Source organism: Perca fluviatilis, chromosome 22, assembly GCF_010015445.1.
Source record: "Perca fluviatilis chromosome 22, GENO_Pfluv_1.0, whole genome shotgun sequence".
In the NCBI taxonomy this organism is placed as follows: Eukaryota; Metazoa; Chordata; class Actinopteri; order Perciformes; family Percidae; genus Perca; species Perca fluviatilis.
This window is the reverse complement of record NC_053133.1, coordinates 9,891,678-10,180,035: the sequence shown is the minus strand read 5'-3', so window position 1 is coordinate 10,180,035 and position 288,358 is coordinate 9,891,678. Positions and strand designations below refer to the sequence as shown.

The window sequence follows — 288,358 nt, the reverse complement described above, 5'->3', positions numbered from 1 at the left end:
CGTCACTCCCCCAACAAAGCTAAACAACAATTACTTTATGAGCATACAGAACTACAGTTCCCATGAAATTCACCACTGCGGCGGGGCAGGTACTTGTTACTTGGTTTCATTTATCTGCAAAATCAGATGTGGTGGCCTAAAGTTTAGAGAAGCAAGCTTGTGACCGGTCGTCGTTTCAATCCCCAGACCGACAGGATAAAATCTGGCTCGGGAAGTGAAAGAGCAGTGCTTGTCCCTCCCTCATTACCACCACTGAGGTGCTCTTGAGTAAGGCCCTTAACCCCAAAACAAAACCGCTCCAGTGGATCTGCTCAGTGGCCAGCAGATCAGACTGTGGTTGTACTGGGCAGCTTCCAGGTATGAATGTGTGAATGAGTCGTTGCAAATGAGAATTTGTTCTCAATAGGTTTACCTGGTTGAATAAAAAACTTAAAACTTCTAGCCTACAGTGTTCAGTTCTCTCTGTCCTGCTGTTACAAAGGCCTATTACAGACATGCCTGGGAGGATTGGGCTTAAATTGAAGGGAAATGTAGGAACACAAGACCTAATTTTGAAAATATCCTAGAAATGTGGGAACATAGGGCTGTGGGGCCACTGGGCTGTGGGAACATAGGGCTGACCCATGCCTGGTATAGCCACAGTTAAAACAGAAATATTTAATGAAATTGATTGTTTAAGCAAAAAATGTAAACCACATTAAATAGTGCTGAGTAATGCTATGTTGTAGGACTTGATTTATAGTTATTTGCGCTCAAATGTCAGTGTGGTTTTGAATTAGTTTTTCTTATTTCTGGTTTCACTCAAGCTCTCTATTAATCTGTTTCATATTGAAGACATCCAGGCTCAATACAACAGATGCTCACTGTCAATCACCCAGGCATGTTGCTGCGTGGGGAAAACAAATCAGTTGGACTCACGTTAACTTGTCACTCTGCTCATATTTCTCTGTCCGGCTGCTGTGAGCTGATAACAAATGGAAACAATAAACATAAACACATCATACGAATAAAAGATCTCCTTTGCAAACACTTTGCAAGTCCCCTTCATCATTTTAAAAGTGCGGGGTCCAGTCAGGCATAAACGGATCCTAAGGAGAAACAAAGACCATAAAAACCAAAGAGATGTGCTGCTGCAGATAAACATAACAGACAGACCGTGGGGTACCAAAGCAGCTTTGAGTGCCCTGGGGGATTTATTTTAAAAAACAAAGGGAGAGAAAGAAAAGGGTTTTCCCACAGGGAGTGAAGTGGTGTTCCGTGTCTGTTGGACAACCACTTAACTGAAGCAAACGGCATCATAAACATATCCACAAAACAAACAACACCATAAAACAAATAAGCAATGCAGATAACTAACCTAGTAGCTGTGGGGTATATCATGAAAGCAAGCAATTGTTTTTAAAGTTCCAATTCTGCTCGACGGGAAGGTGAATGACTCTGTCTGTTAGTCTTCTCTATTCATTATTAAAACGTTATTTTAATTTGGCCCCTGAGTTGTTTATGTATACTCCAAAACACATTATCCTCCGTAGTTAAGCACAGATTATTGCCAGCTAATCTAATCAATATTAATTACAGCAGAATTGACAATAAAAAAAAGTGTTTTTTATTTATCACCCCGCCCCTGGTGGTTTTTTTTTTTTTTTGGGCCGTGTTAGTTTTTTCATAAAAAAAATAAATTAATTTGGGGGGGCCGTGCCCCCGGTTTTATAAAAAATAAGGGCCCTGGAAAAAAAAAAAGCCCCCCCTCCCCCCTTTGGTGGTGGTGGTTTTTTTGGTAATAAGGAGTTGTGTTGGCGTTTTTTTTTTGGGGTTTTTGTGTGTTGTTGTGTGGGGGGCGGGCGGGGCCCAGACAGTCACCACTGATCGCTCCAAATATCACACCTTGTCAACTGAGAAGAACAACAGAAGCTTCACTTGGGTTTCGGGGGAAGATGAGGGAAAATCAGCTTTAATAAGGGAATAAGGTTGTTTTTCCTAGCTGTGAACTCGCACTTGTGGTGTTGTGGTGTCTATTAACCATTTTATACTGCACAAAATGTCCTTTTGGCTATTTTCAATATTCAATATATTGACAATTCAAGAAAGCTTTGTGAACACCTGGTTGCTCAGTCATCATCTGGCCCGCAGTCTTACATGAATAAACAAGGAAGAACTAAAATGTGCACTAGTTAAAATTCAGGTGAGACAGAGTGACATGTTTGTTATGGGGAGACCGTTAAGAGAATTCTACAAATCATAGAGAACAATTATATATATACCAGTGGCAATTTCTTTAAGACTGCAAGGGAAGCTCAGCTTCCCCTAAAATGTCTAAAATGTAAATGGTCAAATATGTACTATTGTGTTAACATTTTATTGACTAAAATGCGTTAGAAGACGAGTTGGTTCAGAATTGGCTGACTCGATTTCCTTCTCATACATTCCCGTAGCATCTCAGTGCATTTGCCCATTGAAGCCTGGCGTCCGTTGACTTCAACGGGACTGCTTTGAACAGTTTTTTTCAGCGCTTCGAAACTAGACGGTCATTGGATAAATGCTGCGATTATGTCCCGCCCACGGACGCTCAGCGTCTCTGGGGGTCAATGGAGCAGTGGGCTGGCCTGGACGCTGGGCTTCTGCGTAATGATTGGAGGGTCTGTCGAAGGACTGTATCTCCTTTTGATTGACAGCGATTTAGTCCTATAAAAAGTCGCCGAAGCTGTTCAACTTCAAGCAGAGCTCAGCTCAGTCCCATCGCGGATTTTAAAAGTCTAGTTGAAAGACGAACTGCTGCAACCTGTTTCTTGGTATTTGCTTGGAGAAATTTCTAGCCAATTGTCATCATACATTTCATACAATTATACACCACATTCCTTGTTTCAGTTTAACCTAATTCCAACATGTCCTCCTTCGAGTTTAATATCGTTTTGTTAGATCGTTTGTTCATTCATTCATTCATACAGTAGGCTAGGCTAATGTTGTAGGGGTGAACTAGCCAGCTAGCAAACTGCACACGATGGCAGACAATGCTAATATTGTCGACCTGATTTTGGCGAAGCCATTTGAAAGTCTTCATTATGAGGAGAAACTTAGAATTAAACAGCAGGGTTAGATCAACACTAAGATTGATTTAGTGCAAAAGACAGGGCAAAGTTACAGGTCTGTTCAGCTCTCCTGGTATGACAGAGTTAGCTGGCTGTGCTGTGACAAAGAAAATGTACTGCTGGCCATTCCTCTTGATGAAACCTTCCCATGGATATTATAAATTATTATAATAATTATATTATTATTTATTATTATTATATAATTAAATTATTGCATTACTATTATATATATATTATAATATTAACATAAATAAATGGACAATTTGTATGATGTAGGCCAAAAATGAGCTTCCCCTCTTTGAATGACCAGCAGCCGCCACTGATATATACGTATTATGTATTTCATGTCACCACGACGGGCGCTAACTTATGAAATGCTCCTGTGGGTCGTGTTAGAGGGTAGGAATAAACAACCTTTATCATCATATGATTTGGAGGACTTGTTGGTTATTTTATTTTTAGGCCACTTGGGGGCAGTGCAACAAGCTGTAAACACTAGAGATTTCCATTACTATTTTTTTACATACCGAAACCCGAACCTTAGCTTGCACGATAGCTGGATTCATGCGAAATCACATATTAAGAAAATACATCTTGTCAGACTCCAACCTAATGCGATTGTGTCTGAACTAACCCCTTACCGCACCAATCAGCATCCAGTGAGGAGCTACTGGCAGCTACGGCTAGGGTTTAGGTGTGTGTGTGAGACGCATTATTATGGATCCCATGTAACTTCTAGACAAGTCCCACCCTACAAAGCAGCTCGAGTGGTTGGGGTTAGGCATTGACCTTGAGTGGTTAGTTAGGATAGCCGATTGGACAGGTGATAGGACCTGAACAGATCGGGTTAGGTTACCTTGCGTAAGCCTGGACGCCTGGCTAATAGTAGTGTGTGAATGCTATTGAAGGGCGGGTCAACTGCTGGATCAACTTTAACTCACTTGCTTACCACTGCAGTACCATCCAGTTAACAAAAAGTACCACAAATGGATAAATGAAGGTCAAAATGTCAATTAAGTTTCCAATTCCCAGAAAGGAGATTTTCTCGCTGTGCTGGCATCAAAGTTATCTTTAAATGTATAAGAAAATTGTCAGTGGTAGGGGTCAGCAACCTTCGGCATAGCTCAACCAATGGCACACTAGCAATAAGTGTGCAAGAGAGTTTTTGGAAATGTTCCAATCTGCCTGCCAAATTATCTCTTTCACAGCCATTGGCAGCAGCACAGCTTGTTACATACGGTAATTTGATTTTCCTTTTTCCCCATCTGCATTCTCTGAAGACCCAACCTACTCTGTCGCTGATTGGCTAGTACTCGTTGCTTTCTTCACAGAAAGTTGCAAAGAAAAAGATGATGGCAGGCTTAATACTGATGTGTAAAACTGATTAACATGAACATTTTAAAATGGCACTTAATATTAAAAAGATTGCCAACCCCTGGCTAGGGATTATTTGCCAGAATGAACAAATATGCAAACCACCACTATTTAAAATAAAGTGACTATAAACTGTAAAGCTCACTATAGGGGGCATATATACAGTGTAGTGTTTATTTGTATGCACATACTGTCAACCTATAAGTTTGTGTATGCAGTGTGTGTACTGTGTGCACTGATGTGTGAGGTCAGCGCGATTGCATGTGCTGCAGCTTTAATGCATTTTGTAAAGGTGAAGGAAAGGCAGCGGGGGTCCTGTTGTCACCATGGTTAACATGAGTGTTTTGGTATTTGGGTGGAGGTTGATGTGCTGAAAGGTCAAACTCATTGTAGGGCAGCTTTAATATGTGGCAGATCCATCACCTTCACCTCTCCACTTCCCTCCATCTCTCACACTCTCTCTCACACTGACAAATAGACAAAGGTGTGTTTTTCACAGTTATTTGCTGTCCATCTCTAGAGTAAAGAATTAGGTTGTTGAGTTTTGATTGGCTTGTGCACAATAGAAGAAGTCTTTTTATTGATAGCCTGTTGGAAATATTTCAAGGTCCTAGCTGGCTTCTTTGAACATATCTGCCAGAATCTTTCGAATTGTGTTTCTCTTCTTGTTCGTGCATTTTTCTGGGGACTACTTGCACTTCTCAGGCGTTTGTCACAGCTCTTCCTGGAACATAGATGCTCTCCCTCTACAGTTTCTGTTTTCATGTGTACTGCTATTCTTTACTTGCCACTGATTTCACACCTGTCTATGTGCAGCTCCTACGACGACGTCAGCATGTCCTTAAGGGACATGAAATGCAACACTGTTGCGTGTTTTCCTCCGCCATTCTTTTGTTCTTTAACATTCACTTTTTTTCTTGCGCTCTCTGCCAGATTTCGGTTTTAGTCTCTTTTTCTCTTTGCCCTTTTTTTCTCGTATGTTCACATTTACTAAAGGTAAAGTGCTAATTTCCATTCTTTTTGGAGCACCATTTAATTTCACGGCTTTATTATTAACACCGAGAGCTGGGATCAAGCAGAAGTCACCCGAAATGTATTGGGAATTCAAATAAAAGACAAAATCACTAAAGAATTTAGGACATCTGCTGATCTAATACATCATTTATCACAATTATATCTTGCCAGTTATCAGTTGTTGCTACAATGTGCTCCAAGAAAGACAAAATAACATGGCAACAACAAGAGAGCTTGTAGAAGGTGTGACTCACTTGACATTTAAAGCTTCTCATCACCCAGTGCAACACATGTATTTGACTGTATCTGCTCTCCTGGCTGTAATATTATGTTACTGTGAGTAGGTGCTGTATGGATTCATGCTACACTCCAACAGGGCGGTAGAGTGATGTCATCCAGTGGCTTTCCATTGGATGGTTACACCTCTGATGTGCCTGTTTGGCCCTGGAGTTAATTACCTGATACTCAATCTTAAAATGATTGTAACCTAAGATCTTAAAGGTGCATCACAGCAGCATGACATCAAAGGCCATGTAGTCATTGTGAGAGGAGAGGGTTTCAACCCTTTCTAACCCTTTTATTGACCAAACATGTTTTTTTTTTTTTTTTTTTTTTTGCTCTAACTGGCACACATTTTATTAAACTTTTTCTCTTTTATGCATTTATTTGACCAAAACACAACTAGAAAAGAGACTTTAAAGCTGCAGTAGGTAAGATTGTGAAGAGCCAGGACTTTGCCAACAAATTTGAACATCGACAACTTCTCAGTCCCTCCCCCCTTTCTGCTGCAGCCCAAACCGTCTCCTAAGCCCCTCCCACACAACGGAGTTTGACAGAACTGCTGGCATGTCAGACAGACATTTTCAATAACTAAAACACTAACACAACGTTAACTTTACTCACAAACAGTAAAACGATGCTAACTAGCAGGCTACCGTTAGCCATTTCAGCACTGTGCCAACGTTACTATCATCCTCACTAACGTAGCTTTGTGGACTTTTGACTACTAATAACCAAGTGAAAGATAAATCATTCATGGTAATTATGTTACCTGTTGAGAGGAAATGTGGCTACATCTGCATCGTTCTTCAGATGTTTAAAATCCTGCAGCTCACGCCACCTCTGAAAAGCCACTCCATTATTCACGGAGTTTTGGAAAACTTTTCTGCAGCTCGTGCGCGGGGAGGGGGAGGGGAGAACCCTATTATATGCGTGTGCCTGAGCAGTGATTGACAGGCAGATAGACCACCCCTGTGGCCCTGATTGGAGAAAATCGACCGGGAGCGGTGTAATTTTGCCAATGGCACTACAGGCTGTAGGAGGTGCCAGAGGAGCTGTCTTTTTTTTTTTTACATAATTCATGTAGTTCTACTGGAACATAGGGTCAGTTTCAGCAAATATGACAGAAAGTTAGTTTTATAAGACTTACCTACTGCATCTTTAATGGATGCCAGCCAGGCCCGGATTGGCTAATCGAGAGTACCGGGAGAATTCCCAGTGGGCCGGCGGTGTTTAGTCATGGTGGCCTACTGGGTTGAAATCATTGCCGAAATATATCATGGATGCTATTTATTTTTTCTTGCAGCCCACCGTTCTCTACATTCATGCAGCCCACTCGCAGAGTCTGGTTATTATGACATAATTATGTTTTGACTACTCCGAGGGGCGGCGCCTTGCCAAAAAAGCAAACGTGAAGACGATGACACGGTTAAGCTAAGCTATACAGTGCAAGATGCTAGCGGTCGTGCAAAACATAATACAACGTTGCCAACAAACCAGCGTTCATGTTTATGAATCTAACTTTTTCTTGTAGCTCCTCAGCAGCAGCCACTAGTCACAGTGACAATGAAGAGCCAAGCAGCAGCCATGAGCTGATGAACTCCAGAGTGGGCAGGTAGGATTGCTCATTGAGTGAATATTTTAAGAATTAACATTAATGAAGAGTATGGTGTAGACCTGCTCTATATAATAAAAATGCCCTTAGATAATCAATGATGCCAGATGATTCAGCACTACATTAATGAAACTGACTTGACTTGATCAGAAAACTTTGTAAAAAGGGAAGATTTGTGCTGAGAATTATGACTTGATACAAGTATTTAATATCAGAAGCAGATCCAGTAATGTGCATAAGGGATAGCTGCTGTCAGTGTGGAAGGCACATCTACTGTAAGCTGTTGTACCAGTGTGTGAACAAGCAAACATGATTAGTTGCAATATAACCACTTTCTATGCCCAAATGTTACTAGTGACCCATTATGCCTTTTATCCTCGAGTAGCATCAATATACAAAGCTCACAAGTTGGATGTCTGTGAACACGTATTTGCACAGAAAATAGATTTTGATATTGTTACACATCATTGTGTTGTAAAGATGTTAACTGTTTTACATTGTGATGCAACACTTACTGTGTTTGCAATAAATCAGAAATAGTGATATTTTACAAAAATACACTGAAATACAAGGCTGTGGAGAACAGTACGCTATTGCAGACGTATATACTAAGGTTTTAATTACATTATTTTAAAATAGTCCGTCTTGAAGTAAAGTGGGCCCGGTCTAAGTCATGGAACTCCAGGGCTGAAAATGAGTCCCACTCCGACCCTGATGCCAGCACTGTTGCATGGAAAGTCTTCCAAATAAAAAAAAAAAAACGAGACATGGAGCAAATTTAATATACTTAAGCTTTGATCAAATGCACGTGCTAAGACACACACACACACACACACACACACACACACACACACACGCTTGGCAGAGGACTGACTATTTCTGACTATAGTATAGTGGCTTCTCATGGCCGTTTGTTGCAGCATGGCAGAGGTTGACGTGGCTGATCTTCCTAATGTACCCTCCTCTGCAGAGGTCATAAATTAGTCTGAAATACGGAGCGGGCCGTCGCTGCCAACCTCATCTGCAAAGTGAGTGAAGTGAAGCAGAAAGAGACAGGCTGAGATGCAGCGTCAGGCTGTTCTCAATACAGAAGTCGGCATGCTTATCTAACTCAGAAAGGAGATATTACATTCTGTCATGTCAGTCTTCATTTTCCTCCGACTGCATCCAGCTCCAACTGTAGATAATATTGACTGATTGACCTCGTTTTATAAACCCTGCATTAATTAGAATTTCTATGAGTAATAAAATGTATTGGATTTCCATTATTATGGAGAGAGAAAGATAAGGCGCTCTTTTTGTCTGAGCGGATTTTCTTGGCTTTGCGCTGCTTAAAGCGTGAGCGGCTCTTTAAAAGTGGAGAGAATAAAAGAGATAACGACATGAAACAGACATTGCTTTTTCTAATTTTCGATTGTAATTTCATTTCCCAAACCTTTTTGGACCATTATGGAAATTGAAAATCCCACATTCCAGAAAAATACTAATTTCATTTCAACCCAAAAAGCAACCTTTTTATCTACGTCTTTCTATTGTGTTCCCAAATGGCCTCTTTGTTTGGTTTGATTGGAAGGTAATTGTGCACTGATTGATATAAACACAACAATAGTTGCTTTTTATTGCACTTCTAGTCCAAGATGTCTGTTCACATAATTTTTATAACCACTAACTATGATAATTAACAGGTACTTAACTTAATTGATTCTACATCTGCCCACTGCCAACAAACACAACTGTTATAAAACCAATTTAAATAAGCTGTTTCTGTTCATGCTCTACCATGTGAATGATTTGTGAATATTTACCAAAAGCTTGCACATAGAAATAAAAATGTGTCTTTACATGAGCAATTCAGCTTTAGCAGCATCAACTCAGCATCCAGCGGTCTAATCTGTTACCGATTAAACACCACTCTCAAAAGAAAGGAGACTATCTTGGCTGGGGTAACATTTATTTCCTGGAGAAACAAAATTGATTAGCTTCCCTTTTATGTGCCTACATAACAATCCATTTAGATGATGCATAGGAATCAAAAATGTGTCTGCTTGGTTTGCTGCATCGCTGCTGCAAAGTTTGCTTTAAGGGAACCACCTCCTCTTATATGCACACTTACACTAATAAACTTACTTTTTCAAGCAATAAACATTAATAAATGTTCACCTTGCTTCTTTCAACCATTCTCCTGTTCCAAACTATTGTATTTGTTTATATAATCTTAATGCTGCATCTATAGATTTTTATAAATATCAAACCATATTTTTTTAAAGAACATAAAGTGATTTGGAACATAAAGTAATTTGTACACTGTATTTTTCTTTTATTTTTGAATTCAATGTGCATGTGTGATAACACTTTCATGCCTTACTTAAGTAAAGTTTTGAAGGCAGGACTTTTACTTGTAGTGGAGTATTATTTTACAGTGTGGTGTTGCTACCTTTACTTAAAGCTTTTGTGCGTAACTTTTTGATATTAATGATCCACCATTACATTCAAGCCATTGACAAATTAGTTGATACAAAGCTAATTAAGACTCAACACAACTCTCTCTGTATTTCTCAGTATGACTATGTTCAGAACATGGTGTCGTCTGGCGACTTTTGCGTGCAGATACTCGAGTGAAGATAATTACCTCTTCTGAAGAGTCCATGTTTTTTTAATCCTCCCTGTCGTCCTTGGCTACTAGCAATTGCGTGGGGGAGGTGTGGTTGCTGTGCGCGATCACTGAATGCTTGTATCGTGTGGACACACCAACAGTTTTGTCATCATTATTTACAATTCCTCATGGGGGCGACAGAAACTACGCACTGTAGCTTTAAATAAAAGATCTGAATACTTCTTCCACCACTATGATGATGTTTGCTTGATAAGTAGGTACACACGCAGAAACACACACACACACACACACAGCAGAGTTCCTCTTCCTGTCTCACTTAAGTGGCAGCAACCATTTAACATTTACATTGTTTAATCACTTCAAGATGAAGGAAGTCAGTTACAAGAAGTGTAATGAGCCTCTTCCTGACTCATTACAGTGATCAAGGTGCACATCAACAGGTGAGGCTAATCAACCTCACGACCCTCAGCAGACATCAACTCTGTGTCCTAATAATTCCCAGCAGTGAATTATTTTGAATTGTATCTACAACCACCAAATGTTTTGAATGAACAGAAAAGTGATGATGAGATGTGTAACTTTCTGCTCCTGGGGGGTACATCTGATAAAGCAATAATCAGACTTTAAAATGTGGACCAAGGATAACTAACCTAATATTGTTACAGCAATAAGCTAACAGGACGGGCACGTGAGCCTTCTTAATCAGCCACATCACATCCTCTCGTTAATTAAGTGTCCTGCGAGATCTTTCCTTTTGAAAAGCTTGTTTCAGCAGTCTTTCCCATCATGCATCTGAATGCTCCCCGCTCAGTGTCTGCTGCAGACACACTTAAGATAATGAATAGCTGGAGGAGGCTGGCGTTCTTTACTGCAGCCCAGTAAAAGGCCACCCTGTCTGGATCCACCAGGCACAAAAACAAAGAAAAATCTTTCCGGCAGCATCTGCTTGAACTGTGCAAATCAGCATGCTGAATCTCTTTTGGTTTTCAATGAAATTCAGACGGTTGTTTTAAAGATGTACTTATGTCATTTTTTTATGTTGCTATGAATGATTTGAAAGGGCCAGCTGAGAGGAAATAAAAAAAGAAAATCTCTTCATTCACATTATTTACCTCTTTTCTATAGTTCCAATCACTGTTTGTTTAAAATAACTTCCAGGTAGAAAATCCCTTCGTCCTTTTACATACAATTTAACGGCACTGAGCAAACAGAGATGAGGAACATCCTTCATCTCATTCATCTAAAATGCATGTTTGATGCTTATTGCATATTATGCATATTTCAACAGTTTCACTAATATTAGGTTGGCGACTTCAAGCTTTAGTGTGTAACTTTTTGATATTAATGAACGTCCGTTACATTCAAGCCATTGCCAAATGAGTTGATACAAAGCTAATTAAGACTATCAGCTCCACACAACTCTCTCTGTATTTCTCAGTATGGCTATGTTCAGAACATGGTGTCGCCCGGTTACTTTCACACGCAGAAACTCGAGTGAAGATAATTAACTCTTCTGAAGAGTCCATGTTTTTTTAATCCTCCGTGTCCTCCTCGGTTACTAGCAGCTGCGTGGAGGAGGGGTGGGCGATCACGGAAGGTTTGTATCATGTGGACGCGCCAAGAGTTTTGTTGTCATTACTTAGAATTCCTAATTGGGGAGACAGAAACTACGTACTATAGTTTTAATTTACCTTTTGGGCCACAGGCTAAAGAAAATGACAATACCAAAACTTTCAGTCAGTTCAACTGGTTTGCTTCTGTCTCCATCCTCCTGCACTTGAGTGGCTGTGAGGAATGCGTTTTTGCAGTTATTAATTGTGATGTTAATAAGCGAATGGTTGTTTCTCACAGCCCATGGTAGGGCATAGTCGAAAGGGCGGCTGCCGATCGCCGCTATGCTGGGGATGCGAGTCAGAGCTCTCCCCATCCCACTCAGACAGCCGGGGGGTGAAGAGTGACTGTGTGGCAACGCGCACTCTAAGTGGGCGCCCACTCCTGCTGTTGACATAGTAAGGGTGTGACCGGGCTCCGCCTGTGGCACCACATGCGCGTGGGGCGGCGAGCCTGTCTGTGCTTGTGTGGGGAACAAGTGTCTTGGTGTCCGCGCGATGCTCAGCACAAGCATAGGCGGTTTGATAGAGAGGAAACTGCTCTTTAGATGAAGGAGAGTGGCCCTTAAAAGGGCCTTACGTTCCCTGCGTCCCATCATTGCCACTGACACCGCTGTTTGTGAGGCGGGGGTGGGTTGGACCAGGTGTGTGCCACCTGCATGGTCTTTCAACTGCGTGGAGCCTGCAGGAGGGCGAGACAGAGAAGCATGGGCTGGGGCTTGAGAAGGTGCAGCTACAGCGGAGGCTGCAGAGCACTTTCTCCTCATGCGGCCGTCATGGTGCCAGTGTTGTGGCTGAGGCGCCGCTCTCAAGGAGGCGAGTTTCCGCAACCTCTCAGCTTCCTCGGCCGCTTGGTGCACGTGGGTTGTGGCGGTCTGAAGATGTGGTCAAAATAGCCCATCAGGGGCTATGGGACCGTCCAATAGCTCACCCCTGACCTCAGCGGGTAGCTGAGACATGTGCAACCAGATGTTCTGCTGTGCTATGGCCTGCCACGCCATGATCCTGTACAGCCAGGGGCGGATTGGCCATCGGGAATACCGGGAACAATCCCGAACGGCCGGTCCATTTCAGGCCGAACCGGCCGGTGGTCAATACGTTTTATTTTTTTTTTTTTTCTTTCATACGCGACCGACCGGCCTGGCCGGCCGTTCAGCTGCAGCGGAGCGCTGTGTCTGTGTGTGCAAAGCCGGTCTACGGAAAGCCATTCCACTCCCTATCCAGCCCCATTGTACCGGATTTTGGTTGCAGTTCCACCAGAGTTCCACTGGGGGTGATTGCGGTCCAGTGCAAAATGAATGGGACTCTATGGAGCTAGACGGCTAAATTTGTCTCTTTCGCCTGATTGTCGTTGAGAAACCTCAGATTTGATTGTAGTTTTTGCAAGTTCAACATGGGTTATAGGTCGAAAGTTGAATGAACGAGTACTTACGTCCTTTTGATTTCTTACAGGGTGACTCGTTGTTGCCCATAACACGCTAGCATTCTGCTAATGAATGCTGATTGGTCAGTGAAGGAGTGATTACGATCGGAGATCCAGCTTGACGGCATCCGAAGCAGAGCCTGAATATCAGAGTGAATATTTCGGTGTGGTCTTTAAGGCTATGTTTACACGGAAACGATCTGAAGAGAAAACGCAAAAGTGGCGTTGCGTTTATTCTGCGTTTAGACGAGCGTTATACGGGGGAAATCTGCGTGCATATGGTGACACAAAAGTGTGTGAAATTCGATGTAGTATGCACTCCAGGTGACTAGGTGGCACTGCCACACAACACCACCAAGGCACCCACCTGCGTAGAACCATAGACAGTATAGAACATTCATTCTACTTCTCTACTTAGTAGCGCGAAACCAAAACATGCCGAAGCGAACAACAAAAGCTTGTCTGGAAAGACGAGGAGGTGGAGTTGCATGTTTGCCTGATGATGACCGGCACAATTGACCGTGATAAGCCACAACACAGCACCCACGGGAGCACTACCAATACCCTGAGCCTCGCGGCCCTTCAGCCGCTGCTTGAGAGCGAGAGGTCAGCGGGCAGAGGAGGCTGAAGCAGACCCTCCTCTGCCTGCTGACCTCTGACCTCTGCCCGCTGACCTCTGACCTCTGCCCGCTGACCGCTGCCACTCGCTCGCTCTCTCTCTCTCTCTCTCTTCATCCGTAACGTTGTCGCCTGCTCTGGCTCAAATGAATAGCCTACATATCGTCATCGAACTATAACAACCTTATCCACATTGTTGAAATCATTTAAATATTGAGCCATTACATTGAAATTCTAACAGGAGCCTATAATTTCTGTATCCTACTCCGTAACAACAGACGCCTTTTTCTCGTCTCTCTCCACGCCTCTGTCTTCAGACTTTTGCGTTTTTACCCTTTAGACGGTAACGCGACGGTGGAGCGTTTTTAAGATTTCCACTCTGGAGGGTGGTTTCACTTTTTTGCGTTTTTAAGCCCCAAAAACGCCGTCGCCGTATAAACGAAATGCACATCCGATAAAATATTTTTTCGTTTTCACCCGAGAGCGTCATCGTGTAAACAGGGCCTAAAACATTAGCAAACCTCTTTCTAGCACATGTATTAACAGGGAGAGCCTTACCTGTCAGCTGTGTTGTCGATGCCTCGAGAGAACAAAGGAAGCGACTCAGAGCTTGCCGTAAAGCAGTATCTCTGGCCGTATATGTGTATGACGTCATTGACATTTTAAAAGGCTTTTTAGAACAAAAAAGTGACTTTAAAAAAATCTAACACACAGCAGTGTGTATTTTTTTAGCCTCCCCTTTCGAATGCAACATTCAAATTACTAGACAAAAAATTATATCCTGAGAAAAGTGGGTTTTGAGGGGTATAGCTCCATAGAGCCCCATTCATTCTGCACTGGCCTGTGAGCGCCCCCTATATGGAACTCTGGTGGAACTGCAACCAGTTCAGAACCCGGAAGTAACGAGGGAGTGGCACTTCTTGATATATTAGAAGTTCTTTGGTGTGTGTTTCAGACCGGGCCAAACCAATACTTTCAATCTTGAGGGGACGAGCGGCCCCTCCTAACTTGGACTGATCCTCGTTTTTTCTGACATCTGATTGGCTCAAACTTAAGGCGCCGAAAAAAGAGTTTACTTTCAGTCAGGTTTGGATTTGGTGATGTGAGGTAGGACAGTTTTAGGTTTTTATGAGTTTTAGGTCTGTATACCTGAGTTGTTCCTGTCTCCAAATTTTTGCTTTGATAAGCTAATTGTTTTTATTTTCTATTGTTGCACACATACACTCTCATCAGGAGGATAGAGGAGGAGGAGCAGCAGGAGAGAGGAGGAGGAGGAGGAGCAGCAGGAGCAGTAGGAGAGAAGAGGAGGAGCAGCAGGAGGAGAGAGGAGGAGGAGAGAGGAGGAGGAGGAGAGAGGAAGAGCAGGAAACAGACAGGTAGAGGGGCAGTGTGCAGGGCTGGGTAGGCAATCATATTAGGCATATCAATCAATCAGATATTTACATATAGGATAAAATGCCAATAGTTCCACATACTAGATAATAACTTGACTGAAGCACAGATTGAATTAGAAAATGTTTTATTCTTATTCATATTTATAACTGATGTTCTTCTCATGCATATGTAGCTGCACAATCAGTAAGCAGAGGCAGGGTCAATCACAGGGGAAGCTGAGCCAGGGAGCCAAGCTGAGAAAGTAAGGACACACACACACACACACACACAAATCTCTATTTTATGGGACTGCATTGTAGTTTTTGAGTATATGAGTGTGAGTATTTGTAACTATTTATCACTCCAACTGACATGCTGGTAGTTAGCAGTATACTGTGACTTATGTGTTCGAGATTTTGCTGACCTGGTTGTGTTCAGTGCAGTGGTGACTTGCTTATACAACCTGAGGAGGCAGGCGTCATCCTAAAGTTTCTTGAAGGTCTTCAGCATAATCTGATTCTCTTTATACCATAAAAACAATATTAGAATTAAAATAACTGCAAAAAATCCTTCTGCTCGTGCACCAAGGGCACTTGCTTAAAAGGCCTCTCCTCTTAAAGTCCCGGGCTGAATTTCAGTACCAGTACGGCCCTGTGTACAGCACATCTGTGGAAGCCGTTGTGATGGTCAGGATGGCGGTCGTGGCTTTGCCGATCTCGGTCGCCAGCTCCAGGGCTCCTGGCCATGGCAGAGACGGCAGATGCTAGCAGAGCAAAGTTATTCTGTGCCGCGATCGCTTGGGTTGGTGGTGGTGGCCTTCGGGAGCAGTATAGAAGCTAGGCTCTGCTCCAGAGGTGGGACCGATGGGAAACCTGTTTCTGTGTCGCCTTGGACCCTGGTGAACGGCTGGTAGTGGGACACCGGCGCCTTCAGTTTCCCGGGGTGTGCGAACGCTTCCTCTGTGAAGGGCAGAAGCTCCAAGAAGCGCGACCACAGAGGAGCGCGTCTGGATGGCTGCTCCTGTACATAGATTCCCCGCTTAGGAGGCCACGAGCAGGTGCTGGTTGTTCAGCCAGCATCGCGATGCCTCTCTGATCCACCGCCTTTTTAATGATGTCTGGTAGATCCTATAAAAGGGCCATAGCTGTGGAGAGGGGGGGCCGCCTGATGAGGAGGAGAAAGCCGCTGCCGCAGGCCCCTGGCCGCTTAGGAGACAGACAGAGCCGCAGTGGCGGGACTCCGTCTTCTCTCTCTACCTCGAACTCCAGTCCTCTCAGTGGGGATGGGGGAGCGCAGGCAAGGCAACCGTCTTCGGGGGGGATCTGATTCAGCAGACTTGTGCCCGCCAAAGAGGTCCCCATCCGGAAGGTCCAGGATGTTGCCGGAGTCTTGACGATCTACCCAGCTGCCATCGCCGACGCCTTCGACTCGAAGTGCCAAGAAGGAGTCTGCCCGTCACTTCAGCTCCTCCGTCGCCAGGCAGGCGCAGAACTGGCAGGCGGCCTGTGGGGTAAGTGTCAGTCAGGCATGGACAGGGCCGAGGCACGCCTCACAGCTCGGGTGGATATCCATAGACAGGATATAGCCGGTCTGACAACCAGTACAAAGGCGAACACCACTGGACTTGGAAGTCTACATACTGCTTGCTGAAGAAAAACTTGGAGTAGATCTCTGGTGTCGCAGCTGTAATATACAGTAACTGCGGACGTAAGCGAGGCCAGTGCAGGGCACAAGGGTGCGAAAGAAATCTTCAGCATCTTTGAAACCTATTTCAGCGTTCAGTAATGAATTAATCTCAAATGAGCCAAATTGTGGGTATTGGCACTTTTAATTACCCTATTTCTGAGCCACACAAAAAAAAATGTGTGGAACTTATCTTTTCGTATTTTTAGTTTCATATTTGATCATAAGTTCTTACAAGACTGTCATTAAACTGTTTAAGCTCTGTTTAATTATGTATTAAATCATAAGCATCATAGAAAAGTACAATTTAGGCATAAGTGTAATTCACCACTTCATACAATTACATGAAAGTATAAATTATTAAATAAATAATTTAACCAGGCAGATTTTTATTTCAGCACTTGAGGTACATGCCGTGTATGTAAAGTGCTATATAAATAAAGTTGTTTCCTAAAATAACAGACTGGCACAGCAGTGGCTCCATATTGCATGACTCCTGTGGGTAACTGATGGTGAATCATTCATGGAAAGTAAGACTGACTAACTGCCTTAAATCAGTCAGAAATCTTATTAGATATGCATAACAAACCACTTTTATCAATATTGTAGACTTTACCGAGATTGTAGACTTCAGGGTTAGAGACTAGACACTAAACTGTATGAATAACAATTACATCATACTGTAAATAAACCTGCACAAATGGCTTCAATTTTTCTCATTTGAGTGACAGAATCTGCTGCATACTCCCAGTAAATAAACCATTTTATTCACATTTTTATATACATCTGAAGTAGATGAGCCCCTCAGACTGTTGACACTATCACAGCGACAACCCCAGACTGCTTTTTATGCAAGGCAAGGCCGTGCTCGGGGAGTGGAGAGGGGAGGATTCTGAGGGATTTGAAACGCTGTTTGATTCATCACCATTTGTTATTGAAGCAGAGGGGATTATAGTGCTGGGCTTGCATTTTTTTCATCACTGTTTTTAGCATTATAGAGTGTGGATGTCTAGCAAGCTGAATTAGGCCAAAAGGGCAAAGCACTGTAAAATGCAAAAGACTATTTTAAAGTCGCCAATTAACTCTAAGCTATTTACATAATTAACTCCGTGGATAGTTAGGGTTCCCAGGGTTGGTCAGGGTATCTGGGACTGTATTATATAGGCTGTGCACATGGCTAAATATGTCCTGTGCTAGCATGAACTCACTGTACAAATGTGTATACTGTACAAATCCATACTTTTCAACAAGGGGTCTGGGACCCCTAGGGGGTCCTCAGAGTTAGTGCAGGGGGGTCGCCAAATTATGTAAAAAATATTTTTTTTTTTTTAAGTTTGAAATCTGAAATATACTTATGAATGCAAAATAAAAGATAAATTGGCCTATTTGTGAAAAGAAAATTATTGACGCATAGGCACTAGTAAGGAAGACTAGAAGTGTTATGTGATCTCAATGAAATTGAAAATGAAGTTCATTTTGCTTTGTATTGTCCATAATATCATGATTTATGATTGCAATTATTTTAAAGTTGATGGAAAAGAGATGAGGCACGATATTAATATGTTAGTTTGGTTGTTCGAACATAAAATGTTTCTATTTGCAGACTTTTTAGAGCAAGCATAGGCTAAAAAGGAAGACTTTTTATCGATGATTCTCTGTCTGGAAGTGACATTTCCTGTTATTTTTTTATATTATTATTATTTGTTGTTTTTTGTCTGTGGTTGTGTTTTGTATATGAGGTGTTTGGCTCTAGTTCAGTGTTTCTCAACGGGGGCGGTACCGCCCCCCAGGGGGCGTTCAGAAGATGATGGGGGGCGTTGGAAGCAATATTTTGGAAAGGGGGGCGTTGAGGTGCCCTTGGGGGGCGTTTGTTTGAAAGCTAGTTTAAACCAAAGATTCACAATAACAATACATGTTTACACTTAAACTACTAAAGAATAAGTAGTCTGCAACATTAAAAGCTGCCAGTTTACAGCACAGCGACTGGACCAGACGGGTATCCTAACTTCTCTGTGCTTCTGTCAGCTTTGTTTGGCGCAGCTCTGTGCTGCCTTCATGGAAACGGGACGTCAGAGCATCGTCTTAAATGAGCTCCGTAGCTACTACGTGAAGCTGCGTTCAGATAAAAAAAATAAATAAAAAAAACAATCGCCCCCCCCCATGTTGCACAAGTAGACTTTATATTTAACCGTAACACTTTTTCGTCAGATGGTTTATTAAACACAACGTTTCCTACTGTACCTGGAAGCAGCTTCATTTCACGGAGAAAGAGAGAAAGAAAAGAGATAGAGGCAGTGATGTCACTGTTTACTGTATCGGGACTCTCACACCTCACACCGCAGCACAAAACTGTGGAGCCTTGCGTACTCGGCAATAGGCGATAGCAAACATAGCTAGACTCTTCTAAGTATTAAAAAAGGGCTCTCACTAACTTTCAAAGGTTGTACACTTATTTCCATTCGGCAGTAGGTGTCGTTCTTCAAGTCGTTTGTCATCACCAAAATACTTTGTATGTGTGTGGTGTGTGTGTGTGTGTGTGTGTGTGTGTGTGTGTGTGTGTGTGTGTGTGATCCTTTTGCTTTTACCCCTTTGATAAGTGCCAGCTTGTTTTCCGTTGGAACAGTTCGATTTTAGATTTGAATGAAAAATAGATTTGATTGTTAAATTGCTAGCTGTTTCTGATTGGCTACTGTTAGTGTTTGTAATAATAATAATAATAATAATAATAAGCATAATACATTTTATTTAAAGCTCATTTCATGACACCCAAGGTCACTTCACAAACAAAAAAGGACATTCAAATTATAGTCATCTTCTAAAGGTGCTGAGGTTCACACCATGCAGCAAGCCTTTTGATAATACCTATTTATAGTTTGAATGTTACATATCTAGTCGTTCTGATTGGCTGCTGTTATTTAATTTGAATGTCAAATGGTTGCATTTTTCTTTAAAACCTGTAAATATATATAATTTCTATTCACATGGCTTTTTGATACCTGGGAAAGGTATTTTTATTATTTTTGATAACAATAGTAACAACAATAATAGGCCTATATTGGGGCGTAATCATTAATATTCGGGGCATTTAGCCTACATAATATTTGATGGGGGGCGTTAGGGACCTGGATAATGGATAGGGGGGCGCTGGCACAAAAAAGGTTGAGAACCACTGCTCTAGTTGGACAATTTATGGGTTACACTGTTGTGTTGTGGCTGCTGTGGTATGTTTTATTTGTTCTTTGTTTTGTGCAAAGTGGAGAATGTTGTGTGTGGACTTTGGACAGGAAGCTGTTGAATTAATTACTGTTGTATTGGTGTCATGTAATGCCGTGTGGGATGGGCCAATTAGTGGCACGACACGTGAATAAAAATATCACGTCAAATGTAAAAAAATCATAGGTAACTATGGTAGCCATACAGTTAAGCCTAATGAGTCACTGTGCCTTCCAGATGTATGTTTAACATTAAAACATGATGCATAAATAATATCTATTTTTAGTTCATCCATTCTGCCCAGTTTAATATACAACGTAATTGTATACAATATATGCGGTAGGGGGTCCCTACTCGGGCCTAATAGACGTTGAAGACCCCTGCTCTAATGGGTTTGCTGCGCTTGCATTACAATTGATTTAAAATCTTTTTTGTTGTTTGTTGTCTCATTTGAAATGTAGAAAGTCAACCAGTGTCACCCACCATAATCTTAACCTGTCCTTATGCTGTTGTTGAACAATATTGAATTCAATCTTCTGAACACAATGCAAATTTGGGGTTATTTTAAAACACTGTATATGATCAAAAACTGAACCAAATGGACTCATCTGTGTCTATGCGCATTATTGGCACTAGGTAGTAGAACACTACAAACATGAACTCTAATAAGCGGAGGTTTAATAAGTAAATAAAAAAATAAATCGCACATACGCTGAGAATTAGGCATGCAGAGGGGGTGATCCAAAATAAATAATTACACAGATCACAAGCTTTTTAGGAGAGGCCGTGTTCATCACTCATTTGAACAGTATTTCTTATGTGATGAGATCAAAACTGTTAATACTGTTAGGAAATTAGGTTATTGCGGTATCAGAAAGGGATATTCAGCAATGTATACAGTACACTTCACTACACAGACAAATCGAAAAATAAGAAGCTATAGAAACAATATAAATAATATCTAAATATTGAAGGTAAGGCTAAAAAGTGTCTGGAATGGAATTACATTTTTAGAATTCAAATAAACACATTTGTATCAGAATAATAAGTTTAATGGAAGGAATTCTAAAAATTAATTTTTTCCAACAATGATTCTACAAGAAAGGAGTTATATATCGCCTGTGCTTTCACAATAAAAGCCTTTGGCATAGGTCTTCAAAAACCACATATCAACTGCAAAATACAACTTTAAAAGCAACAAAGTAACTAAATTCACTAAGTAAAACACTAAGTACCTCCGGGTGTCTTTAGCAGCCTTATGTACCGCCAGTATCACAGATGTGTCCCCATTGACTTATTTTAGTCCCTGTATACAGGTCAGACTATAACACACTGCAGAGCCGAGGGTGCTGTAGACACTTCCATCTTCACACCGCAAACACACACACATACATATACACACACACACACAGATTGAACTTGCGAGCAAACACAAACAAGCAGGCATGTACTCGCACAAAAACACACATATGCAGCCTCGCGCTTACATACACAAACACATATACGGGGTCATTTCTCGCTCTGGCGCGCTTCCATTCGCTGAAACACACACACATGCTGAGCGAGGAGGCCAGATGGAATCGCAGCGTGGGCTGTTGGCCTTTCACACTCTGGAGACTTGATTACTCACTGTTTCTTCTCCTTCACCATGCCCTTTTTCCTCTCATCCCACTTACCCCCATTCTTCTGCATTTTCTCATCTTTGTCAACGCATCCTCGCTTCGATTTCACCTTTTTCTTTTCTTTCTATCTGACCTTTTTTATTTGTTCTCCGATTGGCTTTCCATTTTGCAAACAATACATGACAAAGGTCGATTGTGTTGAGCAGATTGTTTAATTCACAATGAGGCAGGACTTTTCTGAAGACACAAGGTATAGTGGAAGGTCAAGAGTTATTACATAGTGATGCTGGAGGGGGAAAAACATCACCCATCATCATCCTGAACTATAACCAGGAAGCGCACTTTCAGTCTGGTTGCAGTCTTCCTTAATCAAATCAGAGGCAAGAGAAAAGAGGGAGAAATGCTTAGTCCTCCAACCCTTTGGGTAGTCTGTGCCGTAAATATTGATTACCGGTTAAAGGCAATTAGAATAATGGAGCAAAAACCTTGCAGCCTCTGCCAAACCATTCTTGGCTTTGGTGCGCAGTTTATAGAATAAAGATGGTGAATAAAGCTTGCAAGCAGGCCGGGTTCTGATTTAAAGAGCTTGAGTGTCTTACCGAAATAAGCCCTTAATACGTCTTACAAAGAATAATGCACATTATGCACCACAGATCAACATCCTGAGCAAAGGGGAAATCGCTTGCCAATGCCAAAGAGCCAAACTTAAAAAGTAAACTCAAAATTAGACAAGGAAGTGTTTAAGGAAATCGACTGGCTGAAAACACAGAATAATTAATTGGTGAAAACATGCAAAGTCCCAATAGTCTCTATTCAGAAGAACAGGAAGCCAGAGAGAGGCAGACATACTGTACCCTGTAGGCCAGTGATTTCCCAAGCTTCTCTGTCTGATGTTCCCTGACAGCCCAGTCATATGAACTAAACACTAATGCTGGCGCCACACTAGAGGATAATTGGGCAATCGCAGGGTGTTACTGATTCGATGCTGGTCTGAACAGATTATCTGCCCAAATGATCCTCTAGCATGACGGGCTACAGACATCACTCATTCACTACTCCCTATTCACTATATGCAGAAGTAAATGTAAAGGACTATATAGTGAGCTCACTGAATACGTTTACATGCACACCAATATTCCACTTTAATTCCGAATATGATAGTATTCCGAATTTGATTTAGGTCATGTAAACAGCATATTCCGGTTGGATATTCTGAATAAGGCCTTTTTCTGAATACAGCATTCTATGATTAAAGGGATACTTCACTGATTTAGCATTAAGCTTTGTATCAGTAGAAACACGGTAGTATTTTTGAATGACTGTGCTTCCCTCCCTCATGTCCCCCTGAGACGAGAGATCTTTGTATTGTGGGTCTGGAAAAAATCTTCCGATGATGTAAAACGAAGATTTTTGCGTCATCGGAAGAGTTTTTGCCCAGAGGCAAAGGACTACAGCCAGTAGTAGGAGCTACTTCCGCATGTTTTCAACCCGCCCATAGGGGGTTGGACTGTCGTCTTTCTACGAGAACTGCAAGCAAAACGAGCGTCAGCCATCTTGAATCTTCGCTATTGGCTTCACAGCAGAAAACTTTTAGATAGATAGAAATTTTAGAACAACAATTATGTGTATTCAAACTACCGCACGCGTACCACAGGGATACATTGGTACAGATCGGAGAATATGCAGGAAACTTTATTACAGACGGAATACACGACACACTACGCCAGCTTCGCCCGCCTGCTACGGAGACCAGCGGTGTTGCTCGATGCCTCTGGCCGGTAAAGGGACATCATCAGCGGTGAACGTTGAACGAGTGTGCCGGTGGAAAGCTAACACTGGCCGGCCACCTGTTCCATCAATCCTGCTTGCAAGTGTCCGCTCATTAGACACAAACTGGACTACATCCAACGTCAACGAAACTCCCAACGCAAGTTCAGAGACTGCTGTGTTTTTGTTGTTGTGGAAACATGGCTGAACAACCGTGTACCAGACTATCCAGCTACGAGGCCGGCTGCTCTGTCGCTGGGTAAGACTAGCTAGTGGAGGTGGGCTGTGTTAACACGGACTGCCTGGTGCAGAAATGGGGTGCTTGTATCCAACTAACTGCTAACTGCTGGTGGAGTTTATGACTGTAAAATGCCGACCATTCTACATTCCACGCAAATTTACGGCTGTGTTTATACTCAGTGTTTACAGCCCACAAGTGCTAATGCTAGTATAAGTGTTAGCTGAACTTTACAGAGCATATAATGTGTATGTAGTGCACTAAATGTAGCCTGTTTCGTATGTTGTTTTCATATGTCGTTTTTATATATTTTAATTGTGTAACCACTTGAGCCACGGTGAAACGTTTCATGTATATGACAATAAAACACACTTGAGTTGACTGTCTCACTGTCTGTCTGTAAACAGTAGGCGTGGCTTGGGAGTAGCAAGTGCAGCGAAGCAAGTGCATTCTGGGATTTGGTGTCTTTCATCCACATGAGCCAAAAACACATTTTCTGGCCTTTCTCGACCTAGGAGCCACCAATTTCTATTTTTTATTAAATTTCTACTACATAAGTGACCCAATTTAAAGATATATTCATCTTTCCAACGGTGAAATATCCCTTTAAGACATGTGGGATATTCCGGTATTATTCGGGTTTTAGAAACATTATTTGGACATGTATACAGCGCATTCGTAGCCTAGAAATCTAAACGCACCCTAGCAGCAGCAAATGTAATTTGCAGCCAGGAGGTCTAGGAACTCTCCATTGGCTTGCAAGCTGGAAAAAACAAATTCTGGTCAGGCCAATCACATGTGTATAGAGTCGATGGGCAGGCTTAACATAAGGACGGCAGAGTTGCGAAGGTTGCTGCTGCTGGCGAACAGCGGTCTTTCGAATCGGCTTTGGCCGCTACTCTGGAAGACTTGGAGTTAAGATTTTCTTTGAGAAAAGAACAAAGAACGGCACTGAAGTCATTCTTAAAAAAGGAAGATGTGTTCAGAGTTTTGCCGACCGGATACGTTTAATCTATCAACTAGCGTTGCTCTGGTTGGTTGTAGCGCTATCCTATTGCGTGCAGAGGGAATTTGAAAGACAACCCGCCCCTCGGATTGAGCCAATGGTGAGGTTTTTACCGCAGTTTACGCCCAGTTTACGGCCTCTTGACTGTTTACGCCTTATGGTCATCTCTGTGCGTTGAATGAAAGAGGGACGCTGTGTTCACACGGTCCAACAAGTCCGCCACCGCTGGTAAACTAAAAATGTTTACAGCTACATGTAAACGGTAATATTAGTGGAAAATTCACTCATTAGCCGTGTAACAGCTTTGTCGGATAAGGGCAAAACCCGGAATATTATGTGCATGTAAACCTAGTCAATGGGCAACATGAAAAAAGACTTTCGGACACTACTCGGGTGATTTTCTCAGCGTCGTTATTTACGTCATTGCTGTCGCACAGTTAAAACTTGTCAGATACAGGTCGGCTGGTGGACCGCTAGTAATAAACACCTACACGCATTTTTGTGATAAATATATATATATATATATATATATATTGAGTATTTTCCCAAATTGATAAATACAAAGTACATTGTGGTCATTTGTGGCATGTCGTGACATGCTGCTCTGCTCATATTTAACATATTATTCTCCTTTTCCTGCTGAAGAAACAGAATAAGTACAAAACTGAGGCATGCTGCTCTTGCAAGACGTCGCCAACTTGTAAGTCAAAAGATGATGCTAGGCCTTTACATTTATATTTCAAATAGAATGAAACAAACCGCAAAGATGTTCAAGCACCAGAAAGCTCTCAATCTCACATTATTTTGGCACATACAAATCTACATCAAAGATACAATAAAAAATGGGGCTAGGGCCGTAACAGAAAATACATAATTATCTGAATTCTCTAGTCACTGAATGTTCTTTTGCATTTTAACTCGTGTGTTGTTTATTGACCACAGTGATATGTATGAAATTAACAAGCCTGCCTGTGTGTGTCTCTGTGCAGTTTGCTGAGAGACTTGGCCATTGTAGAGCGAAGTCTCAGAGAGGAGAGCAGACGTAGTACCATCGCTTGTGAAATAGTTTCGCATTGCCAGACCTTCCTCCACAGCGCTGGAATATAGACTACTATATATTTATAAATATTCTGAAAATAGCATCCATTTAAAGGAATTATTGGCCAATTTTAAACCAGCTCTGTTTCATGGCAGTATGTGTGCAGATTTTTTTCTTACGCAGAGTGAAACTTATTGTGCAAAGGAATTCAAATTATAGCCATTGTATGTGGTTATTATATCACAGCTATGAACCAATCAGATTGCTTGATTTAAGCTAGCCATTTTGCAACATTACATAACCTGTGAGGCCACTTGATGCCAGGCTGCAGATAGCAGACACCCCAGGGTTCAAAGCAAAGCAAAGCATGGGGAGCAGTCTTTTTCGTTCATTCATTCAAACCTTTATTTAACCAGGAAAAAACTCCTTGAGATTACAAATCTCTTTTACAAGAGGGTCCTGGCAAGTCTTATAGTGTTCTCTCTCTCTCTCTCTCTCTCTCTCTCTCTCTCTTTTTGTCCCGACACAGGCTCTGTGTCAAAATGTTGTATAAATATTTAAAGTCTGATCAGGGGACAGTCAGGCAGCCAGAGATTCCCCGAGGGTCCAAACTCCCATTTCTAGCTCTCAATGCAATCCATGTTCTGGTCAGACACATTCCCACAGATCTGAGTGTGATCGACTCCAACACACACACACACGACACACACACAACACGCAGTCAGTCACTTTCTTTATCAATACAACCATTCAACAGCAGCACAGTGGGAGTGCTCTGTGGAATATGCTTTAAAACCCACATGGACTGAAAAAAGTCTACGCTAGATAAAGCTTAGCTCTATACTGAAATTCTTTTTTTTTCTCCTTTCAAATAAAAACTTCTCCCAGAACTGCACCTATTCCTTGGCCTTGCAACTGGCTCAGAGACTCCCAGACTCTTGATTTTCTGGTCAGAGCAACCTTAGGGGGCAAATTACTAACTCTACTTGTAAGTAACTAACACACATCCACCTTCAGTAAGAATCGCCCCACTGTGAGTTACTGTAATGTTATTTTTTCCAGCTGAGACCAAATAAAGTGTACTATATGATGAGTTTTTACATCCATAACGATCCTACAGCCAAACTCAGCTCTGGTTTTACAAATAAATCAGTCACTTGTCCATTCAGTCTCACCGAAGGCAGGAATGGAAACTGGGTGACGGTTTAACCTTAAATAAACACGGGGACCCCGGTGGCCCCTCCAGTTTCTCCCATAACCACCATCCTACCCTGTGAGGAGGGTTTAAGGATGGACTGACACATGGCTACTCTCAAACTGACAAGGGAGTATGTGCAAGTTCAGGCATGTGGGGGGCATGCATATTTGCTAACAGTAAATACACACGTGTCCTTCATGTGATTGATATACCTGTGTTTGTGTGTGCATGAAAGGGGGATGCTGTTTCACTGCCTTTGGGAGTGCAGGGAGATAAGAGAGTTCTAGTGTGAGCTATCACATGCAGCAGGTATGGATGATAGCCACAACATTACCTCTACACCATAAGTTGTTTATTTATCCAACTAATCCTGTTATCCAAAAGAATTTGATTATGTGTGCTACCTCCATGCTAAACATCTCATAGCTTTATCTTGGAAAAATATTAGAAGACCACACTTTGGCCATTGGCTTAGGGCAGTCGGTTCTCATGATCCATTCATTAAAAAAGCTACGAAAAGTTAAGCACTGTAATTCGTAAGCATTCCACGTTTTTCCACCACATTGCAACGGCCGCTGTTTAAAGTGATCGTTCGGAGTAATTTCACCCTAGGCTGCTTTGCACCTTGACCTCAAGCCAAACAACGCCCCATGAGCTTTTTTCCCTTGTTATAATCAGTGTTGGGGAGTAACGGAATACATGTAACGGCGTTACGTATTCAGAATACAAATTATGAGTAACTGTATTCCGTTACAGTTACAATTTAAATAGTTGGTATTTAGAATACAGTTACATTGTTAAAATCAATGGATTACATGACGATACTTCTCTGTTTCACGAGTTTATTCACTCTGAATAAATTAAGGCAACTTAATGCATTTTCCAGAAGCCCCGATATGAAATAGAAAAAAATAGCTATTTGCGTGATCAGTCACAATGGAGTCGGAACCGGCACGACAGAGCCAGGACAGCAATAAGTTTCTATCTTGGAAATTCAAACAGCATTTCACATTAAAGAACGAACAGGGAGAATGAAATATAGCTAACTGTGCCGTGCAACCTGTGCTTGCCAGCAACCAACCTCCTTTCAGCGTCCAAATTACTCCACTTCCAACCTGAAGAAGCATCTTAAAGTAAGTTATTTTTTTAATTAGCCAAGGGTAGTCGTCTGCTGTAGTTTTACTGGTCACCTTGCTATTTTAACATTGACCGCGGTTAGATTTTTGTAGTATGCAGTTCGGGACTACCAATACAATAATCTATCTGCTTGTTCAGGTACACATTCAGCTAGTTGGAATAAAAAGAACACACCATTATAGGCCTGTTTAGTAAGCTGGATGTGATAGCCGCATTCCTACACTTATAAAACGCAATTCAATGTGGAAGTAATCCTGAAGTAATCCAAGTATTCAGAATACGTTACTCAGATTGAGTAACATAACGGAATACGTTACAAATTACATTTGTGGGCATGTATTCTGTATTCTGTAACGAAATACGTTTTGAAAGTATCCTTCCCAACACTGGTTATAATGTTGGTTGAGTTAGCGTCTCGGCTGCTACAAGATCCTGCGACATCACGCACAGAAAAGACTACTGGTAAAGAAGAATCAAGAAGCGAATGAGCAGCAGAAGCAGCAGAAGCAGCTACTGCAGCGTGAGGCGATAGGACAAGATGCCACACAGTTGTATATATCCCGGCTGCGGTTTAAAAGCAATAGATCTAGCAGTGGAGAGGCGTATCCATCAAGCAAGTGTTATTTAAATATACTTCTGGTGTACTTACAAACTTTCTAATGCCTCGTTTTATAAGTACAGAAACTATTTGTACTACTGTAGAAGTTTGATATCATTCGGGCATTATTAGTGGGGTAATTTACGAGATACAAACGTGGATCCATTAACGCTGCACTAAGCTAACCAGCTGATAACACTAACTTGACCAATGTTATTGCCACGGGGTGGAAGTGGACGTTTTTATTTGAGCATGCTTTTATTGGATTTGCTGTGTTTTTATTGTTTGCTGTGGTTTTATCTTCTTTTTATTGCATGATTTTATTTTAAAATGTGTGAGTGTTTTTAATGTCGGTCACTTCCGCCAGTGAACATTTTAGCAGGCCTAATCAGGCTAAATCACTCACACCTGGGAGCCAGAGAAGATTGATTGGTTTTCAAATAAAAGGGGAGGACAGCTACAAGAAAGAGAGGCACATGGGAGAAGGAGGATGCCATGGAGAACATGAGGGAGGCCTGAGAGTATGAGAAGAGACACATAGAAGATGGAGGGGAGCACACCAGTGAAGATGCAGCACAACAGAACATACGGAACAGGCGGAGAAGCAGCCAGGAGACCGGACGAATAAACACGGAAAAGAACCTAGAGCCCTGAAGCTACAACAAAGGAAACACCAACACCAACACGCGAACCACGCCCGCAAAAGTGGGAGAGCGTAAAATCTCTCCCTCCCGCGTAAGTCCCTTTTGAAACCGGTGTTGGTGGTGGTGAAGTGTATGAAGCGGTAGCAGTTTCTAAGGACGTTTTTTACTGGCCAGAGTTTCTGTTGCAGGTTATGCCCAAAGAAGGTGACCGATGAAAAGGAGGCTGCTTCCTGGCAGAACTCTGTGGACATTTTAAAGCCAAGACTACTGTGCTGTTTGGACTGTTTAGCTTGATTTTTAGTTAGTTGCTTTTAGTTTTAAATCCCTTTTCTTTTTTTTTTTTGTTTTGTTTTTTTTAAACAAATTTTCATTGTTTTTTTTTTTTTAAAATAAATTTGTAACTCCTCACTTTTGTTTTTATTCATTGTTTTAAATACACTGTTTTACTGCTTCCCCCGGCAAAAGAACCTGTTTTTTAATTTACTTTTAATTACTGTAGTTTTAAAGAGGTCCTAGGCCTCGGTCCTAAAAAACCTAGGTGGCGCGTTGTCGGGCCCCTTTTTTTTTTTCTTTTTTTATACCATTTTTATATTTGAGACCTTGAATGCACCTACCCCCCTCCCTCCCCCTTATGACATTATGACCTCATAAGGAGCAGATTCGCCCAATCCAAGCTTTCATTTTCTCAAAGGCAGAGCAGGATACCCAGGGCTCGGTTTATACCTATCGCCGTTTCTAGTCACTGGGGGACCATAGGCAGGCTGGGGGAACGCATATTGTAGAAAAACCTCATAGTGAAATATTCATGCCATGAGACCTTTAAACAACTAGTAACTGCTGCTCTGCGTCATGGAGCTCGTGGTCTCCTTGGCGATATTGCAAAATTTGGTATCAATCCGATAACAAGTAAACACAGGGCCAGTATTGCCGATACCAATACTGCGACTTTTTAATAATTAAGGTGGATTCATCATCAAATTCTCATGACCTTTTAAGTGGGATTAACTTGAAACCCAGGACAGAATTTTCATATGGTTGTATACATTTGTTGTATTACCACTGTATCTTACAGCCTTTTTACAAATTATACAGCTTGCCGTTGTTTCATTTTTGGCCTGAAAATATAGCCACACAACGCTCCTCTTCCTCTCCCGCCATTGTTCTGCTCCATCTCTGTCCTGCTTGTGTGTGTTTGTGTGTGCTGCTGGCTGCTTGCTTGCTTGTTTGCCTGGCGCCGCTGAGTCACGTGACGGTACAACATCAAATCACAAGAGGGGGGAGGAGGAGCAAAGTGTGCCCGCTCTGCACTTTGACAGGACCGGGACTTACAGAGACAGCCAGGTCGCCTCCCTGATGAAACCGCAGCAGTGCATACTGGAGAGAAACTAAAGTATCGATCTCATTACACTGGAATTGATCAATATCAATACCAACGTTGGTATCGATATTAGGATCGATCCGCCCACCACTAGTCTCCTAATTTCGTAGGCTATTATGTTTTGGTGTGCATACATTTTCGTATATCATGCAGATCCGTTCATGAGAATGCGTTGCTTAGAGTCTTCCTGCTTCTTAAAGCGCCCATATTATACTCATTTTCAGGTTCATAATTGTATTTTAAGGTTGTACCATAATAGGTTTACATGGTTTAATTTTCAAAAAAAACACCATACAGCATACTGACGCTGATTCATATTCTCCATCTCAACAAAACAAATTTAACTTCACAGTTCCACATCCATTTCGTCCAGTGTTTTGAAATGCAGCGCAGAAGTGAAGGCGGCGAAACATTTTCAATGATGCAAGCACGCAATGACGTGCACTTGCTAGCCTGTTCCAATGTACATACTCTCCGAATGCTCAGGAGGAGCCTGGCCTAGCCTCTGAAGGATCCTTCCTTGGAATGACTAGTCCTACCAAGGAAGGATCCTTGACATTGAGAAATGGCTCGTATCTCACTCAAAACAGCATGGATGGATTTTTTCAAAGTTTGTATGTGTGTTGAAGCACCAGAGACACAAAATAACACCCAAATCCCAGAAAAAAGTGTTTTTTTCATAATATGGGCTCTTTAATGGAGAAAATTACTTGCATTCTTAAATGTAAAAGTAAAAAATGTAAAAAATCTGGGAACCTTCATTCATTTTATGGAAAATGAAGATATGTCTGAAGCATTACAAGAGGCTGAGGAAAGGGGCAACGTTTGAGTGATGAATGGCTTGCTATGAACAGAAAAAGAGTAACTTGTCATTTAATTCTTTATTTCTTTTTCTTTATATACATTTCTTTATTTACTTGTTTTCTGTGTTCTAGTGTACTTTCTGTTACTACTACATTGTATATATTTTACTTTAAGTAATGTCTTGTCAGTTTTTTGTGACATGTTCGTTTTGTTTTTGTCTTCGACATGTTGAAAATTTGATTTTTAGGAGGAATTGGAAGGAGGTTTTTAAGGATGGATTGACACAGAGTACGGCTACTCTCAAACTGACACAGCAGTATGTGCAAGTGCAGGCATGTGGGGGGTGTGCATATTTGCTAACAGTAAATACACATGTGTCCTTCATGTGATTGAAATACCTGTTTGTGTGTGCATGAGAGGGGAATGTTATGCTACTTTTTATGAAAGGTAATGTTTCATGTTTCTATCAGTGGTCCCAATAGGGGTGCATCATCATTTAATGACACACATTCAGCAGAATAGTTTGACATGTTGCTGTCTTGCAGAGTTTGATGAGGATATTATCATGTTTGCTAAATATGGAGCTAAAGCCAGCAATAGTTGGATGGATGAATGGATGGATAGATTGATATTGTCCCATGAGGAAGATTTGTTTTCACAGTTTGTTTCATGCACATGGGAATATACACGGACAAATAGATCAACAGATAACATAAAGGCAGGTATAGAGAGACATAGAAACGACGACGACACCGGGTCTATACAAAGTCAGCGAGATGATGACTTTAGCTTAGCATGAGGTGAACAGATTTCTGAGACAAAATCCGGGGACATTTTCAGCTCAGAAGCGTAAATAGCTCCAAAACAGGTTGTGTTTTTATCTTTTTAAAACTTAAAATGGGGACACTGCCCCAGGGGCATAGAGCTGCATTGGGGCACAAGCCCCCCTAAGGGGGTCCATGGGCATGCTCCCCTGTAAGAAAATGTTGTCTGTTTTAACATTTAAATGCATCAATCTGGTGCACTTTGAAAAGAAATTCAAAAACAAGATACAAAAGAAATTCAGAGGTATCTATGGATGGAAATATTTGTGCTGTAGCCTGAACTATTTTGCACTTAAGAATTTTAACCATGCACACACAGATTGAATTGTTTTTTTTCCCCATATTTTTGCATTAATGTCACTAGGAAGCATACCAGTATAAATATATTCATATTTGTAAGTGGGATTGTCTGGAATCTAGCAATATAATAACCATTATGGTGGGATACACTGGCTAAGCAATTTACAAAAATGTCTGTGCTGACATAGTTTACATGAGAATACATTATAATTTTAGCCCAAAGTTGGAGACCATGTAGAAATTTTGTTGCAATTTCAAAACCGGATTACCCGGGAACCATTTGTTGTACCGATGCATGTGTTGAGTGAAGAGTTTGTGAGATATTTCATATAGAGTAATGGGTGTGCAGAGATTTATGCAGAATGCAAATATGATAACATTTCATTTAAGTTCAATGTTAATTTTCTCGCAAACCATTTGTCACAGCAACTGGCGCTAACATCATTGGAAAGCTTAGATTCTGGTTGAGGTGGTTGTGACAGACTCACGCCTTTGGCTGAGTCTCTACCTGTCAGAGGGAGACCAGGTGTGCGGTTGTGAAGAAGTTGGTAATTTCATGGCGCAGATTAACACTTTTGCATGCGCTATATTTGTGTCACATTCTCATTAGGGGCTGAGCCCCCCCAAAGGTCTGATCCTAGAATCGCCCCTGCTGCTACTTCATACTTGCACTCCACTACACCTCAGAGGGAAATGTTGTAATGTTTACTGCACTACATTTATCTGACAGCTTTTGCTTTATTGCTTCACGCTGGGCTGACAAGCTCTACATCTGAGCTACTGCGCATGTGCGAGTGCAATCAAAGCTCATTGAGTATTGGATACAATTAAAACTATTGAGGAAATATTTTCCTTAGACATTGGTCCAGTATTAAACAAGATCGCTGCAATCGGCAAAGGCGAAACAAGCTACAATGTAATAGGACGTCAATTGTCCAGCTTGTTACGTTCATAAAAGTGCTCGTTTTGCCACTGACAGGCTCAGATTAATATTCTAAGTGTCTGACAACATTATGGAAAGGATTTCTAAGGAGGTCGATATTTCTGTTAGAGTAAGATCCTTTTTTAAACATAAAAAGTCCGCAAATTGCGTTCGCTAAACGCAACAGACTCCATGTAAATAAACAGTAATTTGCGCATGTAGGGTGCGCGAGTCAGCACGACTATACGTTTGGTCAATGTTGTCTCTTTCATTCCAATTTCGTGTCTGTCAGTCACAGTGAAAACTGGGGACAGCTCCAGCCGGGGACAGGTCACCAACCAGGGACTGTCCCCGGAAACCGGGGACGTCTGGTCACCCTAGCTTAGCATACAGACTGGAAACAGGATGACTGTCTAAAGTTTAAGAAAAAAAAAAAATTGTATCTTGTTTTTTAAATTCAAACTGAAATGGAAAACCGAGTCTAAGCTAAGCTCATCACCTGCTCTATCTTGATATTTACTGCACAGACACGTTCCCGCACACAATCCTCCTCTGTGCACCGAGTGGAGGCCCACGCTCCCACAATGACTGGGCTAATAGCATTTCACCAGAAATCAATGAAACAGAATGTAGTTATGAAATATTTAGGTTCAGTCCCTGCCAGCACTCATTCACAGCAGCCTGATGATAAAGGAAGCAGACTGGTGGTCCCATGAAAACTAGACCACAATCTAAGAAGGAAACCAACAAGAGTCAAGCTCTGTGAGGCTGTACGCAGGCGTAGTGGTGCTTTGCCTTGCAATTGTTGTCAAGACATTTCACTCACAACCACAAATGTCATCCTCATGGGTGTGCTAGAGGAAAAGTCAGGGGATCACCATAGTTAGTAGGATTATTCCTCTGTAGACCATGAATGTCTGTACCAATTTTCATGCCAATCCATTAAATAGTTGTTGAGATATTTCAGCCTGGACCAAAGTGGTGGACCGACCAATCTACATGTCCATCTCTTGGGCAATATGGCCAGCATGGCTAAAAAACTAATAATTCATCTTTTAGTGAAGATATATATCTACAGCTAATTTCACAAGAATGTGACCTTTATTGTTGTGATATGTTGCACTGTGTCTGACTGACACACTGACAGATCAGATCAGAAGTGACACAAACTTAATGTACGCTGCTCATAGCACCAGCCTTTTCAAAGTAGGGGTGGTGTCATTTGACTGTACATAATCTACATGAAAACTGTACAAATGGATTATTTTATAGCTCTTCCCAGATCCCTGAACTGGTCTCTAAACCTCTGAGTTCACTCACTTTGTTCCATGATCCTCCTTTTTTTTTTTTTTTTTTTTTTTTTTTTTTTTTTCTCTCTCTTTCTCTCTCTCTCTCTCTCTCTCTCTCCCCAAAAGCCCCAGAGGAGTTTGTGAATCAGAAACACATCAGGCAGATCAAACGGGGACCCTTCAATACGGAGACCATGAACAGGCTGAGAGTAGAGACTGTATGTGTGTGTGTGTGTGTGTGTGTGTGTGTGTGTGTGTGTGTGTGTGTGTGTGTGTGTGTGTGTGTGTGTGTGTGAGAAAGGTGAGATTCTGGGAATACGCAAGTAGAGGGGAGAAGTGTGTGTGTGTGTGTGTGTGTGTGTGTGTGTGTATTGTGTGTGTGTGTGTGTGTGTGTGTGTGTGTGTGTGTGTGTCTGAAAAAGAAATATTCTGTACTGTAAATATGCTTAGTGTGTGTTGTGTTTGCACAGGACAAAAGGTTGAGTGATATAGGATATGACCAGGGTGTGTGGAGAACGAGAGAATTGGCAAAAACCACTTGGCTAAAATTGCTTCCAGCTTTAAAAGAAAAGAGGAAATACCATTCTGGGAGAGAGATCCTCTGCGTCGGTGTTAAACATCATTGGCATTGTTCATGTCTTTCAGAGTTAAGCTGAAACACCTGCTCAGAGAGGCCCTGGCAAGCTGAAAAGCCAGTTTTTCTGTGTTCATTATTAAAGTTTGTCTTTAATACAAAAAGATTTGGACTGGAGAGAGTTGTCATATAATGGCCTCAGTTGACCTGCTGGGGCCATTAGCATTTAGTTCAGCTCGGCTCAGGAAGGCTGAAATGTTCCACCGACTAAAGCACACTGGCAGTTTAAGGAGAAAATCACTAGGATCTGCTTGTGTTGAAGATATGCTGCAGACAGAATCTTGAACATTTAACTTCTTTTTCAAGGCTACTCTAACAACATTTGTTCTGTTTTTACAACTCAAGGTGCAACAAGCTTCCATAACCCACAAGTGATGAGCCAGTTCCTAACTGCTACTGCACAAAAAGGCTTTAAAATCCAACCTTGGCTGGTTAAGTGGATCTAATAGACTGCATTAATATGCAATGCCCTGTTTTAATTGTTGAAAATAATATGAAAATAAATAAATGCCAACAGATATGGAATAAAGACTAAATCTCTAATGAATGTATTCATAACTTCCTGGCACACTTTTAGGATACTCACACATACTGTATATGCAGGGTGGTGTATATGCAGGGTGGTAGCTATGATAAGTACACTGAGGTCATGTCCTCAGTATATGTTGGCAGTGATGGCAACCTGTTACTATGTGCAATATTAAATATAGGTGGAAATTGGAAGATAATATTAAGTGACTACATCAACTTTTATATAGAACTTTAGGCGTTGGGTCTAGCATGTAATTTCCTGTCATATGTTTGGCCTTATAACTATGTTTTTTTTGGTGCGGTTGAAGGAAAATGGTCATAGATGCCAAATTAGTGATTTAAGATATCTGTCCCTTTACAACATCAAACATTTGGGAGGATTGTGTTATGAAGTTTGCATTTTACTAGGAAAGTGGAAGCTAGTTGGCCTTTATTTCTAACATTAGTGCTGATTTCCACTAGACAGTTTTGTTAGGTTTGTTAATTCAACGCCTGCTGAGTCATTGGCATCTACCAGACACTCAGTGCTGCTTTAGTCCTGCATTGTAGAAAAGAGTGGGTTAAGCTTACAGTAGTTGTCTCTCTTTAATGGGTCCAGTGGTGATGGTGGCAAATGACCAGACCATCAAAACTCACAGCAATGGGTAGTCCTGTAACCTCAGCACGTACGGTGTCACAAAGTAACTAAGGAATGCTAAAATCACAGATAAGACGAGCAACAGGTAACATCGGCCCCCAAGCTGGTTAACTGCCTGTGTATCCGTTGGACTTGAAGTGATATTATGAACAATTTTTAGTACCCTCCAATACAGATATTGCATTGAATAATAATAGTCAAAACAATCACCAAATAAAAATCCCCCCTTATGCAAAGTTGTCACACGGAGGACCGTATTTGTAAAATCCAGAACATATTGTGTTAATATATTCAGCTAAGCAGACGTTGACTGATAAAATCCGTGAAAGCTCAAGTGTTCAGAGGGTGCTGGCCGATCCAAAGTTACATTTTGCATTTTTGTGGTAAAGCATATAGAAAGCAGCTGAAAGGCAAACCCCATTAAACAGCTCCATATTTGCCAAAAAGAAAAAACGTCAGACATTTCCTGAATGGAGTCTTGTTGCTGATAAAATCAAACACACATGTTGTGCATACCATGCTAGTGATCAAGTATAGCTGTATAGCTGACAAACATAAACCGTTTGGGATTTTTCTTTTTTTTTTTGACATCTTTTGATGATAATCAGTGGGCAGTTTGTGATGCCTTATGATGATCACTCAGTAGAGGACATGGGTCACCCACCCACCTCGTCTTATGTAGGATTCTTTGGCTCTTCATCTCTTTCTTTCCCTCCATAGAGTGCACAGTGCACACAGTATCTCGTCATCGACCATTTGGGCCCAGACTGCAGCGCCAGATGGATAAAACAAGAACCTTTAAGACTGTGAAGTAAAAAAGAACATGTTCCAACTGCTGAGATAAGAGGCAAGATGTTTTGACACATCCATCTACTCTTTACCACATAGCTTTTTATACAACCAGCCTCATTGATCATAAAAGATTAATTTTTCTACAAGATTAGTCAAAGATGTACGAGTTCTAAAATCTAAACTTGATTTTTTGTTATCCAGGAGTAGGTTGTATCTTCAAAGGTATTTCCATGATCTCACAGTTTTCCTGTCTGTAAGCTTGGCATTGGGAACTACAGTATATGTGGCCAAATGATGGAGAAACAAAATGGCACTAATCTCGAGCTAAACCCAGAGTATTTGGGTGAACACTCAAACACTCAAATGAACATTCAAATTAGACTAAGATTTCACTGACAAAGAATACAATAAAATTCTAAAAGTAGCAAAAGCAGGTGACAAATATGTCAATGTATGCTATACAGCTGGTAAACATCATATCACCTTGGTGCACCTGGCTAGATCCAGTTTAATCCAAGGTTGCTTCTACAAAGAGCTAGCGCCACGATGCTGCAAATAACAGCTCTCTCGTGTGACTTTTAAATGTATCCATAGCCTAATATCCTCACATGTCCTCTTGTTCACCCTGAGGGGCCTCTGAGAAGATGGCATCCTTTAGTGTCTCATTGAGCCAATCACTCATATGACGAAAAAAGCTCTTCGAAGGCAGTGTTACCCTTGAGGGGCACAATTAACCTAGTGAGTCTGCAGTTATAAGCATGGGTACATATTTGGAAGCACCAACCCTTTGGTTGGCCTTATGAGACTGTTGCTTGGTCAAATCACCATTGATCACTGGAGATCATGATGATGGACGATGTGCTGAGATTTCCATTGTGTATACGATGAGCAGTCTTGTATAATGTACATAAAAGCAATACTTGAGTTAAAGTACAGGTATCTTACCAGAAAATGACTTTGGCAGAAGTTAAAGTCACCTTTTAGACTATTACTTGAGTAAAAGTCTTAAAAGTGTGTGATATTTACTGTACTTAAGTATCAAAAGTAATTTTCTGATTTTGAATGTACTTAATTATGAGAAGTAAAAGTAAAAAAAACAACTTAGCATACTATTCAGTGTTTCCGCACCTTCTTAAACATCAATTTCAAGTCTTTTCCTGGACTCTCCAGGTAAAAATCCCCTCACGTTAAAGCAACAACCACTGCATATTTTGAGAGAGCTGACATCAACAAAGAGAAAAAACGCAAACTATCTAGCAGCAATGCAGTCTAACTAATTTCTTCTGATTTTATTTTGTAGTCACAAGTACCGCACATGCTTGGGGGAAATATAGTGGAGTAAAATTACACATTTTATTTAGCAAAAGTACTGGAGTAAAAGTACATATACTTAAAAATTCTACTTAAGTACAGTAACACTGAAGATGAGTTAGATGTTATGCGGTGGCTGGACATTTGAAGTGCAGCTTTCAACCGAGTTAATGTGAAAAGGAGGCAGGCAGAAGAAGAGAAAAGGTTAGGAGCTCAAGAGAGCGAGATGAGATGGTGACGACAGGTCAATGGAAACCTCATCAGGGGTATGTCAGATATAAGTCAAAGGCAGGTCACGGCTGTTGACAGGACTGAGTGCCATACGCTGCTGTCCAACCCTCCCACTTAGATTTACAGCTTACTTGCCCTTGACAAACCAGTGCCTTGAGATACAGAGGATTGTTAGGAGCAGAGTTTGTACTGGAATATCAATGCGCCTAGAGCGAATGAGACCCTTTAGCGAAAGAAATTCTGAGACTTCAACTTTCAGCTGAGGCACAGCTAACTGCACATATTGAGCTAAATTGTAAACTGTCTCAGAGGACCTCCCCCTGAGACACAGACTAGCATTTCCTGCACCGGTGAGTGCCATGAAGTTGAATCAAATTCTGTTCAATTACTTTCTCCTCTAAGTGCACCATGACCTTGGGTGAAAATATACAGTACTGCAGGGTCTGCAGGAGTGGATGGAGATGGGACTCATTCTGACGATCTCCAGCAGAGTGTCAGGGGTTGATAACACCCATACCCCCCCAAGTGTGTCCAATTTTTCAAGGTTTCACACTTTGGACATAAAAACACTCCCCTAAGGCAATCATACCAGCTTGAGTTTTATGCCACAGTATACTCTAACTCCATAAAATCAATGTCCTCTTACAACTGACACTGCTACCCAAGCAGCAGCAGTGTAGTTTTTTATTGATCATAATTAGGTTTTTTTCCTTTCCTCCAGCCTCTTTCATGGCTCATGCCTGCAGCAAGCGACACTAACAATAGGGGGTTAATGTCTTTTTTTTTTTAATGGTGCCTTCATAACTTCTTTCTGCGTATTAAGATTAGGTTTATTATTATTGCTATCATAGGTGCATTGTCATCGTAAAGGTTTCCCCAATTCAACGATGCACAGGGATGGCCACAATGCAGGGGTTCAGCAAGTTCTCAGCATACCACAAGCAGTTTGCCTAAAGGAGAGATAAAAAATAATGGAAGATGTTGTTTTATTATCCTTTTCATATTTGTCAGAAAACAAACTTGGGAAGACTTTCAGCTCTTACTAATACAATATCTTCCACTGCAAGCCTCGCAACAACTGTTGCTGGCCACTGGCAAGAAGTTTGCTGGTTCATTGGATCTAATGTCTAACTCGTAATTTCTTTACTTTATCAAATATACAGTATTTTAACGCCTCGGTGACAGTCTTGCCTGGAGGCAATATGTTTTCGGGTTGTCCGTCTGTCTGTCTCACTCTCATGGACACAATATCTCAGGAACGCTTTAAAGCTTTAGTGCGTAACCTTTGACAAACAAACAAATGAGTTGATGCAAAGCTAATTAAGAAAATGGTGTCATCTAGCAACTTTCCAGCGCAGATAATTGAGTGAAGATAATGACCTCTTCTGAAGAGTCAATTTTTTTAATCCTCTGTGTCCTCCTTGGCTACAAGCAACTGCATGGAGGATGGGTGCGGGTGGTGCGCGATCACGGAAGACTTGTGTCATGTGGATGCACCAACAGTTTTGTTGTCATTACTTAGAATTCCTCATGGGATAGACACAAACTACGTACTATTGCTTTAAGGGAATTTCTTCAGATGTGGCACAAATGTCCACTTGGACTCGAGGATGAACTTCATTTTGATTTGGGAGGTCAAAGGTCAAAGTCATAATGAAAGAAATCCCAATTTCCCAGAGACCAGATTGACATATTTTGTCTAATTAACAGTAACCAAAAACCACAGATATGTAGTATAATGTCATAAAGGCCTTAGAAGACCGGCAAACGTTTTAGAAGTCTTTGTTTGGCATTTTGTTTAAAAAAATGTAACAGTGATATTAAAGAAAAGTCCATCTTTTGATATGCCTTAAGACATAGGTCAACATTGTGGCGCAATGCTGTCGCGTTGTGGCATCTGCTGTCGTGGTTTGCTCTTCAGGGCCACCGTAGATAACATCTCATATCACTGTGGTAAATATGAAGAGCTAGCAGCCGCTTAGTTTAGTTTAGCACAAACTGTAATACTGGAAACAGTTTTCTGCCTTAATGCTAATTATCTACCCACCTTTTCTAGAGAACTTGTTTGTACATTATTTACCTGTAAAGTTTTAGAGATAGTGATAATGACCCTCATTTATCAACCTAGCGTAGAAACCAGCACAGATATGAGCGCAGAAATCATCTTACGCTTCACGTGTGATTCATGAAACGTTAGTATCACACCAATCACAAAGTAAGAATGGTCGTACATTGATAAATGCAGCGGCTGGAAACGATCGTAATTTAAATTTCACGCCCCAATGTATTCTCGGTTTTGAGGCCTCGGCCCTACAATTGACGACATGGCGAGATGTAATCCGGCTAAGAAGCGGCACTTTTCAGAGGTGGAGATTGAAACCCTGATATCTCAGATCATTTGCACTAACGTGTGTATTATTTGTCTGCCTGAAAACTGTTATTACAGGCTGTAGAAAGAATGCGGAATGGAAAGAGATCACTAATGCAGTCAACAGTGTTGCCGTAGTAAATCGGACTCCAGCTGAAGTTATAATAAACCTATACCTTTTAAAAGTGAGGAATAATATCCTGTCACATTCGTATAGCCCCAAGTTGGGGCTGTGCTGGACACTGCTCTCTGGACATCAGGTCATCTGGCTCCATCACTACATTTATGGCACCCTGTTTTCCTGCGCAATGTTGTGCAGAACCCCACAGGCTAAAACAATGTTGCAGACTTTTTCCTGCCGTGTATAGTAGGGCCCCCGCTGATACAAGACAGAGCCATCTGCCCTTAATCAATGCAATGGAGCGCTCCACCATGGCCTGTGCCCGTACGTGTGCACTCTTGTACCGGCGCGTAGAGGTCCTCTAAAATAGCCAGATCTGCCATTGCTGATAAGTGATCAACTGATGACTTCTCCTTCTCCTTCTAAACTGATTATATGCTCCACCGCAAGTCCACACTGACTCGAAAACTTGCGTACATGAGTTCAGACCGGACGTGAGACTTTATCGCAGCCTACGCTCACGTTGAAATTGATAAATGCCTTGCTTTGCTTACGAATCGGCGTACGCCCGTGCTACGCCTGTTTTAGGTCGCACGCACGTTTCATAAATGAGGGCCAATGTATTAGAGTTTGAATGTTAGACTCCTGCTCCTTCTAGGTTGGATTCCTTCTTGTATTGCTGTTGAGTGTTGAAACTTGGAGAAGACCACTTTAGCTAGTCATATATCGGAAATATTTTCTTTTCTTAAATTATAGCTTATTTCTTGAAAATATACCATCTTTGCAGGTAATATCCGGAGCAATAAAAATGTTTAAGTGTTTTGGCCACACTCTTAAGATTTTGGTTTTCCATCTAAATAGTCAGATCACTCCTATTGGGGATGGTTGTATAGAGGACATTTCTGTTGATTACAGGCATAAAACAGGGAAGAATTCAAGACGTTCATACAATTTTAATGTTTAAACCTGGTACTTTGCCAGAGGGCATTAACTGAAAGGCCTCCCAAATTTCCTCCTTGGTAAAATGAACATTTGGATGGTAATGGCATATTCTGACACCGCAGGCTGGGAGCTCCTCTCCCAGTATGTTATGTCTTGTTTTGAGCCGTTAATTCACTTAGAGGTGAAGAAGGATTTATAGAAATCATGAAATGTGCTATTAATGACCAGGGGAGCATTATCTAAGTAATGGGTCCCAGACCTTTTATTTTGTTCTGTTTCCAAATGATTTGTTGCTGACTGGGCCTGCTTCCAAATTGGTAGTATTTTTGTTTATTTACAGCTGATTTCTTGGCATGTTGTGTGCAGTCAAGACTGGTGAGTTTGGATTGTCTTGCCAGTACAAAGGTGCTTTTTCTCTTAAATGTCTGCTAGGATATTAAGTATTCAATCTTTGGTAATGGATTGTTTGCTAAACCCCACCCCAAAAAGCTATTTTATCAGAAAACAGCATAGAAAATCTATCTGCAAAACAACACAATGTTATTCTGCTAAATAAAACATCACATTATTATTAATTTAACTTGTTTTCATTTTTAAACAAATTAGAGCCTATACGATTACAACACACATTTTCTATTGGCTCAGTCTGCCACTTTAAAAAAAAAAACGTTAAAACAATTGAATTTAAAACAATTAAAACCGTGTAGATTCGAACCACTTCATAAACCAGTCACGTGGTATGGACTGGCAGCGAGGCTTCGGATGTCATCAATGACATAATTAGTCTAAACCGATACAAGCCTCGACACACGCTTCGAAAGCCTCGTAAAACGTAACCTCGCTAGTGGACAGCCCAATGTGCACTAAATTTGTATCTGAACACACATTTTTTTGAAATATGTGATATAGTTTCACAATAACGCACATGAAAAATATTTCTAAATGACCTTCTAATAACAAAGTGTTTCTACTGTATAGTTCACATACTGCACTCGTATTGTGCATGTGATGAGTAGTTCTTTCTCAAAAGTAACTCTTCTACTTTAGTATAACCAATATTTTCTTTTTAAAGAAATAGCGATTGATATTCAGCAAGTCCAGAGGCAACTTGTTTTATCCGCCCAAGAGTCGAGAGCACACTATTCCTTCACGGCCAGATGTTTGGCCTTGGTATAAGCTTGCATGTTGTCGAGTGAGAAGAAAAAGCTGTACTGTAACAGCACAACACTAGTTTTCTCAGAGAACCTGGCGAGTGCAGCTGATGCTTGTACACAATATGAGGGAGGATTTGTTTTGAAAATGACCCGTAATCCAATCCAAGCTCCCCAGTTCCTCCCTGATGGGACTCCCTCGCCAGCCTCTGTTGTTTTCATTTTTTTTAAACTGAAGCTGAAGCACATTTTCAGCACATTTCATCTCCAAATGAGCAACCTCCTCTGCATGAGCATCCAGTACATGTTACACTGGTGTTGCTAAGCCGGGTGCCCTTGGTTAAAGGAGAACATGCTTTTTCAGCATGTTTTTCTCCTGTGGTGAGCAAACCACAGGCTTTTACAATAACAAGCTTTACCAACTGAGCTGCAGAGGACCAGTTTGTCCATAGCTGGCTACTCTGATTAGAATGCATTACTGATGTTAGACTTTCATATATACCAAATCACAAATTAACGGAAATAAAATAAAAATAAAACGTTTATTTAATAAGGTTACGAATGAAAGGGAAGTGGCAGAAGGTAAGTCTGTAAAGAAGGCAGAAGGCTTCATATAATAGCTCAGATATATTAAATATTAGTCATGCATTCACACTTTACAAATTCACCTACAGTAGGAGCAGAACAAGCGGTGATACATTTAGTCATATCGTCTAATCAAGACAATTCAATCACACAGTGCAAAGACATGCGTTGTAACTAACTTTTACTCCTGTGAGTAATGTAACTAAAAAAATGACTTTATATTATGCAGTTATATTCAACATGTATTATACCGTAAGATAGAATAAGGTTAAAGTGATGGTTCGGAGTAATTTCACCCTAGGATCCTTTGCACCATGACCTCGAGCCAAACACGCCCCCAGAAGCTTTTTTCACCTGGGTCGAACATTGGACGAGTTAGCGTTATCAGCTGAATAGCTTAGTGCAGGCGCTAATGGATCCGAAGTGTCTCTTAACATTACCCCACTAATAATGCCCGAAATGATACCAAACGTCTATAGTAGTACAAATAGGTTATGCACTCAAAAATAACGGTTTATAAGGTTTGTAAAGTTTTACAGAAGTTTTATATGTAAAAACGTGCCTGCTGGCTTCTGCTCTCTGCTGCTGCTGCTGCTGTTACTACCGGGGCAGTAAGGAGTGCTTAGGGCCGTCTACAAATTACAACAACGAAAAGAGATGCAACAAAAATATTTATTAATTTAATGATTAAATAAGGTAATGTCTCCAAACTTACCTCAATTATAACTTGTCTCCTGCTAGTTATACTACAGCACTTACTTTAAAAATAAGTTAAATTAAAAATATATTTTTGTTGCATCTCTTTCGGTGTTATAATTGTAGACGCTCTAAGCACTAAGCCCTTCAACAGCCAACAACAACAGCAAGAGCAGAAGCCGCAGGCAAGCAGGCGTGTTATTTATATAAACTTCTGGTGTACTTACAAACTTTCCAATCCATCGTTTTATGAGTCCATAACCTATTTGTACTGTACTCGCTTGACGTTATTATCATTCGCACTATTATTGTGGGGTAATAAGATAAAAGATACCAATCCATTAGCCCTGCGCTAAGCTTTCAGCTGATAACGCTATACATCGGCTTAACTGTCTAATGTTCGACCCAGGTGAAAAAAGCTTCTGGGGGGGTGTTTGGCTCAAGGTCATGGTGCAAAGGACTCTAGGGTGAAATTACTCCGAACCATCACTTTAAAAACCACACACATGTTCATAAGTAAATGCTTTTTTAGTTAGGAATTATGTCATACTAGAAAGTATTAAAAGTTAATAACAAGACTAATGGCGTGTTCCCACAAGCAGCGATGCGAGCTGTTTTGTGCAGCGGCATTACATATAAATTCAATGTAAAGATACAAAATTTACGTCAGGTGTCATTCGCATCTAATCACGTATAAATATTTCAACCAGATGTAAACTTTACTTCTTGGAGAAGGCAGTGAAATTCACCAAACTGTGTGCTTTTCTGGATGATGTTATGAATCCAAACACCACGATGTTTGGGACTCACAAAACAGCAGTGGTTAACAATGCAAAGAAATGTACTGTAGGTGCCTACAGCTCTACACCGTGCAGTACTGTCTCTCACAAGTAAACAATAGACACAAATGATCCCAATATGATCCTGTGATTAACCTTAACACAATGTAAGTAACACAATGTGATGCAAATTAAATCTGTGAATGTTAATGCGTGCTAACATCCTAACATGCTCACAGTGACACTGCTAACATGATTTTATACTAGCACATGATTTTTTAGCAGGGATGTTTACCTTTTTCACCATCTCAGTTAAGCGTGTTAGCATGCTAATATTTGCTAATTAGCACCAAAAAAAGTACAGTTGAGCCTGATGGAAAAGTGTTGCAGGTGTTTTGGATATAAAACAAAACATTGGACAAATTACATTTTGACCTGATAGTATGGTGCATATAAACATGATGTGTATGAATAGATTTACAGTACAAAGTTAAAGGTAAAGTTTCACTTTCAATAAAGCATCAAATTTATTTGGTTTAACTTTGTGTTTAAAGCAACTCTTCACAGTTCTGTGCCTATCTGCTTACTCTACTGGACACAGATTGCAGCCGAAGGTGTTCATTGACATTTTTTTCCTCTCTTTACCCTGCAGCAAATTCATCTGCGAAAAGTAGGGTGCACAGCTAAAGCTGTCTTTGACTGCAACGGCTCCATCTGGACACCAAATAACTAGTGGGTGGAGAGAGGGTGAGAGAAAGAAAAAGGGAGAGCGAGAGTAAAAGAAGTGTGCAAATTGACCAGAGTCCCCAATGTCAGCTCTGTAACAGTAACAGGGACAGATTGTGGTGGGAGGGACATGTCCCATTTCTGAGTGTGAGTAACACTGAAAGCAGATGACAGCATGATCTCAATTAAAGAGGCTGTAAGGGATGGAGGGATGGACAGAGTGAGACACAGAACGAAGAGTTTGATGTAACACTGCACAAAACAAAGAGTGGGGCAAACCAAATCTGCTTTGCACATTAACTATTCTGTTCTGTCCAATAATAAAGGCCAACTGAAATTTGAATTCTATTTTTTTGTGTTAGAAAAATATTAATTATAGAGGTATTGTGTTGTATTTGCATTTCTTTTTTAAATAAGGATAAATTGGTTTTATAATATGGTTTTAATACTTTCTAAAGAACCTATATTCAATTTTTTAAGACTTTTCAAGACCTGCAGATACCCAGCGTAACCTCAGTGTTAAACATAAGCGGCAATCAAAGTATGACATTGAGTCAAAACCAAAAGTTGTCAACTCCTGTACAAACTCACACCAGTGGGTATATACAGTATATGGTGATTTCTTAGCAAAAGTGAATTTTAATTTCAGTAATAAAGGTCAACTGAAATTTGAATTCTAGTTATTGTGTTAGAAAATATTAATTATAGAGGTATTGTGTTGTATTTGCATTTGTTTTTAAAATAAGGATAACATTGGTTTTCGACATATTTGTGGAACCAACATTCAAGCTTCAAGTCTCCTAGGGAGGGGAAGAGGCTTTTTGTAAATTAAATGTACAACTTTTTAATACTTTCTAAAGAACCTATATTCAATGTTTCTAAGACTTTTCAAGACCTGCAGATACCCAACGTAACCTTAGTGTTAGACATAAGTGGCAATCAAAGTATGACATTCAGTCAAAACCAAAAGTACAACTCACACCAGTGGGTATATACAGTATGGTGATTTCTTAGAAAAAGTGAATTTTAATTTCAGTTCCACTCTAAAGAACTTTGACGACTTCTGCAGAAATTCGGAAAGTGAAACAGACCAATATATTGGTGTGCTGAAACACTCTGCCACTCTTAGGCTGAGAATACATTTTGTGCAAACAAAATAAAGTCTTAAGCCGTTTTCATGTTTTGAACCTCTCTAACCTCTCAGTAACCCACCACACTGGTACTCATGGGCCAGCAGAGTGATTATCCTGTTTCCACATGGAACATCTACCCTGCAGCTGGCCACAACGCTCAATATCCACCCAGACACATAGTAAACAACCCAATCAGATAATCCAATTCCACCTGGCTGTCCAAACGACCGGCTGAGCTGCTTGGATGGTTATTAGCCATTGATTACAGCACTCACTGATTGCCTATCATAGTTTTAGATAAAGCTCCAAGCACCCAGCTGCACGCCCATACTGGGTTAAATGGATAATAATGCAGATAGCATTGTGCAGCATTGATAGTAGGGTAGCAGCTGCAGGCCACCAGTGGAGGACAACATACTGTAGGGATTCATTACACAACAGAATGGGAGCAATTGAGCATCATTACTGCCAAATATCACTGTTTGCTTTTATAATGGGGATTAATGATAATGAGTTAGTCAGGCGGCCACGCAAATCCATCAAGTGAACCCACAGAAAGCATACACATACCCAACAACTTGATATGGGCAGCATATTGATGAAACCAGGTCATACACTCAAAATATAGTCATCTCTCATCTATCTCCTATGCTTTCTGTAAGGAAATAAAGAAGCGTAACCTGAGCCTGAGATGCCTATTTGTTGATCGGTTGAACTTATGTATGTTTGTTCATCTTCTGGACAATCTCTATCTTCAAAATATTCAATGCATAGACAATGTAATATTTGCAGATATCTTCAGCTGTCTGTTTCAGACAAGCCTGACCTTCCAAATGAATATATCTTCTTATCTTGAATAAACTTTTGATTGATTTATTTGGAACCTGTACTGCTGCTACGCTGCATACAAACGACGACGCTCCCTTGGGCTGCTTTTATTTGCTGTGGCATTTTGATGTGCCCCGCTTCGCACCTTGAGCTTTTCATCAGGGCCAGCTCATCATCCTTGGGGAAAGGGGATTGCTGACCCGCACCGCACACTTGAGACCACCAAAACGGGGGATAGATAGATCTACTCCCCCACCTCAATCCACAAACCTGTCTGGAGTTACATAATGAAACATTTACAGTGTGAAATGTAGTGTGTAAACAACAATGGGAATCTACCAACATCCCAGGTATATATATATATATATATATATATATATATATATATATATATATATATATATATATATATATATATATATTTAGCTACTATAGGCTGTCCTTCCCCGAAAAACAACCCCATAGGTTGTTTATACAAGCAGCTTATAACCACCCATATTTACGTTTATTGTGGCGGCAACCTCTAGTGGCCGTAGTAATTATGACAGGACCAAAGGCCAAAGTCAGGTGACGTAGTACATAGGATGGGATGGATGAATGGAAACACAGGACTTTCACCCAGGAGACTGTTCATGTCCCGCGTAAAACCAAAAGTCAACGTTGACTTATTTTAAGTGACATGTGTAAGTTAACTTGTATATTAAGTTATTTGAGTAACTACTTCACGTATTTACGTACGTAACTAAAGTTATGTAACAAACATACTTATTTTAACCCAAAACATGATCTTTTTCTAAACCTTACCACGTGTTTAAAACTGCAACTGTTACATTTAGGTATGAGGACGTGTTGATCTCCTGCCACCGATAGGGGCGCTAATTTAGGAAACGCTCATGTGGGTCATTGGAGGGTAGGAACAAATGACCAATGTGGTCGTATGGGTTAGAGGACTTGATGAGTAGTTATGATGATGCCCCATTTGATGTAAAAAATTAATATTTGAAGCTGCCTTCTCTTCTGCTAAATGTATTTAAACTCTATTAAGACCTGTACAAGACCTGTACATGTATGGGGTGGAAGTCTGATGGAGGAGAACTGGCCTGTTTATTAAAGGCAGGGCTTTCATCAGTAAAGGTTTTAGTGAGAGAAAGGCAGGTCTTGCAGTACTTGAGGTGGAAAATCAGCTTGATATACGTGATGATCCATTTGGGTTATGTACTCAGATTGACCAGACACAAGGATCATGTCACGAATTCATACCTGATTCAAGTGATTTATGTTGACATTGCAATATTTAAAGCTTTAGTGAGTATGGTTTTTATATTGATGAACGTCATTCAAGCCATTGCCAAATTAGTGGCTACAAAGCTAATTAAGACTATCAGCTCCACACAACTCTCTCTATATTTCTCAGTATGGCTATGTTCAGAAGATTGTGTCATACGGGTGACTTTCACGTAAACATAATTACCTCTTCTGAAGAGTCCATGTTTTTTTAATCCTCTGTTTCTTCCTTGGCTACTAGCAACTGCATCGAGGAGGGGTGGGGGCTATGCACAATCACATAAGGTTTGTATCATGTGGGTGCGCTGACAGTTTTGTTGTCATTACTTAGAATTCCTCATGGGGACAGAAACTACGCACTATAGCTTTAAGTAATTATTATTATTATTATTACTTATTAACTATGAATGCATGGGTTGAGTATGATCAAACTGTCACCATGGAGACATTTCATCTTTCAAAGTTTACCATGAGTGTAGTGTGGGATCACTTCTGTAGTAAACTGTATGTTCTCATTCTGCAGCAGATAATGAGTCAAACTGCGTGGTACTTTATGTACCGGAGGAAGATCACACTAACTGGATCTGACTTATACTAAAAGGCCAACATACAGTAAATAGCAGAGGATATGACCTATTACATGCTCTGTGCAGGGCTCCAACGCTGATGCAACACACACATAAACACATTGTGCATCGTTCTCACCCCAGTTGGCAGTTTGGTTTATGAGTCAGGGTCAGAAACAGCAGGTGAACTTCCTGTGATGCCATCACATGTGTGTGTCGGGGGGGCTGCCAGGAAATGACATATTGTCTAGGAGGCGATGCTGCCAGTTTACACACACACACACACACACACACACACACACACACACTGAACATTTGTCTGCATAGCTGTCTCTTATATGTTTCTAATCTCTATTCCTTAGGACAAGATGCTTGATGCCATTATGCATGTCCTCTTCATGTGGACCACATGATCTCAGGTTGCTGCTGGGGGTGTATGTAGGGCAAAGTTGTGGATGTCAGTCAATAGAGCTGAAAGCAGTGTTGCATTCTTTTCCAATGAAGGTAGCTAGCACTACCTCCAAAAGTCACTAAAAATCGCTGGATGACGTCCTACGCTCTTTTGTATATCGGTGATGTCAACGCGTATCATTTGCATAAAGCTAAGTGGCTGTGTCGGCTGACTTCCTGCTGCACGGCACAAATGTAGAGGGAGAGAGAGACCCGTGCTGTTGGCAGAAGACCCGTGGACCGTGAATACTCTGAGCAGCATGCATTGAAATCAATCAAAATTTAATATATCTCGTTTTTTTCCTGATGGTCAAAAGTCGCTGAATGCGTCACTATAGTTGCTTTTTAGAAATAAAGTCGCTGAGAGGGTCTGAAAAGTCACTAAATCTAGCGAGACGGTCGCAAAGTTGGCAACACTGGCTACAAGCATTCTTAAAATACAGAGGTTAATTTTTCGTGGTTGCGCATTTCACAAATTTGTGGAAATAGGCAACAATGTGGAATGAGATAAAACCCTATCCATAGTCTCTTAAAATATGGTTTTAAAACTGTTCTGCAACAGATTAATAAGCAACAATCAAGACCACACTAATTCTACAGCCACGCCAGCAGCTCTGGCTATATTAGAAACAGCTGTGCTTTGAGCTAAATGCTAACGTCAGCATGCTACCATGCTCATAATGACAATGCTAACATGCTGATATTTAGCAAGTATAATCAGAGTGCGATTTGTGAAAAAGCAGAGTGGGGGATGTTTTTGATCATGCACATGCATAAAACATGCAAGAATTGAATCCCCCTTTCAATACCACCATGGATATAGTGCCACTTGGCCAGCGATACCAAAACACATATGAACTTCAATATCCAATGGAATATAATCTTAAAATGAAATAGCACAATGTGGTGTTAACATAAAACACAGCGCTTTCAAGCCAGAGAGCGGAGTTCACTTCCCAACGAAAAACTTACTTACTTTCACCCAGGAAACACTTTGAGGGCCCTATCTTGCACTCAGCGCAATTGCCTTTGTACACCGACGCATGTATCATTCCTATTTTGCACCCGACGCACAGCCGACTTTTCCCTCCACAGACGCACGTCGGTAAATTAGGGAATGTATTTGCGCTCCCGGGGGGCGGTTCAGCGAAAAGAGGAGGCGTGTTCCGGCGCAAACGTTACTTTGTGCTATTCTGCAGTTTCAGAAAACAATTCCGCCACTGACCAGGAAAAACCTGGTCTAAAGTCAGTGGCGCTAGTCTAAAGTCAGTAGCGTTATTCAGATGCTATTTTAGGGGCATGCTTGGCCATAATGTAGCGCGTGTGCACAACGGCCGCATACACTTCTCTCATCTACAGCAGTTCCCATTTTTGAAAACCATACATAATTACAAAGGAAAATATTACTGAAAATGCGCTTCATGTGTTTGGATAGATCAGGAGGCACTTACAGTCCTCAAAAAGTCGGCGCATTCTTTGTGGCTTGTTGTGTTTTACACATTTCCATGAATCATGGATGTGTTGATGACATAAATGAGGAAATATTAGAGGACTTAAGGAGACGTGATGTTGAACTACGGTGGGATTGGACACTCCGGGGGGAATCTGGTCCGGGAGTAAAGTGGACGATGCCCCCCTGATGGAGCGGGTGGACGGAGATGGAGTTGGGGAAGAGGAAAAGGCACAACAGGTGCAGGTGGTGTGTTTGAGGCCCACGCTCCATTGCTGCAGCAATCCTCTCCAGACTTGAGGAGATGCGCCCGGTGCCGCAGCAACATCGCCACCCAGCCAAGACGGGCATTTATTACTTTGCCGCATCTCGCATCGGGTAGCTCCCGCTGGCGTCGCCGCAGGCAAATGCCCGCCGTATAATAGCAATCCGCCATGGAACAAGCCCTGCTCTTAAAGGGAATGTGAGAAGACGCTCTGATTGGTTTATTGCACGTTACGCCCAAACCACACCTAGCTACTTCAGACCAACCCATTTTAGATTTGCGTCGGGCGCAAGAGTCATTTATCCCGCCGGTATAATAGCAACAGCGCCCGAGATCCGCCCACAAAGCTACTTGCGTTTTGCGTTTCATACTTGCGTTTCAGATCGTTAAAATAGGGCCCTGAGTGTTTTAACCACAATCTTTTTCCTAAACTTAACTAGTCATCGCCACGTGACGCTCACTTTTTCTGGTTAAACTCAACTTCCATGGCCCCTGAAAGGACCATCATCTGGCGGTGCCTGTAGCTGGCTCGCAGTCACCCATTGGCGGCTAAACAACTGCCGCTGATAGCCGGCATCCTGGAGCACTGTAGTGGCTAAATACAACCAGCAACTGCGGCTCGGATTTTATCGATTATCGATACATTACAGCGCTTTACTTAGTTAAAAAATAATTTAGTAGAGGCAGGGATATATAGACCAGAAAGGGGGAAATCCCACGCATTGCAGATTATTTGGTGTTAACAAGTGCAGTGAAACCCCACTCCTTTCCTTTTACTGCTCTCTGTAGTGATTCCACTTCTCCTCTTTCATCCATCTGAAAGTTGGCAGTGGTTTAAGTCAGGAGTATGTTCTTGTATCTGTGTCACATTCAGACACAATACCAAACCCGACTCCCTCTCACTCCTCACCGGTGTTCCCAATTCACTCAGCTCATTAGCAAGGCACATTTCTCCTAATGATCACAGTCTGAAAATCTTTCTCTTCACATCAGATGCATATCTACAGCTGTGCCTCCTCATAATGTGTTTCTTAACTGTTGGAGCAAGTTTGTCTTTGAAAGCCCAGGGCTTTTTGCTTACAATTAACATTTTTAAAGGCCTCTCATGTCATAAAACCTTTGTTTTAATGTGATCATTCATCTGGGAAGCATCTGCAGGATAATGGTTTTCCCATGGCATATTTTCAGCTCACAATTATTCTTGGCCCAGGGCTAATTTAGCCCATTACATTTTTTTAATTTACATTCTAGACATGTAGCTAACACTTCTATCTTGAGCTGCTTTCAGTGAGAACTGGAGTAGGCTTCAATTTCAAGATCACCGTGATTACCAGCAATAAATGCATTGTTTAAATTGTGTATGTAACCCTAACCCTAACCCTTAAAGAATACACTGGCTTCTTATAGGTGTGATTTAACCCACATTATTTAAAAACCTTGCTGCCTCAGTCGAGCACTGAGTTGAACAGTTGTAGGACAACAGAAAAGGAGCAAACTACAGATATTAGAGTTAAAGGGGTGATAAAATGATTATATGGGGTATTTCACACTGTTCCTTAAGGTCTCCTAATAGGGTATGTAACATTGGTTTGGCTGAATATTGCTCGAATGCTATTTTATGGGTCCTTAACTACCCTGTGAATATAGCTTGTAACAAGAGCTTTTCTTCCAAATATGGTATGCTCATGAATATGCAACACATTCTCACACCCAACTCGTAAAATAAGGACGTTCGGTCAGGAGCCTTTCTCGTTCTTATTTGACGTTAAAAGTCTCCTTTAGCGTCTCATGTAAACGTGCTTGGTCGCCACTATTGCCGTCCCTTTTTCGTCCCTTTTTGGTCGGGACGGGTGAAGCGCGACAATAACGGAATCGCGGAGGTTGGGTTTAGGAGAAAAACAAAGGGGAAAGGACTCCTCAAAAGCCGGGAAACACACACCGGAGACGGGGAAACAAAAGAAAAACAACGGGGAAAGGACGCCTCAAAAGCCGGGAAACACACGCCAGAGACGGGGAAACAAAACGCCACACGCGGGGCGCGAACCCAAGTCTCTTGAGTGAAAGTCCGGTGTTTTACCCATCCGCCACCCCAACCACCTTCCTTACGCAGCAATTTCCCCTTACATACCACTCGCTAAATCTCATCCAACTGCGGCTCTCCCCAGTACGTTACACAAATACGCCGAAGGGTGCCTTTTTCGTCGCATCAGACGCTGAAGGACACTGCCCAAACGTACTTATTTTACGAGTTCGGAATAAGAACGGGTTGGAATATGTAGATGAGCTGCGCACTGATTGGTTTGAGCGAACCACATAGAAACACATTGGAGACTAGACAGCAGGTCTCATATTTCAGACACTGCAGTTATACATAGTTTGTCTACTATTTCGTTATTAAATTCACTTCTGAGACTTTTTTATGCGAGAAATCAACTATATAAAGCTCAAATATGGGCCGTTTTACGAAAATTGATGGCTAATTGCAAATTTGGTAAGACGTGTCGGACTTTAAAGTGATGTTGAGTTGATTAATTCACCCTAGGTCTTGCAACATGACCTCGACAAGAACACCCACCCGCTTTTTCACCTGGGTCTAACATTGGGGAAGTTAGCGTAGTTATCAGCTGAATAGCTTAGGTAGGCTAATGGACCCTTATCGTTAGTATCTTTACAATAATTAATGCCCGAAATGATAGCGCAACGCTCATAGTAGTACAAATAGGTTATGCTCTCATAAAACGATGGATTGGAAAGTTTGTAGGTACACCAGAAGTTTATGAACACTTGCCTGCTCTCTTCAGCTCTCTGTTGCTGCTGCTGCTACCTGCAGTTAGACGAGTGCTTAGGGCCGTCTACAAATTACTACACCGAAAAGAGTTACAACAAAAATATTTATTAATTCAATGATTAAATAAGGTAATGTCTCCAAACTTACCTCAATTATTACTTGTCTCCTGCTAGTTATACTACAGCACTTACTTAAAAAAAAAAGTTAAATTAATAAATATTTTTGTTGCATCTCTTTTCGGTGTTGTAATTTGTAGACGGCCCTAAGCACTCGTCTTACAGCAGCGACAACAGCAGAGAGCAGAAGCCAGCAGCCAAGTGTTATTTACATAAACTTCTGGTGTACTTACAAACTTTCCAATCCATCGTTTTATGAGAGCATAACCTATTTGTACTACTTGTAGACGTTTGGTATCATTTCGGGCATTATTAGTGGGGTAATTTACGAGATACAAACGTGGGTCCATTAGCCTCTGCGCTAAGCTATTCAGCTGATAACGCTACTCTACGCTAACTCTCCCAATGTTAGACCCAGGTGAAAAAAGCTTCTGGGGGGGTGTTTGGCTCGAGGTCATGGTGCAAAGGACCCTAGGGTGAATTACTCCGAACCATCACTTTAAGAGCTCCACACAGTCTGATGAGAAAGCGGCAACCTCCATACCCAGTGAAAGTCACCGTTTCTCAGTTACTGGACGACCGGGGCTCGGGGCTCCGCGGAGCTCCGGAGCTGGCCAGCTGCCAGCATAATTAAAGTATATTTAAAGTTTGAATTTCGTCACGTCATGTATAAAACAGCTACCCCAAGGCCTTATAAAGCTAACAATGGTGTCCGATTTCAATTTAATGCATTTTTGTGAACATGAGGGGTCTCCTTAGGAGGAGCTGCAAGCTAGGCTATGTGTCCCATTTAATCCTATGGAAAAAGATCGTTGCTACACTTTTGGCATAACTTTCGTATATTTACAGTTTGAATTTTGTCACACCACTTATATAACAGCTACCCCAAGGTCTTATAAAGCTAACAGTGATGTCCGATTTCAATTTAATACATTTTTGTGAACATGAGGGGTCTCCTTAGGAGGAGCTCCAAGCTAGGCTATGTGTCCCATTTAATCCTATGGGAAAAGATCGTTTTCGGCATAACTTTCGTATATTTACAGTTTGAATTTTGTCACGACATGTATAGGCCTATCACAGCTACCCTAAATTCTTAACAAAGCTTTGTCTGATTTCAATTTAATGCATTTTTGTGAATTTTAGAGGTTTTGTTAGGAGGAGGCAAGCTAGCTCTCACTGATAGAGCTCCATACAGCTCGCGGACAAGAAGCGTTTATTTCCCCGATCGTTTCTTTAAATAACTCAACACACATATCCATTATAAGATTAACGGACCGCACTCTCACTCACACACACCGACCATTTAGCAGGAAGAGGGGAGCTACAGGCCCTGGAGCTCTGTCAGGGCAGCGGTGTTTGGTAGTCCACTAACCCAGAAAAGGACTTTGCGCGGGTATCGAGCACCGTGGGCTGCCAGCCGTGACAGAGCTCCATCTACCTCACAGCGGGCCGGTTTAGCCAATCTTCGTAAAACGGTCCATATTTGACCTCTACATAGTTGATTTCTCGCATAAAAAAGTCTCAGAAGTGAATATAGTGGTAAAATAGCAGATGAACAATGTAGCTATACAATTTCTGAGATCTGCGCGACCTATTCAGAAGACTAAGCTGACCTCAGATCAGTGGTGTAGCCTATGTAAATGTTTGGGCGTGACAAAGGTAGAGCCAAACGAGGTTGACGTCAACTCGGTGGCTCGTTAAGATTCGGCTGTTTTCAGAAGCAGTTTCAAATTGTGAGATTTGCGGAGGAAAGAGGTGTCAATGGGATTTTGAGGTTCTATGTATGTACTATTTACCCACCAAACTCGTTATTCAACTATGACAAGGTAAAATCGGTTTTGCATTCTATCACCCCTTTAAAGCTGCTATACTCAATATTTTTATATAAGCAATATGTCAGATACAGTATATGAAATGTGAAAGGTGACACGATAGTAACGGACCCACAAATAATTATTACCCAATTCTGCAGTTCCCATCAACTCAACAAGTGTTTTAGCATCTTTCAGCACATTGTTTTGGTATTACAGTCGATATTATAGAAAGATATTTTTGCCGATTTAATTCCAGCTCTGTGTCATGGCAGGGTGGGCAGTGCGATTAAACAGCCTGGTCTAACTGAATTCCGTAAAATGGGCACGGACTGGTAACAGCTCATTCCGTGGTGGTGGTACGGAATGTGTGAAAATTCCGTGTGGCCACCACGGAAAACAATACCAATGTAAAGTCAATGACAAGATGACGTAGCACGGTAGTGAGTAGTATGTAAGGCCGGAATTCCGCGCAAGGAGGTTGGTTGGGGTGGGGGATGGGTAAAACACAGGACTTTCACCCAAGAGAGCGGAGTTCGTGTCCCGTGTTCGTGTCCCGCGTGTGGTGTGCGTTTGTCAGTTGTGTTTTTTTTGTTTTTTTTTAAGCATGTCCCGCGTATGGCACGGAACCATAAGCCCACCCACGACCTTTTCCTGAACCCAACCGTCCCGTTCTTGTCGCGTGTCACTGAACCGTAAGCCCACCCACGACCTTTTCCTGAACCCACCCGCTCTGTTCTTCTCGCGTGTCACGTAAGCCCGTGTTTCTTTTTCGGCGATCCGTGTTCATTTCACGGAATTCTTCCGTGGGCCCATCACGGAATTTGGCGATCCGTTGGCGATCCGTGTTCATTTAACGGAATTATTCCGTGGCAGTTTCACGGATTTTGTTGCAATTCCGTGAAACTGCCACGGATTTTGATTTAAGGGCCCGTGTTCATTTCACGGAATTCTGTGAGATCAGGTTGGATTAAATGAACAGTGTTTGACTTCCCTTTAGGTCTGAGATGCCGGATGACGCAACTCCTCAGTGCACTTGCACCACAGAGGCAAACACCGTTCATCTACACTGCCCACACAAATATGACACAGAGCTGGTTTAAAACTGGCATCCTTGAAGTGTAATGGTTCACTCTTGCTGCTCTCATCAGTGTCATTTGTTAATGAAGACAGCCACTTTCTGTGAAAAAGCTTTGACAAACCCACTGTACAGGATGCTGCCTGCCCAGCACCAAATAGCAGACATACATTTAGCAGCTAAAGATAGGTAAGACATAACTTAAGAGTTGTTGGAGACATAACCAAAGTAAAAGGAGAGTAAATATTGGACTTAAATCTTTAAAATGAATACAGGTTGAAGAAAAAAAAAGAGATCTGTTCAGCCTCAGACAAAAGGGGGGCAAAGCAGGATAATATGGGTTAAGGACCTGTCACTGCCTGATTTTATCTAAATAATTTCTCCATTCATCCAGGATAGTTGATGAGTTGTGAACAAGGATGACCACTTTATTTTTATGACCCATATTACAGTAAGTAATTTGAAATGGAATAATAATGTTATTTGATGCTGATTTAATGTCACTTCATATTTTATTTAGTTTCATTGGAGGATTCTACCATTTGTCCAATGCAATTTAAGAGTGGAGAAGCTAGAGTTGAGAATGTGACCTGATGCAAACTGTCAGTGTGAGTAGGCATTGTTGTTGAAAGTGACTGTAGTTCCTCTACATTTTATTTTCTCTTCTCTTGCCCTAAACTGACAAAGACTTTCTGTCTGCTAAGTCTTGCACTGCTTCACAATACAATACAGGAACCTGGCCAGTCTGGGCCAATGATTCAGACACATTTAAAAAATCATATGGGGGGACACAACTGCAGCCTGCAGCCTGCTCTGCAGTCTGGAGGGTCTAGATATTCACTCCTCAACCCATTCAGACTACAGCCTAATCTGCCGACAGCTGGGCTACTGCAGCCGCACTCGAAATAAGAATAAAACTCATCTAGCGTGACGTAGCATTAATTCATATGCTAACTGTGACAGGTCTAGGCTAACCCACTTCAGCAGACTATAGTCTGCTTTAAATGTCCCTGTGTGAAATGGTGCTTTGCCCAGAGCCAAGAACCAATTTAGTGCACAGAGAGGACTGGTGTGAGAAATGCTTCAGGGAGCTACATATAATCAATCTTAATTTTTCAAAGTAGGGTGGTAAGTGCATTGCTCATCTTTTTGCTGTTGCATTCCCCTCACTGCTGAAGTTGCACCATTCAGCAGTATTGAGGTTGACGACAAGGCAGTGAATGGCAGCCATGATGCTGGAGGTGGTTGATCCATCACTGAGAGTATTCCCACCTGAACAGCAGCTGTATTAAAGAATATTGGCCAACGTCTTATGTCATATTACTCAAACAAAGCCTGTGTGTTTTCTTCTGAGTCTTAGGTCACAGCCAACTCCTTATTTATGCATTACACACACACACACACACACACACACACACACACACACACACACACGCTTGAAGAAGATGTTGCAGATATCATTAGACCCTAACTAGTAAATAATAGATCAGTTGGCAAACAGCATTCTCTCTCACAGTGCTAGAGCATTTTGTGCTTTTTCACCTTAACATTTTGAAAAAGAATTACACTTACTATGAATAATTTATTGGCAGTAAATCATACTTTTTATTTCTCTCTATACAAAACATATGCATTGGTGCTGCTTCTAATATTACTGGATCATCAGAGTTGCATAAACAGTAATGTCAGAATGGGAAAAAAACTATTAAAAGCCTTATTTTGCACATTTTTTGCACACCTTTTTGCCATTTCTTCTTCACTGACTTGTCATTGAACTCAAGGTTAATTTGAATTGTTGTCAAAAATGCACTTATTACTATTTCTTGGCCAGAAAAGCACATTTTTCGCAAAAATGTCAAACTATACCTTTAAGGAAGATTAGGTCTACCACTGCAAAAGATAGACTTAAAAAAGACGGCATATTTTCTTTTTATATCTTGTCATGAAGTGCAGGAAATGGAGAGTGCCATTGCCTTCTTCAGTGTTGTACTTCCCCTCCAAGTTTCTCCCACTCAAGTTATTAACAGCTCTGTTATGACATAAGTCTGCAAGCACAAGTTTGAAAAAGAAACTGTTGTTGGCCACACTGAACCAGAGAGAGAGAGAGAGAGAGAGAGAGAGAGATTCAGAGAGAGACAGAGTTTGCCAACAGCGCCAATCGACCTACTTCCGATTTTGCGGTGCGGATCAGTTTCAGGTTTTTGGCCAATGGGTGGCTGCATGGTACGAATGTTTACCCTGTACAGGAAGGGTGGAAACATTTTTGGTGCAGAGCAGAGACTCTGGGTTTCAGAGCCGCTGTAACCGCAACCAATCACTGGGGAAAATCTCCCCAAAGCCATTTCACTCTCTCTCTGTGTGTGTGTGTGTGTGTGTGTGTGTGTGTGTGTGTGTGTGTGTGTGTGTGTTAGTTTCCAATGCCCTGACTTTGAAGCTTACAGTTTCTAGTCTTATCAGATCTACGGGGGGTACTGCACAACTGTTTTTGACATTGCAGTGGCTGTCTAGGAGGTACGGTCAGTATTATGTTGGCTGATACTATCAATATATGTTCATAGCGATTTGGTGGTATCTTCAAATTCACAAGTGGCAAAAATACAAAGTCCACTGATTAACCGTGCTAATTCCTAAAAACTTTGTGTGAGCTAAGTGTACTGGTAAAAATGTTTTGGGTTTACCCTCCACATTGTGTGGCTCTAAATGAAAGCTTCCTAATTCAAACGTTTGAATGAACATTTTTGTTTAGTGCATCTTTACTTTATGTATCGGCCCAGTATCCTTATAGGACTTACAGTATGTTCATATTGGAAAATGCCAACATGCTGTGCCAGTGCAGGAAGTATTGTGTCCTACAGTATATACTGTATGTATACATATATAGCAACCTGAGATTTCTGTCCCATCGTTTTAACCGTAACCATGTTCTTTCCCAAACCAAATGACAATATTTTTCAACTTGCGTTATATTGTAATTGAGGCCTTTGTGACTATCAGTCATGCTTGTAGAGATTCAGGAAATGTCCGGAAAACACATATCAGAGCAGGTAGCACAATGTTTCTCTCGCTGTTAGTTTAGTTAGCTTGGCCAGTTGCCCACAGGTAGATCCAGTTAACTACAGCAGCTATCCCGGGAGCTACTTTCTGTAGCTTGCCCCGTTACATATGCAAGTGTAAAGATAGCATGGCCCATAGTCAAATGGCTATGGCTATCTGTGAGAATAAGAGAATAAAAAAACACACAATTGAAACTTAACCATACCTCATTCATTTGCTACTGTACCTTAACTATATGATAATACTGCATGATGATAACTGAGGTTAAGGGTTCAGAACTTTCACACACAGTACTTACAGTATTTATAGTACTTCATGCTTTGCTTTTCACAGAACTCGTCCACACCTCCTCTTTCTGCCCTTTCTCTATCTCCCTCAGTATCTTTCTGTCTCTCTTGTTGGGAGTTTTGCTTTCATCAGCAAAAAAAGGACTTTAATCCGCTTCTTTCCCCACACATCTTCAACTAATCTACTGCCAAATCAGCTGACAACCCTTGTATCTGAACAGCTTCATCTCATTCATACATCTTCTTTCTGATCTCTTTCTCTTTAAAGCAACTCGAGCTACATCAAGTTGTGGTTCTTCAGTCCATACAAGTGTGTGAAGCATGCCATACACACTTGTTACCCACATTTTAGTCACACAGATAACACAGACTATTGCTTCTGCAGAGTGAATCTGGTTGCTTGCTAGTGTGAAACTGACTGCACGACTAAGCTTATTATGAAAATATCCAATATGTTCTCAGCGATGGCAACGTGTGGGCTGTAATGAGGTTATTTTTACACCGAGCCGACCCATTTCTGCTGTTTGTCTGTTCGTCTGTGTGTCCAAAGTTTAAACAAGTCAGTGGCTCTGGCGTTATGGCTGGGTTAATAGAGATCAGCTCTCTGCCTTTACGTTAAAACTTCCTAGAAGAAGATGCAATCGCATCAGCGATGGGCTGTGATCAGAGCCAGAGACACTGATGTTTGATTTCCTGTGCCATTTAGCCTGAGAGCTCAGCCAAGCCTTGATTCAAAATAAACTACCGCATTTGACATCAGTGCACATGCAGTGCCATATTCTGGCAGGTTTAATAACTTCATATGTAAGAATGCATGTGCAAACTGTAGTGGGTCCTTTTTTTAAGCTACAGCATGTGCTTGCATAACCACTTTTTTTGAAATGTGAAAACCTTCCATCTTCTATTGAACTAAATGACTAAATGTGCATTGACAGACTTGAAATCCAAACTCCACTAAAAAAGAGGGATAATTTGAGAACTAATGAAACGCGTGAAATAAAACATTCAAGCTGAAACTATAACTTCACATGACTTAAAATCAAAACTAAGTTTTCAGCATATTCCTACAAAACATTGTATGATTACATACATTATATTTAAACAGCATACAAAACACACCGTTTACAGAATGAACACATCCCCTCCCCCAAACACCCCCATTCGTTATCACCACTTATTAAAAGAAAAGACAAGCGAGAACCAAACCTTCTTAATGAGAATGTCTTGATATACAGTGCTGTGAGTACTTTAGACATTTTAGAGCTCAAATTAAAATAGTGGCACAAAATAAAAAGTAATGCTGACAACCGCAAACTATTCTTGATTAGGAAGAATTTCCATCTGAAAGAAAGCAACCCTGTGAGAGGGTGAAAAGAACCCCGAAATGATTTTGGGTTCAGACCCAAGTAAAATGGTCCAAGTGTGAAAAAAGGCTCTTGTTGGAAGAGAGCAGTTATTTCTTACTGGAGTGTTTTTTTAGTTGGCTTCAGCTGGCCATACAATAACATGGCAATCAATCCGAGACCTTGTTGAGAGGGCGGCTTCTCACTGTGCTTCCAAATTGAGAGAGAACGGGATCTGAACGTGATCCCACCCAACCCAACCTCAGGAAGCACTTTAAGACCTGAACATGCTGTGAAGTCTGGGTGTAAGACAAGTTTTAAGGCTCTGACACACCAAGCCGACGGGCCAACCGTCGGCAGAAAGGCAGTCAGACTGATCATTTGGCTCCTGTCGGTCCAAAAAGTGCCTCGGAACACATTGAAGCGACGCCGACTTGAGGGTACGCTCTGCGCGTGCGTGAGACATAATACGTCTCCATAACAGCAAGTGGCGCTAATTTGCATTGTCGCCCAAAAAATCTACGAGTAATAATGAACGCGTCACGTGGGTCTGGCTTCTCCCTAGTTTCAAAGCCAGACCATGATGGTGGCCGGTTCGGAATACGATCTTGTATTTTACGAAAATAGTTCACCGAAACGTGTTTCTGAAAACATTTTAAGCGGGAAATAGGCCATACAGTTGCTGAATCTGTCTGTTTTGATCGACAAAGGTCAGTTTGAAAGATTTTCGTCAGATTTTGAGAAGCGTTCATCACGCTCATCGTCAAGTGTTTTTAGTCCGACTGCCCACTGGCCAATTCAACAAGTCAAATCGGCCCATATTAAAGGCGACGGCCCCTCCGACTGACGACCTTACAAGACACACCAAACAGACTCGAGTCACCGACCTCGCCAGACTGTCCGCCGGCCGATAATCGGGTTGGTGTGTCAGCGCCTTTACTCAGAAGTAAAAGAGGGAAATGTCTGCGTAGCCTTTTGTTGATAAATTGAGGTAGATTTGAAATGTTATTGCATTAAAAAAGCAGAAGTACTCAGAATGTTTTCATTCCAGAACTAATGTGCAATAGGTTTAACAATACCTCAAATAATACAATCACTATGGGACAATCAGTGCTTCGTTGCAGATCACTTTCATCTCTTCAGCTTCTCCTCATACTCTTCATGTAATTCCTTTACTTGGAGAGAAGGGGAGACAGACGGGAGGCTTTGGATTCATTCTGCTAGGAGATCCAGGAGGTCTGACTGGGAGCAGATGCAGCAGTTATGAGACAGTCATGTTTGGAAAGGGAGGCTTTGAGGATCCTGGCAAAGCTCTGTGCCGGTGGGAGGGCCAGTTGGAAAGGGCCAGAACCTTTCAGAAAGGGTATTCAGGATTATCAAGTGTGAGAGGAAATCATTAAGAAGAGGGAGGAAGAGAAACGGTGAGAGCGAGAGAAATAGGAAAAGGAGAGAGGAAGTCAGGATGAGAAAATGATTGAACCAGCCAACAAACTTCTAAACGAGCGCAAGTAGAACAAACAAAGGAAGTCAAACTTTCACAATGGCAAAATGATTGTAAACCTTATCACAGCTAAACGCAGTGGAATTAATGAAATCCAAGGGATAAAGAGAAGGGACACAACTTCTGTGTCACTACTAATTCTTTACAGCTGTGTTCGTGCAGTTCATTCGGCAACGAAAATTCAACCAAATGCAATGCAAAGAACACATCTTCACTGATGTTAAAGGAGCACAGAGATGCTTTCAGACAAAGAACAAATGTGTCAACATACAGTATGATAATAAAGAAATAATTTTATAAAATAAAAGCTCAGTGCTAATAGACACGATTCTGTACATTATCAGTATCAATACCTTTGCATGTGGTGGGTAGAAAACAATGGGTGGAACAACCCAAGAAGGAAACCTAGGGCACCTTTCAGCTGAGTGCAAATTAGCTATTAGCATCTAGCAAACTGGTCAGAGCCATGAATTGTAATGAGGTGGTTGATAGTTTTGCAGATACTGGTAAAGAAGAAACACCTGTTTTGATGGCTTTAATGGCTGTTAAAGGTATGGTTCAGATATTTTTTTTACAGAGGAGGCATCAGTTTGGAGAAGCAGGCAGGAGTACCGACACAGAAGCTAAGCAATGTACTGCTGTGAAGTCATTATTTTATACACCTAAAAACAGTCCCAACAAACCATATCAGTTTAAGTGTATGCTATATTTAGAATATTTTCACCGCTTTACCTTGACGTCAGACAGCCCTTTCTGTCGGGAAACTGAAGCCATTATTACCAACTATGCTCTCTTCAAAACCACCAAACTCCTTTCACAAAAACAGTAATTTTACCCTGCATAACACAGGTCTACTGCTGCCTCGATCGGTAAGTTGGTTTGTGGTATTGTGTTCCTTTGGTAAATCCAAACTAACCCCTTTAAAGTCGCACAATGGCTAAAATACATTTAACTGCTGTCCCCGTCCACAGCAGCACATTGCTTAGCTTCCGTGCCGGTACTCCTGCTTGCGTCTCCAAACTAGCTTGCCATCTACTGTAGGAAATACACTGACTATGGATAAGTACCCCCCATATAAACCCACTTTAAAAAAAATCTGAACTGTCCCTTTAAACGTTTGTCAGGCTCTATGATCTATGCTGTGGTGACCAGTTTGGCATGCTTTTCAGAGTGTGACTCGTTAGCAGATACAGGTGGCAGATTATTTATACACTGACAGTTTTTTATGGGTAAAGTTTTGTCTGCAGTCATCTAATATGAAGTTTTGTATTAAAATAACACACCAGGCATACTACTGTACATATCTAGTGTCTGTATATTTCTATGGTATAACTGATAGTAAAAGCATTTTTTATTCCTGCTGATGGTATCATATCCAGACCAACGGGGCTTCTGTGCTCTTAAGTAGTGTAGCAGGCAAACACCAGGAATCCCATGTTAACATCACTCTAAAAAATGCTAACATTATTTGTGGACAGGGATTCTATGGTTTTAATCTGTACTGCACTTTGGTGGTTTGGGGCAGTCACAGTTCATTTCTCACTACCTGTAAAACGTACTTATATGTAGTCTAGGTTAGCATTATTACTGCTACTAGCTTCAGTTTCTCGCTGGAATTCCACACATCATGTTACAGTAGCTAGCTAAAGTCAGCAAATGGACCAGAGTGTAGGATTTAGTGGCATCTAGCATACCCCTTCCCTCAGCCCTCCCTTTCCAAACATGTAGAGAACCTGGCCTTCAGGGTGACGTAAAAACGTGAAAGGCCTTCATTCAGCCAGTGTTCTAGGCTACTGTAGAAACATGATGGGCTCCTAAAAGAAGACCTGCTCCCTATGTAGATATGAAGGGCTCATTTTAAGTTAAAGAAAAACACAACAATTCTACATTTCAGGTGATACACTAATGAAAACATATTTATGAATATTAAATTCAATTTTTGCCAAAAGATCCCCTTCAACCGTTCACACTGGTCCTTTTAAGTGTCGTGTGGGATTAAAAAACCCACTATTTTGAGTGAGAGGAGGACATTAGCATTATCTCAACAGTAAGAAGAAATGAGAACTTGTCAGGTTAGGTGGAATCATTGACCAACTGTGGATTCCCATGGTAATTTAAGGTCTACATTCTCATCACTAATTAGGTAAATGAACCATCTCTGTGTCTTCCATAAACCTCTACAATTATAAACTTGGGCTCAGCTGTGCAAAAGGTAAATTAACAATGCATGAGTCCGCAATCTGTCTTGTTACACACAGTGTGAACTAATTGTTGTGTGAGTCAGCAGACCTCACAGCACTACACATCCTTTATCCAACCCCTAATTAATTGTCACATGTCAACCCCGGCGTATCAGACAGGGTTTCTCACTTACTGTATCTAGATGTACATTTCCTTCACATGTGTGAAATGTGTTATTACTAGTCCCGTTATGACTTGTTGAGCATGATAATATTTGTTTTTACCATTGTAGTGTGACAGTGTGTCCCATAGAAACTCAAGACTCATGGGTCAGACAGATCGTTGTGATAAACAGTTCTATTCCTGACTTTAATGTTGCTGATGTTTTTCCAAAACTTAAATTGAGTTTTCCATTTAATGTGATTGATGAGAATTCCTCAAAGGAGGGTGGCAGCGGCAGCGGCGGCGGCGTGTGTGTGTGTGTATGTGTGTGTGTGTGTGTACATACGTGCAAATTGAAACCCCATCAATGGGCTAATGGTGTGGCTCACCTAACTTTTCTGTGGCACATTCACACGCTGATACACTGACTTGTTCCTCATCCCCTGGTGTTAGTCTAAGTGGAAAATCATTGATCTGGCTCATTACATCTGACCCTTCTCTATTATCCGAGGAGATTAGAGAAAGGCCTTTTCATTAGATCCAGGTTTGTTTGTGTATTACGGGAGAGCCACAAAGTCAGTGAATAACTCTTTTGCCAGGCAACAGCACTTGCATAACATCATTTTACTATTAAAATATGATATATTAAATCATGACAGTATGCTTTATACATTTAAAGATGATTAGACCTTGATGAAAGGTCTGCCTGTAAAAGCAGGACCATGAAACCTTGATTACATTACTTACTCTACAGTAACTACAATGACAGACAGTGGCATCATCATCACCTACTGGAAACAATGCTGAGACACAGAAGAGACTTCTGGGACCATGGAAGACTCACTCTTACACTGGGTTGTTGTTAAATGGAATAAGCACTGAGCCCTTCATCGCCCTCTAGTGGCCTTGAAGGATTTATGAAATAAAGTAAATACCCCCATGGGAGAGTGAGAGAAGCCACAACTGTTTAAACCACACACACACACACACACACACACACACACACACACACACACACACACACACACACACACACACACACACACAGAAACACAGTATGATACAACGTGAAAGTTTGTATTGGTTGATTGAAAGTATTAGTATTATAGGCCTATATCTACATCATTTAATGAGAAGGCAAAAAAATATAAAGAAACAATGTAAACATAAAACAACCTTTTTCTTTGGGATCTCTATTCTCATATAGCCTAACTGGCAGTGTTTTTTATGCAACTCACTGGAAAAAAGTAATTTAGACTATATTAAAGCAAGGCTTCAACCACTTTTGTCCTGATATAGGCCATGGTTGTAACATTGCCATGACATTCAAACTATGACTGACTTTTCTGACTGCAGTTTTCCAAATATTAAATTCATAAATATACCCAAAGTAAACCAGGTTCAGCACTTTGCTGAAACCCTTTACCTGTAGCCGATGTGTTTGACAAGTTAAATAATGTGTTATTAAATAGGCTACGTTGTGCTATTTTTTTATTTATTTTTTTCGAAAATGATGAAGTTGTCTTTGTATTCAGGTAAACTGACACTCTTGCCCTTTGGGTACAAAGGTAAAATCATACAGTGAAAAACTCGGAACTCCACATTTAAAAAGTTAACTTATTGTTTATTTGCATGAACAAGTGAGCTATGGCGTACTGACAGAATAAAGAAACTCTGCTTGTGAAAAACATTTCAAATTTAACTGTGGACTGTTTTTCTAGGAGAATTTGGCAGATAAGAAGTGGGATTGGGGGGGCGCTCGTGCCAGTACGCGCATGCGCATTCGGTGGGAAACACGATTGAAAACGGGCAGCTATGCCGCGCGGTGCAGAAAACGGGCTGGACACGTCCGCTTGGAACAACGGCCGGCGTACCGGAGGACTGACCCGGGGACTGCAGGACCGGGAGGCTGCTGACAGGCGTTAACAGCGAGACTTTCCCCGGGGATAACCTCCTGAAACAGCGGCGAAAGCAGCGGCGCTTGCGGTCGACGAATCCGTTCCTTCTTCCCTTTCCCTCTCCTCTCCTCTGTGTTCGGCACCGCAACAGAGACACCAAGACATCAGCAATGTTGCTGCTAAACGTGTAGGATTTATCCCCGTTGTCCGTTTCTTTGTATCGACTGTAAATAAAACTGAACCGAGACAGTAAGCGACAACAGCGGGGTTCACTATGGTTTATTTGGCGGTCCGCAATAGGAGATGTTTTAATAGCTGCTGTATGGGGACGCTATGCTTGCAGTTGTTGCTGTGGATTTTATGTGCCGTGAACGGAGAGGAGCAGCCGTTCAGTGTAGAGGTAAGAACCGGGACCGTTATACGTTGACATAACAACATTTAAACAAATAAAAATAAAAAACGACAGATGTGCTTTCCCTCCTATTAGTCTGCATGATTTTTGTATTATTTCAAAAGAATAATGCATTTGAGGCACATTGTTGCCCATGTTTAGTCTGTGTTGTTTCAGTAACAACAGGGTCTTTGTGAGGTGCCCAGCTGGCTTGTAGTTCCATCCTGTCCTTTTTGCCACTTTTGAATTTTCTTTGAAGGCATTTGTTGATATTATAGATGGAATATGTAGGCAGCATTTCAACCTTATTTATTTCCCTATCTGGGCTTATTTGTGCTCTCAAAGTGGGCTAACATTTCAGCTGAGAAGTAGCCTATTGTCACTAAGCACAATCAGACGTAGCATAATTTCATTCTAATATAATCCAATAGAAAATGTCCCCAGTAGACCGTATAAGCCACAAGGCAAATTTAAATTTAGTACATATTTAAGTATCTCCCCATATAAACACAACATACCCATGTAATTCAATATTAAGTCAACAACTTTAAAAACCTTCCCAAAGAAGTGAGTGGGGCAAATATTCAGAGTGGCTCCATGGACAAATCTTTGTGTTTTCAGGGTTCTGTGACTTGAACCCTTTTAACAACAGGACATGAGAGCCTCCACTTTAGAGCATTCAGATAGTATCACTTCTAACAAAAGCAGCACATGCTCTGAGGCTTTATTCTGTAGAAAGAAATCTTATGGGTTCACAGGCAACAATGTGGGCAGCAAGAGGAGATTTTAACTGAGAAAGAGGTATTTTGTCAGAGCGCGCTTTATTCTGATCTGATATCCTGACTTAAGGGATTGTTAAAAGCCTTCAGGCTACAAGTGTTATGCCAATAAACTTTAACACTCCATCAGCCTTTAAAAAGAATCAATGTTTATTCTTTTTTCTTTCTTTCTTTCTTTCAAGATTCTGCAGAACTAACAAGCTTTCCTCCCATGGTTAAAGAGAGAAATTAGTTGGTTTTTTTTTTATCAAGGGCACATCTGTCTATTTTACATCCTCTTTTATTTCCAGAGCAAATCGCCTCTGTTTAGCTGAAGTTGAATGCATACGGCTATCATAAAGTGTTACACCGCAAGTCTCTCGCTTTCTTTCACACTTGGCTGCACACACAAAACACAGACACACCACACAGGAACATCCTGGCAAGTCAACTGACAGTCATACAAGTCCTACATCCACATATCCACATGATTTGCAAGCTTGGCATGCCACACTGTTCCCCTTTTGGAGAGGCAGGGAATAGATTCAGTCCAGATGCTGCAGGTTATTCAGTTAAAATGTCCAAGCTCACATGACGGACAGAGGACGAAAGTTAGAGAGATGTAAAAAGGTTTGTTCTTTGTACTTAGATGATGTATCTTATTCTGGGCTGAGTTAGTTGACTATCGTCCCCTAACATTACCAAAAGGACATTTACTTTGGGCCATCACATGTCAAAAACCCAATCTTTTCAGTAAGTTCTTTGTTGCAAGAAACAACAAAGAACGTCAGCAACGAGCGATTAGTGATCACGGATGGTATTATTACCATTGTGTTATTTATAATTTATTTCAAGTTCCTGACTTGGCTTCACGTTCTCTCCTCCCACGTCCTTGCATTTTATTATCCTCCCCCAGCGCTTGCATCTTGCCCTTTCTTCTACAAGCTTTTCTTTGTCCTACATGTGAATGTACTGTAGTCAAGGCACTCAGATTTTTCTATTTTCTATTGGCTACTTGCGCTTTAGAAATGTCAGTCTGTGGAAGCAAAAAATATAAACCGCAAATCCTATTGGCTTTTAAATGTGTGCTTATAGCCCTTTTAAAAACATAGGAAATACAAAACCTTTGGTTTAAGAATACACTTTTAAGTTTTTTTTAAGTCAACAGTCAAAACATTTCTGCATGTATAAGAGTGATAGCATTATAAGAAGTTCTGAATGTATGTTGATGGCAGCCTCTTGTTATGCTTGGCATGTCCTGCCAAGAGAATGCAGTATTAAATAAATGTGGTAACAGTAGTTTCATATCTGACTGTGATCACTGTGTTTTCAGCTTCCTGACATAATAGTTATGTGTTGCAGGAATTCAAAGCATCCAAGTTCGTATAAAGTGGGCTTTTCACTGTAACGTGAGTCATTTATGGCCCTTAATTTAACCATCATCATCTTGGATCTCCCAGAGGTGAGAGAACTGTAAAGCCGGGTGGAGGGCAACATTTTACGCCTGTAAAACACTGTTAAGAAACCATGGAGCAAATGTTAAAGGTTTGAGCATCAAGTCAGGGCTGTGTAATTAATTGAATTTTGATCCCAAAACGATCTCAAAAACAATGTAATCGAGAAAAACTATTATTTTGCGCATTACAGTTTGCAAGTAAACTCCTATTTTGTCTTGTGTTCTGAAGGGAAGTCAACGAGAAAAGTATTAAGGGAAACTTCACAGTTCAAGGTGTTTTCACTGTTGATTTGTTTACTGTAACTTATTCACTCTTGTTTTCATTTCAATAAATGCAACATCTTTCCAAAAGTCAATGAGTAGCCTAATCTTGTTAAATAATCGTGATTTCAATATTGACCAAAATAATAGTGATTATCATTTTATTTTATTTTATTTTATTTATTTTTTTTGCCATAATTGAGCAGCCCATAGCGTCAAGTTGCCAAAAGAATTTTTGCTGGGCAGCTTTCAGATCTAATTCTGTGTAACTGTGGATGTCCAGAAGGACTTCAGTGTAGATGAAGTTGCACTGGGTACTAGAATGCAAAAAAATATATCTTTATTTGACCCTAAGACGTAGTTAAAGCAAGGCAAAGCTATAACCTATTGACTAGCTTTGTGAACAGTGTTGCCATGTCCAGCTTCAGAAGCCCGATCTGGCAGTATAACGCTGCAGTTAGAAGGCATTATACAGCCAGCAGCAGGGTGACTGACTGATGTCCCTCTTTATGTCTGTGGACGGTGTTGAACTGGTTTCATTGGAGCCATTTACTGGACTTTGTCATGACTGTGTGTGTGTGTGTGTGTGTGTGTGTGTGTGTGTGTGTGTGTGTACACTTACACCTAGGACTGGGCAATATATTGATATTATATCGACATCGATACATGACACTACATATCGTCTTAAATTGTTGGATATCGTGATACGACACTAGTGTTGTCTTTTCATGGTTTTACAGGCTGCATTACAGTAAAGTAATTTTCTGTTCTAGCTGTTCTGTTGTTCGCCTTTACCCACTTAGTCATTATATCCACATTATTGATGATTATTTATCTAAAACCTCATTGTTTAAATTTTTTGTGAAAGCACCAAAAGTCAACCCCTACGATTTGGCGGCGACATCGATATTGAGGTATTTGGTAAAAAAATATCGTGATATTTGATTTTCTCCATATCGCCCAGCTGTACTAATACCACAGGTATTATAGAGGGTGATAATGAAGAGAGAGTATTTCATCTAAATAACAGGTGTGGTTGGAGGTGGGAGCTAGGTCACCTAAACCTTCCTTGTAAACGTTGTTGAGACTGCGGTCTTTTGGAAAACTTTTTGGATGGCAGCTTTAGTGCTGACTCCCCGGATTTGACTTCATGGCTGAGTTTACTGTATTGTCAATTTCCTCTGCTCTGGATTACATTTGACAGAAAGTACAGCCTGCCACTGGGTGATAAACCAGTTATTAATGGCCTACTAACTTGTAACACCTCGCTTTGCTTCAGCCTAGCACTACAGATCTGCCAGTCTGTGCTTACTGCGGAAATATTTCCGAAAGCTCATCAGCTTTTGTTTATCCGATTGTCTTCCCTCAAGAAGTCATTTTCTCAGCAAATTAGACAATGTCATTAACAATGGCACAGCCACGAGTTAATTTCATTTATCTCCTTGTGAGTTTTTGATTTTCAGTTTCAATCCATATTGAAACGCTGACGCCAGTCAAGTCCTTTTTAAACGCTTTCTCTGCAAGGCCACATGCAGTACTGGAGGTGGGCTGTGAAAGCGCTGAGCTATTTATATATCTTTTTTTATCATTAGCTTTTACATAACACAGAGTAATTAAAAGCGAGATAATGGATTTTTAATCTCTTTTTCCTGTCTGTGTGTGACACTGTCTCACAGTTGGGATGAAATTTCACTTAATATTGCATAAGAGTTGTCTCCGCTCGGTGCCACAAACACACAGCCGCCCTGAACTGTGTTTAACTATCCTCCCATTTTGTCTAAAGTGGTAGTTCTGAACTCTTTCTAGTGCTTTCAATTCAAGATACAATATATTCAATTTGGTTTAAAGGCCAAGTGCAATGCGGAAACTCTCACCACTGTGCTGCTTTTGCATTGGATTGGCGCTAGTCTAAAGCTTTCAAAGCAGGCGCCATGTGACCGAGATGTTCATCACCTTAAATGTTTTGGTTTCCATCTTTGTCAAAAACATTGTCTGGTTACAAAACCTCCTCATTACCGGTATATCACGTGCAGCTATTTCTGTGCTCAGTAGTCTACCTTCTTTTCATTCTGTTGGGATTTGTGATATTTTGACTCATGGATAGGGTTGGGTACCGTAGAAAATTTGGTTTTAGCACCGGTATCGGAAAAAACCCTAACGATGCCCAACCCTACTCATGGATGATTTTTCTTACCACAGAAGCTTTCTCTAGGAACACAACAACAACAACAACAACAACAACAACAACAACAACAACAACAACAACAACAACAACAACAACAACAACAACAACAACAACAACAACAACAACAACAACAACAACAATAACAACAACAACAAGGAAATGCCAAAGCCTCATGAGAGGCATCAGGTGCAGCGTTTCACTCTGAGTCACATTAAGTGTTTGAATCTTGCCACTATGCCCACCAGAGACAAAGCGAGGTTGCTTAGTCAGAGATAATCTGCTGTATAACAAAGAGAGAGCAAAGTTGCTCCGGTGTACTCCCATCTGTTAACACATCCCGTCTCAGATGGATGAATGAATTAATAAAAGCTGGTTCGGCTCGACTCGGCTGAATGTCAGTTTTAATCATTAACTCCACCAAGGATTTGATCTGTTCCCTCTGTCTGTCAGCAAGGTATCTCAAAAATCTATGATCCGATTTACACGAAATGTAGTGGACAGACCTTAGCGTGTGACATTAGTTACTCGTTGACTTTTAGCCATAATTATGGAACGGATACGAACGGAGACGCATGATTACAAAATATGAAAGATGCCAAAATCTTTGTAACATTAACTATAGGAATAGGAATACATGTTTGGGTTTTACATCAACTTAATAATTTTTTACAGTCTGTTCGTCAAATCATAAAATCTCTATCGACATTATAAACTATTCTAATGAATATCATGATGTTGATTTCGGCCATATCGCCCAGCAGCCCTACTGCAAAATTCTGAGTCACATACTGTACCATTGGCATTATAACTACCGTAGCTGTTTTCAGCACTATGCTAATGCCAAAGCACAGTCCAGTCCAATGCAAACTACTTAGTGCTGTTGTCACCATGTGGGGAATAGTAGAGCTCCATTCCAGTCACAGCTGATGTTACCAGTCGGCATGCTCAGCCTCTGAGTGGCATGTGAATAATGGAAAGCAACTGGTGTGTGTGTGTGTGTGTGTGTGTGTGTGTGTGTGTGTGTGTGTGTGTGTGTGTGTGTGTGTGTGTGTGTGTGTGTGTGTGTCTGTGTGTGTGTGTCTGTGTGTGTGTGTCTGTGTGTGTGTGTCTGTGTGTGTGTGTGTGTATACAAACAGTTGAGGCTTCTCTCACTCTCCCATGGATTTTTGTTGTCATTCACGTGTTCATTTGTAGCCATGTGTCTTCCCAGCCATATTTACATGGGACATTGCCCTCACAGTCATGTTGATGACTAGGCCACAGAAAAGAACTGAGAGATTTATTTTGCTGGACTAAACGTAGGCTTGAATATAACTGAATACAACTCAAACAATATGTGTTTAAACAATATGAAAAATCTTATTTGCTATTTTTAGTGATAAGCGTTTGCTGGCATGATGTTTTTGCCCTGCATTTCCCAGAAATCACTTGGCAGTCAAACCGTGTGCTTTGGTACTTTGGTGTGTTTTTACTTAAAATTTCTCTTAATGAAGTTTGAATGTTCCTTCACTCTCCTGTGCCATGGCGGTTACCAGTATATTAACCACTTGACTTCTTTACACAATTGTCCAAAATAGCCTCAAAAAGGAAAAGCATCACTTTCGATGATGCTACTCGCCGTTTAACCCTTGTGTTGTCTTCCCGTCAACCTTGAAAAAAACACTTTTTTTCCTGATGTTTTTGACGCCTTTTTTCAGTTTGTTTTCGCTTTTTCAAACATTTTAAATTGTTACATTTTTCTTCTACACATTTTCAGTGCTTATTTCTACATCCCATATTTTCTGATATAAAACAAAAATTTAAAACGGGTCAATGTGACCCCGAAAAACTATTACAATTGATAGTCTCAAGACTTTCATTTACATGGAAAAGTATTCAGTTCTTTTATTTTCTTAAGTTTTCAATCTTCTCTATTTTACAAAATAAATGTTAAATTGTTGCTGTGGTTTCTATGCAGCCATATTTTCCTCCTACATACAGTACACTTTGTATGTATGGGCTTAGCTTCCATGTCTGAGTGTATGCAGCGCACACACACACACACACACACACACAGGGTTCTTGACGTCATTTGGCTTTGGTAAGAGAGCAGATTTCGATGCCACTGGGGTGTCTGTGTCAGTCTGTTCACCCAATCCTAGAGAATACACAACACCTGCACTGACCTAAATGATTTATAATCACACACACAGACGGCGACACACACGCCTGATTTTCCTCAGCAGCCACTTGTTATTGTCGTGTGTGTTGTTCCCAATCTTTCTCCCTGTATTGTCTACACAGTCTTTCTCTCTCTCTGAGACATATCTTTGGTCACAGATTACTGAGCTGTTAAATCTTTAATGACTGACAACTGCAACATTAGATGATGCCAATGGGGCATCCCATGTAAGGCTGTCAATTAAGCTGTTGACAGAAACGCTCGGATGTGTGTGTGTGTGTGTGTGTGTGTGTGTGTGTGTGTGTGTGTGTGTGTGTGTGTGTGTGTGTGTGTGTGTGTGTGTGTGTGTGTGTGTGTGTGTGTGTGTGTGTGTGTGTGTGTGTGTGTGTGTGTGTGTGTGTGTGTGTGTTTCTTTAAACTGCATGCTTTTGTGACTCATGGCAACTGTTGCAATCTGTTTCTGTGTGCAGTGATATCATCTTAAACAGCATAGTTAATTATGTGATTACAGTTAATCCCAAAATTAGCATAATATCAATCAGCCGTGTAGAGGTTTGGTCTTTTTAGGATTGACAACTTTCCGCTGAGTGAGTTTATAAGACATCAGCTGGTGTCAGATGTCATAATCCAGACATGCCTTTTTTGTCATTTTCCAACATCTTAAGTCATCAAAACGCTTTTGGAAAAATACAACCCAAAATGATTCACCAGAAAAGGCACTGTTCTGATCAGTATGTATGATCAGACTGTGACATTTTAGGGTGACATTTGTGTGACATTTTGTCCTAATGGGGCCAGGGAGATAGTGAACATGTTGTGCATTATGTATTTTCTGAGTGTGTGCATTTGTGTAAGTGCTCAGGGCTAAATATGAAGCAATGCCCCTGTTCAACCTCTGCAATAATCACACTGCCTTGGTCATGAGGTGCAGATGACAGTTGGGGTATCATTAAATGCAATTTTTTATTTTACAAATGCAAATTTTACAGTATAATTTCAAGTACAGCAGTTAAATAATGTGTGTGTGGGTTTGTGGTTACTGGTGTGGGCAGGGAGGCTGTGGTTGCCTTGACGACCCTGGCGCACTCGCCAGTGGTTCCGTGTGTAAGCGATGAATAATTCAGGGTGGTCAGAGGCGGCAGGCTTTCCCAGGAGGCTGGGATCATGTTCCAACGAGTCACATGTGCCCAGGTCACTCCTAGCTGCTCTGCCCCAGGCTCTGTTACTGGACAGATAGATCCACTTCTTACCATCGCCCACATATTTTGTCATGCAATCAGAGAAATCCATGTTGAGTTGCGTGACACACTCACTGGATGTTGTAATATAATATCTCTTCTTTGCTGAATACTTAGAAATGTAGCAAGAGACATTTCATTTTGACACAAATTAAATTAAGACTTTTGTAGATGTTACATTTGTGACACCCGTGTTAGTTGTGGCATAATTCCTCTTCATTATTTTTTTTTTACCAACTGTATCCCCTGAAAATGGATCTGCTTTATCAGCAAAAAAGTTACAATTCTTCTTAATAATCCCCATAAATATCAGGGCTAGAAGTAGGGCTGGGCGTTATGGAGAAAATCAGATATCACGATATTCTTAACTAAATACCTCAATGTCGATATTGTAGGGTTGACAGTTGGTGCTTAGATTTTAGACAAAATAATCATCATCGACATTAATAATGTGGATATAATGACTAAGTAGTTAAAGGAACAGCTAGAACTGGTATGTTCAGAAAATTACATCACTTGATTGTACTGCAGCCTTTATAACCAGGAAATTACAACACTTATCACATTACAAAATACAAAATCTAAGACGATCCAGAGTTCGACATAAGCAATGGCCTGAACAGTAAAACAGTATGATGTATGACTTTGAATCTTGCTAGCATAGCGTTAGCTTTCTGGCTCGGAGCTGAGCTGAAGGGTTCTCAGGCTGAGTGGACTAGAAATATCTCCCGTTGCTAAGGGTGGCAAGTTGTCCGCTGCGCGCCGGACGGGTCACGCCTTGCTGTCGTCCATTAATACCTGACAATGGACACCTTGTCGGTCATTAACCCTCACATAACATTGTGGCAAATTACTCATATTGCATAATTTAATATATATATATATATATACCAATTTAATTTAACCAAAATGCACAATATTGATTCATCAACATTGAAAGCTTACAAAGAGTTAGTAAAGGCAGCAGTAAAATTAAAGCTGGCCTTTCAACATAAATTGAAACAAGCATTACTGTATAATAACTATAAATTATTAGTGCAAATCCAACTAAATTAACTGAACTCATATTTGTAGATGCAGAATAGTTGTTTAGTTTGTTGTTTGAATGAATCATTACAATCTATATTTGATTTATGACTTGAGTTTTTATTAGATTTTTAATCATGAGAAAATGGCAAAGGAAACCCATATTTATGTATTTTTTTAATAATTTGTTTCTTTAAAAGCTTGATTTATGCAAGGAAAGGTGATGACTTCCAGCTTTACATTCAGACAAATTCACACATTTATACTGTAAACTGCCCAGTATAACCACAGTTAAGTTGATTCCACTGAGCTCTATCACTATTTCCAACCGTATGTTCCCAGTAAGGCAAAATCCATAGAAAATAACTGACAATTAGTCAACAGAAAGAAGATATACTGGCAAGGAAACACTATTAGAGGTAGAGTCAAAACAGAGCACATAAACTCTACATAGCCACCATGACCTCAGAGTAGCCATCTGAAACATAAAAATTGTCCATTAAGAGTAACAGAAACAGAAACATTTTAAATTTTGATTTGGTGTGTGTATATATATATATATATATATATATATATATATATATATATATATATATATATATATATATATATATATATATATATATATATATATTGGTCACTCGTCACATAGCAGGAACAGCTTGGTAAAGTAAAATTGTATGTTTGTTCAAAGACAAACTGTTTCTATACTCTACAATTATATATCAATATAATAGCCAGCCCTAGCTAGAAGGATTCTCAAATGTGATTTCTTCAACTTTCTTAACTTTTTAATAGTTGGTAGACCTGATCTTTTTGGCATGAAGAAAGACTTGAGGCAAGGTTTTCTACTGCAGATTTTCCTAGCAGGGAGCTAATTGTAGTCACTCAGCATCCCTGGGTGTAAATCATTCACTGATTAGATGTGTAGCTGAAAACCAGGAGGGCTCTGGGGCAAGTACTGACAGAAACTCGGCCATAGCAGAGTAACTTATTGACATTTTGCAGCCTACAGGCAGTTTTAAGACAGCGTTTCTTTCCTGCCAGACCACCTGTGTCACTTGATGTTTGTGAAATTGCACCGAGTGGCAAATGGCTCATAATTTGACCGCCATATCTGCTAAATTAATGTGAAACATTATCCTGGAGTCTGGAGTTACCATTCTGTTTTGAGACGTGAATCTTCTAAATTATGAAAGAATGTATACAGAGAAACAATCCAAAATAGCCTGCACTTGGTTGTCTGATTATACCATATATGGTATTTAAAGATGGTTATACTATATTTACAAAACTAATAACTAGTATGTGTCCTTTGTGTTTGACAGATTTAGAGACAAAAGGGGCTGAAACAGCTAAACTATAAGCCAGCATGATAGGGTTACTAATGTTGGTGATGCATACTGCATGTGCATATACAGTACATATATTTCAACTCTTATAAACATGCAGGAACCATTTGTGTACTCAAGGTGAGTAATACTGTTAAATATACGAGGTACAGTTTATTTCCTCTGTCCCATTCTACCCATAAACCTTCTCTGAGTACCTCCGGCCTGTAAACACACTCTATGCTCTGAGCAGTTCTGTGACAAACCTGCTCTGACCACAAGCATAATTCTAAAATGTTATAGAACAGCCTAATTACCTCCAATATTGCAGTGTGTATCATAGGTCTCTGGGAAAACTTAAAATATTGTGTGATTTGCACTAGGACATGCAGGGGTGCCAGTTCCCAAGCTTTTTATGAGACCCAATTTATGGTAGCATTTTCCAAAAAAGGACTTTGGTGACCAAAGAATAGCCTGATACTAACATATTAAAGTGGTGGTCATTTTTTAAACGTTATTAGCCTGATCTCTCCCTTGTCATTACTTATTCATACTGTATATGGTCATTTTTTACGGAAGAGGATTAGGGCCACATGTAAAAAATGTATTTGAGTTCTGAGTTTAAAGCCAGAATTCTGACTCTTTAAAAAAAAACAAAAAAAAAAACTTATAGACTTAAAAAAAACAACTACAGAATTCTGACTTTAAACTCAGAACTCAAATAAATTTTTCACATGTGGCCCTAATACTCTTCCGTCATTTTTAAAGTCACTTTAATGTCAAAAGTATACCCTCATTTGCCAACTGCCATGTCCACAATTCACCATGAACAATAAATGCACATGTGATCTGTGACACAAGTCGCATGCTGTCCCTGTAACCTGAGGGGACCGAGCTCCTATCAGCCGATCGGTAACAAACGTCAACATCAGCAGTCACCGCACACCGTCAGAGCGTTGCCTTGCCGACCAGGCTTCCTGAGTCTCATCCATAATAGAGTGATTCCATCGCCTTACAGGTTGGCCTTTTGATAGCACCCATCGGCTAATTGGCCCGCCTTCTGCTAGTGGAGTAGCGGGCCAAGCCGGCTGGTTGAGAGGCGGTGCGGGGACACGAAGGCTCCAGGTTCACCTCAGCTCAGTGCTTGTGTGAGGCATCTGGATGAGGACAAGGCCTCTGAGTCACTCCACTACTCTTTGGTGTGTGGCGTCTGTGGGTTGGTAGCATAGGGAGTTTACCTGAGATGGTTTTGCTAAGTCTGATTGTGGTTTTAGTCTCTCTGTTGGAGAATATTCTGTACCTGAAAGGTCTTATGCAGCTGGATTAAGAGCCTCAGAGAACCAGCATATTGCATTTTCTTTTTTTTCTCTTTTTTTTTTTAAAGATAAGGTTTGGGGCATTTTAGGCCTTTATTTATATAGGACAGCTGAAGACATGAAAGGGGAGAGAGAGGGGGGAATGACATGCAACAAAGGGCCGCAGGGCAAAGTCGAACCTGTGGCTGCTGCTTTGAGGAGTAAACCTCTATATATGGGTGCCTGCTCTACTACCAGGTGAGCTACCCAGGCGCCCCATATTGCATTTTCTTTAGATGTGGTTGTATGGTTGTCATAGTGTGACAAAGGTGAAAATGAATTGCACTGTGTGAAGAAGTGTGTAGAGACATGAAGTGATGCTGGGCTCTTCTCCCATCAGAAGCATGAGTGAAGTCTACTTCAAAGTCGAGTGAAATAAAGTGTGGAGAACCCAAAAAATAGGCACTGATGCATTTCAGACATTTTAGCCTTCGTCAGTTCATGCTGGTGGACTCCTTGTCTTTCCACTTCAAGAGAGAGTGGCTTGATTTCTGGTTTAACCTCATTATAGTACACCACTCTTTCCCGGAAGTCTCTATTTTTCTATCCGCATAATTATTAGATTACACATGAGACTTATTTTTGTTCACACTTGGCTGGTTTGATTGAGTTGCATCATGATGTTGGGTAAGAGTTGGGGTGAATGCATCACACAAACACGCCAAAATGATTACTGGTTCGTTAAACCTCAAACATTTTTGTCTGATGTCAAGATATCTACATGTATTTCCCCCCTACCACATTGCAGTATACAACATGTCACCTGTATCATTTGTTTCCAGCCACCTCTTTTGTTCTCTAACAGATTAATCTTCTCAGCATTTAACTCTTGGCACAAAAAAAAGTGAAATAAACATATTTCCCAACATGTAGAACTATTCCTTTTAGTGCTCCTTTGGAATAATGTCCTTCTTAGCCCAGCATCCTTAGCTAAGAGGCAGAAAAGATCCTATTGGTTAACAGTTGAGTTCCCAATCAGCCAATGTGTATGGTTTGCAATTTTTGGTTTGGTGAGTCAACTCTAAATGGGCAAGAACGTAGGCAGCACCAGATGGACTATCATTATTACGACAAGTAGTCCAAATTGCAGCTCTATTGAACAGCACCATCTATGCTTACAGGCTCCCTCGTTATCCATTTGCGGAGAGAGGACAGGGAGGAATTCCTGTCTTATTGAATAAAGAGGGCTGTCGAGCTGGAGCCTCCTGCTCTCAGGAATCCTTACATTGGCAGAACACAGGGAACCATAGATCACGAAGAGAAACAGAGAATCAATGAGAAAGAGAAGAGAGCAGCAGAGCGGGAGGATACAGAAAGAAAACCGACCGAGATAAGGACACATAGGAGAGTGAATGGTACAAAAGAGCTTGGTAGTGATTCAGCAAAACACATTTTTAGGATCTTCTGTCTCTAGGATTAAAAGGAAAAAGATGGGTCACTATCCTGGAAGTAGTGAAACACTGGGAGACACGCCTTGGCAGACAGCTGTGTGCTGTATTGTAAGCTGTAGTAAATATCTGCTGCTTTATTCTTTTAGCTATTCCCCCATATTTTCTACCCGTAACGTAAGAATTCAAGCTCCTTCTATTTTTTGCCTCTTCCCTAAAGAAGTCATGGAATACTAATAACGTGCGAGTCGAGACATAATCTATAAACTTCGGCATGATGATGATGAAATCAAAGATCAAAGATTTGATTCAATCTTTGAAAGTGTATTCAGTATTAATATATTTGAGCCTTGAGCCTATGTTTCTCCTTCAATGTTTAGGGTGAAAATTTTGATTGTGGAAGTGCAACTGCAGCGACTTTTGCAAATAGTAGCAAAGCAATAGCTTTTGGGCTTTGAAGTGACCAGAGCAGTGTTGCAGAGATACAGACTATCTGACTGATCTAGAGTGGTTGCTCAAGGATAGGTATACAGCAGCTTTCTGAACAAAAACTACCGTTACAATTTAAAGAAACGCAACTTGGACGTCTGAGAAGATAACCCTGATGATGTCTAATGAAGCTCAGCGTTACTTCTTAAAGGAAGACTTCATATACCTTTTCCATTACTCATAATGATCAGCTGTTTCATGGTACATCACTTGTCAGTAGTAATCAGATCCAGCTGTGTCGTTGTTAGTTAAACCAATCAGGGTCGGCCATTTGTCACGAGCCTATCACAGCATGACATCCTCCTTTAAATCTGCTCTTTCTTCCGCGGTTGGCAGTTGTCGTTTCAGGAAATAGAGTGCGTCCCGCCTCCTCACCTTTTGCCACCGGTGGTCACGCCCTCGGACTTGGGTTTCATCTGCGCTTGGCTGTCGTTGGTTCCTCTGCTCATTCACCACCACCAGTGTCTGGACTCCATCGGGGATATGTTTGGGTTTCCTTAACCCTTTAGGACATTTGGTTTCGATGGAGTCCAATCTCCAGAGACTTGTACATTTACATGTTTTTTGGTAAAATAAATATGTTCATAATTGCAAGGAAGTCTATCCTGATTGAAGTGATGTCATTTGGGGTATCTCAGCTTGGCCTCGGAGACTAGGGGAGCGCGGGCCACAAAGTAACACTTTTGGGTTTTGGCTAAATATTTCTCAAACCATTTGAGTTTTACTGCTCATATTTTTATACAAGCAACATACATATCTCTGTTACAAATGTGCACTGAAAGTTTGTTTATAGGACCTACCGTTCTTGAACAATTCCACCGAGAGTGGCAATAGGTGAAATGTTACAACCTGCCCCATATGCGGGGTTAGATAGAGGGTTAGTTGTAACACTTGTTAAAAAGTTGGATTTAACACAAATAATTCAATAGCATTGTGCTATACACCTAATAAAACTGTATAAAACACTTCTTTACTAAACTCTGCATAATATAATAGTTTAATTTATGGATCTATTGAAAAATAATGAAAAATAAAAATAAAATGTAAACAATAATAAAAAAAATTCTCATTCTATGGACAAAAGAAATGCAATACATAGTTGTTCACGCTGTACTTCAGTACTTTCAAAATATTGGTTTTGAAACATTAATGCAAATAAAAGACTTTGTGAGTTAAAAATGGCTCCATTTGTAGTGTAATTATAGGTGCAGCTTAGTTGTAACACCGCGTTACAACTAGCCCCGCTGTGATGTGTTGACTGGCAAGCACTTGCCAAGCGATGGTCACATCTTTTAAAATGGTACGATGTTTTAGCCAAGAGGACGGTGATCAAGGCAATATAAGATTAGATACACTAACTTTCACACACTCTTTAGAAATCGAAAAATACTTCTGACCAAAAAAAATTGTTACATGACGCCAAAACACAATTTCTTCTCTCTCTCAGAGACAGCGGAAGTAAAAAGAATTCCAAATTGGCTGGAACACGTCTAATGGCAATGTCATTACATGCCCTGAAGCACATCCAGTTCTACCCTGTGCAACCACCTAAAAAACCTGTGTTACATTTAACCCTGCGTTACTTTGTGCCTCGCGCTCCCCTACAAACTTCTAACAGAAAGCTGAAATACGTGAACACACACACACACACACACACACACACCGTGCAAGAGAGGTATAACGGAAAATATGCTATTTGTTGTGATATGGGAAATGTAGGCTACAGCGTTTTTGAAGCTTGACCCATATTAGGGACTAAAAGTCAGGTAAAAAAAAATGGAGTCCCCAACTTTCTAAAAGTGCAAAACTAAAAAGTCGGAATAAGCATATAACCATGTACAATCAAGAAGCCCCAGTATGTATGTATGTATGTATGCCATTTATCTATAATTCTATATCCATGTCTGCTCTTTTCTGCTATATTGATACATTGTGCTGTCTTGCTGTTTCGCTGTCTTGCTATTGTAAAAAGAACCAGTGTGACAGCTTCACCCTCCGTGTCCTGCCTATGTCTCCACCTTATTCTCTGAACCCCCACCCTGCATGCAGACACACACACCATCCAATATCCTGTCAATGTCTGAGTGACAGACATATCTAACAGCTCTCTTTCTCCGTTGCCTCTTTTCTAATACATCTCTGTATCTGATAATGGCTGCATTGTCTGAAAGCCCAAACACATTGCACCGCCTCACCTAATACATACTGCCAAAACCTCCTGAAAACAAACACACCGTCTTGTTTTCTTTGCAGATTCTCATTTCCATAATAACACTTTTTCTTATGTTCTGAGCAGGATTTCGTAACATCTAAATAGTTGTATCTGTATAGATGGCATTTGTGTCTTTACAGCAGTGTTGAAGAAAGTAAATTAATTTTAAATGAACGGACATGACAACCGAATGAACAGTTTCTTAAAGCCTCTGAACACCCATCAGTTATTCTGGCTGACTAGAGCTCTGCTCAGGTTGAAGGTGGGCCGGAGCTTTGATGGGAACTTATTAGGTCACAAATTCTTGCTACCAATAAGGATAACAAAGGTGTCTTTTGTTCCGCCCTAACAGGTGCAACAACACTAACAGTGGACTCAGGAAGATGTCAATCACTCAGTTTAACCACACCCACACAGTCCTGGAAAAGGTCCAATCAGCCACATTAACTGTAAACACTAGGGGTGGTACGGTTCACAAAACCCACGGTTCGGTTCGTATCACGGTTTTAGGGTCACGGTTTTCGGTTCAGTACGGTTTCTTATTTTTTCTTTAACACTCCAGAATATACTTCAGCATATAGCTAAAATTAGCATATTGAATGCATGTTGCACAAAACGTGCACACAGTGGCAGTTCTATATTGTTTTATTTCCATATAGGTAACGTGAAATCCAAAATGTTCCCACACACCAGACTATAAACGACGCTGGCGCATCCTCTAGCTCTGGGCAGCCTCTCTCCCACTTGACATTTCTGCAGGTGACGTGACCTGCAGAGGCACCCCACTCCACTTGAGGAGCGGTCGGCTCGGTGACTCTCAAAATCTGATGAAAATCTTTTAAACTGACCTTTGTCGATCTGAAATGAAGAAAGATTCAGCAACTGCATGGCCTATTTCTCGCTTAAAATGTTTTCAGAAACACGTTTCGGTGAACTATTTTAGTACAATATGAGATCGTATTCTGAACGAGCCGCCATGACAGTCTGTTTTGAAATTTGGGACCAGAGCCAGACCCATGTGACGCAATCGTCCAATCAGCTGCCATGGGTTGCGTTTGTCACGCCCATCCCGCTCATCATTTCCAGTAAGTGTTTTAACATAGGTGTCGAAAGTGGGCACTACGGCAGTAAGAGATTAGTGCACATTAACAGTGTACTGACGAACCGTGCGGTACACACATGCTCCGAACCGAGACTAGCGAACCGAGCGGTTCGGGTGTTTTTTCATGAACCGTACCACCCCTAGTAAACACCTGTGTGGGTGTTCAGGGCCTTGAACATTTTTGCAACATCCTGGAAAATCCTGCATTTCTTTCTTAATCTTAAACAGTTACATCTACATACTTGTTTATGTATTTATTGATTGTCTATTTTATATTAAAGTTTAATATGTTTATTCATGCACCAACAACCAAGGCAAATTTCTTTCAATAAATCCCTTTCAGATTCTGATTCTGGGTTTTCGCCCACACACAGAGAAGTGGTCCCAACTCTTTCCAAACCCATCTGATGTACTGAAGCTCGTGTTGATTACATTGCTTCTCTACCGGCCCAATCTACCAGTTGTGCAGTATTTTAAGACTGCAGTGGGGAAACAACCGCATAGCGTTTTGAATTTTTCGTTTGGCTAAACATGCAGTGCCCCCCCTTCTCTTTTACCCAAAACCCAGCAGGGAATTTACAGTGGGCAGTGGTTACAGGACCGAGCCAAACTGTCTAATGTCAGAGAGGACATGAAGGAGGGACAGGAATGATTACAGGACGAGAAAAGGGAAAGTAGACATTAGGAGGAAAAAGGAACTGCAGCAGAGAATGACACGACATGCAGAAAAGGAGAGAAGATGCATTGCAGAGAGCGAGAGAGAACAAGTCAAGATCTTAGTGTGTGTGACACCTGCTGCTTTAAGGGATTTGAATGAATTAAGCTTTGGGGCTATACAGATAATTGTTAAGCATGCCTGTAATTGAGTGTGAATATATCATGTAAATGTTGCTTGAGTTGAGGTATAATCAGATTTACAGTAATTAAACTGAGGATCTAGAAGGATAAACATAAGTTCTGAAAGTTTCAACTCTGATTTGGAAGATTTGAAGAATTAAAAGTAAGATTTGAATGTCTGCATTAACCCTCATGTCATCCTCGGGTCAAATTTGACCCGTTTTCAAAGATATTTTAGATCAGAAATATGGGAAGTCTAAATAAGCGCCGAAAATGTTGAAAAAAAAAGTGACAAAACATTGGGAAAAGCATACAATTTTTTTGGAAAAAGCAACAAACGCAACAATAAAAACTTCATAAACACCAGAAGAAAATGTTGGAAAAAGGGACAAAAACGTTGGGAAAAAAACTGACCAAAACATCTGAAAAAGCTATAAAAATGTTGAAAAAAGCAACAAAAACGTTGAGAAAGGACAAAAAAATGTTATCGTCGATGGGAAGACAACACAAGGGTTAACTGCTGTTCATGTGTAATGTTTGCTGGGTTACAAAGATGTCATTTAATTCTGTGTGCACGCCTTTCCCGAGATCCAACTCACCTCTGCTTCAGAGATTAAAACATGCCCTGTTGCATGCTGGGATATGCTACTATTTTAACAAGGGAAAGATCGGAAATTGTGGGACAAAAATAGCTCAAAACAAACCAGACTTGGCAGGGTGTAACAGAGGGTCAATCAATCATTTCTTCTTTCCAAACCTAAAGTTCTATATGAATCTGACCTCATGCACTGTTCTCTGACCAGATTACTGCGCTGTGCCGGATAAAAGCCTGAACATATAAGTTTGTTTTGGTGATTTCTGGTATTGTCTTGTGATTTCTTCCCCAAACAAATCTCTTTTCATGGTTGAGCTCTCCATCAGTTTCTTCGGGCTTTAGTGTATGTGTCACTGTTCATGTGAGACTACAGCTTGTGTGTGTGTGTGTACATGTGACGGATCTAAAGTTTCAGTACCTGAGCAGCCAAATGGAAATCTCTCTTCCCCCCCCCCACCAGAGGTGTATTCACAGTGCAAGGACCTGACACATGGAAACAAAAATGTTATTACCCACTCACCGAGTATGAGATTGAAAAACAGGCAGTGGGAAATCTATGAAATAGACAAGAGCACCCAGCAGAGAAAGAGGAACACTTAACGACAATGAATAACTGAAAAGGTAGAAGAAAGAATGACCTATAAGGAGGAACCCTGGGCGTGCAGGAAGATGCAAAGACATGTGAACCATGAGACATGCATAACATTTTGACATCTGCCACACTGACGAGAGTTGGCCATGATAAGTGATTGCTGCAGTGACTTCCTACAGTCCTCGGGGGACGGGAAGTAGGGAGGCAGAGCATCGGGGATTTGTCAGTGTGCCAATCACAGCACAGATAAACTACAAAGATGAAGTCTGTCTCAGATGCTGTAGGATCCTCTCTCCTTATCCCTTTTAATTGAAGCATGACAGACTTATGTATTATAGTGCACCTTGGGTTCTTTCTGTTATACTGTATCTGTAATAGTATAAGATTAAATATGGTGTAGTATCAAGATATCAGTATCTGTTCATAATTAACGCATAATTAAAATTGGTATTAAATAAATGTATTCATTCATAATTATTTTCCACTTGAGAGGTCTCTACTTTGCGTCGTATGCTTGCCTTAAATTACAAATGTTCGGCTGTGTGTGCAGGTCACTGAAAGACTAGGTTACAGTTGCACTTAATTGGACTTAATTCATTGAAAGTTGAACACTGTGTCTGTTTCTCCAAAATTAGTACAATGTATGTGGTCCTTTCCAGAACCCTTTGAATGAGATTACAGTTACACAGTTCTTTCGGGGATATTATAGCAAACCATGGGACCTATAACATGAGGTGTCTTACATATCGTCTTTTCCAGATCTTTAAAGAAGTGTTAGAGTTAAGTCAGTGAATTTACTGAGACTATTTAAGTTTTATAGCGCAATTAAATTAAATTAACCTGGCCATGTAATAGTCCAGCGCATAACCCCCCACAAAACCACAACTTGTCGTTTTTTTTTTTTTTTTTTTTATAAGATATTTTTATTGAAAAACATGGCACAATGAAAAATACATAACAGTGAGGAAGAGATGTCACAAAAATAAAGCCATATTTAGCTGTTTATCCTGTTTTTGCTTTTTTACCATACAGTATGTAAACAAACGAGTACACAAAGCAATCAAAATCCAAAGTTGAAAACATTCAGGCATTCACAAATTCACTCAAGCAGAAATTAAATAAATAAAGTACAACCAAGAAATAATAATAATAAAAAAAAAACAATAAGGGGGGGGGGGGTGTTCCATCAATCAGGGGGTAAAGAAGGAAGAGATTTAAAGAAAGTTAAAAAGGGCTGCCATTTACAGTAAAACGTGTTGGAGTCACCTCTCAGAGAATATTTAATCTTTTCTAATTTCAGAAAAAACATAACATCCCTTAGCCATTGAGCGCTGGAAGGGGCTTTTGTAGATTTCCAATGGAGAAGGAGATGCCGTCTCGCCAGTAAGGATGTGAAAGCAAGGATGTCTAATTGTTTCAATGTAAATTTATTGTAATCCTCTGGGCATCCGAATATGGCAATATGGGGAGAGATGGTCACAGTCGTCGCAAGTATTTTGGAGATGATATCAAAGTACCTCTGCCAGAAGGAAAAACAACTTGTCTTTTCTAATAGTTTGTTTTATTGTCCGGAAAAAAACAAACAAGATATAACTTTAGGTTTAGAAGGTCTGTGAGGCAGAATTTTGTTTTTTATCTTGATGAGCAGAGCCAGGTTCTCTATTCCCATGTTAGCTGAGTCTCTAAGCTCAATTGAACTTTTAGGCAACCACAACCAAAAATCAGATCATCAGATTGACATCTTTTACATTTGTAACAGGCGGCTTTTTTTTTTGTGTCCCAGTTTGTATGCACTTTATCAATATCTACAAACATCCAGTCCAATGAGCTTCGTAAGAGCTCGTTGTTGCTGCATGGAGCTTGAGCCGAGGCTCGCTCGCTGTCACAGAAGCTGGAGACTCCCATTTGTTCCATTGTTGAATAATGGTTTGCCTTTTATTGCATTCTCCTCGCCCGCTCTCACACCACGCTTCCCTCCCTGTCCCTACGAATTTCATTCTCAGTGTGTACGCTATCCTGAGCAGCAGGCCTCCGGGATGACTGAAGCAGCTCCACAACGTGTACGAGAATAGTGCTCAGGTTTCACAGCACAGGGTTGCTGAGTGAAGAATAAAAAGCTTTGAGGCAAATACGCAGCCCGACAGTTCATTGCGTCTTTGAGATTTCTTGGCCAGTGTTTTTGTGTCGTTTCTCTACACTTCAAACAATACCATTTTTTATATATATATATATAAAATATATATTTTTTTTTATTGGTTGTATTTTCTTTTTATTGCTTGGTTGGCTTTGTGTTGCTGAATGCAGCAGTTGGCAAATCTGTTTACCATTTTTATGAAGAAGGCTGAGAGAATACAGAGAGGCTGGGACTATCCAAATCCCTAAAGCCTCTTTTGTGGGAAAGCCCGGCCGATCCCCCATCTTCTCCCTGGTCCAAAGATCTGAGTTGGGATTCCCTCTGGCGGGATTTTACAGCAACACTGAAAGCTCTATTACACCAAAGCCTTTTTCCTGACAAGTCAAATGACATGATAACCGATTACATTCGGCTCTATAAACTCGTAAAGAGATTTCACCCTATCTTCTCATTCCCTTTTTCCCCTACCAAAACGTCTTGGGGGAACTGCCTTTAGATTGGTTATTTGCTGATCTTTTTCTTACTTTTGTATCTCTAGCGGTCATGTTACGTTGTATCTTATAGACCATTAAAATGGTTTTAATAGACTTGACTCACTAACTCATTACCCTCTCACCTGGAAACCCTTTACTGTATGTAAAGTAGAGCTGGGCGATATGGAGAAAATCAAATATCAAGATATGTTTGACCAAATACCTCAATATACCGATATTTCGGCGATATTGTAGGTGCTTTGACAAAATATTTACACAATGATATTTTTGATAAAGAATCATCAGTAATGTGGATATAATGACTAAGTGTGTAAAGGCAAATAATAGAACAGTTACAACAGTCTGGTAAATTCAGAAAATGACATCACTGTACTGTAATCCAGCCTATTAAGACCAGGAAAACACTTGTGTGTCATATTACAATATCCAAAATTGAAGTTGATATGCAGCCTCACATATCGATATGGATACATTGCCCAGCCCTAATGTAAAGTAATAATGTCTCACCTTCTCTCTCTCTCTCTCTCTCTCTCTCTCTCTCTCTCTCTCTCTCTCTCTCTCTCTCTCTCTCTCTCTCTCTCTCTCTCTCTCTCTCTCTGCATGTTTTTGTCCACAGGCATGGCTCCAGAGGTATGGCTACCTTCCTCCTGCAGACCCCAGAATGTCGGTGCTGCGTTCTGCTCGAGTCATGCAGTCCGCTATCGCTGCCATGCAGCGCCGCTACGGCCTCAATGTTACAGGGTCTCTGGACAGCAGCACTATAGGGTGAGTCCCACTTTTAATACCTTTGTAAAGATGCCACAATATGGGACTTTTGAGTTCTGAGCTTGATTCACGATGGGTTTCTTCAAGACAGCCAGGAATCATGTAGAAATCTAACAAGGACCGGTAAAAGAGTGTTAAGACTCACAAAATAGGGTAGATGTCTTCAAAATGGGGGGGGGAAATGGCTCATTCATCCCCTGTTTTGCATTCTGAAGGCAACCAGAGTTGTTTTGACAGACACCAAATTATCCTAACATGGATTAAGTGGGGCATTTTCATTATGATCAAAGGGGCCTTTTACAGAGAGTACCCCTCTGTTGTCAGATCAAAGGCTGCAAAATGCCAAAGTATTAATACTCAGTGGAAGAGAGGGAAGAACAGGGACAGTCCTCGTACGATCCATCAAACCTGAACGCAGACAAGCAGCAGACAAGGAGAACGTTTAGTATTTAGAGGAAGAACTCACTTTTTTGGAACTACAACAACACGAAGAGTCTTTCTGATGTTGCCTGTTGTGCACACATGGATGTAGTGGAGGGTAAACCCACCTGAGGCTTACATACTGTAAAATGTATTCTCAAAATAAACTTTGCATTAAGAATCAATGTGATATTAGAAATAAAACACATTAGATAATATACAGTATATGTAGTTACAGTTATATGTTTGTTTTAAAACCGGAGCTGGAGATTATAGTTTTAACCCTGGGGCCTTAACCAGACATCCTTTTACCTGCAAATCACTAAAACCAGTGTTCACTGACATTTGTCCCCACCAACACTGAAATGCCAGCCGTGCTACAAATAGCAATGAGCTCAAATTGGCCACTGAACTGTAACGTGGCAATGTGGTGGCGAGTGGCGTGAATGCAGACTAACAGCTGTTCAACCACTGGGCTGAAACGAAGTGAAATGTGATAAGCTAACTGTGTTTCTCTCTCCTCCTCTGCTTCTCCTTGTTGATGTAGCGATAACACGATAAGGTGAGGCGTCTTTGTGTGTCACTCCTGAGTGAATATGTGTTCTTGTACAGTTTGGAAATAACGAGAAATTGCATGTGTTCTGTGTTCAGATTTTGAATTAAATGAAGTGCATTCATGCATTATCATGTATGTGTTTTTGTATGAATCTCATCCGTCGCCTGCCAGCACTTTGTCCTTTTAGAATTGCTTCTATATGCAGATGCACAGGAGGCTTGATTTGAATCATGGCACACTCCTCAGTAAAGTCTGCCACTGTTCATAATTGTAAAGAGCTTTGTTGGATGAGAATTGGTTTCTAGTCATCATGTCGTCACTGTACATCACTTTATGAAAACTATTCACCCATAGCATAACGATCAATGTATCTTCAGTGTTGATTGGTGTCCTCTCATTTTTCCTGTAGGTGGATGAGGAAGCCCAGATGTGGCGTTCCTGACCAGATAGGAGGTGCATCCAGATTCAGTGTCAGGAAACGGCGGTATGCCCTTACAGGACAGAAGTGGCAACATAAACATATCACATACAGGTGGGTGGTTTTAAACACGTAAAGATTATGCTGGTCAAGTTTGTTAGCTTAGTATAGAGGCGGTCTCAGTACAGCATTTTATAATAATCCAATTTCCCTCCAATCACCAAATCCACCCCGACATGCACAGAAAATCCCAGTGCCACACACACGCATGCCACACACACACACACACACACACACACCACTGACTACCCATCAACGGGACTTTTGTCGCGTTGTGATACATCCGGTCAACAAGATTAACCCAGTCTTTGCCTACAACCCCAAAGAAATAACTAACATCGTCTCACACACACACAAACACAGGCATTTGCACACAAACAGGGTTTCAGGACTTAACCTGTGTCATTGACCTTTTCATTAAGATACACAGTCATTTCGAGAGAGACAGAAAAAGAAACTGGCTGCTATCATTGTGTCCATGCAGTTCTGGCTCGTTTTTATCCTCTGCATCTGCCTTTAAAAAAAACTGTATAGATCCCTGTCTGTAGACCTTTGTGCTTCAACATTTCCCCATTCCCTCTCGTGGAGCAAAGGAGAAACTACTGAAAACTACTGAAAACTATATTTGGACTTAAATCATGGACAGAAAGCTACACAACCAAAGATTAAACTAAAGTTCCAACATTGCTTTAAGCCAAACTACAACCATCACACACAGCACAGACCATGTTCTTCAAAGCTCAGACAGTAGAAGAACCAACTTTATCCTCTGAACATGTAGCACAAATGGGAAAAGAGTGTACATGCAAGAGCCATACATGCACCAGAGATCTCATCCCCAATTTCATAATTCACAAGCACATTTTCTGGCATTTAGCTACATGAGTAATAATAATGTATAGGACGTGTTATATAACATTCCCCTGTTGATTTGGTGAGGTCACTAGCCCAGATTCTGTTATATTTCTACATACTATACCGTCGCTTGCCCCCAGGTCCATGTTTCATGGGATAATCCTTAAGAAGTGGGCTTGTTTTTTATTTTTGCTCTGCCCTGAGGATAAATGTATAAGCAGTATTACATGCTGAATATAATCTAGCGTCCTACAGCTGAAGTAAGAAGGACTGAATATCACCGAACTATCCAGATTTGTGTGTGTGTGTGTGTGTGTGTGTGTGTGTGTGTGTGTGTGTGTGTGTGTGTGTTGTGTGTGTGTGTGTGTGTGTGTGTGTGTGTTAGTTACATAGATGTGTGCCTGGCCCCCAGTCAGTAGTCAGATGTGCCTGCAGCTGCTCCTTAAATTGGTGCACTGGAGTTGGTTAGAGAATGTAGCACATTTTATATTGTCTGAAAACTGGTAACCCTTAACGGTTCTATGTGTCGCATTTCCATATTAATCTTTACCATCACGAGATATTAGTATCAAAATTAGGGATGTCCCGATCCGCTTTTTTGACCCCCGATCCGATTTTTTAAAATATTAAATATCTGCTAATACCGTGTCCCAATCCGATACTTGTATTTGCTCAGATAATAGAGCTGCACAAGTTTTTTTTTTCTTTGTCTTAGGCTTAATGCATTTAACTTAGTGCAGCGAGTGAGTCTTTTCTCTCAACACCAAAACAATTCTCTTTAGGATCCCAGCAAACCCCCTACCAAAAGATAAACAGTTTTAAGTTCCCCCTGGACAATGAAAACTAAACTTGGTGACGCCTCTTGCGCTTAATAGTCAATCTTTGTTTTTCTTCTTGTGTTTACTGTTGTCTGCTCTAGGGAATAACAGCCTGTAAGCGTGGTTTCCAGGGGTCCGTTCCAGGAAGGAGGTTTAACAAACTCTGCGTCTAACCCTGATCTCTGAGTTGATTTACCCTGAGATGGGAAACTGAGTTTTCGGTTCCAGAACAGCTGATTTGAGTTGGTTCAATCAACTCGTAGTAGGTTCACTCAGGGTTACGCGTGTGCGCAACCACTATAAAAAGGCAGCATGAATGGAGCCATGATTCTACAATTTACCATGGTAACAACCATAAACAAACCGGTCGGCGGAAATACTCAAGCGCACAAACAGCGAGTTTGAACATGCATTTCATTAAAAAAGCAAGACAGCGGCTGCTGCTGCAAAAGAGAGAGAATTGGTGTGGGAGAAAATTGCTGTTAACTTATAATATTACTGGTGAAAACTGGAATTGTATTACACCTATAATTTCATTTAGGTGCAATCCTGCGGGCGAAAAAGTAAACTATACTAATCCCATTCTGAGGCTGCAGCACCATGATCATTAACAGAACTATAATGTATAATCATTTATTTCTTTTTAATGGCTCTCACTGGTTTGTGTCCAGGGAACACTACAAAAACGTTTAAAAAATGTTTCAGAGCAAGTCACACTTTTCTGACGGCTCTACAGTGGCTTTACTATTACAGTATGATCCGCTACACTGTTATAAAGAAAACTGCTGTTTGCAAAAAACGTAATGCGACACAAAGAATCTGCTGTGATGTTAAAGCCTGTCCACGATGGTGGATGTTAGTGATATGAGGACAGATAAGGTGCCCTTGAGCAAGGCCCTTAACCCCAACCGATCCACTGGAGCTGCTTAGTGGCCAGCAGATCAGACTGTGGTTGTACTGGGCAGCTTCCAGGTATGAATGTGGAACTGTGTGAATGTGATCAGGGCGTTCCTGCAAAAGAGAGGCTACCTCTCAGTGAACCTCCCCTGAATAAATAAAGGTAAAAAGAATTAATAAAAATAAGGTATTTACATATCTAATGGACTGTGATTAAAAAATACCTCTCAAATTGGTTATGTGGAAATAAAAATGCATCTATAGTCGGGACTCAATATCATCTCCCGACGTAAACCCTCTGTGAATTAATACAGCTTTTTCATCAACGGGATCGTTGACAAAAGGACATGTTTGAGGAAAAAAACGTTTTATAATCTGCCTAACATAAACCAATACGTTTTTTTTATTCATGCAGATAACAAACTGCATTAAAATGCACCTGATACAGACTGAATGAATGAATGAGGAAATGAGTTTCTCTACTCAAGGTTTTTTTCTCAGTCTCCTCCCTCTCAGAGGTTTCTGAGAGGGAAAACCTGCTCCCGACCAGGTTAGGATCACAGGCTCAGTTACCATAGTAACTGACTCTGAGGTTAAGTTACCTCTCTTTCTGAAACGGAAAACCCAGAGTTTCCCTCATCTCAGGGTTAACAAACTCAGAGTTTTCACTAAACCTGCTTTCTGGAACGGGCCTCTGGTGGAATCACAGAAGAAGGATGGAGAATTAACTAAAAAGACTTTTTTTACTAGTTGCCAAGGGCTGGCAAGCTACGAGACACTAAATGGACACTGGTGGAGTGGCCACGCACCATGTTGATTTGAAAGCGCTGGCATCCAGGCGGAGATTAAAGGAGGCGACCGGTTCAAGCTAATGTAGGCTACATGATCAGAGTAAGGTAAACGGGGTAAATACCGATCCCCGAGCGGTTAAAAAAATGCCTAAATCCACTCCGATCCGATACTGTGATCGGGATCGGGAAATCCCTAATCAAAATAATGTTGCAGTAACCTAGAGAAGTAGCTGAGATGTGTGAATGGTGACATTGCTTCAACAAACAGAGCAAGAAACAGTCAGACGATAGACAGGTTTCTAAATGCAAACACCACCTTGAGTCGCTCTGCATCAGCTTGCACAGTTGCACGGAGTTAGGGCTTCTACGTTACCACTTGTTTAGCTAACTGCTTATAAAAGTATTTGGTGTCCAATAGATGCCACCACAACAAATAAGGTGGAACTACATTTTAATTAAGTCATTTTTTTCTTCTTTTTCAGTAATAATTTGCGTTTTAACAAAAAGACCAATAATTCTTAAATTTTCAGCTCACCATATGCAATATAATGACTGCATCGTTCCACTTTTTTCTGTGTCCTTTAAGTTAAAGTTGAAGTAAGAGGGAACACAATGCTTCCATATATGTGTCACATTTTCATAATTGAATCGGTCATATTTCTCCTGATGGCCAGGTTGGATAAGGTGCAACTGTCAAACTGCAGTGCTGTTTGAATCCAGCTTGAGGTCTTTGACTGAAGTCACTCTTTCTTCCCTGAAAACCTTCTTCATCCTTCAAACTGTAAGCTGAACGGTCCAGAAATAGTCGTCAAAAAAACAACTCTGGCATTTGGAAAGTATAACAAATGCATGGCAATGCCTCCCAACTGGGGCGGCCCACTTGGGAGGCACTAATTAGCTTTGGCATCCCTACAGTTCTCCCTGCATGCAGGTACTATTGTAGCACATGGAATCATTATTACCTCACAACGTGGAGTTTGATATTTTATATGGCCTCGTCGGGATTCTTTCATTTGTCGTTTTGTAGCTTCTGCCTGCATGTGTTTCTCTCTTGCTCCTAAATAGGACCTGCATACAATGAGATGGGTATTCCAATCAAGATAAACTATCTTTGTATTTCTCAAGAGGCCACAGTTACTGCTAAGGCCTTTCATTGTAACCCCAGACAGAGCCAAAGAAAAGGACATGTATTCATGAAGAACCCTTGAGGTGCTACAACATTTATTCTCAGGGAAAATGTGCTACTCTCTCTGGGTCAGCTGGTATTGGTTTGAAAGCAGGATTGTCTTGTACTTTGCAGATCTCCATAAACACTTCAAAAGACAAAAGAGCCATTTTGTGTTGCTTCCATAAGTGGCCCCAATCAGACGGAGACTGTTAGCTTAGTCAACAGCCAACCATCGAACTAACAACACTTCATGTTCGAGATTGCTTCTGTTATTCAAGAGTACTGGCAACTCTTGAGATGGGAGCGTTTATTACTCACGCTTGTTTCAGGACAGTTGAGGACACACACATTTCCAGGCTATTATTCATCACAATTTATATCACTTACAACAAATCAGATTACAATCAACAACAAAGCCCGTAAAAAAGGATTGTTGTTGCATCTTGTTGTAGCGTCTTTCTGCTCGTTGTTTTGGTTTAACGGCCCAAAAAAGGCAGCTGTTTTCAGTAAGAAATCTGTTGACTACCTGACCCGCACCAAACAGCAGACAGACAAAGTTAGTGACTAGTTGGTGAACATAGTGTAACATTTAGCAGTTTAGGAGACAGTTATTTTCCCTCAAGAGTTGGTGGAGACCAAAACTAGAGCTAAAAGAGGAGTGAATATTAGATTCCCATTCATCAAGAGGACAGATACATGACTCCAAATGAGCAATTTGCAGATAAATGTGTAGGTCTCTATACGTCATGTGAGGTGATCCTCAGCTGACCAAACTACAACAAAGAGCAGTTGGATTCATCCCTCCAGGGGTACGTCCCAGGTCCATAAATTGCATTTAGTTTCCTTCACTTGCTTCCGTTCCTCGCATCTTAACCCTTGTGTTGACTTCCCCATCGACCATGCACTTGTTGTCCTCCCAGCAAAATTAACCCGGTCTGTATTTCCTTTTTATGAAGCATAAAGTAAAGATGATCCCCCAGTTCTATTTTGCACCTTCTAGCCAACTTCATTCCAATTCATTACCACTAGTTTTATACTCATTTTTTTTATTTATGGTCAATAAACTCCATTTACTGTACATACAATTATACCTCATTTCGGGGAGTAAAATAAGCAGAAATTACGAATTATTTTCACTATAGTGAAGATCAGGTGAATATATATTGATGGATTATGGTATATGTCAATGTTTAGTCAGAATACTGTTTTCAAACAATTTTATTATTTTGAGTGGCAGCACATATTTCTGATACCCAAAGACAACACAAGGGTTAAGGCTGATTCATGCTTCTGTTAGACGGCGTGGGTACGTACGTAGGTATGTGGAGATACTGACACACGTCGCTTGGCAGCGCACAGGGGAGACCCTTTGTGTCTCCCACTATGCCTCAAGAGTCAGTACTTGCTCCGAAGCTAATCACTGTTAATCGCTCACTCGCTCTACCACACACTAACGTACAAGTATAATAATAATGATGATGATGATCTTGATGATCTTGATGATAATTGTATTTGATATAGCAACTTTTACAGACGGTCACAAATTGCTTCACACAATAAACATTTGTTGAAATACAGTAGGATCCAAACACTGTTTAAAATGTCCTGAGAAAAAGTGGTGGTAGTAGTTAATATTTTCAACCGCAAAGGGGAGTTAGAGGGGTTCGTAGGGGAAGGAGAGTTTGACAGGTAGAGACCGGAAGTGACCCGGGGTGAGTGAGCACACCCGGTATAAACTTAAGGCCACTTACGTAGGCTACAGCGAACGACTAAAACAACTTTTTGGTGGAACAAAAGTTGTTTTAGTCGTGTAACAGAAAACTCAGATTCAACATTTAGTCTAGCTAGCTGTCTGAATTTACCCTGCACAGATCTGAGGAGCAGTTAACCATAGTCCTCATAAATCGAGTTTAAAATCCTAACACAAAGAAAGCGGAAGGAAATGAACATCAGCGAAAAGACGAATTTCGGGCTGCACCAGAGCAATCCCAGAAGTTGAACGTCATGGATATAGACTATTAAATAAGAAACTTGGGATCCAAAACAGCTTACTCCATCATTCCTGCCACCAAAAGCTCTGCTTCCTTTTTCAACAAATATATTTCTGATGTTTGTTTTTGTAGACTTGTAGACTAGAATTACATAAAATCAATTTGTTCATGATAGGTGTGTGTGTGTCTGTGTTTGTGTGTGTCTGTCTGTCTGTCAAAACAGAAAATCATTAGCTGAAAGTACAAGTTTTGCCTTGTGAGAAACTTATGAGAGGCAGAGCGTAGTTAAAGCAAATACATCTTTGCTAAAGTGGTAGTGAGCTGTCAGCAAGTCCGTCTTGAGAGAGCCGATATAGCAGTAGAGAAATGGAAGCAGTTTGTGGTTTGGTTTAAGCAATTAGAACATTTTAAATGAACATTGTAGGTTATTCAGTGCACTGAATTTATATTTCATAACCAGCCTTTATGCTTCCCTTTTCACTGAGTTTGATTCAATAATTAATCTGAGCTTAGATACAATATTAATATGCAGTATATAAAAATGTGTCTTGCAGCAGTCTACCCACCATGCAGAAAACGATAAGATGAGCAAAAGTCAATGACGAAACACGTTCAGATAATATTTATTCCTATTATGGAAAATGACAGCCTGGCAGCCAAACAGAGGATGAACTAAAATGAAAAATGGAACAAAAGAGAGGAGGTGGCAAGGAGTACACTAGGCCTGCACGATATGTGGAAAATCTGCAATGTGCGTTAACATTGTTAAATATTGCGATGACGATATCACTTGCGATAAATCAACAAATATTGTAGTGGGCGTCTGAGCTATACATTTCCGATGTCAGTCTGGTTGTCTTTAAATTCGGAACCCAAATATAATTGAATATTTTAAATATCAATAGGCGAAATGATGGTTTCTAGCGCAGCAACTGAAATGTTTACAATAGGGCTGCACGATATGAGGAAAATATGCGATATGCGATATGTGATGACGTTGTTGAATATTGTGATAATGATATTACTTGCAATAAATAAACAGATTTTTAAGTGTAGTCAGTTCTACATTTCTGCTGCTTTCCGTATTTTGCTAAAATACAACAAATTGCTTGTTGAATTTAAAAGAAACAAAATGAAATAATTTTCAACATTCTTTCATTGAATTGAATATTAAAGGAACATGCCAACTTATTGGGACTTTAGCTTATTCACCGTAACCCCCAGAGTAAGACAAGTCGATACATACCCTTCTCGTGTCCGTGCGTGTTGTAACGCTGTCGGACGGTTCCACCGGTAGCTTAGCCTAGCACAGAACCTGCAGGTAACTGGTTCCAACTAGCCTACTGCTCCGAATAAGTGACAAAATAACGCCAACATGCTCCTATTTACATGAGTGATTTGCTTTGCAGCAAGCCTTTCTGAGAATATAGTTCCCGGTTTGTTTAGGGTTAGAAGATGGCGGTGTCCCATGTTACGTTGTTTTTTGTACACGCTGTGACTCTACAAATCACAATATGTAAATAGGAACATGTTGGCGTTATTTTGTCACTTATTTGGAGCAGTAGGATTGTTGGAACCAGTTACCTGCAGGTTCTGTGCTGGGCTGCTACCGGTGGAGCTGTCAGACAGAGTTACAACACACACGGAGATGAGAAGGGTACGTATGGACTTATCTAACTCTGGGGGATACGCTGTATAAGCTAAAGTCCCAATAAGTCGGCGTGTTCCTTTAAAGGCACCACTAAAATATAAATTCCTTTTTAATGTGCAATTTTCTACTGATATTCTTTCAACTAACACAAAAAATCTAGGAGTGGCTATCGCGATATGTCGCAGACTTTCCCGATATGTATATTGCGCCAGTTGTTATTGCGATGACGATAAAAAAAAAAACTATATCTCGTGCAGCCCTAGTTTAAAACAGCAAAGTAACTATGTAAACTCATTAATATCTCACTGGAAACAATCTAAAATGTCAGTAAAATAAATAATATTCCTGACATCACAATACTGAGTGGAGTTTAGAAAGAATCTGAATTCAAGAATTTTATTTGTGGCAGACATCAGTCAATATCAGTCATTCATCCTGTCCTCCCTCAGGTCATTGACGTGCATAATAATTAGGTGTGTGTGTGTGTGTGTGTGTGTGTGTGTGTGTGTGTGTGTGTGTGTGTGTGTGTGTGTGTGTGTGTGTGTGTGTGTGCGCGCGCACGCGTCAGCAGGGGAGAGGCTGCACTGTGATGATAAATACTACAGTTTTAACCCCGGGGCCTGTTTAATACTTGGTTTTGGTACCTATCCCTAAATAAAATGATCGCCCCTATTCATCATATTTTAGGCAGTCTTTTGCACTAGAGTACACCAAGAAAATGTTATTTTATTTATTACTCCGTTATACTCCATTGTTATTACACACTACACTACACAGGTCTGAAGTACACACACACATGCTCAGGGCATTTACATGCACTAATGGACAGATGTCAGAATGAGTGGGCTGCGACTGCTGAACAGGCACCCTGAGCAGTGGCGGCGGGTTCCAGTGCCTTGCTCAAGAGCACATTGGCAGTGCCCAGAAGGTGATCTGGCATCTCTCCAGCTAACAGTCCACACTCTGTACTTTGGTCCGTACGGGGAATTGCCAGTTCACAACTCAACTCCCTACAGACTGAGCTACTGCAGGCTGGATGAGAGGAAAACAAGGGGATTCTTGAAACTTCTTGAGCAGGAAGACTTGTGAAACAAAAAGGAAAATTGGCAGAGCGCCGCTTTGCTGCACACTTTATTTACACACTGCACTTATCAACTGAACATCAGCCAACCAACTTCCCACCCAACTCGGACACTGCACTACAGACACAGGAAGACACAGAGTATAGTGTGTTTACGAGTGTCTAAGTTGGATGATGTGAACTATACCTATCCCGAGAGAGAGAGAGAGAGAGAGAGACCCAATTTTAATAGAGCGTGACACTCAGATATTTTCAGAATGAAGTGGAGTGAGGTTTTTCCTGATTGCTCAAACCAGACTGGGGCTCTCAGCAGGCAGTGGGCTGTTGATAATCCTTAATTAGAAAATAAATTCCAGTGGCAGGAAATTGTCCTCTCCACACCTGCAGCAACTCAAAGCCGGCAGGAGAGGACTCAGCTGTTTTCTCTCACAATTCGCTCCATTTAGTTCTCTGTTGGCGAACACGATTAGAGTGAAATGGCAGCATGCCGACAAAACTGTGATGGTGATGGATTTAGTTTTTTTGGGGGGGGCATTGTATGATCATGTTGATTGACATGCAGTAGTATTCTCTTTTTTTTCCAGCCCTTGTGTTGGGAACAGTTATACTAAACTAACTGTATTGTTTCTATCTCACTACAGTGTTTCCTCTATGTTGATTTGACCGTGGCGGCCCCCCACGGCAACATTTCTGCCCCCCACAGTATCAGGAATAGGGCTGCATTGTTAGAGTGCATGTCGGAGAATAGCGCGGTCACTTGGCAGAAAAGGGGGGGGGGGGGTGTTTGGACCTGCCCCCACTGCTAAAACAAATCCTAAAGGAAACACTGCACTAAGTGTTATGCATCAGAGGTGTTATTTACTTTGTCTGATTAGATTCTAATCTTTAATTTTTCCTCTGAGTGGACATCCAGCAGAATAAGCTACTCTTGGTGGGTTTGTTTTACCATATGCTCAGAAAACCTCTGAGAAGAGTCTTATCAGACCAATTTACAATACATTTTCTCATCCTGACAGTTGAAGGAGAAATCCCGATTCGAGGCTTACTGGGGCATATTGATAAGAGAAAATTATCTGGTTCAGTCAGGAACACTCTCCTCATAGATTTAACCATTTATTGCAACAAATGAAAATACCGTTATGCTTGGAACCATGCAGAAACCCCCCCCCTGGGTAAAAAAAAAAAAGTGAGCCAAAAGAGACACTGAAAACCATTTTAAACTTTGAGTCATGTTAGGACTCTGAACGAGGAAGGTGAAGGCCGGGGAGGTGGAGGCAAAACGATGCCAACAGCAGTGAGTGAAGCAGCGTCAGTGTAACAGGGACCGGGGGGAGGAGGGAGTCGCATTTAAAAGGGCCGCGTTGATGTGAGAATGGCTGTGATTGGTGGGTGTCTGATAGGAATGATAATTCTATCAGCGGGCGTATGAGTTCCGTGTCCTGCTTGAACTAACGCTAACCCTAATTTGTGTGATTTGTTTTTACAAAGACTTGTCGTGTTTTCCCAGTCTAAATTCTTCTTCCCGTATGTCGTGTCTCCGCAGCATAAAGAACGTGACACCCAAAGTGGGCGCAGAGGAGACCCACGATGCCATTCGGCGAGCCTTTGACGTTTGGCAAAATGTGACGCCGCTGCGCTTCGAGGCTGTGCCCTACAGCGAGCTGGAGAGGACCAAGAAAGATGTGGACATCACCATCATCTTTGCCTCAGGTTTCCATGGCGACAGCTCGCCCTTTGACGGCGAGGGTGGCTTCCTGGCCCACGCCTACTTTCCAGGGCCGGGAATAGGAGGCGACACACACTTTGACTCGGATGAACCGTGGACATTGGGCAACCCCAACCATGACGGTAAGCATTGATTAGTGGTTTTGGGGGAATTTTATGATGGCTTTACGTGGTCTTAGACACATTTTTGAGAAAAGATCTGTCAGCTAACTCACCTGGAATGGCCTTTCTGTGTGGAGTTTGCATGTTCTCTCCATGTTTGCGTGGGGTTCCTCTGGGTGCTCCGGTTTCCCCCACCATCAAAAACATGTTCTAGGTTTTCCAGTCAGTGCCCTTGATCAAGTCACTGGCTTAGATCTGGAGTTGGTCCCCGGGCGATGTGATTGGCTGCCCACTGCTCCCTTGAGGGATGGGTTAAATGCAGAGTATGTGTATGTGACAATAAAGTACCCTTAATAAGTGCATGTAGAATATGTACAGGGTTGATATTTAGCATCTAGGCTCTGTCCTCGTCACTCCCCATAAAGAAAGAGTGGGGAGTGACTAGAATAACTTAGCCCTAGAGGAACATAGAGTCCGAGTTTACAGGTGGATGCTGAGGTGGAGGTTTGAAATACTTTATAAACAGCAGCAGCGGTAGCAACAAGTGACAGCAGCATAGCTTTCGGGTAGGCAGTGTAGCAGCAGGCATGGCAGCAAAAGAGCAAAAGTGAGACCATCTACTCTCACTGAACCACAGATTTTGATGCTCTGCTAGCAGGTCGGAGATATTGAAGTGTAATGCCTGCTGGGTATTGGTTTTGCTAGTCAGTGGGCCGTAGGCTCCCAGTCTGATCTGGTGTTTTTTCAAGTTTGTTGAGGCTTGCTCAGTCCTCTCTCTTCGACAACACCCAAGCCTTCTAGCTACGTATCTCCACAGTGAACTATCGTAATATTACAGCACCTCTCACTCCACTGTAGGGCGGCATGATATGAAAATATGCAATATGTGATAACGTTGACTATCGCCATAATGATATTACTTGTGATAAATAAACGGATATTAAAGTGTACTCAGTTTTGCCTTTCTGCTGCTTTTTAGTATTCTGCTAAAACACAATTAATTGCTTGTTGAATTGAAAACAAATGAAAGAAGATCATTTCCAACATTCTTTTATTGAACAAATTGCTTATTGAATTGAATATAAATGCCACCACTAAAAAAAGTGACAGTTACATTTTGTCATCAAGTGCAGTTTTCTACTTTTTTCTTTGTTTTGTTTTTTTCTTCAACTAACACAAAAAGTCTCTGAGTGTCTTTCACGATATGTCGCAGCTTTTGGCGATGTTTTGATTGCGGCAGTTGATATTGCAATGATGATTTAAAAAAAAACTATATACAGTGTTGTGCAGCCCTACTCCTCTGCCACCTGGAGCTGGTGCCTGAGCTGAGTACTTGCCCTCGGAGCTTTACAGCTTGTCAGGCTGTATGTAAGCCTTTGGCGGGGTTCGTAAGTCATTCTGTTGCGTGGGTTGCATGTTGCGCAGCTGTGTTGCTGTTTAGCATTGTTGTGAGATCCAACAGATATCTACTTGTGTGTGTGTGTGTGTGTGTGTCAGTCGACTAAGCTCCCAGATTGACCCCTATGCAGCTTTCGTTGTGGTGATGAAAGAGCCTGGTAATAGAGTAGATGGAGGAAAGAATGAAAATACTGTAGTATTAGTACTGTAGTAGTGAAAGATAAATGGATTCTTGATTAATATTCTTGACCCGGAGGCTTGTCTTTGCGTGTTTCAAATTAGTTTCTCGGATTCTAAAAAAAAAGTTGTTTTCAGCTTTTCTTCTTTGAATTCCTCATTAAATCTGAGGGTCATGCCTGCCCCGTGGTCCACCGAGACAACTCAAGAGCAGTCATGACTGTTAGCGAGTCATGAGCGAGAGACGAGGAGGTTCTCTTCAGAAATAAGGACACAAATGACAGGAAAAAAGACGAGTTAGTTGCAGGAAGGCGGCCAAGATAACAGAGAGTGAAAGAGAGGATGAGAGAGAATGGCAGAGTATCTCTAGACAAATATTGGCGGTTCAAGAGCTCACAAGACAGACGGAGAGGGAAAGACTGAGAAAGAAGCGTAGAGAGAAAACATTTGAAGAGGAAAGGGGAGAGAGGAGAGCAGAGGAGATGAGTGGGAGCTGTAGAACACTATGCATCGGAAATAGAAGTGAGCAACTTGCTGTCGAAGACTGAATTTTAAGTAGGAGCGGATGGGCGTTTGTAGGCTTAGATAATATGTTTTGAACAGCTGTCTCATCTGCTCCCAGAAACTCATATTAAACATATTTAAACACACATATGTGCAGGGGAATATCCAGTCACACACACACACACACACACACACACACACACACACACACACACACACACACACACACACACACACACACACACACACACACAATTATCAACATTGATGCATGAGAGGCTTAAGAGATCCAAGCTCCAGAAATGCTGGATCCTACATTCCCCATAATGCAACTCAACTATGTCTTTTGTTAGACTTGCCCTGCCTGGTAAATGTCCATGTTTTTTTAAACCATGCACACACACACACACACACACACACACACACACACACACACACACACACACACACACACACACACACACACACACACACACACACACACACACACACACAGTGTTGTCATCCCTGCTGTCGCGGCCTTGGAGGAAGGAAAAGCAGCTGTCATTGAAGGCTATGATTCACCCCCTTCAACACTCTCTCTCTCTCTCTCTCTCTCTCTCTCTCTCTCTCTCTCTCTCTCTCTCTCTCTCCCCCCCCCCCCCCACCCCCCATAGTGCAATATTAATACAGCCATGCTACGGCCCACACTTCTGTGAAAGCATCCCATAATGCATGCAGTTCTAGAACGCACTCTCCAGCTGGCTTTCTTGCCAAATATGAGCATGCACTGGCTAAATCCTGACTGCTCGCTGTGGCGGGGGGGGGGGGGTGCATAATGACTACTGTTATACTGAGGTGAATTTCTGCTTACAGCTTGAAGCTGCCCAGACAATGTTTTCTGCTTCAGATATGTCTTCAAAATTCACACTTCTTACGCCACAAAATACTTCAAATATCAGGTACTTGTATTGGTTTTCATTTTGGCGCAATAGCAAAACCTCTGAGGCAGTGTGTAAGATAATAGTGCTGCAAGTATTAGTAATGGTACTACATATAGTTAAACAAAGTGTAGCATTTATCAGCTTAATATGTCGTTGCACAATCCTTTGTGATAAGACATCAATACTCTGGCTGCAGTATTTCTTAGTAAGCAATGCTTTCTTTTTTTTATAAACTCTAAAAAAACCTTTATAGCTTTGGGGTATTGAGAAGAGGTGTGTGTGTGTGTGTTGTGGCGTGTGTGCGTGTGTGCGTGTGTGCTTTTTGGTACACACGGTTTGGTTTAGTTTATTTATTTTTTTCGGCCATTTGTAACTCACAACAGTCAAACATACATAGAGACAACAAACAAACAAGACCGAAAAGATGTAGGCTGAAGCCAGAGCTTATTACACCTACCCTTTTTACATAAAATTATATTTTTTCGTACAAAAATTAAAGTTCTTCTTAATCTTAAATGTCTAAGATTAAACCATTCAAAAACTGAAAGCTTGTCATAATGCAATAAAAAAAAAAAATACATCATAGGTTTGATTCCTGCTTTGTAAAAACTAAATCCCAACCCATACTGGATATTTCAGACCAATACTGATATCAAAACTTGATTATAATTCAAATATACAATATATTGAACCAACAAGAAAACAACAAAAACTAACATTTAGTGGTTCCAATTGACTGACTGTTAATGTCCTAGCTTCCATGTGCAAAGATGCAAAGATGAAAAGCTCACATCCATAATACATTTATTTTAATAAATGTATTTTCGAGATTGAGATGTAATCTAGATTGGCTCAAAATCTCTGCCAGCAGAGGTGAATCATTTTATATATTTCCAATGCAACTAGCTTCAGGGATTTGTAATCCATCTATCATCCATCTCCTCCTGTATCCATGCTTTGTATGGAACAGCTGGGAGTGATGTAATGTTAGCTCAGAACAGCACATGATGTCTGGGTCTGGCTTTTCTTTACTCTTTCTCCTCTCTTTCTTTTTGTCTCCTTATCCTCCTTTTATTGAAAAGTTGTGACTATGCACGCAGACACACACACACACAAAAACAAACACACATACACTGGAGATGAGCTCCTGTCAATTAAGCTGCCTGTGCCTGTCATGCCCAATCCCCCTACGCCGTTGTCGAGAAGGATCAGTCGTCTCGGCGACCGTTGCCAGCATTGCGCTGTAGATGTTATTGTTGTTGTTTTGGATGATGACATCACTGATGCACACTGGAGGTTTAATCCCTGTCTTCATGGAGATAAACACTTGGACGTACACATGTTTAACCCTTGTGTTGACTTCAGGTCAAATTGAGCCGTTTTCAATTTTTGTGTTATATCATAAAATATGGGACGTAGAAATAAGCGCTGAAAATGTGTAGAAGAAAAATGTAACAATTTAAAACGTTGGAAAAAGCACAAAAAAAAGCGTCAAAAACGTTGAAAAAATTTGTTTTTTTTCAAGGTTGACGGGAAGACAACACAAGGGTTAAGCACTCACACATACATTTTATCTCTCTCTTTCTCTCTCTCTCTCTCTCTCTCTCTCTCTCTCTCTCTCTCACACACAAACACATGCATGTGCACTGTTTGTCCGATCTTCGTTCACGCTGCAACTCAGGCATCTGGGGCTAGAGGATTACTCAACAGTTAGATTCAGTGGGACTTTTAGCACACACAGCAGAATGAGGTTCTTATTAGGATTAGCTAATGGCATTTTAGGAGAGACTTGGATACACAGTATACAGCGGCTGCTTTCTATATATATATAATTTATTTATTTGATGCTTTTATCATAGAGAAGCAAACGTGCTGTGATGTCAGCAAAATCAATCACACTAAAAAAAAGGCAGATGAGCACACTAGAAAAAATAAAGTGGTACTGATCTGAGGATTTCTTTATTGCTAAATGTTGATTCCTACTGGAAACGAGTACAACGGTTTCTCAAGGTGTTGCATGTTGTAATTACACCTTAGAGTTTCAATTATCTGCTAGAGCCCCGAGTATCTTCCTTTGTGACTTACAGTACTGCTACTTCACATTCATCTAGACAGTCAGTTTGACTGGAGACATAACATAATTTTAGCAAACCAATCAGTATCCTAATCAATATAAGCACCTGGATTCGTCCTCAGTCTTTCTTAATATTCAGTCTGGTCTTTTAATGTGATTGTGTGTCCCTCTAAATATTAACCAATAGATTTATATGAATTAGCTTCTGTCATACAACAATCAGCAGGATATATATATATATATGGAGTATTGTGTGTGTGTGTAGAGTTGACATTATGAGCTGATTGACCTATTAAGCACCAGCTGAATTTTTGTTATTGTATTTTGTATTGTATTATTATACATTAGTTATTATTTTTGCTGTTTAATCGTTTCAGTAATTTTCCAAGCACAAATGCCTACAATTGACTAGTTTCAGTCCCAACTGTAAGGATATGTGTGTGACACGGGGTATAGATCAGTTGTACAGCATTTGAGGGTCAAGTCCAGGTGGCTTGTGGATTGGTGGTAGAGTGGTCGCCCCTCAACACTGAGATTGGCGGTTTGATCCCGGGCTCCTCCGGCCACATGTTGTGTCCCTGAGCAAGACCCTGAACCCCAAGTTGCTTCCCGGATGCTGTATGTATGCTACTCTGTATGCTGTCCACTGCTCCTACTATTAATTTAGAATATAGTTTCATTTTTTTCCGTTTTTGTTTGTAACAACGGCAGCAGTGTGATCTGTGCATCATGATAGCGAAAGATCTCTAGGGAAGTGAATCCCACATTCATCCTCAGTCAGACCTGTGTTAACAGTGTTGCCTCTTTTTTCACACTAAACGAGTGCTATGTTTGACGTAGACTCGGTGATCACACCACACATGCCAAACCCCTGCACCAGAAGCTTTTATGTGCAGCATATCATGCCTGAAAAAAGTTCAGAGCACCAGAGAGTGAAGAGACATTTGGAGAAATCCTTTTCTATGAAGACTAAATGACAGATTTACCAATTTCCACCCTTTCTCCCTTCCTCTTTTCTCTTGTACACTACAAAGCCTTTAGTGCTGCTTTAACAATGCAGCTTTCCGTCGAGGAAAATGATTTGTTCAAGCAATATTTAAATGAACGCACATTTCCAACAGTGGATTAGAGAAGCACTTTTGGTTTGGAGGAAACTGTTTGTGGGTTTTATTCCATCATAATCAAACTGTGTTCATATCAGATTGGTCTCGTTAATGAAGTGGAACACATTTTGCACAACTGGCAGAAGAAGTAAATTGGACATCTACAACCTGGCAGTTGGCAATGCACTGTATACAAGAAAGATTTAACAGAATTGAGCAACATCCCGGGCAATTTTTGAACTGTGTTTTTGGTTTTGTGTATCCATGCTGGAGGTAGATAACAACACTGTTATGTAATCTCAAACCTGTTGGCATCTTAGACTGACCAGTTCCATGTCTTTCCGTCTCCATATTTCCTTTTTCTATTTGAGCTGTCTAACGCTGGGTTTCCACAGGCAGCTGAAATAAAGGAAGCGCGGAGCGATTCAATTCATTCCCTATGAGAACAGCGGTATGAGCAAAATCCACTGATGGCGGCGAAAGTGCCCGGATGTTCACCTCTCTCCCAAAGTTGAATCAGAGTCAACTTTAGCAGAGCAGTAGTCAATGAGAGAGCAGACTCGCAAATGTGCCTCCAATTTATTCTACCGTGTATATGCAAATGCTACATGTGCAAACTAAAAGATCGTAATTTTCCTATAGCTTACTTTATGATACATTTTTGTATGACTACAGGGATGTTAACGGCTAGCTTGGCAAAAGGTTGTCCAGGCAGTTGGTACTCCTGGTGGGGATATATATATATATATATATATAGTGTTTCCTTTAGGATTTTTTTTACCAGTGGGGGGCAGGTCTGTCCGAACAACCCCACCCACCCCAGCAAGTCCAACAATGAGGCATATTTTCAGTTGTGATTGAGATGTATTTTTTGAGGAACTATAGGGCACTGAACATCTACAAGAGGTCTACACTTAGAATGGACCCACCGTGGTGACGTTTTTGGTGGAGCTGTTCGTTTAATAGTCGACTCGGAAGAAAGCAAACGTTTTTGACAATAAACATCAACACAACTGTATGTTGTGTTCAAACTAAACTAAACACAACTTTTTAAGCAGCAAAGTGTGTGACTGGAGTAGAAAACTTACCAACCAGTTGTGTTAGGCCAGATATAAAATGATAGAAAGCGTATATCAACACCAACAACTCATTGTCTGCAAAACGTGTACACCGTCGGCATCATGTTGTAGTGACACAATTCCACTGGAAAGTGGCCTGTGGAAACCCAGCGTAAGAGGGATAAAGTCATATATGAAAAAGAAACACATTGACCGACATGGTCTGTCCTTGGATCCCTTTTTTGTTTGTACATCCCTTTCTCTGTCTGTATCATTTTATCTTACACTGTGAGAAGGATTGCACAGTGATAGCTGCGTGCTTATCTTCGCCAGGATGATGCACAGTGAGAGACAACAGGGAAGCAGTGCGTGGGGGTGGGTGATAAGACAATATCCCCATTGAGAGTGCAACATTCCTGGGGGCAAAACAGAGAGAAGTGGTCCTGGAACGCCTATACAGTAGCTGCCCTACATTCCTTGAAGGCTTGGCTTTAGAGATTGATGGATGAATAGCTGTGAGGGATCAATAGATGGAGGGAGAGATGGATGGATGGATGGATGGATGGATGGATGGATGGATGGATGGATGGATGCATGGAAGAATAAACTAAGGACATCATAGGTCGTGATGGGGGAGGGCAGAGGTTGGATCGGAAAATGATGCAGGGAGAGTGGGAAGATGAAGGCTGATTGGATGAAACATCGCGGAAAATGTTTCAACAAAGGTAAAATGGGGATGCAGAGTGCTGGAGGGCAGAAAGGAGAAGAGTGTGCAGGGATTCAACAGGATAAGGAGAAAAAAATGGAACTGGAGATGGAAATGATTACATTGTCTTTTCATCAGAGCTCAACGTGCCACGACCACTTTTGAAAGGGAGTACATCTTCAGGATGCGTTTTTATTTGCCAGTTTTCCATTTCTGGAAAGAAAAGAAAAAGGCAAAGAAGCCGACGCTCGTCCGTGCTTTATCACAAGGGCATCTTTGTGGGCTGAGGCCTCTGTGTTTTTCTTTGTGAAAAAAATCAAAGCAGTGAACGCAGGAATAGATAAGACAGATTCCATTTTGACTTTCAGTCACACTGGGGCTGATTGGATTTTGCAACAGGAACAAAAAAACAGCTTGGCACCAGAAAAAACAAGTTTCATCACTGCCACTGCATACCATGACTGTACATAAACACCCAGTCTCACCCGAGGGTGACTTATAAGGCCTGGTATGCCTTCAAAGACCTCCAGCCTCCAGTCAGGGAAAACTATGTAACATAACACAGCATGCGAGCCAGACCTACACACAGGAAATGAGAGATTCAAGGTCTTTATTATTTTCTTCACCCTTGCCCCCAAAATGAGCCAAAGAGGTTAGAAAAACACAGTCACCAGGAGGGAAAATACGCCAAAAAATGATGTTTCCAGGTATTGGGATTAGATAACGGGGGCTAAATTTGTTGGGGCACTCAACAACAGAGGTATGATTGGCTGAGGGAGGGGATGTTGGGGGCGGGCTCGACGTTGATCAGCATCAGCTGATTGATCGATGGTCGCGGGAGAAAGCTAGGCTCCCTGGCAACGATTGGCACAATGGTTTATCATTGACGTCCAATCCTGTAACTTGATTGTACATTCAAAGTGGCTTTGATTTTGGGTGATTTAACCAGCAGACAGTAAAAGAAGATCAATCTACCGCTTCTTAGCAGTGGACCGTGCAGCCATTGTTATGTGGAGCAAACTCTGTTGATGCAGGGTACTGCAAGGAAGGAGAAAACAGAAGAACAGCTAAAGAGAAGAGAAAATCGGATGTCAGAGCAGGTATAGTAGAGAGAGGGATAAAGAGGAGAGGTTGAGGAGCATATGGTGTCCTTGCAGGTTTATTTTTAGGTTGCTACTCCTACTGGGTGATGAAGAGGAAGCAGTCAAGTCTTTTCCATCCTGTTTCTCTTATCTTTTTCGTTTGTTCCTCCCTTGTCACTCTCACACTGTCAATTTAGTTCAGTGGACTTAGTTGGCATGTTGCTTGCTGTGTTTCCAAAGCACTGTTAAAGCTGTTGAAATAATGAGTACAAAAAACACTGGTAAAAAATGAGAATAAAACAAAACCGATTCCGATATTTGGATGACTGTTTATCTATAATAAAGCAATAGAAAGAAAAACAGAAACCCACTTTGTTTGCTTGATTTACTTGGTGTTATTTCCTCATTTCTGTCCATTTTATGGCAGACAGGAACATATTTAACAGCCAGCTCTACCCCAGAGTCGAGAGTAATTTCTCCTTGTTGTCCAGACATTGAAATTACAGTGTATATTTTTCCAAAAGTTGGAAAGAATGTCTCTTTATGTTGGATGGACAAGGTTTTAGGAAGTTAAGTTTGTCTGGAGACTGAGATCCATCTGTCTGCTATCGGACTAAGATCATTCAGTCTGTACTTCGTCATGGTCTTTTTAAGGTTTTCTTTGTCAGGTTTTAAGGTCAGTTAATCTGGCGCTGCATGTTGTTCCATTCGTGCAAGTGATGTATTTTCGTTTTTCTTTAGTTATAATTTGGTCTAATGTTCTGAGTGACACTCTCCTGACTGTCTTGTGTTTGGCTGAGGCTTGTGATGCCAACTGGGAACTTGCTTCTTTGTTCTTAACAGGGCTTGATAATGTTATGGAGTAGTCATTATTTTTGATGTGTCTCCAGATGTTTTTAAATCTTAGCAAAGTGGGAGCTTTACTCTGGCCCTTAAAAATACTTTGGCAGAACACTGAATGCAGAGTAACAGTAAGAGTTTTGTCCCAATAACTTTGTTGGAGAAACTACAGCCTCATATCTTACTGAAACCTGAGTCCATTCCAATTAAGATGCAGTATGTACACTCAATGTGTTGTGGTTTTGCAACACCTCTGTCCTGAAATTCTTAGAAAATGATGTGTTGATTGCTCAAAAATTGTAATAATGTGAAACCCATTCAATTCAGATTTGAATTGAATCCTGATAGGGTATAAAATGAAAAAGTGTAAACCTAGGCAGTTTTTTTTCTATTTAATTCCCAGGTATATGAAATTATACATAATTTACCTAGATGTGTTACCTTTAACCTAGAGAAAGTTCAGGCCCATTAGTAAAAAAGAAGCGTGTCATCTGCATAAAGGAGATTTTGCCTTCTCTGTCTTAAAAGGGCACCACATTTTTCCTTTTACCTGTCGTGCTATTTGTCAGTAGATTGTTTTGGTATGAGTTGCCCAGTGTTAGAGATAGCAGCCGTAGAAATGTCTGCCTTCTCTCCAATATAATGGAACTAGATGGCACTCAGATTGTGGTGCTCTACGCGCCAAAAAAAATACATTTGAAGAACTCAACAGCAATGTCTCTTTCCAGAAATTATGACCCAATTACTCAAGATAATCCACAGACCTGATTGTGAGCATGTTCATGTAGGAACTATTTTCTTTCTACCAAACTACATCTGACAACCGTAGTCCCTCATGGTTCAACATTGCTATCTTAAATAGCGCTACAGGTAAGAGGAATATTGTGTATATTAGATTTTGGGGTGAACGGTCTCTTTTAAATTAGACCAGGTATTTGTAACGGTTTAATAACGTCCCAAATCCATCTACTAAAATATTGACAGACATTTCTCCAAGCTCTTGCTCAATTAGAGGGTAACCAAGAAAAGTTCAATAATTCTTTCAAGGTTGTTCAGCTTCTCAGAAAACCGTGTAGCGGGTTTTATAAAGATCTATAATCTGTCCTACGTCCTCCTGTCTCTATCTTTGTCCCTCTCTATCTCCCCCCACTCTGTCGCTGCCTCGCTCTATCTCTGGGGAAATTAATGAGGAGAATCAGATGCTTTTTCTTACCACAGGAGCCGATCTTTATCTTTTACTGGAAGCATGTGTACTGTGTACTGTATGTGTGAGTCCTGAGGATGTCCAGCATGGCTACATTTGGGCAGGCAGTAAGAACACTATTGATGGTTGGGTTACTGTAAGTAGAAGAGTTTATGGTAGGACACAGGCAGTAAAACAGAAAGCTACACACACACACACACACACACACACACACACACACACACACACACACACACACACACACACACACACACATAACATTTCAAGGGTGCTGGAAAAACCAACTACCTTGTAGGCAGTCTATCTCAAAAATGTAGTTGGACAGTTGACATTGCATGATGTAACACTATGATATGATACAGTGCAGTAAAATAGATCAGTATAAGACACTACATGATCCTACAAGGAGCAGCAGTATGTTTATTTATTTTTTCCTGGCTAACCTGTAATTGGTGGAGGTTGTTCGGGCTGTACATTGCCTGACAGGACAAATGCAGACATTATTCAGGGATGGAAAAACTACTGCCATCTTCTCTGTATCTTTTTCAAGTAAAAATATGAATAATATTTTCCAAAAAAGACACTACAAGTTAACATCTATTAAATATAAGGCAGTACAGGTAAATGGTCTTTTGAGTAAATATACAAATACTACATTATCTACCATTGAAACTTTATTTAAATAATACAGCAAATCTCATGTATTATTTGCTAGAATTATATAAATGTTATGTAAGTGCAGGAAGTAGCATTTACATAGTTTAGAGACCCTCATCTTCACTCATCATCCACCACAATTTTTGAATCCAAACCCACACAATTCGAGGCATCAGTATTCTAAGAGACCAGTACTGAGAAGCCTAGTACCCTGTACCTGTGTTGGAAAATCTGTTGGTTTGCTATATAGCAAATACATAGAGACAGACTGCTTTATGGTGCAAATCTAGAGGTGGTGATTTCAGACTTTGCAGCAATGGCAGTTGGTGACTTGTTAAAGACCCATAGAGGAAACAAATATTCCAGTGTGTTAGCTTTACTTAAGCTCAAGCTGCCAGTAACAGTGAGGGGTGAGATGCAGCAATTGTTTTTGTGGCAGAAAGCCACAGAGTTTATAGGAAATGTGGTTTTAAATGTTGAGTAATATTAGCTATAACACAGTTATGAGATAATGGCTACGAAGTGTTGATCAATTACATACTAGTGTTTGGATTTGGTAGATACGGCACCTTTAATACCTTCTTTATTGTGTGCCAAAATATCTTTGGTGGTTAACACACCCTGTTAGTTTAATTTCCAACAATGAATATTACTTTTAAGAGAGATAAGGGAATAAGCTAATTGCTCTCACACTTTGCACAAAAGAAATGAAATTAAGAGAAGAGAAAGAAAGCAGAGATAGCACCATGCGTTCCTGCCCACCAGGCTGCCACTAGAAATAGATGGCCGCCTACTGACAGCAGCATCAACTTCCACGTGGGCGGCAGTACTCTCTTCCGCCCCCACACATGAATACACACACACACACACACACACACACACACACACACACACATATATATATATATATATATATATATATATATATATATATATATATACACATACACACACACACACACACACACACACACACACACACAAATAAATCGTGCACCCGGGGAGGCTTGCCCTCCCACTAGTCAGTCAGATGCTTTCATAACCTGGTACCCATAATCGTTAGCAAACAAAAAGTGTAAACAGCCCTGCCTCGTTCTGAGAACACACATTTTATCTCTTTGAGGAATGTCACTTGTGTTTTTAGTGATGTGTGATCCGTTTTTGTATTGAAAGGATTAATTAGCCATGTTAATATCAATGTTAAACATTTCTAAGGGAACATTTTAAAATGTTTTATGCGTTGACACACTAGTGACCCACTGAGCAGCTCATACTTCAATAAAATATTTTGTTCCTATTTAAATCATTAAGTGAAAATGTGTTTGCTACAAACCCAGACAGGCACCCGTAACCTACGTACATTACCTCCGGCTAGAAACTCTGTGACACATTCACAAAGGCAGCATCTGTCCGTAAATATCAGATTTGTAGTTCTGCATTCTGGAAGAACGGCTTACTTAACAATGCTCCTTTTGATCCAGTCATAAAAGCAAGGAGGGGCAACAGTTTAAAAGCAGTGAACATTTTCTTTTACTGCACAAAAAATAACCGATAACTAGAAATGGCTGCATTTTCTGAAGAAAATTTGTATGCTCACAGTTGAAACATTTGAAATTGTCTTGAAACAATGAAGGATGTCGTTGTTGTTGAAGTGACACACAAGTGAAAGAAGTTGAAATGTCAGCTAAAACAAAAGATGAAGTTTAGGTGTAAGCGCTGAGTGAAGTTGAAGTATCAGTTGAAGTGAAAGTGCTGAAAGGAGTTAAAGACTGTTGAAGTTCAAGCACTGTGAGGAGTTGAAATGTCAGTCGGAGTGTTGGTGATACGTTCAGCTGGAAGTCATGATAGAAATTGGTGCCAGTTCAAGGGCATAAACTGAAAGATGGCTTCGGCTAAAGTGTTAGCACAGAAAGCAGTTAGAGTAAATTGTCTATGACCAGTGACTGTTTTGGTAGGTGTTTTTTTATCTTGTTCAAAGAGACCTGAATAGTTTAAAGTGTCAGTTGAAGTAAAAGCATTGAAAGGACAAATATCAGTTGAAGAGAAAGAGATGCATGCAGTTAAATTTTACGTTGATGTATAACCACTGAAAGCAGTTGAATTGTGAATTGAACAGACGTCTCGCATTGCCAGACCTTCCTCCACAGTGCTGCGGAGGAGGGTCTGGCTAGTCCACGCAGCATTCCGGGATGTTGGAAAAACGTGCTCTGGTTTATTGGCATTTCTTTTAACCAATCGCAATCGTCATGGGCGGCGCTAAGCCGGCCGAAAAGAAGGACGCAGAACTATAAATCAGCTTTAAAAGATGAATGGAGTTAAAGAGTAGGAGACGGAAGCAGTTGCAATGTCAGCTGAAGAGTAAGAGATGAAAGGAGTTGAAGAGTAAGAGCTGGCAGCAGTTTAAATTAGGCGTGGGCCGGTATACGATTCTGACGGTATGATAACCTTCAGCAAAAATAACACGATTTCATGGTATTGCGGTATTACAATTACAGCTTTAAAATGTATAATGTTTTTAAATGTCTGGGTAAAAAATAAAATCTTTTTTCCCATTGAACACAATGTATTTTATTTTTAAACACACTGCAGTGTGTAATGGCAGGGAGACGGATTACTAAACTGCAGTTTCTCTCCTTGACCACTCATAAAAAACAGCTCATACATTAGGAACGGTATGACGGGAAATGTTCGCGGTTTTGAAACCTTGACTTTTTCAAACCGTGGTATACCTTGAAACCGGTAACCGGCCCATGCCTAGTTGAAATGTCAGTTGATGTGTCAGTGGTAAAAGTAGTTAAAATGTCAGCTGCAGTGGAAGCACTGAAAACCGTTGCATCTTCAACTTTGTAGCAAGTATTGACATAAGAAATGTCAGTTGGCAACTGTGGAAAAGCAGTGAACATTTTCCTTTTTCCCTAGGAAGATAAGTAGCAAACCAGGCGTTTGTAAAAGTTGAGGATTTATTGGTCAATGGTAATCACTGTTGCTGAACTTAGCAGAGAATCTTAATGACCCAAGGAGGGTCCAAAGTGATGCTCTACAAAGTATGTTTACTTTGACCGCATAAAAAGTGGAGCATTATTGAAGAAGTTTAATTATACTATATTTTTCTGGCCCTTTGGGTTTTGTAGGTTTCTTGATAATTCTGTCACCATTATCTCAGTCTAGTTTACTGATACAAGCTGAGTTGAGAAAGTTTTCTCCAGCATTTTTGTGGTGAAGTTTGCACACACATCTGCAGCTGTCCATAGACACAGCTGCAGAACCATTGCTTGCGAATGCATTATTAATGATTGATGATCACAATGAAAATGTACACACATCCCTGTCTCGCTCACAGGTGCTGCACAGAGATAAACATGACAAGAATAAAGGATGTCCTTTCCTTGGCGGCACTGTTTTCTTCCCTTCTCCTGGTTTATTTACCTCAATTCCACTGGAACGGCCAATATTTGGATCCCTGGCAATGTTCCACTCAGAATTTCAGTCTGTAGCAGTCTCTGTAAATAAATAATTACTCCAGTACATATGTTGCTCCCATCAGCCAGGGGTTTGTTCTCTGACAAGCTTGTGAGAATTAAGTGTAATAGATTCAACAGCACAAGTGTTGCTCAACCAATGTCAACAGCCTAGAGCGAGGGGAACATAGAGAGAGAGGGCCGGCAAATAGGGAAGGGATAGAAGAAGAGGGAAGGGGAGAAAGCAAGTGGAGCAACAGACTGTATAGGGATAGTGTTGTTTAATGGATAGTGCATGGCACTGACACTGACACTTACACTGCGTTGTTGACCGCTAACCGTAGGGATGCACCGATTGGCTTTGGGTATCGGCTGATTCCGAGTACCGATCAAGCTGCAACTTCCGGGCCTGAAAAGTGAAGCCAATGCGAAAGTGCCTTAAACCGTCATTCTATCTCATTTCCAGCAGGGGGCGACTCCACAGGCTCCAAAAAAGAAGCCTGTTTTTATAGAAGTCTATGGGGAAATGACCCTACTTCTCATTTGATTTATTACCTCAGTAAACATTTTCAAATGAGTTTATGGTCTTAATCACTACTTACAAGTCTTTTTCAATACAGCATTATGTTCATTTTGTAAGTCCCCTTTTTTTAAAAATTGATTATAAATCAGGGCATGCTTCAAGGCGTGGCTAAACGTCATGACCCTCTGACTGTGTGTTTTCACGCAAAATTAATAAATTTTCGCCTAAAAATGTCTGCAATGGATGACTCATGCCAGGCGACTTACCCTCTTTAGTGTTTTGCGCCATTGAAACAATACAGAATGGTCCAGCTCTGCCCTTTTGTCCAATTATGGTCATTTCTGGCTCCAACATACCAGGATGGTGAAAAACTGTATCACTTCGCTACCATTAAAAAACTGGTAGGCTCTGCTCGGCTGAGTATGTGGCAGCTGACAACCTGTCCTGCTGGATAATCTTCAGAACAGATATACATTTACTGAACTGTTATTTATTTATAAATTCTACAAGAAGCTGACATGTTTGTTGCATGTGCACGTATAATCATACAACATCAAATTTGATTGACTACATCGGCCCGATGGTCACAGACATATGATCCAGCTGTTTGAGTCATTATCAGATCAGTCATCCCTAGCTTACAGTGGCGTGTTTGTAATGTAATAACAATATAACTTATTTCACCAGTAAATTGCTGCTAAATGACAAAAACAACCACCAGATGGGAACATTTTCCAATAACTTGAATGCACCACGAGGCTGACGAGGCGAGTTTCAAGTAAACGCACCGTCTGTGATGTTTTTCTGACAACAGCAGCTGCAGACTGTTGGACGTCCCGTTAAGGCACCGGTGCCATATTAGCCCCGGCTCTCTGTACCCAACCCTAGTCATCACTGGTATTTTTCAAATATCAAACATGATACACAGAAAAGGTCAAATAGTAATAACTTTGGTGTGAAGCAATGGGATTTCAGGGAACTTTAACAATTTATCACTCTTTCTATCACATTAGATGGAGTATTCCATCTTTATTTGTAGTATTGGTGGCAGGGCAAATACATTATCTACTAACAACGTTTTAATCTAAAATGATGCCCGCGTTAAACCAGAAAGGAATGACATTTGGACTCCAACTTGGTTCCTGGAATTTCACATGTGAAAACCTTGGTGTTGATTTCCTGCACTTTTGTTTGTTCAGTGTTTTTCGTTTTGTGTACTTCTGCTGTGACATGAATTTCCTTCCGGGGATAAATAAAGTGTCTATCTTTAGTCCTGTAAGTTGATTTGGTGAAATGCACCAAATGGCACACTGTGTGTTTCTGTTTTGTCTTGTGAGGGTATGCTGGAAGCAGACAGCAGTGTGAAAGTGAATCGAGCAGAATGCAGCCATTGTACTTTGGCTGCATTCTTCACAATGGTCACTCTGTCAAGTCGGCCACACAGCTGTGTTTTGACAGCCAGCCGAGCTGTGTGTGCCCAGGGCCCTCTGAGCCAGGCACTGAACCACTGGGCTGAGATTCTCTGGCAGCGTGTCAGTACAACACAGCACTCCTGGACGGCCGTGCTCTCACCGCTGCCTCTCTGCACTTTTTCGTTCTTTTCCTTCTCACTTTACATATCTCCAGCTTCCTTCAGGATGAAGTTTGCTCTGATTTCTGATGACATACCAGCTCAGAGAAAAAAAACATCCAGTGTCAGTGTTGTGAACTTCACCTCAGCTAGTGGATAACCGCGGATTTCCTTCCTTTTCCTTTTCCTGCTCTCCGCTGTTGAGCGCTCAGCCAGTGTCGGGGACAGTGAAGCACCTACAGTAACGGCAGCGTCACCATCTTACTTCACATCTGAGCTTTTTTAAAACCATCTTTTAATTAAAGCTGGCTGAGCAATTTTCACGTTTGAATTGTCTTAGATAAGGTGTGACCCCTTCTATTCAATGTTACTGAGGTTCTGCATCAACAGTACTTTGACACAAATGAAAGATTTGTATCGGCGCTTCTGTGAAATAGGATTATTTCCTCTCACAAGGCTGTGGGGGAACATCAGAAAAAGAGGTTAGTAACCTCTGCCCATAAAGCGGTACTATTAACCCCTTTTTGTATTCACTTGACCATGTAGCGCAAGGTTTTCCAGGACCATTCCTGAAAATGCATTGTCAGCCCCCCAGGGAGTTGTGGGAGCTGAACAATGGGAAACTTTTTAGGTCCTCTGGGACCGAGAGAGTGCCTATGCTTGCTTAGACTTGGACGGAAAAAACAACAGCACTGACAGTAGTGGCAGCTCCGTCTCGGGGCGGCCTCTGGCTCACCCAGTAAGAGCGTTCACCCCATGTTGGCTGAGTCCTGCAGTGGCGCGGGTTGGAATCCGACCTGCTGCCCTCTGCTGCGCGTCATCCCCCATCTCTCTCCCTCTTTCATGTCTAGCCACTGTCTCTATGTAATAAAGGGAAAAGCCCCCAAAAAAAAAAAAAAAATAATAATAATAATGGTCAGTCTCTGCTGGGCATCCTCATCTGAACAATAGGAGGTTGTTATAGCTTTGTTTGTGGGCTTTCGCTAGTTCAAGACGTAAAAAACGCGGTTGTGTGTTTAGTCTGCAGTGGGGGGTGGCAGGGGCTGTTGCAGGTGGGAGCCGGAGAAAACCCGAAAAGTTGATCCATCCATCTTCGTCTGCTTATCCGGGGTCGGGTCACGGTCGTGGCAAACTTCCCTTTCCCGAGCCACGTTAACCAGCTCCGACTGGAGGATCCCAGGGCCAGGTTGGAGATATAATCCCCCCCCCCCCACCTAGTCCTGGGTTTTCCCCGAGGCCTCCTCCCCAGCTGGACGTGCCGGGTGACCTCCCTAGGGAGGCGCCTAGGGAGCATCTTTACCAGATGCCCAAACTACTTCAACTGGCTCCTTTTGAGACAAAGGAGCAGCGGCTCTACTCCGAGTTCCTCCATTTTTTTGAGAAACACAACCAGCGATCAGACTTCAGGTCAGTCAGTTTTGAGGCGGTGAGGGAGTACCGTACAGGAAACTACTCTCTCTCTCTCTGCTTCTATCGCTGCCACAAGAAAGTTTTGAAACACTATGAGGGTAAAAAAAACAAAAAAAGCTGCCTAGGTTTGTGTAACAGCTGAATGTTTGCCAAACAACAAAGCACAGTCAGTCGGTCTCTTTTCTTTCTCTCTTTCTCAGTGAAATAATGCTGCTGCATTCAAGTGCAGTGGTGAACGTCGTGATCTGTAAAGGGGGTTAAAGAACACGACAGGACATCACACAGAAATGATTAAAGTGACACTCCCACACCGCCACACCACCCTGCTGCAAGTCACAATATCGCCGTTTCCCTGTCTGAACACAGCTTTAATGTCTCAGGGGTTGTTGTGTTTTTCGAAAGCTTCCCCTGACTGGAGAGAAAAAAATGTATCGCTTTATAGCCCTGGTAATTTGGACAAATTATGAGCATCCAAAAGCTGAGGACAAAACTGAAGAATACAGAAGCCAACAAGTGGACAGCCATGCTTTTAGCTGACATCAGGTGACATGTATTGAGTGAACCACGGGCGCTTAGTTAAACAGTAAGGAAGCAGAGAGGGTTACAGGCCCCCGGAGGCCTGCGCTGACAACCAGAGCTATTATTGCAATTGAACAACGGTGTCCAAGGCCCCATATCTGATTTGTGGGCGGGCGTGTGTTTGTCTCTGTGTGTTTATGTCTGAAACTCGGTATTCCCGTGTCACATGTGCCTCCAGCCAGCAGATGGGCTGTAGCAGCAGTGGCATGTACAGGGAGCCAGTCAATTATGGAGAAATAACAGGTAGAGGTTTCTGGTTTCTAATCACAACCCCTGTTTACTTTACTGCAAACCTGTGGGGAAAGACAGGGAGAGCTACTTCTCATCATAAATCTCCAGTGACTCTCCTCCTCCACCTCTTCCACTTTATCTTCCCTTCTTTATTTTTCTGTTTTTTTTTTTTCTTCTTCTTGGCTGCACTATCTCATTAGCAGCAACCTTGACCTACCCTGAGGAGAGAGTCAGCAGACTGCTGCCACAGGCTGCCACTATGATCATTGCCCACTTAACATGGGGAAAAACTTAATTTAACGGGTCTCTGGATTTATTTATTTTTTACATCATATGTCGCTTTTATGATTGCAATAGTTTCTTTGGATGCCTTCTTATTATGCTAAATTCTTGCTCAAACCAGCACATGGCTAGAGCTGGGCAATATATCGATATTATATCGATATCGTGATAGGAGACTAGATATCGTCTTAGATTTTGGATATCGTAATATCATAATATGGCATAAGTGTTGTCTTTTCCTGGTTTTAAAGGCTGCGTTACAGTAAAGTGATGTTATTTTCTGAACTTACCAGATTGTTGTAACTGTTCTATTATTTGCCTTTGCCCACTTAGTCATTATACCCACATTACTGATGATTATTTATAGAAAATCTCATTGTTGAAAATATTTTGTGAAAGCACCAATAGTCAACACTACCACAACTAATATCGTTGCAGCATCGATATCGATGTATTTGGTCAAAATTATCGTGATATTTGATTTTCTCCATATCGCCCAGCCCTACACATGGCATAGATGAGAATGATGAGTGATAGTATGCTAAAAATTTTTCCTCCCACTTACAAAAAAAGTGTTGCCCTCAAGTGGGTTATCACATAAGCCTTGCGCAGCTTAGTAATGTATTACATCTTCTGGCATTGTTTTCTTTAAATGTATCCTGCTGTTGAAGCCCTCTCGCTTTATTTTCTGAGATACAGCCACTGGCAGGAAGGTGATGTTACAAATGCCAGGGTCAAAGGTTACAGTTGTGTAATTTATCATCTCCATCGGATGTGATTGCAGGAACATTGGAACATCTCACGATAACAAATAGTCCTGAGCCTTATCATTTTCCTCTCCTTAGTTTTTCCCCTTCTCTTTATCATCCTGTGTTTTCCCCCACTTTTTCCTCATGCGTTGTATCACTCCAAATGCCCTTTCTTTTCATTTTACCTCGCCTTTTATATCTCTTTATTTATCTACCCTTTTGTGTCCTTGTCTCCCACTCACCTCTTCCTCCCTCCCGTAACTTTGTCTCTCGCCTTCATCTTGCTTCTTTTCTCCTCTTGTACACTATTCCCTCGTGTTACCTCTTTGTCTCTTTCATCCTTCGCTGTCTGCCTCATACTAGGGATGTAAATCAGCAATACAATATTTGCCGATGTCACAAAGTCTGATACGATGCCATGTCGATTTGATTCAATTCAGGGGACTGCGACCGATACGAGACGATACCATGAGCCTGTTTAACACAATCTGTTCCATTTATACTGTATATATTTACAAAAAGCAACTAAAATGTGATTTGACAATTTCATTACTAAGCTCTTTCAGACATTCAAATTAAAAACGAACTACCCTGTTTAATAAAAAGAACAAAAATTGAGTGGGAATTTCAAAATAAAGGCGCATCCTGAAGATGACAATATGTGTTGATATTTTAAACTTTGTATCGATAATATTGGATCATTAAGGACTGAATCGATGCATCGATCCAGATGGATGCATCGTTACACCTCTACCTCATACATCTCTCTCCACTCTCTACCATCCCCTGTGTAGGCTCTGGATACACCGTCCATCCAGCTGATAATTAGCCAGGCAGTATAAACCTCCTCGGCTGTGTTTGTGGCCCCGGGGACGCACAGGACGTCCCTGTCCACCACAGCGTGACTTACATAACCAACAGAAGCAAAGTGACAACACTAACATTAAATGGCCCTGGGAGGCAGAAAGGCTGACTCAAGATTGAGTGAAAGAACAAGACGGACGGAAAGTCCATCACTTTCCTCGTGCAGCTGATGTGACCAGAGCATTTGTAGTAGCAGGACCTGCACTGGTTCAGCTCTCATGTACTCCTACTGCATTTGTCTGCATATTTAATGAGTTATTTCTTTAAAAAAAATATATATATATTTGGCTTCTATGGTTTAATGATACCAAAACGATTCATATCCCAAATAATGCATATTTATTTGTAGATGGGTGCTATGATTTATCTTATTGATAACATTCATTAAAGGTATTATTTGTTATGCATTAAAATCTATGGCAGTCCATTTGTGATTACAGCATAACACAGCGGAATGAACACCATTCACATTCCAAACACACTGTCGAACTGTGTAAACTCACTATGATGACGTGTACAGTTCTGAGTTATTATGAGTTGCATAGTGCATTAAAACTATGGAGGCCTTTTAGTCCTATTGTACGTACAGCTTAGCAATTGTATACACTAGAAACTCAAATTAAAATCTCGGAATGCTCAATTTTGCACACTGATATGTAGGGGTGTGAGTCTTCACTGTTCTCACGATTCAGTTCGACTACGATTATCCTGGCAATGATTCGATACGATTGGATAAATAAAAAATAAAAAATCGCAATTAGATTATGGCGCATCACGCATCGTGATGCGCCATAATCTAATAATCTAATAATAATAATGTAATCTAATAATCTTAATTTTTTTTTTTTCTTTTCACCAATATTGTGATAATATGCGATTATTTTTTAAGCTCTTTGTCTTCTGTATTATTCAACAAAGACAAGCAATACATCATTGTATAGTATAAACAACACACGATTAGATAGATTAAACAGTGTTCTTTCCTGGAGGCCAGGCCTGTATGTGATGATGAAATTAGGTGATGCATGAATGTATATGAATATGAATCTTTTATTTAACTACTTCAATCACAGTAGTATATTGAGCACTGACCAAGCCTGGTGTAAACATTCAAATGAAAGTCTGAAACAAATCGCACAAACTAAAGTGCAGATCGCAGAAAAATAAAAACAAATATGTGGCTTTACCAAACTTAGTAGTACTTAGATTATTTAATTATTATTTACTGTAAAAAACATATGTAAACATGTGGATTGCACTTTTTAAATACGGTCTTAGAACTTTACTAAACAGTTAAATAAGTGTGTATATATATATATATATATATATATATATATATATATATATATATATATATATATATATATATATATATATATATATATGTATATATATATATATATATATATATATATATGTGTATATGTGTATATATGTATATGTGTGTATATATATGTATATGTGTGTATATATATGTATATGTGTGTATATATATGTATATGTGTGTATATATATGTGTGTGTGTATGTATATATATATATATATGTATATGTGCGCTGGCCATAAAAAAATACACCATATATGTGTGTGTGTGTGTGTATATATATATATATATATATATATATATAAATATAATATAATATAAAATAAAAAAAACAGTGTATTTTTTTTTTTACAGCGCACACAGAGGAGCTGCCTCCAGCCCCTCCCCCTCATGAAGTTGCGTGCCGCGTGCATGACGGCGTCAACGTTGCACTCAGAGACAGAGAGTTACGCTATCGTTACGTTAGTAGTAGCATGCCGCTGGTGTTCTTGCCGTGGGATTAACTGTATTAATAAAACCGTAGAAACAACGTGGCCACGCTGCTGTGAAAGCTCCCCGAACGTCATTTATCAGAGTCTGGTTGTTACCCCCCTCAGTGGCAGCTCCTCCACTCCATATCTTTATAACGGAACTAGCTAACTGGAGCTAACCACTAATCAGGACTAGCTAATCGTTGCTAACCGAGCCTTCAGTTCTGCGTGCCTGTATCCATTAACTGCATGTAACTGCATGTATGGACTCGAGCCCGAATAAAACCCTTCACTTTATTAAAATGGCTGTAAAAGTTTTAAACTACAACTCGTTTGAATGACAGAAATCTGCTCAAGGTACGGTGTAGCGTTAGCATGCCAAGTTGATGCTTTCTGACTGATTTGCTCTCGCGAGTCACGTGACCAAATCGCAGCCTTTGCGATTAGGAAATCGAGTTTTAACATATCGCAGTATTATTGCAAATGCGATTAATCGTTCAGCCCTACACAGCACTACACACATTTTCCTTCAGGGAATGCTTCTGTAGTTGAATGTGTTGACAGACATGTCTACCATAAAGATAAAAAATTAAATCTACCAGTTATCACATTTCTGTACAATAATTGCACTAGCATCTGTACCACAATTAATTTGACAATGCTATTTTGATGTTTAAAACTGCTTCATTGCACACTGTTAGTCCTTACTAATTCACTGAGCCCTTTCTCTCTTCCCGTTATCTCCCTTCTCTTCTGCGCCTCTCTTTATTTGCTATAAACTCTTATCGCCAGACACTTCAATATTACAAGCTTACATACATTTTGCCTCAGTTTCTGTACTTTTACAAGCCATCTACTTTCATTGGAAGACTTTGGCTGAAGAGTAGTGCTTTTTCAGTCCGTCTGTCCTTTTACACCCGTGCAATGAAGTCCTTTACATCAACCTTATTAAAGACTCGCTGACATTTATACAGTCAAATATCAAAATAGGCCATTTCTCTGTGGTAGTCTGGCCCGTAAATCCTAAGCATTTTACTGTACCTGCTAAGAAGTGATCTGGATCACTGTTTTTATCTGTTGATGCGTTATTCATGTGACAGATTTGCAGCAGATAAGTGCCTCACGCCAATAGGAATTGCAATGAATAAGTGATGCTCTATTTCATTCCCGTTGAGTCTCTCAGTGTGATAAGAAAGCGAGGGAAAGGTAAAACTGAAGAGAGATGGCAGCGGGGAGAGCATCGGAGGAGCAAACCTTGAAATAGAGGACTTTTAGATATTGTTCAAAACATTTGACCAGTTCAATAAAAAATTCCTATTGGAAAAAGCCCTATTTTTTTTTTTACCACGGTTGAGTGTCTTTATGATTTTAATGCCTTCACAGTTTTCCATAACGTTTTATTCATGAAAGAGTACATTTATTCTGAGACATCCTTGGAATCACATTAATAGCTTCCCACAGACAGCCAGTGTACTATTATAAATTATATATAAGACATAGCAGTCTAACCCTAATTGTATACCCATGTGTTTCTCAACAATGATGAAGAGTTTCTTTATGAGTTGGATCCGACAAATTGGCAAAACATCACAGAGGAGTGGTTTTTGTTGTTGTTGTTTTGGTTGCCAGTGACGTAAGTTGAAGAACTTGAATGGGACATGGAGGGGCGGCTTTAAATCCCAAATATCCAAGGCTAATACAGTTGGGATTGGGTTGGTGCTTGGCTGTCAGCCACAGAGGGCTTCGGAGTCAAAAGGTCAACCAAGTGTAGTCATCGGCTTACCACAGCTCCAGACTAATTACAGAACGCTGGATTTTCTGTGCTCTGTGTGTGTGTCTGTGTGTCTGTGTGTGTGCATATATGAATGTGTACGTGTATAAGCCTGTGTAATATTTTCCATAAGTGTCCATAATCCACTCATAAATTGCATAAATCGTGGATTAGCTATGCTCACAGACACACATTCACATATGTTTGGATACATATTATAGCGAGGAACGTACATTTTATTGTCAAATCATGAACTAACCCGAAACGTTTCCCTGTTTATTTAAATCAGGCAGTACAAAACTTTATTTTGAAGGAACCACACTGGCACTGCCAACCAGAACAGGTGCTACTTGTGAGCGATATATAAAGTGCTACAAACTCATTTACAGTGGAGCAAAGCAATAACCGACTGCTCTCTCGTTTTCTCTGTCCCTCCTGTCCCTTTCTGTTTCTAGGTAACGATTTGTTCCTGGTGGCGGTCCACGAGCTCGGCCACGCGCTGGGCCTCGAACACTCCAATGACCCCACGGCCATCATGGCTCCTTTCTACCAGTACATGGACACTGACAACTTCAAACTGCCCATGGACGACCTGCTGGGCATCCAGAAGATTTATGGTAAGCCTCCTGGCTTCATTTAGATGTACAGATTACCTATCCGTCCAGTTAAGGTCTTATTTAAGTTCACCAAAGTTGAACTTTAACCAAAATAAAACCTTAGATTCAATCCGCCCCTGCAAGCAAATCCACCAATCGTTGTGATTCAATTGAAATAAATTGATTTCACAGCAAACATTTTATTTGGTGTGTGCGAGCCTGACATTTGTCATCATAACTGGAATAATGTATTTTCTGTTTTTCTAGCCCAGTTATAGCACAAGATCACTTTGATAACCAGATAAAGCACAGATGTGAGATCAAGACTTCAATTTAAGATCAAAGGAGGTGAACGCTCTTTCTTCAGAGCACCTACACATTTTCTTATTGACACACATTTGGAGCTGTCAGATGCTGATTGCAGTGCTTTGTCTACTCATAAAGCTGATGTAGCTCTGGGGGCCGGTGTATAAGAAGTGTGAAATTCAATTTGACGGTAACAGATTTATGTAAGCATCAGTGTACTCTTCATTTTCACACTCTCTGACTTGTATTAGTGTTACATCAGGGCGGATGTTGCGAAGACCTCAATTTTAGACGTGTGCTTTTTTTTTTTTTGTTCAATGTAATTTGTCATGGAGGAACCCATCGTTTTTAGATACGTGAATTTTTAGGTTCACGTTGCCGCCCTCCACCTCAGTTTGACACCCAAGTTCAAAAACAACTTGGTGGGAAGTGACAGTATTGTCCCATACAGCTGTCGAGGCTGTAAACCAGTCACACTCCGCTGAGATAACTACGGTCTGTCACATGAATGGCTGCACACACGCGCGCGCACACACACACACACACACACACACACACACACACACACACACACACACACACACACAAAAGAACCTGCCATCTGCTTACATGGTCAGGGCTCGTCCCTCTGGGAGTGACAGACCTGGGCAAGCGATCAAATCTCTCCTCATCCCTCTCTCTTTAACTCCTCTCTGCTGCCGCCCCTCCCTCCTCCTCTCTGTTGTACCAAGAGTTGAAGGGCAGGACAAGTGATGGCAGCTCGTCTCTCAGTCTATTTTTTTCCCAGCAGTAGTTGGCCTCCTTTTCTTCCTCGTGGCAACAGCGATGTGGAGGCTAAACAGGGACAGTTAAGTTGAATTAGAGGGTGGCGACGTCAAGGTTGAATAACACCAGATGTGAATGGGTTTCCAATAAAGAGACGTATAGTGGAATGTGAAGAGAATTATGGGTGAGGTGAGTAAGCCAAGGAGTAAGAGATTTACAAAGGAAGGTGGTGTAGGAGTGTGAATGGGAATGAGGTGTTGAATTTAGGGCTTTGATTTGCAGTCAGTGGGAGCCAGGCAGGAATTGTGGGAAGAACATGTCTGACAGGGGTAGGATGAGCTTGATGTGGAGGATCGATTCGCTGTTACACTTTTGGACATCCAGCTGTTTCTTACCTTAAGGTTCTAGTAAGAGAAGAAATGGCTGCTGGTTGCATATATTCCTCAGATTCCTTTTTACAAAGCCATAATAATTTATTAGGGATAATTAACAGCCGAAACTTCACTTTTAGCAGCCTGCAAGTAATTATAAATAATAAAGACAGCTCTCATATAAAACATAAAAGTGGAATTATTCTGTTTGTTTTTTTTAAAAAGAAAATAGCGTACTTCCTGTTTACACAAGCAGCACTCCAAATATCACATCATTCTGATAATTACACTGAACTTCCTCTCAGCACCTAAATATATAAAAGGCCAGTAATCAGTAATTCGGCACTTCGGCTGCATAGTATATTAGTAAAGAATCTAATTTATAAATGTGTTTGAGTACGTATGTAACACACTTAGGGGCATGCCGCAAATCTATAGTACATATTAATTCTATACTAATAGTACATTGTTTTAGTAGTTAGTGTATACAAATCAACATGCTTACATATTTAACACTCATCAGGGATGGTCTACAAATGTATTAAGTTGCATCATGGGAATTGCAGGATCCAGTTTTTTGGGGATCTTGACCCATATTAGGGATTTAAAGGTAGGACATCGCAGCTTCTGCTGTATCGAATCAGATTATTATTATTTATTTTTTTATGCAACTCGTGAGCCCCCAGATTTTATGGAATGGAATTGCTGGATTACCCCTTTAAAGACACTCAGAAATGCTCTTCAGACTCCTTTGTTTTCAGTCTAGACTATTGGTTTCCATTAATGTGCCGTTGAGGCACAGGAGTAACCAATCACCTCACCAGCTAAGCTCACTGATTAGCTTCCTGCTCTTTGGTTTAAAGTGTACTAATCAGTGAAATGAGCTGCTGCAGTGATTGGCTTGGGCCTTGATAGCATTTAGGTGGCCACTGGTCTAACATAAAGACTTGAAGATATCTGGCTCATTGGGGAAAAGATTTGTGGAGTAGTGGATAAAATTAGACTGAAAGACCCCAAATCTGTCAGATGCCTGCCATGTTTAATTTTCCTTGTCATAGTTTGTGTACATGCCCATCTCACTGTGAGCCCTACCAATACTTACATAACAGCAGAGTGCTTTGGCTCCACTAATCTGGGATGTATTTCAGGGGATTTAATTTAGTCAGTGAATGGAATCTCTCGCGTAGACCTGCTGATCAGTTGTGCAGACTGGTGGACGTCTGGCAGAGCAGTGTTCCCTCTTTATCCGATGATCAGCTAGTGGGTCAACTAGTTTGGTGGTTTGTCTTCATTTTCTTTGTTTAATTGCCAATCATAGATTGACTCCTTTAGTTAAATACTTGATACATTCAGTTCCTTTTTAATCCTCTTTTCATTCGCTGACTTGTAAACAATTTGTCAAGTCATTTAATCATTCATTCATTCATTCATTTTTGACTCCTGAATGTTAACAGTAGATTTCAAGCTCATGATTTATATATGCCACCAGTACTCATTGATACTTTTCATGAGTTCATATTGCAGACATCTATTCCTGCATCCATTGGCCCCAATCAACACATGGCAACTCATATCCTTGTTTTCACAGTTACAGTGTGTTATTCATGGGTTGTCATGTGCTCAATTATTCAGACACACACAACCCACTCGCTTGGCCTCACTCTGTTTTTCCTCTGTACGTCTCTCGCCCTCTTTCTCTCATGTAAATCATGAATGTGAAATGACGCCAAGGCATGTCTGGGCCTCCCGTTTGCGAGGACATTTTTATCTCTACAGCATGTACATTTTTACTCCGTAGCCTATGCTTTTTGTCTGTTTTATTAATCTTAACATATCATATTATGCTTTGGTGAGATGAATCGCTTAACTTGGCAGTGTTAAACTTGCATGACCTCACCTTCTTTTTCTATCTTCTCCTTTATCTCTCGTGTGTTATTTCTTTTTCTTCAACTCCTTGAAGACCTTGTTGCTATTTCCTCTTCATATCTTACCTCATCTTTTCCCAGTGTAGTTCCAGTTACAGGTGAATAAATGTAGCTTGGCTTAAACATTTGGCTCTCCTGCAAGCTCAGGTGGCTCGTTGGCTGTAAATGGCACAGTAATAATGAAAGTGGTTTACACAAAATTTGCATGCATGTTTACAACCCTAAATATCTAAAAACTCTTGTACATATAAACTAGTTTTCCTGCTCAGGGCTAATGTGTTCAGAAGAGCTGGAGAAAAGAGTCAGTCTACAATTATTATCTCTGTCCTAAATTAGTTTTCTACTTTGCCTGATATACCCTTTCTTCATTTGATTGAATAGTTTGAAAAGAATAAAGACTGGGGGCAACTGCTAACCTGGCTCTGTCCTAGGGTAGCAACGTCCTCCAACTACCTCTAAAGTTCTAAAGTTAACTAATTCAGATGTGACGTCTTGTTTGCTTAATCTGTATGGTCCTGACAATTCTTTGGCCAGTTGCAGTGACTTCCTGGAGTCTTGTCGTCACTCTGGTAGGCAAGCAGTCACCACTGGTTGCCTGGCAACGTCATGTGTTATTCAGTGATCTTTAGCAATGCTCGTAATTGGATTTTGTTAACATTGGACAAATAGGCTAGCTGCTTCCCTCCGTTTCCAGCCTTTGTGCAGAGCTAAGCTAACCGGCTGCTAGTTGTAGCTTAATATTTAGCGTACAGACATGATAAGTGGTATCAATCATCTTACTCTCAGCAAGAAAGCAAATATGCGTTGTGATGTCGTTTTTCTTTGCAGCAGGCGGGGTGAAGGGCAGAGAACAGCCACAACGCGGTTGCAAGCAAACAGAGGTTTTTATTTTAGAGCAGTCTTTTTCAGAAAATAGTCCAACGCGAACCAAATATCTTCACTGGAAAGTCCTGGAAACTTATTTTTATCATGTCGGTCTCTCTACAAAAACTCCTTTTTGCTCTCTGCCTCTGCTCTCTTTTTTTCTCTCTGTGCCTGAGCACCTGTAATAATCAAGGGACCGAGGCATTTGCACCTCCCCGTGCGGTGCATTCTGGGACCTGTAGTTCAGGTGGTGGCCATCTTGTCATGGGGTAGCCACTCCTGTAAAGGAACATAGCGTCCCTCTACCACACGTCCCCTTGTGATGCCACAGCGTATTTCCCAAAATGTCAAACTATTCCTTTAATATATTTGTTTACAGTTGTTGAAGGAGAGTTTTAACTTGTGAAAAACTCAGATTCACATTTAATATCTTTCATATGCACTTAGCTGCATCCATTGCAATGTGTTTACAGTATATATATGAAAAGGTGTAGTCTAAATGAAACCACTTGCCCCCAGACATCTCTGGTTGCAAATGGTACGTGTTGCAGTTCTATGTATCACAACAAGTGAGATATTTTCCTCTGACTGCCTCCAGGGCCTCCTGATAAGCTTCCCCAGCCCACCAAGCCTTTGCCAACGGCGCCCCTTCCTCGCTCCCATCCGCCATCAGACCCCCGCAAGCCAGACAGGCAGACACGACCTCCGAGGCTGCCCCCAGGAGATAGGCCGTCCCACCCCAACGCTAAACCCCACATCTGCGATGGAGGCTTCAACACCCTGGCCATACTGAGGAGAGAAATGTTCGTATTCAAGGTAAGTGACGAGTCTGTCATATCGAAACAAACCCGGGGCATTTTCACATTTTGTTTGTTTTGAAGAGTCATTATTAATCCTGGAGCTGTTTTACCCCATGCTTGGATTTCGTAGCGGTGTGAGAGCACAGCAATCAATCGTTACAGGCCAAACAGACTTGTCAGATCTTCTTGAAGGGTAGTTTCATATCATATTTTCAAACCAACAATATATGCCCGAAGCGAGTCCTGCATGAGATTTACGGCTATAACATGTAACGTAATCGGCTGATAAATGCAACCAAAGAACGACTCATCCCTTGAATCAGACCAATGGAAATGGCCTGCAGGTTTGAATACACCCTGTGGAGAGAGAGAGAGAGCTTGCTAGAGAGCTTCAAGGATTACCTAAATATACAGAGAGTGGGAGCTGTTCTGCTAATCTGCTTCATGTTCAGTATTTGCATATTGTGCATAATGTGGGAATGGCTCACTTGGATGTAATATAAATTATTTGGTTGATTTTTTTGTTTTTGTTTTCTACACGTTAGTAGAGAAGAGAAAATCTGACACTGAGGTTATAGCTTGTAGAAATATGGTGGACTCTCCTCAATTATCTTAAAACGAGTGGCTGTGTATTCCAGTGCATAATTAAAGCAGCTATTATGTCTAAAAGGAGCTCTTTCCAGATTACTTTAGGCCATTTGAGCAGGAGTTTGGGAGAAATGGATGTTTTACTAAGAAGAAACACCATGCCTACATGCATACATACTCAGCCTGGTTTTCATTCTCATGCAAGAGAAAAAAGTGTACACATGTCCCTTAATGCATCTTTATCCTTGGTCTAAGCTCGTAAGCGCAAGACCTTGGCAACATGCGGTAAGCAATAGAGAAAAACCTTGGGGCAACACACAGATGTCCTGTGTTCTCCACAGAAAGGAGAATGAGTGTGATGCTTTATATGAGTGTGACTGTATTTTTTTTGGGGGGGATATAAATAGATAGTATTCAATGGTTAAATGAGAGGCTTGTGGAGCCAGGAGGAAAACCCCTTGCTGTCCTCTCTCACCACTCTCTCCGAGTGTTTTCTTTACACTCGAATACATAAATCCAGCTTGGAACCAGAGCTGTTACCTGTGAAGATATTTAACCAAAATTACACAGTTCACACTGTCTCTGTTTGTGGGAACAATAATATCTTCTAATAGCTTCGGGGGAGGCAGTAGCTCAGTCTGTGGAGAGTTGGGTTGGGAACCAGAGGGTCGACAGTTCAAGTCCCTGTACGGACCAAAGTATAGAGTGTGGATGACTAGCTGGAGAGATGCCACTTCACCTCCTGGGCACTGCAAAGTTGTTCTTGAGCAAGGCACAGACCCCCACCCAACCACTCAGGGCGACTGTCCAGCAGATGCAGCCCACTCACTGTGACATCTCTGTATGTGTAGGACCAGAGCATGCGTGTGTATTTCAGGCCCGTGTATAGTGCTTTCTAACAAACAAGAGTGTAACATTTTCTCCACTGGGGATCAATCACATTTTTTTTATTAGTCTAAATACAGCCTCTGTCTCTATCACATTGGTGCCTGCAGTAGCTGCTGTCACCCTTTAGTACTCCTAATCCGATGGAGTGATGAGCATCATGGGATTTCTGCTCCGAGGTGCTGTGGAGACAAAAAGGATGTTCCGCATCAGCCAACTTTTTTATTTAGTTTAGGAAGTGAAATACACAAGGCCAGTTTGGCTCTAAACACATGTAGTGTATCTGTGGCTTTGAAATGGAATTTAGGTGCATTGTTGCACTAACAAATTGACTTGGCAATATAACTTTTTTAAAGAAGGATGTCTGTAGTGTGAGCAGATCGTCTTGTAGTGAAAGCTAAACCTGAAAATGATGTATTTGTGACACATAGCACTGCCCCACGTATAATACTAGGGCCATGTACTGTTTATTGTCCCGCTCACATTTATGGATTGACTTTACAATTATTTTTTTCTTTTCTTTTTTGTAACTGTTTGCCTTTATTTTTTATTGTTCACAGCAAAGTGAGAATGAGCGACAAAGGTCCCCGGCTGAACTCAAACAAGGTGTTAGTTTTATTATGCGCTTTAAACATAAGGTACTTCCAAATCATATTGCTGTTGCTGAGATGGGATGTTTTGTGGCCTGCAAGCAGCTTTTCAGCAACTGAGTATAAATCCAAACATTTTGGTGGATGCTGGATTTATTAATATGCTATTGTTTCTTTAGTATTGCACTGATACTCTACTAAATACGCTTTTAGAAACCTTATGAATACATTTTCAGAAAACTGTAGCTTAGTTCATGGTAATAACTCCCACATTCCTTAGTGTTGTGTGCCAAATAAGTCTCTAAGCACACTGTGGAGGCCGATCCACAGGAGCCTCATATGTAAATTGCTGTTAGCATTTAACAGCATGGCTACCCCTCTTGTTTAAACTCTCCGCCTATTACAGCCAGCTTTCCAATTAATACTGTGAATGAAATGTAGGCCTCCATAATTAACTCATAAGCAAAAAGGACAATGAGGTGTGGCAGTACTACTGTACTGTATGTGCTCTGTAGATGAGAGGAGTGTTTGCATTCAAATGGAACTCAAAAAACAACTAACATGCAAAGGCTATAAACAGACATGTCTGTAATCCAAATTTTAAGCCACATTTTAAGGTTCTGTATATGTAAACAAAAATAAAAATGAAAACGGTAAAGTGTATGAAGTAGGAGTGTGAAGTGGGCATCACCATCAATGTGAAGAGGGCTTTGGCTCCATCAGTTTAAAGGTTTTGATGAATGTTTCCCTCTGTTGGCCTTGATTAGAAGCTCACATTTTTCCAAAGGTGTAGAGGAATGGAAGGGAAAGACTGACACAGAGGGATGATTTGTTACAGAACACATGAAAGTGCAGTTGTAAATCCACTGTGTTCCCATCATTAGGACCACCAGTAATATCATGACTCATAAATGTTTGCTCGCCTTTTTGCATAATCCACGTCTCGGCCAGTGAATCAAATGTCTTTAGTAGAGTGAAATCAATAAGGGATCACTGGTTTGACTTGGATCCACTCTGTAAGTGTGTTTCACAGGAGGAGCAGGTGGTCCTAATATTTCTTGATTCTCAGTGAGTGTTTTGCCAATTTTCTCCAAGAAGACTGAGGTATCAAGTTAATGCCTTCTTTCCTCCTGGTAGATGAAGCCGCCCAACTGTAAAACCGTTGATCTGGAGTACTAATTGGAGATGTTTGTGTTACTCTAGAGCTTGATATATTCCCTTTAGAGCATGCCAAGGTCTACGTATTGGACTAAAGACTCGTTTGAATGATGGCTGACTGAATAGGAATGACTTACAGCTGGCTCTTACCTCTGGTTTCAGTTTTTATTTGAATTTATGTTTCTTGTTTCTGCCATTGGGTAATTTCTTCTTTTTTTCCCCTTGATTATACGATTGATTGTCCACCTGGTTACTTCATGCTGTAGGTCCATTTGGCCTGCACAGCTTGTCCCCACTTGATTGTTTTGGAAGAGCAGAGTCAAGTCGATGCCAAGTCATTATAGGGGAGATCTCAGCAGTCTCCCAGCCCCCGAGGTCCATAGGAGGGGTTTAGGGGGTGGGGGGTGAGGGGGGTTAGAGAGAAGACTTTACGGGAGTTTATCTGGTGAAATGTACTGAGCACTGGAGTTTCCTATAAAGCAAAACAGGGCTGTCTTCGACTAAAGACATTCTTAGTCGACTAACACTCGTACGATTTTGTCGACTAATCGATTAGTTGATTTAATCAACAGGTGTGTAAAACTGAGTTTCTCTACAAAGAATCGTGCAAAAGCACCACTTAAAATCTTGTGTTTGCCGGAGATGTGCTCAGAATTTTCTTGGAAATAAGTCATAAGTCAGCATGAAAGAAGCATAAAAAAAATTAATCAACTAAGACCAAAACCACCGAATAGTCAACTAATCGACTCACAGGGAGCAGTCCTAAAGCAAAAGCTGCATTTACAGTACCAGTCAAAAGTTTGGACATGTTTTCTAATTCACTTGAATGCATGTCCAAACTTTTGACTGGTACTGTTTACTGTTGAAATGTAATCTTACTTGGAACCTGTTGGTCTCCCAAAGGGAAAATAAGGCAAAGAGAAGAGTTTCATTGTTGAGTCATTCATGCCACATCTCTGAAGATTAGTCTGTCAAAACCTTGTATGTGATTATTCCTGCTTGCTTATTTTCTGTCTTTAAAAGTATATTGATGTTCACAGATTTGTAGATTGCCTCCACAAACATTTACATGTAAATAGAAAGGTTTTTTTTCTCAATCAACTCTTAAAAATAAGATACCACAAAGTTTTTTTCCCGTGCTAGACTTTCAATGCCTTTTCTTAGTTAGTCACGCTCACGATGTGCACTAGGACAGGCCCCTGCAGCCGCAGGCCTTTTAAAAATGTTTTTTACAACCCAAAATGGTGAAACCAGGCGTCTCACTTTGCCCAACAGAGACGTTAGAGAGGTTATTGTTTTAAAAACATATTTAAATGTTCCATTTTCAGAATCACTACATAGTGCAGCTCATCAAGAACTGTGAGAGAAACTGTTCCATATGCAATTTTATGCATTCTTGAAGGCAAATGTATTCCGTATTAGAGCAGGACATAGAAGTTTTGTTATTATCAGTGTCAAGTAGTGGAGTGAATGAAAAATGTAGTATTGCACTTTAAACTATAAAGTTGGCGAACACACAAAGAGACAGATTTTATGAAAACATTTAGAAAAAGAATGGTCAAAACCTGTGCAGCAGAGACATCCTAACCTTTGGTCCTTACTATTAGTCAAACTGCGAAAACGATGGATCCTACACTTCCCTTAATGCAACCCAATAGTTGATTAGACCCCCGCCTCCAGAATACCCACTTCTTTCAAACCCCACACCTCTAATTTGTAACGCAGGCTTTCTGTTTCTGATTCTCTGTTAAGTTTAAAGCCAAAGCCGATGACATCATCAGGGTTATTATTTCAAACATGGGAAAGCTGCTTTAAGAGCCACAGAAGACACTGAGACGTGTAAACCACACTTCATGTGTAAAATTGGATTAGTGCCTCTTTAGCTTCTGTGATAATGTTGCAGTTACCAATAAAGGAGGTAAAAGGTTAATTATTTTGAAGTTATACCTTCCAAATTTGGGAATTGAAGTCGAATAAGCAAGCCTGACTGAAACAATTAAGTTGTATGAAGAAAAAGAATCACAAAAACATTTTTTGTTTCTTTACAGCTAAAGGATCTCCGTTTCCTGAACGGAACTGCAACTATTGCAGATGGACAGTAGTTGTAATAAGTGTTGTTTCCAACACTGCTGAGAGGCATCTGATTTATTCGAGGAACGTTAATCTACCAAGGCAGGTTAGGAGTCATGCTTGTTAAGGTGCAAGTTTTACGATCAATCATTTTTCTCTCCAGTGGGGTGACAGAGGGTCGTCTAAGGTTCACGCAGTCATCTGTGTGGCCGTGTAGATCCAGTGTCACCAGTAAATGCCTCCATGAAATTACACAGCTACTACTTTTATGACTGCAGGCACTTCGGATTCAACTTTCTGTGAACCCTGAAACTATATGCTATCCCATAGGAGACAGAGAATCACTCATTCATGTATATGCATGTATACATAGACGGTGGTTTTCTCAGGCATTTTCTCCTGCAGTACAAAAAATGTATACTAGACCGTGACCTCATCACTTATACTGTCAGACAGTGACCAGACAGCAAGTTACTAAGAGTGCGTTCATTTCCTATCAGGCTCAGAGTGTAGTCAAATATGGACATTTAGTCTCAGACATCATCCAGCAGACGTTAAGAAGTCTGGATTTAAGTTGATGGCTCACTGCCGTCTTGTCCGTCTGTAGAGCCACAAAATCCAATCCGGGATTTTGGGTTTTAGGGCAGACATTACCTAGAATATACTTCTATTTAAGTCTTAATATTTTCTTAATGGAACAATAAACTCCACAAGGACGTACATTACAAGAAGGGTAGTCTCGTGTTGCCAGACCTTCCTCCACAGCGCTGCGCAGGAGAGTCTGGCTAGTCCACACAGCATTCTGGGATGGGAGAGAAACGTGCTCTGGTTTATTGGCATTTCTTTAAACCAATCACAATCTTCTTGGGCGACTATGTGCTGTACGGAGCAACGGTGCCTCTGCAAAATAGCCTCGGGAAGGAACTTGTTTTGGTGGAACATGTGTACGTTCAAAAGTTGTTTTAGTCGTGCTACAGAAAACTCAGATTGGACAGATAGTCTAGCTAGCTGTCTGGATTTACCCTGCAGATATGAGGAGCATTTAAACATAGTCCTCATAAATCCATCCCAGTTTAGAATGCCAACACAAAGAGGGTAGAAGGTAACGGACATCCGGCCGAAAATTAGGCACATCCGGTGGAATTTCCAGCGGAACGTGAACAATCCCGGGAATGAAACGTCATCGATATAGACTAAAAGAAGAGAAATCCACTTATGCTCTTTTTATTTCTAGAGAAAAGGTTTTTCCATTGACTTCCATACACTTTACAGCCATTTAGAGCCACTTCAATGCATCAAAAGCCCACAGATCACTACAACCTTTTATGTTAAAGCGTAAAATAATACATATTCTGGAAAGCAATGAATGGTCAGGAATGGTTGGGAAGACATTTTATTGAGTTTACATCTGTTCTCATTTAAATATGATGCATGGTTTGCCTGCTCAAACGTTTGTAGCTGTGCAGACCATTGCATCGATGCAATCAAAGCCTCTTTCACTGCCAACAGTCAGGTAACAGAGAAAAAAAACACACACACGTCCCTCATCAGCCCAGCTCTCATCCTGAGACAGTCTATAATAAAGGAAACTGCCACCCTCGTCCTCCTCCTCTCCACTAGTCTTAAGTGTAATCACAATGGTTTCGCCAGTCTCTGAGAGACACTCCTTCCTTTATGTGGACAGATTTAGAGCAGGGGATTCTGGGACGCCGGAGGGTGCCTTGCGGTTTAGGATTGACCACTTGCACACACTGGCCGCTGATGTTGGAGACAGGCTTTGATTCCGACGTCAATTAATGAGAACACAGTGGCCAAGCGGGCAGTGAGCTGTCCACTCTACTCAGTATCTTTTTCCTTTTTTGTAACTGTGAGGAAAGAGATGGCGAGTCCAGCAAAAGTCTGAGTGGTCTCAGAAAAAGATGTGAAAGACTTTTAATGCCACCGATAAGATTTTTTACCTATATAGATAGACTTTTTTTAAAGGCAATGCAGCTTTATTTGTATTGCACAAATCAGCAACAAGGCAATTCAAAGTGCTTTACATAAAACATTAAAGAGCAGTTAAAACGGTTAAGAATATAAAAACAGCTACAATAGAATAAGACAGATATGAAATACATGATTACAAGTTACAGTGCAGTGCAAGAAATGAACAATTACTTAAAGAAAGGCAGCATCAAACCAAAAAGCCTTGATTTAAAAGAAGTGAGAGTTGTAGCGGACCTGCAGTTTTCTGGGAGTATGTTCCAGATATGTGGTGCCTAAACACTGAACGCTGCTTCTCCATGTTTAGTTCTGACTCTGGGTACAGGAAGCAGACCTGTCCCAGACGACCTGAGAGGTCTGGATGGTTCCATGTCAGCAGATCAGAAATGTATTTTGGCCCTAAACTGTTCAGTGCTTTATTTCAAAAAGTCAAATATTGCTAAGAAATGGTTCATTACAGTATCAAGTTCATGTACATATTGTCTTTTTCAGATGTTATAGATAGATAGGTAGATTTGCACATAAATAAAACAAAGAAATAAAAACACAAAAATAAACCACAGAGCAACAACGCTACCACTTAATTTCATTTAATTTCAAAATGTATTCAACAGGAAAGGATTAAAAAAGTAACATTTAGTTACAGTTTAAAAAACGGGCCTGACTCAGTTTAAAAACTGGTTTCCAGCAGGTTCCTGTTCTGCAGAGACATGGATCATAGGACACAGTTACGGCACATGAAGACAAAAACACATGTACAGGAAATTAGCATGGGCTAGACAGATACAGACAACTAAAACAACAATACAGACAGTGCTAACAAGACTTGGACAATACATGAACAATCAGTGAGTGCAAGTGTAACTGTTGAGAAGGAACGGTTTGTATGCCTTTTTGAAATATGTGATGGATGGTAGTGTTCTGATGTGATGGGGAATGTCATTCCAAGTTTTGGTGTATGTGTGAAAAAAGGATTTCTCACCATAGTTGTTTTTGTATTGGAGGGGGGACTGGAATGAATGCCTGTGAGACTGACCTAGTGAGGCGTACTTGTCTCATATTGTGTGTTGGAAGAAGTGCAGTAAGTGTCGGTGAAGTTCTATTTTGAATCTGAAAATAAAATGTAATAGCGTGGCTGTTTATGCAGTTCTGGTAAGTCAGAGCATTTGAGCGTGTGAGTGCAATGCAATGGGGAGACCACTGTGGAAGATTACTGTGGAGCTTGATTGTATAGTAGTGCTATCGGTTCAGTAATTTCCTTAGTGGTAAGAGACCAGATTGGAAGACAGTAGGACATTGTTCAAAACACAATTGCATGTAGGTAGGTTTCAGAAACAGAAAAGGAGAGATATGATCTAATCTTGTTATACACATGAAGTTTCTGATTCAGCTTTTATAAAGCTAAATATAAAGCTGCAACCAGGAGACAGTTAGCTTAGCATACATATTTAACTGCCTGCATATTGCACTCTGCTCTGTTGACATGGATGCATTAGAACATTTGCCACGTGTATGCAGTGTAAAGCTGCCATGTTAGAATGAACAGTAATGGACATAAACCGTTGCAGTTGGGAAAAGTTGAACCAGTGCTTCTTCTTGTAGTGACTGCATTTCAAGGCCATACTTCATTATTTACAACAGTAGCAGTTATGTTAGTGCAGTTTGGGAAATTTTGTCCCAGTCAATGAAGTAGCTTTTAGAGGAGACTCTTGCAGTTATTTTACTCAAAAAAGGGGATTTTGACTTGGGTTTCTCAGGCTTCAACCGTACTCCTCAACACCTCTGAATTATTTACACCTGCATTCTGCTCTCAGTCAAGCCGAGCCAGCATGTGCGTCACATTAAGCGAGTGAGAGGTCAGCAACGCTGACGTCCTAACACCACTGTCTATCACATTCTCACCTCTTCACTCACACAAACACACACGGCAGCAGCAGATTCTCACCCGCCAATGACCTGAATGTCGGCTAAGACGAGGTTCAAATTCATTGGTACCGAGTTTTGTTTTGTTTTTTGGGGGAGGGAGGGGGGGGGTTCTTTCCGTTTTTGTTTTTTCATTTATCAATCTCTTTCTCTGACTATCTATGTGATTCCTGCTCTTAAAGGCTATTTCTAGTGAGCCACTTGATAAACATCTCCTATTCTTCTCTTTTAGCAAAAAAATTTGTTTTTGAATTCCTCAGTTGGCATTGTGAAGTGTAATTCTTAAGTTGATAAAAAAAAAAGGAGTCCTGGCTTTGTAAGAGCAACTCTTTGTTCATTTTACCTTTCTAAATTAAAGGTGATGAGAAGCCACCAACATCCTCCGTTCTTTATTCAATATGTACCTGCGAAGGTCTGTGTGAGAGTACTGTATACAACAGAAAATCTGTGTGCAATGGATAAATGTTATAGCTCACCTGAAATAAATGAATGATGTTCAGATTTTTAGGAACCTACAGGTCATAATGTACGAGAAAAGGTTTATTCAAATTTTGTATTACTAAAATAATATCTTTGTAGTTATTTAGAGTCCCTTTCAGTCATTTGATTGACTTTCCAACAAGAAATGTCACTTCAAACAGAGGCTGTGATGCAGGGGGGACCCCACCCCGATCAGTAATTCTTCCAAAGCCTTTATGCTTGCATTATGGGTTTTTGCCAGTTATGTTTCACAATAATCTTCCAGCAGAGCACCCATGAAGTAAAGTTCTCATCACTTGATCAGTGTACAAATACCAGTTAATTTAAGTATCACTTAAAGGCAAAGCATCATGTATCTGTTCTGAAGCTCAAGTCAACTCAGCAGGCCAAAAACCTCATGCAGTAAAGTGATGTGCTGTACAGTAACTCTGAACTCCCACAACTCGCAGGGCAATTTCTCCAGTTTGCGTTCCACATCACGAACAACTAAAACTCATCAGTAGGTACAGTTTGTTAATGCCGTCGAGCAGTCCAGAATTTGTGTTCCTATACAGTGTATGGTAATTTAACCTTATTGCTCTGCATGCATTATCATGACACAGTATGCGTGACAGCCCCTGCATATTTCTCTCAAACAGAGAACATGAACAATTTGAGATATAACATTTCCAACTTCTGCTGAGACTAAACTTCTTGTGATTATTCTAGACGTTCCTGTAATTGCAAAGTGCCGGCTGAAATCTTCTAGAAGTGAAGTCTGCTCGCCTGGGCTTTATTGTTCAGAGTGGGAGTGGGACTGTAGGCTGGGAGAACGAACATTTTCTCTTTTATAAAGTCAAAAGGATTCAAATGGGTCGGATTTCACAGTTTGATCTGTTTTCAATTACTGGGCCGGGCCGCGCAGAGAAGAAAATGCAGAACAATTGAAATCTATGGAGGCAGTAGGTACATTTTACAGCGAGAGAGGAAGAGGAGGAGAGGAGGAATTAGAATGAGAGACAAGAGGGAAATGAAAAGAAAGAAGAGGAAGAGTCCAGGGAGAGAGGAGAGTCCCAGAGAAACAATTGGATTAGACAGAGAGGGAGAAATAGAGCAGCGGAGAGAGTGTTTGATAAATGGGCTGTTTATTAAGCTTTCACTGTGAATGAGGCAGGGTGTGATGATGTGTTGTCTCCCCTCTCTCGGTCTCTGCCTCACTCGCTATGAGGTCAGGCTTTTTTGGCCTGAGCGCTCAGCCAGTTCGGGAGACGCAAATGGTCGTTCATTGCCAAAGGGTGGGACATCTTGCTGTGTCCTAATGGCTTTCACAGCTGGGTCTCCCCCCGGCTCCCTCTGTCATCAAGTTTCATCCAACATCAAAAAGACACACCTTCCACTTGGCCGCGCTCACGTTCCCCTCCCCTCCCCGAAGGAAATCGGAGACTTCTTGGCTTCTCATAAAGCTCCTGGCGATCACTTTGCCCCCGTTACTTTACATGATAGTTTTCCCAGTATGTTCTTCAAGTTCTGCGTGCGTAGCGATGGTCTCACGGGCTTTCCAGGCAACCTGAGAAAGTATATTTGGCTCTTAAAGCCATCAGGGCTATCACAGCAGCAGCTTGAGTTGATCATCGCCATGCAGGCTTTTATTTATTTGATTTTTTTTTTTTCTCTCAATTTACTGCTGATCAGATGTTCTAATTTACCGCCAACTGTGTTACAGTGTGCAAAATTAATTTGATTCTCCCCCCCACACCGGTTCAGGGCACTTTGTTGTTTGGTGTCAAGAAAATGTTTAAGTGACTTTGACCATGCGTCTCTCTGTTTCCTAACAGTGTGCTTTGTTCTCTTTCAGGATCACTGGTTTTGGCGGGTGAGAGACAACTCGGTAATGCCTGGGTACCCCATGCTCATCAGTGTTTTCTGGAGGGGCCTGCCGCCCAAGATAGACGCCGTCTACGAGAACAGCGAGGGCAAGTTTGTCTTTTTCAAAGGTAAGCTCACGTGCTTCACCACCATCATCACTGTTCAGGGTTTTCCCTGAGTTTTTAGAGCGCTTAGGTTCAAATGGCAGGAGGAGCGGCTGCCACTAAAATCAGAATAGCTCATCCAACTTAAAGGCCAGCCCACCTGAAGTTAGTTAGCCTGAGCTGACATTGTCGCTAGCTCCGTGGCTAACCCCTTGACTTCATTATTATTATTATTATTATTTTTTTTTTATATATATTTTTTTGGGACATTTAGGCATATAGGGCAGCTTAGACATGAAAGGGGAGAGAGAGAGGGGGAATGACATGCAGCAAAGGGCTGCAGGTCAGAATTGAACCCACAGTCGCTGCAGCAAGGACTGAGCCTCTGTACATGGGGCGCATGCTCAACCAGGTAAGCTACCCAGGCGCCCCTAACCCCCTTTATTTTAACCAGCAGGTTGTAGCCCCATGGTTGAAGCATTTATTCACCGACAGATAAACTGTACACAGACTGCACTGCTACGTGCACAGCTATAACGTTGCTGCTTACTTCATACTCAGCCAAAAAACACATCTCCCAATCTCTCTCTCTCACACACACTCTCTCTCTCTCTCTCTCGCTGTCTCGCTCTCTCCATTCTCTCCATCAAGCACTCGCAAACGTGTGAGCTGCAGCTGCCGCTGTGTGCGCAACATGCCCAGTGTAAGTGTGTGTGGCTGTGCCACTGTGCACGAGAACCATCATGCGTGTGCAGAAGACGACGAGCGGACGCCAGTCCCGTGTGTAGGCTCATCCAGATGCTCTCCATATTGTTTTTACGTTCATACGCTTAGGCGGTGCGCAAAAAAATGCTTAGGCGTGCTTTGTGCCTACGCTGTATAATGGCAGGGAAAACCCTGCAGTTGTCACCAGGCTGCTGTGTAAAACTCTTTTCCATTGAGGGCACATCATTATCTGTCATTATCTTCATCCAGCCCAGTCCAAATGGTATGTCTGTATTAATCATTCACAGGAATTTCCAAGATATGTTCTGTGTACATGGCTGTCATGTTGTTTTTTTAATAATTTGAAGTAGTCAGCATGTGTTTTCTATCTGTGTCTGTATTTAGAAACAAGGGTTTTGTTATCTTGCGTGTGTGTGTGAGAGAGAGAGAGTTCAATGTAAATCTGTGGAAGATTAAAGAAATGCTCTGCTCACTTGGTTGGAAAATCCGCCATAATCCACCAGTTTCTACTCTTAATACGACTGGTGTTTAGTAATATGTTTTAGTGTAAATCTTCAATCGTAGCTAAACATGATTACTATGCAGAACTCATGGAAATCACTCCAATACTCACTGTCTGTTTCAGTACATTCTTTTTTTTTTTTTTTACCTTTCTAATCAAATCTAGACTAATCTTTCCCAAAAACTGAGAGATTCAAAGCTAATTGTGTCTCGAGCCGAAAAGCCACTTAAAAGAAACTGCAAACAAGCACAGCAGTCCTGTAAACTCCTATTTGCATACACTCCAGAGAGAAAGAAAGACAGGGAGGGAGAGAGAGGGTGTTGATGAAAGGATTTGGAGGCAAGCAGTGAAAGTCTGCTGAGATAAAAAAAGAAACTACAAATCTTCACTCCAACCTGTTTCTATTACCATCACAAAACAATTCCTGGAAATGCAGACTGCTGGTCCCGTATGTGCCACATGTTTGATTTCAGTGTTTTATCCTACACCCTGCTCTTTTACCGGGCTGGGTATGGCAGCAGGATTGCACATAGATTTAGACAATTTAAACTAACAGAACGCCATTTTTCATTTGAACACGCAGGGCTGATTTCCCAGAAGGCCTGATTCTGTCTGTCCCCATTTGGAATAAAACATTAGGAAGAAAGTTGGTCAGAAAACGAAAAAAACCCCCTCCCCCCCCCCAAACAAGTTTTGAAAAAAAAAAACAACCCATGCAAATTTTAAAAGTGATCTGAATTCACCGAATTAACAAAATAAACGCACAGATGGAGGCTTTAGAGTCTAGTTTGCACTGAAGTCATGGATGAGACGCTGATTATTTTAGTGCCGTTAGGGCAACACAGAGCAGGTCAGCAAGCAGACACCACTGGTATACATTAGAGGTAGATTCAGCATGTGTTCTTCATTCCTACAGTGCAGCTTTGTGCCAATTTTGAGTCCGTATTTGCCTGTTTCTAGTCTTCTGATACATTCTATTCCTCGGATTCACTGTGTGAAAACAATGTTATCACACTTCTTGATGTCGATGACAGCATACAGACAGCTTTTGAACAATTAAACTTAAAAGCTGTATATGTCAAAATATAACTATTTGATTAGCCTAAATTACAAGGTAAAAGGTTGCATTATGAATTTAAATTGAATTAATCCAACACAAAAGCACCCGACACATGCATCAGGATCTATATGTCAATGTGCGTTTTCCTCCCGGGAGGCAGGATCCAATCAGAGCTTGATTGGTGCTTTTTGTTTCAGAGGACAGACAGAGCTGCTTGTTTCATTTACCTCATGCAGACAAGTCTGAGAGGGGAGGGTTTTTTGTATTAAAGCTTGACAGATAGATGAATCGGTTGGGCCGATATGTTTGTCGATATTAGCTTATTGCACATATGTTAGTATTGGCATGTCCGTGTCAAGCGTTTCATTTTGGCCACGAGGCAATTTTTCCTCGGGTCACATTAGGAATTCTGGTGTATGTGCGTATAATCATGCATAACAATTTCAGTACATACACGTTTGATTTATCTGGCTGTACAGCATGTGTTTGTGTGTGGCATGTGTAAGGCGGAGGGGTCTCTTTTTGTAACAAATGTTCATGCTATATAACACTCTTCAAACGGTGTTGAGGGCAAGCAGGGGAGTAGTCGCTACACTGAAGCAGACGCCGGGGCTGTCACTACATCAAAGCATCCCTCACAGTTCTGCCACATGAAGCCAGACTTTTATGTGCAGGGCTATGCTATGCTAAAATAAATAAAAAAATATATAACAAAGGAGAATCCCATTAAATGTAGGATAGAGAGAGAAGGGATTTTTTTTTTGCTTTTTTGTGAATCAAGTTGAACTCGTTCTTTTTGGGGATGGGAGAGTCTATTAATCTCTGTCTGTCTGTGCGTGCGTACGTGCGTGCGTGCGTGCGTGTCAGGGCCAGAGGAAGTGTGACCTATGATGAGTGGAGCACTGTAAGAGAAAGAAGTGAAATGACAGGAATTTCCTTTCCAAAAAGAGGCCACTACAGGTCTCTCCTTCCCCACTACTGTTTCTCCTTTCCATCTATAAATCTCCCTTCTTCACCTCAGCCGTATAGTGTGAACACTTCTTGAAGGCTAAATGTCAGACGTGAAGCCTTCATAAAAAAAAAACAACAACAGAAGAATGAGTGCTGGGATCATGTCTGCTTTGTTTTTTTCACACCCATTTCCGGTATTTGTTAAAGAAAATTGTGCAGGTCATCTTAAAGGTAAAGTCCCTCATAGTCTGTAAGGTTAATACCATTCAAGTAGAGAAAATAATAATAAACCTGATTCATTAAAAAGTTAGTTTAGCAAAAACATACACACCATTCCTTTTTTCCCTTCCTTTTTTTCTCTGCTTAGTTTCCATCTTTACTCCAACAAAACGTCTCTACCTGAGGGTTTTAGATCCCAGAGAGAGACACATTTATTTTTGTCAGTCCTGAGCTTATTGAAAGACTAAGTAGAAGAGTATTTTACAGATATGATCATTTTCATAGTCTGTGTGATGAATATTGTTTCCCCTGCATGGAATATTAAATGTTGACAGCCTTAGGCTTCCAATGATTAATCAAATGAAACTGTCTGAAGATAAAACAAAAATACTGTACTGTGTGACATTATTCGGCAAGTCCCCTCTCTACCTTTTGTCATTCCAACTCTTTCTCTTTTCTCAGTCCTGCAGCTACACTACTCTTCCGCTCACCCCACCCACTTCTTCCTGGTGCACCCTCCACCTCCACCAGTGACGGAGAAAAGAACTTCCTGGGGTCACACTGAGTCAAAAACATGTTGTTTAACCTAATTACTGCACAGGAATGATGGGTTTAAAGAGAAAGGAGAAGATGGACAAAGAAAAATATAGTACATATTGTATGTTTTTATTTGATTTTTCAGCAACATTATTACAGTCTTCCCAGAAACATCCTAAAGTTTAGGTATTTGTTTGGCTCCTTGGGGCCTCGGAAACTTTAAAAAAAAAATGTTTTAATGTGACTCTTTGGTCGCCAATTTTCATTGCTGGGACACAAGTGTTGTTGCGGTTTCTTTTTTTTTTTTTATCTCAGCTGAGCAGTTACCGGCTCAGTTTGCCAGCACTGAAAAGTTCCCAGAGTTCCTCCAAGCAAGGGCAAGGGGAACTTGTCACCATGTCTGTGTCCTATTTTAAATTAAGGAAGCATCAACATCAAATACAGTAATACAAGGCAACAGGTTATTGCCTGCCTTTTGTTACAAGGCTTGTATCTGTCCTTGGAAATCTGCCCTTCTCGTGTGTTGCTCCTGGAGGGTAATCCCAGCTGTTACTTGTCCTCCTTTGTCTAATTTATTTTCCCCTCTGTTTCTTGATGTGCAGGGAAGCAGTTCTGGGTGTTTAAGGACACGGTGTTGCAGTCCGGATACCCCAAGGACATCAGCCAGTTCGGCCACGGCATGCCAGCCCAGAGCATCGAGACGGCTGTGTGGTGGGAGGATGTGGCCAAGACCTACTTCTTTAAAGGAGACAGGTGGGCGCAGATGGAGGAAGAACACTGTTCTCACAAACAATAAGGAAACTTCAAAAGTTGAAAACTGCAACTCCGGTTGAGGGATGAACACAATTATTCCAAAAGATATTCCCTCACTGGGCGCCCTGGTTGCTCACCTGGTTGAGCGTGCACCCCGTGTACCAAGGCTCAGTCCTTACCACAGCGGACAGGGTTCAGTTCCAACCTGCGGCCCTTTGCTGACACATGTTACTGTTCCTGCTCGTTTTTTCTTTTTTCTCTCTTCTCTCTCTCCACCCCTTTTCCTGTCTATAGCTGTCCTATTAATTAGGAGGCAAAAAGCAAATCTAAAACAGAAAAGATATTCCATCATTTGGTGTTTTTATGATGGTAGTGGAGGTCTAACATGTCTGGTGACTTAAATGTCGCTGCATATGATTGCCAATTTAGTATTGCACTTCCATACAGTTGGGGGGACTGGAAAGAGACAGATTTAAAAAAAAAAAAAAAAATGGTCAAAGTGAAAGCAGCCGAGACCAAGCTATTCAGACATGTGGTATTAAAGGTGCCCTGCCACACAAAACCGTTTGTACTTGCATTTTTTGAAATATCTTAGGTCCATATGTGTTAGTGTTATGTTGTGAATGTGAAAATGAACTGCTACCTCCTCTGTCAGCTCTAGCCACTGAAAAGAAATAAGCGGAGAAATCAGGCCAATTACAAAAGCTGGTCAGTCTTACATCATGTTGCCTGAGCTCATTACTATTCATGAGCTTGCCCAGTTGCGCTGGGTAAAGGATGCTGATAGCCAGGCTCTCATTGGCTAGCTGTTAGCCAATCGGAGTCAAGCAGCTTAGCTCGTTGAATATTAATGAGAACTGGCACAAATTGAGCTGAGGCTTTCTGTACCACGCTAGAATGGCTTAAAACAAGGTAACCAAGGCATTTTTTCCACAAAATATATTACAGAGTCCATGGTAGAACTTCAGACATTACCACAAAGTAATGAAATACGTGTGGCAGGGCACCTTTAAATTACAAGAAATGAAAGAAAGCACCATCTGTTGTCAATTTTAACGTATTTACTTCTGCATTCCTAGATGTACAGTATCTGCTTTGACTTCCTGCTGCTCATTATTTGTTCCTGTTTAGGTACTGGCGTTACAATGAGGAAATGAGAACCATGGACCCCGGCTACCCCAAGCCCGTCACAGTGTGGAGAGGTGTGCCTGATTCGCCACAGGGGGCCTTCGTCGACAAAGCCAATGGTACGCGTTGTCCTGCCCGATACTCTGATTTGGCAATAACAGCACGCTTCATGTGCCAGGAAGCATTGATTTCAGCTGGTCGCTGGCACACGCTGTGCTGGAGGTAAACCAGGGTGGCATTGATTGAAATTTGCCCCAGTTATTATACTGAGTTTTAGTGGGTGGCACGCGTCCATACATGCAATATCAGGGGAAAGCCACTGAAAGAGTGTTTGTGTATAGCAAATGAAAGATGAAAAGAGGTCAGTTTTGAATTGTTTCACAAGCAGAATGTTCCATCATCGGCCCATCTTGCTCAGTGTGCCGTAAGACCCAGTTGGAGCAGGATTGTGGAAAGCAGAAAGGACAAGACCACCGCTGGGCGCTCATTCCGGTTTAAGCCCGTTGGCCCTGGCAGAGGGTGAGGAGGCAGGATTTATAACTCTCAAAGAGCTCAGCCATAGGCTAGTAAGATAGTGTGAAGAGGGAAAAAAAAAGCTTTCCCCATTGGATGTATAATGCCAGGTGGGTTTGGTCCTGGTCCTGGCATCACATGGGTTGGAAAAAGCAGGGCAGGTGGTGCTGAACACTCTGGCCATCTGTTTCGTGGATCTGCTGCCAGATCTGTAGCCGGGCGTGTCTGCCGGTGAGGCCAGGTGGAGCGGGCATCAGTCGGAGCATGAAGGGTGGATTGATATCCAGGAGCTGATGGGCGTGCATCACGTGTATTTCTGCTGGTATTTGTGTCAGCCTGCGTTTATTTGGCGGGCTAGCTGTTTGCAGACAGTGTGTCAAATGGCACGCTCATAACATTGACCCAGATAAGCAGGCATTAATTGAGTCTACTGCTGCCGCCGATGATAGTGTGTGTTAGGCAACACGTTTCAGAGTAGGGGCCCCAGGGCGATGTTGACCTAACTCTAACCCAGAAAAGCTCAAGCTGCCTCACCTCTCATCCTCCATCCCCTCTCTCTCCTTCTCTTAATAATCACACTAGTCACAGTAATGCGTGTTTGTGCTCAGGAAGCCCATCTATCTGTTGCTTCATCTGGATTTCTCAGTCTCTTAATAACTTATTTTTTCACTTCATTTGTGTTAAATGTAAGAGAAAGGTCTAGCAGAAGCTGCTGCCAGATTGGAAAGAGAAAAAAACAATTCCCGAGAGTGGTTACATTTCTTCAGCTAAACACAATACTCAGCTGAACTCTAAATGAGAGTGTGAAGGGTGTGCGTAGATTGGCTTGTGTTACATTGCCTGCACAACCACATGTTGCCCAGACTGTAACTGGTCTGGTTTTACGGACCAGGTTGGGACTCTTCATGAAAGGAAGTCCTGTGCGTGTTTCTTGGAGTTAATAATAATTTGATATTTTATGTAAATATCGAGCTATTCTTCCTCATCAAAAGATAGATAAGAAGATTGATACCACTCTTATGTCTGTACCAATGACTGTATATATCTTTTATTTTTTTTATTTTTTTTTTACAGTCTATGGTCTGTACGCTAAGTATAAAGCTTGGGCTGGGAGGCAATTAGCTTAGCTTAGCATAAAGACTGGGAGCAGGGGAAAACAGCTAGCCTGGCACAGTCCACAGTTAAAAAATGAGCCTGCCTGCAGATCTAAAGCTCACTAATTAACAAATTGTATCTCTTTGGATCTGTACGAAACAGCAATGTAAAAACAAAAAACTAATTGTGGTTTTAGAGGGAATTATATAGAGTAGCTGTTTTTGACTACAAGACTCCAGGAAGTGCTCCTTGCTCTTTTCTTTTTTTAGGAGCAGTAAAATAGTTATAGCACACAAATCACCATAAAAGACCCAACACAAGACTTACAATGTGTTAATTTGAGAGCTTTCTGTGGACAGAGCCAAGCTAACTATTTCCTCCGGCTTCTAGTCTTTATTATTTGGCTAAGCTAATTATTTGGCTGAGCTAATCGCTTCCTGGCTCAATCTTCTCTCGGCAAGAAAGCTGGTTTTCCCCAACATGATCTCTGTAATTTCCTAATGATCATGAATGAGTTATAAGATGCCCGATGTATAGTCTGTTGGGCATAAAAAAAAACACCAATGAACACCAAAAATATAATTATATTACAGAGATAGGAATTTGAATTGGGTTTGCTGCTTTCAGATGTCCTTGGACTTTGCTAAAAACATTTTCGCAGATATAGAAAACGTATTGGATCAAAATTGCAAATTAATTTGGTTACAGTTACATTCTAAACACTGAAAAATCAGTTTTTGGTCCACAATCTTATACAAGAGGACATGTGCAAAGGGACTACACAGATTCAACTAGTTTATGAGCTCTTCCTTTTCCTTTGCATAGCATGTCTTCTCCTCCCAAGATGAATCTTTTAAAGCTTCGTCCTGTGCTTCTTCGCATCCTCACCAGAACCATCTTCACCTAACAAGTCATTTAAGAAGCGTTGGCTTTTACAATAGCCATCTCGCCATCTGACTAGAAATTTAGAGCATTTCCTCCCATATTTTTTCCCGAGGACAGTGCGCATGAATAATAAATCGCCAGAAACAAAGTGTTAATGGGGCCAGCGAGGAAGAGGAGAGCTTGAAAAAAACAGCCAGGCTGTCATGCTCAGTTTTACACGGAATATATTTTCCCAAAACGCATTTCAGGACAGTAACTTGCAGGAGGCAGCGTTGTATTGTGTCAACCCAAATAGACACATTTTCATACACACATCACTGCATTTTCACAATAAGGCACAGGAAAAGTTGTCATATTAAGACTCTCAAATCCCATTTTTTTTAACTTGATGTTGTTATATTACAATTTATTCACTGTCAAAATGGAATGGGTGTAATATGTGTTTGAAAAATATGTTTTAGCTTCTGTCACCATTTTCATCGCTCCCGACACAGAGGGAAGTGTTTATTTTTTTACTCAAGGGGAGAGAATCAAAACATGAACACTGACTCACTGCGTAAGTAGACTTGTGAATTTGTGTGACATTCTGACAATTGCCCCCACATCCCCCTTAAAAAAAACTGCTGCTCTTGTGATTTGAAAAGCACCACAGCAGCGTTGCTGTTATGTGATATTAGCTGTGGGGTTTGGCTCCTGGGTGAGTGTGTTTTCTCTCTTATGACCAGATATAATTACCCCCGAGGGACAGTCACACACATCTCAGCTGAACGAAAAAGTTGAAACGAAAACAATGGCACAACAGCACAGCAGCAGACACAATTGTTTGAGGTGCGCTTGTTTTACCGCACTGGCAGGTTATCGTCACTTTGATTTCCATTTTTTCTAGTAAAGGTAAGATTGACGGGAACTGTTAGACAGGAACGTTTGTTCAATATCTTAATTTAGGGCTGTGCAATTTGTCGCATTTTTAATCGTGATTACGATTATGAACGGTCACAAAACCTAAGTATTTGGGGAAAAATTATTATTTTGCACATTACTTTTTGCAAGTAAACTCTTGTATTGTGTTCTGAATAACAAAAAAAAAGTTCAATGGGGAAAAGTATTAAACGGTAACTACCGTTTTTTTTTTTCCCTTTCTTTTTCAACCTGGACCCTATTTTCCTATGTTTTTGTGTCTAACTGACTGATGGGAACAAGAATTTTAAATTGGTCCAGTATTAAGCAAGATCACTGCAGTCAGCAGCAGCAAAACAAGCTACAATGTAAGTTTATAGGGCAATTTTTTTACCTTAACAAAAGTGCTTGTTTTGCCACTGACAGATTAATATTCTAAGTGTCTGACAACATTATGGAAAGGGTTTCTAAGGATGTTGACCTTTCTGTTGAAGAGTAAGATCCTTTATTTGAACATATTAAACATCTGCAAAATTGTGTTCAATGAAACCCACCAGACTCCATGTAAATAAACAGTAATTTTAGCATCGAAAAATACACTTCATTTAAAGTCAACAGAAACAAAATTATACTATGAAAAGCCATTTTGGGTCGTCTTTCCACTTTTCCAACCATCACCACTCTAGTTTTGGTTGAAATAAACACACAGTTTACCGATTTACATGTGAAAATATGTTTGCTCTATATACGCTAAAAGTATTGTTTTTTTAAATGGAGTCTGGTGGGTGTAGCGCTAGCGACTTCAGAGATGTTTCTGGTTAAATAGAAAGATTACACACAAAAAAATTATAATACCTGCTCCAACATTAAAAGGCTGCTAACATGTTACTGCATCAGTAATTATATTCAAATAATCAGAGGTGTCAAAAGTATTCACATTCATTACTCAAGTAGAAGTATAGATACTAGGGTTTGAAAATACTTAATAAGTTGAAGTAAAAGTACTGGTTTCAAAACTACTTAAAGTATAAAAGTAAAAGTAATGTAAAGGGGAAAAATGAAAAAAAGGACAAAAGCTTAGCCTGCCCCACAGGGGCCTATAGTGCACTACCCCACCTCCACAAAAAACATTTTTCTAAAGGCCATAATGACTATGTTATATTAAAATCATACTTGCAAACTCAGAAGGGCTGAAAAAGGTGACCTATCTCTTCTGTGTTTTTCAGACAACGGCAGCTACAGTCTGGTATTAGAATCCTCTCTTGTGAAATACAGACACACTTTTACACCGTTTAGCTGTCAGCATTTTAACCGTGTTTACTCCAGCTGCTAGCTAACGCTAGGCTAACGTTACCTGCTGTGGAGTGTAGTGTTCACTAGCGTCCCGTGCGGCAATGTTTCAGTTCCCTCTAATGTCCGTTTTCGGAGCATCGGAGAGAAGCGCAGGCATTTAAGTAGCACCTAAATAAAGGCACCGAAATCCGCGTTGCTATTCGGTCCGGTGGATAACGGTCGTTAAGGCACCGGTGCCGTATTAGCACCGGGTCTGTGCAGGTGCGATGGATCGCGTACAAACCAATAGGGTGTCGGAATGGTATATGTTTATACTTCTCATGCAACCACAATCAAATTCATTCTCTCCGGATGGTGCAGTTTATCTGGATAGGGTTTTTTTGTGTGTTTTTTTGAACAATGACAAGCCGGAATGAAAACAAGCTGAATTGAAATAGGAGTAACGAGGCAATTTTTAAAATGTAAGGAGTAGAAAGTACAGCTAATTGCGTGAAAATGTAATGAGTAGAAGTAAAAAGTCTGCTGTAAAATAATTACTCCAGTAAAGTATAGATACCCAAAATTTCTACTTAAGTAAGGTAAGGAAGTATTTGTACTTTGTTACTTGACACCTCTGCAAATAATATAACGTATAAATCTGCTTTTTTGCTCATACAACTTGTGCACTTTTAAGTATGGTTTTGTAAGCAGCACTTTAACATGTAATGTACTTGTATTTGTAGTTATTATAAGGATCCCCAATTAGCTGCCGCCTAGATGACCAGCTAGTCTTCCTGGGGTCCAAAGAATATTGTTAAACAGATATAAGTACTTTACTAAAGAATAGAATCTGAATACATCTCTCACCATTGACTTAGATGTGTCTATATGCCAATAAGACACAAGTAAACTGTCTTTTTTATTTTTTATCTCATTTTATTTTAAAAGAGAGTGACGGCTTGTTGTCCAGTTATCCCTTTGGCTTATCTTGATTCTAATTACATTTAGGACGTTTTTAAAGAGCAGCTATAAACCTAGTCTCACATTGCCAGACCTATCTCCACAGGACTGTGGAGTAAGGTCTGGCTACACCACACATACATTCTGGGATAGGAGAAAAAATGCTCTGGGTTGTTTGCATTTCTTTAAACCAATCCCAAATCGTCTTTGGCGGCTCTAAGCTCCAAAAGCAGCGATGGTGGCTCTGCAAAAGAGTCTCGGGATGTAACTTGTTTTGGTGGAACATTTTCACCGGGCAAAAGAAAACGCCACATACAATATTAACTGAAGTTAACCGTTCACACAATACAGTAACGTGAGCTACTTAAATAAGCTGGAGAGACATGGTTAAACATGATTTGCTTTTACCAGTGTATCACCGTGTGTATTTTGTCCATAACAGAACCCCAATCGGTCAGAAATTCTTAGTAAAGCTTTACAATCATTCCACGAAAGAAACAAGCAGGCCTGCCTTGTTGCACCATCAAAATTTTCTTCAAAACCTGCCTTTGTCAGCGTGTAGCTTGCTAGCTCGGAGGTTCTGGCTGTTTCCCGAAGCGAACAGAGTGTAAGAACGGCAACACAAAGAGAGCGGAAGGTAAGGGACATCGCCGCCGGATGTTCCGGCGATTTTAGTCGTTGATCCAGACTACTAGAAACCTGAAAACCGTGTCTTTGCTGACTTCCTGTGGTCTACCTGGCTGCAGGGATTTAGAAGTGTACTCCAGGTTGTGTCAGTACACCGTGACATCACAGTTGGGTATGGTCAGAGGTGAAACTCTGCTTTTCAGCCAGGTGTTGATTAATTACCTTCAGATGGCAACGTTCTCACAGATTTCTGTTTCTTCTGTTTCCTTCCCTCAGGTTTCACCTACTTCTACAAGGGCAAGGAGTACTGGAAGTTCAGCAACCAGTTCCTTCGTGTGGAGCCGGGCTACCCGCGTTCCATCCTTAAGGACTTCATGGGCTGCGATCTGACGCCCATCGACCCCGGCCGGCCGCCAGCCGACGACGGCAACACGGACGTGGTGATCGAGCTGGAAAACGAGGCGAACACGGTGAAGGCCATCGCCATCGTCATCCCCTGCGTGCTCGCGCTGTGCCTGCTGGTGCTGGTCTACACTGTGGTGCAGTTCAAGAGGAAGGGTACGCCACGCCACATACTGTACTGCAAACGCTCCATGCAGGAATGGGTCTGAAAGATCGGCGAGAGATGACATGAAAAGAGAGGATGAGACAGGTAAGAAATAGGATGACAGTCCCCACTTTCACAGAGGAGGACAGTGGACTTTTGGACATTTTTAGTGAAAAGACACTGCCACGCCTCCTCCTTTTGGGCGATCTGATACCTTCGTTCAGACCTCCAAAAACTACCAGACAGCCTGTCGGCGGCCCCTCACACATAAGGTGACCCCAGGACTTAAAAGTTGACTCCGCTAACCCTCAGCCTTTTTAACAAACGGGGGAGCAGAGGGACAGTTTGTGGGGGATCTTTGCCTGATATGACATTCAGTCCCAGTAAAAAAAACAACAAAAAATAAAAAAACAAGAGGGTCGGCATCACTTTGTATCTCAGAAACTTGACTTCCTATCCCATTCCTCTTTTATTTCTTTGCCAGACTGCTCTTCTTTAGAAGGAGGACTTTCACGGGGATGCACTCTTCCCACAGGGCACTGCATTGTCATCTGTCATATCAGGTTGTTGATTAAAAAAAAAAAAAAAAAAAAATTTTATATTTTCTGATCTTGGTGCCCGCCCGCTTCATACTGCGCTTAAAAAGATTAACAGTCTCAGATAAACGCGAGTTAATCACATTACCAATTGTCAATCCCTTTTCTGTATTGTCTTCCTTTTTTTTTATTTCTAGTTTTTTTATTTTAATTCTTTTGGGTCCTCACTGTTCCCTTTAAAACGCTCCTGAGGAAGAGACCAAACGAAACCAAATAAAATCAATTTCTCTCCAAAGAGGATCTCTTTTTTTATTTTATTTTTTCTCTCTCTCTCTCTCTCTCTCTCTCTCTCTTTCTCTCATTTCGGTTCATCCTTCCTTCCTTTCTCTGGATCTTTTGAAGCAATTAAGAGTCGGGGAGCTCTGACTGTTGTGGCAGTCTGTTTGAGACACAGGGGCCAAATTATTCTGCAATATTTTAACTCGCCTTAAATATACATCATACTACTTGTGCTTGGTTTTGCTGTTCTTGGAGTTGTTTTCTTTTTTTCATTTGTATACCGCTTTTGTTTTTGTTTGTTTGTTTGTAAAAAGAAGCTAATTGAGAGCTTCTTGTGATGGTATTTTATGGTTTTTATTATGTTACCCAGAATTCTCAGCACTGGCTTGCTGAGCCATTCTGGACAGAATATACACTAGGGTCAGCCTGTATTGAGAGTAATGTATTGTATCGTAAAAAGATCGGAAGGGTCAGAATTCCTATCTCGGAAGGTTCTGGAGTAAAGCCACTATTTTTGTGTGTTTATAAGATATTTGTTACTGTTACTTTTATCATTTCCATAAGACAGAAATCAGGCTAATCATGAGCTTGAGAGCTTGTTACTGGATTTTATGTTTTTGTCCTTGGCCCATATCCCCCTCAGTTTAAAGAAGTGTGCATCCAAAATGGTCATTCTGTATGGTTATTTGTGAATGGACAGACCATTTTTTTTTTTTTTTTTAAAGAATCCTGTTGACTGCCTTGTTTGAGAGAGCTTACAGTTCCCAGAATGCTCTTGTCTCCTGACTAAGGAACCACAAAGTGAGACACCAAGTCAAGATCAGTGCCTGTGTCAACATGCATGCAAGACTTTACTGTACATCCAACCGGTTCTGCTCAACGTGGCTTTGAAACCCCTCAAAAGCTGAGGAGGAAGTTTTCTCTTGAAAATACTGTTTGCATTTATTTTTGTTCATTTCAAGTGTACCCCAATCCCCCCTACCCTTACCTCCAGGTACAATTAAATCTAAGAAAAACCTTTAAACGATTCAAGTGGCACAGTACATTTGGGAACTCTTTGGGAAATCTTATGGGTAATTGGAAAATCAAATTGGCTTCAGCAAACAAACCAACCGTTAGCGAACATGTAGTGTCCTCGCTGTCATGGCGAGCAGTCTTTGAATGTGTGTGTCTGTGTTCATGACCACATACTGGTTTTTCTTTCTTTCCTGTTTTCTGGTCAAAACAAATTGGACATCTCACAATGACTTCTTTGTGTAAGACTTTGGGACAACGGGGAAACGTGTCCTGACAGAATGAATAAATTGATCAATATATGATTAAGATTTGCCTTCGAACTCTGTGCTCATCTTTTAACTTGCGTGTAGAGTCTGTGTGTTCAGTGCGGGTCCATGCTGTCCGTACATATGTGTTCCCTGCATCTGATTGTGCGGACAGTTTGCTTGTGTTTCTCTAACTCTTAAAACGATGTGCACACTACAGCAGTGGGGTATCGGTTTGGTTTAAAAATTTGAAAGAAGAGGGAACTTTAACGCCCGATGTCAAGCACGCATTTGTACCAACCACTTGATCTAATGATGATTTACTGGAAGATACAAGAAAAATACATTAGTATTTATTAAACATCCATGGCACCACAAAATAATTAGAAAAAAAACATTAGCATGCCAACATGCACACATTGACAATGCTGACATACAGACATTTCAACCTCTCCGTTTTCAAAAATAACATTGTGCACAGCTGTCAGTTTTCAGAAAAGTGTTCGCTTACACCTAACAAATATATATATATATATATATATATATATATATATATATATATATATATATATATAGCCGTCAAGAGCACACGCAAACCTGTAGGTGGCAGTGTAACGAGAAGCTGAAGCCCACGTTACCCAATCAGACTCCCGAAAATAGCAACAACAGCAACGAATCTCTTCCTCACTTCCACGGCTGCCTAAACCTCCGATTTGTCTCACTTTACATGCAAATGTGCAAATAAAATCTCCACTCTGGCCGGAGTTTTTAGAAAGAATCGTTTTCAAAAGCGAATTCTCCATTTGCGTATAAACAAAGGACACAAACGAAGGGAAATGTCTCCGTTTTTCAAAATAACCATGTACGTGTAAACGGGGTAAAAGCCTCTGAACGCCCACACAGGTGATTTCAGTTATTCTGGCTGATAAGACACCTCTGCTCAGGTTGAAGGTGGGCCGGAGCTTTGGTGGGAATGTATTTGGTCATAAATCTTCATCTACCAACAAGAATGATCAAGGTGTCAGTTTGTCCTGCCCTAACAGGTGCAACAAAGCTAACAGGAAGCTGTCAATCTGTACACTCTGTACACGCCCACTCAGTCCTGGAAGAGGTCTAATCAGCCAGATTAATTGAAAACACCTGGGTGGGTGTCCAGAGCCTTTAAAGTCAGGGGATCACCAAAGTTATCAAGATATATTGACTGGGTGTGATGGATAACTGGACAAAATTTCATGGGAATCCATCCAATGATTGTTGAGATACTTCAGTCCTAACCCTCTGGAAAGTGGTGGACCAAACAGAGCAACATTGCAATCCCTAGAGCCATGCTGCTAGCATTCCATATCACAGTTCCAACACTAGGACTGACTAGTGCTACACTGCAATAGGAGTACAATGATGCTTCTTTTACAACCACCACATTAGCTTTCCTGCTAAAGTCTCCTTCTTGTCTGACTTACAAACATAAACAAGTCTCGTCCTGCACCTTGGCATGTTTAATGAGCCACCAAACAAACGTTCACCGGGGCAAAATGCACTGCTAACGTCAATCTGCAGGCAAAGAAGTTAATTCGCTTCTCAGCTGCGGCACAAAAAATAGCAGGAAAACATACCTGCAAATGCCACTTGGATCTGGTTAGAGGCTGGTGTGGCCCTTACACTTCCATAGCACTAACAACACTGCTGTCTCCAGCACAACTTTGTTTACTTTGCGTCTTATTCCTCTGGCGGGGCTCAGCCTGCCAGCCGCTGTCGATCAAACACGGACACCCCCTCCAGCAGGCTGACATTTCCCCAGCAACCTTTTTTCTTCCTTTTAATAATAAACATTTGGTTACAACAGCACATTTCAAAACGCATGTTGACCTTATTTGTTAACTACACAAAGGGTGGGTGGGGGGGGGGGGCTATATGTAATCTTAGTTGGACTGTAAGCAACTTGAAACTTGGCTGGAGTGTAGAGCAAACAGTGCAGACGGCGGGCCGACCTACAGTGCGTAAGGATATTGGCTTAAACTACAGCGAACTCTGAACTCCTAACTCAGCCAGCAGTAGGAAAGAAAAATACAAAAGTAGCATTTCATTCTCATAAAAACCGTATATGTGTTGATCTGGGCCTGAGAGCTCAGCAGTCCTATTGTGTTGTGCTATATTTTTGGGTGGAAAGATACAAATCTGTGCTTAAGATGTACGATCCCAGCGGTGCAGCGCTGGCATTTACTGCCGATTGAATGTGAAACAGGAGTCGTCTACGGCCTGCTACTGTTTATTCTAGCCATAGATATAAAACATTCTAGCTTTGCTGGGACACATTCAACATTCAGTCACTTACAACAAAGAAGGTGAGGTCAAGCCAGTTTACTAACTGCGGTGTGTGTGTGTGTGTGTGTGTGTGTGTGTGTGTGTGTGTGTGTGTGTGTGTGTGTGTGTGTGTGTGTGTGTGTGTGTGTGTGTGTGTGTGTGTGTGTGTGGCGTGCGCGTGCATGTGTGATGAAATTACACTCATAGGGATAACACTTCATCGGTTTTCATCACAGGACTGTTCAGTGGTGAAATTGCCTCTCTGCTTTTGGACAAAGGCATTATATGCTCAGCTATGTTTAGATCAGTGCTTTTTCCCCGAGGCTCCTACTCATTGTCTATTCTCTCTCCATCCCTGTAAATACACACTGAGTGTGTCCATGTGTCTATTTGTGTTCTCCCTTATGTTCCCCGTGTACTGTATGTACCAGTCCTGTAGCAGTCAGCACTCTTTCTTTTACTTCTATTTGTGTATCGGGGTGTACAAGTGTGAGCGTGCTCTGAGCAGAGTGCAGTGTGGGTGTTAAAGAAGTAATACGTTGGTCCACAAACCCCAGCCTCGGTGTATCTGTGTCTCGGTCTCTGTCTGGCTTACAATAAGTGAATCTCTTTTTTCATCTTGACATCTGTGCATGCTTACTGGACTGTGTGTGTGTATGTGTGTGTTTTGCAAGCAACCTTACAAATGGAGCTTGGACAAACCCTGTGTGTGCCCAGCAGCCTCTTTTGTGACTGCCAGGCTAAAATATTGGTGCTAAACTGACCTACACTGGCCAGGGCTGTTTTTCTACGATGCTATTTTTGTCAGCCCTCCCTCCTCCTCCTCCTCCTCCTCCTCCTCCTCTTCCTCCTGCTGTCATTGGCTCAAAACTTGAGTGATTACAACAGCAACCGAAGTAATACATTTTCATTTAACCAAGGTCCTTACTGTGCTCTGCTTAATGGCCCCCATATCCTAGTGCTGGCACAGTGAAGCAGCTGAAAGGAGCTTGTTGAAGGTCCACAGGGGTCAAGCTTTTGCTTCGGCCCAGATGAAAAAGGTTAAAACATATACAGTAAAGGAGACACACAGATTAATGGTTGTTCACTTGTACTTGTCTTCTTGTACATCTTTTGATGCAGGGAGGCCAGTAGATCATCCATATTCAGAGATAACTGTTTGCATCTCCTCCTGCTACTTTCTATTCTGTGTTTGCTGGATCATTTGATGATATGTATTGTGTGTACTGTATGTGTCTCACATCTCAGTACCTCATTTTCAGCTCACACATTGTCAAAGTTGGCTGTTCACTAAACCCTTCCCCCGACTGTCCAGTCTTAGCAACTGTAACCAGGCACGCAGTTTTTTTTATTTCGCCTTTTCAAAAACAAAATCACAAGAGCTAAACTGTAAGGAATGAACCATGTCTGTGCTAACATAAGCTACAAACATTAGCATGTCCAACCAACTCGCTAACAGTGGTAATTGAGCATTACAAGAGCAAGTAGCACATCCTTAACTAACTAGGTTACAATTAAAGAAATCCCCATTCACGACTAGCACATCATATTTCCTCTCCTTGGAAGCCGCAGCGGAAGTTAGGCTAACATTAGCAGCTCTGTGCTGCTCTAAGCGACCCCAGCCAAGTTTGTTTTCTGAAATTGCATTATGTTCACCAAACACATCGGCTAGTCCCAATTCCTCAAAGCCTCTTGTAATATTAAAATTGAATCCATAAATCTGTCTTGCTCAGTAATGTTGGCTTACCAGCTAAAGAGAATTGTGTTAGAATGAAATGATTCTAATCTTAATTTGTTTCATGTTATACTAGGACTAACTAGCTGTACACTGCAATACAAGAACAATGCTGTTTCTCTATATTTCCATGTCTTTAAAACAAGTCAACTGCAAACATTGAAAACTGCTTTTACAACCATTTTACAGAGCTGCCATTAGCTTATTTAGCTAGTTAGCTAGCTCATCAAATCTACTAGCAAAAGTTATTTATTTCAGCCGACAAAATGGACAGTCACTTGCCAGAAATGAGAAGCCTGCTTTTGTTTACTTCTGTCTGAAATCAAGGTTTGTTTTAAATAGCTTATGAATTTTAAGTGGAAAACCTGACACAGTTATCTTTATAAACTGCATATCTCCTATGTGAGAACAGAAAGCTTGACGGGCACAGCAACTATGGGGGACAGGGCCTAGCGAACGGTCAACTGGCCCGTCTGGTCATGTAATCATGCTTGGGAAGGCATTTTGATGACACCCATTTCAAACAAATGTCAATTCTTTTTAAACCATTTTTTTTCCACTGAATGTCTCCGCATCATTCTTCTATTGTAGTCTGGCCTTTGGAAGCTCCGCTCTGTCGATCAATAAATACATTTGAAAAGATGTTGTCATGCATCCTTGTCTTGTTCATGCCCATGTTCATGCATGCACTGCCGTGACCCGCCACCATTCCCTGCAGGAATACAGCGAAGCTCACTCGGTCCTGACATGACGGTTTGACATGGAAAAAGTTACAGATGTTTTTTTTTTTATACACTTTTCTTAAACTTTTCTATTTGAATATTAAGAAGAGCCATACCTAAAATGTATTTCTTTTTTTTGTGTTAACTTTACTTTCCAATTTTTTGTATTCACAGCTTGATCATATGTCAGCCTTTCATGTCATTCCTCCCACATCTATTCAGGGATCCTTTATGATTCCTTCAAAGAGGTGAACGGAGCCGTGCCATGATTTTTTATTCCTTTTTTTGTAGAGAAATAGAATAGTTACTGTCACTATGTGGAGTGTTACAGATGAAAGCCATCTTCCAATCTCCCTCAGGTCCATTCAGATGCAGAGAGCCTTTCGCCTCATACCACAGAATAGACCATCTTCATATATCCGCAGCAATAAACCACCTCTGTAAGGACAGGAGAATTCAGATGGAAGATGAAATGCTTAAGTTGCTAACACAGCACCATGTAGAATGATACTGAAGGTACAAATCAATGACACCTCTCTGCCGCAATACACTGGGCTCTGTATCTACAAAGAAATAGGCTGTCCATTTCTGTGTCTGCTGGCTTTGAACAAGCTGCTCGGACCAGACGGGCTCCTAATCTGTTTCCAATTTCTATCATTCTCATTGGTTCCAAATGGTTTTTCAGCCAGGCACCTTCTCCCTGAAATCTACTTGGAAAAACACCTACATGCATATGAAAACATACCCAGGGCATATTGTACATTCCAGACACTCAAATGAGACATTATGCTTTTGTTGAAAGTGTTTCTGCACTGTTGTAACAGTATAAGTTTCTTTTTTTTTTTTTTGGTCTAATTGCTGACATTTTGTTTAGGTTTCCCACCATGTTTTGACGGAGTCTCCAGCTGTCTCCGGCACTGCTGTTATGTGTGCTATGTTCACATCATTAACTTCAGTGGTATGGGGCTGATGGACTGAGACACAGAGGAAAAGAGGTTTTAATACAGAACAGACCTAAATGAAGTAAAGAAATTGTTTTCTTCTTGCGCCCTGTAGCGTCCATTTGCTATCCCTCCTAGTAAGCTTTTGGTTTAATGGTACTGAGGGCACAATATGGCACAACCTAAAATCAGACTGGTGAGCTTGGAGCTGAATATTTTACTATGTACATTACTCATGCTAAGAGTCTGGAAACATCTGCTCCAGTAAATACTGATAATAATTATTTCTCCTACAAAAGCTCTCTCCTATAATTATTAACATTCCACAAGGTAATGTTTACTACTAACACCACTACAACTAATAATAAAGTAACAATAATTTATTTGACTAATTATTAAAGGTCCCATATCATGCTAATTTTCCGGTTCATACTTGTATTTTGGGTTTCTACTAGAACATGTTTGCATGCTTTAATGTTCAAAAAACACCGAAAACCTAATCTCTCATACTGCCTGTCTGAATACGCCTGTATTCACCCTCTGTCTGAAACACTCTGTTTTAGCAGTTGTCTCTTTAAGCCACCATCCAAGAAAAAAAAGCCCAGTCTGCCCTAATTGGTCAGTGATTCCAGGTTTTCCAAATCTGCGCTCTCTGAGTCTCTGCACAGTCACTGCAGCCGAGGAATGACTGTAACGGCGCTGTAGTGGCACTTTCTACCTATATAAAGTATATAAGACTGCTCGTTCTGAATATGGGCTGTGTGCATTTCTCTGTGAATTGGGAGTTTTAAAACGTTTACAGTATTTATACACCATCTCAACCTGCTTTATAATCAAAAAAGAAATGGAAATCTCACTTTTTTTCAACATGAGAGACTATGTTATAGATGTATTTTGTAAAAACCCCCCAAAAAATCTTTGAAATGTATTTTGTATACATATCTCTTGCCTTGCACTTATAAATCAACTTAAAGACACTATTTCATTTTTAAATGTGCCTTAAAGGAAACTCATTTCACTTTCATTGCATTTATGTGGTGCCTTCATCATTTCAAGTGTTAATGTAAAAAGAATGTTCTTGGCTACATAGATACCACTAAAGATACCCTTAAAGTTTGTTTGTTTTTTATATTGAACTGACTCTTTAATATCATGATTTAGATCAAGGAGGAAAAAAAGTACTATACTCTTCATGAAGGGACACAATCCAGTAGTTATATGTAACAGAGCTCACACTCAGCTGACTAATGTCGTCAGCCTCACACATCTATTGTACAAGCCCCGCTGGGCCTATTTTTTCTCCCTTCTCCTGCACGGGTCACAAGTTCATGTTTCGTAGGGGTCGTATTGAGAAACCCAGCCCCAGGAGGTTCCTTGTTTTTAGTCTTATTTCAAACAGTGGTTTCAGGTGGCCTTTGCAGCCATGCAACCTAAATTCACAGAGAAGGGCATCACATATACGACCCTGAAACTGAGCTCAAGGCAAGAGATACTTAACTTATTGTTGCTGTTGGATAGCACTGTCCAAAATACCAACTTTGTAAGGGCTCAGAAGAACCAGCCTTGACTTTGACTATGCTGACCTTATCTGACCCACAATGCATTTTGTGTTTTGAATGTACTACACAAGCCCAAACTATAGGTAGAGTAAAAACATTTTTTTAAAAACCCACCAACTTTCATTTTTTTTAACGCAAAAGGTTGTATCTCATAATGGCTTCTATATATGTTTTCTAATGGCAGGAATATTACACTAATTGACCATTTACTAAATCCCAAACAGCTATTGTCCAATCGTAGCTTAGCAACCATACCTTTTCAAAACACAACAATACAAAATTATAAGTAATGGATTATACAATGTTCTTGTCTGCTCTAACATAAGCTGCAAACATTAGCATGTCCAGCTAACTAGCTAATCTGACCCAGTTTTACCATCCAGGCCAAGGCATTTTACTACTTTTTTTGTGGGGTTACAGGTTTTGTTAAGAAGTCAAATTCCTGGGGCTAATGTTAACTAGCTAGCTACAGCTGCTAGAATCTGCCAACTACAAAATCGATGGTTGCCGGGTAGAAATGGGAAGCCTGCTTTTGTTCTGTCTGAACTCAAGGACCCATTGTTTCGAAAAGAAATACTATTATTACTACTGTATATGTTGTGTGTGTGAGAACTGTAATTCCATGACAATTACTAACTATTCTAACCATTTAGTGATTCTTTACATACATATTTATATTTTGAAGTCAATAACAATTGGTCTGAAGTAAAGGTATTAATTACGTACATTTTAATTCAGTGTTTAGTCCCAGTGGTGGAAGAAGTATTCAGATCCTTTAGTAAAAGTACTGGTACCACACTGCAAACATACTCTGTTACAAGTAAAAGCCCTGCATTGAAAAAGTTACTTAAGTAAAAGTATGTAGGCTAAGTATCACCAGGAAACTTAAACTGTACTTAAAGTATTGAAAGTAAAAGTACTTTGAAAGTTTTAGAAAACTGGAAACGACTGAAACAGTTCTGTGTTTAATCGGCTAATCATTTCAGCTGGACTTGTAGACCTGTTTATTGTTGGGTAGTTTAATTTATATTAAACCATTGTATTTTATAAACTACATGTGTTTTGTGTGCAAAAATCCTAATTTGTAAAAGTAACAAAAGCTGTCAGATGAACGTAGTGGAGTAAAAAGTACAATATTTCCCTTCTGAAATGTAGCAGAGTAGTAGTAGAAAGTGGCATGAAAAGAAAACACTTAAATAAAGTACAAGTACCTCAAATTTGAACTTAAGTACAGCACTTGAGTAAATGTACTTAGTCACATTCCACCCCTGGTTTCTCCTTCACTTTTATTCTTGTAACGGTGGAAAAGTCACCAAGACAACATTTTTCAGAGGCTAAAACTCTCCAACCTCTAATGACATATTGTTATGAGACAGGTATGCAGGGTAATATTTCAAGTCAACACATTGTCAGGGGTGGACACTAGGGAGAAGGTCACCACCGCGTAAGCCGCAGCGCTGCTTTCAGCGGCTGCTGCAGATAGCATCTCTACGTGCCAGGCTGTAGTCCCAGAAGACTTGTTGTCCGTGGCTTTACCCTCCACTGTCCTCTGTCTCTCTGCGGGACTCTCATCAGTGAAGCAAACACATTATCCATGCTGACTTCCATATAGACAGGAGGAAGGAGGAGATGGAGAGCAGGAAGTAATGATCCGCAGTGTCCAGGTAAAATTAGCTCCATTAATCACACCATTGATTGGTCAGCTGCAGAAATGCAATGCCCCTTTCCCTCTCTCTTTCACAAGAAGCAGCTATGAGCTCCAGGGACTGGATCTGTGCTTAACTATGAATAATATGTTTTGATTGTGGAGGAATAGTCTTTGTTGAAACGTCTTTGTTTACCTGGAGGCTCTTTTCTCTCGCTGTTTGTGTTTTTCAGTCTTAGATGAGCAGTCGATACCTGTCTCCTTGTAGATTAAGAAGAATTGGGCTTGAAAACGTCCTCCATCCCGTGCTCATTTCAAAGAAGTGAGACTCAACAGCGATTTGCCAGAAAAGTTTTAAATCTCACTTTCTGCATCACCCCCTTTGTTCTCACTCCAATAGATTTTCTGCCGGCTCCTTGACCCAGACATTATGAACTGTTTTCATTTTTTTAGTGGCAAGATTCCAGAGCGGGAGTGAGAGAGCTTTCTCTTTGATTGATATCCACCTTTCAGAAAGATGTATGAGATTTCAAAATGGAGAGGCTAGAGACGCCATTACTGTGCGTCAACCGCCAAATGCCTGCAAACGCATAATAACCCCTATTGTTATTTTCCAAACCTATGACTATGACTGCCTCTTTACCGCACACATGGCAATGGCAGAAGGGGAGTTGTGTTTAATTTAACTCGCACAATTTTCTTTATTTTCTGTCTCGCTTTCTTCACTCTCTATGACATGTTTTTCTTTCAACAGCTTGTGCAGTGCAATGCAGCCAATCAGTTACCAGTTAGTCCAAAACTCCTATAAACTCTTATACAGCTACAGTTTATTCCCTCACTGGCAAAACTCTGGTCGTGAAACAAGCTGGAACAAAAGATCGTCAATGAGGAATCACTTTCGTTCAGGAATTAGGACTTCAGATGCCTCTTTACATGCACATTTTACCTTCAAATTGTGCATGTTTTTATTGCACTATCACAGTGGACAGCCCTTCACCTGGAGGGCCTGTAATAAAATTTGGCACGCCCGGCTGAAATTGCGCCACTGAACATGGAGCCATAAAACAAATGCACCCGCAATTCTTATGCTCATATTAGGTGTCTTCTCTTTTCACCCACATTTAGAAACTGAACTTAAATTGATTTTCTACACTTTATCCCTTCACGTAAATCAGAAAAATCAGACACTTAGTATTTAACTTTGGTGGAAACAAAGAGAGGAATAACATGTGGCGTGTCGGTCCTACAAAGCCAAAGTCGGTGCACGGGACATCAAACACCGGGGAAACCCCCCACTGTTTAAGTGATAAACAGACTAGATAGTATTTTTTTTGGTCAGTGTGAAACTACAGTACATGTAATGTGGGTCACAAACCTCAGGTTAGATAGAGCACTAATCCACAATGTCCATACATTTTGTTGACTTGTAGACACACACACACACACACACACACACACACACACACACAAACACACGGAATTATCAACATTGATGCATGAGATCCAAGCTCCAGAAATGCTGGATCCTACATTCCCCATAATGCCACTCAACTGTTTCTTTCGTTAGACTTGCCCTGCCTGGTAAATGTCCATGTTTTTTTAGTTTTTAGTTTTTAAACCATGCCCCAGTTTGTAACCCAGGCTTCCTATTATAAAGTTCAATGCTTGAACCCAAGCTGAGATAACTTTGGAAAGCTCCTTCCAGAGCCACAGAAGACATTATACAACTGTTTTGACTGAGTAATAAGCACTATAGTCACAACAAGTAGACTGAACTTCATGTGTAAAATTGGCGGAGTGCCCCTTTACAAAAGTTGCACTGTGGCTTTGACTGCTAAGAGTCTGCATTTCGACCTTTACAGAAGTGGATACATGAGCGTGAGAACATCAGAAGAGCAAAAATATCACTTTATTTTTTTCCTGCACTTATTTCACAGCTTTCTGTGACAGTGATGAAGTTTTATCAGCAGGAGACATGGGATACAATCTCTTTATGGTAAACACAACCATTTCTGAGGACCTCAGCAACAAATCTGCTAAATCAACACATCCCAGACATTTTCCCTTTTTTTTTTTTCTCTTGGGTGATTATTTTTTAGTGAGTGGAAACTCAGGCTCAGGAAGTGTTGCCATTTCAAACAGTCCAGAGAGGCCGGCTGCATGGCTACCCGCTGGCACACCATCTTATTTGCTTTCTCTATGCTTTGTCTCAAGCCTCGATGTGAAGATTATATAAGGGGCCTGCTCTGGACTTTATTTTGGTACTACAGCCATGATGGACCCCTGTTTGTTTCCAGAGACAATTTTCTTTTCTGTGCTCAGCTGAATTTCACGCAACTCTCAGGCAATTAGGATAAGATCTATGCGACTGTATTAGCCTCAGTCAAACACATTATTATCTTTAATATCAAACATAAACATTTTACCCTCATAAATAAGACTTCAACATGGATTAGGTCTCTGAGGAATATGTAAAGGAAAAGAAGTGGGGGTTAAAGTAAGATGACAGCAGGCTGTATGAGACAAATGACTGTGGGAAAGACGGGCAGCTCCATGAAGCAGTCAACCTGATGTAATTGGCTCTTTACAGAGGAAATGTTGGCTGTGGCCTTGGAACGCAAAGTGCACGTTATGTATGCTGTTCTGTCTGATCATAAAGGAACTGACTAAGGGCAATGAAGGGTATAGCCACATGGTGTTGTACTTACAGGACGAATTATGGTCAGTGGCCTGAACAGCCTGAAATATGTTTCTGTATGTCTATATGGCATGCGTGTAAGTTTATCTGTGTTATGTATGTGCATGGATGTGCTTTTCAGTATTACTCATGGATGTCCTGGTGTGTTTGTGTATGTGGGTTTGTGTTTGGCTTCAGCTGCTGGGTCACACACACACATACAGCTTACTTATGGCGGGATATATATATATATATATATATATATATATATATATATATATATATATATATATATATATATATATATGGTCCATAGAGTCTCCATCAGGTCAACTTACAGACAGCAGATGCCATGTATTGTCAACAAACACTTGGAGGGTAACATGCAGTGTTGTAGTCTAATGTATTGTAGTGGGTATACTGTACTGTATATGTATGGGCCTATACTGTATATATGGGCCAGAATGGGCCTTTTGGAGGGAGCATTTCATAGTGGGGAAGTTTTGAGCATCAACGACTTCATTTCCTGCATTCCGACACACTTTTATGTACCAATTTGCGTTGGAAATACCTTTATTTAGCCTATGTGAAGAAGAAAAACACAGATGACAATTCAAAATATATCAAAATTACAATGCAAAGTATGTTGTTACGTGTCATTGGGCACGACCTGTGTATCACGTAGAATACACCACAGGTGTATGAAGCTGGCAAAAGATTTATGACAGATTTTTGTAACTGGATGCCATTTTCAGTATTTTGAGCAGACAAAGAAAGTTTACTTATATATCAGTGATGGGAGAAGTGCTGAGCTTGTTAGTTTAGTAAAAGTACTAGCAATACCACACTGTGTAAATACTATGTTACATGTAAAAGGCATGCTTTAAAAATTGTAAAAGTATAAGCATTAAAACATATCTAAAATATCAAAAGTAAAAGAACTCATTAGGCAGTATGTCCTATTTCAGAATAATATAGATCTTATTATTTTATTATAATTATTAATGAATGAATGTGTAGGCCTGTAAAGGTGGGGCTAATTAATTAATTTGTAGCCTACTAGTAATGGGTAGCTTGTGAATATCCCTCTGGGGATCAAGTCTTATCTTATTTTTACCTATAATAATCATCAATTATTAGGAGATTATATTTTTATTAGTTACTTTTCACCACTGATCTACAGAACACAGGCATAGATTAATACACTAAGGCAATCAAAAGTGCTTTATATATAACACCAAAAATACATAGACAAAACAGCCTACATTAAATACATAAATCAGGGTTCAAGGTTAACTTTTTCACCCCCATCTGCCAAATGGCTAGTAAATGTTTAGATTGTTTTTTTGGCTGGTGAGTGAAGCAAATACTAGCCAATTGCATATTTTACCAGCATTTGGCTTGTGAATGATGCTAATTGCTAATTTTGAACCCTGCATACAGTACAAATAAACATGAAAATATCAATATCATAAATAAATAAAAAAAACACAAAAACGACAGCTAGGGATAAAGCAAACCTGCAAACTACTTTAGCTACTAAAGTGAGCTTCTACCTTGACATGAAATAATGGACTAGAGGACATAAATGAAATGCACCCTTTAATAGGGCGCTGTATTTTGAACCCTAAACTGTATAACATTTTAACCCTGTTTGCTTTGCCGGGCCTGCTGCTGTTATTGATTACCATTATACAGCATGTTATAAGCGAAATTGCATGCTAAAAGTCAGACGTTTTAGAAAGGGCATATTGTGCTACTGCACGTGTTTTCGACGTTAAGTAGCTGCTAGCAACAAACACCGACTTCGAGGTGGACACCTGCTGCTTTCAGCGACTATTAAGGAATTATTCTCAATTGCCAGGACCACTGCTTCACTTCAACAAGATAAGTGCTTTTTGTGCTACTATTGTTGACTATGTTTAATGTGCGTGTTTAACAAAATGAAGGTTTGTCGTTGCTGCTTTCATGTTATTGCTGTCCCGCGTTCTTGAGGGCGGTGACATGGCGTTAGTTTACTGCTATAGTTTCTGCTTGACTGCTTCTATGCTACGCTACGTGCCCGTTGACTAGCTTTGTGCAGTATCTGCATTTGCTAATGGAAACGTTCTCGCTGTGTCTGAGCTCATTTTGGAATGTAAACATGTTGTCTTGCACATAGCTAGGCCTATAATAGTTTCCTTGTTATGGTGGCTTAATTGGGAAGTCAATATTACTTTTGTCCCATTTAAGATGTGTTGCCTCAACCACTTTTTCTCCTCATACTTCATAATCAGCTAGCTAAGCATCGGAGATTATTTCAACTCAGAACTGTGGGTTTATGTGTCCGCTTGCTCTAGCTACTATCCTTTTAAATGTACTGCGTAGCTCCTGTTCTTTGGTTTACACTGTTGCTACACTCATTGCCATCTGTTGAAGCTAGTGTAAATGCATTATCTGTTTGTTTAAGCTTGCTGCTGCATATCAGATATGGAGCAAGGCTTAGACTTATCCATCTCATATCACTAGCTAGTAGATTTCCTCATGTTCTAAGATGCCCAGCTGGTGGGGATGCATATTTTTGTTTCGGAAGTTATTGAAAGCTGTATTGAGTACTCCTTTTTGGATACCTTTTCATAATTTTGTAAAATGCAAGAGAGACATGTTGTGAAAACAGTAATTTAACTTTTAGTTTTGGCAGATATCACACTAATAACTGACTGGCTTTAGTTTTTGGTTTCAGAACTAATGAAGTCACAAACCAAATTCTCGAGTTTCTCAAATTGTAACTGAGTTAAGTTAAATCAACTGCCCCAAAAAATAATGCATTCATGTTTTTTCAAATAATTTAGAGTGGGAATTTTCATATAACTGTAGTTAAGCAATACTGTTTTCATTTTACTTTTCTACACCATAGACTGTGAAAATAATGGACAGAGTTTCCAGGAAGACGCTTGCGGTCTTAAACCTGCATTCTATTCTAATTTACAGCCAGGGATGTCACAATACCAAAAATCTAGTAGTCGGTACCGAATCTGATACCACCAAAAGTACATGATACTTGATTCCATACCACAGTGTGGGAAATTTTTTTTTTTGAACATTATAAAAAACACAACAATAGTGGCATGTAGCATTCAAATAATAAATACAATGAATCAGTTACAAAATCACAAACTATTACAAAAAGATCAACTTTTACCTCTTTATTCTCCTGGTGGACATTCTACTCTGGCTGATACTGGCAAAAAAAGTATTTAATTTATCAAACATACTGTCTGGCAATGACTAATAAAACAGTAGGTGCTACAGGTGTACTCATAAACAAACACACGCACACACACCTTATACTAATGCAAGCATTAGTTAAAATTCACTGACATGGTGGCAGGCCGAAAAGATTTTTTAAAACAATTAACATTTTAATAATGATTTAATCCAGTGACATTAGGCTACATTTTGCTGACAGGACACAGGCTGAATGGCAACGCATGGTAGCCCATTAGGAGATTACAAATAACTACTGCAGAAAAACAAGTACCGTCACGTTTTAAGAATGTTGGTACCGAAGTACCGGTTCTCGTGACATCCCTTTCACCATTTTTACAGCAGAGGGGCTGAAAGTCAATTACATAGAAGTCTATTAGAAAATAATTCTTCTTCTCACTTGATTTATTACATTTTAGTAAACATCTTCAAAATGAGTCCATGGTCCCAATCGCTACGTTCAAACATATCATCAATATCATTTCGTAAATCATATTTTGTTTATAGATTATATTTTTTATAAAAAACAGCTTTATTATTCTGATGTTGAATTGTTTGTGTACATGATAGCATATGAATAGGCTACCCAAGCCATGGATCCTGGATTAGATTCTAAGTATAGCCTAGTTTTCTAGTTTTTTAAAGGAACACGCCGACTTATTGGGAATTTAGCTTATTCACCGTAACCCCCAGAGTAAGACAAGTCGATACATACCCTTCTCATCTCCGTGCATGCTGTAAAGCTGTCTGACGGCTCCAGCGGCATCAGCCCATCACAGAACAGGCAGGTGAATGGTTCCAGTAATCCTACTGCTCCGAATAAGTGACAAAATAACGCCAACATGTTCCTATTTACATGTTGTGATTTGTAGAGTCAGAGCGTGTACAAAAAACAATGTAACATGAGACACAGCCATCTTCTATTCGTAAACAAACCGGGAACTATATTCTCAGGCGGAAGAATATAGTACTTGGGTGATATGCTTGAGTGATATGCTCGCAGCAAGCCTGTCTGAGAATATAGTTCCCGGTTTGTTTACGGATAGAAGACGGCTGTGTCTCATGTTACGTTACGCTTTTTGGTACCCGCCTTATGACTCTACAAATCACAACATGTAAATAGGAACATGTTGGCGTTATTTTCTTTGTCACAATTGGGAGCAGTAGGATTACTGGAACCATTCACCTACAGGATCTGTGCTAGGCTAAGCTAATGCTGGAGCCGTCAGACAGCGTTGCAGCACGCACGGAGATGAGAAGGGTATGCATCGACTTGTCTTACTCTGGGGGTTACGGTGAATAAGCTAAATTCCAAATAAGTCGGCGTGTTCCTTTAAGGGTCAGCTAGTCCCATTGTAGCGTGCATGTTGCTTTGTATACCTGATTTAATATGTGGACTACAGAATGTGCTGTCTATGACCAACTGGTGTTATGAAGTATGAAACATGAGGGTAGTAGTTGACAAGGATCTTTGCTCTGATGGCTCTTGTTAACTACAGCCATTGAAGCTGGTTAGAAGGCACTCAACATAGCGTTATCAACGATAATATACCGGTTTCAAAAATTAACTTTTCTGCCCTATCAAACTTTAAACTTGTACACCACATGACACAGCGATTTAAGATTTCTTAATGGAATTTTTATTATTAATGATTCAGTAGCAGGCATGATGAAACTGTGGCAGTGCGCCACGAATGGCCCTTTGTAGTGGAAACATTAAAGTCCCACAAAACGGTCATTCATTGAGGCTCTACTGTAAGCTGGCTGCAACTCAAGTGTTGTCACCTGTACAGTAAGGACCCAGAAAGATGTCTATTCACAGTTTAAACCAGAGCTGTGGAAATGTGCTGCTCAGCAGACAGTGCGTATACATACAGTAATAAGTGCCTGTGTTAGTGTTGAGTAGCCATGGCTCCCTGACAGAGTTACTGAGCAAACCCCCGGGGGGGCTCACACTATCTATCCCTTTTTACAGGGAAGTCATTATAGAAGTGGATTATACACGGCAGCAGAATCTCATTCCCGAACCTCTCAGGAACTCCGGCTGAAAACGTTTTGGATTAAAATTCTCGGGTAAAGCTTATTCCAAATATAAAACATAAATTTGCACTCAACCTAAAATAGAGACATGTATTTATCAGTAAGTAAGACGTATTTCTCAGTGGAAACACTCAACTAGCCTATCTTAATTCACCCTAGACTGTGAGCAAAAGCCTCAGACCTTAGGCCTACTTTCTGTTTGATAACTGAAGGCATCGCAGATTCACCACACACTGACACTTTGACCTCCCAAATTTATGAGATGATTATCCAACCGTCTCATTCACTCATTTCCCGTCTGCTTGGGAATTCAGGCTTCAGTGTTGTCAAGAAAGCGGATTACAAACAGTGTATCCATACACAGTTCTAAATGTGTTAAAGAGATATTTATGTTAGTTAGTTAGTTAGTAAGATATTCTTGTCAAAGCAACAGTAGTAGTGGGTAAACTAAAGGTTTATTTACACTGAATAAATAATGAAAACATTTCAACATTTACATTTAACAAACTAAATCTCTTAAGCTTGACCTCATTTTTTAATTGACCCAGTGTATTGTGAACAGATTTTGTAACACTTTGTAAATCTTAAAATACTGTAAAAACCGTAGCAATAAAGTTGACAACAGATAATGCTACAGCACAGCTGAGAACCAATTAGGGCTTCAACTAACAATTTTCATTATGGATTAATCTTAGTCTAGGGAAATAGGGAAAAATGCACAATTTACTATAAGGCCCAAGGTGATGTCATCAAATGTCTTGTTTTGTCTGACCAATAGTACCAAACCCAGATATACTCAGTTTACAACGATTTCAAACTAGGGCTGCACGATTGATGATCTAATCGTAATCGCGATGTCACTCTGTGCGATTACATAAGCGCAAAAATTATGCAATTTAAGTAAACAAAAAGGTATGCTGTGTGCGTGACACTCTCTCCGCACTCCTCGTCTCCACGTTGTAACACCCTTCACTTTACCGACAGTATTAACAACAGATGAAGCCACCGTGTCTTAGGAAGCTTGGTGTTCGCTGTTAACTCACTGTAAATCGTCTTTGCTGTCACACAGCCGCTACGCTAACTCCGACAACGCTCACCGGCGCTCCCAGTCTTCTCTCGCTTCACCGCTCAGGCACTGACGTCACCCACTCGCCTGCCGTTCTCGCTCTCACGAATGCCTGGTTTATGGCTCTTCTGTGTTGAATCTGCCCTCTGAATTACACTACCCCATGGATGTATTAAGCGCGCTGTTGACTCCTGGTCGATGACCTTTGACCCCTTCTCAGGCCATGCTGGGGCTGTTTTATGTCTGGTGTTCACAGATGTTTTGTCAAGCTGCTGTTTCCAAGATCAAGAATGAACCTTCAAGCTCAAACATAACATGCAATACAGGTGTTTGCTCAAAGCTATAGACACAAATTAAATACAAGTTTTAATCTTTAGATCAAGATTAGATTGGCGTTGATGAATGTTAAACAGGTTTTAGAAAAGGTAATTTGATGGTCCATTGCAGGGTCATCTAGCCTGCACAACGACCATGATTGATAACTGTAATTATGGAGCATTTATGTTTGCTTTAGCCTTACTATTTCCTGTATGACTGTTGCAATATTGTTGAGCATCGTAAGAAAGAATTGCCGTTATCTGAATTAGGTCATTCCTTCACATGACTACTCTGTTGTCACAAAAAGTCCCTGTCTGTCTCTTATTGCCTCCATGAAAATTACTTCATAAAAGAGGCTAATTAAAAATTGTACTAATTCTAACACTGACTATGGATCTTATCTTTGACAATCTGTGCATTGTGCCAAAAGCAATTAAGGAAACTGGATGGGCTAAATTGGCTTTTGTTCCCCAGTCAGTTTAATTAGTGTGATGAATAGTGGAAGAACCAGGATCCCAATGCCATTCAGCACAGAACTCATCGTACAAAGTGAGTTTTTGGCAGTTTGAGAAAAAAGCTATGTCTTTGTCCTTTATTTCACACACTGCAAATGGTTCTTTGGTAATCCCTTGCTAAGGCACTCTGGTGGAAGACTTAATGTAAAAGCAGCCCCGAAAGGCCAAATATTACACCTTTTTATCACTTGCATGCTGTGATTGAACATGGGCTGTCGTAAATAAACACATGCACTCTATTTTTTCCTTCTGATTCACGTTTATTCATGTTCCTACTTTAAGTAGCCTATACATGCTCCCATAATAGCCATAAATAACTCTACAGATATTAAGAAATGTGCAGATTGTCTCACTGGTCAGGCAATTAAGATTTATAGACAACAACATCTCATTGACTCGTTTCTCTAGAAATATTGATCCAAGCCCAACCAGTGGAGTAGTTTCCATATTGTCCAGTTCTGAGGAATCCTCCTATTGGCTTCATGTTTCAGTGATTCCTCTCAGTGATATCTGAGCTTGCATGCAATGTAACCAACCATAATGTAAACATGGTGTTTCCCATGAATGATGCAGTGGGGTACAGTAATGGATAAACTATGTTGAAAATATGTTCATTCATATTTGACTGTATGAAAAGTGACGCTAGGAATGCATTTGTAAAATATTATTATTTTAATCATCAGCAGTGCATGCTGCAATTTGCAGTCAACAGCGAGTGGTGAGCAATATCAAATCAATATTCAAATGTAGACTGTTGGGACAGTTTGAGAAGGAAAGGTGATCATTCACCAGCTCAGTCACTGACACCCTACAGCAGCTATAATCCATATTTTTATGATGATATCTCTGGTTCTGCTGCATCGATTGGGATCCTTATTTTAGACTGTCCATCGTGATTCCGACAATGTTATAGGAGTGCAATGCCAAATCAGTGGAGTATTATTTTAATACCAAATTTGCACGGTAATGTTCAATGACGCACCTCTCCTCCCTCTTCAGTGCACAGAAGTTCACAGAGAGTCACCAAAATACTAAAAGGCACATGTAAGAAATATTCTGTTTCGCCATAAATGCCACTTTGTCCATGCAAACCTCCAATATGCCTTAATATAATTAACCTAAATACATAACACATGTAACCATGGGAGATGATTTAATGAGATTTAGTTTCCTACAATTTACTGCAAAATAACACATACCTTTTTCTTCAGTGCCTGGAAACAGTACTTTATTTGACATTTTAATGTAATAATTTTGTAGCAGGGCATTAGCCTTTACCTGGATTCACTTTCTACAGTTTTTAATGTTTAGGCTTGTTTTCTAAAGTGCCAAACAGCTGATATACAGCAGATGTCCTTAAAGCAGTTGTATGAAATGATGCAGGGTGCTCAAACAATGAAAGCTTTAGCTTACATTTCTGCTGCGATAACTGACTTGACATCTTTAAGCTGCTTAAAAAGTGACTGCTTAAAGAGACATATAATGAGTTCTTAGTAATTTTATACAGTACATTTATTGTTGCAGGCATTTTTCCACTATCATTATTTACCTGTAGTAAGGCAGATGTACAGAACGGAGGCTGAACTGAAATAGAGGCAGATAGAGAAATGGCTTAATAGCAGGATAACCACTGATGCTTGTTCATACAGCTCCACTGATATCCCTCAGGTCCTGTTAAGCAAGACTGGAGAAGCACATATAAACACAAAATGTCCTAAACAGACCGCGCTGCACTGTCATGTAGGACATTCACAAATGAGTCAGATATTATCTGCAGATTTACTCGCATCAGAGCCTGGACTTGCCTCCTGCATGATAAATGATGCATGGTGATATCGAGTCGGCTACTGAGACAAATGGAATACATGTCCTCTATGTGCGTTTGTGTGTGTGTGTGAGGTTCACCGCTAATCATCACAAACGTGTGTGTGTGTGTGTATATATGTATATGTGTGTATATATATATATATATATATATATATATATATATATATATATATATATATATATATATATGTATGTATGTATGTATGTATGTGTATGTATGTATATATATATATGTATGTGTATATATATATATATATATATATGTGTATGTGTATGTATGTATATATATATATATATAATATGCAGAAATGGTTGCAGCTCTTGGGAATATAAATGATCTGGACTTCCTCTTTTTATGAAAACATGAACACACACTCTGACACACATACATGCACGCACGTACAATGATAGATAGATGGCATTCTCTGACCAACCCACCCCATTAGAGTTGCATGCTGTCCTCCCTCTCCTCAGCTTGGCCCACCAAACCTCACCCAGGGGGTCAACAACAATCTAAATTTCAATTAAAGTGGAAAATGGCGCTGATAGAGACCGAATGAATGTTGATGCCTCTTCGTCTGAGGGTTCAGGTTTCAGCGGCTGCTTGGGGAAAAAAGCATTTGGGGCAATTATTTCATTATCTCAAATGCGCTCACAGCGGGCTGGGGTCACAGCCCCGGCTGAGATTAGGCGGAACCACAATTATTATTACAATTAGAAAGCAGACAGTCCCAGTAGAAGTGTTTTGCCCCAGGAAAAACTGAATGTCAACTTAAGACTGTTATTAGAAAGCTGAAGGTGAAGAGAAGATTGAGAATACGGAGAAGGATAGAGAAGGTTTTGGAGATGGTTTTTTTTAATTGTTTGTTTTCCATGTTGTGCACAGGCTACAGCATGCAATTTGTGCTTCATTGCAAAGCCTGAAGTCTGAGGGAGGATTTAATGAGTTGAAGAAAAAATAGGGAAAAGTGAAGCCTCTTTCCACAACCGCTTAACATTTAAAGTTAACTGCATAAAAACTAAATTTAACCTGCTACGGTAGACAAATGATCTTAGAACAACTTCACTGAGAGTAGAAGGTTTGACACATTGGTAAAGTTTATGTTAACCTGTAAGGGTTCATTGGGTTGAACTGGAGAACTTTGGCCTACTGAACTAGCTTTGCATTTCTAAAAGAAATCACTGTCAAGCTTGTATTCAAAAGAATAAGAAGAGACAGCTTTGATGCCAAGAGCAAGAGGTGCAGTCTGTACCTACGTAAATCAAATTAGCAAATTACAAATGGAGTCCAGGTGCATTTTACGTACATCCTCTCCAATTACTGTTAACAAAATAAGGGTGCACTCAGCAGTGCAGATCTGTCAGTGTGAGATCAAAGAGGGAAAAGAACAAGATGTGAGGTTATGGAGAGGAGAGGAGATATACTGAAAGGGGGAATTAACAATAACGGGCCATGGTCATGGTGTAAAATAACAGTTCTCTACTTCTTATTGACCTTTTGCTAAGCTCTGTCACATTTAATTACTGTTGCTACACCTTCATTACACAGTCTACTATGATAATGGAGGCAGATTCACTCGTAATATAAATCATTTTTTAAAATAGGTCCTTAATTTCAGACAGAAGCGGACAAAAGCTGGGTACTAATTTGTAGTTGGCGACCATCGATTTTGCAACTGTCGCACTCCTACGACATTGTCGGACTCACAATTCAAAATCTACCGATGGAGCATCTTCTGTGTTTAGCTAGATTCCTCCTGGTGTCTGACACTGACCTGGAAATTCTGGGCAGAAGTAAAAAAGAAAAATCAAAACTCCAAGTTATAAATGTATTGATTTCGCTGTACTACAGGCAAAAAGGACTAGAGCTCTCATCTGGAAGAAAATGGGAGGCACCTACAGTGGATGCTTGGATCAAGAATATGGCGCAATGTATGTCCATGGAGAAATTAACGTATATAAAAATCTAATTGGGGGGGCATTTGACCAATAAAAAAGGAGACATTGGGGAGCTTCTACAGAGGGCTAATGCGGGACAGGATACCTAAAATTAAAATAAGTGGTGAACCCCAGAAGACTGAGGCATGTTTGGAAGGTGATAGCAGAGGAGCAATTCTTGTTTGTTTTTGTATTTGTGCGTAGCGTAGCTTTGCTGGAGGTGCTATTGTTCTGTGCATGTGATACTATCGTATAGTTTGCTTTTGTTTATTTTTTTGGCTCTTGTAATGCGTCAGTTGGGAGAGAGATTTTGTTGTGAGCTGGGATGGGGGTGGGGGTGCTTGTTAATTGTAATATTGAAAATTCAATAAAAACACTGTAAAAACAAAAACTTGATGCAGCAGAGCCGTAGATAGTCTTTTTAGTTCCACGCATTCCCTTTTCTCGTATGCAGTAGTACTACTCCCCCCTACACCTGTAAACAGACTTTGATGGGTGACATGCTAACGTTTGCAGCCTATGTTAAAGCATAATATAAACATATTGATAATTCTAGAGGTCGACCAATATGGGTTTTCTCAGGCCAATGCCGATCTTTTGAAATCGGGGTCGGCCGATGGCCGATATATGCTGCCGATTATTTTTGGCCGATATTTGCTTGTTTTTAACCTCTATTTGAAAGATAAAATTTAACACTAATAAAAAGTACTAATAAAAGTACTTAAGATAAAAACAAAATTTCTCAACAAAAACATTTATTGAACACTTGAACACCAATCTGCACTTGTATACTTACATTAAACATGTATAATGTAAAAACATATATTGTATAAATAAACAAAACGGGTAAGAAGAAAGAAAGAAAATAAATTTAACTTTGTCAAATAAACTTTTCAATTAAAAGATAAAGTTTAGTGCACTTAGCAGCATTTATCAAACAGCTGAGAACAATAAAATAAATTGACCATTTTAACAATAGTAGTGCTGACACACAGTAGCAACCAGCAGCATTTCTTTGTTTTGGTGTTGGCTGGGTGAAGCGCTGCCATAAGGGGGTGGTTTTCTTTTCAGCCATCAGACTTAATGACTGAAAAAGGGGGAAAATACAAGGTTAAGTTAGTATTTTTGTATAGTATCTTCTTCAAGTCATTTTGTAGATAGGTATAGATATACAATCTAACATTTGTTTTATAAATCAGCTAATAATTCAGTGCATTGTAAGTGATACAAGGCTAAAAAGTTTCTATCATCTTCCCAAAAACTGTCCTGAAACATGTATTTTTGGTTTGTTTTGTTTGTTGACAGACAAAGCCAAATGGACAAAACCTAATTAAGGGGGGAAAACAACTTTAGGCCATATGGTCAAAATTATTTAATAATAATAATGTAATAACTATAACTTATAGCAATAACGTATTTCACTAGTAAATTGCTGTTGAACGACAAAAACAACCACCATGGCAAAAGGGTATTTTACAACAACTTTGAATGCACCGCGACGCACCGTCTGTGTTGTTCTTCAGACAAGTAGCTAAACAACAGCAGCAGCACACTGCTTAACATACTGCTGTTGGATCCTATACAGTGAAATAAATCACACTTTACACTGTTTAGCTGTCAGCATTTTAATCATGTTTAATCCATCTGCTAGCTAACGGTAGGCTAACGTTAGCAGCTGACGAGTGTAATGTTAACTAGCGTCACATGCTGCGATGTTTCTGTTATTCTAACATTCGTTTTCGGAGCATCAGAGAGCAACGCAGGCATATCAGTGGCGCCGAAATGAGGTACAGAAATCCGCGTTGCTATTCGGTCCGGTAGATACGGGTCGTTAAGGCACAGGTGCCATATTAGCAGCGGGTCTACACCGTACCAACCCTAGCAACGACGCTAGCAAAGCATAGCCAGTCCTTCACTAGCCGATGGTGCGGTGGTCTCTTTTAACTACAACTTCTTTCTCTGCATTGAGTTGACACAAATATAGGTCAAATATAGACACACAAACAGAACAAATAATAAAAGTCTCAGATCCACTGTCTGTGATTGCAAAATTCCAGCTTAATTATTGTGACATGACAGCATGACACGACAGCTATCAATATCCAAAGTAGCCGAACATCATGTCTCCTGTTCATGTTTTTTCTCGAAGTTGGCAGTAACATGTCATACGTTTTTCATTAAATATATACGACTTATAAGAATTTAATCCTTACCATTTTCTCAGAGGAACAGCTCCTTCCTTAGGCACTGGATGAGGTCTGCTCACTCTGCTGGTAATTGTCTCTAGGGGCAGCGTGTGTCGAACACGTGTTCCACAACAACAACAACAACAACACCAGGCTGCCCGCAGATGCGCCTGCCTATTAATCGGCTTGATATTGGCCGATGCCGATTATGTAAAAAAAGCCAAAAAATCGGCCGATTAATCGGTCGACCTCTAGATAATTCTATTTCTTTCATTTTTGCTCTTATATATTGAGATATGAAAAGGAAGCATACAGTTTAAACACAGTGCTTCAATAAGTCCATGTGAACAAAACAAATCTGTCCATTTGAGCAGCTCTCACAGGGGAAGGGCATTTATTGACATTCTGGTCTAAGTCTTTTTCTTAATGTTTCTATTAGAAGAAGAAAAAAGTAAGTACATTGTGTTTGGCATGTGACCAATCGCTAACATCTTTTTGTTAATGCAATGCTATGATTCATGCTGCAGCAGCAGGAGCAAGTTGCAATGCAATTACATTGTCATTGGTTTACAATATTGAAACCTGTCAAGAAAACATTTCAACAGGTGAAAAACAATCTGCGAAGTGTGTATGCTGTGATGTAAGTCCCCACCGAGCAACTGAAGGGCTTTGCGACATGTACACTCACTTGTTCACACTCTCTTATGAATGTGAATTAGTTCTACTTAGCAGCACAGCTACAATGCTATTAGGGCGGACTAGCATCAACCAAAGGGTTTTTAGTGAGAGGATAATAATTGGAGATCTGAAGAGGTCATCCTCCCCACTAATTGACTCCAGCTTAGAAGTGGCCCCCCAGGCGACAGTTTCCCGGCTGGTTCCTATCGATAGTTGATGTTAATGTCACGGTGAGGTAGCAAAGATGGCATTCAGAGACGCCAGTGTAACTAGTTTTTGATTTGTTTCATGGCAGGGAAGGAAATGAAATGGGCCTCCAGGTTGTGTGTGTGTGTGTGTGTGTGTGTGTGTGTGTGTGTGTGTGTGTGTGTGTGTGTGTGTGTGTGTGTGTGTGTGTGTGTTTCCAGCACCAAGAACACATAATGACAATCATAGTCATAACATTAGTGTCCAGGCGTGATAATGTTTTGAGCAGCAGCGTTAGCAAGAGCTAATGGGGACATACTGTAATGACTGTGGGTCTGTTTGCTGGGAGGTGGGATTGGTCTGGTGTACTGGAGAATGCTTCCTCCTAGGAAGAGAAAACTGAATACAACAGTAGGGTTGGGTATCGAGACGCGGTGCTAATACACCATCGGTGCCTAAACGACCGGTATCTACCGGACCGAATAGCAAGGCGGATTTCGGTGCCACTTAAATGCCCGCGCTGCCCTCTGATGCTCCGAAACGGACTATGGAGGCAACCGAAACATCGCTGCATGTGACGCTAGTTAACATTACACTTGGCAGCAGGTCAGCTAAAGAGCTCCGTTAAGCCAGTAAAAGTGAGCGATGGTTAAGTTTAGGCAACTGAACCACTTGTTAAATTTAGGAAAAAGATCGGATTTGGATTAAAACACTCCCGAGGAGCGACCAAGCAGTTCCTGAGTAAAAGTATTTTGTTTTCGCCGCATATAGTGAACTCCGCTCCCCGGTTTGAACGCGCTGTGTTTTATGTTGACACCTCTTTGTGCTGTTTCTCATATGGATTATCAATTAGCTTCATTTTATCAATGGGGTATTGTTTTGTTATGCCATTTTGTTGAATATAAAAGTAAATTTAACCAATTCCCACTTAGCTTGTAGTCATCCAGACATTGCAATATTAGTCCAAAAAGTCATAACTAATTAAAAAGTGTGCCACTCGCCATTCTATTCCCTAAATAATCATCTAATTCAGAACCACTTTATACAGGAATGTTCACCAAATAATCAGATTTACTTCCCGAAAGTTTAATTTGAACAGTTGTACTTAATGCACCACTTTTGTCATCCTGCAAGTCGTGTCGTTCTCCTTCCTCTCTTCCTTTCCATCTTAATTAGCAGTTACAGCTGTCAGCAGTGATCTCACATAATGGAGAAGTCATGCAGTGTTGCTCCGCTGCCGGAAATCAGCCCCAAGACAATCAGGCTCAATGGAGGTGGATGCAGCAGGTCGGGGGGCGATCAGCTCCTGATTAGGAAGCTTTCTGACAGAATGGACGGGAAGAACTCATTATCAGACTTATAGTAATATTCAGGAACAAGTCAGCCTCTTTGTTGATAGGAAAAGGACTCTTGAGCAATTTGCAACATCGGAAATAATCTGTCTTAAATGAGTCTGGGAAACAATCGCATCACAAGCGTGCATGGGATAACACATTCATTTACAAAATCAAGATGGAAGGGGCTTGTTTACCAAGGTTATTGTAGGGTTGGATGTTTCATTTGGTTTCAGTGTGGTGTCATCACCAGATAAGTGAGTGTTGTTTCTTTTGCACTGGAATAATGGATAGTTCTACACCTGTTACACTGTAACCAAAGTGAAAGTGTGCTGGTAATACGGAAAGTTCTTTGTTGAGCAATGTGACTATAGTTCTGTAATACCCGTGGATGTTGAGGGCTTTCTTATACTGTATCTCTGTGTGTAGTTGAATGATATAGAAGTCTGTATGAATAACACTAACAATAAAACTTAAAATACTATATTTGTATTGGCATATTTGGGTGTGAAAATAGGGGCAAGGTACGCTCATTCACAGTCATTAAAGGTCCCATGGCATGAAAATGTCCCTTTTTATGAGTTTTTTTTAACATTAATATCAGTTCCCCCAGCCTGCCTATGGTCCCCCAGTGGCTAGAAATGGCGATAGGTGTAAACCGAGCCCTGGGTATCCTGCTCTGCCTTTTGAGAAAATGAAAGCTCAGATGGGCCGATCTGGAATCTTGGGCCTTATGAGGTCATAAGGAGCAAGGCTACCTCCCCTTTCTCTGCTTTGCCCGCCCAGAGAATTTGGCCCACCAATGAGAGAGAGACATCATGGCTTTCAAACGAGCAAAGTGGCAGTTAGTCAAGGCCACACCCCCACCCTCCACCTTGCCCCCCCCCTCCTCCTCCTCAATAGTACAGACACAGAAATGGCACATACTAAGGAAAACTCATTGTGGGACTGGCTCTAGTGGCTGTAATGCTTGTAGTTCACAGGTTCTTAGTGAGCAAATGTTTATATGTTAAAGTAGGCCAAAGTTCAGCCATAGCTACATTGTTAGTTTCTAGCAAAAAGTCAGGCAAGGCACACTAGTGGTGCATCTCAGCAAAACCATCTGGCGGTAGTGGGTTTAAACACAACATAAACGTGAACCACTGTCTGAATATTTTTGCACGTAAAAAAAATCGATATTGTGTTTTTGAAAATCGATACAGTATTGCAAAATAAAATATCACGATACTCAAGTGTATGGATTGTTTTTCTTACACCCCTACCCACTGCATGCCTAATGTGCCCACAGTTTGCCCACAGTGTGCCAACAGTATGCTCACAGTTTGTCCAATGCCCACAAAAATTTGATATATTTTCCCATTTTGATCGATATCGATATTTATCACGATATAATTTTTTTGCCGATACGGCCCGTTCAAAGTGCATACTGACTGAAGCCGGAAGAAACCAAAGGTTTAATTACACTTTAGAATATAGTTTATTACCTTGTAAAATAAAATATAAAAAACATGCCTTTACAATATTCAGCATGTTTGTTGATTGTTGAAGACTCACATTACGAGATGCCCCACTGGTCAAGAGAGCAGTAGTGCCCTCTACTGGCAAAAGAAATCCATTCATACAGTCATCTTAAAATTACGTTATCCTTTTTTGTGTCTGCAAAATCAACAAGTGAAAACTACTGTTCGGGCTACATTTCTTTTGATTTTGTAAACAACCTAAAACTACTTAAAAGCAACATATTAAATGTAAAAAAAAAAATCATGCCAAGAAAGCACAAAATCAAACAAAGTGCATGTCTTTGTTGTGGTTTTCAGTTTTGTTATTTCCTGTTTTTATTTTGTAGTGTTCAGTTTCATGTGTCTTGTTCTAGCTTTGTTTCCTGTTGAGTCTGATTAGTCCCTAATGTGTTTCACATTTATGCACCTGTATTAATGTGTTCCGTTCAGTCCTTGTCGTGTCCTTGTCTTATGTTGAGTGTTACTGCTTGTTCCCTGAGTATTTGTTCACTACAGCACAGCTAATGCTAGCGCTGTTAACGGCAGACAAACTAACGTTACTACTTTGGAACAAACTTGCAGCCTGTGTTTGTGGACTGGAGCCAGCATAAGTCCTGATCTTCATACTCTATGTGGTTGCTGGGATGGTACCTGATCAGTTGATGGAAAAGATTTGTTGTGGTTCCCGTCCTGGTTGGCACCAACCGCTACATATTTTGCAGACCGGCTTAATCTGTTTCTCGTCGCTTTTATGAAGTCCGAAACATTTCCAACAAAACTCGTGTAACGTCGTGACGACGTTGTGTAACCCTTTTTTTTTTTTTTTTTTTTTTATCAACAATGTCTTCAGCTTCAGAGGATAACACGAGTTCCCGTCCACCATCACTTGCGTTGCCCTCAGGACTCCCCCGTTTGTGTTTCCCCCTACCTAAACATGAACCAAACCTTATCTCTAACCATAACTATGGATGGGGGCGCTACGTATTTTAACAGGAGGGAAACTCTATAACACACTTCGCAGCACCTGCAACTCAAACGCTCACAATAGGAAGTGCAATTATATGATCGAGTCTAGATTCTATGTCAAAAAGGGCCTGAAAATATGACTAGAAAAAGTCTTCCTGTGGCTCAACTTTGATCTGAGTAAGTAGATAATTTGAGCCATCTGGGTGTAAACTCACCATCTGACTTTAAGATATGTATCCCTTTTAATGTGAGTTGTGGCAGTTCTTACATGTATGTGCCAAGAACTGTAGACTTAATTAAGAACTTTAAATCATTTTTGCCATATGATAGTGCTCATATGCTCCAAAAAACTACTTTTTTTTTCCAATTGTTGAAAGTAATCCATCACTTTGAGTAATAAATAGTCAATGACATGTTGCAACATCAGAGCACTTAAATCAGGCTATAAACTTTTACATTTAGTGAGGACCAGTTTCATTTAGGTTGACTGCACGCATTCGGAATATCGGTTACCAGATGTGGTCCGATCCCAGTCTACAGTATGTGTCTCATCTCTGTCAACCAGAACTGCTATTGCTCACAAGCTACATTCTAACAGAAAAAGTGCCTTTATTATTACCAACAGAAAATGTTTAGACTGCATTTAGCAGTTATAGGGCTTAGAGTGTAAACATTAGTTCAGTATCCTCTTCTGTTATTCTTCATTCAGATATTTCAAAGACCAGTTTCTCTTCCCAGTCAATGGAGAGTAAGTGGAGAAGAAGCTGTTGCCAAGTTTCTAAAAAGCAGATTTTTTTTTTTTTTTCAAAGTGGAAAAAAAAACACTTAATTTTTCTCATACTGCCCATGGCTGCTGCACATGACTGACTGCAACAGAGTATATGGCAGGACTTTGTACTGTTAAAAATCACCAATAATGGTTTTTAAACCAAATTCTACACAACCAGACATGTTCCGGCAGTAATGTGACCCAAAATTGTTGTTGTTGTGTTGTAACTCTTCTAACCGTATATAAACTGGGAACTATATTCTCAGAAAGGCGAAGCATTGGTACTGTCTGCTTGGGGCTTCTCAGGTGCTGCATGCATATCACTCCGCCCAAGTAGCAGAAGTAGCAGTGCTTCGCCTTTCTGAGAATATAGTTCCCAGTTTATATACGGTTAGAAGATGGCTGTGTCTCATGTGACCTTGTTATTTGAAAATGCTATGACTATACAAATCACAACATGTAAATAGGAACATGTTGGCATTATTTTGTCACTTATTGGGAGCAGTAGGCTAGATGGAACTGATTACCTTCAGGATCTAGGCTAAGCTACCGGTGGGTGCGTCAGACAGAGTTACAACACGCATGGAGATGAGAAGGGTATGTATGGACTTATCTAACTCTGGGGGATACGCTGAATAAGCTAGAGTCCCAATAAGTCGCCGTGTTCCTTTTAACAAAAATATTAAATGAATAGATTGGATGGTCTATATGTTATAAGTATTTAAAAAATTAAATTTTATCAGGGTGCCGTTAATAGGGATGTAGGGAGAGTTAGAATAGAATATGTTTACTCTACCAGGGTGGACGTTTGTCAAGTTAATCAATACCCAGTACTCTACCTGCACCTGTCATAGATAGAAAACAAACCAGTTCAACACAGCTTCATTTCTTTGATGAATCAAATGTATGCTCTAGTCCACTTTGTGTTTTGACCATTTGTGAACTAAACCCTGTCTCGTTTACCATGCTTTGTTGGTGTAACTTTTTTACTGTGGCATCACCATTCATATACAGTATATAAAAACAATACATTGTTTACAAAGGTATAGATTCTTCATAGATCTAGCTTCTTAATGTTGCTCTCAAATGGCACCAGATGATGCATTTAACTTTTAAAATGTACACAATTTTCTTCCCCGGACACCCCTTGAGGGTTGGAGGTCCCCATCCATAGTCTCACAAAACCCTGTGTGAAACACTGACTACTATTACTTTGCCAGCATTTAACCAGTCAGGGCTGCAAACCAAGGATGGCTAATTGAAAATGAAACCATGGCACTGCTCATTAATGCCATTTACCACTCCCCATATTTTACTAATTTGCCAGCTTTACATTTATTTATGGTTTTACATGTGACAGAAATGTATTTGCTGATTGGGGTCAGCATCTGATTAACTGTGAAGTAAAACATTATCTGGCTAACCAACGTGTTGAGTGAACCAAGTGACAAGTGAACGATCTCCATGTATAATAAATCACCCTTTTGCGGATTACCTTTTTAAAATGGCAGCATGCCTGGCTCCCCATAGTGCCTTACTGCTAATTATTTATAAGTTCCAGCTATATGGATCCAAAGTGCTAATGAGATGGCACCCCCTGCTTTCCCCCCCCCCCCTCCTGCCCCAGCAGCAGCAGCGCCAGGCATTAGTGAAGGTTTTAAAAGCATGCCATCAGCTGACACGTGCCACGGACTCAGCTGCCAACGAGGCTCCGGTCATTGATTCAATGTGACTATGAAATGGATTCAACGTTTTTTTTTCTCAGTGTCTGATAATAAATTCACTGGGGTAATGAGAACAGGACTGTTTATCTCTAATGGCCAGCAATTTGCCCATTTGAGTGCACATACTGCTCAGTACACCAATATTACCCTTCTTTTACCCATCTCTCCCTTCAACATCACTCTACTCTACATCTATATATCCTCCTTTTAGCAAACCTTCCTCCACTTTTTCTCCCCTCCTACCTTTTCCCTTACCTCTATCCCTTCCTTTACTTCCCCCTTCCCTCTTTTTCTCCAAATGGCGCCATCAGTCCTTATTGAGGCCATTGCCCAGGCTCATCACGCAAAGTGCGGCTGGCTGCAGCTGAATGCATCTCTATGGGCTCGCAGTGAGAGCCAGGGGACAGGCCAGGGGATACATCTGCCATGACAGTAATGCACTGACTCAGCCCTCAGTGCTCAACGCTATGGCCTGGACAGGCCCCTGGGGGCTCTGGACGCGCACACACACACACACACACACACACACACACACACACACACACACACACACAGGAAAGCAGACATTCAAGTGTGTGCGAGCATAAACAAGTGCACAGTGGAAGTTTGTTTGGATAGATGTCTGGAGATTCCTTAATGTTGAGGAATATTCACACGTACACAAATATACAGAGAGAGTCATCCGTGCAGTGGGATACCCACGGTCCCTCCACTGTCTCCTCTTATGTTCACATAAAAATCCAGAGGACAGTACCATTTTCCAGCAAGCATCTGGAATACAAAAACACATCGACCCTCTGGCCACCCGTTCTCTGCCAAGATAAAATTTGCTCCCTTCCAACAGCATCTTGTGTTGGCCTCTCTCTCCCTGAGCTTTATCTCCCTCCCATCATCGTAAATTGCCTCCTTTGTGAAATATACAGTGTGAGACTGAGGGTTTCTTGGATCACAAACACAAGCGCGGATTTTGTGTGGATACTGTGAGAGACGGTTGATATTGCAAAGACAGGTTGAGATGCTTTTGTCTTTGTTTGCGTCGGCATCAATTGTCCCCCTGAGCAGAACGATCATAATGCCTTTAATGGCTCAATCTCCATCAACTTTACGAGCAAACCATGCACAGGCATGTGTGCCAAGACGCACACACTTACAATTACTTCCACGCCCATATGCCGCGATTCCCACATTCCTCCTCCATCTCAACTGGCCTTGATTCTTTAGCTCATCTGTGCCGCTCCCTCTCTTTTCTTTCTTCTTGTCCACTTTTTGTTCCACACCATCATTTGATGCCAAGGCCGCCTTAATGAATGTGTCTTCCCCTCGTGCATCCTTTTTTCCAAAAGCAACGTGGAGAAGGAAGGAAAGATGTCATAGATGAACAAATGTTAGGACAACGGGCTGAGGGAGAGAGCACTGCAAAAAATGTTATTCATTTTTAAAAGAGATTCTCATGTTTTTATATTTATCAATTTTATGCGAGTAGACTTAATTAAGTCTTTTAAATCAGTTTTGCCATATCATAGTGCTAATCTACTCAAAACAATTTATCTATCACTTTGAGTAATAAACATGTTGCAACATTACATCAAAGGACTTAAATCAGTCTATAAACTTTTACATTTTGTGAGGAGGTTGAGTTTCATTTAACTGCATGCATTTACCAGATGGTGGTCCGATCCCAGTGAAAAAGTGCCTTCATTTTTACCCTCAGATAATGTTTAGTTAGCATTTATTTTTCGAAAAATGTACACCTTAACAACATGGGTAAAATCTTAAAACTTGATAAATTTACTGCAAATTATTCACATTGACAATAAACAAAACTAAATAGTGTAAGAAACTACAGCAAATGTGCTAATAGTAGGCTAATGAAATGATTAAACTTTCTGTCCAAACTAAGTGAGTGGCAGGACATTGAATCAAGGACAATAGGATAAAGATAGTGATCCTTGATATTTAGGAATATTTAGACAAGCTCTGAGTTGAATCAGGTTTAGCCTTAAACAAAGGTTACGCTTAAGTGATAATGATATAATTTCTGGAGCCTGACTGATATGGGATTTTTGGTACAGATACAGATGTAAGAAGGGGGGAATTCACCAAAGTGAATTTTTAAAGGTACTCTAAGCAATGTCATGCGTTTTTTAGGCTACAACATTTTTTGTCACATACAGCAAACATCTCCTCACTATCCACGAGTTGCCGGTCCCCTAAACACACTGTAAAAAAACGCGGTCTCTGTAGACAGCCTAGGGTCCACACACGGCAACAAAAACAAAGTGGTCCAACCTGAGGCCTGTACTACGAAGCAGGATTTGGCGTTAACGAGCTAACTTAAGGTTCAACCCAGGATTTTCTGTACCACGACGGTGGATCAGTTGTTACCGGGTTCAATCGCCGTGGTAACTTATGCTGAACACCTAACCTGGTCGGGAGCAGGTTAAGTTGGAGATCAACCGGTGTAAAAGCACCGCCTACTGACCAATCAATACTCGATTGATAACGGCGTCACCGTTGATAGAAGATCAGGCGGAGCTCAGAGAGAGAGAGAGAGAGAGAGAGAGAGAGAGAGAGAGAGAGAGGTGTGCGCGCGCTCATAAAAGTTAAAACATTTAGAGACCGACAACCCCGTTAACATTCCCTGAGTATTTTTATGAAATGTATAGATTTAATAGGAGGGAATTACATATCGGCTATTTGTCGGCTTCTTGAGCCATGCGTCGCCAATGCGCACATCTGTTTGAATTATGTTTTTATACGTTTTATTTGCTCTCACGATCGCTTCCACTGCCAAGGTTGCAACTTAAATAATAGTCTAAAGCAACGACAGTTTATGGAAAGCACAAGTGTAATTGTGGGCCGATCTTGTGCCTGACTGATGAGGAAGTGATATTGTTAAGTGTTGTGATTTACGCATCTACAGCGTCAGCTATTTTTTTTGCCAGCTTTCCTTCCTGTTTAAGGAAGCAGCGACTGTATTGTGTTTTTCCCCGTAAAACTGTGTCTGTGTTTTTATTTATGTAGAATTATAATTTGCTCTTCTTATATAAAACATGTGGCTCTGGTAGATGTTTGCGATTGGTCGTGCTGTGCAAACACCGCCTCTTTTATGTGAATGCGCGCGCCACTGGATTGGGAAACCCTGGGTTGATTGAACTAGTTGTTAACCACCATCGTGACACAGCTTATGCGGGACCGCGGTTGTTAGGTTAGGTGAAGCCGGGTAACTGAAATAAATCCAGGCCACGTTGATCTTGCTTCGTAGTAAGCCTCTGGACCATGCAAACATACACAAACCATGTTCCAGTGTTCAGCCAATAACGGACAAGAAGGAAATGGGGGGGACGGGATGAGGAGGAGGAGGAGGAGGAGGGAGGAGCGAGCTAGTCTTCGTTTTGTTTGAAAATACTTTGAACGTCGACAAGAAGTAACGTCACCCAACATCGCTTAGAGCACCTTTAAGCTGGAATGGAAAAAAAACTTTTCTATGTGGATTGTGCACTGATTTAGCACTATAACGACTATACAAACCTACTCAGAAGGCTGCTTTATAAGAATATTCAACATCATTATATATTATTCTGATTTTTAGATACTGGAGCTGTCAGTCTTCCTCTATAATACCATTTGAATCTCATTTATTTTTTTAAATATACAAATAATATTTGAATATTTAATGCTCAAATGTTATTAATATGTACTACACTATTGTCAATGCCACTATAAGCATGTGCACTGTAAAATATTACAGACCCATTTAGTTATGCCCACTTATTTCTTATTTTTAACTGAACGAGCTTATACAAGTTGTGGATTTTGAACTCAACTTTATGAGTTTTTGAAAGTTAAACTTGCATTTATTCATTGGGTTGACTATTTTAAAAAATGTATGTGTTGATTGAACTTGGGTATGTAAGTTATCAGTTGGAAAAAAAAGCGTGTGTGTGTGTTGCAACATAAAAGAGCTGCCTTTCGAGTTTAAAATAACTTCCACGGCAAAGTTAAAGCATGGACACAATAAATTAATTATACAACGCCGATAAGTGATGTAGCCTATTCAAATTTCTACTAAAATATAACGCGTGTTATGGCAAACAAGAAAGCACTGGTGCCACCAGCGGAGGGAGTACCTGTCAACAACTTGTGAATTTCACTCTTCTCAAATTGAAATGGAAAGTTCTTTTCAAAAGTCAAACGTTTAGCTCCGCCCATATTTAACCCAACCCAGATCTGCGTACTGCAGTCAGGACTGCAATTGGTTCATTGGCTGGCCAATTCCCATGATGCAAGGCGGTAAATAGAGTTGTGTTAAAATTTGCTGAAAAGTTTGCAGTTTGTTCGAAATACAAATGTAACTTTATGAATTCCATTTATTAAACGTGTGTTTAGAATGTAGTGTTTTGTTGCCTGGTAATTGTCATTGTTGTGCTGGTTTACATTTGTAACCATGAGTTAAGTGATTGTTACGTTTGATAAGAAGAGCTGGAGTATTACGGTGTAAAGCGTTGAGCAGTAATAGGCTTCCTTCAGCTGTTGATCTGCAGTGTGTCACTTCACTAGCGGCCATTTTATGTCAAGTGACGCAAGATCAGCAGAGAGGCCGGTATTTCGCACGGGGCCCCGGGGTGGCCCCACCCAAGCACCCACGCTGTCTCCACTATAAATGTGGTTATGTTGTTTTAACTTGAAACTGTGAGTTGAAATAAAGCAGAAAAGTATGTCTGTTATACTAGGCAAGAATGTTTCTTGCATTATTAATGAAAATAAATTATTTGTTTTAACTTAAAGTATGAAGTTAAACCAAGTAATACAAAGTTAAATCAACTAAAAGAACAACTTTAACAAAACTAGAACACTGTAGTTACATCAACATCATTAACTTTAATTTTCTAAGTTGAACAAAGGCAGTCTTCAAGTTGAGTGAACTTCGATTTTCAAGGCAGCAGGGGAACTTGCATTTCCAAGTTAAACTAACATGAAATTTATTACAGTGTGGTTGTTGTTACACGTTCTGTCCACTAGAGGGACTTCCAACATCAGCCTGGCCTTGAAGGGGAAGTACGTCATGGCGCATTGCATTTCTTGCGCGCAACTTTGTTTCACATTCATTTTCCACCATGAACACACACAAATTAACAGAGAACATTGTAATGAAACATTATTTAACAAGTGTATTGAAGCGGCTCTGTTGTAAAGGCTAACCATGCTCGGTTAGCACAACATCATTATTATAGAAAGCACAGCTGAAACGATTTGTCATTTAACCAACATTAAGTAACATTAACAATAGTGTTAGCCACGATGCTAACGGCATTGATAAGCCAGAAGGTGCTGTCACTACTATTTTTGTGATTTATGAGCAACCTGTTTCTTTTAGATTGTCACATTACTGAGACTACAGCTATTAGAAGGTAATAGATGAAGTCAAAGCTAACTCTGACAGCTAACATAAACTTTAGCTGTCTCCATGAAGCTCCCAGCTAAGCGCCTGTAACTCAGAACACAGTTAGGAAACAAGAACGAGCTAACTAATAACGTAAGCATTTTGGCTCGGTGGATGTCGATTTTAAAGTCATGCTGAAACTGTTTTTCATCCTTCTTCCAATTTCCAGCCGCAGCCTGTCACTTCCCCCTGTACTAATGTTATAGCTCTGTGATCTTAAGACGTCACAATGCCTTGTGTTTTTCACTCCTGCCAACCTAATTGTTCATCGGAAATGACAAAAGCATTTTGTTTTCACATGCGGGTAGGCCAAGGTGAGAAGAGGGAGGTTAGCTAATGTTAGTCAACATACATTCAAATAGTTATTTCAGTATTCAAATAGTATTGATTTTTTTACTATTCGAATTATATTCAACTTTCGGAATTCGTTCCAACAGCCCTTATAGATACAATGTTGTCAGTTCTAGAAATTAACAGAGAAAATAATGAATGAATTTGAAATATAAAATAAATTATTGATTTTTCTGCATTGAGACATATTCTTTCAAGAGAGATTAGTGATGCATCTTAGAATTGATTGGTTTGTAAAATGAATCTGCCTCACAGTAATGTTTCTCACTCTAGAGAGACAACAGAGCCACCATAAATCAACAGAGCTCTTATTCTGCATTGTAGTTCATGAGTAGGCTGTATGGGTTACACGCAGGGTTTTTCATGCATAGCGACCTTTTTGGCGCCCCACTAAGAGGTTTTTATGGGCTGAAATATGTGCCACCAGAAACTGAATTTGAATCATTTATATTTGAATTTGAATTGCTAAACTTGAATAATTGCATTGAAAAACTGAATTTGAATCACATAATTTCAAATTGTATTGTTTAATTTGAATCATTGCATTGAAAAACTGAATCTGAATAGTATAATTTGAAGTTGAATTTATTCGTTTGTAGCTGAATTCCAATACAATTTGATCTTCACTGAAACTTCAACTCTCTATATATCCTCACATTTAGTTCTCACTATTCAGATTCAGATCAGCAAATTCAATTTCAAGTTACTGAGACAGACATCCGGGTACTTGGAGGATGAAGGAAGAGCAATCGAGCGCAGATCGATAGGTAGAGTTCAGTGGCGCAGATACACAGGACTCCTCTTCGGCCAGCACATACGTTTTTGAGCACGCGCCCGCCTTGACCCAGAGACTCATAGATAATATAATCTACCTGTTCACAATGTTCAAAATGTAATGCCTGGTGTTAGTAGGCCTAGGTTTATTAGTCACATTCTTCCACTTAAGTAAACTTAAAATGAACTATCGCTACTTAGGCTACCTTAGCCTAGCCTACTGCATGCAAAGTAGTGTGACTATCCATATTTGAAAATACATGTTAATTAATTTAAACATTTGAATTGCATTGGTTTACTTTGTACATCAGCAAGCCTGCAATACAATGTGATGTAAGAGTCAGTCCCCTGAGTTTATACAAGATGTTTCCACATTAAAACGCAAAATAGTAAATTATTATTTGAGTCTATTTTTAATCAACTCTAATATCTGATCGTTTGTCTCCTTCCCTAGAGCGTTTATATACATATTAAAGTTAGTTTTGTTTGTGATTTAAAAGTGTAGCTTTATCATCATGTGCAGTAACAAACAAAACAAAGAGACTAATTCATGTGTTTATAAAAGAATATTTATTATAATCAGTTCACAGATCTGATACCAAACAGAAACTTCACCCTTCTGAACTAAGAGGTTCTGCTTCAAAGTGAAGTTTAAACAGACTGAAATGTCCAGGCGCACTGCTCCACTATTCATTCATTTAGTTCTGCTATGTATTTATTTACTAAGAGACTTAAAATCATGTTTGCGTCGTCCACAGTCCGAGGCGTCCCAGACTCCCTTTAGGAAACCTGTGATTTAAAAAACAGCATGTGACAATCCTCCGCTGAGTCCTGGTTCTAGTTCTCCCGGGCTTCCCTTCCCTCCAATTGTTGCCCAGCAGTACGGCCCGGGCCTCCAGCAGCGTGGTGTCGGTTTTGGTTTCCAGGAAGCGGGCAGTGATCTCAAGATCCTGCAGCGCCGAAACGGACTCTGCTGCCCCGCTTTAGCTTCTCTCCGTCTGCCGGCCGCCGGCAAACGCAGTGGAACTTCCAGCCGAAATCTACATACAGGTCGTCCTGGACTATGTGGAAGATAATGCCGATCACCACTCTGTCTTTGGCCGGTCCGATCTGGATCAGCGGGGACCGGCGCAGCAGCGAGGCAAAGCAGTATTCCTGCCCGGGGAAAGAGACGCGCTGCCGACCGCGAACTCTCCACCTCTTTCCGCTGCGCCGGAGCTCAGATTGCAGGTCCAAGGCGGCATATATATCATAAACACACATCCTCACCTGTGAACTGTTATCCCTTGCTGTTTTTTGTCATTTCTTTCGTTCCAACATCCAAAAACAGTTTGGCATCTTTAGTGCTAATCCTGCGCCACTGAACTCTACCTATCGATCTGCGCTCGATTGCTCTTCCTTCATCCTCCAAGTACCCGGATGTCTGTCTCAGTAACTTGAAATTGAATTTGCTGATCTGAATCTGAATAGTGAGAACTGAATGTGAGGATATATAGAGAGTTGAATTTTCAGTGAAGATCAAATTTTATTAGACTTCAGTTACAAGCGAATAAATTCAATTTCAAATTATACTATTCAGATTCAGTTTTTCAATGGAATGATTCAAATTAAACAATACAATTTCAAATTATGTGATTCAAATTCAGTTTTTCAATGCAATTATTCAAGTTTAGCAATTCAAATTCAAATATAAATGATTCAAATTCAGTTTCTGGTGGCACATATTTCAGCCCATAGGTTTTAGCCAGCCCCAAAGGGAAATCACCAGCACTAAAATGGTAAGAACTGAGAAGAAAAATAGCAATTCAAATCCTCTCAAAATGCAAAACAAAAACTTGAATAGTAGTCTGGTTGTTCATCTGCTATTTTACCATTAAATTCACATCTGAGACTTTTTTATGCGAGAAATCAACTATGTAGAGGTCAAATATGGGCCGTTTTACGAAAATTGATGTGTAACTGCAAATTTTGTCCGACTGTGTCGGAGTTCAGAGGGGTGTTGTTTGTGTTGGTGCCCGCCGGCGCCCCCCCCCCTTCCTCCTCACCCCCCCCGTGTTTTGGGGGGGACCCACCCCACCACCCCCCAACACGCAAATCACCGTTTTGGAGACCACCACCCCTTGACCGGGGCCCCCGCCCCCCCCCCCCTTTTTTTCTGTTAGCGTTGGGGGGAGAGGGGGAAGGGCGGGGGGGGCCCCTCCCCCTTTTTTTTTTTTTTATAAAAAAAAAAAAAAAAGAGAGGGGAAACCAAAAAATATAAAAAAAAAAAAAAGACACCTGCCTGACTTGTACTTTCGAATTACGCCGAAAATGAAGCTAACTATCCGTGATTTGTAGCTACATGCAGCTAGGATTGAAGGGACAGTTGCAGCTAACGAACCCCTTACAGTTCACAAATATTCATTAACTTGAAATCGGACACCGTTGTTAGCTTTATAAAACATTTAGTTAGATGTTGTATATGTGGCGTGACGAAATTCAAACTGTAAATATACTCGAATTACGACCAAAAATGAAGCTAACCATCAGTGATTTGTAGCTACACATAGATAGGATTGAAGGGACAGTCGCAGCTAACGGAACACTTAGTCTTCACAAATATTCATTAATTTGAAATCGGACACCGTTGTTAGCTTTATAAGACATTTAGTTAGATGTTGTATAAGTGGCGTGACGTGTGTAACATGTGGTAAGAGATTGCTGGTGTAACAAGCTCGCTGACTGCGCTCTCACTCTCGGGCCATTTAGCTTGCAGGAAGAGAGGAGTTGCAGGCCCTGGAGCTCTGTCAGGGCAGCAGCGTTTGGTAGCTAGTTCATTAGCCCAAACGGTGACTTTGCGCGGGTATGAGGTGCTGTGGGCTGCCAGCTGTGCCGGAGCTCAATCGAGCTCACAGCAGGCCGGGGTCTTTGGAGGAAGTCAGGCCAGGCGGCGAGGCAGCAACACAGGCAGCACCGGCCGCTCAACTCCAACACACAGTTTTACCAAATTTGCAATTAGCCATCCATTTTCGTTAAACGGCCCATATTTGAGCTTTATATAGTTGATTTCTCTCATAAAAAAGTCTCAGAAGTGAATTTGGTAACGAAACATTGCAGTGTCTGGAATATGAGATTCTGTCGCGTCTCTGTGTGTGATAGAATGTATTGTGTATTGGGGATTTGCTCAACCAATCAGAACGCGTCTCTAATGCGTGTGTATGGCGATTCGCTCAACCAATCAGCGCACGTCGCTACGTGTGTGTACGGGGATAAGGCTCAACCAAGCAGCGCGCAGCTCATCTAAATATTCATGACCATACCATATTTGGAAGAAAAGCTCTTGTTACAAATAGGGCCAAAACACAGGGATGCATAAGGGCCAATAAAGTATCAACCAGGCCATTTTCAGCCCAACTAATGTTACATACCCCATTAGGAGACCATAAGGAACAGTGTGAAATACCCTATATAATCATTCTATCACCCCTTTAAATATCAATATAATTTTGTAACCAGTTTTGTTAACTGGGGTTTTAATTACTCAATCATAATATACATTTTTGTTTAACAAATTGTCAGAAATGACAGGTAAATGCAAAGATTTCTTTCAAATAAGGTAACACAGACTCATTGCCTTTCCTGTACGCGGACTGATCATGCTTACTGCCGTGCGTAGTCCTCCCAAAGGCCCATTCTGAGCCAGGAAAAACCCTGTACACTGAATTAATTTGAACAAATCACGTGTTGGTTCAAATTAGTTCAAACTTAATTGAAGCACTCAGATGGAGATTAAACTAAGGGGGTTACCTTTTGCAGTGGAGTAGATGGAGAGAGAACAGGATAGAGGAGGAGGATGTGGTCCCAGCCGACCTCTCACTTGAAGCCAAAGAGACAGTCAAAAGTCATCTGTGTTTGTGTGCTTGGCAGCAGGCAGCAGGCGGACATTGTGTACACATCGCCATGGAGACCTAATAATATTTTCCTATAATAAGATAATATAATAGTTTTTCTTTTTGTGGTTGCTCAGATGGACTTCATACCATTTATTGCTGAACTAATGGAACAGATGGGATGTTGTTAATGCTGGCTCCTAACAGCAGGTTTGCACCGTGTTCCTACTTACAGGAAAGTGGTATCAGCTAGTTGGCCTCACAGGACTGATGGAGGGATAGGTGTGTGTGGACAACTCAACACAGGGAACAAATACCTTTACTGTGTAGAGTAAAGGCATCCGGATAATAAAAACAAAGTTAAACTTGCAAAAGAATACTTGGCACTTTGGAGAAAATGAAAAAAATAAGTCTTAATTGGAGGTTCAGACATTTTTGGTGAGATCAGCTTTTTAGGAATGTTTGCTTACTGCTGTTTTAACAGATATTTCAGTCTTTTCTGTTAAGTTTCAATTTGTCTCTTACTGTGCTCCAAAGGATTTCCTTGGAATGACGGTACAGACATCAGAATCTATTTAAGGCACCTACTGTGGTGTGAATCTGCAACGTCACAGGACTGCAGCCCCTTTCTGTGGTTTAGTCTGACAAAACGACAAGGATTTTACTTGGAAAACGTGCCTTTTGCAATTAATGTAGAATATTGAAATCTCCTGAGAAGGTACATGATCAATCCACACATGCTCGCGCGCTTACACACCACATCCACACACATGCGCACCTGTCACGCTGAAAAAACTAATGATAAAAAAGGTAAAATAATACGTAATAAAGATTAGTGGCATTTTTTATGCTATCACCTTATACATATACTATTGCACACTATATAGCATTGTTGTACAAATCCTCATTTACAGTATAGGAATAATTAAGTTAATTAAGAGTATTGTGGTGATGTTGGGTTTTTGTGGAGTTCAGTTCAGTGATGGATCTGGTCTAGAAGCTGTAATCAGGTATATTTGCACATCAGGTCATAATAATTATTTGTCACAAACACAGTTTTTACATTTGGTACATACATAGATGGAAGGTTTAATAAAAAAGCATGAGTAATTATCTGTAACCCTAGGCGGCTCCAGTGACGTAGTCTGTGTTATTCGCTGCAAACTGTCCTAATGGCACTCAACTAAAAAAAGACGGTGAATCAGCAATATGTTTATGTTTGTACATTTTAAAAGAAAGGTCAGAGGAAAATTAACATTAGCAAAATACATGTGCAGGTGGAAAGAGTTATTAGGGAAGCATGAGTATTTACTTGTAGCCTCATACAGCTTCATTCTGCCGATTGTCCTCCAGATCTCAGCTGAAAAGTCAGATAGTTCTGTGACATGAGATAACCAGTGCTGCGTCTAGTGTTGGGTATAAAAACGATACTTTTATACGGTGCCGGTGCCAAAACGGTGCCTGAACCGACAGTCGCAACATTAAAGAATGGCTTGTTTTATTGCTAAGGCCATTTGGTCAAATTGAAATGATTTATTTAAAATGTAATAACAATAACTTAATTCACTTATTTCACCAGCCAATTGCTGTTAAACGACAAAAAGAAGAACCACTAGATGGCAGAATCGTATTTTACAATAACTTTTAATGCACCATGAGCTTATGAGTTGCAAATGAACGCACCATTAAGTCCTGTCTGTGTTGTTTCTCCGACAACTCCGACAGCTGCGGACTCTGTCCTCTTTTTTTTTTCTTCTGTTATATATCGGTATGGCTTAAAAAAAAAATTTCAGGTTGACAGTCAAAATAAAAGCTTTGATTCCAAAATAAAAGCTTCAGACTGCCAAGTACATTAAAAATTTAATTACATTTTTAGTATAATATTTTGACACAACAGGACTTTCCTTTCCTTAGTTAGTTAGGTAAAATCGCTTTAATTCGTAGCAAAAATCAGTCTCCTTTCATTCCTTCAGTCGTCCTTTCCTTGGATCTCCAGCAATAAAAAACGCAAAGTTTGTATTTGATTGGTTTAACGGTTTCATGATATGCACGTTCACACAAACAAACACACCGCTCTCCAATTATAGTAGTGGGATTATGAGTACATAATTGGTTTAGAAACTTCATCAGTTGCCACAGAGTATGAGCTCACCAGAGATTCAGATAGCTCTGATGGATTTCAGGGAGTCAGTACTGTCTGACAAGAAGAGTTACTGCTGAGAATGAGGCAGGCAAATTTACTGCATAAACACCAGCACCGTGTCATTACCGCACCATGAACAGGATGAGATTGTTTCGCCCACGGGCATTCGGCCCATAATGCATTGGCTGCAGAGGCTTGGTTACCTTTACCCGGCCCTGTAATGAGTGGTTGCTGGCTGCTGGGGGACGAGGGAACTCGGAGAAATGTGATTGAAAGTCAATGGAATAGAATGAGTCCCATTGATCTCTGTCGGAGATACACAGTGGGAGAGCAAACAGAGGCTACCAAATGACCCCATTTAACTTAATGTGTAAAGCCCCAGTTATCGAATCACCCTTCCACATACAAGTCAGTATGCCAAACTGTTCTGCAAATCTAATAGCTTGTGTCTGACAGCAGGGTTTAGTGTGAACTGTGAAGGTGGTGAAGGCTGAAAAAGTAGTGTACTGATCCTCTGGAGTGCAGGGCGGGCTTCATTACCGTCATAAGGACGCCTTGCTGTTGGATAGTGGAAAAGATATGGTGGTATTATTATTATTATTATTATTATTATTATTATTATTATAACATTTTCCTCAATAACAAATTACTACTTTTATTCCTGCCTTAGATCAGTGTGTTGCTCACTTACTAATAGTGCACTGAAGTTTACTCAGAAACTATAATTTTCTTTATCCTAATTTCATCAGGATCACTAGTCTCAACTTTTAGATTAACCATGCTCGCTCTTAGCTTGCCCAACTGCTGTTAATTATAAGCGACATTGGTTTTATAACACCAGAGTAAAGACAGGACCCAACTCACAAACCATCATTAGATTTTGATTCCAATATTGCTAAGTTGCGATTGGTGTGACATCGCTTTTTTCCTATTAAGTCCCACCTATTTTAAACCAGTAAGAAACGTGACAAAAACACACATTTCCTATGTGAATTAACCACAACTGTTGAAACTACATATGTCAACACTTTGGGAACTGTTCATGTACGTAGGACCCTTTCGCCCATAAGAAGCTGATTGAGAGAGAAAATACGTTTTCAGGGCCTTTTAACACATTTAATATTTTTTTTTTCCACATGAAAACATTACATGCTTAATTTCAGAGGGTGAAGATTGAAATCAGCAAATGAAAAGAGAAAAGAAGTCCCCTCTCAAAGTTCCCAGGCTGAAAATGAAACTTCTCTCAACAGGATTATTGTAAGAGCATAAAAACAGGTGGTAGTGTTCTCATGCAGAGATCTGGTAGTTGTTTGTGAGAGCCTCCCAGGCTGTCTGGTCTGCCCGTAGGTCATGGTTGGCTGTCTTCAATGACACATCTGTCTCTCTCTGAAAGCATGGCCCTGCAGTCCAAAGAGCCAGCTCTGGTTACCTGAGGGGCCTTCCCCCGAACTCTGAGCCCATATCAAAGCAGGGAAGGAGGCCACATTTAAGACGTCCAGAGGGAAGAGAGAGGGTAGCTGCTGTTTTTCTTCTCTTTATTTTGGATTCATCTCAATAGTTAGAGGAAGTGCTCTTTCCATGAATCCATTTCTGTAGCATCTGTTACTTACGGTTACTAAAGGATGAAGGGACAAAGTGAGAAGGGTTGACTTTATTCTGCTGAGCTGCAGATAAAGACAGAATGACCTGAAATGATCAGGTGCTGACAGTCCTCTGTCATTAATAAGCCATGAAGAGGTGACCTGAGGACAGAAGGAGACACAGGAAGAGAAAGAGGCTGTTGTAGGGTGAAGTTATGGGACATATATTTTTTTATGTTGTGCAGTTTCTTCTTTGAGAACAGTGGTAGTTGTATTAGGTGCAATTGGATTGGTAATTTCACGGGTTGTCATGACTTCACTTGCACTGTGATGTTTATACTGAATGGATTGGACTGTGCAACTAGAATTTCATTTTCACAGGCTTGGGTGATCTCTAATATTTTCAAATCATACAATCATGGTTACTTGAGATCGCCGACCGACGATATGAGCGCTAGTCTGACAGGCTACATTAAACATAAGTCTGACAGACTACAGTAATTGCACATAAAATATTATGGATTATGCAGAGTGGCTTTCATTTTCATCAATGAAACTACACTGGCTTGATTGTTCTGCCTCCTGCTTGACTGACGTGCTGACGTGCTTCTGTGTTGATAGCGTCTTGCTTCGGTAGCTCAACTGTAGCCCACAGTTGTTTACACGCTATTAGCTACTTTAGTTTAACAGTTAGCGTCTCTCTTACTCTCCGGCTCTTTGTTGATCTGCACGTCAAATTTAGCTATTCCTCTGCCTTCTAATGTGATTATGGTACATGTAATAATTATAATTTATTTGTCATGTTGGAGGCGAAGCTACGCACCAGGGAAACTCGATCGTTAACGTTAGCTGCTTTATCTTAGCCCCCAGTAACGTTAATCGGTGCCGACTGACCTGCTGTAGATCCCGTCCCCTGGCTGCAGCCAGGGAGGCTGTCTGACAGAAGCACAGCCCATCCGGTGTCAGATCCATGAAAAAGAGACGACAACAAAACTGCTTTGTAATTAATGTTAAGGAATTCGTGCTGATTAACATGGCTCAGCTGGCGGACTTACTGCTCCACCAGAACATAAACAGTAGGGCACAGATTCTAGATATTATATTTCTGATAGTAAGTTAGTTAAAATCGCTTTAATTCATAGCAAAAATCTGTCTCCGATCATTCCTTCAGTCGTTGATATACAAGCCTATTTCATTCAGTCAGGTGCAAATGTACAATTTCAGCCAGACCATCCAGCGTGGCTGTAGCCTCTTAGTCTTGTAATGATATAAGGATCTCTCAAAAACACATAGGCCTACAATCCTCTTTCTTTTATCCACTTTAGCTGTAGAAGCCTGCATTGCTCAAAGGCATTTTGTCAGATGTTTTTCTTAAAGGGAAAGTATCATTCACTTCCTCATGAGCACAATCTGAACCGTTTCATAGATTTAAAAACACCGCTTTTTGACTGCAGGTCTACTTCATTAAGTTTGAGGCTACCACCAGCTGAATGTGGAGCCAGCTGTGAGCTTATACTTTGAGGATGAAGACATCCCCAGGGCAAAACAAACTCCTTCCCCGCAGCAACAACACACCTCAGCAGATGGATCATTTACCATGAAAGCCAAACACTTTTCCATGTTCCTCATTTTGCTTTGCCTCTATCGCTCATATCTCCTGCATTGCTTTCCTCATCCACATGCTCTTTCTCATTTTTCTCTGAGTTAGTCTCCATCAGGCTTTCCTCTCTGGCTATTTTCCTCCCTTTCCATCCTTCCTTCTGCCTGCTGCTCCATCTGCCTTGGGATCGTTACAGGAGGGTCATCAGAAGATGCTCATATATCCAGATGCCTTCCGTTACAAAAATGCGTTTCAGAAGAATTGGCTTTTAAGGCAACCATGCAAGACAGGGCTGAGTCAAACCTCGTCATCCGCTTTGTAGCATCGCCGCCAGAACACCAGCTGTCTCTCATTTAATTGCCCATTCGGTCCCCAGGTGCACCTCTATCCCCAAAGCTGTCAAGGCCCTTGACATGATGGAGAGGTGGATAGCAAAGACAAAAAGCCTAGAAGCATCCGATAGTGTATTTGTGAGTGAATCGGCACTAGAGCTGTAACAATTCCAATTTTTCCTGTACAATTATAGATAAAATTGTCAATAGAACATTAATCAATATTTAACAAAGCATTAATCATTAAAACAGAGCATGTTCAAGTTCTCTGGCTTGAGACAGCTACAGACCAGGATGTTTGGAGTTGCTATGGCAACAAGTGACAGCTGCTTCTAGCATAGCTTTAGCTCAACAGCCTGAACAATAATCCCTTATATAATTAGAATTTGGCACATCTAAACAAAATCAGCAATTACCATCAACAGTCACACCCTTTAAGACCTCAGCAAATGTTAGCAAAAACGTTTTTTAATTTACAGATCAGAAAAATAAGAGCCCAAATCCCCGGGGAACTACGGTAGCATAATGTTAATGAATAACGGCCATTTCCGCCACAGCATCGTCATTTACGTAAACTTTACTAATTTAACAAAGCACAATAGCAGATAAAACCATAGACTGTATATTAATGGACAGAGCATGTGTGACGTCACCTGTTGGTTTGTGGAGATCTGCTATCCGTCGTTGAGTTTGCCGTTACGGGCGCAGCCATCCTGGTTGCGGATGTGACGATTTTAGACGAGAGGGAGGAGTGCGGGAGAAGCTGCTTACACTCTACGTTACACACTTTCACTGGCAATCGCATCATAGCCACGCCCTAAAACACTTACCTAAAGCCTTTATCGCCGATTTTAAAATCAACGAGACAATAATTCAAAAAATGAACATCATTCTGTGTTGCAGAAGACTTAAAACTAGCGATTGAGACCATAAACTCATTATTAAAATGTTTACTGATAAATCAAGTGAGAAGTGGGTCACTTTCTCATAGACTTCTAAAGAAACCAACCTCCTTTTGCAACCGCACGTGTCGCCCCCTGCTGCAATTCAGATAGAATGCAGGTTTAAGGCACTTCCGCATTTGCAGCACTTCGCCGAACCGGATGCGTTGTCCATTAATATTAACAGTCTATGGATAAAACACGACAGACAGACCAACTACATTACTGAAACGCATATAAAGGTGCTTCGGTGGATTTTTAAAGTTCAAAAGCTGACTTGTCTTGCAACTGCAGGTGGGGCGTCCTCTGCTAGGAATCCATGGGATCATAGGATAGCTGCTGTTACAGTAGGTGGCGCTACGCGGGTAATGGAAATGTGTTTGATGGATGCACAGAAAAGTGTGCCCCATCTCATAAAGAAAATGCTCTAATGCTTTAATTGCGGTTAAACAAGAAAAATGTCATTACGTAAAAAATTTGACAATTATTTAATAATTGTTACAGGCCTAATCAGCATATATTCAGACACTGTCCAAATAATAGAAACAGGAGACTTGGCAGTTGTTGATGAAAGTCTGTTTGCTCTGTCTTGGAATGGAGTTGTATCAACATTGGTGTGTCAGTGTTTCCACATCAGTGCTTTGGAAAACGACAGAATTCTCAACATATAAACATGTTTCATAATGCAGACTACAATGTTATAGTTTCCAAAGTAGGGAAACATCATGAAGACAAGGGGGGGGGGGCACTACCAAGGAGCTAACAACTGACCTCAGTCACGTCGTAAAAATAAGGACTGATGTCCTACGACCGTGCAGAGCGAGGCCTTGCATTCTTAGATATATTTCCCTCTTCCTGTCTCCCCGCTGAAACAGGACCACTTCTCTCAGGATGGAGGCATCCCGCAAACAGCGGTGTAATGTCGTGGAACAAACTCCTTCTAGGCTCAGAGTAGCAGCCCATTTTGTCTGCTCAATCTACCATTCAAAGGCTGACATCGAGATGTATGAGTGAAATAAAGGCAGCCATCGGCTCCGTGTAAACAACTGAAGGCAGAGGAAGAGGGATATACCTTTTTTCTTTTATTTTTAAAGGGACAAAACACAAATGAAATTGATAATGTTCTCCCATCAATCCAAAGCATCCAAAAGGCCTCCCTTACAGAGGGCAGATGCAGCCAATGGCAGGAAAGAACAGTTGGCAATACAATATGTACTGAAAGAGGTGACTATTTAACAGCATGCCATTCAGACTGATAAGACAGTGTATAAAAAGGAAACATTCATTTCCCTGTCAGGAGCCATCCCAAGGACTTTTATTTCTCCCCAGATATGAAAAGTTGGTTTGCGACAAAACTAAGTATATACCAAAAGTATAATCCAGTTAGGATGCACATATATACACACTCAAACTCCCCACAGCAGGCCTTCATGGAGGCCGAGATGATCTCAGACAGAAAGGACTGTTGTTAGAAGGAAAGAGGAGGGAGGGGTCGGGTTCTAAAACCCTCATGGTGGATCCGGAACAGGTGGCTCATGTTTTTACACTTAAATCTCCTCCGACAACACATCTTCTTCTTCCTTCCCCCCACCCCGATCTATACTGGGATTTACTTTGTAATAAACTAAAACAGTGAGCTGTATTCTGTTTCAATTCCCCTATCCCCTCCAGTCATTATTCACCTAATTACCGTCATCTAATTCACCAGTTCCTGTGCTCTTCCTAGCATTTAACTAAGCACCACACTACTGTACAGTTCTAGTGTTCATTGACAGCACAGCTAAGATCGAGGGAAATGCTTGAATACCTGCATTACATAACCACGCTCGTTGTTCAATGGTTCAGTGGCATTTTAAAATCTAATCATATTCCAGTGATTGAGCTGAAATGTTTGCTGAACTTTCCCTTGAACCATATATTTTGTATTATTGGTTAGCTGCCTGGGAAATTGCTCAGAGCAGTGTTGAACTGACTGGTGTAAGGAATCAATGTGGATTACAGGATAAAGTCAGAATGGGTGTAGCATAAATACACTGGTAGGCGTAGCAGTGAGAAGAGGAACTCCCAAATCTTGAAGCACAATGACAGGTTGTCAGAAAGTTGCCCCTGGAGAGTTTTGAATCTCCACAAAGCTTGAGATGTGGACACAACATGCAATTACACTTTCCAAAATTACAAATTGCCACCTTCAGTATCACATTCTTGATGTATGATAAAGAAGCAAGTTTGGGGAAGAGAAAGGGCTTGGGAAAAGTGTAATAGCTGCATACCTTTTAACCCTAAGAGGTTGCAATGTTCATTGCACGCCAAAATAAGAATATGTAGGATGATACAAATAACATACTGACTATTTTGCTGCTTAGAGCTCTACCAGTAGTTTGTCAGAAACTGTTTGTCATGTGTTTTACACTGAAAGGAATGCCACAGGGATAACTGACATGAAAAGAGTATGAAAGTTTTCATCTACAAAGTATTTAGGGATGGATCAATCCGGTCCTCAAGAAGACAGGTATTGGGCTTGGTGAAATGATCCACATTAAATAAAACATTTTTGTCAGTGTCGTGTTTCCCACACATAGACTAATTTGTGGCGGTGCGCCATACATTTAACACCGGCCGCCACATATTGCGTTTCGTAATACTTTTTTTTTTTTTTTTACACTATTTAAAACACGCAGCGTATTCGTTCAGCTGCATTTCCTTTCCCTGCTCTCTCTGTCACTCACGTGTGTCTCTCTCACATAGGCTACACACACACACACACACACACACACACACACACACACACACACACACACACACACACACACACACACACACACACACACACACACACAGCCCCTCCCCTCCGTGCACACAGCGTCTGTCTCCATGAAAACGAGAGAAGACGGCTGGCAAAATTCACAAGTTCACGAAAGGTTGGTATCTCGTGAACACCTTTACAAAATCACACATTAAAAAGTGCTATACAGATATTTTATATTCTGAATACAATGTTGTCACTGTGTTAATTAGCAAACAAGCGATTGCGCCTGCTTTAGAAAGTTAACTAGTCGCAAGTTTGCGGTAAAATGCAGTTGGGTTGTCGAGATCAAAACACTATATGTAGCACCTGTGAATCAAATAAACTTATTATGAATAATGTTTTGCCATTTTTTTTACTCTTAACACTGAATGTTTGCTGCTTCCAGATGAGTATTGAACAGTATTTTCCGCGACTGAAAAAGGCATGTGTTGAGGATGAGGACCAGCCTGAACCGGAGGTATCAGTCTGAAACAGAGCTGAACAGTCCGACCAGTGGAATTAGTTATGTTATTAATTTGTTTACAGTATTTTCAGGCTTCAACCAGTGAAAGACAGGGTCACTGGGAGACAAAGAGAGAGATTCGTTAGACATTGAAGAAAGACTAGGAGAGGAGGACAGCATCCAACTGCGTGTCCTCCTCAGCTTTTGATACTTGATTTGTTACGAAAATAAGTATTATAGGCCTTTATTTGTATAGGACAGCTGGAGACTTGAAGGGGGAGAGAGAGGGGAATGACATGCAGCAAAGGCCCGCAGGTCAGAGTCAAACCTGCGGCCGCTGCGTCGAGGAGTAAACCTCCAAATGGGCTCTACCAGGTGAGCTACCCAGGCACCCCAGACGTTATTTTAGATAGTTTCACTTAGTGAGGTAAACATATTTTAAAAGGGCACTCTAGTGATTTTACACTGAAATTTAAGTTCACTTGTTGTGAGGAGAACTACTCTGCCTGTGAAAAGTTGGAGTGGCCATTTAGGAGACAGGTGGCGGTCTAATGAAAGATACTACTGACTTGCATTATGGGAAATGTAGGATCCAGTGTTTTTAGAGCTTGAGCCATAGTAGAAACTAAACGTCAGGGTTTCTCGGTTCCTGCTGCTTTGATTTTAACCATCATTTTTTAATCTGTCTCTTGTGAGTCCTCCAACTCTATGCAATAGCAATACAAAAACACTTAGAAAACCCTTTTAAATTTGGAGAATCAAGAGCAGTAAGAGTGGGACGAGACACCCAGTTTAAGAGACGAGACAAGAGATTGGGTTCACGAGATCGAGATGAGATTTTAACACTATTTTACAGAAAACTTCAATTAAGAAATAATTAGTAGTCCGAAAACTGAGGTTTTGCCACAAACTCAAATGACTGGCTTCTCTCCTGTATAACTAACAGTTACACTGTTACTTATTCCATATGTACGGTGGAGAGATAGTCTCTTCACTCAGAGAACCAAGGTTACGAAGTAACTAAGCATTTTCTGGCAGTAGTTTAGACCAAATGTTTTCAGTAGATGGAGAGAAATAAAGCAGATTTTACTATTGTTTCACATTGATTATGTTCTAAAGCACAAATAAATTACCATCAAACCCTCAACAGATGATTTTTGTGAAGACAGATGCTCTTTTCTCCTCCTCTGCATTTTATTAATTGCAGCAAAATTAAACAAGGAAGTAGGTTACACTGGTATCGATATATGACCATTATAGGATGAAAGAAGAAAATTTTTCTTTACCCGCCTTCCAACTCATTTTAACAGAGAAAGAGAGTGGTCTGCGCGAGACAGCGCCGCAGTGAACTGCACGTGTGTCGGCCAAGAGAGAGAGCGGGAGAGAGAGCGGCTGTACTCTCTAACGTTGTAACTCTGGGTTTTACAGGCAGCTGTTTTCTTCCACTATCGCTCTGCAAAAGTAACTCAGAGTCAACTTTGAAGAACGGGCTGGGGATTTCTACGCTAATTTCAAGGCTGCTGGTCTGCGCTTCTGTACTGATATCGCAAGACACTGTTTACCTCGACGAGAAATCTTGTTACGTTTTAATCTCGCAAGATCTCATGGGGACGAGATCTCGTCACACCTCTAAAGAGCAGTGGTATCGGATTGGTACTCGGTATCGACAGAGTAATGGCACTTACCTACTGCTAGTACCAGCTCTACTCGGCTCGGCTACGGTGCCCCGTCCTCCTTTTTCCATCACAGATTTAGTTAGGCGAGCGTGGCTGGTCGTCTGCTGTGAACTACCACGACACACACAGAACGTGTTGTTTTGGATTCTCGGCATATGGTTGTTACCACAGCCAGAAGACACATTTTGTTTCAAAAGAAGCTGGAGGCAGCAAAAAAACGAAAAAAAAAAACGCTGGTTAAACTATTAAAAAATGGCAGGTTTGTTCAGGACACCAACGTCTGTTGCTAGTAGGGTTGTGCCGATGGACGATATCATCGTCCATCGTGATGGCTAGCCGACATCACGATGGAGAGCCACCATCGTGATGTGTCTCTCCCTCCCTCCTCCGCCACACTAATCCTAGTCGCGGGCACTGGACAGGAAATTGACAAGTGCGTCGGTCTTAAACTAGCAAAGACAAAAAGACAGGACATAGGGCTCCTAAAGTGGAAGCTACTTTTTCTCCCTTTACTTGCAACCTATTTGTGAAAAAGACCATCGCTTTGAGCAGACTGGATTGGCTGTGGTAATACATTCTCTCTCTCTCCTTGTCAGTTGTAGCTCGCTCTACCTTCTAGTAACGTTGGACACAGCAGTCTCGAGCGAGAGAGAATAAAGCGTTGAAAGTGGAACGCTATCACACTTTCCTTTCTCCCCTCGTTGGACCGAGTTTGTCGACAGTACTCTGTGCGTGCATCAATACGTAAGTCTGAGGTCCTGTAGGTACGGGACGATGTCATGCAGGATTTATGAATGTACGTTAGCAACAGGCTAATTCACGAGGGTGCTATTTTATGTGTGAGCTAATATTGCGCATCTGTTCATGTGCGCTGCAAGAGTTATGTTTCTGTTTATTATTCAGTGCAAACATAACCGTGAATGTAGTATAAACTCAGTAATGATGGTATATTAGGTTATTACTGTCGCTCTGTTGAAGGCAAACGTCCCACTGTACTGTCGTTACGCAGATCACGGACATTTTTACACTTTACTGCACCGTAGTTAAGTGAAAGTAGGTCAAGTTGTAAAACCTACCAGCAGGGCACCATTTACAGAGGGCATTTAAATGTATCTCTAATCGTTTCTATGTTAACTGTTGGCCCATAGTAGTAGAAAAAAATATTTATGTAAAGCTGGAAAGTTGGAACCTCGACGGAGGCGATTCTAAAAAAAAAAAAAAATAAAACCATTTTCTTGTTTCTTAGAAATGGTTGTGAGGGCCTCGCCCATGGGTGAGCAGAAATGGGTCAGGGATATTATTTGGATGCCTGGCCTATTATTTGATGAAGTGCTTAAAGTTTCCCTGAGGTCTAAGTCAAGATTCTCTAATATGATTTCCCTACTGGCTAATTACATCATGAATAATTTGTAGCCGGTCCACACTCTGGCTATCACATCTGGAGCACAAAGTGATGGAAAGAAAGAAGAGTAAGTGTGTGTGTGTGTGTGTGTGTGTGTGTGTGTGTGTGTGTGTGTGTGTGTGTGTGTGTGTGTGTGTGTGTTTGGGTTCACACGAGAGAGAGAGAGAGAGAGAGAAATAAAGAATTAAACAGAAAAGAGAGAAAAAGATCAGTCTTGGCGACAGAGGAGTGCATGGAGATGACAAGGTAACTGATGTAATGTCAGAGCAGCAGAAAAAAGGGGCCATAAAAATGGGCCATTCCCCAGACTGCAGACAATAATAAGACAAGATAATGCATAGCTTTCTAATAAAATCTTTATGAGAGTGAACCTATGCTGGAGCTCTTGTGTAGAGCTCTAACAATTCCACATTTTGCAGTACAATTAATTGTCTCATAAATAATTGCGATTAACAATATAATTGTCTCTTTCAGTCAAATTAAAAAAAATATTTTTACTTTTTCAAACAAATTAAAGTTTTGAATGACTCCCAGGATACAGCTTTTGTTTATATATATATATATATGTATATATGTATATATATATATATATATATATATATATATATGTATATGTGTATATATATAAAAAATCACTGTTATGTGACCCAAATATGCGAGTAATAATAATAACTTTTATATACCCAAGGACACTCGCTAAAGGAGGTTGTAGGCTGTGGTAAACAGGTGGTGTTTCAGGAGTACACAGCCTCTGAAGTAAACCATGCCTCTTTATTATCATCAATCATAGAACATTACTGTCATAGAACATGTATCCCCATCAATAAAAAACAAAGCATTATTCAGTAACAAAAAACAGAGCGTGTTCAATTTCTCTGGCTTGAGACAGCTACAGCCCAGGATGTTTGGAGTTGCTATGGCAACAAGTGACAGCTGCCGCAAGCATAGCTTTAGCTCAACAGTCCGACCAATAATCCCTTATATAATTACTTAGGACCTGAGCAAATCTTAGCAAACAAGTTGCTATTTACCAGTGTTTTCCCTACCATTGTTGTGGGGGAGAGGCCCTACCAAGCTTAAAAATAGGACCGTCTTCTATTACGCGAGGTGTAGGCGGCCCTTTTACACATAAATGGATCACAAAGTGTCTATGTTTCTTTTAAATTAAGCTACCGATATACAGGAAACAACTTAATGCCTGTGAATGAGCATATTGGCTTGGTTTCATTTTGAGAGTTTCTGTTTCTATTTCTTGTTTCCCTCACCTACGTCCTCTGATAACAGCTGACAGTAAATAACAAAAAACTGAAAAAATAAAGAAAAGTGCGTTGAGGATGTTACAACCATCAAAACCATCATGGTCCCTCACAACCAGAAACCATGGCTGAATGCAGAAGTGCGCCGCTTCCTGAGAGAGCGGGATGCTGCATTGAGGGGGGGGGGATATGCAGACACACTGAGGGCAGCCCCACGAGGCCTGGTGGCATGCAAAAGGAGGGCAAAATCAAACTATGCTCGCAAAATCCAGGGACACTTTTCCTCAAATGACCCTCGGAGCATGTGGAAGGGGCATCAAATGCGTCACGGATTACAGCAAGAAAAATTCAAATTCAAACTGCCCCCCCAGACCCTCAACTATCTGACGCCCTTAACTCTTTTTATGCCCGCTTTGAGGCATCAAACACCACCACCACCTCCAGGGTCACACCTCCACCAGAGGACCCCCCCTCTCAGTCTGACAGCAGCTGAGGTGAGGATGACACTGCAGAAAATAAACCCCCCGCAAAGCTGCAGGCCCCGATAAGTAGGATAGGGCTTATGAAGGAATGTTTTTAATTATTTATTAATCACTAGTAGTTGGTCAGCACCGAGACCTGAGTTCTTATTTAGTTCTCCTCATCTGTGTATCTATCTATCTATCTATCTATCTATCTATCTATCTATCTATCTATCTATCTTGACTTGCAACTGCGGCGTCCTCTGCGGCGTCCTCTGGATCCAAACAAAAGTTTTACATGTCTCTTTACAAAAATGCTCTGATGCTTTAATTGCGGTTAAACAAAATAACCACAATTACGTAAAAAATTGCAGTTAGACAATTATTTAATAATTGTTACAGGCCTACTGTCGTGTCTGGAATTAAAATGCAAATTATCTGCTGTATGTGCTGTTTAGTGTTTAGGTATTTAAAATAGGGCTGGCCGATATGTAGAAAATCAAATATCACGATATTTTTGACCAAATACCTCGATATCGATACCGCAACGATATTGTAGTGTTGACTATTGGTGCTTTCACAAAATCGTTACACAATGAGATTTTGGATAAATAATCATCAGTAATGTAGATATAATGACTAAGTGGGTAAAGGCAAATAATAGAACAGTTACAACAGTCTGGTAAGATTTATGACATTACTGTAATGCAGCCTTTAAAACCAGGAAAAGACAACACTTATGGCATTACGATATTACGATATCCAAAATCTAAGTCGATATCTAGTCTCATATCACGATATTGATATAATATCGATATATTGCCCAGCTCTAATTTAAAATATAAAAATGTTTTTTTCGATGTTTGAACATAAGATACAGGTAACTACAAAGTGTGACACAATGTAGGTAATGGGCAGCTTAACGTGGATATAGGTTTTTACCTCTAATATGATATTATATTCTACACTAATCAATTCTGCACCGGTCACCACTCAATACTTCATTCACAGAAAAAGATTACCGGAACTGTTAAAAATGAGACTACACGATAATGCCGCAGCTCTACAACAAATGTGTTTGTTTGTTTTTGCCAAATGAATGATTCCCTTGACTCATCACTGAGAGAGAAACAGCTGTGAGAAGTGGGCTGAGCTTGGGAGGCGAGCCGAGCTGCGTGAGGCGGCTCCACCTTCGTCCCTTTGGGTGGTTTTGACGCCGCCACTGACACAGTGTAATTTGTTTCCTTTCTGTTGTTTCATTTTGTCATCCATCTAATCGAGTCGCTGCGCCCGTGTGTTTTCTTCCCCTCGCCGAGATGTAATTGGTTTGAGAGGTGGCTTTATGTTTGTGACAGTTGTGCAGCATATGGCGAAGATTAATGGAAACTGTCCTAAAAATCCCTTTAAAAACTGTAGCAGCGTAGTGGCATTAAATGGGTGTGTGGTTGAAAGAGTTGAATAAAACAGAATGAAACTGTGGTTTTCTGTTTGTACTTTCACTACCAGTTATCAGCTGTGCTGAATAAGAAATTGACAATAACACGCAGTGTTTTCACGACATGTGCTCAGGGATGCTCCCACAGGGCCGATCACAACAGGGCTGATTTACCCGACATATTAATGATCCCAATCAGTTCCATGCATGGAGGTATACAGATTTAAAAGTTAGGAAAAAGCGAGCACTGGTATCAGCATGTTATTTGGTATCAGCAGGTACTTAGATGCTAATTTTAGATTTTTTTTTTTTTACCAATACCGATCATTAACCGACAAGCAGGCAACTGAGTCCCAGTTCACCCATCTGGGAGGCTCGGACATACTTGTACCAGTCGCGCAGCTACCATGTTGCATTCTCGTGAACACATAACAAACTGCTTGCGCATCGGGGCAACCGACACAGGTCTGCTGTCCGCGGAGCATATGTCCGAGCCCGTCTCGACATCCTCCAACTACGAGGTTGTCAGCAGTGTGTCTGCCTGGCGTGCTCTGTGTGTAGGACGACTGATTTAACCCGCCAGTCATATCTTTAGTGGCATGTGCGCCTTACAGCAGAGAGCCACCAATTTAGCAGAAAAAGAGCAACTTTCTAGTGCAAAGATGGCACTACACAATAATAAGCAGCATTTTATCAGTGTCAGACTTCAAAAATTTCTGAGCGTATATCTATTTACATAGTACATGTCAAGTAGTTTCACTATATTTACATTAAAGAATACATTATTTAATTTAATGCTGTTAATAGACCAGTTGTGATTGCATCGTCCTCTTGTTAATGTCACATCCTTCTACTAGATAGCCACTAAATTGGCATTAGTGTCATGGCCAGTGTAGGTTTTAGAGGGGTTACAATATCACTCTTTCCATAGTTATTGGTGTATTAACAAAATTGCATATCCTTCATATCTTAGGATATTACAGCATGTTTGGCACTAGAATGTTATCTACAATTAATCTTGAAGTGGCTTAACTCCACAGGATGAAATATAACATTTCTTATCTGGGAATTTGTGTTAAAGTCACACAGTTTGAGCGACAAGAAACCAAGAGGATTTATTAACACAATTCACCCGTCTTTTCTTGTGTGCGTGCCTCCCATGTTTTTATCCGTCCCTCAGATTGGTGGTTAAGTGACAGATAGATGAGCTGAGCAGAGGACAGCAGGGGTAGATAAGACGATAGAGGACTGAGAGACTCAAAGTTTGAGGGTGAGGCGCAGAGAAGGAGATGGTGATCTAGCAGAAGAAAGTGACAGAGCCTCAGGAGGACGGGCAGACCATTGAGAAAATGTGGAGGAATGTCAGGCTCATGAGCAGTGGCATGGAGGAGAAGAGAGCTGCAGAGAATACAGGCTTGAACAAATGATCAGTTTTTCTATTATACTTTTATCTAATTAGATGGCAGATTTCTGTGTAAGTTTCCAAGGGGAAATTTGCAGTTGTTTCACTTTACTCCCAATACAACATTTTTGAAGTAATTTTTGCTGAAAAGTAAACTTTTACGTGTTTCAAGTTAGTAGCCAAAAGAAGCCTTTAGTTGCACTTAACGTCTGCAGAGCTACAGTTCTGCACTTGAATGCACTTTGATGGGTAGGTTCTGGTTGTTGGATCCTTAGTTTTGTGCATGGAATTCAGGATTTTATGCTGTTTTTCATTACAGTCTGATCTCAAAGGAGGCATACAGAGAGTCGAGCAAGATTAGTTTTCAGCACAATACGCAGCAAGTCAATCAACACCAAACATCTGCAATGTAGATGTTTGATGAGAAGAAGCCTGTGTAGTCTATATCCACCACGTTCCACTTCCGGGATTGCTCCGGTGCCGCTGGAAATTCCGCCGTATGTCCTTCTTTTTGGCCGGATGTCCGTTATCTTCTGCTTTCTTTGTGTTGGAATTTTAATTGAGGACTACTCAAAACTGCTCCTCAGATCTCTGCAGGGTAAATCCAGACAGCTAGTTAGACTATCTGTCCAATCTGAGTTTTCTGTTCCACAACTTAAACAACTTTGGAACGTACACGTGTTCCACCAAAACAAGTTCCTTCCCGAGGCTTAGTGCCACCCATGACGATTGTGATTGGTTTAAAGAAATGCCAATAAACCAGAGCAGGTTTTTCTCCCATCCCAGAATGCTGTGTGGACTAGGCAGACCTTCTCCGCAGCGCTGTGGAGGAAGGGCTGGCGAAGCGAGACTAAAGCCTGTATAATATGTTTAAAAAATAAGCAATGTGTCTGTTCCAAGACAATCCTCACAACAAAAATCACATTATATGTTACTACAATACATTTTGACATACCGGGCCCTATTTTAACGATCTGAAATGCAAGTATGAAACGCAAAACGCAAGTAGCTTTGTGGGCGGATCTCGGGCGCTGTTGCTATTATGCCGGCGGGATAAATGACTCTTGCGCCCGACGCAAATCTAAAATGGGTTGGTCTGAAGTAGCTAGGTGTGGTTTGGGCGTAACGTGCAATAAACCAATCAGAGCGTCATCTCACATTCCCTTTAAGAGCAGTCGCGCTTGTTCCATGGCGGATTGCTATTATGACGGCGGATTTGCCTGGCGCATGCCTTCGGGAGCTGTCCGAGATGCGGCAAAGTAATAAATGCCCGTCTTGGCCGGGTGGCGATGTTGCTGCAGCCCCTCGGGCACGTCTCCTCAAGTCTGGAGAGGATTGCTGCAGCCATGGAGCAAGGGCCTCCAAATGCACCACCTGCACCTGTTGTGCCACTTCCTCTTCCCCCCACTCTATCTCCGTCCACCTGCTCCACCAGGAGCGCAACGCGCATTACTCCCGGACCAGATCCTGCCGTAGTTCAACATCACGTCTCCTTAAGTCCTCTAATATTTCCTCATTTATGTCATCAACACATCCATGATTCATGGAAATGTTGTTTAAAACACAACAAGCCGCAAAGAATGCCGCAACTTTTTGAGGACTGTACTGCAAAGTACCTCCTGACCTATCCAAACACCTGAAGCGCATTTTCAGTAATATTTTTCTTTGTAATTATGTATGGTTTGCAAAAATGGGAACTGCTGTAGATGAAGTGTATGCGCGTTGTGCACACGCTACATTATGGCCAAGCATGCGCCCCTAAAATAGCATCTGAATAACGCGCTACTGACTTTAGACTAGCGCCACTGACTTTAGACCAGGTTTTCCTGGTCAGTGGCGGAATTGTTTTCTGAAACTGCAAAATAGCACTAGGGAACGTGTGCGCCGGAACACGCCTCCTCTTTTCGCTGAACCGCCCCCTGCAGCGCAAATACATTCCCTAATTTACCGACGTGCGTCTGTGGAGGGAAAAGTCCGCTGTGCGTCGGGTGCAAAATAGGAATGATACATGCGTCGGTGTACAAAGGCAATTGCGCTGAGTGCAAGATAGGGCCCACCGTGTTTAAACAGTAAAAGTAGTGAATGGCTCTGATGGTACAGAAAGTGGGAGACATACTGTAAATCCATTTGTCACAGCAGCATGAAAAAGTTGGGGGGGGGGCAGGAAACTGATGAGGCAATTTTGGCTTGATTTATAGACTTGCTCCAGTAACGACAACATTACCACACCACTCGCTGTATAACTAATCCTGTCCACACTGGACTAAAGAAAACAAAAGCCACCTAAAGCTACAAAGGACTCACACAGAGGGCCAATTTGCATCTCAGCAGGTTATTTAATAGATATTCAGTGTTTCTAAAGCCGTTCTGGGAAAGACAATGTGGAATTCATTCATTACTCACTTTTTATTTTTGCTTAAAAAAAAAACATAATCCGCATTAAGCAGGTTTTTCCTCACAGAAGGTGCCATATATGTGTCACATTATCTCTTTAATGACTGTTGTGCAAACATGTTAATAAATCCAAATGTACAGTGAAAGGATTTAAGAGCAAATCTGTCAGTGGGATGGGAACCTTTCATGAATGACTCACCGGTGGCAGCAGAAACTGGCAGTGCTGTTGCAGTTGGGATACCTGGCTGCATGATCTTCAGCATAAAGGCTTCATAAAGAGTTAACTGGTGGTCACAACGGTATTAAACAGCATTTGCATTGAGTTCAACTTTGGTGAACATTGTCCCATGTATTATTGGACTGCTGACCTATGAGGACCCAGAGTCTCCAAATTGGATATCGTAGATTATTAGCTGTGTTGCTCCATTCATGTTTATTTAACCTCCTCTGTCAGAGTATGAAATGGTTTGCAGAAAGTTACAAGAGAGCTCTGGGAATTAGTTTCCTCTTCAATAAAACTCTTCATTGAATAAAGTTATATTCAATCCTGTGAGAAAAATGGCACTGGGTAACAAATGGCCCAGTACAGAGAAAATAAAAATAAATCCAAATAGCTGTTGTTAATGAGTACTAGGGGTGTAAATCACACGTTTTATTACAATATGATATTATATAGATTCTTTGGGCAACGATTCAGTATTTACTGATATCACAAAGTCTGCCACGATGCGATGTCTATTCAATTCAGGGGCCTGCAACCGATACGAGACGGTACCATGAACCTATTTAACACAATCAGTTACATGTATGTATATATATTTACAAAAAGCAACTAAAATATGATTAGGCAATTTCATTACTAAGCTCTTTCAGACATTTAAATGAAAACAAACTACTCTTTTTAATAAAAAATAAATATTAAGTGGGAATTTCAAAATAAAGGGGCATCTTTAAAATGACGATATGTATCGATTATTTTTCACTACGTCACCAAGCTTCTAGAAACAAACATTTTGCGAAGACTCATGGATGAATTTTGTTCTTCCACTTTCATGCAGATATTCTGATATTTTAGCAGTCAAATGGCATCAATCTCAGTTGGCAAAGTAAACATGGGTAGCCGTAGGTGCCCAGTTGTCCCATTTAAACCATGGAGAACAATAATGGAATATTCCCTCCACAGAGTTTGCTGTTCTAGTTCACTGCTACAAAAGCAGCAGTAAGGAAGGGAACAACCAACACTCAGACATAATAAAAGACCCAGGGCCAGTGACATGTTCTTCCTCTTTACACACACACACACACACACACACAGACACACGCACGCACACACACACACAACACACGACGAACAAACACACAAACAACACAAAAACACACACACACAACACACACAGGCGTGCAAACCAATAATTATACAAAAAATTGTTAAAAACAAGTTTTCTTTATTTTGTTTTGACTCACAGACACACATGGGGCATGTATACCATTATGATTATTCATGCCATTTTTGTGGAAATAAATTGGTTTGAGTGTTTTCCCTACCATTGTTTTGGAGGGGAATGACAAAATTATTTAATTAAGCTATGTTCAACAACAACAAAACGGATGCGTTTTCACACATACAGGTAATTCACTTCTCATTCCTCTCCTAAACGTTCAAATAATTTTGACAAATGTAGCATACCTGTAGCAAGGTCCTTCGTAGTAACTAGCGGTAAAAAAACGTCAAAGAGGAGCTCCATGCTACAAAGCGGCAATTGCTAGTTGTTTAAGCCGCTACAGACATCCGTCACTGCTCGGTCGTATCAGCAGCATTTAGTAGACGTGTTGAACCGCAACAGAGTTCCTCAACACCGGCTCTGGTGCCCCGTCAGGTCAGCTGTAGTTGGTGGTTCAGTTATCCGAGAATAGGTGACTGTCAGCCGGGTACAGAGCACCGCGAGCTGCCGGTCATTTCGGCGGAGATTACGGTTAAGTAAGTAATGAAACGACTAGTAAGAAAAGAACTAATGTTAGTCCCTGTCGCTGCCATGTTGTTTGTGTATCTCTATGGCAAACGCGCGGGGGGGGAGGGATGAGCCCGTTCGGAACTACGGGAGCCCAGAGGGGAGCGTCGGCGAATGTAAAGGAGAAAACCGATTTTCATTTAAACAAATCAACGTTAACTACACATTCGAGTTAATCGCTAAAATGTATTTATCGCCCACCCCTAACACACACACACACCGCACATGCACACGTGCACACACACGCGCACAGCACAGCACAACACAGATTCCCATCAGCCTTGGAAAACTATCAGATAGCAACCACAGTGGTTATTAACCTCTGCCACAAACTGTAGACCAACAAGTTGGCAGCTGGGCTAAAGACTTGTCGTGTTTTTAATGAGGTTTTAAGGTTTGCACACACACATTTGCATCTCCAATTATTCAGTGAATATTGCATTTCATGTACGTTACTGTTTCCATGAGCAGTCATTAGTCTGGGATAAAACAAACACTGCAGACAAAGGGAATTTATTAGAAAAACAATTTGTTATTGCCACTTTCTCATTTTTAATTGTTTACCCTACCAAGTATCCACTGGAGACACTTCTTTTTGCAGCATATGGCACTTAACAATATAACAGATTTCTATTGTATTTAGGGGTTGAAAGTCACATTCAGAATAAGTTTGGCAAGCTTATTTCATTATTCATGGGCTCCTTTTTGTTACATTTTATGCGTCTGACAGTAAATAAGCTGCTCTGACTCTCCTTTTCAGTTTGATAATGTCAAAAAAATTGTGTAGTTACAATGTTTTTAAGTGACTTGTTGACTTTAGTTTGAGTCACTTTGTATTATATTCAAAGTTCAAAAGAATATCTTTTATATTTTTGCTTCCACTCTGAGTTTACTTTTTTTTTTGATTGCTTTTTCAATAACTATTCTTTACCATACTTTTATAATGACAAAGACAGCAAGTTTAATTCCCATTACCTGGAGCCTACCCCCCAACCCTATATCCATTAATGTCGTCATTCCACCCCAAACCAGGAAGGCAGTCAAGCATCTGATTTCTGTCTGAAGGAAGCCTCAGCCCTGAATGGCTGTGTTTGCTGGTTTAGATGATCAAGGCAGATTGTGTGTGCAACCATATGGTTTTATTGTTGAGCTGAGCTGGTACCCTGAAGGCTGAACTAGTTTCTCTGTTGTTGTTATCATTATTATTTTCTTCAGTAAACCTGCCCTTAGTTCTGAATTTAGAAGTAGGCATAACAGAGCCCAGAAGGTGCTCTTGACCCTCTTGCCAACCGTCTGTGTCCAAGTTAGTTTAATATTCAGAGGTGTAAATCAGTCAAGTGCTCAGGCAGATTTGTGGGCTTAGATCTCTTCACCATGAGAATCTCTAGTGAAGATACGATTCAACATTAAAGGGCTCAGGGTTTACTCTCCATTGATGAAAATAAAAAAGCTTGGGGTGCCTGGGTAGCCCACCTGGTAGAGCGCGCGCCCATATGCAGAGGCTCAGTCCTTGACACAGCAGCTGCGGGTTCGGTTCCGACCTGCGGCCCTTTACTGCATCTCTCTCTCTCTCTCTCTCTCTCTCTCTCTCTCTCTCTCTCTCTCCCTCCCCTTTCAAGTCTAAGCTGTCCTATCAGCAATAAAGGCCTAAAAATGCCCAAAAAATAATCTTAAAAAAACTAGCTAGTGCTAGGGCTAGTACTAAATCCAAAACAGCAGTACCGTAAAACATTGTAAGCTGATTCAACTTAAAAACATTTGAATTTGCCATAATAATCTACATCGCCTTCATAGTTATCGCCTGCTATAGTTCAAATTTCTATAATGACATGGTCAACTTTTTAATCACAGGTCTAAACCGTCCACTTTTGACCAGCGGTGGAAGAACTATTGAGATCATTTACTTAAAGCAACGCTAGATAACTTTTTTTAACTTAAATAAGTTGTTTCCAAAATCATTTCAGTGGTTCATCAACTCGTAACAGGGTGAACGGCACTTCTGCATTCACTTTGCGGCCCTCTATCGGCTATAACCGCACTATGCAAGTTTGCCAGATCGGGTAGCGGATCTGTAGTTCGAATGAACATGACCGTGTAATGTAATGGACAGTTCCACTTCCAACCTGTAGGGGGACAGAAGCGGGAAAAGTTCTCTAGTGTTGCTTTAAGTAAAAGTACTAATACCACACTGTAAAAATACTCTGTTAAAAATCCTGCATTGAAAATGTTAATGAAGCAAAAGTATACAAGTATCATCAGAAAAATGTACTGTAAAAGTACTCAATGCAGAAAGTTCCTCACATTTTAGAAACTGAAAGCGATCCAAACAGTTCTGTGTTTAATCGGCTAATCATTTCAGCTGGACTTGTAGGCCATTATATTGTTGGGTAGTTTAATAGATATAATATAATAGTATAATAAAACATATTTTATAAGCTACATGTGTTCAAAAATCTTAATTTGTAAAGTAACTAGTAAAGCTGTCAGATGAATGTAGTGGAGCAAAAAGTACAATATTTCCCTCTGAAATGTAGTGGAGTAGTAGTAGAAAGTGGCATGAAAAGTAGTACCTCATATTTGTACTCAAGTACAGTACTTGAGTAAATGTACTTAGCTACATTCCACCACTGCTTCTCACTAATATTGACACAGGGGTGACAACAAAATAACAATAGGCTGACATCTCATTCCGTTTTCCATCACCCTGGCCTTCAGCGGTACAGAAGTGAGATACACATAAGCAAAGTATCCACATCAATCTCATCCACACACGCAGATGCTGCTCAACACTCTCCACCTGCCTCGCCCATGTCTGCCAAATTAATCTGTGTGAGGAGATGAGTTTGGGATGAATTCATCTCTGCTGGATGAGAGCAGCTCCCATATGTTGGGCCTGCTGGGAACCTGAGAGACGTATCCTTATTTCCCCCGAGGCAGAAGTCGGTGTAACCCAGACAGAGGCATGGCGGCACTAAATGGAGTAGAGATAGGGCAGCGTTATCTGTGGAAACTCCTGAGACTGCGCGCACACACACACGAGTGCACACAGCCAAGCAGAGGTTGATATCCTTAATGTGACCTATTTCTCCTTATGTTATGTTAGGTGTTATGATAGTTTCTTATCTTCTGTCTGTGAAGCGGTGGAGCATCTGAGGTGAACCGTACTTGTTGAAGATGTTGCCTTGAATTTTAATCAACAAGGGGCAGAACAAAGCAGCACATTTTCGAGACAAGCAGTCCTGTAGAAATGTAGGAAAAAGAGTCAATTACATCTGGTCAACACAAACGTTTATGACTTTCCATCACAAAGTGAAGTAGAGGGCCTTAACAAAATAACAGGAATAACACCAGTCTCCAACCACATTTCAACATTGCAAGCTTCCCAAAGGTATTACTCTGCATTGCTTTATTTTGTGCAGGCCTTCATGTTACTTACTAACCTTTTTACCAGTTAATCATGCGAAACTAACTTTTTATTACAGTTAGTCAACTTAACCTTTGGTCAATGTAGCAATGAAATGAAAACAAATAGAAACGCAAGCTTTTAATAAACCTGCATTAATTGTTCGAATCCAGCAGACACTAGGGGAACTGCAGAGTCGGGTGATAACTCTCTGTGGGTTTGTCACTACAAGCGATCCCTTTCACTTGTATTTAGATGCATTGTTTAAATGAAAATGTTGTTACTGTAAGTGCAGCTTTAAAGTCATAATTTACAGTATTGGTCCTGTGTGTGTGTGTGTGTGTGTGTGTGTGTGTGTGTGTGTGTGTGTGTGTGTGTGTGTGTGTGTGTGTGTGTGTGAGAGAGAGAGTGTGTGTGAATGGGCAATTGAGATGCAAACTGTTAAGCGCTTTGGATAAAAACACTATATAAATCATGTCCATTTAAAGTGCTCATATTCGGCTCATTTTCACGTTCATAATTGTATTTAGAGGTTGTAGCAGAACAGGTTTATGTAATTTAATTTTCAAAAAACACCATCTTTTTGACCATGTATTGGGGTTGTTTATATTTCTGTTGCCTGTTTGCATATTTCTGTACGTTTCCTGTTTTGTATATTTCTGTTCCCTGTTGTGTATATTTTGCTTGTGTATTATGTTTCCTGTTTTATTTTGATAGTCTGTTTTTCCCCCTTGTCTTGTCTAGTTTAACTTCCTGTGTTTTCCTGCCTTTTTTAATTACTCTGCCCACTCCTAATGTGTTCCCTTTGTCTCTTGTCAGGTCGTTGTTTGTGTTTTGCCTGGTCAGTTGTTCCTGTCAGTGTGTTTTCACCCATGTGCCTGCATTTAGAGTTTTCCCTGCGATCTTTTGTTCCTGTGAGCTTTTTGCTGTAAGTTTGTTCCAGTCTCTGTTTTTGTCATCACCATTTTTCCTCGTGTTTTTCATCATTTTGGACGTTAGTTTTTTTGTCTGCTCCCTTTGGACTCCCTGTGTTGTTTCTGCCTGGTTCAGTTTTGGATCGCCTTTGGTTTGCTCCCTGTTCTTGTGTTTAATAAATCCTCGAGCTCAAACCTTCTCCTGCCTGCCTGCTGTGTCTCTGCATTTGGGTCCTCTAATTCCCTGAACTGTCACACAGCTCCTCTTTTCACCCTGTGTGTTGAGCTCTCTGTTTTAGCTACAGAGTAAGGCATCTCACTTCTGTTCCATCTTTGTTGGGAGTCGCACATGAGCATTACCTAGGTAAGGACTACTAGCCAGTCAGAAGCAGAGTATGAGGGCGTGCCATGCTCGCAGCTAGGCGAGCATTATAACGTGTGTTACAAAGTGACGAACGTTTGTCTCTGAAGTAAAGGCTGGACTACAATAGAGCTGTTTGGAGCAGTTTGTGAACAGTGTATTCTCTGGAAGATGGTAAGTCCCTTTGGGGTGGACTTTGGGCTTTTTCACTTTGTAAACCTATAGTGTGCACAAAAAGATAACTTAAGTTAATAGGTGACAAAACATATTGCCCCTCCACCAAATCCATTATTTTTGATGTTGAGACATCTCTCAGTGCATTGTCACACACATAACACAGCCACTTACCAAAGAAAACAAGCTAATATAGGCTGAGTGCTGAAAGTGATCCAGCTGTTGACAAGGTGAGGTGTCCTAATGCACAATGTCAAAACAAAAATTTCAAGCCAATCAGAGGCAATTGTATTTGCCATCATGTAAAGGACATTACTCATTGCCAACCACAGCCAGTCAGTGTGGTCTGTAATTGAACGCCACATAATGTAATATGTACTAAATGAGAAGTGAGTATAAAATGGGCATGGCCCCTAAAAGTAAGATGTTACTCAGAGTGTAAAAGACATGAATCAAACCTGAGGTGGGTTGGGGAAAAAAATTTTTAAACCACAAACCAAAAAAAAAAAAATATTTTTTTTGTGGGTAAGCACCCCCCCCCCCTCCCCTTCTTACATAAAATTTATTTAAAAAAAAATTTTTTTTTTTTTTACCTTTTAAAGGTCTGGCCCTCATTTTAAATATTTCTTTACCTAAATCTTTTTTTACTTCTCCCCCTTTTTTTTTTTTTTATTTTTAAGAATAATAAAATAACAAAATAATTTTTTGCTTTTTCCTCCTTTCCCCCCCCCCCCCCCACAAAAACAAGCCAACCCCCCCCTCCCTTCCTTTTCCTTTCCCCTCCCCCCCCCCTTTCTCTTTTTTTTTTTTTTTTTTTCTTTTTCTTCCCCCCCCCCCCCCCCCCCCCCCCCAACATATTACACATCCAAAGCCAGATCTGAGTTTCTCAGAATTATCTCCAAGCATAATTTCCTTTTGCTCTTTATCCTCACGCAATAAGACACATTACATCCAATAATTTCTTTGATCAGGCAATCCTCTTTTTTTTTTAATTATTTCACTCTGATTTATTAAAATGTCTGCGATCATTTTACAGTTTTGAAGCATGAAACAAATTCTCAGCCTTGACCCTGATCTCAAGGACACACAAATCCATATGTGACTTTTACTGTAGACATTCATAACTCATACTGTGATGGGGGGGGACATTTAACTGAAATATACATCTGAGCACAGACTAAACACAAGCTAACAATTTATCATGTAAATATTATGGCACAGCTGCAATATCTGGAAAAAAGCTAATTCCTATATGAATAAGTGTGAAGTTGTCGTAAGGCTACATAAATCAACAATGGAAACTTACCCTGCATAGTGTAACTCAACATGAAAATCAGATATAAGTTAGATTCCTGATTGCCATCTAATGGACAGGAAATTAGATGTATGAGTTTTGTGCCAAACAAAGCAAAAGCCAAAAGAACAAATGGGTCAAGCTGGCATATTTGTTTAGTCTTCTCTGTTCCAGTCATTCAAGCTCTATTTGGGTGCCTGCAGTCTGTAGGATAGAAAACGAAAACACAAGCACAAGCACAGAGAAGCAGACATGGACAGACATTCGGTAGACGCTCACACAATAACACATAGGTTGGAGTATGATGAATGATGTTTGGGCTCTGGAGGTTGCACTTCATTAAGGAGGAGGACAAACTTTGTGCCAAGCTCAGTGCTCTGTTTATCCTTTCTGGTCTCCGACGAACCAGCAGAGCCAGTGGGAAACAATGCTCAGTGTCAATAGGGGGGCATAACACATCCGTGACTGGGCCAGACGCTCTCTTTACTCTTTCTTTACTGTATTGTATGTCGTCCACATGGGTCCCTAAAAGTTAGCCAGTCAGCACTGCGATGATGGATTACTATAAAGACTAGAAGTCAAGTCGGGTCTCATGTTCCCTCCTGTGTCCTATGTTTATTATTGGACACTGTGTGGAGTCGTCTGTCAGCAGTCCTGCCTCAAGCCGTGTTACAGATACAGTGAGCCTGCACCGGCAATGGTTCACTAATCAGCCACTTTGGGGATTATGTTGATTATTAACACAAAATGTATATCTAGTAGACTGTGTGTGTGTGTGTGTGTGTGTGTGTGTGTGTGTGTGTGTGTGTGTGTGTGTGTGTGTGTGTGTGTGTGTAACTAATAAAGATGCTACCGCAAGTTGGCATACGAGCACCATAATTATAAGAACTTGCTCATATCATAAATTATTCAGTAGGTCTCAGATTGTTTGGAACACATTAGGCCTGTTCTTGCCTGTACTTGTGTTTTTGTGGAAGCGTCATCAGTTCCTCATCAGGTACTGTCCTAATTCCAAGTCTGCATTCAGCTAAGTATGTTCCAAATGCCCTAAAACGTGTTCATGCTCCTCCAATTTTATTGAAGATGCTTTGGGAGCTTACTCAGTTACTTACTAGATTTTGGGAAGCGGATGAGTCAAACATACCGTGGTTCGTGTCCAATTAAAAAAATAAAGAAATAAAGAAATAAATAAAGAAATAAAAAAAAATAAAAAAAGTTAAGGCAAGTTTTCTCAACTTTACTGAAAAAACCCATTCCACGTCCTTTCTGTAACCAGATGTTAGGTAAAGTAAGATTTAAAACCAAACCACAATCTTTTTCTTGATTTAACAAAGTAGTTTTCGTGCCTAAATCTGACCAAATTGTGACAGTTTCACAACGTTAACGTGTTTAAAACTGCGCCTGCTACGTTTTCTGGTTTAGATATGATGACAGAAATCGCTCCTGTGGGTAGTATTTCCTGCCACCACTAGGGGCGCTAATTTATGAAACGCTCCTATGGGTCGTATTAGAGGGCAGGAAAAACAACAACCTTTTATCATCGTTTGGTTTGGAGGACTGGTTGTCTCCGTGACATCATCCATAGGTTTCTATTCAATTTTATTTATAGTGTCAAATCATAACAGGATTTATCTCAGGACACTTTACAGATAGAGTAGGTCTAGACCACACGCTATCATTTACAAAGACCCAACAATTTCCCCCCCAAGGGCAAGCATTTTGTGCGACAGGGGCGAAGAAAAACTTCCTTTTTACAGAAACCTCGGACAGATCCTGACTCTTGGTGGGCGGCCATCTGCTGCTGCCAGTTGGGAAACAGAGACGCTGATACAGATATAGAGAAATATGATAATCATGATAATATGATAATCATAATAGTAGTAGCAGTGCAGGGCGTAGCAGGGCATTCAGGTCAGGTCAGGTTACTTTACTTGTACCCGTAGTTTTACCAAAATCACTGTACATATCCTTTGTTTTGGATATGTTCAATTGAAGGTGTGACTCCTCACACCACTGGACAAAGTCTTCAATTATTGGTCTATGGCCTCTGTCATTTTTATGGAGCAGGCTCACTATTACGGAGTCGTCCACATACTTAATGATGGTCCTATTTACATATCTGCTCTGACACATGTTTGTATATAGGATGAACAGGAGGGGTGAATTGAACAGGACCACCGCAGCAGCAGCTGCAACCACGATTCACAGTAGGTGCCTCCGCTTGCTTCCTGCTAATCCAAAAATGGGCAAAGAGGTGGAGTGTGAGTGGAGCTGATGCAGGCCGAATGAATCCTGGTTGCTGAGCTAGCCACCTCTGATGGCAGCCACCTGTCACTGAAAGTGGCCACACCCTTAATTATGCAGAACTTTAATAACTTTAGCCTTAATATAATTTAAACAGGTTAGTAAGAAGTCACCCACCATACAGTTGTCATTAGGAGGAAGTACCAGGATGTTTACTTGAGCTCTAAAGTTGGGCATTTTAACAACAGTCAATTTTATTAAAGTGCCCATATTATGAAAAAATCACTTTTTCTGGGATTTGGAGTGTTCTTTTGTGTCTCTGGTGCTTCCACACACATACAAACTTTGAAAAAAATCCATCCATGCTGTTTTGAGTGAGATATGTGTTTCTGAATGTGTCCTGCCTTCAGTCTCCTAGTGAGCTGTTCAAAATCGGCTCGGACTGTGACGTCACAGTCCGAAATGAGCTGGCTAACCACAACCGTTAGCTCGTTAGCATGCTAACCGTTAGCATTAGCATGCTAACGCTAATGCTAACGCTAGCATGCTACGTCGTTCTCAATAGCAAAGCACTGCTACAACACATACAAGTTCACCATAATCTACAAAAGAACTACTTACATGTGTGCCCTCATTTAGAAGTCTCCCAGCTAATCCTGCCTTGTAACTGACCAAAGTTGGAGAAACAGGCTTTCTTTTACTGTCTCTAGAGTTAGCTAGCTGACATGCTCTACATCTGAGCTACTGAGCATGTGCGAGTGCAATCAAAGATAGTACAGAAGAAGAAGATGAAAAGAGGTCTCACTCTGTAACTAAAACAGAAACCAGGTGAAAAGAGGATCTGCAGCAGTGAGAGAGAGCTGTGCAGTACAACAAAAATATGGTGTTTTTTGAAAATTAAACCATGTAAACCTATTCTGGTACAACCTTAAAATACAGTTATGAACCTGAAAATGAGCATAATATGGGCGCTTTAATGCAAAATTGGTTCATCTGAAGGTTAAGCTGAGGTTTTTCATCAGACTGTTAACATTATACAAGAACTAGAACTCGGTGTACTGAGGAAGACTTTTTATGGCCAATTACTGTAGCAATAGCAGTTTGTGCAGATGTGACACCATTGTTCTACATTTGTAAGTTTCTTTTGGATTGATATATTTCAACAAAAGAAAAACAACAACGTCCTTTTTTTTTAGAAGCGCAACAGACCTTTGTTTTCTTGGTCTCTGCTTGGTTAGCAGCAAGTTACTTTGACAGCACTTCATACCTCTGCTTCCCCTGCAGCAGCCACACAAATAAATCAGGTGTTGAGGGAAACAGATTTTCTGAGGCAACGTTGCTGTGGAGCACAGTATCATTCAGAGAACAACAATGGCATGCAAAGAGGAGCTGCTTGTTCCCCTGACGGTGAATTGAAAAGTGAAACATTTGGCCTGTTTTTTGGTTTTCTTCACACACAGGAAACGAAAGTGTAACTGGGAAATAAAGCCAACATAGTCTCTCTTGTTCCTTTTGTTGTCAACTGGTATAAAGCATCAGTGCCCTGTGTGGTTGTTGAGTCAACACATGACATGCCATGACTGTGAGTAAAAAGCGTCATGTCAATGTCAGTAAACACATCATGTCACAGGATTTCTGGGTATTGACGTTTTCATTGACGTGTGGAGTTGGCAAATGTTTGATGGAAGGCTGTATATTTGTGCTGTAGGCACTCCTACACCTGTGTGTGTGTGTGTGTGTGTGTGTGTGTGTGTGTGTGTGTGTGTGTGTGTGTGTGTGTGTGTGTGCTGCCTTTGGGTGTACTTTTCATTCTAAACGATGACTAAAGACCTATTGGCCTTGGAGGCAGAGGAGTGATCACGCTCCAGCAGCTTGTTCGGATGTGAGGTCATAGGAAATGTGTGTTACATTTAAGGACCTGTCAGCTGGTTTCCTGGTGACACCTCCTGCGGCAGTAGTGTCACCACACCAAATGAGTCCTCTGGCCTCCGGAGACGCTTTCACAGGGTTAACTCCAAATAACGGAAATGAGTTAGCTCTGACCCTCCTCCCCTGTACCTCACTAGGGCAAACAGGAGGCTGCACAGACTCAGCAAACCTTTCAGAAGCTGAGGGCAGAAAATGGGAATTTTCTCATGTCGGAATAATGGTTTGTGAAACAGTTTCCTGCCAAGACCTGTCAGCTGACTTAGCAAGTCATTTTAAACTTGTTCCCTGCAATTTTATGAAGAAGTTTGAGTCTCCACATTACCACTTAGTAAGGGTGTGACGAGATCTCGCGAGATCTCGCGTGACGAGATTTCTCGTTGAGGTGAAAAGAGTGAAAGAGTGACAGACAAGACAAACACAATATGTAAACATTGTAAGAAAGAAATGCCGTACTACTAACTACTGCACCCGCGAGTCGCGGGTGCAGTAGTTAGTAGAGAGCTGTGGTGGTGCTGGAAGTGTTTTTGCATAGTGCTCGTGTTAGCCGCGGTATCCGGCATTTTTTCTTACAATGTTTACATATTGTGTTCGTCTTGTCTGTCACTCTTTTGCCGTTTATTATTTCCGCAGGAAAACCAAAATGTTGCCACACAAATGATTTAAAAGTGGCAGGGGGATTTTCAATAGTAATTCCACGCTCCATCACGCTGACATCACCCGCCTCCACGAGACAACTTTTCACCTCGGCGAAATCTCCGTCTCGTTCTCATGAACCCAATCTCGTGATGTGTTTCGTCTCGTGGAGTAAAGCGTCTCGTCACACCCCTAGCTCGTAACCTTGGATCTCTGAGTAAAGACTATTTTTCCCAGTCATATTTCTTAACTGAAGTTTTCTTTAAATTAGTGTTAAAATCGCGTCTCGCTCTCGTGACCCCAATCTCGTGTCTCGTCTTGTCTCGTGAGCGAGTGTCTCGTCACACCCCTACCACTTAGTATGTGCAAATTCTTTAGAGTAGATTTAGGGAAGGCAATTTGAGGTGGTCACTTGGCCAGTTTACCACTTTGATCCAGACTGTAAGGTCTCAACAATTATTGAAAGTATACCCATGACATTCATAGTGCCTAGCGGATGAATTCTAATGACTTTGGTGATCCCCTAATTCTTCATCGTACGCCATCATTGGGTCAAAATTCCAGTTTGCTAAATACTTTGGTTGCGGACCAAATACCTGCCAAACTAAGTTCTCTTCAACCTTAGATGTAATTTGTCTTTTGTACTAATTAGCAACACTGCACTGTATCGTCACGCTGCTAGCACAACCTTCAACCTCTGAGATATAGACTGAACTAAAGCTACTGTCCTGATTCTGAAACATCTTGAGGCAACTATGCAATTCTTATACTCAAGGATTCCCTTGAAACCGACTATTAAGACTGTTGCCATGCCTTGACACTGTACACACTGTCTGCATAAATTGTTAGCATGAGATTTTGTTTCAGGAAAATGTTTGAACATCATTTTGTGTGCAGGGTGGATTCAGTGATCCACGTTACACTAAATGTTCACCTCGCAATCAGTGTGCTGCAACCAGTGATGGAGTACTCAAGTCCTGGACTCGGACTCAAGTCCTGGACTCGGACTCAAGTCCGACTCAAGACCGTAGTCTCTGGACTCGTGACTCTACTTGGACTCGTGCACTGATGACCTGGACTTGGACTCATTCATATAATAGGACTCGGAAGTTGGATTAAGTTTGTGACTACTGTTATGTGTAATAGGCAGTGATGGAGTACTCAGGTCCTAGACTTGGAGTCGAGTCAGACTCAAATTGCTATTCTCTTGACTTATGACTCGTCTCGGACTCAAACTTAGGTAATGGTGACTCGACTCGGGCACTTCTTTGGTGACTGGGACTTGGACTCAGACTTGAACACTGGTGGTGACTCGAGACTTGACTCGGACTCAACAGTTGTTGCAACAGACACCAGGATGTTGCATGTGCATACTTGTGGCCCACTCACGTATCTCTGACCTCTTTCAACAACATTGTGTGTTCTCCGGCTTGATTTTGTTGTTGCTATTGCCGTTTCTTCCATAGTTAACTACGCACTGTAGTGTCAGGATGGTCGACGAGGAACCAGCATGTCTGGCACAACAATAACTTTCTGTACAAAGTCTCTTAAATGACATGTCCTAACCCTTCTACTGTTTAGTTTAACAAAAACCAAACCTCTCAATGTTGACCGAATGCTCTGTAATTGTGCTGTATTTAAACACGAGTCACTGTCTGGATGAGTATGCAATTTATACACACATAGGAGGAAGCGTACTGAATGAAATATGCTATGAAACAAATAGGCGTGGAAAAAAGATGTTTGTATCAGAGTAACTCTTTTAGCTGATGTTATTTCTTTTAGCTGGTATTTTGCTGCACCAATGTCATCAGGACAAATTATTTCACAATTATCAGTGGAAAAAAAGAGATTCTCATTGAGATTGATTGCTTTTATTTGACAAGTAAGAGAAACAGCAGCGACAGCAGAGACACATATGTTAAAATGCATAACTTGACGCCAACAGTGACGCCGCAGCTCGCCGCTAATGTCGGCCTTTCATCTACAATCTCTGCTGATAGGAATATTTCCCCACCTCGGCAGATAAACTTAGACATAAAAGTAACGACTGGAGCGGTAGGCCTAATTACCTGATGCAATCTGAATCCGGAGCTATTTCCATCGCATCCCACGCGGTGGATAAAGACCAACGCAGCCGCAAGGTTGTTTTTCTTTCAGTCAGATGAGATGCGTGGTGTATAAAGGGGGAGCGCTCGGATATGATCAAATGGAAAACAACGCAGGTCATTTGGCGCGATGGTCTCAGTCACTGGTCTCCTTTTTAGAATCAGTTTACCCAAATCGAGGTGTCGTTTCAGTTCAGAATGAACTGAATGAATGTTGTTATTTTCTACTGGGAATATGAGAAAGACCAGATTCTAGAAGAGGATTAGTCAAAATCTCCAAATATAGTCAGTGTTATTTAAGGTCTCTGTTATTCTCTGCCCACGCTTGAAATACTGAGATGTCCTTTTGTGACATTTTGGTGTGAATGTTTGAAAAGGAAAGCAAATGTCTAATGTCAATTATTTTTTTTCTCCTTTGTGCTATTGAAAACATAGTGTCCGTAGAGAGAGTGACCTCAACGAGTTACCCAAATCAAACCAAAGAAAACCACAGCAGCAACAGGCAGGAAACATTTCAGTAACAATTGTTTTTGATGAGCCAGTGTCGAAAGAACAAAACGACTTGACATCGGTCTAACTTCATCCTGGTGAAAGTCATTTTTGGCCAAATTTGACAGCCCTATCATGAATGGGATTGACCAGATGAGATGAAGATGAAAAAGGAGAAGACCCTTAGGTGTGTGCCCTCTTGACAGTCGTTTGCTTGCTTTCCTCACTACCGTTTTTTCTTCATGTCCACTAATTTGCTTAAGCTGAATAGCCAATCAGATAGATTTCTCTCACTGGCGTCTCTCACGCCGATCAAAAAAAAAAGCTGACAAGGGTCAACGGGGGCCGACGAGTGGCGACGGTGTGTGACACACTGCAAAAACTAGGGCGACAGACGCTAAACGTTGGCCTGATTTGGACCTACGATCTTGGTGTGTCAGCACCTTTAGGCGCATCAGTGCAACCAATGTAAAAAGTTGGTCTGGAGCCCTGCATTAATCTTACCATAACTGCCATGCACAGATATTGTAGAAATAATTTTTAAATCATTGAGATTGGATTAAAAATGTTTTGCATTGAGCTCAATTAATCAGTTGCTCAAATGATCAGCAGTCTGGCTGTCGAGCAGTCGGATGGATATGTGGTTTGTCAGACATTTTGGCAGGCTGACTTGCAGTTTGAGCCCTTTTGCGATCCAATTTCTTACATGACTGTCAAAAGATCGTTATAAACTGTTGTGAGCTTGAATGTTGTTGGAGTCGTATTTTACATGTTGACTCATAGTGCTGACTGTAAATGAAACTGAACGTTACTGCTAAACTACATATTGTCAGCTTTCTATCGGCAGGCCCATATTCTTTTTTTCTTCTTGTCTTCCATTCAAATTAGAACTGCACAAATAACGCTGGCCTTCTGTTTTTGCCAACATTTGTGGATGAAACGTTAGGCTACTAGACTTGTCAAAGGACAATTTGATTGTGTTTGGGGGTTCTTTGTTTATATTGACTGTGAGCCTTGAAGTTGTACATTTTGACTGCTCAGAGTGAATTATAGAAGCTCAGCGAAGTGTGTATGAGTTAACACAACATATAAAATTGTACAATGTCTGACCAGTTTAACAGATTGAGCAAAGACAAGCGTTCAGATGTTAGCACATATAGAAATAACAAGCATACTATTGAAATGTATTCATATTAGAACACATTTCTTCTGCTTTAACTCCATATTAAATACCTAGATGTAAGATGAGACAAATCAACATCTTCAATACATCTTCCCACAAGTTTGTCCAACTTTACCAAGAGTCTCTGTTTAGGAAAGAACAACAAATGCATCACAAAAGGTAGACTGATTATCTACAAGTGGAGAAATGGTTATAAACAATGCAGTGCTACTACTTCAACTATCTCATGGGCACATAGTTTCGATCAAAATTATAGGAAGCAGATAACCAATCATAGAGTGAATTTGAGACAGGCAGACACCCAGAATAATTTGTCTGCGGAAACAAATCAAGGGATCGATGTGCATTATGTTTATGAAAACAAACCGCTGCACTCTGGCGGGCCAGTCAGGCGGCTTTTGGATTGAAAACGGAGAGTGCATGCTGCACGCTCATTATCTGCCTCAAAAGACACATGCTCACGAACAAATAAAGACGCATGCAAACACACACACACACACACACACACACACACACACACACACACACACACACACACACACACACACACACACACACACACAAATCAGTAGACTGACAGATGCATAGACAATGTGGGCACACCCGGACACACAATTCAATAAAGAAGGAATTGGAGCAGGAGCCTTTTTTATTGGGTTCATTAGATCCTACCTCAGGCTGAGTTCCTAAAAAATAGTCATGAAATAATTAAAAGGTTTTCAATTACTCATTAAGGCGAGTTTTAATGTTCTACCTTTGTGGTTGCAAATGACTGATTTTTGGGTGAAGGACCACACTTGAGTTCATTAGATCCTATAAAAAGTGTGCAAGGTTGCCTATAAATAAGTCACCTTCTACAATTGTAATAAAAAACTCAACTAGCTAATGATAGCCACTGTGTTGCAGCATCAACTGAAAAGCAAATGGGGAATAAGGCACTTACAGTAGGACCAACCTTTGAGATAGAAAAATTCAAATTTAAGCCATGTCAAATGATAAGAAGTGTTTATGGAGGTAGACTACATTTTTCATGATCACGATATTTTTCATGATATATAATTTGATAATGCTTCCAGTTTATTTAATTTATTACTGGAGTATACTGATAATAGCTGAATCCTGAGGAAACCAGATGGTTTATTACTTAAACTTTAGAAAATTGTTTATTAACCAAAAATAAAATAACAATGTAAACATTTAACATGCAAACATGCTTTATCTGCCTTAACAAAACAATACTAGTTGGCTTGCCTTATAACTTATTAAAATATTAATAAAACTAAAAGCCATGACAACTAAAACGCCAAATTCCTTTGGCATGGCATCTCAACATCTCAAATGTTTGTAGAGGTACATCCAAGACAAAACAAAGTAAACAGATGGATTTGTTTATTAAATGGAGAAATAAAATGTTGGAGAGCCTAAAATTAAACCTGCTCGCTTGTGCACGTGTCACTGCGATCTGCCACCACGCCAAGACCCTGAACCCGTCTTTCTCCACTTTGCTCAGAGGATTATTGTTTCTGTACAGCCCTGTTAGCGCTGCTATAACTTGTGGACAGGCTAACACGGGTCCGTATTTTCAACTCTTAGTATAGTTGACAATTTCCTCAGCTTTGGAGGATAACGCAAGTTCACTTTCACCGTCGCTTTCATGTCCCTCGCCACTCATCTTTGCCTCATTTCCAGACATACATTTTTATTGTGATCCCATTTCAAGATCGTTTTATTGCCTAACCCGAGCCTGGAATTATTTTTATTTTTGGTAGGAAGCTGAAGCAGTCGCTTCACTCTGCTTTTGCCTTTATCTGCTCCCTCCCAATTCATCCCCACTCTTTCCCACATCCCTGCATGTTACTTATTCCATTGACATGGGCCACACACACACACACACACACACACACAAAACCCAAGCAATCTAAATTTAGGCTGTCGATGACGCAAGTGCTGATGTCCTAAAATTACAGTCCAGATTACTGAGCAGCAGAGACTAGTTGTAATTCATAGGAGAGATTTGCCCACTCTTCTCCCTCAAAATCCTATATTGGATCTCTTTTCTGGGATTTACCAAAAATAGATATTAAGGCACATTACCAGTGTATGGGTCATGTTAGGTAGAGCCACACTGGTTCATCTCTTATGCTGGATATGATGCATCGAGCCACTGAACATTAAATTAAATTTGTGATATGTTAAATTGAGATTTTCTAACCGCAAAGGCTGCGATAACGTGCAATGTGCACGTGACACCAAAGAGAGTAAAGCAGTCTCCAAAGGAAGCATCAACTTGCCAAGTTGCTGCTAACGTTGCTACCTCACGGGGCAGCACTACTAACCTGTATCACCACAAAGCCATGTACGATAGTTGCACAGCTAAAAAAGTCTGTGTGTCAAGTAAGCGAAATACCACCCGACAGACTGACCGAAATGCTTGAAAGCAAACTCCATATGAACGTATTCCAGAAAGGATCGTGCAAGCAGTATTCTTTTACATTACATTTCATTTAGCTGACGCTTTTATCCAAAGCGACTTACAATTTCTATATAGGTCAGAGGTTGCACGCCTCTGGAGCAACTAGGGGTTAAGTGTCTTGCTCAGGGACACATTGGTTGATGTATCGCAGTGGGAATCGAACCCAGGTCTCCCACACCAAAGGCATGTGTCAAATCCACTGCACCATCACCACCCACTACAGTAACAGAGTTTATTACGAAAGATATTGTTGGTAGGGGGTACAGATTCAATTATTGGCAATTTATCAACAATGTTTTATCAATATTAATAAAGCTATGAATATGTGTATAAATAATTGTGAGACATTTTTGCTGAAATATGATTCTTTCTTCATCCTTTTTGGATGCTCTAAGCACCTGTAAAAAATCCAAGGGCTGGCTGGCTTCACCAGGTTTTCACAAATGACGGCTCACTTGTCTGCAGTCAGTGGCAGCCTGTGGCAGGCGAGCACCTGTCACGTAGCTGCCGAGCTTCTCAGTTAGCTTAGCAATGCAGTTGTCATCTTTCACATTCCATACACAATGGCAATCTGTCGGCACTTCAGAGACACATCTGTCCCCCTAGACTCGCTGTCAACCAGGCAGCTATTACATAACGGGTGCCTGATGGGTGCCGCTCGCTGCCACAAAGTGGTAGTCAGTAATCACACTGGCTGTCTCTCATAGCTATGTTTGTAGCTTAGCTAATCTCAAAATGTATTTTTACTGATTCAGTGAGAGCTTAGTTTAGCTAACGTTATCGTTATCTAGTGAATTACACAGCTGCTAACTAGGGATGTAACGATGGATTTAAATGTGTGAAGATTACAACCGGTTGAGATAAAAATAAAAAAATTGCGATGCAATTTTTAAACAGCCTAGGGAGTGACGCAAGTTAACATACAGCAGGTAACGTTAGCCTACCGTTAGCCTACCCCTTGTAATGTTACCTGGCTTAAACAGCTAAACAGTGTAAAGTGTGACTGTATTTCACTGGAAAAGATTCCAGCACCGGGACGTACAAGCGTCAGCAGCTAAACACACCGATGAGACTAGTAGCACTTTGAGAAAGCATGGACATTGCCACTGTTGAAAAAAAAACACTGACAGAACTTAGTGCATTCTGTTAAAAAAAACAGTGAGAAACTTTTATCATGACCTTAAAATTTTGAATTGTATCAAAATTGTGAGTTAAGTGTGTCGTTACATCCCTACTGCTAATTCTTAACGTCGCTTGCGTGTGCTAATGTTACCTGTCCTGCTTACTCCTTGTGTGACTGACAAGCACGTACAGTACAGGCCAAAAGTTTGGACACACCTTCTCATTCAATGTGTTTCTTTATTTTCATGACTATTTACATTGTAGATTCTCACTGAAGGCATCAAAACTATGAATGAACACATATGGAATTATGTACGTAATCAAAAGAGTGTGAAATAACTGAAAACGTCTTATATTTTAGATTCTTCAAAGTAGCCACCCTTTGCTTTTTTTGATAACTCTGCAAACCCTTGGTGTTCTCTCAATGAGCTTCATGAGGTAGTCACCTGAAATGGTTTTCACTTCACAGGTGTGCTTTGTCAGAGTTAATTAGTGGAATTTTTTCCCTTATTAATAAAAAAGCAAAGGGTGGCTACTTTGAGGAATCTAAAATATAAGACGTTTTCAGTTATTTCACACTTTTTTGTTAAGTACATAATTCCATATGTGTTCATTCATAGTTTTGATGCCTTCAGTGAGAATCTACAGTCATGAAAATAAAAGGAAACTCATTTGAATGAGAAAGTGTGTCCAAACCTTTGGCCTGTACTGTACGCCCAAGCAAGCAGTGAGTGACCTTTTGCTTTTATAATGTAAATAAGGCTCCCCTCAGTGCAACTAAGAAAGTAGTCAGCTGGAAATGCTTCAATGTTCGGCCAACAGCTGATGCTTATGGACAACTCTGGTGAACAATCAAAAGAGAAGATAGGATATCAAATCAAACTCAAAAAGGATGCTTAGTAATGCCACCTGCACAACGTAAAAAATAAAAACCTTTTGCTTGAAGGTCACAAAATGCTAACAGGCACAGCCACAGTTCAGGCACTTCAGTGCAGCACTCCTTTACCCCTCTGAAGATCACTGTTTTTGTATCTAAAGATCACTGTGACTGCTATACATGTCCATGTACCAATTTCCAGTGAATCCTGATTTGAGCAGTGATGAAGCCCAACAGCTGGTCTCAGCCTCCTCTGGCTGGCTCACTGGCCAAAGTTTCTGAGAAAATCAACCCTGCTGAATTAGCCAACAGTAATGTCTGCATATAGAGATGTGCATCACCAGGAAAAGTGACTGAGTTTCTGACCTGAAAGAGAGACAGATTCTTTATTGTACTATTGTTTTATTTCATTTTGGGACCTGGAAACAAAGTCATTAGAAACTCAGTTTACAGACTACTAGTAAAGTACTCGTTCATCGTTCAAACCTTGTATCTGTTCACCTGTGTACATCTGCTTGCCTGCCCATTGTCCGTCTTGGCTTCGCTTCTGTCATCCTTTCCTACATGTTTGTAACATATCTGTTTGCTAGTCTGACATGATTACACACAAACTGCGAGCATGACAACGTGCGATGTGGGACTCTAAAGGGATCGCACTGGACTGGTTTGCATCTGTAATGAATTTTCTTCTCTAAGTCAGGATTTGAGCAATGTCAAATAATGGAGCACTGCACATGCTGGTGTTATCGTCTTGGGAAACTGGCAGAATCCCAACACGCATCCAACATGACACAACCACAGAGAGAGAGAGAGAGACAAAGAGAGAGAGCGCGGTTTGGTAGAAAACAAAGAGAAACCGCTGGAGCTGCTGGCAGGGAATTAGTAAGCCCTGCTGAGTATCAAAGCAAGTCAGCTTTTTAGTCTGCATCCTGATCCAGGTCTTATACACTCGCACACATTCACAAAGCAAGTAGGTGCTCTACAAAGGCAAAACCATTCAAATTAATCATTTAAACACAGTCAAATCCTTTGGGATTTTCTTTGTCACATCAAATATAATGTTAGACAAAGTTTAAATGAGTCCCTGACAGTTGATGCTAATAATATCACATACTTAGTGTATTTCTGTCATTTCTGACAGAGGAAAGTTGTTTGGTACCTTGGTACATTCCCAATACTTAGAGTTCTTAAAACTCCAAAACTCCCAGATGACCTTTTCCTGGTATTGGGCAATAAGACACACATTACATGCAAACACATAAAGTAGTTCAGCAATATGAGACTTTAAACAATAGCACACTAGTATTTCTTACACACTTAACAAAGAGGCCCAGTGGGCCCATTATGAATTGACATTGTTTGGGAAAAGTGCTGTTGACTCTTATTGAGGTAAATTTGGTAAATTATAAAGTGATTAAAAACAAGAATAGTTGATTTGTCTGCTGATATAAAGCTGAAAATATCAGTTTTCATGATTTTATCAGCCATGGTGCTAGCAACCATGGCTCAACTGTAGAAATGTTTGTTATAGGTCGGTCGGTCCACCAGACTGAAATATCTCAAAAACTATGGGATGGTTTGAAATGCCATGGAATTTTGTACAGAGATTTCCGTTTGCAAGAGGATCAATTCTAACGACTTCAGGGACCCCCTAAGTTTTACTCTACACGATGCGGAGTGTGATATGTGTTGATTAACTATTAGATGGAATGTCAGAAAATTTCGTTTAGAAATTCATGCCCACCTTAGGAGGAATTGTTATAACTTTGACGACCCTCATTCATCTTCATTCATCAATGAATCTGTCACTATCATCAGGTCCATATTTTTGTTTGTCCAATACCATAATGATCAAATAACTGCAAAACTAACTTATCTTGTCTTTGTGTTTAATGCTAATTAGCAAATTTTACCAAAATAAGATGCTAAATATGGTAAACATTAGTCTTCCCATAAATTACCTTATTGCAGACTTTAATATGAAATATTATCACAAGAAAAAGTACAGCAGAAAATATCAGTAGTAGTAGTTTCTGCATTTAAAGACCCCCTTCAGCCGGTGTGACTTCCTATTTAAGGGTTAAGGGTTCTTTTTCAAACAATAGTCGCACGTAATCTATAACCATGGTAACCAGATTGCAGCTATAGCATTTTGTAAAACAGCGATATGGCACTGAACCTGATGGATTTACTGTTTATCAGACCACAAATGAGAAAAGGATTAGCCCAACAGTCTCCTCCTGCTGCTGCTGCACCGCGGAGCCACGGTAAAAAAAGAGTGAGAGAGAGAGAGACAGTGTGTTGTGCCGTTTCTGCCGATGAGATTTTGTGTATACAACAACCTTGTTGTTATTCGTCAAAAAATATTTGGCAAAAAGTTTGTTTAGTTTACATTGTCAGGAAATAAATAACGTTAATTAATTAATTTTAATTTAATTAATGTCAAAATACACATCATTCAACAATTGAATTATCATAATATATAATGACCATTCAAATTTCGGCAAAAGCCAATCCAAGTGGACCTTTCTTGTTGACCCTACTTGAGCTGTAGCACCTTCAACACTTGAGTACCATTTTGATCAAAGATGGTACAAGCTGTGTTGATTGTACTGCAACTCTCTGGTCATTTCATTTTTCTCTTTTCCGTCTCACTCCGGATAAACAGCTTTGTCCCAGTTTCTTACTGTGACTTGATCGAGAAATAAGGAAATGACCTGCAGCACTGGAAATATGTAAACCGCCATGAGTCAGAAAGTGGAAAGCTGTGTTGTTTAAACTGAACCAGTCCTTTGCAACCCACACTCACTGATATGACACTGATGGAGGGCTGGTGTTGAAGGACACTGACCTGCCCGAGTAAGTTAATCGCTCTCTATATTTCCCGACCACCACAAACTGTACTCTTCTGTCCTTGTACAATCAGCTGACCTGAAACGAACATCTCAAAATTAATATCAATTAATGTCCTTTTCCACTGATGTTGAACTGTAGACTTGGTGTAACCATATGTAGCATACCTCCAGAGGCAAGCAGTCCTTCCATCAAGTCAAGAAAACACAATTGAGACACAGTGCTATCTACCACCACACCATCTTTAAATATTTATTAGTTAAGTCATCGGCATGAATTAGATCCACAGCACACTTATTTAAAAAGAAAATACGTCACTTTTTGAAAGCGAATTCACCTTTTACTCCTGGATTTCCTTACAAGCAGTGTAGCGTTTAAAAGGCTATTCTCCCTAATTCCGGGTCACATTACTCCTGACACATTTTCGGTTATGTAGTATTTGGTTTAAAAGCCTTTTATCTGCGATTTTTGACTCTAGAAAGTGTTGCTATACTCTATTAAGGTTCTAGTGTTCACTGCTAACTATAATAACTACATGCTAATGGCAGTAAAAGATCTTGGCTGCCAGTGTTGTTAAATTCTCCCAAATTTCGGGTAGCACTACTGCTAAAATGTCTGATTGGTTATTTGGTTCAGAAGCCTTTAACTTTTTTTGACTGTAGAAAGTGCTGCTTCGTTCCATTACAATCTAACGTTACTGTAGGATACTGCTAACTTTTAAGTAGCTGCATGCTAACGCCAGATAGCTGTAATCTTGGTGGCCGATGCTAGTAATTTCTCCCCAATTTCGGGTCACTGCTGGGACAGGTCTGGTTGTGTAGTATTTGGGTCAGAACCCTTTATTTGTGATTTTTCATGGTACAAAGTCCTGCTATATACTCTGTTGCAGTGGCTCCAGGTGCTACTAGTCAAACAAAACTGGAGCGCAGCAGAGATTCCAGAAAACACGCTGGCCAATCAGTGCAGACTGGGCTTTTTTGGGAGGGGGACTTAAAGGGATACTTCACCGATTTAGCATTCAGTTTTGTATCAGTAGAAACCCGATAGTATTTCTGAATGACCGTGCCTCCCTCCTTCATGTCCCCCTGAGACGAGAGATTTCTGCATTTGGGGCCTGGAAAAAATCTTCCGATGACGTAAAATGACGATTTTTGCGTCATTGGAAGATTTTTGGGCCAGAGGCAAAGGACTACAGCCAGTAGAGTAGTAATCGCATCCGTAGTTTTTTTTCAACACGCCCACAGGGGTTGGACTGCCGAGTCTCGCGAGGTATTCCGAATGAAAACGACTGTCAGCCATCTTGAATCTTCGCTAAACAGGCTCTCGGTTTTCAGCAGAAAACATTTACAACAATTATCTGCATTCAAACTACCGGACGTGTGTACCACCGGGATACATCGGTACAGATCGGAGAATATGGAGGAAACGTTATTACAGACAGAATACTCGGCACACTACGTGAGCTTCGCCTGCACGGAGACCATCGGTGTCGCTCAATGCCGCTAGCCGGCTAGGGGACATCCTCATCGGCTATGTGGAAAGCTAACGCTAGCTGTCCACCTGTCCCATCCATCCTGCTTGCAAGTGTCTGCTCATTAAACAACAAGCTGGACTACATCCTCCTTCAACGAAACCCAACGCGTGAGTTCAGTGACTGCTGTGTTTTTGTTGTTGTGGAAACATGCCTGAACAACAGTGTACCGGAACCGGGACTATCCAGCTACCAGGCTGCTCTCGCCGGCCCGTGGAGGTGGGCTGTGTTAAACGGACTGGTGTAGAAATAAAATCCAACTAGCTACTGCTAACTGCTGGTGGAGCTTGTGACTGTTAAATGCCGACCATTCGACATTCCACGCTAATTCACGCCTGTGTTTATACTCCGTGTTTAGCTACACCAATGCTAGTATGCGTTAGATGAACTTTATGGATCCTGCTTGCAAGTGTCCGCTCATTTAGACCTCAAACTGGACTACATCCAACTTCAACGACACTCCCAAGCGTGAGTTCAGAGACCGTTGTGTTTTTGTTGTGGAAACATGCCTGAATAGTGTACCGGACTGTCCAGCTACCGGCCTGCTAGCCCTCCCGAGCCAGAGATGCTCTGTCGCCAGGTAAAAGAGGTGGGCTGTGTTAACACCGAGTGGCGCGAAATGTGGTGATTTGTATCCATTTAACTGCTAACTGCTGGTGGAGTTTGTGACTGTTAAATGCCGACCATTCTACATTACACACTAATTCACGGCTGTGTTTATGCTCGGTGTTTACAGCCCACCGCCGCTAATGCTAGTATGCGTTAGCTGAACTTTACGGAGCCTATAAAGTGTGTGTACTAAATGTAGCCTGTTTCGTATGTCGTTTTTATATAATGTCGTTTTTATATATGTTAAATGTGTAACACCACTTGAGTCACGATGAAACATTGTTTCGTGTATATGGTTGAAATGACAATAAAACACGCTTGAGTTGAGTTGAATGCCTCTGTCGGTCTGTCCGGGTCTGTCAAGCGGTAGGCGTGGCTTGGGAGTGGACTCAAAGCAACGAAGCAGGTGCATTCTGGGATTTGGTGTTTTTCATCCATATAAGACCAAAACACATTTTCTGGCTTTTCTCGGCCTAGAAGGCACCAATTTAAAAAAAAAAATTTCACATTTCTACTACATAAGTGACCCAATTTAAAGATATATTCAGCTTTCCAGCGGTGAAATATTCCTTTAAAGAGACAGGGGCTCCAGCAGAGCATCTTCTACAGAGGGTGAATACAGGTGCAGCAGCCATGGGCAGTATGAGAAAAATAGTGTTTTTTGAACATCAAAGAATGTAAACATGTCCTAGTACAAACACAAAATACAAGTATGAACCTGAAAATGCTATATAATAGGTCCACTTTGACTGATTCAGCAGTTAAGACTGTCCAGCTGTTACAGACGTGAACTAACCACTGACAGTTTCCTGGTTCATGGACTCAGAATGAATATAGGGGAAACACAATGGATATTTGGCTTTATTTTTGGCATTAAAAAAAAAAAAAGGTTCTGGCCTGGCTGTTCTTTCCATTGGCCTGGCGGCCCACAAGGCTTGCACAATCACAGGGGAAACACTGATATTAATGAAGAAACATGCAAAGCTTTACAACAGTGTGGCTTATAGGAGCTCTATGGATGGATGGCAGATGGCCCATGTAACTTAAAGATACATGCCTAATAGGCAATTCATCTTGCATCTACATTACCTTTCCGCAAAAAAGCATGCTGCAATTGTTCTGCAGAAAACCTGCTTGACACAGCTCCCACAAACCATTTCAGTGAACACTACTATTTATTTTCAGCCGGATTCAGCATAATTGGCACCGACATCCACTGATTACCAATTGTTCACAAAAGCGATATTCAGCTTTAATTATTCTGCCCAACGAATACATTGCATAAATTGTAGTTTACAACACACGTAATATGTAATATGTTGCCAGAGATGCATCCATCCTCTGTGACCTGAGAGAAAGTGATATACAGTAAATTGGAGCTTTTTTTCCCTTTGTTATGAGGAAAATAGATTACCAACTAAAAATATGGGCAGTAGCCAGATCACATGCTACTATTATTCTTGTAATCACTGCAGTGTTGTAGATAATTAGGAATAAATAAACTGCTATCTGTTTAACATTTCAAGTGTTTTATATTATTTAGGTTACTGTATGCGTTCAGCTATACAACCACTTGGTGCACCCTACAATCTAACATGACATCCACCAGAGTTCAGCTTTGTTGCCTTAAAGTTGTGCTGTTTTTGCAGCTATTGGACTTTTATTTTATTTTTTTCATTGTCATGTAGTCATGTGATGACAAATCCCAGCGTAGCACAGAACTGTGTCAAGGCAGACATCCTGCTCCCACTGAGCCCCAAACATACAAAAATGTTTCCTATGACCCCTCATTCATGATGTTGCTAATACAACGTAAGAGCTCTACATCGCTTATCCTGTTTGGGAAAAATCCTTCAAGGCTTCTATCCAGTCCAAACACCAGGGTCTGGTATAATTTTTAGGGCCAATTTGTCCATTATGGCTGGATTTCAACATAAGGCAAGTGCAGCTGGGGCAGTGTGGTTTTCATGACTCAGATCTGAACAAATCAACAGACCCCTGTAATCTGCAACACAAACTGACATTAGAAACTGAAAAAGAGTTCAATTCAAATTATATTTTTATGGCAAAGATAACAGGATAGTGTGGGCAATAATGATGTTGAAATGATCTTCTGAAACCCAAAGAATACTTGTCCCTAAGCGTTGTCTCGGCAGTATTGATACATACTTACAAACACTCTATTTAGTCTTTGCATGTACACATTGATAATATCAGGCAGCACAGGGATCAGATTTAAATTCTAGTAACATACTGCAATCTTTAACTACAATTAATTTAGCATAATAATCTCGCCCCTGAGCGATTGTTTGATTGTGTTGTGATGTGGTAATTGTTGATCCGGCATACAGATCCAGTCCCCTTGCCTCATGCTCCATTCTTGTTAGAATGAGGCACATCTTTTTTTGTGTGTGTGGAGATTATTATTATTACTTATTTATTGTATCTATAAAGAATGCCTAAAATAGTTTCTGCTCCACAGAAGTTCTGCTGCTTCTGTTACATAGACAGTAAAAGAATGGACACAGCGATGCCTTAGACTTCGACGGAGACCAGTGAAGTCAATTAGAAGCACTTTTCCGGTGAGCGCTGAGCGTTACTGCGCAGCCTCCAACTGAGCTTGAAGACGTAGATGTGATGTGAGCAACCTGTCTGAAAAGTTGTAAGTCTTCTGGTAGCTGGGCCAAGAGAAATCTCAATCATTCCAAATCTTGCAGACTGAGAGCGTAGGTATATGTAAGGAGATAACATAGGCACAGCCTTTTATACATTGTTGTTTCTTTAGAAATAAACAATGGACAAATAAAGTCTGTAAACGCTTCAGATGTAAAGTTATTCGCTGTAAAAGTGACCAAAAAGAATGGGAGTCAATGGAATGCTAACGGGAGGTAATGGCTTGTTAGCCTAAGAGGTGATGGCTTGTTAGCCTAAGAACCTCCCCATAGCGGGTACGCTTTCCGGACGCTTACCCCCTTGTTTTCTTACTAGGCAACATTTAGCTAAACGGGAAGTAGTACTTTTTTTCTAGGATTTAAAAAAATCCTGAGATCCTTTCTTTCTTCCACATACCATTTGGGACATTTGTGGCTTTGACCAACTGCCACTTTGCTCGTTTGAAAGCCATGATGTCTCTCTCTCATGGGTGGGCCAAATTCTCTGGGCGGGCAAATCAGAGAAAGGGGAGGTAGCCTTGCTCCTTATGACCTCATAAGGCCCAAGATTCCAGATGGCCCAGCCCATCTGAGCTTTCATTTTCTCAAAGGCAGAGCAGGATACCCAGGGCTCGGTTTACACCTATCACCATTTCTAGCCACAGGGGGACCATAGGCAGGCTGGGGGAACTCATATTAATGTTAAAAAGTGAAGTGAAATGTTCATGCCATGGGACCTTTAAATATAACATTTAAATTAGAGATGCCCCGATTAGTTGTGTAAATCGCACGATACAATTTATCGATTCTTTGGACGATACGATATTTCCTGATATCATGGTACTGTACGATTTCAATTTGATTCAGTGAATCAAAATTATCTTCGATTTAGATTGATCAGACATTGATCTGACAGATTGTATCGTTACATCCCTAGCCCTGATCAAATTTATTTATTTTTTTGTCGCCGAAACTGATTGCGGATCGTTGATGATCAGTATGAGGATCAGAGTCCTGGAGGAAGTAAACACATCACACAATCTGTCTATGGAATTTAGGTAAGCATACGTGTTTACGGCGCCCGCAACGTCTTTGTTTACATTGAATGTTTAGCTAAACTTCCCGCCTCCAGCATGAGTTTAAATAATCCTTCAGGAAAACGGGAACTTTAGAGAGTTTGGACGGCACAACACAATAATACATAATAATAATACTGTACCGCCTGGCTAAATTTTCTCCTCAATTGAGAGTCCATTGAATGCTTCTTTGTAATTGATCAAAGTCTCCTGAACACTTCTTCACGTATGTGAAATGAGTTGTGCTGATCCGGAGTTTTTCTGTAACAACCCCAAAAAATTGTATGTAAAGAAGTCTACAGGCGGCAAGGCTCAATTATACAGACCATCACTGACACAGACACAGTCTCAGCATTTCAATCCAGGCTGAACAGTCACTTGTTCAGTGCTGCCTGCTCCTCCTAATCCTCTATTTGTTCTCTTCCTCCTAAATTTGCATCCATTTGAATCAGTCAGACTTGTAATATATTTCCCTGTGACATGCCTTAACTGTAAGAAATGGAAGGAGTCTGAGCTGCGTGACAGTCTTCTGGGGCAACTACTTGATTTAGTTAATGTGTGGTTACTCGATGCATTTTCAGGCACTACTTTGTATTATGCAATTCCCATGATTTTCTGTACATTTAGCATGCGCTTGTATCAAAGCGGTCACAGACTAACCCTATATGGAAAACTGTGTGCTTTACTACCAACTGACTGCTTTTAACAGACAGTTTGTATTTCATGCTTGATTTTCAATTCACTGCGTCCTGTCCACTGAGAAGTGCTTCTTCTCACCAGTGTTTATATCCAACTTCAAACAGTAATTTGGGATTGGACCCATTTCCACTCATGCAGCTTTAGCTTGTGATTCAATCTTACACAAGCATGTCCTTACATGACAATTTAACTAAACGCAGTGATAACATGCCAAAACATGTTTTTGATTTTGCATGACCTCACACACGTTTTTGCACCTGTCTCCATAATGGCTTTTGGAACTGGTGTCTTCTCAGTCAAATCATTTTTCCTTTTTTCCATCGCGGCCACCCATCTGCTCTGTCCTGGTTCTGTGTTTCCAGTCCACATCCTGTACGAGCTAATGAGCCTGAGACACAGACTCCATCATCTGTTCCAATCTGCGTCAGCTGTGCACTAGAATAATAAATGCCACTGTAGACCCAAGAGGAAAGACTCATCTTCCTGGGAATGATGCAGCAAATATAAAAGTTATGGGTCAAGGGAGACATTTGGTAGAGCCAGGCAGACATCTCTTTGGAGGTTGTGGAAGACTTGATATGTCAGCTGACATATCAGACAATGCTGATAGTAAATATGGTCAGTGACCGATGAAAAGAGCAAAATCACTTTTTTACCATACAAAACTATAATTGTGTATTGTCTGTTTTTAACTCCAAGTGCATGCTGTCTAGAGATAGTAACCTAACAAAAGAGTAGCCAGGAGTTTAGATTATAATCCCATTGACCACAGAGTACTATCAAACATAATCAGATCTATCAGACACTAAATCCCTGCACAAAAAAAGCATCTCACATTAAAGGAAAAAGATATAAAGAAAAAGATTAGAGTGAAGACTGTCAAGAAAGATAATTTCTCCTTGGGAGGAGTGACGTGTGCTGTTGTGGTGGTTAAGAGTTGTATTGATTTACAGTAAAGCCCATACTACTTTGAGGAGACGGTGCATCAGTGCTGATGGCTGTTTTTTTAAAAACCTTATGGCCTGAGATGTCACAAACCGGAAGTATCAGTCTGGCCCACAGGTTTTGTGTGCGTGTGTGCGTGTGTGTGTGTGTGTGTGTGTGTGTGTGTGTGTGTGTGTGTATAGGCACCGATACCGTGTGTGCTTTTCATCTGCAGTCCTATCTGTATTTGTGAGAAGTGGCGCTGTCCTGAGTTGAAAGATAGCCTACTTTACGTCTATTGAGTTAATAGGCGTATGTGTTTGTGTCGGCTGCTGTCCATTTGCTAAGGTTCTGAAATGCAAACATTTTTTGACTACTTTTTTTCTAAAGTGCGTGCGCCCGTGAGCACCCACAGAGGAAAACATAAATCTGTGTGTGTGTGTGTGTGTGTGTGTGTGTGTGCGTGCGTGCGGATACGCTGGGGAGTGCTGTGTGATGAACTGAGAAAGGCAGCAAGTGTGAGTGAATCCCAGCAGATTCAGGTGAGACCTCGGCCCACTCAACACCTGTGTGTGTGTGTGTGTGTGTCTGTCTGTCTGTCTGTCTGTCTGTCTGTCTGTCTGTGTGTGTGTTTTTAAAGGGCTAAATAAGCCAGATGCTCCTGTCTCCCTTCACAGTGGACAGGTGAGCCGTGGCAGGTGTCTCTGTCAGATAGCTGAAATATTTGCAGGAGAATCTTTTTTTCTTTACTAGTTCTACAGTAGGTATGCATTGCAAAGAAATGGCAAGTGGAGTTTTTACTTTATGAAATCCTCCTTTCCTTATTCCTTTGTCCTCCATCTTAGGACCGGCAAATTGAGTGAAGCCCTCAATTGTTGAGGACATTTCACTCTCTTAAATGCGTCTCAGAAATGATAAGGTATGAAGAGAAAAGTTGAAGGAGAAAGATGACTTCTAGGGGAGTTTCTTCTTTTACTTTTTTTGCTCTTATATCCAAGTGCATCGTGGCTCATCACATACACACTCAAACACTTCAAAAAACGACAGGGTTGCCATTTACTGTAAATTGAGGTTCAAAATAACACCCTGGCGTCGCCAGCTACTAGGGCTCAGAAAAAAGACACATGGAAAACACATCACTTAGGAAGTGAACTACTTTGTTGCGTGTCAGTATCGTGGAGAAAATAACTGCTGAATCGGAGCTGAGGGTTTAAATTACATGCTCAACTCTAAACACACCTGTAAGCTTCAGCCTCAAAGGCAAGAGAGAGCCTGCCAATGTGAATCCATATGTGAGAGCTCTAATGTAGCTGTCTTTCTCAAACCTTTTATATAGATTTTTAGAAAATGTATCTCTATTCTTTCAGTAAGAATTCTCCATATTGATAAAATGTATATGTCACTGCATGGGACTCATTGGGATCATGTTTATGTAAGGTAACATGGAGCCAGGGATTTCTGTGGTGCTAAAGATGTTTTTGAATAATGTGGATGATTAATAATAGGGTCAGCATCAGCGGCGAAACATTCTAAAACAAAGAATGCTAAATTAAAACAACTAAATGTCTACACAAGATTGGACATGTTTACAATAGTTTACAAAAAATCCTGTCTTCTTCTCTGCCTCACATCTCCATTGGGAAGAGATGAAGAGACGCAAGTGAGTTAGCTGGAAGAACCCTAGATAGAAAAAACCAAAACCAAAAGAGCTCTTTAAAAAAAAACTCATTATTCAGTCCCTCCAGAAAAACGCGATTATGCGATCGCATAATTCAATGCATAATCAGCCAAAGTCCGCATAATTATGCGGGGACCGCATTTTTTCAAATATGCCGCACTTTCGCCGCATAAATTGCCGATTTCCGCGCAAAATATGCGGTGCTTGCATGATTTCATAATCCCTGCATTTTCGTTGCAAAAAAGTCACATATATCTTAGCAGAAAGTTGAAAAAAGTTTGCGTTTACTTCACACAAGAGCAGCCATTTTCCCCTGTTGCCATGGGAACGTTATGAAGTGACATAATTACGCGACATGAAAATCATCGAAAAGCAGGTGTTGGAGGTTGAATTTGACATGTACTTTGAGTCTCTTGAGTTGGTATCCAATAAGAACGCTATCTTAATATCTGATGTCTACTCACATTTCTTTAAGTGCTCCTACTGTCTATATTATTAACGATCTTCGACTATTACTTTTTTTTACTTTAATATTATATTATTTGTATATATTTTTGAATCTTATTTGTTTACTTATTGCAGTGACTGAATATCTGTAAACTATTTTTGGAAATTAAGTTTTAAAAAAGCAGGGTGTTGGGGGAATCACTTTTTCTTCTCTTTTTCATCAAACCACAGTTTTTGCAAGTTCACGCAATTTTTGCAAGTTCCCGCAATTTCATCGCATAAAATTGCATAAATATCCCGCATATTCCATCGCATTTTTTAAGAAAATGTGGCGCATAATCAAGGATTTTTGCCCGCAACAATCACAAAAAAACACAAAAAAAGGACTGATTATTAATGTGAGTGTGATGTTCTGTGTGGCTATCATCACTGTTAAAATAAAAACATGCTACATTCAGCATCAATAGTGAATAGGTTCAAAGACTCGGCCTATACTCCCTTTCTTCATTTAATTGGATTGATATATCCATACAGTTTATATTTGACACCAGTACAGACAGCGTGGTGGGGTAACAGCAGGACTGTTTATTAATCCGCTGCAAATTGAAGGCTTAAATGTGATGTATGCTCTGGGACTTAGAAACTGGCATCTGCGATTGACACCAGGCTAATGGGGTGAAGCTAACACCAATACTTTTAAACAATTTAAACATCTGTCTGTCTCTGTGTGTTGGCACGGTGTATACATTAAAGTATATATTTTTTGCCCCCCAAAATAAGATCTTAGATACCAAGCAGAGAGGGCTAATAAGGGGCGAATCATCTTCTCTGATAGCCCAGTAATAGGCAGCTATTACCCTGTTTGATCCCTTCATTGACAGTAATGAGGCCAGTGGAGCTATAATCAGTCCATAATGTAGTGTGGAGCTCTGGCACATAGAGCAACAGTGGGAAAAGATGGAGGGAGAAGAGAAGAAAACAGCAGACAGCTGAGAAATCTCAGCTGAGGCCAGATGCCAACAAACGCAAACTTTAGGAGGAAATGAATTCATTCCCAGAGGATGTATCGCGTAACATCAGTGTACACACACTGCTACTCAGCCACTGATAGCTCAGTGGGAACGATACCCAACGCTACCGCAGCCCCACAATACGTAGTGGATTGTAAGCTTAACCACCTGCATTCCCCAAAGGCGTCAGAGTGATGCCATAACGCTGAGCCGTCCCACTCAATTAAAGACATCGCAACAGGACAGCAAGCTTGAGCCGGGAACCAAGTCTTCACAGGATTAAGACAGGAGGCATGGCAAATCGATCAGGTCTTTCACTATGCAGCCCTATGAATGGATCGCCACGTTTAACATGTAATCCATCAGGCTGGGTGGATTAAAACGCCTGCATGTACAGTAAATGTGATCCTCAGTTCTCCCTGTAGAAATCCAACAAAACAGACTTCCATTTAGGTATGTGTATGTGCGTGATAGATGAAAATAAAACAAAAGGGCCCAGTAGACTAATACGACTGTCTGGAAATGAGGCAAAATATTCCGACAGTGTGTCCAGTCAGTGAATATTCCACGGTATCTCATTCCAGGACGGTCTGCTCCAGTTTGGAAGCGTGGGAAAGCAACGCTGCTGACTGAATCATCAGGCCAGGCCAGCCAAAGGGCACGTGTGTGTGTGTGTGTGTGTGTGTGTGTGTGTGTGTGTGTGTGACCTCAACATGTCTGTCCAAACCGCTGGGTCTTCACCAGCCTTTAGTAACCAAGCAGGTGTTTTAAGCTTTCCCACAACAGAGGATTGACCGGCTTTTAATGAAGATTTGATGCTTTAGGAGAGTTTTGTTTTTCTTAACAGAGAGGCTTCATTCAGTTGGTACAAAGATTTTAAAAGTCTAACAATGATCTCATCACACAGCACTCCCCAGCGTGTCCACACACACACACACACACACACACACACACACACACACACACACACACACACACACACACACACACGATACAAGAACATCCAGAGCAGGGAAAGATTTGCTTCCACAGTCACAAACACATGAGTTATTTTGTGCCTGCAGGGAGACCCCAGCACTCTGAGATTATGGAACCACACACACACACACACACACACAAAAATACACAGATCTTTTTCTCTTCCTTCCTGAATCAAGAGTCTGGATCGTTGCATACAAATGAGAGAAAATAATTAAGACAGAGAAGGCTTCATTGGGTGTGTGAGAGTGTGTGCGTGTGTGGATGTATGTGTGTCTTGGCTGAAACCAGGTACATCTTGCTGTCAGTCACCTGTCGGGTGTAGGCGCTCATAAGGTGAGATGGTTAGATGTTATCTCCACGCTGTCCATCTATCTCTCTTTATCTGCCTGTATTTCATCCTTTCTTTATTCCTTGCTCTCTGTTACCCATTGTATTTCATTACACACTCTTACCCCTTCTGTCTCTTTCCCCTATAGTTTTCCCCCATCACTCCCATCTCTTATCTCTTCTTCACAAAACAGAAGCAGTGAAGTTCAATCAAGAGAGCTGGCAGGTGTGAATATCCATGATGAAAGAAATATGAAAACTGACAAAACCTCCAACTGACACTTCCCTGTATGTTTGAGCGTTGGAGTACAGCTGGGTGATAAGGCGAAAATCAAATACAACAATATTTTTGAACAAATACGTACGTCGATGTCGGTATTGTAGGGTTGACTATTGAGTGCTTTCACAAAATGTTAACACAATGAGAGTTTTGATAAATTATCACCAATAATGTGGTTACAATGACGAAGTGGGTAAAGGCTAATAATAAAACAGCTATGACATCATTTTACTGTAATGCATCCTTTATATCACTATATCACGATATCCAAAATGTAAGACGATATCTACCCTCATACATCGATTTCGATATAATATCGATATATTTCCCAGCCCTATGTTGGAGTTTGTGAAAACAGCCTTACATGACTGGTGACAATTAATGTCATTGTTGAATGGGATATCAAGTTTTGTATACAACTGTAACCTATTCCTGTACATATCTGTCAACATCATTTGGCTGTTTAAGGAAAAATAAAAGGGTTTAGTGTGGCAGCAGCTGTTAAACATGGTATTTGCTTTCAGGGACAAAATGAAGTTCCAAGGCATGGTTCAAGGGAAAAAGGCTTAAAGCTATACTTCAAAAAGACTGTTTTGGTCATGCTGTGGCACTAACCAGGGGGTGGGGAGCATACAATTAGCCAGTTATGCACAATATGAGCACAAGGCTAGATACCAACATACAGGGAAGAGTTCAGAAATGACGGAAATGTCAGTGATGTGGTGACTGATGAACAGTCAAACAATTGTATCCCTTTACATCGCAGTCACCAACAATTGCACCCAAATACATTTTTAGCCGCAACGTAAGTTGAAATTGTAAGTTGCTTTGTGTCTTCAAAAAATATGAAGTTGCCAGGAAACCAGTTAGATGTTGTGAACCAGCAAGAGATCCAGGGTGGTACAATTTGAGCCGTTCTGATGGTTCTGGACACACTGGATGATGGTCATGTTGGCTTCACCAGGCGAGCCCAAACTTTTCCATGCACTAAGCTGAGCCAGTTCCCTGAAAATGACAGAATAAACATGTGACTTGACCCTATTTTAACTCTGTAAACGGTTGATTTTTCAAATGGTGTAATTCTCTCAAGCCTAAAAGACATCATTCAAATGAAGAGGATGTTTTGATTGTTCCATCATTCCATTGGTCAAAGTCTTCTGCTGAGTCCAGGCCGCACCTAACTATTTAGAAACACATAAAATTCAAATTTTGGCAAATACTGTCAAGCAACAGGGAGGACAAGAAACGGGCAGAGAGTGAGTCATAATGCAGCTACTTTCTGAATGAACGTCGACATTAAAGGATTTTATGGCATGGCCATCATCGAACGCATCAAACAATCATTTCAAGTTTGATTTCCGCCCATTCCCATTCAGCTTTTGTTATTCTTCTCCAGGCAATTAATAAACCAGCCTTCACCAAGATAAAAGCCAGACATCAAATCATGGCAGAGGCTTATCTCGCAGAGAAAAACAAATTATGAGTCTTTGTCTCAGAGGAGAAATACACACAAGCAAAAAAACACATTTCTGATATTGCACTTCTACTTTTACGGTCATAAATTTCATAAATCAGTTATCTTGTTCAAACCACATAACGCATCCAGTATTGACATTTACTCCTGACATATTCGGTCATTATTCTCCATCTACCAACCGTTGGCACTTTGAGACCAGGGAGAGGGATTTCTTTCTTTCGAATGGTTCATGCGCCAGACTTCTTTCCCAGTCATTAAGCGACGACAATGTACAAGTGATTATCAGGTCTGACAAAGGGAAGGCAATTTTGTGAATGTGAGAAAGAGAGAATGGCTTGTATCAAAGCAGTGACGATCCTGAGATGACAAATGAAAATCCACTGAGCGTTGTCGGCTCTGCTTTGACCGTCTTTGATAATGACAAATTGATTCATAAATCGAACCTGGTGTTCTAAAATGTCTTTCACAGTCAATATAATACAAGTATTTTCATTTGCAGCTGAGCTCCAGCAAGTCTCAGCAGGTCATGAAATTTTTTCCCACAGGAGGGTACTATTCATCAATAAGCAAGAAGGATATCGATTTTATTTTTTGTGCTTGGGGAAAAAAGTCATCATGTCATGCATTGAAATTTTGTCAATGTGCATTTAACTATGATGTGAAGATAGATGGATGGAAGGAGGCGGTCAGGCACTGCACAACAATTACATGCCAAGGCTTTAAGTTCACATTTGGCCCCAAAATGACCATTTGGTAAACCCTTGCCCAAAACAGCCATTGAACATTTAACAACTTGCTTTAGCCACAGGTGTGAGCCTTTGCCTACGGTTAGCAGAAGGCTAAACTACCGACTCGTCTGTCGGGTTTACGTTTTCTCTCACACTTTCTTCTCGTTCGGATGGCAGCAGTAGGCAGTGCCTGGGCTTCGGCCTCTGGTCCCGTAGCAGGCTAATGCTGCCACCCAAACAAGGAAGGGCCGGAGACTGTGTGAGAGGAATTGTAAACATGGAATATTAGCCAGTATTCATGCTAGGCCAAAGGCTAAACACAGCAGACTAGCTCACCCAACAGTTTTCACAGCAAATGTCCGCTCCCTAGACAATAAACTGGATTACATTTTTGCACAATTTCATTCCTCTATGTCCATTATCTAGATGGATGACAATAAAGTCTCTCTTATTTAATAAGTTAGCCTTGGATTAGCTACAGCCCTGAGCCTTTGACTATGGTCTCTCTCTCTCTCTCTGAAATGACCTGGGATTGGCCAAAGTCTACCGTTAAGGGCTAGATTTTCTAAAGCACACTATTTTACAAATATGAACAATAAAACATTAGACTTACCTGTCTTTCTTGTCTATGTATGTAAGCTCAGCATCCAAACATCTTATTTTCTTATGGAATTAATTTTTCCTCATCACAGGACAAATTTAGCCTGGTCCTACCAGACTCTCGTACATTTCATTTGTACAGAGTCTGGCGACTCTCCATTGACAAGTGTTAAGTTCCTTGTAGGTGGGTACTCTGTTGAAGTTTAAAACTATTGGATCTGCCCAGAGCCACTCTGGATCTGCCATAACCAATCGCTAACGTTTGGTCGTGACGTATGTCATGCGTAACAAGAGGGGAGACCGACAACAACTATCGACTTATATTTAGCATTAGAATCGCTAGTGTTAGCCTTAGCCAACTCCTTCACCACTAACGGAGCAAGCTGGAAAATCAAACTTTCCCTGAACCACGTGGGGAGGAGGGCCACAACATCATGGCCACCAACATAACTCAGCAAATATTGTTCTTGCTCGGGCTTTAACTTCTGGATATTCAGCAGCGTTGCCAACAGCTTTGCTCACATCTTTCTAGCGCACAACCTCAACATCATCGTTCTCAGCCACTAACTCTGTTCGCTGATTGGACCGCAAAATATTTGGCCGGAGAAAACCCAAGAATATAACACAAACCCAGACGGAGTATTGAAGGGAAATGAAAATTGAGCGGAAGTACGTAGGAGGGCGGAGCCAGGCTAGGACAAATTAGCTCTACACCACAATACAGGGACAGTTGTCATTTCAGCCAGCAAAATGAATGGGCGCTGGTTAGAAGTCTCCTTTTGTCTACCTCTGTCTGAAATCAAGGACTCATTGTTTAAACTACTAAGAATCTCATCTGCAGCTCCACATTCATATCACAGCTCTGTTTATATTCCGCCCAATTAAACCGCACATTTTAGAGCATGAAATCTCTACAAAAAGTAGTTTGAACCTAGGCAGACTTTCTCTCACACACATATGTTTTCTCTATCTAGAATTCCCTTTTGTCTTTCACAGCATTTTCTCTACCACATGAAAAAAACGATTCAGTGTTGTGACCATAAAGCAACCCTCTTTTGACTCGGCACTAAAAGTAGCAGCCATAATGGCTGCTTTACTCAACAGGCAACAGTTGTAAACCAGCTTAAAGTGCAATGAAATAAACGTAACAGCGTTTCAGTACTGTGAAACTTAAAACAAAAAGCTCAAACCTGCAAAGGCAGCCAGAAGCAGTGTTAGGTCAATGTTGAATTATTGCAGCTTTCAAGTTAGCACTTGGTGGAATTGGATCTTTTTTATTGACCTTTTGTACCCTACACAGTGGTTAAATTCAAAGGTTCTTAAAGTTTGATCACAATTCCAAGTGGTACACTTCTTTCATACTGGCAGACGATAACAGCATAAAAGAGCAATAAACACATTTAGAGGGCCATTTGGCACAAGAGCATTACATTAAGATGTAATAATGTCTGCTTTGGGAGAGACAGAGAAAGTGAAGACCCAATAAGTTTTTTTTTTGTCCTTCTATTCAACTACGATACGGGTATATGAGCAGTTCAATCTGACCAATGGATCATGTGGCTCTCATTAATAATAGGCTAAATGTGTTGCAGATTTAGCTCAGTGGTTTCCAAAGACTCATAGCCCATAATATAATCAGCAAATGTAATCATAGCTTATAGAACAATGACTCCCCAATGGAGAAATGACCTTCCTAGCTCAATCGTTACCTCACAGGAGCTGAAAACACATATCTTTAAGAAAAGCTTCAGACCCCACTGTCCACTACTGTCTTATAAACCCCAAGTCACATCCCTGCCTCCCTCTCATGCCTCATCTGATTTTAAATACTGAACGTCTCCACCTGTCTAGTCACCCAATTCCCCTCTATCACACATTATAATGTTCTTTAGCAAAATAAATGTATTTCACCTAGTGTTTGGACAAGGACATGCCATCCCATACGGTTAGAAAACACAGCATGAATATGGAAAAGGTAAAGAACAAAAGACTAAGCTAGGTAGCCCATAAGTCCGTCTTCCTAACCACACCCACCTGCATCTCTTGGGCAACTCCAGAAAAAGTGTTTAAGCCCCATCCAGGAGTTTGGTTACAGAATCTGTACTGTGTGTATAGGTGGGAGCAATCTTGGGACCCATCAGCTATCAGTCTGGCGGCGATTTAGCCTCTTGAGGCATTGGCCAATATTTCCGGTGTAGCCAGCGGATATTCAGGCCAAGACTTCCTCGTAAGTGCGCCGGGTCCGATTGCCAACTTGAGACGTGAGAATGGCGTTGGGAGTTGAGAGACGACATCTCTTTTAAGATATCTGCATACAAATGCAGATAATTAATATAGCTAAATCATCTTCAGACGATAGCCGATGGATGCCGATATTGCATGTCAACCAAAGCTTGCCACCTTTTTTGCTCTCCACAGGGACTGTTTACCTGTATGCAACCAAAGCCAGCTCAAACATGATTCGTCAATACAGTGCTACTGTACTGTACTACTCAGACTACAAACAGAAACCATAACACTTCCTTTACCAAAATCTTGTCCCGTCGCCTACAGATTCTGTATTGATATCTGAAATAGAGATCAAGGTGAGAGCAACTATATCTAGTCAGTTTCACTCCACCTCCTGCACTAGAAGCCAGAGAGGCTTCCTGCACCAACCTTTATGCCTGCCCTTGTGGGTGGTGGGCCCATACAGGGGAAGTCCCCTTCTTTGTGCTGAGCCCGGCCAGGAACCATAGATATAGGCATGCCCACCAGCTAGTTCACCTTATGCCTGGCAATAGAAGGGGCACCTGGTATCTGTAGTTCCATGAAAGTACTACCTGACCCTGCTTAGTTTCTGAGATTGGATGTGATCGTCGATAATAGAGTTGTCAGGGTGGTTTACCTTAAGCTGTAGCTTATTTTTATTGAACCAACATTTTCTTCCAAATTCACCAGAAGAGATCTTGGATACACACACCACAGTTTGGTAGCAGCAGATGTATTATTGAATAATAATATTGAATTTAATGCTCAAACAATTTGTAGCAAAATTGCTACAGTTTCTCTATTTCCAGCTTCTCAAATTTAAGGATCTGCCGCTTTGCTCTGTTATAACATTGTAAATAGAATTTACTTGTGTTACTGGGACACAACAGACAATGTAAAGACACCACTTTGAGACTGCCAAATCGATTAATCCAAAAATGATAATCAACAGATACATTAATAATAAAAATAATCGTTAGCTCCATCCCCTATAAAATGCAGGTGCAGAGAAACTAAAGGAGCTGATTGAAAATAGAGAGGATAGCAGGAAAGATATATGGTTGCTTTACATGCTTTCATTCGTTGTTGCTGCTTTAGTAAAGGCAAGTTGTTTCAGAGTCTAAATAGCTGACAGTTTTATGCAAGTGGTGGAATTCCCTGTAGTGCTTCTCACCTCTTGTCATTCCTCTCCCATGTACCTCCCACCCATCCTCTTCTTTCCTTTACTTCTTCCTCTTCCCCCTCTGCTCCTCCCTTCCTCTGTCTTTCTTTGCTCAATGGTATTTTAAGCCCCCAACGTCACCTTCCAGGCAGCGCTGCCTGGAAGGAGACGTTGGGGGCTTAAAACACTGATAAACTCTTTCTTTCCTCTACTGTATTTTATTCTCAGTTTTTGTCCACCTCCTCCTCTTTCTGCTCTTACCACATGGAAAGGGGTTTCCAAATGTGCTTAATTCGGCCGAATCTACGTGGAGAACAAGAAGAGAGAGTGAATTATAGATGGATGGATGGAGACTGAATAATTAAAAGAAACCTAGGCAGATGGGTCTGCTTTGGGGCAGTTAGACAGCTCTCCTGTCATTCATGTTCAATCATCTTACAGAAAATGCAATTTAGGTTGGTATAATGGTATGCACGTGCGTTTATGTGTGTGTGTTTTTACTTGCATACATATTAGTGTGTGTGCACTCAAACATCCACGTATAATGATTGCCCAGGCGTGAGCGTGCAGACAGACTCTCGCTGTTTGTTTTGCCTTCTGCCTCCCTACAGCTAAATCTAATAGACACACAGACAGAACCGCCTGCTTGCTTGATGTATTCAAATTGCTTTGGTGAATAGAATGAATAATAGATGGTGATCGTATGTGTGTTTTGTGTCTTCAGTGTGTGAGAGCGGTGGCGGAGAATGGGGCTGTCCAAAGCAATAACATCAAAGCTTTCTTTGACTGTACAGTAATTGTTAACAAACAGAATAAGAGTTGTAACCATCTGTCTGTCTGTCTGTCTAACTAACTTACCTGTCTGTTGGCCTACCTGTCTGTCTTCTCATGTCTTCTTTGAAGTAACACCTAATAAGAGACTATCAGTTGTTTTATAGACGCTAATAAGAATTCCATTTCTAATGGAGTAGTTTTGGATATGGCTGAAGGCACACGGACACACAAACATACCGTAGTTTTAAGCAGCGTCCATGCAAAATATATGGCCGCCGTAGTGATTAACTGCTGCAGTTGACGAGCTAAATATGAACTTGCTAGCTGGCACAGGTAGTCAGTAACAACAGCTCTTGGAGCTTCTCTCTAATTCCATTCTACTGTTCTGTTCACTTCTCCCTGTCTTTGTCTTTGTCTGTGTTCACCATGAGACACTATTCAATAAAAAGTTATTCAAAAGGGAAAATACCAGTCAGTTAGCAAACTGGTTAGCTTAGCTTGGTCACTAATTCTCATGTCTAATTGTCTGAAAACCATTGCTCTGTTGTGGAACAGTTTTTCAGACAGAGGAGATTAAATAAATGTAAATTTTGCAACACAGCTAATTAGCTACAATAGTTTCCTCTATTTTGGACTCGCTGTCCCTTCAAAGGTCAGCACTGTCAAGACGGCGCAACATCGTATGTCAAAGTTCACCAAAGTTGAACTCTACGCAGAACATTCAAGCCGATTCAATTTGTCAGTTAGTAAATAGTCAGTTGTGTCAGTAATATGATGTGGCAAAAAATAAATATTAGTTGTGTCCCAAATCCATACTGTATAGTACTTCTATGAATTATAACCTACAAACTAGTCATTAAATGTATAGTAAGCGATGTTATTCCAATACACTTTTTGTCAAATTCAGCAAATATCTCATCACGTCACCTAGCTCTCTATTTTCTGTGTGCGCTGAAAAAAAATAATCTGGTGTTCCTACACAGCCCTGGCTGTGTACATGCAAAACAAACAGAAAGGTGCGCACGAGCCACACAACACTCAATCAGCAACAAGTGGCGCGTGCAAGCAAGTGACGGGGGCGGGTGGAGGCAGCGGCCGAGGCCAGGAGTTATCAACCAGAAGAGTTGGCTGAGAAACAGCAAAAGAAGAAAAGGACTATAGAATACAAATTAAAAAGAAGTATGACCGGGAAAGAAGGAAGGCCCTTGTTAACATCTGTAAGGCGTTTCAGCGCTGCAGAAACCTCCGTGATTTTAAAGAAATGAAAACTGACAAGGGCTCTCGTCGTTATGGACAGGTGAGTAATAACACCCTTGCTGTTTCCAATAGGTCCGTTTAACCTTGTCCGTTTGCCGTTGTTTGTGATGGCTGCTCCCAACTGGCTGGCTTTACAGCAGTAGCGACAGTTTGCTAATCCACAACCTAATGTGACAACACATTCTCACTCCCATCGCGTCAAAACAGTCAAGACGCTTGGTCAGGTGCCTTTGGTGTTCGTTACTGATGCAAAAAGTCTCCTTTAGCGTCATATATAGACGCGCTCGGTCGGGACCCTTGGCGTCACTTTTTGACGCTCTCGGGACTCGCGTCTGGCCCTTTGACGTCATATTTAGAAGCGCTTGGTCAGGACTCTTGGTGTCACTTTTTGACGCTCTGGTTTAGGTTAGGTTTCGGAAAAGATCCTGGGTGGGGTTAGAAAATGTACGTTTCAGTGACACGCAGGACAAGAACGGGACACGAACCCCGGTCACCTGGGTGAAAGTCCTGTGTTGTTTGACCCATCCACCACCCCAGCCTTCCTGCTTACGCAGCATTTCGGTCTTTCATACTACTCGTTACCGTTGGCGCTCTTCATACTATGTCATCTTACATCGCCATGGTCAAGCTGCTGCTATGCCCTGTGCGTCCCATACAGGCGTCTGTATGGGACGCACAGGGCGTAGCAGCAGCTTTAAAGGGTGATTTTTGCGTCGGTATCCGACACTGAGGGACACTGACCAAGCGTCAGTATGTGACGAGTTTGGAGCGGCAACGGGTTCGAATGTGAGCTATCATTGATTCTTCCATATTTTGTTTAAGTACAGACGACAGGATAATTAGGCCGATTTTAGCCCCGATTCACCCTTCCCGACAATCTTAAGGATGCTCCGATTATCGTAAAATAATCTGATCAGATATTCCTGCCGTGTGTGGTGTGTTAAGACTGCTCTCGTCTGCTCGGAAGGACGTCGGGACCGCTCCGATCTCAAATCGGGGATATCCAACATGTTGGATTTATTTGGCCCGATTTCTTCTCGTGCGTGGTGTCCCCCGGGGACAAACGAGCACGCAGCCTGTGTAACATAAATAAAGTCGATGGGCATAACTACATCCACAACTGCAGTCCACCAGAGTACATGGAAACGAATATATGAACGTTTATTAATCTGTGTGATACCTAACGACATTTCTATGAGAAAAAAAACAAATCACCTCCATATCATGATGTAGCTGAGTATAGTCCATGCTCGAGTTGTCTTCTTTGACCATCGCCTTTTCTTTTGATAACGTTTATTTTCGGTTAAAAAACACACTACAAACTATCGCCACTGCATCCTCTTCGTCCGCAATGATTGTTTACTCTGAAGTCACGTTTGATCTCGAGGGATTTTGCGAGATTTCCCGTCTGACCTGGGAATGCTCGGGAGTCAAATCGGTTCGTGTGTGATGTGTTGATTTTGCCGTGTGCTGCGCACCACACGCTGTACGACCAAAACTGTTAGACCCGTGATTTTTTATCACCGTGTGTGGGGTCTCTCAGGATTGGAAAATCGGCCGACAATTTTAAAATCGTCCCGTGTGAACCAGGCTTTAGTCAGCAGAGACACTAACAGAAGTGGTTGCTATGGCAATGTGCGCCCATGAATCTGGGGGGCAGAGATTCTGTTGGCAGTTGAGTTCAAATAGCAATCTTTGCGCAGCATCGCTTACTGCACCTTTTAAAGTATACTGTTTTGGCAGGTCGGACACATGAAATAAATTGACTTTTTGTACCAAGTTTTGTAAGACCAGTGAAATGAGGTGACGTCAATCAGTCGACAACTTTGGAAAGCTGCTGCCGATGCAAATTTGGAAAGTCAGCAAAGAGAAAGTGAACTGTTCAATGTTTTTGTTTTTCAAAGTTGTCCCTGGAGCTGTTTCACCTCTGTCTTACTTAAAAAAAAAATTCCAGCTGTGTGCATGTCCTGCAAATTCTGTTATGATTTCAGTGCAGAACAATAGTGTCTATTAACAGTACATCTGAGTGTTCTTAGTGTAATTGCGTCACTTTTGCAGTGTGACACAAAATGGATGGATAGATGTCTTATACAGTTAAAACCCTGTTAGAGTTGGTATGTAGTTTGGAATTAGTACACATCAACTGTTCTAGTGTATTTGTGTGTATATTAACAACATTTAAATCTGTGGTTTTGAAATTAGGGGTCTGGGCCGCCACATAGAATCAGTAAAAACCTGGGGTCAAAAGATGATTAGCAGGATATTAAAGCAGAAAAATACAGTTTTGTGAATTCCTGAATAATTTACCTCTAAAATTATTCAAATACAACAAGGGGAAAAGATAATTCTTTGTTTGGATTGATCATAAATGGTAGACATATGCAACCGATGATGAGCAAGTAAACACTGCTTCATTCTAAGGGTTCTCAAGCTGAAAAGACATTTTAATTGACAGAGAAACAGCATTTTGAGAGTATACACAGATAAAAAAGAACATAATGTGAATCACAACAACATTAAATCTCCTAAACACAGAATACAATAGCATGCAATCAACAGGCAAGGACAATACATACTTAATGCAAGTGCAGTAAGTGCTATGAATTGTCTTGCAGCCTCTGAAGACATAAAGTAGTTCTACATATTATATATATATATATATAACATCACATATAAGTGTCTTGCAAAAGGACACTTCAGCTGACGGCTTTTCAGGGAATCCAACCAGAGCACACCTAACCACTAGACTAGCCAACTGTGAAGTACACAGAGGTGGTACAAAGAAAGAGACCAAGACAAAGAGAAAAGTTGCGTTCACTGTTTCTGTAAAACTCCCACAGTGGAGAAAATGAAGGCATGCACAGTGTTCCAAACAGGAAATGGATGGCACACCCGTTGTCTGCCAGAAAACAGCCTTTTCTCCAGTTCAGTGAAATGCTCCTAGGGATTACTGTGGTTTCTGTTCAGCAGGAGGTTTTCTGAGGTCACATGTCTGAATTAAATTGGATCATATTGCAACCTGCAACGTGTACTTTCAACTTGGCTGGGAAAAGTCACCAGGAACTTGCTGTTGCTGTGATTTTGTTTGTAAACGTCTCTCTCTTTCTCTCTCGCTCTCTCTCGCTCTCTCTCTCTCTGTGTGTGTGTGTGCGTGCGTGCGTGCGTGTGTGTGTGTGTGTGTGTGTGTGTGTGTGTGTGTTTTGCTCCACCACATAGAGCAGTGATGATGATAGGGTAATTAGGTTGCCGATGTGGCTGCCTGCTCGCAGAATAGGTCAGTGACATCAATCACAGAAACCTCCAGAACGCAGGCCCGCTGGGAGACTGTAGACACTGTGTGTTTATGTGCGCGAGTCTGAGAGAGACAGCGGGAGATGTTATTGTGTACGCTTTTTCATTTACTCTTACGGGTGTGGGCTCACTCTATATGATTACAGAATCTTGTGTTTGTCCACCCTGAAGATGTATTCACAATGTAACAAAGAAGCCACATCTTTCTTTACACTGTCCTTCTCTCATTGTAAATGCGAATAGAAAAAGGAAACCAAATCAACGTTTTAGCGTCACATCTTTCAGGCATAAGAAGAGCTGCAAATTGGGCTCTATTAGTTGTAGTTAGTAGTTTCTTCCCTCCTCTGTGACAGTAAACTGAATATCTTTTGAGTTGTGGACAAAACAAGACATCTGAGGACGTCATCTTGGGCTTTGGAAAACACTGATCAACATTTTTTACTATTTTCTGACATTTTTTACACCAAACATCTTATCGATTAATCGAGACAATTATCTACAGCTCTAGACATGAGACAAATCTTTTTAATATATGTGTATATTTTTTAAGATTATCTTTTTGGGCTTTTCCGCCTTTAATTGACAGGACAGCTAGGTGAGAAAGGGGAGAGAGGGGGAAGACATGCAGGAAATCGGCACAGGTCGGACTCGAACCATGGACCTCTGCGTCGAGGCATAAATCTCCATGTATACGTGCGCCTGCTCTACCCACTGAGCCGACCCAGCCACAAGAGAGACAAATCTTTTTAATTTACTACCTGACAAAAACAGCTGTTGCCCAAAATTCTGTGTTCATACATAACATTGCTTCATTTTCTTATTTGTTTCCATTTGTACTGTTCTGCCTATAAGGACTTTAAAGTATATTTATGCCAATGTTTGCATTCATCCCTTTGTTTTCCTTATGAAAAACACATAGGCATAATTTACAGGGGGGATGGGGGGTTACACCCCCCCCCCCCAATAATCCAAACTGGCCAGTGCAACCCCCACCATAAAAAAACAAAACCTAAATAAAGACATTTGCACCATAAATTGATGTAGAAACATTCACCAGAATGCGGAACATGAAGTGTTTGATGCTCAAAATTTAATTTGTGCTCAAAAGTGGAGATCTCAACCCCCTCAATGTTGAGCCCAAAGTTACGCCCTCCATTTGGGCATCTTATGCAAACCACCATAATGAATGCAACCTGTCTCCGTTGAGTTACCATGACACCTGCTTTTCAAGTCCTTTTTTGTACACAAGTTGACCCTCCCACATGTTGACATGGCATTCTGTAGTCAGCCCTTGGCATGACTCATGTTGTTTAGCGAGGGACTGATGCAGAATTACAATGCTGTCAACACTGAAGATGGAGATGTCAGAATCTCAAACATTTACCACACCAGAGAAAAAACAGAACATAGCTGCAAGCAGCCATTTGACAGGACAAGCAACACATTTATAAATAAATCACTTCTGCAAGCTCCATTCAAGTCCTTGAGAGTTTGGAGACTGAAAATGTTTGTTGAACAGAACCAATAAGATAATCTATATAATAATGACCAAAACAGTGGTTAGAAACATTGTTTTTAATATGAGATGGGATTTTACAACACAGAAAAGTTAGGACACGCTAGTCCAGTATCCAGAGGAATTTGGTCTGTATAGGACGGATGCTGAATCACCATTTGCGTCCAATGCCAACGTTCAGTTCCAACATAGGAAGTAGTATACCCTGTATTTGTCATAACCATGATCTTTTCCTAACTCTAACTAAGGCTGGGCAATATGGCCAAAAAATTCAATCTCCGATTTTCTTTACACACTTTATTTATGATATTTACACACTGACTATTGATGAAGTACCTTATACAACCTAGGGCTGTCAAAACTGGCCCAAAATGACGTTTGAATATTCGTTCTAAATACACACAGCGGTTAGTCTGGCTATCACCAGACCAAGCTCAATCTTTTAAGATTGAACATCAGTCTGGGGAGTCTGCTCTGTATTTTCTACTGCACGAGAGGCGTAATCAACGGGCATAGTTCAAATGACTCTGTATGCAGTTGGATAGTCCTTCAACCAATCAGACCAACGATCCGGGTGACGTAGCAGCGACAGCGGCATCAACGGGTTGCTGCCATGGAGTGCTGCGCTTCGGTGGCCGGCTTGTTGAATGTAAACAAAAAGCTGCTTGGTCATTTCTCTATCGTCATCGTGTTAAACCCGCCAATAGTGTGCCAGATGGAAATTTGTAACGGAATCAGGATAGATAAACGTACAGGTTTCCAGCCTGAGCTGCAGGGCGAAATCAAATCGCCGGCAGATCGAGGTTTGAATATATTCGTATATCTATTTGTGTTCGCATTATGTCCATAAGAGGGCAAACCAAAAGAACGGGAGGCACAACTACTTGTATAGATATATTTATTTCAACAAAGATGTTTTTTTAATTTAAACATAGTAAGTTAGACCTTTCTCTCTCTGGAGCGTGCAGGAGGCAGGACATGACGCTGATTACATCGCGGCCACGCAGCCGTTTCGTCATTTGGTCATAAACAAGTTTCTAGCCGTTCCATGGATCTGTCTGACGATATTGGCGTAAGCTCTTACCGACCGAAATGTACGAATCTCGTTCTCCTTCCGGTTAGACATTTTCGTAGGCCTCTTTGTGCCGTCTTCTTCTTCGCCCTCGTTGTTTGTTTACTTCCGAGCCACATAATAGAAACGTCATCAACCGGCCCACTCGCTCCCTCTTCCTGACCGGCTGGGCTTAATCAGACATGCAGACAGTTATGCAGCAGCGGCCCACGAGAGAATGCGTGAGGCAGACAGACGTGGTTATGCTGCATTCACTTCTCTCTCTCTCTCTCTCTCTCTCTCTCTCTCTCTCTCTCTCTCTCTCCTCTCTCTCGATATTTGAATATAAATTTTCATATTCGAATGTCTGTTTTTTTTATACAATTCAAATATATATTCGAATTTAGAATCTTTGTTGACAGCCCTAATACAACCCCACTTCAAAAGATCCATCCAACTATAGCTTTAACCATAATGTAGTTGCCATGTGCAGATATTGCAGAAAGCATCAATTTAGATGTAAAAAAACCAAACCAAAAAACATCCACTGTCTCAATAATTGGGATGTACTTTAGAAAAAAACTTTACACATTACAAAGTTAGCTAAGCAAGAGTTTTGTCTTAACAACAGTTAGAAAACCTGAAAGTCTGAACACATTTGCAAAAAAAGGATCCAATATGAGACTCTGGTACTGCAGTTTCAGATCAACATTTAAAACGTCAGATGGAGAGCTCTTTCTTCCACCCTGCAGCACCTGTTAAGCCGAGCGTGGCTCGTCGATGATGAATCCTTCAACACCGAGGACCTCTGTCCTCTCCGACCGGGTCATGCATGACGTTTGCTGAGCTCTGCCTCATAGCTTCCAGCTTATTTCAAAGGTGAAATGCTGGAGAGAGAAGTTCAAAGACCTTGCATGCTAAATCAACCCTCAGTCACACTGAATCCAATAGGGAATAAGCAGCCTGTGGTATCTGCATTTGATTTCCTAATTATGCCGCTATTGCATTTGTAAGCATAACGTCATCATTAGTTTATGGTTATTGCACCTCATAAGAGACTGGATGAGCTCAGTGTGTCAGTTGTACTGGAGCCATGTGCTGAGCTGTGCTGTTTGGAGGGGTTTGGAGGGGTTTCCCTTTCTTCTGAAGTCTCAGAGGGACCATGTGGGGTTTTTTTGACCACCAAAATGAAAATGAGAAGTACACCATGGATTTAATCTTCTTCCCTGCATAGATCCAAACAGTTGGGAATCTTAACATGCACTGTGTGTACCTTGAAGCACCGGTCTGCAGTACCGAAACTATGTATAAGCTATTGACAAATCGCAAATATAGAAAAGGGTTTCATGTGACAAACAAATCTTCAGATTTTTCATATTCCAGTGTCAGTTTTCTTTCCCAATTTTTTTTTCAGTTTTAAATTTCATTTCTGTCACTTGTGAGGGGTTTGAGAGGAGGGGGCAAGGAGAGCGTGATTTACATGTAACCTGGAGAAAATGTCAGTCCACTGCTCATAAGCTCACCTGGAATTCACCTGGAACTTCCAGACAGCAAGTATGTAAAGTCTGTTTCTCTCTGTCGTTGTTAATTCACATAGAACCGGGCTTGTTAAAATTAACTGACATTGTGCAGAGTTCCGCTGTAACAAGCACTAATGTTAGCTAATGTTAGCTAATTTTATTGGCTGTAGCTAACGTTGGGCTCTTTGTGAAAAACAACAGCAGAGACATACGGACTTACTTGCGGTTTGGGAGTTCCAGGTGAACTTGTGAAAGCTGTTGCCGTAGAATGTGAAGTCATGCTAAGCTTAGTGTGAGCATGCTAATATTTGCACAAAACACAATGAACAGCTAAGGCTTATGCCGTCATCATTTTGAAGCAGTGTTGCCAACTCTTTTCCATTGAAAGTAGCTAGCACTAGCTCCAAAAGTCTAGACTAAAGCGTGATTTATGGTTTTGCGGAGGCTTTTCGCCATAGCCCACGTAAGTGGCCTGAAGTTAATACTTGTGTGTTGGCGTGTGCGTTGATCACTTTCAGAAAATAGCTGGTCGCAGAAGTCGCCAGATGACGTCATATGCTCATTTGCATATTGGTGACGTCATCATGTATCATGTGTGGATGCTTGGTGGCACAGCTTAGTGGCTGTGTCTGCAGCGGACTACTGCTCACGGCCGAAGGGGAGAGGGTGAGAGACCCCATGCTGTTGGCAAAATAGCCGTGTACTGTGATTACTCCGTGCAGCATTCATGGAAATAACTTACAATTTTAAATCTCGCTTTTCTCCTGATGGTCTGAAGTCGCTAAATTTGTCGCTAGTCACTTTTTAGAAATGAAATCGCTTGAGGGTCTGAAATGTCGTTAAATCTAGCAAGAAAGTTGCCAATTTGGCAACACTGTTTTGAAGACATCTGGTCATAAACTAAAGTGTTAAGACAAATTTTTATCAGGATGAATTGTAATAACTTTCGTGGTCCTTTAACTTTCCATCTACCGCCATCATCAGGTCAAATCTGGGCAATGTCTAATACTTTGGTTTATGACCAACTCAGCTGATTATTCCTTTATTTCCTTATAACTTTATTCCTTTATTCAGATCCCCATTAGCTGCTAACAATGTAGCAGCTACTGTACCTGGGGTCCACATGCAACAATCACATCTTTGCGTTGTGCTAATTAGCATGCTAATGGCTTATGCTAAATTAAGATGGTGAACATGGTAAACACTATTCCTGCTAAACATTAACATGTTAGCATGTTGTGAGCATGTTAGCATTTACCTCAATACACCACTGTCCGTAAGCACCACCTCACATAGCTGCTAACATGGCTGTAGGATCTAAGTCTTGTTGTATTTCAAGCAGCATCATTTCGCTACTTCAAATGGTGGGTTCACATGAATAGTGATTCCTTTTGATTTTTGTATTTCTAAGGCAATGTTTTTTCGAAAATATTTAATTGTACTACACAGATCAGAGGATAAATAAAACCCTAAAATAGTGAAGCTATGCATTTCTTAAAACCTCAAGGTTAGGCCGTGAGGAGTGCTTGGTCTTCATCCTGCTTAAACAGTAAAAAAACAAACATCTAATTCAGGCTTCAACTGCTATTTTCATTTAACAGTCACATATTTTTTTCCAGTGATAATAATAATTGCCCCCTCTAATCCACCAATACATTTGTAATTAACTGGTGGAAAAGTTTATCTTTGTGAGTACAGGAAGGACTTGAATTATTCTTGGGGGGAAAAAAAATCTGCCATGTCAAGGATTTGAGCTCCTTGATGCATGCAGACAAGACAACACACACACACACACACACACATACACACACAGCAAGAAGCTGAGCCGTCAGAAAAGGGACAATTGTAAGCAGAATGGCAGATTAATTTGTGGGGTGTGAGGTGCTGTGTGTGTGTGTGTGTGTGTGTGTGTGTGTGTGTGTGTGTGTGTGTGTGTGTGTGTGTGTGTGTGTGTGTGTGTGTGTGTGTGTGTGTGTGTGTGTGTGTGTGTGTGTGTGTGTGTGTGTGTGTGAGTCCAGGTATATATGGGAGATAGAGAGAGAGACAGACAAACTAACCAAGCAACTAAACCAGCCATGTGCTGCAGCAGTGTGGTGCTGAGTAAAAAGCTGTACAGCTTCTGTTAATGCTGCACTCCAGAGAGTTTGTCACTCAGGAAGTACATGGTAGTAAAGAGGCAGAGACATAAAAAGAGAGGTTAATCTAAACTCCTGCACCAACAGATGCTGACACAGTCCATCCACTTTTTTTTTTGTCATTTCTCTTCATCTTGCACTCCCTTTCTTTGTCTGAAGTCTTTCAGCTTTTAGTTTCAATCATTATCTGTGGATTCTTCTTTTTCCTTTCTATTGAGACTTTGAAAGTAGTTGCTACAGTATGTGTGCAAGAACGTTCTAGTAAGTGTTACCTGCTGGGTGTTGATAGTCGATTCATTTTTAAAGGGCAGAACGTGTGTAAAAGTGCAGAGAACCTAGGCTAGACCATGTCATAGGTTATAAGCTACACACCAACCCTGCCCTAAACTGATAAATACTAGGGGTGCACCGATCCGATATTAAGATGAATATGTATTTAAATTGGGTCATTTATGTAGTAGAAATGTTAATATTTTTTAGAAATTGGTGCCTTCTAGACCAAGAAAAGCTAGAAAATGTGTTTTTGGCTCATGTGGACGAAAGACAACAACTCCCAGAATGAACTTGCTTCGCTTCCCTACGAGGCCACTCCCAAGCCACGCCTACCGGTTACAGAGAGGCAGTCAAGTCAAGTGGGTTTTATTGTCATTTCAACCATATACACTGTATATAGTAAAACGAAACGTTTCCCCGTGGCTCAAGTGGTGTTACACATTTAAAATATATAAAAACGACATTATATAAAAACGACATTATATAAAAACGACATTATATAAAAACGACATACGAGACAGGCTACATTTAGTGCACACACTGTACATAAAGTGCAAGCATTTAAGACAGACAAGGGACAGGGCATAAGTAGACTTGCTTTAAATCATTGTTAAAAACTCATTACTTTTCTTTGGCTTTTCCTTCGAGTTAGGTTTGTTATTTCCTGGTAATTTTTATTTTATTTTAATTTCACTATACCTCGTATACTGTATATTACACATGTTTTATTGTTGTATAAAATGTATGAGCAGTAATTTGTTGTTGTTGTTTTAACCTGTGAAGCACCTTGGTCAACCATGGTTGTTTTTAAGCGTGCTATATATAAATAAATTGATTGATTGATTGATTGATTGTAACAGAGCACTGATTGTTATAAGTTAGGTTCACTGTGAGTTGAAGGAGAATATAAGAACTTTCTTGAGATTTGCGTGGTTGAAATCACCAGCAACAATAAATAGTCCATACAGATCTGCGCTTTGGAGCTCACTGATAGCTCTGTAAAGTCCGGCTAACGCATTGGTAGCATTAGCGCTTGGTGGGATGTAAACACTGAGTTTAAACACAGCCGTGAATTTGCATGGAATGTAGAATGGTCGGCATTTAACAGTCACAAACTCCACCAGCGGTGAGCAGTAGTTGGATACAAGCACCGCATTTCTGCACAACTCCGTGTAAACATACACAGCCCACCTCCACGAGTCTTACCCGACAGAGCAGCATCTCTGTCTGCTCAGAAGGCTAGCAGGCCTGGTAGCTGGATAGTGGAGTCCGGTACACTGTTGTTCAGCCATGTTTCCACAAAAACAAAAACTCAGCAGTCTCTGAACTCACGTTGAAGTTGGATGTAGTCCAGTCTGTTGTCTAATGAGCGGACATTTGCAAGCAGGATGGATGGGACAGGTGGCCGGCTAGCGTTAGCTTTCCACCTAGCTCAAATCGAGCGACAGCGCTGAGGTTCTGGTCTCCGTAGCAGGCGAAGCTTGCGTAGTGTGTTGAGTATTCCGTCTGTAATAAAGTTTCCTGCATATTCTCCAATCTGTACCAATGTATCCCAGTGGTACACGTGCGGTAGTTTGAATGCACATAATTGCAAGGTTGCTGCAGAAAAGAGAGAGCCTGTTAGCTTAGCTTCAAGATGGCTGACACTGTTTGGACATTCTGTGAGTGAGGTCCCACCCCCTATGGGGTGAAACATTGAAAACATGCGGAACTAGCTGCTGTCTAGCCTGTGGACAAAAATGCCTCCGATGACAAGAAACGATGATTTTTGCATCATCAGAGTTTTTTTTCCAGACACAATACAGAGATCTCTCGCCTCAGGGGGACATGAGGGAGGGAAGCACGGTCATTCAAAATACTACCGGGTTTCTACTGATACAAAGCTTAATGCTAATCGGTGAAGTATCCCTTTAAGTTACAAGAATGCTTATCTGTAAGCTATATCATTTACTTACCTATTAGGAATAATAGTTCATTGCCTTACCCTGTTTCTGAAGTTAGCTGCTAATAAGGGATGTTCCAGAAGGAACTGAGTTTTGAATCAGAGTATGTTCCGCAGACCGGATGACGAATCTAGCTAAGTTAGGCCGAAGAAGTTGCTAGCGAGAGAGATGTGAAAGTAACTAAGTAACTTGTAAAGATGTCATGCCTGCCCGTTTGGATTAAACTTGCAAACATATTTGGATGTTGTGGACATTCAGTTCTTCCTTAGAAGATACAACAAATACCATGGGCACCCATGGTAATGATGGTAATAGAAATTGTTGGAGGTGTTGTTACCATTAGAATTCTTCACCACGATAGTTAATCTACACCAGCACATCTCTAGTCAGGAGCAATGAGAAAACCCCAAATTACAGTATATAATCTTATTCTCCTCAAAGCTGAATAGAAACATACTAACAAAAGATCAAATAAAATGCAAAGAAAGCTCAGTCCTCCTTCACTGCTAGTCAAAGAAAATTTGAGAGAGAATTGAGTGGTTTTAGCAAAATTCGTGAGCTTAGAATTATAAGGTTCTATCTCCGTTTAGGGTAGTTCTGAGATATTGAGCATCAAAGTTTTTACATCCCAGCTGGCAAAACTGTTATGTAGTATAATCTACTGTTAATAACTAACAAAATATTTTTTTTACAAAAATAACACCACACAGGCATTAATAAACACCTAATGGATCAGATTATGTCAAAAACTCAATTTCGACCAAAAGTGGAGATAGAACCTTATAATTCTAAGCTCACAAAATGGCCTACTGCATGTCTACGTCCAAGTGACGATTACCTGTAGGGAGCAAATGAGGAAAATAGCCACAAAGTCTGCTGGGTGAGAAATTGGGGGTTGTTAAATGGGTTTAGAAATGAGAGGCAGCTTTAGCTTCCTGTTTCCTACCAACGGTGTCATCTGACCATGGCTGCTTTATTTCTATAACAATTCTCCTCAAAGCTGAATAGAAACATACTAACAAAAGATCAAATAAAATGCAAAGAAAGCTCAGAATTGTTCCCTTGTTGGCATAAAAGTTACCAGAGGAACCGAAAGAAATGTGCCACATGTGCTTTAATGAGAATGATCAGAACAGTCGAAACACGTCTTAGCAGACTTCCTGGACACAAAAGCTTGCCGTATAACTGAGGCTAATCTGACTGTCTAGAGTTATAGCTGTGTGTTGGTGGCCTTTCAGTGTTGGAAAAGATTACAGTCCTCCGTCATCAATCTGTCATCAATAATAATCACACTGATGCTGATTCCACCTCCACACATTCTGCTCCTGCTGCGTCATCACATCAGAGGCTTACAGGGCCAACACTCTGGGTGTCAAGATGTTGAATCAGATTAGTTTCATTTGAAATAATGCCTAAATCTTGCTGTGTAGCTTTCAGGATTTCAGTATCAGTGTGTTTTCATGCAGTTAAAAAAAACGATTATGTTGCAATAATCCATATTATGGGCAATACCCTGGTTTCTCAACCGCCATGTAAACACCTCACCCTGGTTAAAATTGGAGTTCTCATACTCCGGTTTAAAGACCTAGAGAAATCCTTTAGTAACAGAGGTATTCCTGCATGTCTACACCTTAACTAGAGTAAAATCGGGTTAAGCGTTAAGCTCCGTAGGTTATAACTGCCCCTCCCCACTCAGCTGCAGTGTTTTGTTTTTTTTAACTTTTTTTACTTGAATTTTAACAAAAAGTGACACAACACAGTGAACAAAGTGAACACAGCATAGTGGAACTTATATGTCACTTCCCCTCAAGTCCCCTACCCACCCGCAAACCAACCTAGTACAGGTCCAAAATGGGGACAAACACAGACTCATGCACAATGACAAACACAACAATGAAAGGCCTTTGATTGCTTCTGTGATCGTCTCCATTGTCCTTTTGTCTGTTTGTTTTTTTTCTTACACGTTCTTGCCTTTCCTGTACTTTTCCTCAGAAAGAACTTAAAAGGGTCAAATGTCAGTCCTGAGGAAAAAGGCAAGCTGGATCAGTTTCAATTTCAGCAGCAGTAGGGGATTGCAGAGGAAGCTGTAGCCTGGTCGTATCTGTGGGGGATTGTGGGGCAATGAGATTCCCACTAAAGCAATTTAGGGCTTTATCAGCACTAGCCAATCACTGTGGCCACTGTGGAACGCCGAGGACCATCCATCACAGCAGAGAGAGCAGGGCCTGGGACACCTCTGTCACTAGATAATGCATTGTGAGGAGAGAAGGGGAGAAAAACGTTCCAAAAGGAGGGTAAATGTCTTCCACTGTCCTTAAAGGACCCATCTTTTTTCAGTCTGATGTAAGGCGGCACTTGTACGGAGCAGCAAAGACGGAGACAAAGTGAAAAACAGTCCATAACAAAAAAATACAGAACTTACCCAGAAACTTTAAACTCTTCCAACACTCTAACAACCATGTTTTTCTATTAGCCTTAGCCAAATGCCAGCATCACCAATAAGGCCTGAGCACTGAGAGCCAGAGGGCTCAATGTCCACCTTCACCCAGTCTGGAGCAAATCCCAACACTCAGCCACTGGAACACTGGGTTTGATTAATGCCCTGGCTCCTCCAACTGTTAACAAGTGAGAGAAATGGAGAGCCAGAGGATAACAACCCGAACAGAGAAGAAATAAATGAGCAGCGAATGGGTGTTTAGAAGAACACTTTTCTCATGAGGTTTTCCCCCGGCAAAAGCAGCCGCAGCAGCTGCCTTTAAACTGGAAGAGAGACCTGGCAATGGGATGTGAGGTTATATTCCACCTCTGACAGAAAGAATTGAGGCTCGACAAAAGGAAATCCACCACAGAGATTAGAGTGATACCATTTCAACTGAAATGAGGCTCTGCAGCAGCCAATCTGAGTTCCAGTGAGAGATCGGAGAAAAAAGGGGGGAAAAGCAGAAGATGTTTTATTTTTTCTGAATTCAATATGAGATAGGTAATATAATAGACCTGATCTAACAGCTAGTATATATATTTTTTTTATTGGCAATAACATCTGTCCCTATACAGTATGATGAAAGATAAAAAAACAAGCCCTTTTTAATAAAAATGTCTATCAGATAGATGTTGTTTTTTTTTGTGTTTGCAAATAAACCACGTTTAATCTTCAGCACCAGGTTCTCTGACATCAGAAAATGGGAGATAACGTTCACTTATCTAAATAATATAACACATATTTCTGAGAACAAACATTAGTATCAATACCTGAGACAGAGTATGAAATTAAAGTTTTGAAGATGCATAGCTAAACCGTATCAAATCTACACATTGCCAAGACTGAATATAAAAGTATGGCATTAAATAGGATCTTACAGCAGCAAACAATTGCTTGCTACTATTGTTAGTTTGTCATATCAATGTTGTGATTAGACCAAGGAGGACAACTTGTGTATGTGAAATTTGGTGTTATTAGCCTATTTTCCCATTTTTCATTTGGGGAGATCTGTACATGTTGGATTGCTGTGTGTTGATGTGTCCAACTTGGACTTTTGAAAGTTGAATGTCACCTCAGTCCACACTTTTGTGTTCTTACAAAGTGATATATCAACCTCAAAATGATATTGTGTTAAGACTACTACTAAATAATGGAAATGCTCTCGTAACATTTTCGAGTCAAGAAAAAAATAGGTGTTCAGAGCACAATGCCATGGTTGTGCTGGGTTTTTTTTAAATGCCAAAGAAGGGTTTGATTTTGCCACGCTACAGACCACAGATCCAAGAAGATGCCATTTCATTAAGGTGTTTGTTAGGCGCGGACATTGGTTTCTGTCTCTCTGATGGATATATTGGATGTTTCTCTGGCTGTCTGGGCGTGTCATCTTGAGGAAGAAGGTCCACTGGTGTTATCTGCTCAAAGAGCTGCAGGATGTACTGTATGAAAAGGTGATATAATGTTGGCTGTGTTATGAGTCCAGAAATGTACTTAACATTATGACCAATAACGGTTTTTGAGGAAGTGTTAAAGTGACAACCCCCCTTCACTGCTAGTCAAAGAAAATTTGAGAGAGAATTGAGTGGTTTTAGCAAAATTCGTGAGCTTAGAATTATAAGGTTCTATCTCCGTTTACGGTAGTTCTGAGATATTGAGCATCAAAGTTTTAAACCCCCCCCCCCAAAATTTTTTTTAAAAAAAAAAAAAAAAACACAAAAAAAAAAAACCAGACTTTTACCCAAAAAAAAAAAAAAAGGAGATAGAACCTTATAATTCTAAGCTCACAAAATGGCCTACTGCATGTCTACGTCCAAGTGACGATTACCTGTAGGGAGCAAATGAGGAAAATAGCCACAAAGTCTGCAGGGTGAGAAATTGGGGGTTGTTAAATGGGTTTAGAAATGAGAGGCAGCTTTAGCTTCCTGTTTCCTACCAACGGTGTCATCTGACCATGGCTGCTTTATTTCTATAACTTTTATATTATCCTGCCAATAGGGGGTCAGATCAGAAAAGGCTTATGTTAAAAAGAAGAAAAAAAACCATTATTTTGCAAAGCACACCTTAAACACAGTGTTCTGCAAATATTATATTAAGTGGTGTTCCAGTAGTTAACCACTATGACTTCATGTGTTTGACTTGGGGACCATTTCTGTTAATTTCCATTCCTGGCTTGTGTGTCTGTCTTCGAGTTAAACACCCATCTTCCATAAAAAGATGAACTCCCCTTGTCTTGTACCCAGTAATGTGTCTTTATGTTGATATATGCCGAGCAACTCTGCTCAGGATTGATGAACTTGGCATTCAAAGATGATGTTTCTCATTGGCCAAAGCTTTCTCTCTTAAGAGATTGCTTGACTTGTTTTCCCAGCAACCACATTATATTTGCTGGATACTCAGTGATGTGTGTAGGGCTGTGACGATAACCGCATCACCGCAATACTGGCAGGGACGTGACACTTTTTCTGCTGGTGAAAGTTACATGTGCATATGTCGTGTGATATGAAATAGAATGAACACAATAATCACTGTTTAGTTATCATCATTCACTGTCTTCTATCCTATGTTCAAGAGATTATGGAGATAAAAAACTGAAGTTGCTCGTCACTTCAGATTTGTACAAGAGGATGGACAGTCCATTAATTATACGGGGGATTTCTTTTGTGTTCCCTATTATTATGAATTATTTCTAGGCGTAAGAACTTGTGATATCCACAGGTAACGTTCAATTGAATATATAAAACAGTAGAGAAGGGAAGGACCCAGCCAGACATTTCTCCGTTCTCTGAGATGGACGGCATAGCACTGCAGTGTTTTACCATTGCACTTTACACTGCATAAATTAGCCTAGCAGCTAGCGGCGTTTCCTTCTGCTTATAGCTTAATCCCGACAAAACACCACGGTTTGACATTTTTGTAGCCAAACATTGTTAAAACTGAGCATCTTATATTGGTAGAGAGAGCACAAGTTAGCGGACTGTCGAGTCGCCCTAGACCGCTGGGCTGCGGAGCCTCTGCTATGCCCTGCCCTCGGCAAGCCTATTTTATACAGTCTATGGGCAAAATACATTTAAAAAAAAAAAAAATCTTCATTGACAATAGAACTTTCTGAACTGTCTGTGAAATAGATCAGAGACGAGGAGAGACAGCAGTGTAAAATGACAGCAAAACGCAGTTAACACTCACACTGAGCTGAAATGGATGTGTTCATGTTGTAAGGTTTAATGAAAGGTTGTTTATTCTGTTACTCTACTTTATGCTTTTTCTTTAAATACTGTAAATGTTTTTTTGTTTTTTTTGTGGAGGTGGGGTAGAGGGGCGCAATTATGGAACCCACTGCAGTTCTAGGCAAGACCCGCCCTACGCAGCAACCCGATTGGTTGAGGTTAGGTATTGACTTCAAGTAGTTGAGGTTAAGATAGCCCATTGGTCAGGGGATAGGACCTGAATAAATTGGGTTCCGTTACCTCGCGCGAGCATGTACGCCTGGACAATCGTAGTGCGCGGATGCTACTGAAGGGCGGGTCTTGCCTAGAACTGCAGTGGGTTTTCGGTTAACCACCACACTGTGGCGATACGTTGCTTCTTCATTGCCGAAAGAAAAAATCCATTCTGTCACAGTCCTACATGTATAACGCAGGGTAGGCATCATGCAGTAGATTCAGGTGATCACGCTGTCACACCACGAGTAGGATTTCACCAACTTTGGGTCTTATTTCACTTGTCCTGAGATGTTCTATTTCTTCCTCTATTTCTCTCTTTCGTTAGGTGACTGAGCTGAGCTGTTCTCTGCAATTTTCTATGCCCCAAGGAACTCTCAGTCTCTCTCATGTTTCACCACCAGACTGGAGGCACTCCATAGGCAATTGTAGAGTGAGGAGTTCATGCACTCGTAATGAATGACGCCGCTACCTCCTTTGGCCTTTAACTCAATCCTGAAATAACTGCCTAGCCTCTCAAAGTGAAATAAAATGCAGTGTTTCTTGACTGACAGTGAGCTGTGCAGGATTTCCATGCACCTGACTAGTCCTGAAAGACGGTCTACCTAGGTTGACCCTCAGGATGGGAAGGAAAAGTAATTTAGCATTGTGGCGCTCCACAGGATGACTCACTCCTCCTCTGCCAGAACCAGATGAGAGGGGAACTTCCCTTCTTTCTTCCTTCAGTGACTCCTGTCTCTCCACTCCTTTCTCAGTGTTGACGTTTCCACAGCATGATGAGCGCCCGGGTGATATTTATGTCATGCTTCTTTTTCCCCTACCGGCACAGTGTCAGACACATTTAAATAAAATAGAGAGATGGGCATAAAATGAGGTAAGAGCCGGAGGGTGAAAATGATGGCAGGGAAAGTAATCTGGAGGGATATTGTATTTCCAGTACTGTATGGCTGCAGGAGGGTTTTATCGCTGGACAGGCCTCCGTGCTACAAAGCTGCTTCCAAGCACAAGTCTCATATTGAAGAGTGAGGCTCTGCCTCTCAGTGTTGTTCACTCCATCATTCCTGTGGCAGGCAAGGTGCTGGTAGATACTTACAGATATCTGTTCCATCTCCTAGGCTGGCAATGCACCAACACACATCTTCACCTATGCAAACACTATTGCATTAAAACCATTTTTCTCCTGCACATACAGTATCTCACAAACGTGAGTACACCCCTCACATTTTAGTAAATATTTCATTATATCTTTTAATGGGAAATTACACTTTGCAGTGTTTCCCACAGATTACAAAGCAATTTGTGGTGGGGGGGTGGTTTGTAACTTATTTTCGTAACAATCAAGTATCAAAAACTGAGGACACGCTGTTGGATGCTGTCCTCCTTTCCTACTTTAATGCCTAACAAATATATCTCTTTCTCTCACTGACCCTGTCTTTGGCATGGGGTACTTTCCATAAAATCATCTCTCAATGCAAATCAAACCAGCTATTAGGCTAACCGACATAAAACCATGCCAGTCTCTAGGTATGGTGAAGGGTATGTGATGATGTGGGGCTATTTTAATTCCAAAGGCCAAGGGAACTTCATCAGGATGCATAGTATCCTGGATCCATGAAATAACTGGCCTTTAAAAATAAAAATCTGCCTGCCTCTATGGGAATTTAACATAGGAGTGGACTCACTTTTGTTGTCAGTGGCTTAGACATTAATGGCGGTGTGTTGAGTTATTTTGAGGGGACAGCACATTTACACTGTTATACAAGCTGTACACTTAATACTTTATATTGTAGCAAAGTGTAATTTATTCAGTGTTGTCCCATTTAAAGATATAATGAAATATTTACAAAAATGTGAGGGGTGTACTCACTTTTGTGAGATACTGTAAGTCTAGCAAAGAGAGCTGTGGATTTGAGTCCCATACAGACGTGCAAAAGCATAATGTACTTATCAGACTAGATGTATGTCATGCTATGAAAACACGCCGCAACCCCTTGGTTTGATTCATCTAGCACACAGCCCACATTAACAGGGCTGAGGTTGAGCAGAGGGATGGTTAAAGCATTTCCTCATGAGACAAGACATCAGTCTCAGTCAGAGTTCTGGCATCACTTCTTTGGATGTTTAGAGTCTCTATAAAATACTTCAACATACCCCTAGTCCTGGAGGTCTCCGGTTTCTGGGAAAACCCAGGGAAGATCAGAGTTTAGAGGCAACAGAGAACTGGAAAGATGCATTCTATGTATAAGGATCCTAATTAAAGGATCATTTCACCTATACTGTACATAATTATACCTGTACATTTTTTTTTTATATAGTATAACAGCAGCAAACAACTTTTGTTGCCATGCATGCGGGAACATATTTTCAGTAGGGGGGGTGGGTTGCCCAGAATACATGCAAACATGTGTCAGTCAAACTCAGTAGCGGCAGGAACCTGACCCTGGGAAAGAGACTTCTACAAGATAAAAATAAAAATGTGTGTGACATGCTTACACCAAGGTTATTATAGTTTTGGATTTTTCATTAGTTTTATTTTTATTTCGTTTTGACTTTTTGTTTTCAATATGTAATTGAATAACACACGAAATATCCTTAAAAGTGGCGCGCTATTTATACGCATTACCATGAGATCATGTTGCAACAAAAGTAGAATCACATTTTTATTTTTACTCTTACTACTTAAGGCCAATGTATTGTTGCCGCATCCACCTTGCTGCAAGGGTTCACTGAAAGGGCAGCTGTGCTTTTTTTGTATTTTAGTGGTCAAGGAGAGAAACTGCAGTTTATTAATCTGTTTCCCTGCCAGTGTGCAGTGTGTTTAAAAATAAAATAAATTGTGTTCAATGGAAAAAAAAAAAATTTTACCCAGACATTTGAAAAAATAATACATTTTAAAGCTGTAATTGCAATACCGATACCGGCCCATGCCTAGTGAGGACCTAAGCTCTTCTGCCTTTGCACATTTGTGATGCAGCAACCAGGTTACACGGGCACATCAGACCGTGAGTCACTAGGTCTGATGCCTCAGGACTTGCCGCATATTGATCACAGCTTCTAGTTCAGTGAACAAACACAGACACAAAAACAGAGCAGCCTATCACATTTCCATATCCACTCTAACGTAATGGTGCCTATTGATTGCGCTCATCCTAACTGCTGCTAATAAATACCTTGTTGCTTCAGCTGCTGCAGTTTTTCCCTGAGCTTGCATCTCTCCAATATGGATCCCCAGTGCTGCGTAAATCCCCCATTTGCTCTAAGTAGGACCACCTGCCATTGCTTTCTAATAAAGATTAAATATATAATATATAAGATCTTGGATAATAGCATCGAGGCAAATAGATGGATAATGATAATAGATGGTTTTAGAAGAGCAG

The 288,358-nt window shown here is 40.9% G+C and overlaps 1 protein-coding gene across 2 annotated transcripts; it reads left to right on the top strand.

Moving 5' to 3' along the window:
- The first annotated feature begins 68,642 nt into the window (after nucleotides 1-68,642).
- On the top strand, nucleotides 68,643-160,708 carry LOC120552479 (matrix metalloproteinase-16-like). 2 transcript variants are annotated; one of them, XM_039790576.1, is made up of 11 exons: nucleotides 68,643-68,768; nucleotides 90,990-91,138; nucleotides 92,106-92,120; nucleotides 92,524-92,646; nucleotides 103,388-103,692; nucleotides 129,084-129,245; nucleotides 134,054-134,271; nucleotides 145,770-145,908; nucleotides 150,482-150,632; nucleotides 151,764-151,879; nucleotides 158,286-160,708. In XM_039790576.1, the coding sequence occupies exons 1-11, from the start codon at nucleotides 68,643-68,645 to the stop codon at nucleotides 158,618-158,620; spliced, it is 1,839 nt and encodes a 612-aa protein (XP_039646510.1). In that variant the 3' UTR covers nucleotides 158,621-160,708. The 2 variants fall into 2 exon arrangements, with proteins under 2 accessions (XP_039646510.1, XP_039646511.1); XM_039790577.1 differs by lacking the exon at nucleotides 92,106-92,120 and having other exon boundaries at nucleotides 158,286-158,620.
- Nucleotides 160,709-288,358: the final 127,650 nt, after the last annotated feature.

Bases quoted from the DNA above. Each gene is read 5' to 3' on its own strand.
- LOC120552479 (XM_039790576.1), top strand. From the start codon at position 68,643: ATGGTTTATTTGGCGGTCCGCAATAGGAGATGTTTTAATAGCTGCTGT. The intron at 134,272-145,769 runs GTAAGTGACGAG...GTTCTCTTTCAG, and splicing joins GAGAAATGTTCGTATTCAAG to GATCACTGGTTTTGGCGGGT. The intron at 151,880-158,285 runs GTACGCGTTGTC...TCCTTCCCTCAG, and splicing joins CTTCGTCGACAAAGCCAATG to GTTTCACCTACTTCTACAAG.